General features: G+C 35.2%; 9 protein-coding genes and 1 long non-coding RNA gene across 16 annotated transcripts; 4 read left to right on the top strand and 6 right to left on the bottom strand.

Annotated features, from left to right (window-relative positions):
* The first annotated feature begins 5,503 nt into the window (after positions 1-5,503).
* On the top strand, positions 5,504-15,551 carry LOC121407294 (exosome complex exonuclease RRP42-like). The gene is made up of 7 exons (XM_041598281.1): positions 5,504-5,641; positions 9,510-9,623; positions 10,460-10,639; positions 11,575-11,714; positions 13,258-13,381; positions 13,992-14,147; positions 14,680-15,551. The coding sequence occupies exons 1-7, from the start codon at positions 5,585-5,587 to the stop codon at positions 14,773-14,775; spliced, it is 867 nt and encodes a 288-aa protein (XP_041454215.1). The 5' UTR covers positions 5,504-5,584; the 3' UTR covers positions 14,776-15,551.
* Positions 15,552-16,092: 541 nt separating this feature from the next.
* LOC121407295 (mediator of RNA polymerase II transcription subunit 10-like) lies at positions 16,093-23,241 on the bottom strand. Its single transcript, XM_041598282.1, has 5 exons — positions 23,139-23,241; positions 21,564-21,739; positions 20,590-20,676; positions 18,118-18,220; positions 16,093-17,389 (listed from the first exon to the last, which is right to left on the bottom strand). Exons 2-5 carry the CDS (start codon positions 21,695-21,697, stop codon positions 17,300-17,302), a joined length of 414 nt encoding a protein of 137 aa, XP_041454216.1. The 5' UTR covers positions 21,698-21,739; positions 23,139-23,241; the 3' UTR covers positions 16,093-17,299.
* Positions 23,242-32,345: 9,104 nt separating this feature from the next.
* LOC121407293 (N-acetylglucosamine-1-phosphodiester alpha-N-acetylglucosaminidase-like) lies at positions 32,346-47,962 on the top strand. Its single transcript, XM_041598280.1, has 9 exons — positions 32,346-32,525; positions 36,425-36,907; positions 38,016-38,155; positions 39,301-39,409; positions 40,267-40,395; positions 41,755-41,957; positions 42,380-42,556; positions 43,082-43,216; positions 46,290-47,962. The coding sequence occupies exons 1-9, from the start codon at positions 32,407-32,409 to the stop codon at positions 46,553-46,555; spliced, it is 1,761 nt and encodes a 586-aa protein (XP_041454214.1). The 5' UTR covers positions 32,346-32,406; the 3' UTR covers positions 46,556-47,962.
* A 5,818-nt stretch (positions 47,963-53,780) lies between these two features.
* Positions 53,781-73,306, bottom strand: LOC121407292 (probable ribonuclease ZC3H12C). 3 transcript variants are annotated; one of them, XM_041598277.1, is made up of 13 exons: positions 73,190-73,306; positions 69,515-69,851; positions 68,858-68,936; positions 67,057-67,126; positions 66,266-66,420; positions 65,442-65,672; positions 61,645-61,752; positions 61,196-61,288; positions 60,449-60,613; positions 59,383-59,490; positions 58,877-58,975; positions 58,336-58,383; positions 53,781-57,807 (listed from the first exon to the last, which is right to left on the bottom strand). In XM_041598277.1, exons 2-13 carry the CDS (start codon positions 69,843-69,845, stop codon positions 57,702-57,704), a joined length of 1,593 nt encoding a protein of 530 aa, XP_041454211.1. In that variant the 5' UTR covers positions 69,846-69,851; positions 73,190-73,306; the 3' UTR covers positions 53,781-57,701. The 3 variants fall into 3 exon arrangements, with proteins under 3 accessions (XP_041454211.1, XP_041454210.1, XP_041454213.1); XM_041598276.1 differs by having other exon boundaries at positions 73,194-73,306; XM_041598279.1 differs by lacking the exon at positions 59,383-59,490 and having other exon boundaries at positions 73,194-73,306.
* Positions 73,307-87,724: 14,418 nt separating this feature from the next.
* On the bottom strand, positions 87,725-96,777 carry LOC121407291 (borealin-like). Its single transcript, XM_041598275.1, has 9 exons — positions 96,670-96,777; positions 94,490-94,647; positions 93,234-93,362; positions 92,791-92,990; positions 91,603-91,658; positions 91,211-91,264; positions 90,304-90,384; positions 89,371-89,506; positions 87,725-88,672 (listed from the first exon to the last, which is right to left on the bottom strand). The coding sequence occupies exons 2-9, from the start codon at positions 94,620-94,622 to the stop codon at positions 88,577-88,579; spliced, it is 885 nt and encodes a 294-aa protein (XP_041454209.1). The 5' UTR covers positions 94,623-94,647; positions 96,670-96,777; the 3' UTR covers positions 87,725-88,576.
* A 2,392-nt stretch (positions 96,778-99,169) lies between these two features.
* On the top strand, positions 99,170-118,587 carry LOC121407288 (N-terminal EF-hand calcium-binding protein 1-like). The gene is made up of 11 exons (XM_041598274.1): positions 99,170-99,305; positions 108,144-108,168; positions 108,876-109,010; positions 109,926-110,023; positions 110,365-110,501; positions 110,949-111,061; positions 112,912-113,033; positions 114,103-114,212; positions 115,018-115,095; positions 115,884-115,975; positions 116,694-118,587. Exons 1-11 carry the CDS (start codon positions 99,276-99,278, stop codon positions 116,717-116,719), a joined length of 966 nt encoding a protein of 321 aa, XP_041454208.1. The 5' UTR covers positions 99,170-99,275; the 3' UTR covers positions 116,720-118,587.
* On the bottom strand, positions 104,093-107,618 carry LOC121407290. Its single transcript, XR_005968902.1, has 2 exons — positions 107,299-107,618; positions 104,093-104,809 (listed from the first exon to the last, which is right to left on the bottom strand). It is a non-coding gene; the product is annotated as an uncharacterized LOC121407290 (long non-coding RNA).
* A 3,488-nt stretch (positions 118,588-122,075) lies between the features above and the next one.
* On the bottom strand, positions 122,076-158,804 carry LOC121407286 (calcium-transporting ATPase type 2C member 1-like). 2 transcript variants are annotated; one of them, XM_041598271.1, is made up of 24 exons: positions 158,718-158,804; positions 154,727-154,866; positions 150,319-150,516; positions 148,487-148,576; positions 145,632-145,667; positions 145,077-145,138; positions 144,479-144,587; positions 143,573-143,728; positions 142,508-142,576; positions 141,280-141,422; positions 138,870-138,994; positions 137,605-137,702; positions 135,849-135,944; positions 135,283-135,372; positions 134,715-134,991; positions 133,703-133,873; positions 133,078-133,175; positions 132,421-132,471; positions 131,481-131,716; positions 130,578-130,694; positions 129,973-130,120; positions 124,967-125,062; positions 124,108-124,249; positions 122,076-123,583 (listed from the first exon to the last, which is right to left on the bottom strand). In XM_041598271.1, exons 2-24 carry the CDS (start codon positions 154,730-154,732, stop codon positions 123,459-123,461), a joined length of 2,739 nt encoding a protein of 912 aa, XP_041454205.1. In that variant the 5' UTR covers positions 154,733-154,866; positions 158,718-158,804; the 3' UTR covers positions 122,076-123,458. The 2 variants fall into 2 exon arrangements, with proteins under 2 accessions (XP_041454205.1, XP_041454204.1); XM_041598270.1 differs by lacking the exons at positions 154,727-154,866; positions 158,718-158,804 and adding an exon at positions 153,502-153,616.
* Positions 158,805-159,009: 205 nt separating this feature from the next.
* On the top strand, positions 159,010-165,067 carry LOC121407287 (transmembrane protein 42-like). 2 transcript variants are annotated; one of them, XM_041598272.1, is made up of 4 exons: positions 159,010-159,097; positions 161,257-161,424; positions 162,316-162,462; positions 162,928-165,067. In XM_041598272.1, exons 2-4 carry the CDS (start codon positions 161,263-161,265, stop codon positions 163,093-163,095), a joined length of 477 nt encoding a protein of 158 aa, XP_041454206.1. In that variant the 5' UTR covers positions 159,010-159,097; positions 161,257-161,262; the 3' UTR covers positions 163,096-165,067. The 2 variants fall into 2 exon arrangements, with proteins under 2 accessions (XP_041454206.1, XP_041454207.1); XM_041598273.1 differs by having other exon boundaries at positions 159,025-159,108.
* Positions 165,068-166,060: 993 nt separating this feature from the next.
* On the bottom strand, positions 166,061-251,608 carry LOC121407285 (1-phosphatidylinositol 4,5-bisphosphate phosphodiesterase gamma-1-like). Of its 3 annotated transcripts, none has more exons than XM_041598267.1 (33): positions 251,447-251,608; positions 248,504-248,802; positions 234,816-234,965; positions 231,075-231,168; positions 229,431-229,478; positions 219,355-219,436; positions 218,140-218,220; positions 216,836-216,870; positions 216,108-216,159; positions 215,124-215,237; positions 214,403-214,518; positions 213,666-213,751; positions 211,800-211,920; positions 210,665-210,750; positions 209,857-209,994; positions 207,452-207,516; positions 205,873-205,986; positions 190,602-190,783; positions 186,335-186,538; positions 184,620-184,742; positions 182,898-183,075; positions 181,925-181,999; positions 181,191-181,294; positions 180,296-180,450; positions 179,422-179,576; positions 178,489-178,585; positions 178,000-178,215; positions 177,094-177,242; positions 176,336-176,453; positions 175,876-176,034; positions 173,232-173,320; positions 172,469-172,668; positions 166,061-172,019 (listed from the first exon to the last, which is right to left on the bottom strand). In XM_041598267.1, exons 2-33 carry the CDS (start codon positions 248,694-248,696, stop codon positions 171,950-171,952), a joined length of 3,849 nt encoding a protein of 1,282 aa, XP_041454201.1. In that variant the 5' UTR covers positions 248,697-248,802; positions 251,447-251,608; the 3' UTR covers positions 166,061-171,949. The 3 variants fall into 3 exon arrangements, with proteins under 3 accessions (XP_041454201.1, XP_041454202.1, XP_041454203.1); XM_041598268.1 differs by having other exon boundaries at positions 251,459-251,608; XM_041598269.1 differs by lacking the exon at positions 186,335-186,538 and adding an exon at positions 187,248-187,448 and having other exon boundaries at positions 251,447-251,606.
* Positions 251,609-264,325: the final 12,717 nt, after the last annotated feature.

The raw sequence follows: 264,325 nt of genomic DNA, 5'->3' as shown, positions 1-264,325 counted from the left end.
CAAGTGGTAATAAGGATCAGTGTAATATACATGCACACAGCCTGTATTCAGGAAAGACACAATATACTGCATAGGAAATGGATACTACTACATTACCATTTGGATAAAGGTCTTGGGCATTGACATCATTGCACCACTACTTTGAAGCCATAGCCTTGCATGAGTTGGTGATCTGCAGCTGGCGCATCTCTTGACAACTCCGTTTACACATATTCCAATATTTTCTGATCGAGGCGCTATGAAATTATGATGTATGCATAAGGTCTATAAAGTAAAGCCAGCCTCTTACTCCTCCAATATTCTAGCCCAGATTCAACTTGTGAGATTTTTCCTGATTTTTTTTTCAAAGTGTGTATTTAATTTAACCTCATAGATTTAGCAATCAGTACTTAACACTTTGTGCTATGCCAGTACTTATGTATTCTCTGTTGTGCAGTCATTGCAGTGTTGATATAATATGTAGCTATCAGTACTTAACTAATTTGCACTGTGCTAGCTTCCAGATCAAATGAAATAGTTGTGTAGCAAATGTTGTGCCAATTGATGTGTATGTGAAATACCAAAGAAATGAGCTGAAAACATCAGTTGAATTTGATGGAGAAAATTATATAACAACGTATGGAAATTTTGAGCTGATTTGTCTATTTCACTTTTTTTTTATTAAACAGCGAGTGCCATGCATCAAGACTGATGACTAAAATTCATCCTTTTTTGGAGTGGTTGACTTATTAGTTATTGCTCTAAGCAGAGGTATTCCGGAGGGATTCTTTGTTTAATCAATTTCAATTTTAATTCATTACAGATTGTACCTCGGTAAGCCAAAGAAACTGTACCAATGGGGATTATATTTATTCTCATTCAAAATTGTTTTATCAATATATTATTAAAACGGTTTGATGCATTTGGCGATAATACATGAATTCTATTTTCAGTATATAGTTGAAATACGTCATCAGGGAAGACGGTATGATTCAAGCGAATATCTATCATATTAATGTGTGCTACAATGTAAACTGTAAAAGCATTATAAGCTGCCATGTTTTCTGGATGTCGAATTTACAGAAACTAAGTACCATTCTATTGGACGAGATGGTGATATACTTAATCTTGTCTTAAACTTTCTAATCATGTTGATATATTTTACATTGCAAGTTGACATTGAGGCATCAAGTATTTTCCCAAGTTGACTTCTGAAATGTTACAGATTATCATGGTTGCATTAGTTATGTAACCCTGTAAAAGTTGACGAGGTATGATAAATTATGTTGCCATGATGATGTGTAGCTTTCAAAAGTCCACTCAGGGAGATATCATTTGTCTCCATGTCTACCTGTAAGGTTATTAAATGTCAACATAATATGGCTATTTTACATGAAAGTCAACTCGACAAGATAAACATCTGACTATCTTGATAAGTACATGCAGACGGGCACTTTAAAGCTTCCTCACAAAGTTTGTTTGTTCACTGAAATTTGAATAATTCTAATCATTGTTGTGCTGCTTGCTTATGGGACAGCCTAGTTAATTAGAGGTCTTAAAGAAGGAAAGTTTCAAGAACTAATTAAGGTTCTTTTATTTCACCTCATTACGCTTACGTGATGACTAGATGTCACAGATAACCCTGCCTAAGCTATATATCTTGGAACCTCAGAAATCTGCTGCTTGAGAGGGTTTGGATTAATAAGAGATAGAAAATCTAATTTTTTGCTGAAGACTTGATTACATGACCTATAAGTATTATAGTGATTATATCTTTGGATCATATTACCAAACTTTTTTTCATAAACTTGATCATATAAAAAACAATATTTTCTTGTAATTTATCATACTTCCACCATTGATAAATACCTACAAAAAATAAAGTTGTAAAATTTTTGTCGAGATTAGTTTTCTTTTTATATATGAGCTTCAGATCGCACCCTCTTGGCATGTGAAATATTTTGTTCCCTTGAAAATGATAATATCTTACCAAATGTGTGGGGGTGTGTTTTCTGTGGGAAATTTTGGATAATTCACAAAATCACTGATCAATTATTTTAGTCATATATTTTTTAATTTGAGATAAAAGGACTTTGAAAATAAATTTGGCGCCTTTTCATCATATTTCTATTTAAATTTCATTTGCAAGGATGTTGCCAAGTTTTAAGCGTATTGAAACTATTTTCTTATGTGTAAATTAATGCACACGTTTGGTAATACAATCTTTCACTATACAACTTATGTGGATTGAAAAGATGTCATCTCTATTTCTGAATCCGTCTGGCAGTGGCGTGCCTCAACCACAAATAAAGGATTTCGTACCAGAAAACAAATCGACAAGCAAAAAAAAAGGTCTTTAAGTTCAAAACAAGGGGCCAGTTGTGGCTTGTCAGGATCAGTTGTGACTCATCGGGGGGGGGGGGGGGGGGGGCAGGGATACGTCCTCTGCATGAGTTGTGACTTGTCAGGGGGGGCAATATTCCCCCCTCCCCCTTAGGTACGCTAGTGCCATGTGGTTCCCGTAACACAAAGGTTAGCAGGTAATCATATGCTTTATTTTCAGGATGAATTTTACATTGTAGTCAATGGAATCAAACGTAGAAAAATTGTTCCACGATCATTAAGCTTTGTGTTACAGGCCCCTGGTCTACTATCAATTTGGTCTAATTGATATTTTTGTGTCAGAGAAGAAATGATTGATTCTATGTTAACTAGGCTGGAGCTGTTAGCATTTTTATGTCTTGCAATTTGAATATGTAGCTGTAGTGCCTTGTACATTGTGTTTGACTGCAACACTATTATATGATTAAATACTTGTGTGACATAAATAGTTTCAAATAGATATTCTTACTTCACATTTTTATCCTTGATTTATTTCTTTAAAAAATACAAGTAATTGTGGTCACTCGTTCAATAAATGTTTTTCAATTCACTTATTTTCATAATTAAATGCATATAGTAATGTAATATATTACAAGTTCAGTATAAACACATGCAGTAAAGCCTTTATGGGTGATATTTAGTATTCAATATGTTTTTTCCTGAGTGATAAAAAATAATGCAGAGAGTTCTGGTTGCCATTTTATTCTCGGTGAATTAATTGTTGTCAAATTGCTTCAAAGAATAATTCTACATTCTAATTCCCAGGAATACTGTAATGTGCTGTGAGAAGTCAAGCTGTTTTATTTTTGGTATGCTTTGATGTAACTAGTCAATTAGTATTGTATTAACTTTGTTGGCTTTTCTCTTTTATGTTTTTCAATATTTCAGTAAATTCAATGTATCTTTAATGCAAGCACAAAGGGAGTATGTTTATTCTGGGACATGTATACAGTATATGCTCTTATTTATTGAGATTAATTGCTGTTCAAAGAAATCTTATCTTGTAAATAGAATTAATATATTCAGATTTCTTTGAATGGATTTATAGATATACTTTCTGGGTATCATATGTTTTGAGTCATTTTATAAGTATACCAATAGACATTCATAGACTTCTTGTCTGTGAAAGATATGCATATTTCATTCATTGTGAAAAACTCAATTACGGATGTTTTTCTAAAAGATCAATTATTTCAAATGTAGTAATGATATTCCAGTCAATTTACTTTTAGAATGAACATTACTATTGAAAGAACAATATTGTAATGTGAATTTTTTTCTTGATATACTCCGTTGGGTAAAACTGGAAACTAATGAGACTCATATGTTTTATCATGTTGAAATCTTAGTTGGTTGCATTCCTTTTTCACTAATTGGACCTTCATATTTTGGAAGAAGATATTTTGTTGTTTATTTCTTTAGTGATCAGTGTAAAAAATGAGAATTAAAAATCAAATTAGAACATCAAATACCATATGTTGGTTACTTTCATTCTGGCAGATATATTGCTCTCTTTCATTTATTTTATGATGGGAAATAGGTGGGCAGTATCTAATTTATAATCTACATTGACAATTAAAATTTAAAAGTCATATGTTATGTCATATTTTCTGAAGAGAAATGAATACAAACATGAATGAATTTGATGTTTCTGCTGTCATGTATTTTGTCTTCATTTGTTTGTATTATTCTAATGTCATTGTGATCATTTTATCCTGAACCTGTGTAAACAGAGCAAACTATGCCCACCAGATTTTATTTTTCTTCAGAGTGCTCACTCAGACATTTAGCAAAATATGTAAATTGATTAAATCATTTTTTTTTCAGTAAATTACATTGTGCAAATGTGCAGTAAAAAGTACATACACTCACTTTTCAGAAAAGGAGAATGGTCTGCATGACGAAAAACTTCCATTTGAGAACACTATATACCCCAGTTCCCCTTCTCATCAATTCTCTTCTCCAGCCGTAACTGCCTCAAGCAAGCAATTTAAGTATCAAAACACCTGTTTCTTGAAGTTGGTCCGAAGATAAAACAACAGCCCGGCATATACAGTCACAGCAGGGGGCCACACACGATTGGATGCATGCGCAGCGCTGAGTGCGGTCCCTGTAAGCATGCCGTCATTTTTATTCCTAACTTTCCTTATTCTGAGGTCGATTTTCTTCGTTCGAAATTGAAAATGGACTAACATTGGGTTACTGAATACAATATGCCTTTGAAAACGTGATTAAATATGGAATACAATAATATCATTCCGAAGGTCCTACTACAGGCAGAGAAGTCTTATGTAATAGCGCAGCTGTTGTTTATCTTTTCGTCCTAAGTTTGCTCAAAGCTCATATGCTGGCCTGTGGGGGTGAAATTGAGACAGCGGGGATTACCCCTGGATTACTTGGCCAAGCGCGGTTGATAAGGGCTTGGAAATGGGTTTTAGGCGATCCAAATGGAAAATGGGGTACAACACAGCATTTCGCAATCCAAACTGCGGTATTGTTTCAAAGGGAAGTTTGACGTAATGTGTAAAAAAAAAAAATTGAAGAAAATCGGATTCACTGTATTGAATATATGGTTGAGGTTGAAACAAGAGCACAAATAAAAAGAGATAAACACCAATAAAAATAGAAATAAAGCACAATTAAATGATAGACATATGAGTGGGTGAGGGTGTGTGTGAGTGGAAAGAGCATATCTGCAATTGATGATGCAGGAAAAAAAAGAAAAACATGGAAGAAAGAAGAGTGAGAAAGAGAGTGGAACAAAACTTAATAATATAATAAAGAGATAGGTATGCAAAATAGAAAAAAAGGGGGAAAGATATAAAAGGAAAAATCAAGAGCAAAATAAGAGAAAATAGTAAAAGGATCATGGTGGGAATGGGTGGGAATGAGTGGGTGAAGTATCCCAGCTGTCCCGCAGGATATGTCACAATATGTTCACCATGATAAATGAAGAAAATTAAAATGTTTGGGTTCCATTGATACGTTGACCTTTATAGGGAGATGTATCTGGCAGGAGTACACCTCCCCCACGGATTGACAGAATCCTTTTATTTCCGTGCCCCCCCCCCCCCCCCCCCCGGCCGGCCGGGCCCCCTGCACTCACGACACGTATCGATTACGCAACTTATTTTGCACGTGCGCGTGCACTGTTCGTGCCGAGACCGAAATAAAGACTAAGTTCGAGACCCTTCTTGTAGCTTCTTTAGATTTTTGAGCGAAGATGGCTTCAGTTCAACTGGGTGAAGGCGAAAAGACATTTATAATACATGGAATTAAGGTTAGTGGTATTAATACTGTCCAATATTCCGTGTTACTGTTATTTCATTTCAAGTTTTGTCTATTTTGTCTTGATATATGACTAGTTCAGTCCCATACGCTGATTTTTCTGTTTGTAATTTTCTCTAGCTCACACTCCATGCACTCTGGCACAGCTGCACAGTCTGCAATTCAATCACCTTGTTTGAACTGTGGTGCACTTGTTCACTGCTACCACCCTGCCTGTGGGGAATCTACAGGTAGGACTATGGTATGCCAATGTTGTACAGAGCACACACTTTAAAAATCATTAAAATATCACTTTTGTGACCAAAATTACTAATTTCCATACTGTTTCAATTTATTTTTAATTAGTAACTTGGGAATAATTTTTGTATTCACAAGAGCGCTCAAAAACTTGAATTTTGGGCATATTTTTTGTACGCCCTCTAGTGGTGGAAAGTAATATGGCAAGAAAATTTTCATTTTTTGATCTCTATTCTTAATTAAGAAAAAAATAATTTAAAGAATCAAATTTAAATAAGAGTCAAGTTGTATGAATAATAGGTGTAATGAAAACTGTCAGTGTAAAAAAATCAAGCATTTTCCCCAAAGAAAAAGAGAAAATAAGCCAAACATTGCCACCCTTATTTTGCCACACATGGAGATACAAGTGAGAACAAGGTTATATCTAGACAGCTGGCAGCCGTCTGTTTCGAGGAGTTTTTTAACATTTTTTTATTTTTTAATTTCTCCTCGTCCACAGACGGCTCGCTAGCGTGTCCCCGCCATTAGGGGAGGTACAACGCAAAATCCCCCCGGCGGGGCTCATCGAATTATTTATTTCACAACGATATATAAAAAGAAACTTACCAAAATGCAGCTTGTTAATTCCTCTTGGCATTAATTGGCATTAAAGTGGTAAAACATCAATTCGAAAGGAACAAAAACAGTGACTTTCCTTGGCTGTCGTGTAGCTCCCAATTCACTCGTTCCTCCGAAGTCGATATTGTACACAAACATATGAGGTGGGATGAACTTCCGGGTCAACTGCTTATCGAAACCGTTGGCCAATCAGATCATCTCTTTTACGTCATACGGCTTATGAATATTAATATTCTTTTCCTTTTTCAACGTTTCCTCGCGCTCGCGCTCGCCAAGCTATATGTGTGACGTAAAGGTCATGGGGCGGAGTCTAACTTTCGTCGGCCACTTTTTCATGAATAATTCATTACCAAGATGGCTGCCCACTCGAGTCGCAAGTGTCAACTTTTAGAGACAATCCTCTGAATGCCAGTTTCAAAGCGGGAATTTAGGGTAAGAAACTGTCGTTACTTAAAGAGAAATTCCAGTAGTTGCAGTAAACACTGATTTCATGAGAAAGTCTGTAAAACAAGGCTTAATTGTCAGTATATCATCGAGGATCTAGATCTGGTACTGTTACATTAACTGAACTTTGTGAAATCTTGAAATCTACGCTGAAAAATGTTCACGCCGAAGATCCCCAACACAGATAAGCGCACGTGGGACAATGTATAATTATTGCTTAGGGCGTCGGCCCGACGCCCTACCCGATTCCTGTGCTTATTTGCTGATTTCTCAGCAATTACACAATTTCTTCCAGAATTCTTTGGCACATGCGTTTTATTTATACAAACAGACACTTTGGTGGTCATTTCATTGGATTCTGTACGAACTCATTTTGATATCGTTACCAAAACTAGCATTTACCTTTAAACATTATCACCTAAAGGTGCATATGAATGCACTGTTTGTGTAAAATATCACGGTATTGAGGAGAAAAACGAGAAATTAGCCGTTGCCATTGATCCCCGTACAGACGACGGTTAAACTTCGGTCTATGTATTTGGTGAGTGAAGCCAACGAAGTTCAGCTGAACAACCAACATAACACAGACCGAAGCTTTTGGTCTAGGTTATATCATAACCTTGTTCATTGAATGAGTGCTGTGGTGACAGGAATGAGGTTGCATTTATGCGCCACTTTTTTTTTATTGAATCATGATACAAATCATGATCCTACAGAATCTTGATTGCATTTAGTCAAAAGTGAAAATAAACGTCTTTCAGTTTCAAATCACAAACATGAAACACGGAAAAAGGCACTTGTTCACTGCTACCATCTGGCCTGTGGAGAATCTACAGGTAGGACTATGGTATGCCAATGCTGTATAGAGCACCCACTTTAAAAAATCATTAAAATATCACTTTTGTGACCAAAATTACTAATTTCAATATAGTTTTAATTTATTTATCATTAGTAATGTGGGAATAATTTTTGTATTCACCAGAGCGCTCAAAAACTTGAATTTTGGGCATATTTTTATGTACGCCCTCTATTGGTGGAAAGTAATATGGCAAGAAAATTTTCATTTTTTGATCTCTATTTTTAATTAAGAAAAAATGATATAAAGAATCAAATTTAAATAAGAGCCGAGTGGTATGAATTAACAGGTCTAATGGAAACTGTCAGTATAAAAAAATCAAGCATTTGCCCCAAAGAAAAAGAGAAAATAAGCCAAACATTGCCACCTTTATTTTGTCACACATGGAGATATAACTGAGAACAAGGTTATATTATAACCTTGTTCATTGAATGAGTGGAAAAAGGGGCTTTTGGAAAGACGTTTCTGTAGACTCACGAACGGACAAGGTCGTATAAATGCAATTGTGATTTAAATCATGATTCACTGTGTCGGGCTATTTTCGGTGTGACTCTTGTAAAGCTCAATAGGTGCTCTATGCTCAGTGTATGTACAATTATGTGCTATGCATGCGTTTCTTGGAGCATGTTCAATTTCTTTGTTAGTCATCACATCTTCCACTACTTTTCATTTTTTGGTCATGTCTTCAACTTCAAGTTCTAGTAAATGAATTAACTGAACAATGATCTCAGTTGCTGAGTTTAACAGTTTGGATCTACGCTGAAATTCACTACCGAACACTATTTTCGATGAACCAAGAAGATGAATAGAAGCATGGACCCTATGATAGAAGTAGACAAAATGGGGTATAATAGACTGAATCTGGAAGTAAAAGATTGTTCGAGAGCCGAAACACGTGCGAAAAACTTCCTCTATCACACTGCGCATTAGTGATGCGCACAAAAGATTGGCCCGAATCTGAGGAGAAACGGCATTGGAAGGAAGTCTAAACGCTGATTCTGTGTGATTCATGTTCGTGTTTTGAATCATTCAAATTTTGATTCAAATCATGATTCTGTCTTGAGGTTGCTTAAACACAGCCTGAGTCTGTAGTAGACTGATAAATCGCCTGTTTCGGGGGAGTTTTTCAACATTTTCTGATTTTTTTCCTCCTACACAGATGGATGACGGCTTGCCTGGACTCTGGAGCAAATTACCGCAAATATGACTGTTGGTGTTGCTAACGTTACAGGGACTATGTCTATGGAGAAAGGGAGCACTTTTGCACTCCCTCAATTACTCCTAAATTTTGCTTTTTGATGGGGGGAAAAATAGAAATCATAAAGATAAATTTATATCAAATGTAATCAGCCTACCACCTTTTTGAATAATAAACTGAAAAATAGCGAAATTTGATGACAAACAGATCGGGATCATCCAGGTTCTTCTTCGGTCGCCGTCTGCTACAGCTGAGGGAACGGATTGGCTGGCACATTCATACACTCAGCTGTAGCTGTGCTGACGGCGATCGAGCTGTCGAAGAACCCGATCCTGATCATTTTGTCATCGAAATTCGCTATATTCCGGCATATTTTTCAGCCACATATATGAATTTAGAAATTTTAGGATCTCTAACCCTCTTGGATGACCAATGCTAAATATTCATTTCACTTTGATATCAGCAAAGTTAATTTTAGGATTTATTTTAAACCTCTTTTACCTTTAGGATGACCTGCGGTCAGATGGGAGAACATGCCTATCTTATCGAAACTTTGAATTGGAATGTGGAGTAGTGTCCAACACAAGTGGATCTGCAAGATTGAAGCTTTCAAACACACAGGTATGTTTAACTGGTAAATTGCCAAAATGGGCTATTCCTGCTTGGTCTACTTTCATCCTAAACTATGTTCCAAAAGAAACTGGTCAAACTTTACAAAGGCACTGCACAGATTCCACTCGGTCAAAATGAACAATATTTTTACATAGGCTACTTTCAATAATCTTTACGAAGCACATGGCAATAATTTAGAGATTTGCTCAATCACAGAGAGGCTATAGCCCCTCACATAAATTGAACCCAAAGTCACAAAATGACAAAAGAAAGATAAATGAAAATGAGCTGGAATTCAAAAAACTTCCCAGCTTACTACACATTTCTTCGTGGGCATGTGTTAGTGATTGGCTTAATCACAAAGAAGGTACAGGAAGTTTACATCAAAATTTTAAATGACTTGAACAATAAAATAGCTACACAGAGATCCTCGAAGGCCATTCCAGTAAGGGGGGGGGGGGTAATGTGAACATGGGAAGTATCTGTTTGGCTGTGTGAGATACACACAGCTATCGTGGTGTTATGTTCAATTGAATAATGAAATGAATGAAATTAAATGGAAGGAAATGTAATCTTTGTGCTCGGAGAATTTACTAAAATCATAAGGCTCAAAGATTCAGCTGTACTTGATAAACACTTGTCTGTTAAATGTTTTAAGTAGAATTTCTATCAAACATATCAGTAAATATTTGACTAGAAAGTATAATAATGAAATATATGATATGTTCAAAAATCCATCTAGATCCTTTATCTTTGGCATTATATATGTGTTCCTATCTTTTTTTTTTTTGAACACTTTTTGTTAAATTTGTCGTTTTTTCTCCTGGTGTTTTTTAATTGAAAAGGTTTTAGTTGGTGTTAAAGCTGAAATGGGACCACCTAATCAATTAAATCCTTCCCGCGGCACAATAGAATTCTTTGTAGACTTCTCAGCCAACGCATCACCCAAATTTGCCGGGCGGGGTGGAGATGAGCTGGCAGGAGAGATATCCAACATGCTTGGGCTTGTCTACAAAAATGAAAAGGTGGGACAACAGCTTCAAAAGTTAATTTCATTATAAGCAATCAGATTTTGTGTAATGGAGGTTGTTAAAAGGTTTAATAACATACGTAGGAGATATTTGTGCTTGTCTAGATCAGGTTTCTGATTATTATACTATTTACAAATCAACAAGGAAAGGAAAGTTTAATGAACTATGGCAAGCCAAGTATCCTATAGTATGTTTGCATGGTTGTTCTCTTAAAGGTTATCATGGAGCTGAAGATGATTCACTTACAACTTAAATCAGATTTAATCTAAAATAAAATCAATTTTATGAATTTGATGTATAGCTTTCTAAAATTGATTTTTGTGAGTCACATTCCCTGGTCATGAGAATACAGATTAAATAAAATGTGACTCCAGAATTAATTTTTTAAGATACCTACAACCCGTTGTATAATTGGCCAGCCATAGCAATTTTAGGGTCACTTATATTGTAAGATACCTGTAAATTGAAGGTAAAATCTGCATTTTTAAACAAAAAGAATTTTGGATTTCGTAAAAAGTTGTTTTATTCTCTTTTTGTAGATTAAGTGTCTATATATATTATTATATGCAAAATAAAAGATTATTCATGAAATTGCTACAGGAAACTTGTAATCCATGCCTAATTCACCATTCTATAGTTGCACCTGCAATCGATATTAAATGTGAAATAAATTAAAAGAATTATGATTTATTTTTTGTAAAAAATACCTTGCAGTTGATTGCATATTTCTTACAACACGCTTAATTCTAATATGATATTTGTAAAAACATATTCTGCAGATTTTGGCTGCAATGTTTTGTGTGTAAGTAATATTGCAATCAACATTAAATTTGCAATTACTTGCAGCAATTTGATTTTGTAAAAATTTCCCCATCACATGATTGCAGCACCCTTTGTTCTTATTTTCGACTTTGATATATCTTTGGCAGATGTTGGACTACAAATCACTGTGTGTGATAGCTGGTCAATGTGTATGGACACTCTATGCTGATATAGTTGTGCTGGAATGTGGAGGAAATCTCTTTGATGCCATTGCTCTTGCAGTTAAAGCAGCTCTCTATAATACAAGGTATGTAATGGGGACTGTTTCATGAAAGTTATCGGCTCTCGGCCAGTCAAAACCAAGGAAAGTTGCTTGATGTCAGATGACAAATGTGGATAAAATGTCTATGTTCAAGGGGAGTGTAATGCGTGCCTGAATCAGAGCAACAAGAAAAAAAAAGGTCTCTCCCCTCCCCCTCTCTAGTTTTCTTTATTTGACAACTTGTCAATGTCAGTTTTTGAATGGGGAGTTTTTGCTGTGATAGTCCGTAAGTCGATATACTCGCCATTACTTGCCTTATTGCCGTCTGTTAGGGCGACACAAAATTTGCTCCTGTGAAGAAGAGGCATGCAGCATGGCCTGCATAGTTGCAGCTGTCAACAAAGAGGGCGCCATAGATGGTATAATGAAGAAAGGATCGGGAAGTCTGACAATAGACATTGCTCCAGGCTTAATTTTGTCTAAGATGTGGGGTTAGGGTTGCTATAGGGTTTCATGTTAGGTTTAGCTTTATGGTAGTGTATAGTGTTAAACCCATGGTTGAAGTTGGTCATTCGATTAGTGTGTGGAATTTAGAGCAGAGCAATTGTCATCTGACCAAATGTCCTGGAACTTCTGTATATTGTTCTATGGTGATATTCAACAAGTTTATTTGTGAAAAAAAAACAAGCAAATAAAATAGATGTAGAAAAATTCTTGAAAATATCGGGTTGGTCCACAGATTTGTTGATTTGGGGGTCAAATATCAATAAAAAAAATAAAAGTTGAGTGGGCTGACTAGGGTGGTCGGGTCACTGCAGACATTTTCTCTTCTAGTTGTCTGTTTTGACGAATGGGATTTTTTTCTTTTACGGCCAGTGTAGGAATGGGATGCATTGAAAAGGAGATTGTCATCCCTGTCCTACTTTGTTGATTTTTCTTGAGGATAAAAGCATATTACATGTATACATGTGAAAAATGGAAAATATAAACAGAGAAAAAAACAAATGTAAGTACAAACAAGTTTTGGTAGTTTCCACGAAAAGAAATCTTGCAATGTAGCTTACTGAAAAATTGTATTCAAATTTTCTTTCCCCTACCATAGTTTTTTTCCCCACTTTGAATTTGAATTAATGGTGATACAGTGAAAGATAAAATCATGAATAATCCAATATAACCTGTACCATTAACATGCCTTTACATTACAGGGGAAAGTTTACACAGGGACTTGGGACAATTTTGCCCATAAAATTGTTTATTTAAAGCCCTGGAAAATGTATAAGAAAAAAAACCTTTGGAAAGTCCCAAATAACTGCAATGCAAAAGCTTTATCCAATGTTTCAGATTTCAGAAGTAGACTGTTAAAGTAGCTATCGAAAATAGAAAAAATTAAAAAAATTGCCTGAACAAGGATTACTTCAGTTGTGATGAGACTAAATGGAAAGTAGACAAAGTGGAGGGGGAGCAATCAGTTATTCCCCCCAAAGCAATCACATACAGTGGCTCTTTTCAAAGATTTTCTCATGAAATCATTATTGCTTGCTGCAAATGCTCAAGTTTAGCTTTTTAATCTCTTTCCTGTTTATGTTAGGATACCTTTGGTGACCGTACAGAAAGACATGGATGGGACTGAAGACATTGAGGTTTCTAGTAACCCACATGATTTCATCACATTGGATACCAAGAATCTACCTGTACTAGTCACAGTCACTAAGGTAAACAAAGGACTGACCTCAGAGGTGTTTCATTTCATAAAGCTGGAATCCTGTTTCATTAAGAGATAGAACCATTGTTGCCGGCAACTACCTTGGTAACAGGGCTCAGCAGCCAATCAAAATCAAGGATTCCATGGAAGTTACAATAGTGACAAATTTACAATTGTTATATATTATAAAATGCTACTCATGACTTAATGCTGATGTCACACAGTACTGGTGACCCTTTATTATGGTAAATTGCATTCAGTGGTGTTGATGTAGGACCTGAGAAAGGTTTACCAGTCACATATAAAGCCTTACATGACATATGAAGAGCTTTATAATGAAAAGACTCTGTAATACAAAGGTTTGCGCGATGGATAGCAAATATGAAAGAACACTGCGGACTGGTTTCTGGGGAGCGTTTCATGAAAGGACTTGTCAGATGTTTTATCCGACAAGTCCTGTTTTATCTGACAGTTACTATAGTAACAGTGCTTCTCAACCAATCAGAATTCAGGAAAGTTGTCAGATCTGACAACTTGTCGGACGAAAATATTGATGAAACGCCCCCTGGTCTGTGTTTTGAACAAAACATGCAACATTGATCTACCTGTTTTATCAACAGTTTGACTCTGGTCACATCGTGGATGCAACACTTGAAGAAGAGGCATGCAGCATGGCCTGCATAGTTGCAGCTGTCAACAAAGAGGGCGCCATAGATGGTATAATGAAGAAGGGATCAGGAAGTCTGACGATAGACAGTATTCATGAGATGCTTGATGTAGGTTTTTCCCTTTCATTTGATCATCCTTTGAGCGATTTGAACCTGAAGCCATTTTCTGAACTTTGGAATGTCTTACTTTAGACCATTGTTTAAATAGGTAGACAAAAAAAATGTTTGTAGTTATGGCATCCCGGTATTTCATCAGGATGAAATCCATATCCCAGAGGAAAGTTCAAACAAAAAAGCCCCCCTAACCCCTCGTGAAAAGATTGCACAGTGTTTTGTAAGTGGATGTCAGACCTCAAAGAGAAAATGTAATTTTATTTCCACTTCCAATGCAAATTGTGTTTTTAGCCCTAGGTTCAGAATATATTAGTATTTTTACCCTGACTGATTAAACTCAATTTCATGTTGTTTATGATTTAAAAGGTGTCACCAATGATTTCCTTTGGTAAACCAAAAAAGACGGAAGTAAAATAAAAGCACTACATAATAATTCATGTGCTATTGGTAATTCGCAAATTGGCAGGTGTCTCTTTCATGTTAATATAATCATGTTCTTTCATTGTCTTCACTATTTCTTTGACAGTCAGCCAAGCAGATTGGTAAAGACCTGAACATGAGCCTTGATGTGTTCCTGTCAAAGAAAGGAAGAGAGATGTCAAGCAAAGGATTCCTCTCATGATGGAACAATGGCCTTTGAACTTTGATATGGAGTCCATTGAACTTTTAAACTCCAGACCAAGCAGATGGGACGAGTTTGGAAAATTTTCCTGTTGAAGAAGAGGAGAAATACCAAGCATTGGATTCTTCTTATGATGGAACATTGGCCTTTGAACTTTGACCCGAAGCCAAGTGGATAGGACAAGCTTTGAAACTTATCCTGCGTAAGAAACAAAAATAAATGTCCAGCTAAGGACTTATCTTGTAGAATAACAACCTTTGAACTTTGACAGGGAGTCCATTGAACTCTGAACTCTAAACCAAGCAGACGAGCTTCAAATTATTTCCTGAGAAAGAGAGGGAGCTAAACATTGGATTACTCATATAGTGAACTATGACTCAGTTTATTCATGGACCTATGCTGAATTTTAGCTGAGCAGAATTGGAAGGACCTGACTATGCCTTTTACATTTTTTGTACGGCATTTTCATAGACTAAAATGTACATGTATTAATGTATATTTTATATTTTTTACCCAGAAAATGGACAAAAATGAATACGTATCTATCTACGATTTTGTTCATAGAAATTTGTAACTTTTTTTTCTTTTGAAAGTCTGGGTGATAGTTTTTGAAAGAAGTGAGATTTTTTCCAAAATTTATGTGTTTTGGGTAAAACTTGGCACATGCACTGCTATCTATCTGCTTCATTATGAATAGCAGTAATTAATACCATGGTCACATTTGCTCTACGGCGGCCGTACGGCGAGTCGGAAACAGTCGTTTTATTCATTTTTATTATAAACACCGACATGTAGCTGGTACAAAAAATGTTAAAACGGCTGGTTTCGACTCGCCGTACGGCCGCCGTAGAACAAATGTGACCAAGGTATTATGCAGCATTATTTAATGTAATTAATGTCAGCATTCAATATGAAAGGGAATATATCAACAATAATATTGATAGGCTTCATGACAGTATGAATGTCTTAATTTGCTGAGATAGAGGGCAAATATTCCAAAATGTATTACTCAATATTGCACTAAAACAAGATCATTTGCATGGCAATAGAAGTGTACCTGATTTTGATTAATATTATGGCAAAAAAGGCGTTTCTGTAACATAGTAAAGCAAGTTCCATGTTAATGAAACCTCTTGGAAAAGTTAAAAGATATATTGCACTGCAGGTTATATAAGTTGATGTTCTGGCACATTACTGAAAGGAGCTGTTGAAGGTACAATACCCCTATCGGTATTTTGCCGATTTTATTTGTGATTCTGTCCTAAGAAGTTCGATTGAATGCACCCTAAATAATTATCACCCATAAAACATTATAAATGGTTTTACAAATTTTTAATGTCTTTATAAATTTTTTAGTATATCACACATGATTGGCATTCAGTTCACATCATTGTCTTTATTAATTTTCCCTTCCAGTTGAAAGAGAGAGTTGGGAAGAGAAAGAGAGTGTGTGTTAAAGAAGAAAGAATTGGAGTGAGAGAGGGATGGAGAGAGGGGAAGGGTGAGTTAGGGGGGTAGAAGGTGAGGGAGGGAGAGAGATGGAGGAGAGGGCTGCAAATTAACTTTGAGTGGTAACAACTTAAAAAACAATCATGGATTTACAGTTACAATGTTAAGACGCCTGAGAACATTAGATTAAAATCCAGCTATTACAGTTTTGAACTATCAAACAAAATAATGACCATTCAGCATTACAATCAGGTCACCATCAAAAGTTCCTTGGTAACATCTTGTATGTTAAAGCTAAGCCAGTAAACATCTAGTCTTCCCAATTGCACTGCATATTCTGCGATTAAATGTGTGAATGTGAATACATGTACCATATTGATGACTGTAAATTCTACCATCCATAAGTGAAAATGATCACCTAAGTCAAATAGAATTTTCATGGTCCCAAGGATTTTACTTGCAATGTAGTCAGAGTCAACTGTACATGTATCCAATGACATAGCTCCATCAGCAAATGAAATAATTTTTTGCAGTGTAAACTCTGTACAATCTCAAATCATGTACATTTTAGACTTAATATTGGTTGCTTTTGAATATCTGAAGACAATTCCATCAGTGAATCCAAAGACTACCCTGCAGTGTAGTGTGTTCAACAGTTCAGAAACCATATTGATGAAATCTTCATGTAAATTATCTGAAAACACTTCCATTTACAAATACATTAAGACTACATAAAAGTCAACCTTGTCGAAGTTGAATTATTGTCTTCACGGTCAGAGCAATTTTCCAGTCCAGAATGTGCACAGCAGGAGTATTCACCTCTTCTTATTCAAATTTCTCGTGGGTCAATTTAGAGTTCTCTGATCTCAAAAGATTCAACTTAGCTGGCCTCACTCTATACTTCAACCATTTCCTGAAGTGCAGACTTGATATTGCATTGATCCGTCAAGGGTTACCTTTTCAATTTTCTCCTTCAGTAATCCTCTCCAATTTCTGGTCAAAACCATCACTGTCTTTTCAGAAGGCAAGGTTTGCACAATTGTTCTTTCACAAGTCAATAGGATACTCAAAGAGATCATGTGTCACTACCTCTCACAGTCTTGTAACGGTCAATCTCTTCTGGAAACATTTTACCCAGTTCTGTAACCAGGGCCTTCTTGAATCTCTGAAGGATGAATAAAAAATCATTGGAAATATGATTGGTTTTTAAATCTAGTGAATAGTTTGGGCAAAATATGCGATTGTTTAGCTGGGGGTCAAATTGTTAGAAATTAGTATTTTCACCAAAATTATCATTCTACTAGCTATTGTGAGTTAGAGGAGAAATGGAGTATAGTTATAGGCAAAACATAATTTCATACACTTATTTGCATAAATAATTTCTAAATATTTTTTTAATCAATTTTTGAAATTTTTCCCATCAGGCTCCATGTGCCCACAAATTTTTTGCAGCAGTAGCATGATCGGTGGTCGAGATCTGATATACTGATACTAAAGAAACTAAAACAAAATAATAATCTTCATTCAAAATGTTGCCTAATAAGACCTTTAACCTAGTCCTTGATCCAATCACCTGAAATTTTACTCACATAGTGGCTGATACTTGACACTCCTGATAAACAGGCTTCAAGGAATATGAAAACAAATTTAGATAATTTGGCCCCATACGATAAACAGGCTTCAAGGAATATGAAAACAAATTTAGATAATTTGGCCCCATACGATACACCATTACCAAACTCGGCATGGTACATTTTGCTTTATTTTAGAGCTTTTAATTAGCTGCAAACCTTTTAAATCAATGGAATTTGGAGAACTAAAAATGGGGTCTTGTATTTCATCAACAGTGCATCTTTGGAAATAAATGAATTTTGCAAAATTGTGTATGCTTACCCTAAATGTTTCAATCTTCCCTTTAACCAGCTCATTCTTAGCTACAGCTCTCTCCATGCAATCCTTAGTGTATAGCTGAGGGTTCTTGCCTTGGTCAACATATCTGGAAATGAAGATGACGAACAATTTAAAGAACAGTGTATCACAAATGAATAATCATAGTTTGTCTATAACCAGTTTTTCTACCCACCACTTGGTCTAATTGCCATTTAGACCATTACTGATTTTGTCTAATTGCCTGTTAGGATATACCCTATATATCTTGTCCAAATCACACTTGGTCTAAGTCCACTTCTTATTCCATGAACTGTTTTGGAACCAAATTTTAATTTGAAGAAGAAAACAAATTGTGAGTTAGATCAGCTGGACATTAGACTAAATGAGAATTAGTTGGTATAAGTAGGAATTAGACTAAGTGTAGAATAGAGCAAACAGCAATTATATCAATAGTAGACCAAATGGGATTAGCTCATGTGATATAAGATCATCTAAGAAGTAGACCAAATTTTTGTAGACCAAGCGAATATAAATCCTTGTTCACTTCAGTCAGCTTCATAATAGAAAGTATGTTAACCCTTTGAACCGTGAATTATTGTGGACAGTCGTGACCCTCACCCTAAATTATTTGCAGATATCAAGCTTATTGCCATTGGCAAAATTAATGAATAATAAATGACATTTGAAATAAATGATCTTCTATAGACTATTCTAATGATTTGAGCCTTCCATGCCAGCGGCATCTTACTCCGCTGGTACCCGGCCTGGCCTGACTGATATTGGGTAGCTTCCTGTACTAACTATAATATCAAATTTTGTCTCATTATACAAGGCTCCACATTAACTTTTTTTGGTGGTGGCCCATTCGGGCCACCAAAACCTTCAAATAATTTTTTTTGGTGGCCCACTAATAAAGTTTGGTGGCCCGAAAAATATAAAGAAAAACATTAATTAAAAATGAATAAAACAAACTGAAATATTCTGCAATCACTAACACGTACCACTATTCTTTGTACATCTTGTATATAAATCGTGCTTGCTGTTATTTTACTTTGCATAAAACAAAAGAAAAAATGAAGAAAAAAACAAAGAACAGGTCATAAAAAAAAATTTGAGAAAAACAAAAGAAAATTTAAAAAAAAGAAATAAAACAAAATTATTAAAAAATGGGGAATATTATCATTATTCAGTAGAAACATGTTCTTTAATCAGGTATTTTCAATGGGAAGGGGTATAAATGGTTTAATCACTGAAAAAAAAATGAAAGAAAAAATAAAATGGCAAAAGTTATCTGGAAAAAACAGTGAGACAATTCCTTCCCTATATTTGACAAAATGATGGAAAAAAAATCACATGTCATATCAATGAAATGCCTTCCCAAAGTATTTACTTCCTTAAGAGTGGTTTAAGAAGTCATTTGTAAACAAGAAAGAAAGAGCGGCCTATTTATTTTTGGCTCAAAGAGACACAGCTTCGAAATAAACCAAATATCAACATACATACAAAATTACAAATGCACATATGGGACTGTGATGTACTCACCTATGTGTATTAATGCATTTGGAAATCGGTCTTTTTGAGTCAAAAGAGAGGTCATAATTCCTCCTTTTAATGCTTGCAATTAATCAGGTTTCAGTAATATGGACTGTAGAAGGGCATTTCATTGGTGTAAAATGTGACTTTGACGTAGATTTCCAAAGTTCTGGGGAAGATTTCTTAGCAGTAACATTTCGTATCGCAGCTCCCTGGGTCTGAATAGTCTGCTCGTGCACAGCTAGCTGCATTGGTTTCATGCATGCAAAGCTCAGCCAGACAGCCGGCGCGGCCGGCTGAATAATAGTTACTGTATGCTAGCGGTAGGCCTACATACTGTCATGACTATGCACTCTTTGTGTGTGTGTGTATTTGTGTGTAGATTAACAAAAAAGGCGCATGACGAATTGGCTTGCAATTTTAACTGTAGAAGGTTGATAAATGCATGCAAAATCGGGAGAAAAATTGCGCTACTTTGAAAATTATTGGTTGCCCGATTCGGGCCACCAAAACTTAACATTTTTTCAATAATGGTTGCCCGAGATGAATTTTTGGTGGCCCCGGGCCACCGGGCCACCGCTAATGTCGAGCCTTGCATAATCACTGCTTAAAGGAAGTAAAAATTCATCAACAGCTTACGCACAGTCCGTATAAGACTCATAGTGTATTATCGCACGAGCCTCCTTGGAAGGGTGGTATATTTTAAATGAAAGCCATTTGTCAATAAAATTAAAAACTGCAATTATCGACTGAATATCTCTAAAATGACATGTTTAAAGGGTCACCTTACATCTGAAACCCTTCCTTTTCGAATCACATTACTTAAAGCCGGTATTCCGGCTTAGGGTATGTGTGCATTCATGGTGAAACCGGTTTTCCAGCTTTTCAGGTTCAAAGGGTCAATTCAGGGTTAACAGAGTATAATTTGTGGTAGCTACTTACTCATAAATGAGCTCAAGAGGTACTTGCACATCTTGGACTTGTTCTTTGTTTTTATCTAGTTCTTGAAGGCTGCTCACCAACATGTGTCTGAACATCAAATGAATACATGAAAAACAATGAATGAATATTGGTAAGTGTGGGATAAATACTTTCACTTGCCATGCTAATATGTAGTTCATTGTAAATTCTTCACAAACATTTTACCAATTTTCAGGCTCTGCCTTGAAATGTGCAAGAGACAGTCTTTCCCTATGAATGTAGAATCAGAATGCCCTTATCACGTCTTGTCTAATCATTCCTTAATCTTGAACAATTAACTTCTACATGCATCATATTTTACACACAACTGAAATATTTCAAAATTCTGAGCTACCAGATAGATACAGAAAGAGCTTGGTTTTGCAATTTGTGATTATGTTATGTCTCACAATAAAAATATTAAACATTTTGCAGTCAAAACATTGAATAACAATAATGATGGATTCTTATATATTTGTCTGTCATGGGATATTCTTGGTTTAGCAGTGCTACACAATTTTTATGAGAGATGAATTAAGTTTTACATAATACAGCCATCATAAATAAATAACAAGAAAATGATTTATGTATGTCTCATTTCAACCACTTGCACACTTTACTTTCCCTTATCATTTGGGTGACATCATCTGACATGTACATATTACAATATGACAAAATAAATAAGGATTAAAATTTCATATAACCTGGAAATTTAGTTTCTAATAAACTTTATATTGAAATAAAAAAACTACAACCTGACAATTAAATTGAATTTTGGAGAACCTTACAGCTTTTTTATAAGGAGCTTAACCTTTTACGTAATAAAACATACAACCTAACATACATTAATAACAAACAACAAAGTGATGTCGCCCCTAACTGTGGATTGACCCTTATATTTTAACTCAATTGGAGAACAAAACCTTGAAATTCAATTGAATTTTAGGAGATCTTACAGCTTTTGGTTAAGAGGAGCTTGTCCTTGTGGTTGGAAATCACTGACAACCAGTCCCAACTGCCTGGTGATTTCAATAAACCTCTCAAGATTCTCTACCAAAGGTTCAAACTTGTCTGGCTGAGATGATGACATGCTTCTTGGTGGATGGAAGTCTTCACTTCAGGATTTCCACTTCTAAAATTACACACAAAGATAGATTTTGATGCAGTTACACCTGGATTTTTAAGTAATTTCTAAATACTTCAACCTACTGTAGCTCAAAGAGCTCTGCTGCCAAACGAGGCAGAGTTTGAGATATTGGACCCCGTGAATATGGTGAAGACTCGCATCGCAAGGGGGAACGGTCCCTATTTCTTAAAGTTTGCATTTACATTTGACTTACAGTACATCAATTGTGGTTTTCACTCCATGATCTTGAAAATGTGACCCATAAAATTGGGATTCCAAGATCTTTTTCCATGAAAAACAGAAATAGCATATCAGCAAGGTCAAAAACATTGGAAAAAGATAGAGGTAAATTGTCTAAATTTTTCACTTTTTTGCAACTATTTTTCAAATTTACACGTGCATGTATTTTCTTCAGTTATTCTTAATTTGTGTAAAAAAAACTCCAGAAAATGTGATTTCTACTATTCTTTAGGAAACTGTGATACTTCCTTTTGTTACAGAACGTAGAGGTCGAATGACAGGTCAGAGACATTCAGACAAACATGCACTCATTCAATGAACAAGGTTATGATATAACCTTCACAAATATGTGAAGAATCTTAAAAGTATTATTTGGTCTTATATTATCATAATTTCTTTTAAATTGTTTTATATACCTTAAATTCTTTTAATTTTCTTTTTTTCAAATCAGATGAACACAGCAGACACATCTACCATGAAGTGGTAATGCAGGCAAAAATAACACACAAAATACCTACAATTCTTTGTTTGTTTTTTGAAAAAAAATGCAAAAGTTCTGGTTGATTTTAAAGTAATTTCTTGACCATAAATAAACCCAATAAAATTATACATTGTTAAAAAGTTCTGACTCTATACTGTACAGAAATTGGATTATTTTGGTCACTAGCAGACTATAGCCTATATGATTAATTCATGTCAGTCACACTGAACCATTGAGCCAATAATGATTGTGTAAACTTTTTTTTCTAAATTAATTTCAAACTTAGTCTTAGATTATCCCCAAAAAAGACAAAGTCAAAGGGAAAATAAATTATAAGGGGTGGGGCTGGCTCACTCACACCACCACACAGTAGAATCCACACAAAACTACCATACCAGTACCATAATCATTTACCACACACGCTAGTGCGAGGTTAGCTCCGAAAGCCTCCTATTCAATTCCAATGAATGTATCACAGAATCGTGCGATTACACTATTGGATGTGTGTGCATATAAATCTCATACCGGGTACGTTTACCGGTACCGTACCGGCCTCCTAAGTAATTCCCAATCCGCAATCGAATCACAATAAATTGTTAATCACGCCCCGTTTTAAATAAGTATAATATCATTTTTACAAATAAAATTATGTTAGCAAATTTACTTAAGTCAACAATTACTTACCTTAATTATAATATTCGTCAAATTTCATATAGCAAAAGATTACCAAAGCCAAAGGCAAAGTCCCTCCAATTTCGCAGTTGGTTTCGGCAACAGAAAAGGGCCTATGTCTAGTCTTGTCTCCAGAGATAGCTAGTTTGTTGGTTTTCGCAATTCGCCGCAGAGTCTGAAGTATATGAGACTAGATAGGCCCACTGCATACTGTGGGCCTATTCAGACTATAAAACGAGATATTTTACAGAGCACCTTTTTATGAATAAATTTGCAAACAAATCAAACAAAAATAGTGAAATGTGTTTTTTATATTGACTTCAAAAATTGAGCCCATATTGAGCAAGATCGGGGCAAATGTTCTACTATAGCACATAAAAAAATATTAGTGTACAATGCGAGCGCGAAAAATGATTTTTTAAGTGACATGAAAGATTTTTTTCAAGTCTTCCCCTCGCCCGCGTATTTGATACACACGTCTTCCTCCTATTGTTTTTACTCTTCTTTTCTTCTCTCCTAATTTTCCTCTTTTTCCGTTCTCCGTACTTAATTCTTTTTTTTGCGCCGGGAGGCGGACAACTGTTCTGCCTCATGTAAAAGGGACTCTGTTAGTGGCTGATGTGTGTTAAAGGTCAAGTCCTCCCCAGAAAAATGATGATTTGAATAAATAGAGAAAAATCCAACGAGCAAAACGCTAAAAAAATCATCAAAATCGGATGTAAAATAAGAAAGTTATAGATGACATTTTAAAGTTTCGCTTATTTTTCACAAAAACAGTTAGGCCCTATATATGCACATCTCAGTGACATGCAAATGAGACAGTCGGTGATGTCCATCACTCACTATTTCTTTTGTTTTTTCTTGTTTGAATTATACAATATTTCATTTTTTACAAATTTGACAATAATAAGGACCAACTTGACTGAACCATATGGTTTTAAAAAAATGCTAATTCAACATGTTCAGGGAGGAATTAATATTTGTTTCACTTGACAATGAGGAGAAAATTAGAATATTTCATATTTCATAAATTATAATCAAATACAAAGGAAATAGTGAGTGGATGACGTCATCAGTCTCCTCATTTTCATACAGACCAGGATGTACACATGACTGTTTTGTAAAATTAAGCAAAACTTTAAAATGTCATAACTTTCTTATTTTACATCTGATTTTGATGAAATTTTCAGTGTTATGTTCGTTGGATTTTTCTCTTTTTATTCAAATCAACTAATGGTTGGGATGGACTTGTCTTTTAAGATCTGATATTTATACTTCACGGCAAGTCCACCCCAACAAAAACTTGATTTGAATAAAAAGAGAAAAAATCAACAAGCATACTGAAAATTTCATCAAAATCGGATGTAAAATAAGATAGTTATGGCATTTTAGGGTTTCGCTTCATTTCTCAAAACAGTTATATGCACATCTCGGTCGGTACGCAAATGAGGAACTGATGACATCACTCACTCACTATTTCTTTTGTATTTCATTATATGAAATATTTTTATTTTGATTTGATTTGATTTTATTTTATTTATTTCTGCATTCACATCAATATCAGAATTACAAAATACATATATACAGTGGCGGATCCAGAGGGGGGCGCCCCGGGCGCGCGCCCCCCCCTATTTTCGCCGGATTTTTTTTTTTTTTTTTTTGGATGGTTATATTTACTGGATTGGTACAATGTAGTCAATTTCAAGGGCTAGATCTAGTCAAAACTATATTTTAACTTACGCTCATGGCCTTTGTGTTCGCACAAATGCACCTCTGCCATACTGTATTGCAATATGTAAATTCCGGAATTCCAGGGCGCGCAAGTCGATTGGTTGGAAAGTTGCACCACTTGTAATCGGGAGTTGCAGTGCAGTGACCAGTGTGAAGATGTTGGATTGAATATCATTTTTTCCCGAAATTTTGTGTTTTTTGTAACATGCGTTTGTCCGTCTTTATGGCAAATACATGTAAATTGTAAGTAACAGATCGCGAGAGAAAGTGTCAACGATGCGAATGATAATGTCTATCCCCGAGATTATTCTTCACTCAAAGATGAAGCCCTATATCGGGCGCCACGTGCGCAGCATTATCATTCTGCCTTGGTCATGTACGTTTTCACTGAAATGTATAGGTCAGACATATTTGTATTTAATGTAAACTAACTTTTACACTTTCTGGTAGATTCAGAGGCATATTATCCAGGGCGCCCCAACTAAGTTTCGCCGAAGCAATCATTCCAACGAATTATCAAGGAGCAAAATTGTATATTCTCAATCACCAGTCGACCCCACTCCGCGTTTGCTGTGTATAGGCAGCTATATGTCAGCGTGAGGAGCGAAGATTTTATGTGACGGGGGGGGGGTGGGGGGGGGGGTGGAGAATAAAAATACTTTCGTGCTGGGGAAAAACGTCCCGAGGACACATTGTGTATTGTTATAAAGTAGAAGTTGTGACATTAACCCCCCCCCCTTACCCCATTTTTAACGTTTGATAATCTATAGGTTTGCTGACAATATATCTTTAAAAAAAATTGCCAGCAAAATCGAAAAAAAATACGACTAAACAATTCTCGTTTGAAACACACAATGTAAATACACAAATGACAATAAACAGAATGGATTATTCGGAACTTATCGATTACAAGTCTCAGTTTCGTATCATTTAAATTTGACGTTTCAATCACACGATGCAAGCAAGTGAAGAGCCTAAGTTGCCAAATGTATGTTTTGAATGACCGCTTATACGGTGTGTGACTGGAAACCAGCTCCTAAATGAGTCTGTATATGTCTTTTATTCATGAAGTTACAGTGATTTAAGTGTGCATTTTTCTTCTAAAGGTGCTCTCAAAATACGACTTTTGGACATGATTTTTTGAAAAAGTCCTTGCCGTGGGAGGGGGGTATCCCCCCTCCCACACCCTCCCCCGCTCGGTCGCTTCGCTCCCTCGCCGCTGGCGCCCCCCCTATTTCAAAATCCTGGATCCGCCCCTGATATATATACAATATTTACAAAGGTAATACATGATTATAACAAAATAATAACAGTCGCATAGTATAAATATTGTAAATAAATATTAGCAAAAAATAATATTAATTAAATTAAAAAATCAATATTAGCTTTCAAGGAGTAGATTGTTGAACATAATTTGATATTGTCTGGAAGATTGTTCCAAATATCGGGACCGTAATGTCGAATGGATTTGTGGGTTATTAATAATTTGGGGTTAGTGAGGTGGAGGTTTCCAGATATGCGGGTTGGGTAGGAATGGACAGACTTGTTGAATCTAAACATATTATTAAAAGACTGGTGGGGAAGTTGATTATTAAAATACTTAAACATAAATATAGCAATTTGAATCTTATTAATATCAAAGATTTTTAATGTTTTGAGTTTGTGAAACAATGGGTCAGTATGAGCCAAGTAATTAATGTGAGCCTGTACACATACGGATAGCTCTTTTTTGCAGTTTAAATATAGAGTTTAGTTTAGAAGAGCCACAGTTTGCCCAAACGATATTGCAGTATGATATATATGGAAGAACTAACGAATTGTATAATAAGAATAAAGTTTTATGAGGAAGAAGGAATTTTAACTTTGAAATGATTCCAATACTTTTTGAAACGCACATTGTAACATGGTGTATGTGTTGGTTCCAAGACAGAAATTCATCCATAATTACACCCAAAAATTTTGAATTGGTTTTCTGTTCTAAAGGCGTACCGTCAATGTTAATGTAAATCGGCCGGTGTGTTGATATTATGAGATTGATGTCTGAAATACATAAAATGTGTCTTTTTTGTATTTAAAGAAAGTTTGTTGGCCTTAAACCAGTTAGACACCTTGTACATTTCACGATTTACTACATTGTTTAATGAATTAAGGTCTTTATGAGAATAAAATATATTTGTATCGTCAGCAAATAAGACAAATGATAAAATAGAGGAGGTTTTTATAATATCATTAATATAGAGTAAAAATAAAAGAGGACCTAAAATCGAACCCTGGGGAACACCACATTGAACTAAAAGAGAATCAGAGTCATTATTATTAAAAGTGGCAAATTGCCTTCGATTATTCAAGTAATCTTTGAACCATAAGAGAGATTGGCCTCGTATTCCATAATGATTGAGTTTGGAGAGTAAAATATCGTGGTTAAGAGTATCAAATGCTTTACTTAAATCACAAAAAATACCAATTACATGTTCTTTATTTGCCATGGCATTACTTATTTTGTCATAAATTTGAAGTAAAGCTGAGTCTGTTGAATAATTTTTCCTAAAACCATATTGATTCGAATTTAGAATATTGTGTTTGTTGATAAATTTGTAAAGTCTTGTGTATACTATTTTTTCTAGAATTTTTGATATTGTTGGAAATAAAGAGATTGGAAGGTAATTACTTATTTCGTGAGGGTTGTCTTTCTTAAAAATTGGATTGACTTTAGCTATCTTAAATAAATCTGGGAAAACGCCTTGAGATAAGGAGTTATTAAATACGTGAGCCAAGGGGCTAGCAAGAGGGTGAATTATTTGCTTAAGTAAAAACATACTGATGCCATCAGACCCAGAAGATTTAGAATTGTGAAGGGTACGGGCAATGTTGACAATTTCAGAAGGGTTTGTTGGGGTTAGAAAAAGAGACTCCTGATTTGGATCTGACAGATAATCTGTAAAATGTGCATTGGGAGTATTTATTTTATTTGCTAATTCGGGCCCGATATTCGTAAAAAATGAATTGAATGAGTTTGCATAAAGACTCGGATGAAGTATTTTAGATCCATTAAGAGTAATGTTATCATTAGGTGGGGGTGGGTTTTTGTACCCAAGACTTCTTTAATAATTTTCCAAGTTATATTTGTATTTCCACTGGCATTATTTATTTTGTTAGTATAGTGCAATTTTCGGGATATTCGAATCAATTTAGTTAGTTTATTACGATATATTTTATATGTTTTTAAAGAATTATCAGTTGGATTGCGCAAATGGGACTTATAGAGTCGATTGCGTGTCTGTATTGACTTCAGTAGACCTTTTGTTATCCAAGGATTTTGGGGTTTATTACGTTGGGTTTTAGCTTTACCTAAAGGGATATTTTTTTCATAATAATGTTTTAATTTATTATTAAATTGATTGTAAGCAATATTGGGATTTACTTCATCGTAAACGTCTTCCCAATCTTCTAAAAATAAATCTTGCTTTAATAGTTCTATATTTTGTTTAGATTCTTTACGATAAAAATATTCTTTTTTGGATTTTGGGTAAGATAGTTTACATTTACAAGTTAAAAATATAGGTAGGTGGTCCGAAACTTCAGAACAGAGGATCCCTCCGATAGCTTTGCTATTATGGACGTTCGAAAAAATGTTATCAATCTGAGTTGATGAATTTAAATTAATTCTGGTGGGTTTATTAATGACAGAAAGGAAGCCAAATGAGTACATCAATTTCATGAAATTAGTTGCATTATTATTATCGGTTGAGGGCAAGAAGTTAATATCAAAATCACCGAGTAGAAAAATGTGTTTGTTTTCATCCCCTATATTATAATTTTATTTTCTCGTCATTGTCATGTGAAATGAAGTTTCATTCCTCCCTGAACATGTGGAATTCCATTATTTTAACATTTTGTGCTTCAGGCAAGGAGGTCCTAATCGTCAAATTCGTAAAAATTGAAATATTGTATAATTCAAACAATAAAAAAACAAAAGATATAGTGAGTGAGTGAGTGAGTAACATCATCGACTCTCTCATTTGAATGTAACTGGCTCGTTCACTACTATTTTGTTAAAAATTAGCGAAACTTTGAAATGTCATAACTTTCTTATTTTACATCCGATTTTGATGACATTTTCAGCATCGTGCTGTCTGATTTTTCTCTATTGATTCAAATCAACATTTTTTCTGACCTTTAATCACTCTTATCCCAACAAGATCTTAGATCTTGTACATAAAACGAGATTACTATTACTCAACAAGACTACAAATTTCAGATGATAAATGAATATTTAACAGTGTCAAAACATGTAGAAACATTGAATAGAAATAAACCTTTCGTAAAAGATGGGTCATATAATTATATCCCTTCCACAGACAATGATGAGCTACACAAATAAACTCGTTTGTAGTCATATATAGGGGGGGAACACTTGTGAATCGAACAATTTCCTCAAAGTTTGTTATTTATTCTTATTTTAATGATAAAAACAAATGGCATGATATTTTTTTTTTAGCTATCATACATCAACTTTGACAAATGATGCACAAATTAAAAAAAAAATCGGGGGGGCCATAGTTGGCTATGAATTGTCTTGAAATTTAGTATAGATGGTATTTGTAAACTTATAGGTATATTTTTCCTCCACAGGGCGCCTTCTCCATCCTTATATCTCCATTGTTTTAGCTTTGAAAAAATGAATCACACCTACTACATAATCTATTTTTTTTGTTAACTTTCAGCCGATGAAAGAAAATTTTCTATGGTCACGAACTTCTCTCCGCATTCCTATTATCTGTTTTGAGTGCTTACTGTGACAAACACAAGTCACATCTAAGTTTGTGAATAACTTTTTTTTCTTTAACAAAATCATAGGCTGCTGTATATAGGGGTTGGGGCTCGAGTCTGGGGCGACCACTGATGGTCCTGCAGATTTGTCTCGTAAAAAAAAACAATAAAAAGAGAATGAATAAGGGAATAAAAGCAAGAAATGGAACAAAAGGATAAAAAATAAGAAATGGTATATAACAGTATAAAGTGGAAAGAAGAGGGAAGGAATATAAAAAAAGAAATGCAATCGTTATGCGCTCGCAAAATGAGATACCAGATGACAGATGAGCATGATCATGATAATGTATTGATTGTCCATCATTGTGAACTCGTAATATTATGACCAGTGGCGTAACTTTGGTGGGCACGGGGGCACGTGCCACTCCCCCCCCCCATCGACTGACGAAAAATGAAAAAAAAAATAAGAAAACGGGATAAAAGGAGAAAAAGTGGGAGAGAGAAAGAGAAACGTAGATGAAGGAAGAAGAACTTACTGTATGTTACATTTTAAAGATAAATTCGTACTTTATGAAACATAATTTCCCATAAGGCCTGCGTGTTCACTATAACTACTCTTGATGCTCGCATTGTCTGTTTAATGAAATTAAATAATCTTGTCCGAAGGGATTTAGTACACACCGTTTCATATACGCCAAATATATTTCCTCGCACTTCAATTTTTTGTTTTATGTAATGATACATATATGCTTCTTTTTCAAGACTATAAGTGGTTGCCCCCTTTTAATGTATGAAAATCGTTTCCAGTCTGTGCTTACGTTCGCATTAGTGGATTGGTAAAACATGTCTGCTCTTCATGAATTCCTATACATTCCTCAAAATGTTGCCTTTCTAAAAAAAATTGCAGCTCGATCGCGCTTTGCGCTCACATCAATTGGTTAGTGAGTGATTACGTATTGGATAAATAACAACAAACAAGCCTTAGAATGCCCCTCTTCAGGTCTGAATTTAAAAAAAAAATCAGTTCATGCTTCGCGCTCGCAATATTTGATTAGTGAGATACGTATCATTTCATTGCTTACAATGATTACAAAAAGTACTTCATGCATGTGTTTAAGTTGGATTTTTTTTTCTAAAAAAAATCAGCTATTGCGCTTGACGTTCGCTTTCCATGTCCCTGTTCGGGGCAATATATTAAAAATTTCAACTCGCGCTTAATTCGCACTCGCATTGTTTGTTTAATGATCAGGTGCATGATGATTACAATATTAATATTAATACTTGAAGCTATACTATAGCTTCAAGTATATCTGAGAGACGGGACTTTTTAAATCAAGTCACTATACACTAAATATGTTTTCTCGCACTTCGAGCTATCATTGTTTTATGTAGTGTATATGCTTCTTTTTCATGACTGCTTATAGTGATCGCCCCATTTTAAGGCCTTGATATAAAACATTTCCGTTCGCATTAAAGGATTGGTAAGATATGTCTGCTCTTCATGAATTCCTTAAATCAGTCCTTCAATGTCCCTTTTTCTGATCTGAATATCAAAAATTTTCAGCTCGCGCTTTGCGCTCGCATCATTTGGTTAGTGAAATACGTATGGTCTTATAGTGAATTCCTACAAACACGCTTATTAGAATGCTCCTCTTCAGGTCTGAATTTCCTAAATTTCAGCTCGCGCTTTGCGCTAGCAATATTTGATTAGTGAGATACGTATGTTAATCATGATTACAATGACTACAAGTGCTTCCTGTGTTTAGATATAATTCTAACAAAATTACCAAGCGCTTGGCACTCGCATTATATTGTGAGATATGTATACTCTTAATTGATTCCTAAAATAATATAGTCCTTAAAATGTCCCTGTTTGTGGTCAATATATACAAAAATTTCAGCTTGTGCTTCGCGCTCGTATTGTTTGTTTAGCAAGAAATGTATATATGTAACAGAATACTATAGTATAGTATTCCGAAAATATTATTTGATATATTATATCTAGTTAAACAGCACCAAGAAAAATGAAGACATAGGCCCTGAGCAAATTATGTTTCATAAAGTTATGACAAAAAATGTTTATTTATGTAATACAAAGTAATATAACATAATTATAATGGAATATAAGATTAATAATTTCTTCTTTCCCACTACGTTTCTCTTCCTCTCTCCCTCTTTTTCTCCTTTTCCCCGTTTTTTTTGTTTTGCCAGCCGATTACGGGGGGGGGGGGGGGTCACGTGCCCCCATGCCCCCCTCCCCGTAGTTACGCCACTGTATACATGTACCTTCACTGTTATCCTTTAAAAATCTCACTGTGGCAATCGAACATGCATGAATAAAAATAAATAATACCTAAAAGTTAGTCTTGTTATAAAAAATAAAGCTAATATAATAAAACTCTATTCTAATAGGACTACACCCCATTCGTTTTGGGTACATAATAGGCCTATTCCCAGCCTCCTAAAAAAAAGAGAAAAAAACAACACGAAAAAGAAAATGCATAGGTGAATTTTAATTTTTTATCTAGATCTATTTGTTAAATATCATGGTAAAATGGTAAAAAATTGCTACTCCCCTAGACTAAACTAAAAATAAAGAGAATCGTGGCAGCCACCCCCCCCCCCTGCACCATATTTATATACGGGGACATAATGCCATGGTTGAGAAAAAAAATCGACCCGTGGAAAGTAACCCCGCGGACTTCGTTCTCGGGTCTGACCGGTCTATCAGCTCAGCCCATGCCTCGTCGGCCTCGTGCGAAAATCTCGTACCAGCGGAATGGCGATGTTTCGTGCCCGGACTTTCGGCCAAGGTGTGAAGGATAATCTGCTAGTACTTTCAACAGTTTTCACTTTATTTGCCGGTTTATCATGCTCGGAACCTTTTTCGGACGGGTGGTATGTTTCAATTTTTGACAATAGCTTTAGATCACCGGTACACTGTATGCTGCCTTTAGCTTAGCTTTAGTTTTGTGCCGTTTATTAATTCCCTAGTCTCTGGGCCCAGTCCCAGACGTTTACTTAGATGTTGTGTTGTGTAAATCAGCAGCGCGGCGTTTAACTTGTATTTGTAATGTTAGACAGCTGGCAGTGGCAGCCGCGGCTAGCCGTCTGGTTCGAGGAGTTTTTTAATTGAACATTATTTATTTGTTTTATTTCTCCTACTAGTACACAGATGGTTCGTGATTGTCATTGTGTAGCCGCCATTAGGCAAAATCAATGAAAATGCAAAATCACTCTAGGTGACACCCCCATACTTATGTTATGTAACACTAACAATATTATAGAAACTGGGACTCGATTCACGTGCTCGCGCATTTGGGCCGCGGCGCACGCCGCCCTAGCTTAGAACTAAGCATTAATGTCATTAAAAAAAATATCTTTAAGGTATGTATAATCTATTTAATACATTAATAATGTTTAATCAGTACCTACTCACCTGTTCTTTTGTTGTATTTTCTGCAGAATTCCTACGGATTAGTCCCAAATCTTGTGACAAACCACGTCGGGGTAGACAGCTGCACATGTTTTTTTATTTATGAATAGAGCCCCTTACGATAGTTGTTAACAACGTGGCCAAGTCATTAGGTTTTTTGCACTGTGTCCAACGCTTTTTTTTTTATACATATTTTGTTAAATAGCACTTTTTACGTCAAGTATGAAATTTATATTACAAAATATTTTTTAATTGTAGAGATATATACCTAAGGATACCTAGGGAAGTTTCTGAATGTGATATGAACAGGAGAAAATGCTTTAAAATTAGGGAAAAAATCAGGGAATTTTGATCAGCCCTAAACTAAAGTCAAAAGCATGGTAGTCAGACTGTTGTATTTTGTTGCTTATCAAATCAACATCCATTGAATGACTGGTTATGGTGGCACTAATTTTTTTTTTATGTTCTATATTAGGGCTAGATATATGATTTTGAACCTCCATATTATTTTCAATTTGGGTGGCTATCGCAAAAGGAACTCTTCCCCACATGAGGTTTTATAACAAGATTATTTGAAGACGGCAAGTCGTGGAAAATAGACAGTGAACTGGGGGGATTGAGGTCACTGAATCTAGTTTTAGCACTCCCGATCCCCGTAATTGCCATCTATGTCTCGCAGGGGCAAGTGAAAAAAAATCTGTCCCCATAAACAAGGACAAGCTCAATTTATCAAGACATGAGCATGATTTGTGGTGTATGAGGACTGTATTGCACCCTATACTGTGTGGGCTAGGGGCTAAAAATAGGCACTAAGATATGTTTATGCTGACCTAGGACTGTATTCTCCCAGAGGATAAGTGATCATTGTTTTTTGGCTATGTCTGAGTTTGAAAAGTAAGAAAGACACAAAGTTATACATGTAGGTAATTTTAGTAACATAGTAATAAACCATAATTGCTGACCACTGCTGAATCGGTGGCCTGAGGATCTCTCTGAGAGGTCATTTTGGGTTTCTTTTTCTGTTATGTGGATCCAGAGTTGAAGCCAAGCCACTCACACTAAGTACAAGGTTAGTATACTAACCTCGTACAAGGGACCGTGTTTGACCCTGGATTTCGAAGTAGTCGGCAAACATCGCTTCATTGCTGAAGTAATATTTGCCTTCTTCTTCTCGCTACGCACCGGGGCTCTTTCCGATAAGTAGCAATATATAACAAATCATAAACATAATTTGTACATATTAATCATGACAAAAAGAGCAAATTTCGCTTACCTCGGCCTCAAAAGTGACTTCGCTTGTCTCTTCTACGGAAATGCAAGGAAGCCTGTTGGTGGCGCTAATAAATTTCACAACCTTGATTCAGCTCCTCTGTAATTTTATAACTGTGTCTAAATTCTTTGAATGCGCATTTCTCATGATTAATTTACTAATTATGGGCACCAATAAATGAAATACCTTCAAAAACATAATTCAAGATTATTATTGGCAATGATAACACTTTTCTGCAATTAATTCAAAAAGATAACTAATTAAAAAAAATTGAAAAAAATATACATGTCTGGAACAAAACCAGCAGTACACGAATGTCAATAATACGGTAGGTAATACGGTATACCAGGGGGGCGTTTCATGGAAGGACATGTCGGACGTTTTATCCGATAGTTACCATAGGAACAGTGCCTTTCAACCAATCAAAATCATGGAAAGATGTCAGATCTGACAACTTGTCGGATGAAAATGTTGATGAAACACTCCCCTGGTAATACGGTATACCAAAGTCTATACAATGAAAAGATTGGACACTTCACGGAGTTCGCGTAATGCCTTGCGTCGATTTGCGTGTAAAATAGTGTAGGTGCCTAGTCTTTCCCTAGTCGTGTCTTTGATATGAATATAAATCGTGCGCCCTCTTTAGGCGAAAATTGATATCCACGCTGATCAATTTTCATCTCCGTAAAATCTTCATTAAAGATCAGGAAAATATACATGTTTTTCAAAAGAAACTTCAAGGAGAAGTCACGGAAGGATCTAAATGATTCGGTAAATGTCGTAGCAGAATGTGAAATACAAATTTATAAGTGATATTTTATATGGGCAAAAGCCCAGAATCTTTAAGAAGTGTCGTGTGTGTCGCGTGCATACGACTGATATTCCTTCGCACGCGAGATGCTATGAACCCATGGGTGAAGCCAAGCACTTGTCCAACAGACGAGGTTATATATATAACCTCATCCCCGTATAAGCGGCCATGTCAATGTTTAGAACCCTACTAGAATTTTCCCCATTCCCCATAATATTTCATATTACTTCTAGACATAAATTCCTATAGTAAAAATTTCTTAATTTCTTTTAAAAATCGTATATGTGCCCTAAAAGGCCAAAAATTTGGGAAGAAATTCTCACCAATTTCTCCTTACCTTCTCCATGTTTCAGCTCGTCTAATGTACGGTGACAAATAATGACCAATGCAAAAGGAAAAAATGCACTTGAGACTCTATTAAGGAAACCTACCTGATAATTTTGTTTTTATGCATTAAATTTTATGATATCAACAATATATGCGTCCTTTGGCAAGGCGTTAATCCACAATTTGCCACTCTCGACCCAGGTGCTAAATGGGTACCCGGTAGGATGCGAAAGATATTGTATGTTTGATTTTGCCAGCGCCATAATGAGGCTGCGATGAATGCAAGGAATGCTCCCCAGGGAGTGGAAATTGCGCACTTTTCGTGCGGGATTGAAATGAATCCAATGACCAGGGTAATAATATGCTGTAACGCGCTTTGGGCCATTCTGGGAAAAGCGCTTTATAAAAATTGGGTATTATTATTATTATTATTATTAATATATGCATCAAAATATTTATGAAAAGTATTTAATCATTACATTAAAGCCATCTTGATTCGATGATAAATTCAATTTATTACAATATTATGTTTTCAATGTTATTCCATGCAATAAATTAGAAAATGGTACAGGCCTGCACATCGATGAGGAAGAGACTACCATATGTAAATAATGCAGCACTACACCTTCTATTTATTGAATTGATATAAATGCAGAAAAAGATGAAATTTATTGCAAATATTCACTGTTGAATGATACATTCCGTTATAAACTAAAACAACAATAACATCTGAATAGTATGTGCCTTAAAACCCAAGATAACAACAACACTGACTTGACTCACTTCATTTCCATACTAGAGGGCAGTACAACACTATTTATCTCAAATAGTAATCATCAATGCTTGTCATGAAATTGTAATTGTTTTTTCTTGTGTGCACTTGTCTTTTAATGGATGCTGAATAAATTGATGGAATCGATTTTGATTTTTTGCAATTCATGTGCCATTTACAGGTTTCCCTTTGAAGATGTGGTTACACCATATGAACATGGCAAGCACGGCTCCCCTCGCTCTCATCGACAGATACGAGAATGTCAACCAGTCATATACGGCAACGTGACTCATCACATGCAAAAATCACACAACTCGGAGCAGAATGGAAAAGTCCCTTACCCTGTAACTGATTTGAAGTATTTTTATGATGACCTCCCGCTTGGTGAGCGAGCCCCTGGGCACATAGTTTGGGTGAAGAATCCCGCCAGGACAGTCTCTGTCCTGGAGCCATATGACTCTGGTGGTTGCACCAACCTCCACAGGGCCACTGTCGCAGCCTCTGCTAAGCAGGAGAATTGTATGGTTGCTGTCAATGCAGGATTTTTCAACACCAGAACTGGGGATTGCTATGGAAATGTGGTGACCAATGGAAAACTGGTCCAATCAAGTGGCTTGCAGAATGCACATTTTGGTATCCGGGCTGATGGGTCAATTGTTTTTGGGTGAGTATTTTTTTTTTTTGGGGGGGATCTCTTTATTTCTAGGTCTATTGCATTTCTAGGTCTACTTTCGTTCCTTCTAGGATGATTGTCAAATTAAGCTTTGTGTGCAAAAGTTGTGATCTGAAAAAGCACTCCAAATCGGGATCATTTTGATTCCTTAAGTATCAGCTGATCTGTGTTGATCAAATATTTGTGTTTAAGAGTCTGAATGCAAATTTCATGATAATTTGTCAAAATTTTATCAAAGGGTTACGATAAATCTACTCCCACCATGTTCAAACAATAACATGAATTAACTTAATAAGAAGTCCATAGTCATGCCTAACTTATGAACAGCATTGTCAAGCACTACCACTCTGGCCTTTGTGGCCCGCCTGTACTTTATGAATAAGCATATCAGAAATTCTTAATATGTAGTGAGAAAGTTCAGTTCTTTAAGAAAAAAAAGAATTCTTGCTTAATATGGTGCCAATCAACTTACATTTTCATTAATATCTATGCACTCTTCTATAATTTGACAAGATTACCCTGGTTTAGCAGAGCAGCAGTCACGCACTTCATTTCAAGGAATAAGATTAAAAAGCCTGTCTTTAGTTAGGTGAATCCCCCAAAATGTGGCTATGACTATTTCAATTCATTACTAGATTTATATGAATGTTTATGCACAAAAACAGTTATGATGTAGCAGATTTGAAAGGAAAATGTGTTTACAGGATACATTTTGCAATTTTACATGGAAATGTATTTGTGCCTGATCGAAATGAAATATGTGCACGGTTTTTCTTCTCAGTATAATACCTATTCCAAAGCATGAACTAGGCTGAACATTTCAAGATATGATCTTTGTCTGTAGCTTCTTGTTATCCAATCCCTAAATTTGTAAGATAAATGCTCAACTACATGTATCTAGAGCCCTGTTAAAGGAAAACAGAAATTATTGAAATTTTAAAGAAAAAAAATAAACAGCTACTGCAATGCTTAAAGATTTTTGAATGATAATGATGATACTGATTATTGTTTACATTATTGAATCTTTCCCAAAGCTAAAGACAGGCTTTAATGCACTTGAAATCAATGACCTTATTGTTTGATTTGTCAACCCATCTAGGTATTTATCAGAAGAGGATGTATTACAGAAGGATAATCCATTCATCCAGCTTGTGGGAGGAGTTGGTTGGTTGCTAAGAGATGGTCAAATATATGTGGAAGAAAGTAGGAATGCAGAATGCGGAGATGTAGAGGAATCAGGTACATCTTATTTTCAATTCAATTTTCAATTTGTTTTAATTTCATATTCAACAGAACAAAGTAAAGCTATCGAAAATAATTACAATGACATATGCAAATAAAAGTTATGCAAACAATATAGATTGAGGTATGTACAATGAATGTGTCATATTTTTATATAATATAAACATCATCTTATGAATGATTTATGGTATCCAGTGATTAGTGGTAATTTTTGCCCATATTCTGAAGTCAAGTTTTCGAATTCTATGTTTTGATTATGTGAAGCCAAAAATGTAAAATTTTGTTTACTTTATTTATTGAGCAATTTCTCTGTATTTTAAAGGTCAAGTCCACCTCAGAAAAATGTTGATTTGAATCAATAGAGAAAAATCAGAAAAGCACATTGCTGAAAATTTCATCAAAATCGGATGTAAAATAAGAAAGTTATGACATTTCAAAGTTTCGCTTATTTTTAACAAAATAGTTATATGAACGAGCCTGTTACATCCAAATGAGAGAGTTGATGATGTCACTCACTATTTCTTTTGTTTTTTATTGTTTGAATTATACAATATTTCAATTTTTACGAATTTGATGATTAGGACCTCCTTGCCTGGTGTACAAAATATTAAAATAATGGAATTCCAAGTGTTCAGGAATAAATGAAACTTAATTTCACATGACAATGACGAGAAAATCCAAATATTTCATATTTCATATAATAAAATACAAAAGAAATAGTGAGTGAGTGATGTCATTAGTTCCCTCATTTGCATACCGACCGAGATGTGCATATCACTGTTTTGTGAAATGAAGCGAAACTTTAAAATGTCATAACTTTCTTATTTTACATCCGATTTTGATGAAATTTTCAGTGTTATGCTTGTTGAATTTTTCTCTTTTTATTTAAATCAAATTTTTGTTGGGGTGGACTTGTCCTTTAATGATGAAGAAACTCTTTCACTCTTTTTCTACTTTTCTTAGATTATTTTATTTTAGGTTTAGTTTATTTTATTTCATGAATTGAACCCTACAGTGATACATCAATATAATCATAAAATGACTAGATTGAATATTCCTTAGTTTTCAGTAAATGCATTATTTTGATAATATTGAAATATCACCCAGCAGTAGTTTAAGATGAATGACTTTTTGTTTTCCAGGTACTGTGGACCAATTCTTCAACATGTTATCAGCGAGAGTGGCCGTCGGCAGTGATGATGAAGGTCATTTAGTACTTGCAGTTATAGATGGACAGAGCAAAGTCAGGGGGTAAGAGTCACATCGTCTATTGGGCCAAATAATATCTTTTAACTCTTGCTATGATGGGAATGATGATGGGTAATGAAATGCCCGTTGAGAAAATTTGCAGTACTGTGGCTTCCATCATTGATGACACAGATCGTGCAAACCTTGCTCACACTAATCCCACATGTGTTGAAAACTCAGGTTTCAACATCAATTCTTGTTTTGTGTGTTTATTGATAAGTTTGTACAAATAATTTTTTTTTTCATGGATTCTGCAATATGTGGTGGACACTGAACCATAATAGTAAGAAATCAATTGAGATTGACCACACTCAAACCAGGTTTAGTAAATGGGTACTTGATGGGGCTGATTTTATGATTGATCATAGACATTAATCCATGCAATCTATCATAAAAATCAACTTTGTGTTACAGGGCCCTGGTAAGATTCATTCAAAGGGGAATTGAACTCAAAAGGAGCCCTACTACTCTAGAACTCCATGAATCTCATGCACATGTGTATTAGAATAGTCTCGACATGTAGACCCTTTCATAAACTTTCAAAAATAAGGACCATGACGATCATTCCTCTTTTTCCACTGATTCTTCATTTTAAAGATCACATAATTTTCATGTTAGGTTTTTTTTTTAATTTTAAATGTTAAAACGTTTTGAATGAATTTTATCTATCTATCTATCTGTCTGTCTGTCTGTCTTTCTGTCTGTCTATCTGTCTGTCTATCTATCTATCTATCTATCTATCTATCTATCTATCTATCTATCTATTAGTCTATCTGTCTGTCCGTCCGTCAGTCTGTCTGTCCATCCTTCCATCCATCTATCTAACAAAGATAACCAAGTTTCAACCATTGTTTCTTCAGGCTGTCATTGTCATCCTTTGCATCATGGCTTCTATCTCATGGAGTAAAGAATGCTATAAACCTTGATGGTGGAGGATCAGCTACCTTTGTGATCAACGGTACAGTAGCTAACAATCCATCAGATCATTGGTGAGTCAACACTTTTTACTCAACTAAAATCAACAAATATCCCATTCTCTATTATGCAAATATTCTGTGATTCCATGATATTGATAATGTATATACAGGTGTATTATTATACCTGATGTATTTAGCTGTAAAATGAGACAAATATCAAAGGTCTAGTCCCTTGAAAGCAAAAGTTATGCAACAATCCCATAGAGTTACATGCAATGTATTCCGCTTCCACGACCCCTCAACTACCCTTGTGGGCCTTGTTTCATTCATTATATTAAGTGCAGTGTCACAAATTAACATGCATGTATGCTTATATGCTCTCAACCCTATAAATTAAGCTTTAATAATATACTCGGCTTTCAAATTACACTCAGTTACATGACATCGCCATTCGGCCAAAATATCACATTATAATGTGTTCCCGTGCGAGAAGTTTTGGTGCTTTTATTTAAGGACTTTCAGGGTTTTCGTAATTATCATTAATTACAATCATTGAAATGAATTGTGAAGAGTATTGGATTATTATACTGGTCACATAAAACTTTGAAATGAGACCAAAATTAAATCTCTAGCCCCCTGTATACCAAAATTATTCACACTTAACAACCACCCTCACTATTTATCATTCTGTCAATTCACATACCGGTATTTTCACTAATTTTTACTGAACCGGTTCGAATATATGATATATATTCAGCTTTCAAATGACACCAATACCATCGCAATATCTCTCAGTTTAGCCGAGATATCATGTGTTAAACAATATGAAATCGAATAAGAATAAGCGTATTAAAGATAAATTCCAGTATTGGTAACGATCTCAAAATGACTTTTTACAGAATCTAATATAATGACCACCCAAGTGTCTGTTTGTATGAATAAAAAATATGTGCCAAAGGATTCTGGAAGAAATTGTGTAATTGCTGAGAAATAAGCAAAATAAGCGCGGATTTGGTCACTTCCGTCGGGTCTTTATTCCAGCAATAATAATACACTGTCCCACGTGTGCCTATCTGTGTTGGTGATCTTCAGTGTGAATATTTTTCGGCGTAGATTTCAAGATTTCACAAAGTTCAGTTTATGTAACTGTACCAGATCTAGATCCTCGATGATATACTGACAATTAAGCCTGGTTTTACAGACTTTCTCATGAAATCAGTGTTTATTGCAACTACTGGCATTTCTCTTTAAAACCACCCCTATTTGGGGCAAGTTCAAGACTCATGGCCATAAAAATTTATGTACAGGAGCAGAGCAAAGGTGGTCTTCAATCTTCAATAATTTGTTTTTTAATGTTGTAGTGATTAATATTGAATTAATCAAAACTTTATTTATATCATGAGAATTATTATTCATAATATGTCTACCCAGCCGAAACTCTGCCTACCGATGTCCTAGACAAGTTTCCACCATTGTCTGTGTTCATGAGCCAAGATGTGATCCAAGAGATTGTAATAACCATGGTGACTGTATCCAGGGAGTGTGTCGTTGCCATGCAAACTGGCATGGTGTGTCATGTGACCTGCTACAATGTGGAGACCACAACTGCAGTGAGAAAGGCATTTGTTCTGGAGGTATGTTGAAATTTGGGGAGAATTTTAACAATTATTGATTTTCACCTAGTATTTGTTGTAAAATATTAAAATCCTTGTATCTGATTGGCTAAGAGCGAAATAGTCATAGAGTACTGAAGTGTGATGTCATCAATCATCTTTTTTTTATTTTACCGTTTTTGATACCATATTTTGGTTGAGCATAATGAAATACCTCCACAACCCAAATCTGATGGGAATCGGTCCACGGGCCCCAAGATATACCCTCATTAATTCATAATTAACCCCATTGAAATCAATAATTATTGGCCTGGTTCGTAACATTTCGAACCAGGCCAATAATTATTGATCTCAATGGGGTTAATAATACATTGACTTTTACTGTAACAAACTACATCACCCTGAAGAATGTGTGAAATAGATAATCTATTATCTCATTACAGATGGATGTCGTTGTGATAAGGGCTACTTTCCCCCGGATTGCTCAATGACTTGCCCTAGTGGTTGGTATGGTCAAGATTGTAGCCGTCATTGTGAATGTGTTCATGGTGGATTATGTGATCCAATAAATGGAGATTGCAGATGTCTTCCCGGCTACACAGGAAAATACTGTCAAGAGAGTAAGTTTCTTCTTATCAGGGCCCCTTCTCACAAAGGAATGTGATCAATTTAATTAATCTCACCATGATGATGGTGAATATGATAGTGATAAAGATGATGATGATGATGGTGATGCTGAAGATGGTGATGATGATGATGGAGATGGTGGTGGTGGTGATGATGATGATGGTGATGATGCTGGTGATAATAATATATTTCCCTCCTTGGTAGCCCCTCTTGTTCCGAAAACTGTTCTCACAGCGGTCCCTGCTTAACATGATAAAATTATTTCCCCGGCTTTAGCATAGCTACCTTGATCGGGCACTTGAGCATTCAAGGAACTTCTTTTAACTGGTTACCCTTTCACTATACCTGGGTCAAGAGTGGTGGTGGTGCTGATCATAATAATGATGATGATGAGCGATTAATATTGATGGTTAATTATTCCAGTGGAATAAAAACAAGTTAAGGTTTTTCTTCCAAGATACAAAACAAAAATGCAACTGAATTTCATAATTATTAGAATTTTCTTTTCCTTTTGTCAGTTTGCCCCATTGGATATTATGGACCTGGATGCAATGAAGAATGTCAATGCAGTGATGATCTGTGTCCCTGTCACCATATAACAGGATCATGTATGCTTCCACACAATGACTCATACTATGGTAGTATTCTTAAAGGTATGATACATGTATGTATGATGAATTATAATAAATGGTATTATTAACCGTATCAGACATCTGAGCAGGGCAACTTTGAAACATTGTTGCCTGCCTAAGACTGGGATCGAATGGCCGGTCAATAAAATTCCAATTGTTTTCCACGGGCCCAATTTATTGCCCGCTCAAGAAAGTCAATGAGAAAATGCGTGGAAATGTAGCGGGCAACAAAAGGCAGCGCTAACATCCGGGCATTCTTAAATTTTCTCCGAATTTTTGTTACCCGAATCCCGCCGCAGGCGATTCTTGCTTGTGCATAGGTTTTGTACGTAAAAGAATTTTGAGCAGCGGGCGCGGGCCGGCCGGCGTAGCTGGCGTTGTATTCGTAAACAGAGTATTTCGCAATCTCAATATGGCTGCCTCCACGAAACCAAAGCGTTTCGCAAGCTTCGACGAAGAAGAATTCAGTAAAATTCTTGGAAATAAGGATGCAGACAGCACTAAGAGAGCTACGAAGCAAGCGATCACAATTTTCAAGGAGTATCTGTTTGAGAAATGCATCGATATTGATTTGGAGACGGTGGACAAGAGCACACTTGCTCCAATTCTGAGTAAGTTCTATGTGGAATTACGTAAATCGGACGGATCACATTACAAAACAGCATCGTTAAATTCTCTGAAATCTGGCTTGAATAGGCACCTTAAATCTGTGCGTTCAGATGTAATTGATATTGTAAAGGATCCAGAATTTACCAAGGCTAATGTTGCGTTCAAAGCAGCGCTGGTGGAGTTGAAAAAACTTGGGAAAGGTGACACCGTTCATCATGATGAGATCGAAAGTGAAGATATTCAAAAGTTGTACAGTTACTTCAAAGAGGATGAAACACCTGTAACACTTAGTGAGAAGGTTTGGTTCGAGTTAAGTCTCTACTTTTGTCGCAGAGGTAGAGAGAACTTAAGAACCTTGAAAAAGGCTCATTTTCAACTGAAAAAAGATGCAAATGAACGTGAGTACGTTACCCAAACTGTAGATGAACTAACTAAAAAAACTAGAGAGGATAATCAAAGTTCCAGAGTAGATGGTGCTCGCATGTATGCTACTCCAGGTGATCCACGTTGCCCAGTCGCGTCATTTAAGACATACATGTCTAAATTGAATGATGATTGTGAATATCTGTTCCAAACGCCCAAGCAAATGCGTCCTAAATCGGGCCCATGGTACACCAAAACACCAATGGGGAAGAACACTCTTGGTAATATGATGAAGAGCTTATCACAAAAAGCAAAACTGTCAAAGAAGTACACTAATCACTGTGTAAGAACAACAAGCATTAGAATACTTGACAAGGAAGGGTTTGAAGACAGAGAAATTTGTCAAGTTAGTGGCCACAACAATCAATCTAGCCTTGCAAGTTACACTGGCCGTGTGTCTGGAAACCAAAAGATGAACATGTCAGATGCATTATCTCGTGCCATTGGAGTACGTGAAGCTCAGCCTCAAGCTGCACCATCTGTGAGTCTGAACACATCAAACAAAACCTCGCATGAAAATTGTGATCGTGTTGATAGAGTTCAGGATGCAGGTCAGCCAAGCGTAATCCATCAAGCAGTGAATGAAATGGACAATGATCTCGGCCTAAACTTTGATTTAGACTTCAACTTTGATGAGGTAGATCTAATATTACCCAATTCGCAGCTATCTGTTTATTCTGTTCACTCAGAAGTAGAAGTCACTGAAGAAGTGCAGGTACGCAACATACAGGATGTTTTGCAACCGTTGGATATGAACACAGCTCCTGCTTCAAATGCTTCTTCAGCCAGAAACATCACAAACAGAAGCACCACTACAACTAACACTCATAGTCAAAGGATGCAAGTTCAGCAAACTCCATTTCTGCTCCAAAATTGCACGGTGACTATAAACTATTACAACAACTAGTCTCGTGAAAAATAGGACACTGTAAATAGACCTGTTGATTTTAATTGTTAGACTTTTGCGAAACCCATGTTACTAATTGTTATCTGAAGTTCAAACTTTAAGCAGTATTTTACGTTGCATTTCTCATCGTTGAAGAAATTTTCCTTCATGACTTTTGATATCGATTGGAGTTTGAAATTTGAATTGGCAGGATATCAATTTTCAATTGGATTACAGTAGTGTGGTTACTTCTCAAGACTGCAATCTTCAATAATGGTGAGTTTTACTAAATTTACTTTGAATTTCAAAATTCCGCGTACAAGCTCTAGACGTCTGATTTGGTTAATAATAGCAATATTGACTGGCCTGGGGGCGAAAGGACATATATCGCCCTCACTAGATTTATATCACCCTCGTCTTCGACTCGGGTGATATAAATCTAGTTTGGGCGATATATGTCGTATCGCCCCCAGGCCAGTCAATATTGCTTTAATAATGATATAGAAAAGTATTCATATTGTGTAAGTATCCACTGTGTTAGGTTCTAAAGGCACTCCTATACATGTATTACTCCAGCTAAGCTCAGGTGCTTAATATACTCCTATCTTAATATATTCGCTTGGTCCATAATTAGCACTTTGTACCTTCAGGAAAAAGCGCTATATAAATCCAATTATTATATTATTATTATTTCTCAGGTACTCTTGATAATAAAATATTTAATGGGCTATTTAATTTGATCTACCATCTATATGATTTTGCCATTTTCTTGGAAAAATTGAATTTTAATTTACCTGTAAATTCATTATATGATCGCACACATCATTTCATACCCGCTTTTAAAAGAAAAATATTATTGTTGAATTTGTATTCTATGTCATATGGAGTTGCTGCTCACATATGACATCACAAATCCAAATCATATATAATTTTAATTCCCTTTTTATTAATGGAAATTCATCACACCTTCACCACAATATGTTTCTTTATTTTTTACACTTTTTTAAAACGCATTTACCATCAGGATGTAGTTGCAGTATTTTATGATATCACATATCCAAATGTTTGATGATTGATAACTCCCTATTTCTTTGATGGACATTTATCAACTTTTACCATAAGGTCTGATGAAGGTTTTGTTTATTTTCTTGTTCATCATTTCCCTTTTTAATTAAGTTGGGGAGTGTCTTGCCAGGAGAATCATCCGAGATGAAGCGCTGGTTCCGTACAATCCTCTCTTGGAAGACCAACTCACCGTGCTCCTCATTATAGCAGTTGCCGTGGCAATCGTCAGCATCCTGTGCAATATCATCTGCCTCTGTTTTCGCTGCTCCTGCAAGTGCACCTCCTTGTCATGCGAGAATGGGTACAGCATCCCAAAGAAACACATCTACCATCAGCTGGACAGTGCAGACTACACAGAGGAAGATGAAAACCTCTGACCCTTGTGTGACCTTTGACTTGTACATCCATCTCCAGTACTTTTGTGTAATCAGATTATTTATATGACTTTACAGATATATTGGTATTGTATTGAAATATTTTTAATTTCAGGTCTGCTTTGCAGCATGGGTTTTAAATGTTAAGTTTCATGTATTTGTTTTTTTTATGTGTTTTACTGACAGTATTTGTGGAAATGATACTGCTGAATCAGGTGCTCTACTAATTATTTGTTAAGGGAAAATAGAATCCTTGTATTTCAAAACGGATTTGTTTTCTTTAGAAAAAAATCAGTAAATTATGATTGACAAGTGACATAATGTGACTTTAACCTTCATTCTGCAGTGTATATACACATTGGAAATTGTTTTTATAAGATTTTCACTGTTTGCAACTGCTGCATTGCATATGGTTTGCATATATTACCAATGAACTTCGAAATTGATGTTAAGAATACTGAAGAACATTTGAATAGATAGTTTTCTGTAGAAATTATTATTTGTTATATGTGAAATAATAACATGCATTGGGAGGGGGCAAGAACAGATATCACCTTCCTCTTATTTTTTGATAAATGAAAGCTGCTTGGCAGATGTCTTGCTTTATAATTGCCCATGGTCATATATTGAACAAAACAGGTTATAATGTCAGTTCATGCAGTAACTAACATGCACCTAATATATTTTTGCACAAAAATAGTATTTTTTGTTTGTTTCCTTTATACCTCATGGCACTACATGTTCATTGTGGAATTTGTTATATATGACAAATTTAGTACTAATTTGTTTCTTTCTTTCGATATGTACTCCATTATGACATAGTACTTCTAGCATGTATTTTGTATGAATATTGGTACTATTTAAGTTTTATGTGCCTCCACCAACAGGAGGCATTGTGTTTCCAGGTCATTCATCTACCTGTCCCATGTATGCTTATGGAGTGACAATTATGGGTAAGTTTAGGTCGCAAGGTCAAAGGTCACAGAGTGGTCTTTGTATACCTGAAAAGGTCTTGATCTCACTAAAGACCTGTTCAAGGGGTCAACTCCAGAATTGGCTCATGTACATGTGAGTGATGTGAGTAGATATTGAGGTCACAAGGTCAATGGTCAAAAGGTCACAGAGGTCATTGTATACCTGATAACTAAAGAATCATTTGAGGGATCATCTTTTGATATACAGTAGCTATTATATTTATAAAATTATGGGAGCAAAGATGATTTATGTTGCAGATTAAAAGGTCAAAAGTCATAGAGGTCAACCATTTCTTCTTGTCGCAATAACTTGTAGGTCCTATGAACAGAGCATAGTTATCTTCAGTTCATGTATGTTGAGTTTGAAATATACATGTACATGTATTTCTAATGTGGCGATGTGATACATTTTTACTGCATGCATTCTATCTACCTGGTGGGTAAGCTGTTAGTAAAGTTACCCATGACTTGAAAAATGTTCTTAGGTCATAAATCAATTACATAGGGCTATCACATAACGCAAGAAAGGATCACCAGTCGTGCATAAAGTCATTCGTATATTACGAACAGCTTTATGAAACACCCACCTGGTATCTTTTGTTATGTTATAGAAAATTGTGTTACTAAAAAATATGCAGTACTAGTGGCTTTGTGAAGTATATTAATGTTATTTTCAGGATTTTTCTTGGGTAAAGCTTGGTTTCTTCATCAGAGGTATTATGTGTGTTGCTGTAATTGTATCCCTTTTCCATCAGGGTGGATCTGTATTGGAATATGCATAGCACCGGTATCTAGGTCGGGTCATTGACCTGTGCGCACCATTCCAGAGACTTTATTATACTTCATTATCAGGTGTGTTACCAGGAGAGGATGCATCAATAAATGTACAATATTTGATATTTTCTGTGAATATGGGATTTTTATGTTAAATTTACAAAAATCATGCAATTTGATCAATATGTTTATATTTGCTTGCTGTTTAAAAATAGCATGGGAGACCTCTGTGTTACCCATTAGAAAAATACTGGAGTATAATTCACATTGCTGACTGTTACCAAACTTTAAGGCTTTAAGTCTAAGCTTGGTTTAGCTGTCAGAATACCACCCTTTGGGTTTGGGGTTGATATGTGTAATGGGGAAAGCAGTCCGTAGTCCAATCAAGATCAAACAACTGGAAGTAGGTCATAAATAGGTTCGCTCTTAACCCACCTCCAGTAGATTTGCTGCATTTTTTGCTGCATTTTTTGTCTCACCTGCGAAGCAAAGTGAGACTATAGGCGCCGCTTTTCCGACGGCGACGGCGGAGGCGGCGTCAACATCAAATCTTAACCTGAGGTTAAGTTTTTGAAATGATGTCATAACTTAGAAAGTATATGGACCTAGTTAATAAAACTTGGCCATAAGGTTAATCAAGTATTACTGAACATCCTATCAGAGTTTCATGTCACATGACCACGGTCAAAGGTCATTTAGGGTCAATGAACTTAGACCATGTTGGAGGAATCAACATCGAAATCTTAACCTGAGGTTAAGTTTTTGAAATGTCATCATAACTTAGAAAATATATGGACCTAGTTCATGAAACTTGGACATAAGGTTAATCAAGTATCACTGAACATCCTGCATGAGTTTCACGTTACATGACCAAGGTCAAAGGTCATTTAGGGTCAATGAACTTTGGCCGAATTGGGGATATCTGTTGAATTCCCATCATAACTTTGAAAGTTTATGGATCTGATTCATCAAACTTGGACATAATAGTAATCAAGCATCACTGAAAATTTTGTGCAAGTTTCAGGTCTCATGATTAAGGTCAAAGGTCATTTAGGGTCAATGAACTTTGGCCGAATCAGGGGTATCTGTTGAATTACCATCATAACTTTAAAAGTTTATTGGTCTAGTTCATTAAACTTGGACATTAGAGTAATCAAGTATCACTGAACATCCTGTGCGCTTTTCAGGTCACATGACCAAGGTCAAAGGTCAATGAACTTTGGCCGAATTGGGTGTATCTGTTGAATTACCATCATAACTTTGAAAGTTTATGGATCTGATTCATGAAACTTGTACATAAGAGTAATCAAGTATCACTGAACATCCTGTTCGAGTTTCAAGTCACATGATCAAGGTCAAAGGTCATGTAAGGTCAATGAACTTTGGCCATGTTGGGGTTTTTTGTTGAATAACCATCATATCTCTGTAAGTTTATTGGTCTAGTTCATAAAAAGGGAAATAAGAGTAACCATGTATCACTGAACATCTTGTGCGAGTTAGAGTAGTATTCAAAGTGAGCACTGCTGCTATATTGAACCGCGTGATGCAGGTGAGACGGCCAGAGGCATTCCACTTGTTTTCCTTGTAAGCTCTGCTTTTGTGTAACCTTTTGAGGGAATAGACAATGTTGGTCAAACAGAAGTCTTAGAGACATCTAAATAGATTCCCCTTATGAGCAAATGCTTTGTTGAATTTGAGTCTTCCATTATGAAATTCCAATTGTGTATTTTTCTTCATATCTAATTTTGCATGCTTGCCCCAAAATTTGGTCACTTTGGCAATGTGTATGTGTTTGTTATTTGCAATGATTTATATAAATGGTGTAGGTATATATTGTTTTTTATATCATGTTTTAATCAGTTATGGTAATGGTTATACCATTTTGTATACAGTGTTTGCAATCAATATTATTGCATGACTACTTTGGGTTACGGTATTATTAGCATTGTGATGTTTTAAGCTGTGTATTTATTCATTCCTTTTATGATATTCCTTGTCAGGAGGAAATGGTTTAACTTTGGTATTTTCTGGATTTTTCTTAATGTTTAAGTAATAAGTATCATGGATATATATTTGGATGGAATTTGTTTGATTATTGGACAACGATAGAGACAAAAAATTAACTCTAAACGCTTTCATGCCAGTATCAATTTTTGAATCAACTAAATTAGATTCTCTCCTTGCGAACAGGCACATGTATCTTTTTAATGAAAAAATAGCAGGAATCATTTTTGACTTAGGTAGGTAATCGTAATTTTTTTCTTTTTTTTTCCATGTTGTGATTTTGTTAATTAGCAAATTTATCGTGAACATCAAAGATGTTGAATTTGAAAGTTTCAGAGATTAATTACCTTCTTGAAAGTCATAACTTCTGACAATTAAAATATTTTTTATCCATATCAAAATTGTGGAATTTGACAATTTCAGATGTTAGTTACCTTGAAATTCATAATTTCTGACCATTGATAAAACTCACTTTTATCGATTCCTAGATGTCGAATTTGGCAATTTCTGATGTTAATTTATACCTTCTTGAAACTGACAATTGATAAAACAAAATTTGTGAACATCAGAGATGTTAATTTTGCCAATTTCAGATATTAATTACCTGCTTGAAATTTAGAAGTTCTGCAAATTGATAATTTTTTGAAAAACTATAGATTAATTACCTTCTTGAAATTTATTATTTCTGTCTATTGATAAAAATCATGGCCTAAGATTACGAAAGTTGATTCACTTTTTTTTTGAGAATTCCTATTATTAATATGTATTGTGGATGCAAAATGCAAACTTACAAAGATGGACATGTGAAAGAGTTCCCATATCTCACTCAAAGTTGTGTATAATTTGACTAGAGAAGGTAAAAAAGTGTAGTAATTTTCTCATGGCTCTAAGTACAGGCGATCTTAAATGTGATGTTGGCGATCAATTGATGTAATCTTTTAACACAACTCCTTGTGTCTAATTAAGGATTTAAAAGTACTTCTGTATATTTGGTGTATGAAAAGATAAATTATTATAATTGTGAAATTTCCAGCACTTTCTTTTAACCTATTCTAGTGATGTATTCCTGTTGAAAAGGATATTTTGTCATTCTGAGTATAGCCTATTTACAATAAATGTCTATTTTTCTTTTTACATTCAGTTGTATTTATGTGAGAAATACTAATTAGAACTTGGATAAATATTGAATATTTTCATTGAAGAATCCCTTCATTGATTATGAAATTTGCAAGCCATTACTACCAACAATATCCCACACTTAATTTTGAATGTTAAAGGGGAAGTTCACCCTGACACAAAGTTTATTGTAAAAATAGCAGAAAAACTAATGAAAAATATTGCCGAAGGTTTGAGAAAAATTCATCAAATAATTAAAAGTTATTAGAATTTCAATTATTTGATTTGTGACGTCATGTGCGAGCAGCATTCATACATAGCGAATGGTAAAAAATCAAACAAATGTCATTTTCTCAGAAAATTGAAAATGGTTTTCACTGTACCTTTTATATATCAATAGACAAATCATTTCACACCCAATCATGAATAGAAAACAAAATTAAGTCATCAGGAACCATAAAAAATTTGAAATTCATGCATTTTATATTACATAACACATGGGGCAGCTGCTCGTTTATGATGTCACAAATCCAAAACTTTGAACTCTAATAACTTTCTTACTTTCCAACGGATTTTCCTCAAACCTTCACCAATATTTTTTACTAATTTTTTCTGCTATTTTTACAACAAAGTTTTTTTCAGGGTGAACTTTCCCTTTAACAAGTTTCTGAAATAATCAATAGTAAGAGCATTCAGGTGGTATATTTGCGTGAAAGTATATAATTGAACATAAAACCAATCAGGACCTTCTATGATTGTGATATCTACCATTGAAGGCTTGAGTTTGATTGTCTGCCGAGTCCTGTTTCCACTGTAGCAATAATCATGAGGGCAAGTTTTTCCTGACATCCATGTAGGTGCCAGTTTTCAATAATAGACAATTATTTCAAGTAAAATGCTATATGATAAATCTCTATGATTTTGTTCATGATTGAATTTGGAGTCTCGTAATTGGTATACCACAAAGGATCACAAAATAGATGTCAAATTTGAATTATAATGGCAGTACAAACAGCAAATGACCACTACACTTTTGTAATATTGGAATGTATTACTGACCTGTATTACTTACCAAAGTGATTAAACAGGCTTTAAACTATAAAGAGTTATTCAGGATGAACAATAAAGCACAAAGGTAGTTGATTTTTTAAAAAGTAATTTGATAAAGAACTGCAGAAATGAATATATCTCATCATAAGAGGATTGGTCGATACAGGAGATATGCTCTGAACTAGTATACTGCTTGTACATTTGACTTTGTTCACTTCCTGTCAATTTCATGGCTTTCACGACTTTAACCGACTTTATACTTTTATACTTAACAATATGCAATGCCACGTCTAGAGTCATTCAAAGCAAACCTTAGACATATCTATTCTCATCATATTTCAAATGACACCCCCCCCCCTCTTTTGTGTAATATTTACCTGTGCCTCTGAAAAGGGATCTTGGTAGAAGGCGCACTCTGAATGCTAGATATTATCATTACTCCATTGTTTTCCATCTGTGACCATGACAGCTGAAATGCTACACCGACAGTAATAATGAAAACATTATAGGACTTGATTTTTATTTTGTTGTATTCTGTAAGTACTAAATTCTCTAATTCATCTCATAATTTGCAATCATTTAAGATATTCACTTTAAAGATCAGATTCGCTGTCAACATTGCTGAGTAAGGTTATATATCATGTGTACATTTTTGGTTATTTTACTTGTAACCAGAAATTTATTGGGCATGGATTACTATTAATTATTTATTGTGATTTATTTTACATACACATAAAATGTGTTTTGTTTGTACATGTATACTGTTATTACTGGGGAAATTTTTAAGAGTATTTCTGTACTAATTCTCTGAGAATGATTTTCTTTTCAATAATTATATTGAATATTTTGAACATTCCAAGATCGTGGGTGAATAAAGATTTTATTTCTAAACCTCTGCTTATTTGTAATGATGTAATGAATGCAAATTAGATGTACCTCTTAAGAATAATGCATTAGTAGCGGAATCTTATTACAGAGACCTCTCAGTGGAGACCAGAAAAGTTCTTTATATACAAGTGAAGAGAAGTAGGAAGGAAGAAGGAAGGAGAAAAAGAATAAAATGAGTGTTGGTGTCTACTTTTAATATTTTAATCCTCGGCATGAAAAGTGCATTTTGTGCTAGAGTTCACTACATATTGAGCGCAACTCTACCTGAATGGAAAGCTCATCAACCCAACTTTCATTTGACACTAAAACACACAGGACTAAGGCACATCTCTCTTCTCTCTTACATAACTATTTCAAACTTCTCTTTTATAACGATTTATATAGACATAACTGTGTACATTAAAGAGACCATACACATATGATAGTTTTCATTCCAATAAGAATGGTAATATTTCAAGATAATCATAAACTATGTCTGGTGACAGCTGAACATAGACAATATGAAGCTTGAAAGCACAACGCATTTACATATTTACAATACTTTTCACTTAGCAAAGCAATAGATAGCCTGCTATTATCACACACAAATCCCATATAAAGCTATTGGGGAAGGGTCCACAAGGCCGAGTGTATCATACGTTTACATGTACCTCCATCAAAAGATTTTCTGCTTAGCCTGATCTTCAAAGTCAATTGAAATATACATTGTAGAAAACACTAGTCATTTCAAACTACATGTTTAAGTCAACTATGCTCCTTCAAAGAACAAGTGTTGAAACCGAAAGCAAGGTTTATATAAAGCAATCTATCAAACAGAAAATAATGCTGATATAGAAAATTGTAATCCTCTACCTTGTCCACCTTGGTGGGAAGACCCCATTTTTTTTTGGGGGGGGAAGGCAAGCAATTGAATTATTTTGGACCACTCAGGTGCTTTTTACGAACAGTAGTTTTCATGAACCAGAGATTTTTATAGACAGGTTTCTGTAGTACATGTTTTAATGGGAGAAATACAAGAGTTACAAAACTCAATGGTCTTTGCAGACAGGTGCTCCTCTAATTACTTCAGTAGGTTCACTGTTATACGTGGTACCTGTGTCGGCTCATGCTTAGATATATCACTAAAATGATCAAGGAAAGGAAAAAAGAATAATAATGAAGCCGCACCTCAAACCAAATAGATTTACGATTCATTCAATTTGGTAATTATACTGCTACAGACTTACCATTACTCCACAAATCAACTAAGACATGTTTGAATGTGATTAATTTAGAAGCATGATAGGCATTCTTGTTTGAAAAAAAAAAAAAACCCTTATTGGTTTTGTATTGAATTACTATTGATACAATATGCCTCAAGATGGCGCAAATGAGCATGAAGTCTATCAAAGAAACAGACTGGTTATCAATATAGTTCATGGTATAGCTATTTCTTAATTGAATCATTGGAGTCAAAACACCATTTGGATTTTCTGATGCGATGTCCCATAATAATCCATGATATTTGATTCATTCAATTCAAAATGGTCGAGGTAAAAAACTTGATTGTGGTAAATTTACTGAATAACAAAAGATCTGACACAGAAAAACAAGTAGATCAATAACATAACTTAGGATGACATAGCTAGACTAGAATATGCTTGGTTACATGATACTATTTGCACCAGTTGATATAAAGGCTTTTAATAATATACAGATTATGGAAGATACATGTATACTATGACATAATATCAATGACAGGTTTATCACATAATGTAATATAGAGTAACATAAAAAAAAAGTTGAAACCTGAAATACAAACTTTCAGGATCTATATTAGGAAACGAAGGTATATAGAAATACATGTAAGTCATTAAACATCGAAATGAAGGAAAAAATCAATTTGTTGATTATCAGCCAAAAGAGGGTGAATACCAAAATGCAATTTAGTATATTTAAATGTGATGAGTAAGATTGATAATAAAACTGATATGGCATTTATTCTGCTCAATAGAATTACAGATAGGTAAATAGTTTTTATAACTTTAAATACCTCCATTAACTTATGACAGCCACACATGAGGGACATATGTAAATGTAAATAGCATTTCCCCCTGGTTTACTGTACATACCATTACCATGCAACACCTCTATAAACCTTTCAGACTTTTTATATTTTTTTGGCAATGTAATCAGACATAGTACTATTTACTGCAGCATTAAAAATTCCCTAAAACCGCTTTGTTTTCAATTCAATGATGCATAATTTTATACAATAAGATACAAACCATAATCCCAATGAATGCTAATCAAACAGAGAAAAATGAAAAATGATTTAGTGCATGATTTAGTCTGTAAGTAGGTATACAGTCTGTCAAATAATGGTCAAACAAAAATAGGAATGTTTGAAGTTTAAAAATAGTAATGAATCAATTACAACAGCCTATTTTGAGATAAGTGGTGGACAGTGATATGTACCCCAGGTTACAATTTTCAAGTTATTTTACCTATTTCAAGAATGAAAAAAAAAAAAACATTGAGTAGATTTGAGTTGTTTCTTCAAAAAATGTCAATCTACCATACATAATATCTTAAGTATACACACACAAAAATATTTATGATTTTTTGTTTACTAGTATGTTTGGTATGCGAGTCTATCAGAGCGTTAGCAAGGCTTTCTGTGCTGATATAAATACTGCTTGAACACCAACAAAAATGGGTCAATGCCAAACCTTAATTCAACCAATAAGTACATCAATTCTTGTGAGTTGTTACATGCCCATACATGTGCAATGGTTTTGAAAAATCAACATATTTCTTTTTCAATTAATAGAAAGGGTGAGAATGTGATCTTCACCTCATTCTTTTAACATTCACAAATGGAACAAATGTTTAATCTCCACTATTATATCATTATTTTTGTCTCTTTTCAAAGTATTGGCATGAGAAATGAACCTACAAAAAAACAATCAAGCATAAAAGCAACAAGTGTTTTCTTTTATAATTCCTATATTACCTGGTGGGTGTTTCATAAAGCTGTAATGACTTAACATATGATTGTCACCCCTTCTTGTGCTAAATGATGTATCCCTCTGAAGCTGACTTAACACCTAAGAACAATTTCTGGTAAGCCTAAAGTCAAGTAAACTTTAAAAACAACTTTAAGAACACCCACCTGTTCTGTTTGTGATGACAGTATAGGCAAGTCCATGCCTTCAAAAGCATATCCATGTCAAAAAAAATATATATATATACATATATATAAATATATATGTAATAGAGGCATGTTCATCTTCGATTTTTATATACAGGATATGTAATACATAGGCACGTTCATCCTCTCTTGTGACAATCATACAGGCAAGTCCACTGCTAAATAATATCTTCCAGCACTGTTACGAGTACATATATGATATAGTCAAATCTTTGGTATTGATATTGTACTACCAAGGTCACAGGCTGAAGATTACTTTTGGATCAATTTCATCATTTGTACCGAGTTTTTACCAAAGTTGGAAATAAGTCTATTACTGTAAAATCAGTTCCATCTCTGGTATCCATCAGTGACTCATGACAAAGGTAGATCCATTCCTCTAGAATACATTTTATCAAGGATAATCAACTGATCCAGGTAAGTCCATTTCAATCCAATTACTCATCAAGGGTAATCAACTGATCCAGGCAAGTCCATTTCAATCCAATTACTCATTAAGGGTAATCAACTGATCCAGTCAAGTCCATTTCAATCCAATTACTCATTAAGGGTAATCAACTGATCCAGGCAAGTCCATTTCAATCCAATTACTCATTAAGGGTAATCAACTGATCCTGGCAAGTCCATTTCAATCCAATTACTCATCAAGGGTAATCAACTGATCCAGGCAAGTCCATTTCAATCCAATTACTCATTAAGGGTAATCAACTGATCCAGGCAAGTCCATTTCTATCCAATCACTCATCAAGGGTAATCAACTGATCCAGGCAAGTCCATTTCTATCCAATCACTCTTCAAGGGTAATCAACTGATCCAGGCAAGTCCATTTCAATCCAATTACTCATCAAGGGTAATCAACTGATCCAGGCAAGTCCATTTCAATCCAATCACTCATCAAGGGTAATCAACTGATCCAGGCAAGTCCATTTCAATCCAATTACTCATTAAGGGTAATCAACTGATCCAGGCAAGTCCATTTCAATCCAATTACTCATCAAGGGTAATCAACTGATCCAGGCAAGTCCATTCCTATCCAATCACTGTCATCACCTGATCCAGGCAAGTCCATTCAAGAAGAGTCTTTTCCATCACAGCTACTTCAGAGGTTTGAGTGGGACAGAAGATAAAAGAAAGCTTCAGAGATAGTTCCCTAAAATCGATTGTAAAATCGATACCGCATCTCTTCTATCGGCGTCCGCCTGTAGTATCTGTTGTAATTGTAGTTTACCATTGTTGTGAATGGCGCCCTCTGCGGCCTAAAAGAAAAAATATCAAAATGATCGATCAACACGACTGGGATTTTTCCATCACTGTACACATGAAAACAGCATGAAAATATGGGTAACTTTGCGAGAATCAAATCTTTCGTGACCACAGATATTTCTTCAACTTTGGAAAATTTAATTTAAAATTAAATTTAAATATGAAGAGGTATGTAACATATGTTTGTTCTAAAATATTCAACTTTTGGAAGGTTGATTTACGCAAATTCACCTGAACTTGAGTGTAACTTTACGATGGGGTGATTTCAAGTACAGTTTGGAAGCATTTACTGGAGATGGATCGTCATTCGGTGCCATACAATTACTATCACAATTCTATTATCTCCTAAGTGCATTGGGGGGCTCGTTTTACCACCCTTAAAGTCAGAATTCTCTCAACATGACTGATCTAAACTCCTTTCTCTTATTTACATTAATCTTGACCAATCACAACTGGGGTTTGATGTGAATCTATTGTATACTCTATGTAAGATGGGTTCTGGTTTGTTATTTTTTTGTTACCTGAGCTGGTGCGATGGTTCCCTTGCAGAGAAGTTGTGGAGTACATTTCTGAAGAATGAAATGAAATAAAACATAAAAATCTTGTTGTTACTTTGAGCTTTAATATCCAATAAGGAAAGGGGACAGGGTAAATAATTGAAGCTGCATGCTATTGTGTGTACAACACACCATTGCCATTCCACCATATGGTACTCTTGGTCAATAGATGCTATGCGGAGACGGACCACCAAGTATGGCAAAGTGCTAGGTAGCTTGCTTGCTGTCCTATAGATGTGCAGTACCAGTGCATTTCTCAATTCATTTTGTACACTTACAAACTGTGCAAGGTTTTTGTCAGGAAAGATGTTGATTCCCAAATCTCAGCTTTTTGATTGGCTGTTTAGTAGGACTACGGTAATTGTGAAATACCAATCAACAGAATGGAACAGCAATGTTCTGATTTCAATATAATACAGTTTCCACAGACACACTCACTAGGTTTCTCAAGCTTGGGATTGACAGATTGAATATATCATAAATTGAATTGAACTACATGACACACCTGAGTCGTTGTATTGGTGCCCTTGTATTGCAGCTGTTGTTGTTGTTGTTCTCTCTGTTAAACACATTGTTGGGCAGTGGGTGTAGGGGGACCTCTGGTCTGTAGTAGAAAAGGAAAATAAACATGACAAACCCCCTCATTCAAAGCTGAACCCCCCCCCCCCCCCCGTAATTTTCACAGCTTTCAGACACTGCCCTAGCATGTCAGGTTTAACAAGTAAAAAATACACTGGGGCAGCTTAAAGATTATTACCAGTTGTGGTGATGATTTCAAAATGAAAATTCCCTTGAAATGTTATAGGAGATAGAGAATGCGGTGCAAAATTTGATGCAACTAGACTAGCGCTACCTACAGTAAGGGTAGATCGGAAGCTATTTGGTCACACATCACTGCACAAGTAGAATTTTGAGTTCTATGCACAAAATGGATAGAAAATTAATGCCATGTGCTGCATCCGAAAACTTTGGTTATTATCAATAGCGAGAATTTAATTAAATAACACTCACCTGTGATGTGTTGCCATTGTATTAGACCTGTTATTGTTCATTCTGTTGAGTACATTGTAAGACACTGGCTCTAAGGGGGCTCTATCTGGGACTTTCTCAACCTCTGGTCTATTGAAGACAAATAATAAAATCTATGCAAGCCCAATGGTACATTGGATAGTTCCATTAAAGCCCATCTAAAACTTTGGTATGAAAGGATCAGTAATGTGAAATATACTCAAGTATCATCCAATATTTTAATAGTACAAAAGCAGTGGTCACTAAATTCTTTAAGCTTTTACAATTCAAATTTGTCATATTTCAGCCATGGCATATAGGCCTATTTCTTTTCAGTAATGTTTTCATTATTATTTAAAGTAGCCCTTTAAAACATGTTTTTACAAATTTGGTAAGAACATATCAGAAAGCTAGAGAAAAACATATCCTCAAAGTTTAAGCGCTTTCTGGGTATGAAAAGGGTTTTTATATAATCAAGTCTAAAATACAAAATATTTTATTTTGAATTTACAAACAGAGGCCTGTCTTATGAAGAGTTGTGACTGATCCAATCAAAATCAAATACACGGAAGTCAATCCATGTTATCATTTTACATACAGGAAACTTGCACTATCTCTCATTGTAAACAAACGGGAGCATGCTAAAATTGTCAAGACAACGACACATGCATGAATACAGTTTATAAATCATTTTGAACAGACATGTGTATCTTTGATCTTGGGGTTACAGCATTCCATGGTTGATTGGATCCTTGCAATCCTTTGTAAGATCAGGGCCCCATCTTATAAAGAGTTATGATTGATCCAATCAATCGTTACTCTATGGAAATCCATCAGTGTCATAATTTTTTTGACACAAAATTTGCACAATGTCCTTTGTAAACAAAGAGAAGCTCAGTCAATTTTCAAGAAAACAATTAATGTATGAATATAATCATAAGTAGAAAATATTTTGAACAATCATGCATATTAGATGTTGACATTGCTGGCCGTCCATAGTTGTGATTGATCAGATCAATCACATCTCTTTGTAAGACGGGGCCCAGGCCCTGGTTGTGTGTATTGTTACCTTGGATGTTGTCTTGGTGCCATTTTATTGAAGGTGTTGAGGACTTTGTTTTTCAGAGACTGCAATGGGCCTTTCTTTGGGGCTGTCTTTGGAGCTTCTTCTGGGACGGCCTCTTGGGGTTTCTCAGATGATTTCTCTGGGTCTGTCTCTGAGAATTTTTCTGGTCTGAGAAAGCAAACATACAATGATCATTTTAAACAAACAATGTGAATTATACTTTATTAATATCATTTAACATTATGATTTCACAAGATATTTTTATTAAGAAAATTTCATGCAAAAGCACAATTTATCCTACAAAACATTTTTTAACAGTTTATGTCCTCAACATCTTAACTGCTTTCACATTGAGCAAAATTTTTGTTTTATAGCCTTTTCAAAAACAGCAACAAAATAGCGAATTTTGTCCATTTAGTTTTCTCCATAGGCTTTAGTACATGGGATGATGGGGGATTTACCAAGACAAAAATAGAGTTAAGGAGTGCATTGATGATGAAGTGATCAGGAATTAAAAAGTTCACAGTTCAAATACATGTATAATAATGGCTGATCCTTTAATATCTGCAAACCAAATGAGGGAGCATTTCTTGAAACATATAATCAGTGATTTTCACTGGAGCAGGTAAAAATACAAAACCACAACAAAAACGCTCTCTTCATAGAAATTATTGCAGAAGCAACTGCAGCAGGGACTAATACGCACTTGCCACGATCCAAGAATCAGATTAATAATATCATTTGACTGACCTTCGAAGAATTTCATTTAGTTCTGGTCCATTGCGGCCATAGGTATCTTTCGAAACCAGAAATTCATTGCCAAGAAAGGTGAATTTAATCAACCTGAAATGTAAGAAAAGAAAAAAAAAATAAAAATTTAACATTCAAAATGTCTCAAATCATTCAGGAAGTTAGATCTAAAATAAAACTGCGAAAGCAGGACTGAAAAACAGAAAAATCAAATAATCTCCATGATAACAATTGTATTGCCTTGCTACTTTGTTCACTATTAAATGGGCACATCACATCTGACTACAACCATGCCTGAATATATTCTACAATATTCATAAAATCAACTTTTGATGAATCATTATGGAGATATAATCAAGATTTGATTTCCACAATATGTTTAGATGATGTAACATACTTTTAATAGTAAACAGAAATGTGTAGGTTCATTTGTTTTCCTTCTGTAATACCTGTTGTCAATGACAAACTTGAATTCTGCAGACTCGTTTATAAGATCTCTGTAGTTATCGTTGCTCACAATCACCCCTCCATTCCTGCAGGCTGCTTGTAGCATTATCCTGATTGGTTATAAGTAAAATAAATAAAATAATTAAAGCAAATAATAATAATAATATAGGATATTTATATTGCGCACATATCCACCTTGTTAGGTGCTCAAGGCGCTCCTATATTACCCGGCTAAGCTAGGCGTTCATAGCGCACACAGCTTCTTAAGGAATTACTTCCTACCGGTACCCATTTACCTCACCTGGGTTGAGTGCAGCACATTGTGGATCAGTTTCTTGCTGAAGGAAATTATGCCATGGCTGGCAGGGAATTGAACCCACAACCCTCTGTTTCAAAGTCCGAAGACTAATCCACTGGGCCACAACGCTCCACTATGAACCAATAGCTTTGTATGACTGCTTAACCCTAAATAGACTGGGCTATTTCGACGCCTAAGAATACAGGGGGTGGCTGATTCAGCCCTCCCCTTATGATCTGTCGTCGATCGTGCGATCGCAACGAAAATTGGCATGCGCGTTAACCATGGCATTATCTACAAAACTGTAATATCAAATTCTGCCAAAAATTGCATTGCTCATATCAGTTATGCTAATTTATGCGTAAAAATCATAAGTTTGCTTTAATTAACAAAACAATGCCCCTAAAATGGTAATTTTTGTTTCACATACTCTAGATAGGCATCTGATCAAATTTATTTTTCATAAATTTCAACATCACATTTATTTTTTTATGTATTTTATTGTTTTTTAAATTTCTTATGTATTTCTTTGTTTTTCGACTTGTTTTTTTCAATGGAAATTGTCGAGGACTTTTTTCAATTTCATTTCAATTCAATTCTTTATTTTGACCATAAGCAAGATAAAATTAATTGATTTTAAGAAGCAAAAGAAAACCAATGACAGAGATGCCAACTTTTGAAAATCAGAATTAGGGAGGATTTGCAACCGCCACCAAATTATGTGCGCGTAGCGCACATCTCGAGCGCGGAGCGCTCGACCCTTGCGGCCGGGGTCCAGGGCCCGCCTTAGGGCCCTGGAAGCTCTGGGTTTCTAGATGCTCTCTGGTGCAATCTGACCCTTATTTTGAGGCATTTCACATGTTTTGAAATAAACATTGTTCCCACTTTTTTAACATTAAAAATATCAAATATGCATTTTCACATGTAAATAAAAAATGAAGGGACAAAAAAAAAGTCATAAGTACCTGTCCAACAACAATAATCAACAAGGATGAATTATCACTATCGGCTATAGCCTATAGGCAGGTTATGTTCCACTATAAATCCAGTAAAGAAAAGCTCAGCGCTGGTCCCTTGCTTGGTGAAATAAAGACAACAGGGTACTAGTGGAGCTCGAAGATCATGAAGATCTTGTCATCGCAATGTCCGTAGGCCCATAGAGCTATCCATGGTAGGCCTATGCCGTTTGCTCCCGAACGAAAGTGCTTCCGAATTATCATCACGACCTCCCTGCTAAACTGAAATGTCCACGCTGCAAATTGCGCAAAATGTATGGTAAATTCCTCTTTCCGACTTCCGAACACACAGGTACTGGAGACTGTATTCAATCTCATACTTCTGAGACCATTTCTTGGTCTTCTTTTGTTGATTTTCCGTCACTTCGTGACAATTGGGACCTTTCGCAATCATCACGGACGCTAGTATTAGGGTCCCCTAACACAAAAGTTAACGCTTAATCATACACTTGATTTTTAAGATTGATTGTGCATTACAGTCAATAGTATCAAACGTAGAAAACTGCTCTACGATCAATGCTAAGCTTTGTGTAACAGGGGGGTTACAGGCCCTACAAATCTGCTTTTCGTGTGCAAAATCCCTTTCCGCGACACCCGTAGCGCATACATGCATGTATATTACGACTGATGGCTGGAGATATTCAAAATGCAGGACCTAAAACAGTGTAAAATACATTTATGACATGGAGAATAAAGTGGTTTTTCAAACAAATCGAGAACATATTGAGTGAGGAAAAACTTACTGAATGAAGGCTTAAATATAGATCATTACAGTCCATCGAATCGATATTACATTTAAAGTGGATTATTGGTGGATCACTGGCAATTGATTTCATGGATAAGATCAACCTCTCCAGCCGAACATTTCGCATGCGTTGATATGTACACATCATATGCGATACCTTTGAACTCGTTTCCTTTTGTTGCTTTTGTTTCTTTGTTTCTTTTGTTTACTCCTTATACACAAACGATATGCCTCTCGCACACGATGTGAGGGGCATTATGTTTTACATTCCCCAGAAATGGGGATTAGATTCAAATTCCGGGGGGACCACTTCCATTGATGAGTGGATACCAGGCACGACCATGGGGTTTCGAAAAGTACCCTAAACATGCTAAACAAGGGAAGCAATTCTTTTCCAGATTATGAAAATGCATCTCTTAACAAGTATTTGGCTTGTGAAACCCTACAAGTATTGAATATATTATATCCCTTATTTCAGCATTTTAAACATCGTTTTGACACCCTTATAACGTTACATAGGCCTATATACGTAACGTACCTGCCCATAGCTCTGTCCCCTTTTACGGGTGGTCGCTACTGGTATCCACTAATCAATGGAAGTGGGCCCCCCGGGCGGCCTCTCGAGCTCTAGGAGGAGTCAAATGTGGCTTTGGAAAGTCGTCCTCAATCGGATAAATCGCTGTTACCATAGTAGCAACCAGAATTTTGCACACGAAACGCATATTGAATGTTTCCGTCGCAGATGCGAAACGAAAAAAAAATCTCATGTCACACAATTTGCATTGCAGGACTGAGTTTTACGACCATGATGACGGGCCCAAAAAGTCCCTTCCAAAGTCAACTACCGTTGTAAATAAGCGTCCGCGTCCTCAAACGAAAGGTCGGGAATATCAACCCATCAATACGCCGAAATCACACACCGATATTCCACCGCACGACTCGACAAATCCAGTGGCCACGAGCGCACACGCCTCGCGAAGCTAGCCGGGCCTACCGGCCTGGTGCACAGTGGATTCCCGTTGGGCATATCACATGCACCAGCTTTTCGCTGCTCCTTATTTGTCTACTTTTCACACAGAATTTAGTAGCAGCGAACGTAATGGAGTTACTACATGCTAAAGTTAGCAGACGATAGTATGTCCTTCCAATCCAATTTGATCAATGCAAAAAAATCGTAATTTCGGGAGGATAAGGATGGTAATCGTAAGGGCGGGAGTTGGGATGAATTTTCGGGAGCCTCCCGATGAAATCGGGAGGGTTGGCATCTCTGCAATGATACATTTTACGAATTTTGGCTAAAAACCTTTTTGCATTGGATTTGTACACAAATTCACATTTTTGAGTAATTTTGGGTCTGCAGGCACTTACGAAATGTTGCGTAATTTCGGAACCGCGTACCCGGGAGTCACAATTTTGGTCTCAAAATCTGCGCGAGACTTGAAAGTAAAAAGTCAGCGAGCGAAGCGGTCAAAAAATCTCGAGCGGCGGATTTATCGTGAAAAATGTCGAAGGGGGGACTGAGTCAGTCCCCCCAGTCTTCTTAGGGTTAATTTCTGGCCAGGTGTCTCACCCCGAATGCAACATTCTGAGTAGTGCAGATTTTGATTAAATTTTCAGCATCTTGCTTCTTTCTTTTTTACTCTGTTTCTATTTTATTATTTCCAGCCTGAAGTATGCCTTTTATAAACAAAATACTTGTGTGCCTTAGGAGCATTCAAAATGTCTGGATGCAATCTTTACCTGTCGTCATAGGGCGTGGCCCTTTTTCCACCCCTCAGACCGGCAGGTGTAAACCTGAGGAGATCCCGGGACTTGAGTTCATCTACAAGGTGAGGATCCTTGATGGGGACTTTCTTGTACTCCTTCCAGTCCCGAGGGAGAAGGGCGTGGACTTTGGTGTGACCTCTTTGCATGAAGAACTGGATGCAGATTGAGATACCCTTACAGGAGAAGACCTTGCTGTTGCCATGGCTTTAGGGGGAGAGAACATGGAAGATGAAGAAGGGGGAACAATTAGTTACCACTTACCAGAGCCCCGAAACACAACGATTAGTGATTAAAGAAATCAAGACAATTGTTGCATCTGCATTTTGCCCAGTAGACTCTAATTATTAGTCAGAGCATATTGGTTTAATATTCAATGAAATAAGCACCAAATTTGATGTCTTGAATATTCATATATTCTTTAGAATTCTGTTTTTTATAAGATCCACTGAATAACAATAATGCAAACTAGCAACTAGCAGCTGGCCAAGTACATTATAATAGTAAATGCGAATGCATTCAAAGTAGGAATACCACAAATAATTTCATAAAGCATTCATTGATCTGCTCCTCTTGTCACCTGGGCTTTGCAATGTCTGCATCCTGCTATGTCAGGCATGCTTATGCTAGAATTTCTTTGAAATTTGCCTATCCTAATGGAAGGAATGAAAGGTAATTTGAGAAAATATTTCCATGAGGTAACTCCGAACTGGTCTATTAACCTTTGTTTTACAGACTTTCTAGTGAGTTCAGTGTTTACAGCAACTACATTATTTTATAAAAAAGGAAATATTTCATACTTCATTGCTACGTTACTGGCATCAATGACGACTGGTCGGAGCACATCCGTTTCATCATCTATGCTGAAATCAAGCGGATCGTTTTCAATTTTTTCCTCTCTTTTCCTCTTTTTACTTAGCTCTTCCTGCATGAGACGCATATTCTCCTCGATCTTCTGGAATTGTGGATTTGCCAATTTGCAAATCAACCACAATGAGAAAATAAAACAAAAGTTGTCAATAGATGTAAAAAACAAAATCAAAAAAGTCGATAATTTTAGTGTTGTAATTCTTCAACCTAAGATCCTATTACTTCAAGATTCAATTCATTTCCAAAGCAATATCAACATTATGAAATGTGTATTGGTTACAAAATACTGGAGGTAACAACTCTGAAAGCACCGCTTATAGCGAGTGCACCATATACATAAAAGAAAAAATACTCAAAAGGCTGGAAAGTAACTTCCTTTAAGGCATAATACAGAAAAAAAGGTTAAAAAGAAGTCAAAACAGGAGAGGTAACAAAACATTCAACATGAACAAAACAAAATAATGAAAAAGACAAAACCAGGGCAACGTATAAACATAACCCTGAATATATTTAGATGTAACAATAGGCAAACAGACATAAACTGATATAGCTTTAATTACACATCATACAAATGTAGGGTTATAGGTGGTAATAATAATAATATTGACTAACTTTAATTTTCTGTAAACCCATATGGCCCTCGTATGAGACTACTTAGGGGAATATATATGGTTTCTCTCTCAAAGCCAGTCAATATAATAAAGCCTAAATATAGACTAACCTGCACATGTCCTATGAGTCTCTTTTGCTCCTTTTTTGTTGCACTAAGATCAACTCGTATTCTTTCATACCTGTGGAGGATAATAAATATAATATAAATTTCATAGTAAAAACAACACAAATATCCTTACAAATGTGGAAATATGTTTAACCCTATATAGCCCGGGCTATTTTGAAATTGCATAGCCCAGGGGGGGGGGCCTATTAGGCCCCCTCAGATCTCGCCCGTTTATCGACCGATTGCGACCAAATTTGGTGTGTGGGTGTCTCATTATTTAATTTACAAGAATGCGTTGTCAAATTTGTGATATTTATTATCATTTCTATTTATCTAATTAATTATGCAAATATTCAAAAATTTTCAAGGAATTTTCATTTTTTTTGCAGTTTTCCCCCATTTTTTGAGAAAATGCAATGGAATCAAGCATGTTAGTAGCCAGTCATGTAATCTAAAAGACAGCTCACTCAACTGTATTGAAATTGTATAATTATTAGATTATAATAGTAATTAATTATGCGCATATGCTAATATTTCTCGATAATATTCTTGTTTCCTTCTGTGTTTCCAAATTCTTATGTATTTCTTTGTTTTTTTATTTATTATGTATTTCTTTGTTTTGAAATCTCTATTTTTTATTGTCTTTTTAAATTTAGAATAGTTGGTGATAGCCCAAAAGAAAGTTATGTGAGGAAAAACAGAAAAAAAAAAATCTGACAACACTTCTTGTAAAACCCATACATTGTTCACACAAAAGTCAATGGAAATTGCCATTTTCGGTGACATTGGTAACGAATATGTGCTATATCTCCACAAGTGTACCCCCGATTTTCGCAAACAGGGTCTCAAAATGTGCGGGAGATGTGAAAGAAAAAAGTCATGAAATTTCAGGGTATTATTATTTTGCATTTAGAAATTATCGCGAAAAATGTCGAGGGGGGGCCTAAAAGGCTCCCCCCGGCAACTAAAAATGACCATTTGCTCAACCATCCTCATTCTATTTCACTGCTTTCTGATATTTTTTTTCAGGGAAACCACTTTGGTTTCGTGAAAAATCTGAAAATCATCAAGAATGACCCCTGTAATATATGAAAAAGGTGTTTCTATGGCCAAAAATATATTGAAAGGGTCTGAATTCATACTTTACACTGAAAAGTGACATCCCTGATTTGTTACAGTTCAATTCAATCAGCTCAGTCAAATTATTGAAACTGAATTAAGCTGAAATCAATCTAATTATTAAATTCAGCTCAGATAGCTCAACTTAAATTCAATAAGTTAATATGAATTTAATGAAATTGAACTTGATTTATTCAATTCAATCAATGTGATGCAATTAATTTTATAAAAAAATACACACAGGTAAACTTCAATTCAACTGAATTAATTTCAGTGAATGTCTGTTCATATTAATCAAAGTTAAATGAAATTCCATTCAGCACAGTTAAAGGGAGATTATTGTTGGTTTTAATGGGGAATTCCAACACCTTTCGGATATTAATCACCAAGAGTAGAATAAGATATAGGGCCAGCAGCTAGCATATGTTATGTAATACCACTGGAAATCGACGTATAGTAAAGTCATTATCTCACTATTCCTGACCCGACAGTTGCCCAACTAGGCGAAGTTGTCTTGACCAAACAATTTATTGCTGGTATACAGAGTTTGCTTTCCCCAAAAGATGCCTCTACTACAGGTATTTCCAACTGAACTTCACAAAGTCTGAGGTCAGCAAATAATAAACCACTCCCCCGTGAAAGCTGACGGCAACCTGACTTTAAATTCATTCAATTTGATACATACTTCACAGGGATAGGTGTTTCTTGGAGTTGCTCTGGTGCCCCTGAAGACCCGGCAAGAGGAGTGCTAGCGAGTGGCACATCTGTAAAACAGAAATTGAAAGCAAAGGTTCAATGATGTGAATTTATTAGAGTATCATCTGACATTTGAATCAAATAGAAGTTTACTTAACACAGAAATCAGAAGAGAATATTTTAGCACCTGCTATTGGTACTTGGTAATCAAATGGGTTTTTTTCTTCTTCTTTAAAAGGGCCTTTTGAACTCAGAGCTTATAAAATCAACTACAGTAAAAGATATAAATAAATATAATTTGACATTTCAGCCCATTCCATGCTTGATTCTTGAGAAATTTTTTTGATTGCTCATTGTTTTGTTTTTCTTTTTTTCAAAAAAAGAAAAACAAAACAATGAGCAATCATTTTATTTTGGTCAGGAGAATGATAATGAAACTTGATTGCCTCTGCAATACTTTTTAATCCCATTGAGCTCTGTCTGAATGAATTTTAAGAATGGTCTTTAATAAGACCTATTAAACAGAAATGAGATGTTCGGGTGTAAACCAAATGACAACTGATCGACTAGATGCAAAAGGGACAAGATAAATTTCAGATCATCCATGCACATGCGTGGGTATGTGAGGTTCAGGTTAAAAACTCACCGCATAATGAGGTATTGAGTCTCCTACGCTTACACTCGCGTTCTGACGGTGTACAAGGCAACTTGAGCTCTTTGCCTGGCTTTACGTTGGTAGAGTCTACCGTACCCTGCCCGGATATTGCACTTATATCTTTCTCCTGCTTAATACTTCTTTCGATGATTGTAACATCATCTTCCTCGGACAGAGATGTATCAGGAATGATGATGGGTAGTGACGATAGTCTGGGCTTCACATCAAAGGATTCATCAAGACATATTATTGATGGATCGGAAGTACCGCATGAATCTAGCACGACATATGATGAAGACAGGGAATCGCTCATCTCAGACATGTTGACCTGTGCATGAAGATGGCCAATTTGCAATAAAGAATGTTGAAAAAAAAGTCTGTTTTTCTTATAGTTTATGTAATTTATTTTAATTTGATAATTATGTAAAGATTATTTTAGGCAGAAGCAGAAGCTCAGCAAACACAAAATATTTCAGAACTATCTAAATTTAGATCTTTCAACATTCTATACATGTAGGTTCTGTAGGTCTTTGTCCAAAATAAGAATGTTTATAAAACATCCATTCAAATGGAAATTCCTCAAAAGCATACAATACATGTAGGTTTAATATAAAGGGTTTTAAACGTCTACGGACATTCCAAAATGATATAATTTACAATGTTTCTTTGTAATGTTATCAGACTTCAGACTGCAATACCTTATTTATAGGGTCTATAGAATATTTCTAGTTCTAAATGTTTCAAATAAAAAAATATAATATTAAAGATCTAAGTAAATTCAAGTATAAATAGTCAGTCTCTGATGCAACTTGTTTTTTTTAATAAAGCATAATGCCTAACTGTTGTGCATGTTCTGCTTTCACTTCACCATTGATCTTTTGAAAATGATCAAAATGTGGTGACATTACTAGATCTATTTATTTCAAACATATATGGAATACAAAATTTACAATCCAGAGTTTATTCCCATTTAGATCTAGATCTATGTTTGAAATAGATAGTAATGTCACTACATTTTGATCAATTTCAAAATACCAATGACGAGGTGAAGGCAGAACATACACAACAATTACTAGGCATTATGCTTGATAAAAAAAGGAGAAAAAGTTGTATCAAATTTTCAGTATCATGCCTATTTGATTTTTATTCTCAATTTAGCCTTAGTTAGATCTAACCTTTATGGAATCTAGATCTAGGCTAGATCTATTCAAATGTTCTTTTGGTTTTGGAGAACGTTAATACCTTCCTTGGCTTTAAATTAACTTTTTTTTCTTTCTCAGTAGTCTATCTAACACAGATATAAACAGCTTCTCTTCACTTCAATCAGTTCAGAATAAAAAAAATTTGGACGTTCTTTGAATCTTGAAAGGTTTCCTCAAAAAAATCTCAGTCAGCTCTGAACATGTTGGGTTTTTTCTGTAGATCTAGATCATTTGATCTACTTTACCGTTAGACTGTCCAATTTTTTGATGGTTTACCTTTAAGTTCGCAGTGCGCTGCTTATTACTATGTAAATAACTTAGAGGCACTGGTCCTAAGGTTGGGACTGTCCCAGAAAACAAGGATATCCTCATCATCATAAACCAAGACAAACCATGTCTTGATAAATTGAGAATGTCCTTGTTTAGGCAATATATGGGGACAGTTATTTTTTTATGAACCCCTGCAGGACATAGACGACAATTACGGGGATTGAGAGTGCTAAAAATAGATTCAGTGACCTCAATTTCCCCCAGTTCACCATCTACATGTATTTTTCACGACTTGCCATCTTCCAATAATCTTGACTATTACCCTTTTTACACAGGATTTTCTTAACCCCGGACTATCGCTAACCCCGTACTATTTTTTTTCCTTTTCACACATGCCAAATTGTTATTGCTAACCCCGGATAAGGAATGCTTGCTTTTTACACACGAAACTCGCTAACCCCAGACTAGTGGTTTTTGTCGATCATTCGTAGTACAAGTACTTCACTCGTACACTTTTTACACACGCTAAAATTTCCTTAACCCCGTACTATAGGTGGGGCTAAATAGTACGGGGTTAAGCTTAGCCCACTTTCGTTTTACACTAGCGATCTTAACCCCGTACTATCGCTCTTAGCACCGCAATTGCTGGGATAACCCTGCTTTTTTGCAGGGCCAAATAATCCCGTACTATAGGTGGGGTTAGCCCACTTTGCAAAAATGCTGTGTAAAAAGAAAGTGGGCTAAGCTTAACCCCGTACTATAGGTGGGGCTAAATGGCAATTTAGCCCCACCTGTAGTACGGTGTTAAGGAAATTTTAGCCTGTGTAAAAAGGGTATTTTTGTATGTTTTTAGTTATGAAACCTGATGACATCTACACAGACTAAAACCCTTGGCCTTAGGCCGAGCACACTTGATTGGTGTCAGCACTGGGATGGTCCTGTATTTTGTCCCGGCGTCCTGACAAACCCTTCCCAGGATGCCTATTTCAGAATATCGAACAAAATATAATTAATATTTATAAAAAATATTTTTCATCAAATAACCAACAGATGATGAAGCAGAGACAATAAAATCGAAGACTCTACTGTAAACTTTTGCAAGTTCTGCTTTGATTTTTTCTTGCTAATTGAATTGCTAGAGTTAGAGGCTTGATCTACAGTACCCATAATTGTAAACGAATAGATCTAACATTAGATCTAGAATCTACTAACGAGACTAGTTACATCAGGATGCTACATAACTTTTAAGATGCACTTGCCCGGTTGGACAAGTAAATTTTTAAATAGTTGGAACTTGGAATGTACTTGCCCGAAAATCTATTTCACTTGCCTGAAAAAAATCCTTGAAAAAGAGTTTTACTTCTTCAAAAGAACATATTATTGTTTTGGAAATCATTGACCTTTTTTCTCTTTTGACATGAACTGATGTACCTTGTTCTTGCATTTCTTTTTACAAATTGATTTTATCTTGCCTGCTATGACCAAAATTAGGGTCGGTATATCATATCGACCCTAAAAGGCCTAATTTTGGTAATTCTATTGTGAGAATTTTGCTTGCCCAACTCGGGCTAATTAATAGCTTTGGTCTTTACTTCAAAACATTAAACACTTGCCCGACTATAACTTTTACTTGCCCTGGGCAATCGGGCAAGTGCTTACGAAGTAGCACCCGGCCCTGTTACATGAAGATCCACAGATTTTTTTTACAAGTCTAAAACATTGTGTAGCCTTCTTTGTTGATTTTTTTTCATTCAGTCTCAGACCTGGCTCGGTCGAGATCGATCCACTCATGAATGTCATGCATTGTGCTTGCCTTGGGCAGCTTTTTTGGGCTTTGTCCCGTGGCACAGGCCTATTTTTTTTTCAATTTTAGTGGAGGGACATATGGAAGTCTTGCCAAAAACCGAGATAGACCCTGTAAACTGGGTCAATCCCAATTTTCTGACCAGCGCCTCTAGCTATGACTGAGGCATGAGGCACGACCTAGACCTCGACCGACCGTAGCCACCCAGGCCAGCGGGTCTGGGGTGACTGAGCTGAGGCTGAGCTGATGCTCGGCCGCGGCTGAGTCAATTCGTCTCGAGTCACGTCGACGACCATCAAATCGAGCCACACCACGAATTCAAAACACACTTCATCCCATAATTATTTATGTTGAAACCTTCCTAGAAAACAGATAAATATAAGCACATACTTACATCAGGACTTTGCTGCTGAAGTGATGAGGCATTCAAGTTGAATAATATAATATAAACACAAAGTTTGATTGATCAACAACAGTAAACACGTGATTATGGCTTTTAAATCAACCGCGAGCTGACGTCACCAAACTGAGCCTGCGCTGTACGTGCATAGCGCATGCATATACCGGGGCCTGTTGCATGAAATGGTCTTTCGTAGAACCATTCTACATAAGAACGAGATATCGCTCAACTGTTTCACAAAGCCGATTTGGGCGATACGAAGAATGGTCCTTGGAAAGACACCTCCAGACATGTCCTACGTAGGCATGATCTTCTTTGCACACCGCCCGCCAACGTCGGCATTGAGAGAAAATGCGTTTACGGCAAGCCACACTGACATATCACCTTTAAACATATTTTTAGGGGGTTGATGATGCATTTTATCTAGGATGGCGCCAAGTTATTTTTTTATTTGGGGGCTAGTTGCAGGCGCGGATCCAGGATTTCGAAGGGAGGGGGGCCCAAATTCGACCTGATTTTGGCGCCCCTGTGTACTTTTCGGAAAAATGGCGGCCCCCATAGGCGGTGGGGGGACGTGTCCCCTCCTAAATTTTAGACGGGGGACGGTCCCCCCTAAATTTGTTTATGATAAACTTTTTTTTTTGGGGGGGGCTGGGCAATTTGTTTTCCTGGTTCCCCCCTAAATTCACGTGGACTCCCCTGAAACGTGTGTTGTCCCCCCCCCCTAGGTTGATGGCTTTTTTTTTTTTTTTTGCTTGTCAAAAATTTTTGGTTTAGCAACTCCTAAAATTTAGGTTGATAACCTTTTTGGGGGGCGCTTGTCCAATTTTGTACCTGTGTCCATCCCAAAAATTCAAGTGCACACCCCCTACATTTTTTGGCTTCTGCCGCCAATGGCGGCCCCTCCCTCCCCCAGGCAATCATAAGTGCCTTAAATGCATGTTGAATTATCTTATTTCATAAGCACATGAATCAGGGGCGGATTCAGCCTTCGCCAATAAAGGGGCCACATTTTCCCCGATCGGCCGCTCGAACATTTTTTTTTTCGTTTGTTTCTTTGAAGGGGGTAGTCCTATAAGTCACCTCTTAGCTTTATTCTCTAAATCAACATAAATGTATAATATCATAATCCTTGTTTTATAATGACCGCGCGAAGCGCGAGCAATTTTTTTTGAAATTGTATGTATTTTTTCCTAAAATTTGAACATTCTGAAAAAAGATGTGCCTGCAATAAAAAGTAACTGCGAACGCGAAGCGCGAGTATAATTTTTTGATAAACGTTTTGAACTGATTGGAAAGGTAGGCCTACCAGTCCTGTTAAAGACTGCATACAGTTAGCAATGAAGACGTTAAAGATTTCAACAATCAAATAATGCGAGCGCGAAGCGCGAGCTGAAAATTGTTGACATTTCTACATAAAGAATGGAAAACTTTAATCAGTTTTTGTAATCATGAACAGGATAGCTATACAGTATAACTAAACAATTGATGCGAGCGGAAAAATTGTAGTTTTATACCTAGAACGGGACACTCTATTCATGTTTCCTAAATCATGAAAAAGATGAGTAATGCGAGTGCAAAGCGCGAGCAGAAAATGTTTGTATACGTTTTGAACTGATCGAAAAGTGCCTTTTAACGACTGCTTGCATTTAGACATGAAGACATTACATATTTCATTAATCAAATAATGCGAGTGCGAAGCGCGAGCCGAAAATTTTTGACATTTCTACATAAAGAATGGAAAAATTAATAATCAGTTTTTGTAATAATGAACAGGATAGCTATACAGTATAACTAAACAATTGATGCGAGCGCGAAGTGCGAGCGGAAAATTTCTAGTTTTAGACCTAGAACGGGACACTCTATTCATGTTTCCTAAATCATGAAAAAGATGAGTAATGCGAGTGCAAAGCGCGAGCAGAAAATGTTTGTATACGTTTTGAACTGATCGAAAAGTGCCTTTTAAGGACTGCTTGCATTTAGCCATGAAGACATTACATATTTCACAATCAAATTATGCGAGCGCGAAGTGCGAGCGTAAAAAAATCGAGATTTCGAACTTGAACGGGAAACTCTATTCGCGTTTTGTAAATCATGAAAGGGATGAGAAAGGGAATCTTCCTAATACGAGCACAAAGGGCGAGCAGAATTTTTCGATATTGTGATCTGAAACTGGATAACTGAATGAAAATGCGCGCGCGTGTTTCAGATTTACACCTAGAATCTAGGCATTCTAAACAATCTTTTATCATGAAAATAAAAGCGAGCGCGAAGCGCGAGCTTAAAATATTTGATATTCCGATCTGATATTTCAAACACTTTGTAGGAAACTTGTAAGGTGGATATAAATCGCACTTGATAAAGAGCTGATATGTTTCATTATTACTTTAATTTTGAGACATAGGACCTTGACATCCTTAGGACATGTTATCATATGAATATGATGACTATATATCTTCCTATTCATCTTGCTAAGCGCGAGATAAAACAAAAGTGACAATTTAATTATTAAATTGATATCTTAGTATTAATGCATAATGAGGGCGCGGAATCTGATGATATTATGGCCTGAACACTGAACATTTCAAGCACCTTTTTATTCATGAATAGGATGCATCATTAATTAGTTGATATATTTTTAACCATTAATGCGAGCGCAAATCACGAGCAGTAATTTTTGATAAACTGTCATGAAAAGGGGATTTTAAGTAGTTTGTTAAACAATCAATATTGAGTTTCAGTTTCAGTTTCTCTTGAGACATACATAACCTGCCAATCAAAAATGCAAGCATAGCAGCGCTGGCTGATGCGTTTTGACAATCAGACCTGAAAAGGGATATTTTGAAAACTTTATGGAATACATGAAAATAATAGGTACCTGATAAATCAAATTCGCGAACGCGCAGCGCAATTGGAAAATGTTAATATTCAGACCATAAAACTAACATTTTTACAGAGCACTTTTTAAAAATCAATATGTAAATCACAAAAATTAATGAAAGTTCGATTTCCAAGGAGAAATATGTTTTGTATACTGACTTCCAAACTTGATATTCAAGCTCCGTGTTGAACAAGATATTTTGATCACTTAACAGGCAATGCGAGCGCGAAGCGCGAGCGAAAATTTTATATAGTGACATAAAATATTTTTTCCAAGTCTTCCTCTCATCTTATTTTATTCATTCGTCTTCCTCCTTTTCTTTTTTCTTTTCCTTCCTTTTTCTTTCCCCCCCCCCTTTTTTTGCTCTACCAATAGGGGGTCCGGACCCCTCGGGTCCCCATGTATCCGCCTATGCATGAAGAAGATGCAATTGAATAATGGTTTTATAATGATGTGTTCATGAATAAATGTAATATCACTTTAACAAATAATCGATGCGAGCGGGAAACTCGAGCGATTTCTATTTTAACCATTTGATGCTTTCAATTCGTTTAACTTCTCATCAGAGTAGGCCCTGCTAGAATTATGTGAGCGGGATCCAGGCGCGGATCCAGGATTTCTTAGGGGGCCCTAATTTCAAGTCAAGTAATAATCGTTCCGAAATATTGACTCCCATTGCCGAATGGGTAATGTCTAGTTCAGTTACTTCTCACAGAAACCTCTTTTGCATTGTAGGCATTCTTCGTTCTTGTGGGTACTCCCATTATTTTTTTCTTTTCTACTTTTTACTTCAGGGGTTGAAAAATCTTACGGGGATGACGCCCCTGTATCGCCGCGTATGAAAACTGGTTGTGCAATAACTAAATTGTATATTCTGCATGAAAGAAAATTAATATTTTATTTTGGGTAAGATATTCTTGAAAAAGATATAAATTTACATGTTTTTTATTATAAAGGTGAGGTAGATTCAGTAGTCAGCACTCAGCATTTACTAATTGGGAGTGCACTGCCTACTTTGATCTGTAAGTATTTGGATATATTATATAATCTTTTGTTATTCGCTTGAATTCCATTCAAAACAGTGAGTTGTCTTGTCAGTCCTAATCAGCAAACATTGGCTCTTCCGCTCTTGCAACAATCATATAAAGTATCAAAAGGTTATGCATCTTATAATCTTGCTCAAATTTTATATACTCCAAAAAGATTTTCAAAAGAAACAAAATGCGTGTAAACGGTGTATATAAAAAGAATATAAGATACTAAAGATAAATTACTGTAAAAATATACTTTATTGTCAGTGTCTTTATAAATATGAAAACAATGCTCTTAAGTTCGCATCATTTTGGACGATAAGTTCTTATCTCTCTCTTTCATACAATACTAGTGAAACATGAATTCCAAGGTCCCATGTATCTTGTATACATCAACTATTTCAAGATGTAACAATAAATGTAAATGATAGCAATGCAGTTTAGGCCTGAGTAAATCCACGTAATATTTTCAGTGGAATTCGTTTAAAAAAATAAAACGTGATTTCCCACTGTAGGTTAGAAAAGAAAAGGTGTCGTATCATCAACTGTATATAGCTGTCTTTTACGCATTACTACATGAAACAAAAAATATAGGAACGATATAAACCATAGAGTTATTTGAGTTATTTGAGTATTTGACGATTCGTCAAAAAATAAAAAACGCATCCGAAACTTTCACCATTACAATGAAAGTATCATTTATTCTATTACATATTGCACACTAAAAAATAAAGGTTCAAAATTGAACCCCGAAAGGTTCTTGCAAAATCAGCACCCAATGGGTTCAAAAATTGAACCCCTGATTTGGGGTTTAAAAATTGAACCCTGCAGTCGGGGTTCATTTTTGCACCCTGCGGGTTCAAAACTGCACCCCTAAATTTCAAATTGAACCCGCAGGGTGCAAAAATGAACCCCAACCGCAGGGTTCAATTTTTTAACCCACAGGGTGCTGATTTTGCATCAACCCTTCGGGGTTCAATTCTGAACATTTATTTCTTAGTGCTTGCAAGTAAACTTCAAAATTTCTGTAAATAATATCTATCAATATGTCCATCAGTGTTGTAGTCAAGGCTCAAACCTCCAAGGCCAAGGCTTTAATACCCAAGACCAAGGCATCAATCCCCAAGGCCATGCCTAAAAACCTCAGGGCCAAGGCATTTTAAACTTTCAATATATGGAACAATGAGCCAACAACAAGGCGGCAGTTCGAATATCAGTTCGGCTCCCCTACATGTAGGTCGATCATCAATTTGCCCCCCCCCCCCTTCGAACATCATTTTGGCATCCCTTCGAACTCAATTTGCCTTCCCTAGTTCGAATATCATCCCCCCTAGCTCGAGTATCAATTTTGCGCCCCCCTAGTTCGATCATTAATTTGGCCCCCCCCCCCTTCGAATATCATTTCGCCCCCCTAGTTAGAACATCCATTCGGCGCCCCCTAGTTTGAGTATCAATTTGGCGCCCCCTACCTCGAACATCGATTCGGCCCCCTCCCCAGTTCAAGAATCAATTTAGCGCCCCCACTTCGAACATCATTTCGGCGCCCTCCTAGTTCGAATATCAGTTCGGCGCCCCTACATGTAGGTCGATCATCAATTTGCCCCCCCCCCCTTCGAACATCATTTTGGCATCCCTTCGAACTCAATTTGCCTTCCCTAGTTCGAATATCATCCCCCCTAGCTCGAGTATCAATTTTGCGCCCCCCTAGTTCGATCATTAATTTGCCCCCCCCCCCTTCGAATATCATTTCGCCCCCCTAGTTAGAACATCCATTCGGCGCCCCCTAGTTTGAGTATCAATTTGGCGCCCCCTACCTCGAACATCGATTCGGCCCCCTCCCCAGTTCAAGAATCAATTTAGCGCCCCCACTTTGAACATCATTTCGGCGCCCTCCTAGTTCGAATATCAGTTCGGCGCCCCTACATGTAGGTCGATCCTCAATTTGCCCCCCCCCGTTCGAACATCAATTCGGCCCCCAGTTCGAACATCATTTTGGCATTCCTTCGAACTCAATTTGCCTTCCCTAGTTCGAATATCATTTCGCCCCCCTAGTTTGAGTATCAATTTGGCGCCCCCTACCTCGAACATCGATTCGGCCCCCCTCCCTAGTTCGAGTATCAATTCGGCGCCCCTACATGTAGGTCCAACATCAATTTGGCGCCCCTAGTTGAATATTAATTTGGCGCCCCTACATGTAGGTCGATCATCACTTCGGCCCCCCCCCCCCCCCCCCGTTCGAACATCAATTCGGCCCCCAGTTCGAACATCATTTTGGCATCCCTTCGAACATCATTTCGGCGCCCTCCTATAATAGTTCGAAACTCGATTCGGCGCCCCTACATGTAGGTCCAACATCAATTTGGCGCCCCTAGTTCGAATACCATTTCGCCCCCCCCCCCCTAGCTCGAGTATCACTTTGAGCCCCCCCCCCAGTTCCAACATCAATTTGGCGCCCCTACGTCGAACATTAATTCGCCCCCCCCCCCGTTCAAACATCAATTCTGCCCCCAGTTCGAACAGCATTTTGACATTCCTTCGAACATCATTTCAGCGCCCTTTTGGTTCGAACATCATTTTCTTTCCTCCTGTTCCTCTTTTTTTCTTCTCGTCCTTTCCCTCTTCGTCTCCCCTTTTCTTCTCTTCTTTCCGCCTTTCTCTCTTTCTTTTTTCTTCTCTCCTTTCTTCCCTCTTCCTCTTTCTCCTTTTCCCCTTTTCCTCTCTCTTTTAACCCTCTTCCTCTTTTTTCCTCCCCCTCCCCTCCCCTCCCTTTTCTTCTCTTCCTTCCCCCTCTTCCTCTCTTTCTTTCCCCTCTTCTTTTCTCCTTTTCTTTCCCCTCTTCTTTTTCTTCTTTTCTTTCCCCTCTCTTTTTTTCTTTCCTCCCTCTTCCCCTCTCTCCTTTTCTTTCCCTCTTCCTCTTTTTCCCCCCTCTCCCCCTCCCTTTTCTTCTCTTCCTTTCCCCTTTTCTTCCCCCTTCTCTCTCTTTTTTCCTCTTCTTTCTTCCCTCTTCCTCTCTTTCTTTTTTTTCTTTTTCCTCTCTCTTCCCCCTCTTCCTCTTTTTTTTCTTCTCCCTCCCCCTCCCTTTTTCTTCTCTTCCTTCCCCCTCTTCCTCTTTTTTTCTCTTTCTTTCCCCTCTTTTTCTCTTTTTTTCTTTCCCTTCTTCTTTTCTTTCCCCTCTTTTTTTTTCTTCTCTTCTTTCCTCCCTCTCCCTCCCCCTTTCTTTTCTTCTCTTCCTCCTTTTCTTTCCTCTTTTTCCTCTCTCTCCTTTTCTTCTCTTCCTTTCCCCTCTTCCCCTCTCTTTTTTTTCCTCCTTTTCCTTTCCCTCTCTTTTTCCTTCTCTTTCTTTCCCCTTTTCCTCTCTCTTTTCCTTCCCTTCCTTCCCCCTCTTCCCTTTTTCTTCTTTTCTTTCCCCCTTTCCTCTCTCTTTTTCCCCTCTTCTTCCTTCCCCCTCTTCCTCTCTCTCCCCCCTCTTCTTTTCCCCCTTTTCCTCTCTTTTTTTTCTTCCTTTCTTCTTTTTCTTTTTTTTTCCCCTCTTCCCCTCTTTTTCTCTTTCTTTCCCTCTCTTTTTTTTCGCCGAAGGGGGGGGGGGCCAAGGCCCCTCGGCCCCCCCATGGATCCGCGCCTGGCTAGTTGTCATCAATTTCAGGTCGACAAGACGACCAAAAAAGGATGTCATTTTAACTTTTCCAGGGTAGATGAAGGCCCAAATATTTTTTAAAAATATGTTTTCTTTCATGATTCTCCCTCCGCCCAATCCCCACCACTTTTCTATTTAAAACAAAATAAACCATATATCGAAATGGGCGGCACTATCTCTCTGACCCATCATGCTTTCTCATTATTGATAATTAAACAACATGAAAACGAATTTCTTTAAAAGAAATTATGTAAGGAAAAAACGTGTTTATATAACGCTCAGCAAACAAACACTCGATAAAAAACTAAGAGGTTAAACATGCTAAATCATTTTATATTTTCATTTCATTTTCATTATTTTTTATGAGATTAATTTTAATCAATGAAAACCAATTCTTGGATTTGGGATAACTTGAGATGTGAAGCAGTGAAACAAAACAAACTCCTGCAGTAATAAAATAGCTAATTGAATTTAAGATACAGACTAGGCCTAGCTTATATACGAATCCATCACAATCATTACAAATGAAGATAAGTTCATCAAAGAAAAGATTATGGAAAGTACGAAGAGGCGCATTTTAAATGGTAGGATAGGCCCCTTTCGGCTCCTATGTCATGTTAAAGAAATCACGGTAGTCTCTACTCCTTACCGTTGAATGTTGAACATATATATTTTCTATATTCTTAAACCTTATATTCTTATATAAACTTCCATAAATTAAGTGATCAACGTTTTATATGATCGTTGTAATTTTTAGCATGATTTCTGATAGTATTTTTCCATTGCGGATTGCACAACTTTTTATGTGTTTTAATTATTATTGCAAAGCACTACTTTATTCACTTGGCCATGTTTGCAGCAATGTTCACATTTTTCTTGTCATCGTTTACTCATCATGCAACTGGGTATGTTTATACTCTAAACACTCAAATTAGTATTTCTTGCGTTAAATCTGGCAAATAAAATAAATAAATTAGAAGTTTCACACGCAGCCTCTCATATTTTCCTGTTTAGTCTAACACAATCAGACACTGTTGATTTTGTTTACCCCTTTCAAACCATATTTTTACCTCAACAAATAACATATTAACGCATAATTTACAAAATTATCATTATATATAAGCATTCTATAAAAATACAGAATTGAACTAACAAAATGTCGAAATTACTTAGTTAAATCAATTTTTATATCGGACAAGGGTCTCTTTCGTTGAAATATCAATGAAAGGTGTCTCTAAAAGGACACCGTATTCTAAGTAAGGTAAACAATGAAAATTTCAATTTTATTCATTTATGTTTGTGAATCTTTAAAGTTTCTTCTCTTTTTACCTCATAAAGTAAGCTCCATACATCAATTCTACAATCAGTAATAAATAAAACATCATTTGATCTCCTTTTATTGAAATAAATGATTTTATGAAAAGTCGTCATTCCGAAATAAAAGGTTCAGGTGACGATGAAGACTAAATATTTTTCCGATACTATCGATATCAAAAGATGTCGCGGACTTGGAAGACAAAATTGCCTTCGTGAAACGGTTTACGCTGATTTGTCGCCAATCTTCCTATCTCGGAAGAATGGTCCTAGGACGTTCCTACGTATCGCTCATCTCGTCATGCAACAGGCCCCTGGGATGTCTTTTTCACGATAGGGCACGTTACGTACGTAACGTGATAAGGGTGTCAACCCGGAGGGGCCACTTCCATTCACGAGTGGATACCATGCGCGACCATGGGGTCTCGAAAAGCACCCTAAACACGTAATTTCCATATTCTGAAAATGCACCCCTTAACAAGTATTGGCGTGTGAAACCCTTCCCTTAACAAGTATTGGAAACAAAACGATACTCTTGGCAAATATTCCCTGAAATGAACCCCTAAACAAGTACAGGAATGTTTTATTGTTACGGGTCCTTCGGTCGTCGGCTTTACCTTATTTGGTTTAGTACGACCCCACCTTCTACACCTCGCGCAAATCGGACTCTAAACACGAAGTGTTGGGGCAAAAAAGACATCCTTCATAAAACATTTTAATTTTGTTTTATCATCCCCGCAAATTCGACCCTAAACACGTAATCTTCCTAGGGTGTTTTTGACACCCTTATCACGTTACGTACGTAACGTGCCCTATCGTGAAAAAGACATCCTTTTTACGTGTTTTTTTGGTCGCGCATGGTATCCACTTGTCAATGTAAGTGGCCCCCCCGGGGGTGTCAAAAATACAAAAATATTGAAAAAAGGGTATCTATTTCGCTAGGAAAATTACGTGTTTAGGGTTGAATTTGCGGGAATGATAAAACAAAATTAAAATATTTTATAAAGGATGTCCATTTTGCCCCAACACTTCGTGTTTAGAGTCCGATTTGCACGAGATGTATAGAAGGTGGGGTCGTACTAAACCCCTGGCCATACAATCTACACTTTTTCACAGTACCGTTAACTTACCGAAAATACATTATGGAAAAGCTGTCAAAATTACGTTTTTTATAAGATGAAGATTTGTTTCAACTAACTTTTGTTAACCTACTTTTGATCGGGCTTTTGATAAAATGGATAAATTGGGACAGTCAGGCGCGGATCCGAAGCCCCGCCCCCCCCCCCCTTCCCAATAGAGAATGGGCCAGAGGAAGGAAAAACAGAGGAGAAACATAGAAGAGGAGAATATAAAGAAAGGAAAATGGAGAGGGGAAATTATAATCGCAACAAATATGAAGGAGAAGGAAAAGAAGGGAAAATGGAAGCTTGCAGAAGGGCGCATACTAAAACTCATACTATGGCCTAGCTGGCCTTCTTTTGAAGCCGGGGGGGGGGGGGCGGGGCCGCGCCCATCAGAAAGATATTATAGATGTTGAACATTTAGGGCATCAAAATTCAGACGATGTATGCAGCCATAAGATCTCAAGCCAATTAAGTTCTTGAAAAGAGACACACATAAAGAAAAAAAATAGAAGGAAAAAAATCAAAGAAAACGGTAGGCGCTAGCTAGCTACAATGGAATAAAAAATAAAAACAAATTTTGAAAAGCAAAAAAAAAATGCATGTAGATGGAAAAAAATGAAAGGGTCAACAAACCTTAATGCAATATATCCCAATACTATTTTTGTTCATATGATTAACAAAATAATCTTTAGTTCGCCTCTGCAACAAAACTTTCCAAAGGCCATGCATGCCTCAAAGTTATCTTTCCTTCTTCATACACGATCTGTCCATATCAAACCACTCACACATGACATGGGCCAGTTTCATAAAACTTTTGATAACAAATTTTTATTTACAGACAACAAATTAATGAAATCGTTCTATTTGATTGGCTGATGATAAATTGATGTAAAAATACGATACTTTTTTTTACAATTTCTCAGGGAATTTCTTTATGAAACAGGATCCATACGTCAATCTCTTTTAGAGTCTGTGGCTGGTTTCATAAAACTTTTTTTTTACAGAAAAAATGAAATCATTCAATGTGATTGGTTGATGATAAACTTGTTTATAGAATTCTTTTATTATAACAAGTCTTTATGAAACAGGGTCCAGACCTCTCCTAGAGTATAGCAAGACATTTGCCACTGCAACAAATCCTACTCTATGAAGGTTGTTCTCACTACACTGATTAGAAACTTTTATGTACATAAACATATTTTTGAATCAAACTACTGAATATATCATACTCGGGGGTGATATATACCTGGGTATTTTGATGGGGGAGGGGTAAGAAATAAGGATGACACTTGTTTTCAATAAATAACAGGGGAATTAAATATACGAAACATGGACCTCTCTTTGTGTCTTCCTTCTTATTTTTCTTACTTTTTCATATTTCCCCCTTTTTGTACTTGAAAAATTACGAGGGTCAGTTTTCTCCCTGCCTGCCATAGCACCATGATGAATGGATACTTCTGTGACAGGACTCTGTATATGCACTTGTTATTTTATTAAGGAAGATCTGGGCCCAGGGGGAGGGGAGCTACTTAATAAATGTACAATACATATGTGCCGCGATCAAGACCCCCATGCCATTTTCAGCCTTAATTTCCGCTCCAGCATCAGCAATAAACCCATAGAAATTCTTATTTTTCCATTTCAGAGACCCTCAAATTTGTGGTTTCTTGTTCCAGTGCGCACCCATCATGAATTTCTCTGCCAGTCTGGGTGTCAAACTCGATCTTCGAGGAGTTATCTGAGTTCCGAAGACCCCCATTTTTTATTTAGTCAGTTCCAGAACACTGCATTTTTAGCAATCATCCATCAATTCAAGAGCCATTCTAGAGACCCCAATTTGTAAGACCAGCATTTAGTTCCAGAGCCCCCTCTTTTCGGTTTTGATGTGGCACATAGGTATCATGTTATAATTCAAATGCCCCCCCTCCCCTGTTTCATTAAACTTGATATACTAACAAATTTCCAATAACAGTTATATGCTACTGAAATCCTTCAATCTGATTGGCCGAGAGAAAATTTGTTATAGAAATTGTGCATTTGCTACTATAAGTTTTTATGAAACAGGACCCAGAATTAATGGAGAATGAAAATCTCCAAACAAGTTTGCTTTGATGCAAAAAAAAATCAAATGAGATCAAGAAAAGTATAAGAAAAATTGGACAAACAAGAAAGTTATGGGCATTTGAATGTCAAGAACTCTAAGGAAATGACATACGCATTACAACCGAGATGTGTGTGTGATGTCACATATAAAAAACTCTTTTCTTTGATTGATCAACAAATACCCCCAAAACCATGTTTTCCCATTCTACTGAAAGCACAAACCTGTTAATGATATGTAACCTGTATTCAACGGTTCCAATAAATAATCCAATTTTTCTCAAAACTTCATCGGTAATTCAATTTTTCTCAAACATTCATTGATCTTTTTCTTTCTGTTTCATGTGATTCAAGTACTTCCAAGCAATTGACTTTTCTTTAAAATAAGCCCAGATGATTCAAATTTATTGAAATAAAACGCGATGTTAATCATAACAAGTAATGGAACATGGTATTGATTACTTCACATCAGCCATTTACGAAGTAAATGAGTTCCAGGCATGATTATGAAGAATTCAATGCAAGCAATTTCATGGAACATATATGTATTATGTATGATCGATGCAAATATCATACATCGTGTAGGTTTAAGTTGGGTTTTATGGGAAGTAATTGTGCCAAAGGTAAATAGTACAGTATATTCATAAAAACCTATGTGTCCTCTCAGTTTCAACCAGTAACCTTCTGCACCATGTTTCCATTTCCAAAGACACCTAAATGTAGACTCATTCAGAGATAAGTGGCTCTTTGATATACATATGTACAGTACATTTATTTCTGAATAATACTTACTTTTGATATACAATATTATGTACAGATTTCAATTCACTTATAGACAAAGTCCATCCCAACAAAAAAGCGATTTAGATAAAGAGAAAATTCAATCAAGCAAAACGCTGAAAATTTAATCTAAATGGGATGTAAATAAGAAAGTTATGACTTGCTTAACTTCACAAAACAGTTATATGCACATAACGGTTGGTATGTAGATGAGGAAACTGATGACAGCCACTAATAATAATAATCATAATAATAATAACAAGAATAATAACAATAATAATAATCACAATAATAATAATAATGATAATAGTGATAATGATAATAATAAAATATTTACACAGATAAGCCACCCAAAGTTCCAAAAACTGTTCTACCATTGGGCCTGCTTAATAAATCCACTCTATTATCTATATTTCTTTTGTACTTTAATATATGGAATAAGAAACACTTTCATTATTTCCTCACTGTATTGACATCTTATCACTCACATTTTACATCTGATTTTGATAAAATTTCTGTCGATTTTTCTTTTTAAGATGTCATCAGACTCCATTTTTATCTAAGGATTTTTTCAAATCTATTTATAAAAATCACAATTTCTTTAGGAAAGAGGCTGATTGATAAAAATATTTTTAATTATGGAAAACCAGTAATGACATAGTTGATAACTGAGAATGTGCATGTCAAAACTATTTCTTGATAGGACATTCACTGGTGAATGCATCATTGTTTACAAAAAGATAGAGCAAACAGCTTACAGATACAATTTATGTTGTTACTGGCTTTTCACAGTTATACAGACAGGACAAATGTTCCAACAAATAATTGTTAAAGTTACAAACAAAAACAAGTAATTTCTCATAATTGTAGGAAATATTTTGTTAAATTCTCTCTCATCTTACTCTTGATTTGGTGCTGCAGAAATAATATGATTTTTGTAACTGATTGATTTGTTTTGTTATATGTATACAAACAGGCATGAAATTTTCCTTTTGTGAATAATTTTCTTATAAGTTACCAAATAGCAAGACACTACTAAAAAGCAAAGACATATGCAAATAATTATATCTGATATGCTGCGATAAGAACTATAAACAATACAATATACATGTATGTACAGGTGAAACATTAATAACAAGTTAAATTCTTCATAAATGGTTTTTATAAACAATACTATTAATAACATACTGCAAAGTAGAGGTTTACTTTCATATGACTAGTAAATCTTGTGATGTAATTCATGATTGAATGATAAGGAAAATAAAAATCAAATCTTATATTTATGTTCAATTTGAGCAAATTCAAGTATTGAAGCATTGCTTTAATTGGACCAGTTTTCATCCTTCCTAGTCTTTCCCTCTCACGGAAGCGTCAATATGCCATCGACTTTACAAGATGTTGAGATATTTTATGTTGCCAGGTTGACTTATCATGGCGAGATAGTTACTATTATCTTACCAACTTTACAAGTTATAAGTCGACATGGCGAGATAACACATCTTGCCATGTCGACATAAGGCTAATGAATTGAATTGGCAATTGAATTGAAAAGGCTATTAAGTCGATGTGGCAAGATAAATATCTCAACATCTTGTTAAGTTGATGGCACTTTAAAGCTTCCGAGTTGTGATCGGCGCCTAAAGAGATGAATGATTTGAATGCAACCCAATTAGTATAAAAGTCTGTATGATCTTGTGTCATTTGGTTCTATCCTGCAAGTGAATGATCATCCAAAGCTCTAGGAACCACAGTATGGAGATATATTGTCTCCAATGAATTATTGCCAAACATTTTCAAGTATTGTTCAGATATCCCCCTTTTTACAGCTAAGGTTTACTGATGTTGAGAGGGGGAATGAAAGATGGGATGGGGGTGACACTTTATTAACAATTTCACTGGGACCCTCGTGAGTTGGATTGGGGAAATGGGGATAACGTCCGAGGTTCTTTTTTTAGCATTTCAAGGGGCCCGTTGCATAAAGCTTTTTACCTGAGAAAACTCAGGTTGTTTTTACCGGAGTTTTTGCCCTGTGTTAAAGTCAAGGGCTGAAATCAGACTAACCTTAGTTTTCAGTTTTTACCAGAGTTTTCTCAGGTAAAAAGTTTTATGCAACAGGCCCAAGGTATATTTCTTGTCTGAAAGATATTAAAACTTGAATTCTTTACAAATTCAAGATACATCACAAACTCCCATAGCTTCTAATCACACAAAGTTCATTGTCACTGTCTGATGACATTATCTTCATATCTTGCAGAAATAATGCAAAGCGAGTGTTGTCTGGTGTACAGGTTTCAGGATGAAGTAATCGATATTGCAGTCTTCAAGGTACAGGGGTGTGCTTCGTGAAAAGCTTTGTCAATGATTTTCAGTGACAAATTTGCTCTCAGCCAATCAGATGCAGGGATTTTCAGTAGCTTATAACAACAGTCAGTGAAAATCACCAACCATTGGTTCTATGGAATGCTCCCGGTCGTGTGAAGGATACTTCAGGGTGCTAAAGCTCCAATATCTTTTCATGAAGAGTCCTTGTCCTTTAGAAATCTGCTCAGCGTTTCTTGAAGCATTAGGATATTTTTCTTGTCAACATCATCCTGGGTGAATAGATTCTCCTGATGATTCACATGCAAGGGAAAAAAGGCAAGAATAAAAACAAGATGACTATCAATATAAAATCCAAGAATAGAAGGTGCTTCAAAATAATAATAATAATAATAATAGGTCCATTTATATAGCGCAGTTGCTATGTGCATATACTCTACTGCACTTTGATAATTGGTATCATATTATTACCCCGGCTGTAGCTGAGCCGCCATATTAATAAGCGCTAAAGCGTTCAAGGAAAAATCCTGTTCATTAAGTGATGGTTGTTGTTTTTTAATGACTTGGGTGTGGAGTGCCAATTCTGATCCATCGGTCAATATTTTAATATTTTTAAAATGTATTTCTAATAACAATGACACTCTGGTTTTTAAGGTACTTGCATGATACAAAAATCTGTGTGTGCACTGGAAATTTGGCTGATGAAAATAATTTAGAAAGTCAAATCTTGCCATATTCCAGCCATTGTTTGCATTTGTTTGTTCATTTATCAATTTGTTTGTTCAATGTTTATTCATTCATGCACTTGTTTGTTTGTTCATTCATTTGTTGGTTCATTCAGCTGTGCATTAATTTAGAACAGCAGAATGAATGCATACATTCTAACATAGCACTGAGTATAAATATTCATTTACATATTGACATTTTGCAGCACCAAGCATTTTATCAATTGATTGCATACATAAGGTGCAAGGCAAAGCCAACTTACAATGTTTTCCTTGAGCCTCTCAACTGACTGAGCAGGATCCTTGGGGGAGTTCCTAGCTTCAACAGGGCTTCCAGAGAGAGACACCAAGAGCTCTCCCTTCTTAGCTCGACGTACTGTAGCAGGGGTCATCTTGGAACTATCATAGAGAACATGGAGAAGGACAAGGCAAGGAGATAAAGATAGAGAGAGATGGAGAGAGAGTGAGATAAGGGAGTGTAGAGAGAGGGGAGAGAAAGGAAGAGAGAGGGTAGAGAAAGGAAAAGAGAGGGAAGGGGGGAAGAGAGGGTCCATTGGGGGTGAGAAAGGAAATAAAAGAGAGAGATCAAAGGAGGAGAGGGACAGGGAAAGAGGGTAAACCACAGATTACAATGGGGAAACATTAAGTAAGAATATGCAAGAAAAAGGAAGATGAATACAAAAGATAGATTAAAAAAAACACACAAAGACAGTAAGATTTAGTAATTTACACAAATATATTTGGGGTGGGCACTTCAGATCCATATTCATTAAAAGGGAACTGAAAATAACTGAACACCGAGAGCACATAATTTGGAGAGAATAAGGTATAGACTGGGATATAAACATAAAGAATCTCAGTGTGACTTCACTGACTTGACAAAAGACAACCCAAGACTACTGATGCAGTACAGGTTATCAACGTTTGACCAGGTTTGAGCAAGTGAGCCTTATAAAGTCTTCAGACTCTAGTTCATAAAAAACAAAAACAAAAGCTCAGTTCTAGCGAGCCCGGACCAAGTTTCTAAAAAAAGTTAGTGGTCTAAGTCCATAGACATGTCATAGAAATATATGAAATCTGTTACACACAGTTCTATAAAATGACTAAAAAATTGGAGTTGTGACAGTTCGGAGAAACAGGGCTGTTAGTGTAATAGTAGTCAAATTGTTTTACAGTCGATATGGTTGGTCACTTACCTTGGGTCAAATTTGGGTGTAATGAAAGGAGTGTTGATCGATGACAGAGACATAGTATTGGCTGGTGTCTGCAATGCAGATCTAAAGATGAAGATAAAACAGGATAAAAAGATCATTTTTTAAACCTGCTATTAAAATAGATATGATGATTATCTATACAACATACATGCCCTCCGCTGGTGGCGATTTGAAACATTTCTTTTCATCTTAGCTGGCAAGAACGTTGGAATTAATATGTATGTCAATTCTATTTCCTGTTGATAAGGAAGAAGAGCGTTGAGTTGACACTCGGCACAGATTGTACATTTTGTGTAGCATGTGCTTGGGCTAACGCCTTTATGTCAGCTGCATGGGAGTTAAATATCACTGTGCATGGGCACATACTGCCCTTCTAACAGCCAGGCAATGATTTCATCATGATGTACATGTATTTACACACCAAACCAAATCTAGAAATACCACTGAAGGTCATAAAATCCCAACACCATCACAATATTTTCATATGTGAGAAAAAGACAACACCGTAGTATACAGCCATTACCATGGTAATTGTGAAACACTTAATAAAGTATGTCTTGCTCTAAAGGTGACCATGCCAAGTAACAAAGAAATCACTCAGCTGAGACATGATTGGGAGCTTCACTAAAATGTTGTTTTTATAAGCAGTGTATTGTTTCTGCACTAAGATATATATATATCATGTCCCATCATATCAATTCCCCTCCAAATGATAAAGAGAGGGTGAATATGACAATTTCAATGGAATTTTTCTTCAAAAGGCATTTACATAATGCCATCTATCTCGATATAATTAATTCCAAGGTGCACTAAACTCCCAACCCTGGCTTTAGCTCAAGCTAAGTTCTTTTTTAGTCTGAATATAGAAAACTAGAGTTGAGTTACTTACTGTGCATTGTTGCTTGTAAGAGGAGTCTCCTGCAAGGCTGCCCTTGTCCTCTTCCTGCATCAAAGCCAACACATTTAACAATACTTAAGATATACTGGAACATGTTCTAGTAAGTTGTTCATGAGTTAAAAACAACTAAACACACAGCTGGGAAGTATTTAACAAAGATTCATGTGACTAGATGTACATGTATCTAAAGCTTTGGTATGAGGTCAGTTTTGTGAATAAACTGGGGTATCATCAAGTATTAGTATATTACAGTCCGCAGAGTCAATTCACCCCCCCCCCCCCGGTTAACTAAGGATTAACTTTTAAATTTCATATTCAACAAACTGATTTTTTATTCATAGATAACTTTTCGCTTTGAAGAAAAAAAAGGATAAATACTCTACCTTGCTGACGTCCTCTTTGCAGTAGTTGCTTTGGCTTTCTTACGTGTTGCAGGAGCCTGTATGACAGAAGAAATGATACAACCATGATTTCAAGATATAGCCACTACTAGTAATTCATTGCTCCAAACAGAACATAAATCAAAGCATTACTTTGTAGAAAGAAAGTCAAGTAATAATTTTCAACAATCTCAATAACTAACACACAATATAATTTATAAAGTTATGTGTACTGACGCAAAATCATCGTTAGAGGAGATGTACCCCCACTTTCGGAGCATGAAAAAGCTATATCACCCAACTGATATCACCCCAGGCCAGCTATTCCACCTCCCTGATTTAAGTATCTAAACATGTGCTTGACCTCGATCAGTCCGAAAGAACTAAGCCAGAGTAACAGCAGGGGGCCACCATCAAACTCTGCTCGACAGTGCATGCAATCATTTTTATTCTCTTTAATAGTTTCCTTATTCGGGGGGTCAACTTTCTTTGTTTAAAATTGAAAACAAATAAACATTGGATTTTTAATTACAATATGCCTTTGAAAGCTTTATTAAATATCAAATACAATAATTTAATTCGGAAGGGCCTGCTACAGCCACAGCTGCTCTTATGTAATGTCACAGCTGTTGTAATTGTTTAACCCTGGCTCATCACTCAGGCTTACTTAAGGAGGTGAAAAGTTAGATAAGAGGGATACCAGGGCTGACAGTGTACTAAATTTTTTAACAAGGTTTTTCAAAACAGGGGTATAAGACCACAGTTCAAAATCTGAGAAGCGGTCATCCTCTAACAAGGGTTTGACGTAATGGTTCACATAATGAAATGCATACTAAGACATTCTGAATGAGTGATGTCATAAGTTCTTTCATTTGCACGTGTTGAGCATATTACTGTTGGTGTAGCGAGATGTATACCATTTAAAGTTGCCACAGCTTTCTTATATTAACACAACTTTTGATGAATTTTTCAGTGTATGTATTTGTGTATTTATTTGACATTCAACAAACAGTCTTAACGTTTATTTCTTAATAGCTGAGTATACTCTGCTCTCATCATCATCATCATAATTACTATCATTACAATTATGATGATGAAGACCAATCAACATCATTGTTACACTTTGTTCAAAACACTGATTTAGGAACCAATCAGAGTGCAATTCATCATAAACTTGTAGGTTTGTCTTACTTTTCTTGTTGACCTTGTCGACCTCTTTGGCTTTTCATCTACCTCACTAGTATCTGATTCACCCGTGGATGTTGCAGCGGTATCTTCAGATTCTGATGATGATATGGCATCAGTGACAGCCTTGGGCAGGTTGATCATCTCATCAACATTCTTAGAGATCTGCTCTATGACCTTCACAGCAGGAGCCAAGCCATCTTGAGCTGATGGTACAGAAATGAATCATGATAAACCTAAATCACTGAACGGTCAGATTCAAGAGATTTTTGTATGATTGATCATCAAGACAAGGGATACGTGTGTGGTCTCTTTGTCAAGTTTTGGGTTCCCTTTTTTTCTGGATCCCATTAAAGGGGAAACCAATTTCTGCCTGGTTTACATCCTTCAAATCCATACTGACAACGTGACACCAAAAAGAATGGACAAGTGAACTTTTTGTTACTTACCAAAATAATCCATCAATTTCATGTTTTTAGTTTCCTTTGGCATCTTCATCAAAAACAAGGAGGTAGCTGACCTGATGTTCTTGCACATTCTGTCAAACATGGCATTCATTTCACGCACCCGTTGCTCAACTGAAGAAAAAAATGTAACAATCATAGGTTTGTTAAATCAGACAATCATACTAAATAATAATAGTACATGCATGTAGGTGAATGCCCAGTTCAATAAAAAAAAAAGTGGAATGTGCCTCCGGCAGTCTTACCTGCATTACACCAGCAGTGCTGTCTATGGAAACAGCTCCATATAAGATGAATATATTTTTTTAAAGAGAGGAAAAAACTCTTTCATTAGAAAACAAGATCCTAACTTTGTTGATCTAAAATTACCTTTGACCTTGAATATAAAACTTGATTTTACTTTCATACTTTCAATGTTTTTATATCCAATGATCATCTCATCTAAGTTTAATTTAATGTGATTACTCTTTTCTAAATAATACACAAAAAAAAAAAAATATTATTAAAGATAATTGATCTTAAATGACCCTGAAAAATATAAAACATACTAATTTCATAAAAATCCAGAATCATATTCTTTTGATTCCTTTTTTTAAACCCTATCTAGGCCGGGGGGAGGGGGGGGGGAGCGTTTCATGAAAGGACTTGTCAGACGTTTTATCCGACAAGTCCCATTTTATCTGACAGTTACCAGAGGAACGGTGCCTCTCAACCAATCAAAATCATGGAAAGATGTCAGATCTGACAACTTGTCGGATGAAAATATTGATGAAACGCTCCCCAGAATTACAGCTTTATTATTTGATAATCCATTGTACTAGACTTCATTTTTTTATTCATTGTTTTTCAAAATATGAATAATGGAAAGTGGGGTACTTTAAAGATATTTCTGTTTCTGTAACATGTATGGATGAAGGTATCACAGCCTTTCATAGTCTTTCATTTTCAAAGTATGCATGTTCCATACCTGCCAAGTGCCAACCCTGACAGTCAAGAAATATGAACAAATCAACAAGAAAATTCCAGAAATAGGAACATTCTTATATTTCAAATTTAAGATAAATTTTCACAGAAATAAGGACACAGGTTCAAATGGCCACAATAGGAATCCTAATTAACCCATTGATTACTGAGTATTGAAAAACCCTCTATGTTTTTTACAGGGGCCACCCTGTTCCAGTAGGCATTCTAGGCAACAGGTTAATATCGACACTTGAAATGTGTGCTATTCTTACATGTACCTTCAATGTCAAAACCTTCAAGATAAACTCTAAGCTTCTGTTCCCTTGCCTCCTCCTCCATATTTGATTCCCCATCGTCGGGAAGCAGTGGCTTTGCTCGAGAGGCCAACTTTGTTTTCCTTCTTCTAGGCATTTTTATAGCTGCTTAATAGGCTTATCTGTATAGAAAGATAGTTTAAAAAACATGAACAGATTAAGAAAGACCAAATGATCATCACTAATGGCATATTACTGTCAGTGTAAATCCAGGGAGCTCCAAGGCATGCTCAGTACTAAACATTGTTCAAGATGAATTCAGAGTGATATGATTTTTTTTTCATATAGTCTAACACTATTTTAGTAAATGGTGCCCTGCTGAGAATATTGACCACATACAATTCATAAAGACCTAAATATACCGGTACAGTGCATCCCAAAAAAATTGAAACCATGATTCAGTGAAAGTTTTTGTTGTCATAATCATACATTTGTTTCATATGATGTAGGCCTAGATCATTTCATTTAAAGCCCGCATAATGGTGGAGAGTTGACATACACTTAACAAGAGTGTCATTCCTCCTTTGATGTCTTTGATGAGAAAAAAGGAGCGCAATAATAAAGAGAAAATAATATAGTTAAAATCAGCTTACCACCTTTCCGAAATATATGCTGCAAAATACCAATTTTTTATTTCATGAAAAAATTTTCAGGATCAGGTTTTTCTTCGAAGTTTGATCATTCCTGGTCAGCTTTGTACTAATAGTAATACAGCTACGCATACAAATGAGCCAGCCAATCACTTGTTACCATTATGATTTACTGGCGCATTCGTACGCACGATCAGGTATATTACAAACATGATGGTGAACGATCGCAGAACCTGATTCTGAATGTTATTATATATCAGTTAAATTAACCGGAAGTCTCTACAACAATTTGAACAAATTTGGTGGGGGTTACATTTGGAACTCTTTCCGAAGTACCTAGAAAGATAATCATTAAAAAATCTGACTCACAATGGTGACCGTGAAAAAAAAATAGGGAATCAGGCATTTTCATCGCGGCTTCAAATGCAGCCATCTCATCATCAAAATAATTATATGAATGGGTGGGTACGCATAGCCTGGAGGCGTCTGGGGAGTAAAGTCATCTACCTATGTAGGGTTTCTCACCCTACGCAGCCGTAGGTAGATGACTTTACTCCTTAGACGGCTCCAGGCTAGGTATGCAGACATGAATGATTGATCATGTAACCCAGGGAACTGGAACCTCAAAAAAACAAAAAGTTCTCCCCTTCTACCCCCGTCTCGATCGGCCATTTTTGTTATGAATCGTAACAAAATGGTTAATGATCATGATGATGCATGGCCCAGCATCCATTTTATTAGACCAAAAGCTTCGGTCTTTGTTTTGTTGTTTGTTCAGCTGAACTCCGTTGGCTTCAGTCACCAAATACAGAGACCTAAGTTCGAGCGCGATCTGTACAGGGCCGGGGACTCAATGGCCATATGTTTTTTAAGTACTTAAGATCGGATAAAACGGGGAAGTGAATTTGCGCGACAGCCGAGGGCGAGGTAAGTCACTGTTTTTGTTCCTTTTAACTTAATTTTTCTCCGTTTTTGGGTAATTAATGCCAAGAGGGTATAAATTTGCATTTATTTTTGGTCGCGTTAATTTTCAAAATCTTTATTCATTAAAGACAAAAATTGTAGAGCCCCGACGGGGGGATTTTGCATTGCAAGTCCCCTAATGGTGGCTGCACGATAGCGAGCCGTCTGTGTACGAGGAGAAATTTTTGAAAAATGTTAAAAGACTCCTCGAAACAGACGGCTGCCAGCTGTCTACCATTTTATTTGCCCAGGCCATTTTTTCTGTTCAATCTGAAAATGACTGGCCATAGATTTTTAAAAGAAAAACACAGTTTTATTTCAATTTTGGCCGCGGCCTCCTTCGATCCGAGCGACGCGACGCTGACGAGCTAGCGCGTGCCGATCGAAAAGACGTCAAAAGGTTCAATGTCGATTTCTACAACACACACGATAATCTATGCGTGGGACTGCTTCTACTAACTTGGGTCTATAAAAGAGAGTGAAAAAGACAATCTTGATTTGACAAAGTCAGACTTGATAACAAAAAAAAGTTTATACATGTAATATCAATCAAAGACACGCCATAAACGGTAAGATTTTCTAATCACTTACAATATCACAAATATTCTCCTAGCGATCTGTTTTAGGATCCCTTATTTCACTTTTTTTATCTTGCTCGCGCCGTAATTTCGAAACAATTTGCAAACAACCAATCAAAAATAACATTTTCAGTCAAGCCCTCTACGGCTGATATTTCGCAAATAAAAGATAGATCCTGGCCTTGCAAACGGGGTTAGGTCAATTTTTCAAAAAGCTGACGTCCATGACAATGATGATGTTCATCATATGTTAATTCTCAAATTGATAGGTATGAAAAAATTACCCAGCTACGCCTATAATATCTTGAGTGGCAAATCTAGCCCTGACGCACGTTATGAATATTGGAGCAGTATCTTACCCATTCCTGACAATATTTTATGGGAGAAAATACATTGCAATAACTTCAAATGCAAATGTTCGATAGACACTAAAATTCGTTCCTTTTATTTCAAAGTTTTTCACAAATGCATTGCTTTTAATGATTTTCTTTTCAAAATTAAAAGGAAAGATTCCCCCATGTGTGAATTTTGCAACAAATTCCCTGAAACATCGGTTCATATATTTTGTGTTTGTGAAAAGGTTTTACCCCTGTGGCAAGATTTATTGACTATTTTAATACAGAAGTTTGATTCCAATTTTACTTTATCTAATTTCGGTAAAATGTTTGGTGATCCGGATGACAAATTCATTTCGTACTTATTTTTATTGTTGAAGTACTTCATTTTCATTTGTAAATTCAGCAAAGTTGATCCAAACTTTGGAGCCTTCAGATCATTTGTTAAAAAGCAAAGGGAAATTGAATATTGTGTGGCCAAAAAAAGACATAAACTCACGGCTCATTTTAAGAAATGGAAGTTTGAATTATAATTTTTGTCATCTTTTACATGTATCATTATATGTATCATGTTTACCCTGTATATATGCATACAAATACTTGCCATCAAAGTTGTATAAGATATCACGTCTGTGCCATTGCATAAATCTTTCCGCTCTTTTTTTTCTTTATTATTTATTTTTTTCTTATTTATTCTTTTTATTATTATATATGTTTTTTTTTTTTTTTCGAATGATGTTATGATCACTTGTAAATATTTTAATTATGTCTGATTTGTTATTTTTGTTTATTTTTGGTCAGTTTGGACCCAATAAAACATATAAATACAAAAAAAAATTTTCATCAAATTTGATTTTAATGTCTCAATGTATAGATTTTCAGTAGCTCTATAAGATGATACCAAAGAAAAGTTGAAATTCCCATTAAAAATTGAACTAAAATGGCAAAGGAAATCACTTTTTTAAGGTCCATTTCAGTTTAGTTGCAAAAAGAGTTAGGTCCTCACAATTTTTTTTTCGAAAAGGATTTCTTAAAGAAATATGAAGACAGGTATATTTCTTTTATACCCAATTGTATGTTCTCAGGGTAGGTTTTCATGAAAATTCAGTTTTACATAAGAATATTGCAATATGGGAGAATTATATAAAAAATATTTTCTTGGAGTTGACCTAACCCCTTTTGCGACCAAACTCTTCCAAGGAACTCATTTGTCAATTGGGGTTAGATCAATTTTTCATAGATTTTATTGTTTTCTGTCTCTAAACCTCTAAATTCTTAATTGCTCTAATGATACCAAAGACATTTTCAAATTCAAATAAAAATGTGAATGAAAGTGGCAAAGAAAAATCACTAATCAAAAGTTTGGATTCATTTCACTTTGCTTGCAAAAGGGGCTAGGTCCACTATGATAATTAAAAAATATGTACAGAGAAAAAAAATGAAGACATGCAGTTCGATTTCTTTTATATCCAATTTTATGTTTTATGATAGGGTAGTCCATCATGACAATTTAGTTTCTCATGATATTATAATAATTATTGCAATAAATCAAGTTCTGTTGTTTTGTTTGTTTTCTTTTTTTTAAATCACATATTTTACAGTTTCACGTAATATTGGTCCCTACAAAATGAGAAAACCACAGTAACAGTTAATTATATGTTATGGCCATATACAATGATATTTCACAACTGAGCAGTCTTCATTTTCGGTATCACTACAGAAGAGATACTTGCTAAATGAAGACTCAGTCTTCCCAAATAACAAACCTTTCAATACATCTCACACGGCATACTTTTTAACAATTAAGAATTGTAAATAGGAAATACCAGGGGAACTTTGTGGAATTTTTAGGCATGATAGGCATATATATTTATTTCAAGATTCGGTTTTTGCCATTATTTTTCATTTCATTTCAAATAAACATTTATTTTCCTCCATTTTAAAAAATTTTTCCATTTTTGTTCAAGAATTCATATGAAATCAATACATATAAATAAAAATATATACAATAAATAAAATATGTATTTACTATGTGAACAGAGGAAGGCGTATAGGTCCCTTGTGGCGGGATACGCCTGTCGCCTGTGGACATATAAATATAATTAATTGATCATGTTTCAGATTTTTTTATCATTGATTTTTATTTCTCAATGTTACCGGTACTAGGCCTATATGACAACCAGCCGACCACGCCCACTTACTAGCGAACAGTGAGTCAGATAGATGTTGTTAGCGATATTCTTGAACTTGTCACTATTTGGTTGCCAATAATTTTATCACCATCATGGAGAAGGGGATGGCAGTTTTCCAAGATGTAAGTATAAGCAAAATTAAGATGATGTCAAGAAGTATTTCAACTTTCTTTTGATGTTAAATGTAAAAACATTATGACATTATTGCCGATGTTAAGAGTACAGTCCCATGTGTATACTTCTGTGTTTGTTTCGTTTCGGTATGGGGGACCTCGAAAAAAAGTATTTTTTTTAATCCAAGTTGGCAGCTCTACAGTGTAGAGCTGCCAACTTGGATTACAAAAATACTTGCATCTGCCGATAGATATCAGGAATCGCAAAATATTTGTTTTAATCAATAAATATCATATAAATTACTTTATGATATTTATCAACCGAAACAAATATTAACTGTTTAATCGGCAAATGCAAGTAAAATCCACTCTAGGCGACACCCCAATACTTACCCGTGTTAAAAAACTGAGACTCCACTAACGCGCGTTTGGGCCGCCCTAGCTTAGAACTAAGTGATTTTTGCGATTTTTTTTTTAATTGTATACATTTATAAGAGAGGTGTGAATAGTAAAATAATGTTTAATCGGTACTCACCGGTTCTTTTGTTGCATTTCCAGACCACTTCTCACAATTCTTGGCAAATAGTTGCGGTAAATTCAGCCGCCATAGACAGGCTAGTCATCCATCTTTATTTATAAATGGAGCGCCCTTTACGATAGTTGTTAATGCCGCGGAGAAATCGTTAGGCATTTTGGCCTGTGTTCAAGGCGTTCTTTCTGTTCTATTTTTTATATTGGAGATTGTGCATTTGTTGAATAGCGCCGTCTACGTCAGGTATGAGATCGAGCGTATACATCTCTATGAGTGTATTACACTCTTCCAAAATAATTATGATTCCGACCTAGAATCACGGCCGTCACTAAAATGAAGGGAGGTACAAGTAATCCCCCCGTAACGGACCGTGACCCGGACGAGACAAAGCGTTGGGGGGGGGGGACAGCAATGTCTGTGAAATGCTGTGCCCCCCATGCTTTCTCTCCTCCGGGTCACGGTTCGCCACTTAATCCCCCTCCATGGCCTAAATGCCCAAGGAGATGCGTCTCTTTATAAAAATTGTAGGGGGTACAATATCAAATATCCCCTACTATTTTTGGTATTTTATTATTGAAAGAAATACATAAATCTAAATTTGAATGAAACATGTATTTTGCACCAGACGACCTGACTATGGGGTGATAAACCTTTTTCTAGCCTCTGGCCCCCTTTGGGCAGAGTTTTCTGCCCTTTCGCCCCTTTTCTCCCACTATTCTGGATTTTGTCGGTTAATTTGCGCGGCCGTCGGGGGCTGGGGATTAGGAAAAGCGATGAGACGAGAAAAAAAATCGAAGAGAAAATAGGACAGAAAGGAGGTAGAGAAAGAAGAAAAGAGAGTAAAGAGAGCAAGCAAATAAAAAAATAATAGAAAATTTAAGGAAGGAGAAAATAGTGAGAAAGGTATTGGGGTTGGTGAGATTGTATGTATCCGTGTAAAAGAAATACTGAGTATGAGATGTTGTCCGTTTCAGCAAATTAATGTCTGCCTGTTTTACAAGAGCGGGGTTTGTTGGACTGTTTGCAAAAAATGACAAGCTGATGGAATCGGAAAATGTTCCAATTGCTTCATGTTACCGATAGTGATAGCGGTTGAAGGTAAGTCGCACTCTGACGCTCTAAAACCAGCGGGGGTGGGGTGGGGGACCTGCCCCTAAATTTGATTGGGGACGATCGCGCTAATTTTTTTGTTGATAACATTTTGCTGTTGCTTGTCAAAAATTATCGGTCCCAACCCCCCTGTAAAGCCTTCTTTTGCTTGTACAAAATTTTTGGTGGTCCCCTAATTTTGTTGGCTTCGTCCGAAAATAAATTGTGTTCTTTAATTGTCTTTTATATTCATTTTAGGAAAAGAATCCCAAATTTTCAATTAATAAATTGTCTATGTAGTTATCCTGTTTATAAAAAATACTTAGAATCTGCGTTTCTCTTTATATGACTTAAGACATTGTATATTATAAAGGTTATAGGATAGACCCTGTCTATGTATGCTCGCATAAGTCGGTTAATTTCATATCCATTTTGTTATTGATATAAAAAAAAGTCGGAAAACGTAATTTTTTTAGCTCGCGCGTCGAGCTGGTATAATTTTATCTGTGATATATATTTTAAATGATATTCATTCTATTTTACGCTTCACAGCAATATATTAAACGTTGCAGCACGCGCTGCGCGCCCGCATGAATTAATGATATTTATCTTGTTTATTGGATAGTTCTGGTTATCAGGTGAATGATTTAAATTACCGTTACACACTGAAATTGTTTTGCAAGTGAAAGGGGATTTTTTACCCTGATAATTTTTTTTTTTACTAAGAAAAATCATTAAAAAATCAGAGGTTTTATTTGAACAAAATTAGAGTTAATAAATTTTCGTATGCTTGATTTCTGTCGTCATAAACGAGCTAATGCTCTATATTTTCCAATTTTAATGATCTCTAATGACTCACCTTTTTCTTTTTGGAACGGATATGAAGTTCTATTGATATATTGAAGGTACAGTGAATGTCATTAGCATGTATTTATAGAAAATGACATTTCCTTTATTTTTTTAAACATTAATTGTTTCCGATTTGAAGGAAAAGTGCTCGCATATATAGGCCTACGTCATCACTCAATTATCACTTTTTTATTTTCTTTTGGTCAGGAATGGATTTTCCTTAATGCATACCAATTTCTTATACCATTGTTTATGCTATTTTCATAATAAAGTTTTAATGAATTCAAATTTGCACTACTTATTTTATTAAAAGACAAAATAACAAAACAACATCTAGTCATCATCATCATCATCATCAACGTCATTATCATGGCCATTACAACCATCATTATTCCGCCACCATCACCATCATCACCATAACCACCATCATCATCATTGTAATCAATCAACTTAATACAAACAATAAAAACACGTTAGTCAATTTCATGTGCTTCTTTCGTTGCAGTGGTCTGCTGTTATGGCTTGCGTTCGAGCAACAATGCTTTTCTGCAATTCACTATTTTTAATCCAATTTTATTTATGAAAACAAAGTTTTCAGTTCAAATTGTGCTCTCTTTAATGATTTGCAAAAATAATACAGACCTTTAAACTATTACTCAGCATTTTTAAAAGTATTTTGTACATTAGAAATACATGGAAAAAAATCGCAGACATAACAACGAACGACACAGTGTTGCTTGGATCAAAAAATAATATGCATCAACATGATTACACACATTTTTTTTCCTCATTATGCAAATAAAACACCTTTTCTTTAAATTGGGTTGAGAAGAATAATTGCTCTTTTAATATGCGTACATTAGGCAAAATTTCATAACATAAGATCCTCTTGAAAACTAATCTGAACCCTTACAAAAATATAATTTTTATTTAGACTTTTCATCCAGTGTCGATGATATACGTGCTAGGTAATCCAAATTGTGACAGTAACAACACATTGTACGGAATTGAAAGAAATGCGGGGAGGCAAAATAATTATGTGCATAAAGAAATGATTAACCCAAATGACGCATGAATATAAAATTCAAAAGAGAAATCACAGCACAAAATATATTTACTTCATAATTATGTCCACATCAGAGTTCATTTAAATCTTTGTGTTCGTGTCAATGTACTCTAAAATATAATTCACCTACATATGCTTTAATATTAATCTGTTAGGGCCTATATGAAGTAGGAAATAAATGTGAATAGAATAACAGCATATCCACGAAATTGGAATTAATTATTAAAAACATTTTTATTTCAGAAACACCATAGAATAATGTTTTATTATTAAAAGGTCAAGTCCACCTCAGAAAAATGTTGATTTTAATCAAATAGAGAAAGTCAGTCAGGCAAAATGCTGAAAATTTCATCAATATCGGATTTGAAATAAAAAGTTATGACATTTCAAAGTTTCCCTTATTTTTAACAAAATAGTTATATAAACATGCTAAATGAGAGAGTCGATGATGTCACTCTCTCACCATCTCTGTACTTTTTTATTGTTGGAATTATACAATATTTCAATTTACGATTAGGACCTCCTTGCCTGAACCACAAAATGTTAAAATAATGGAATTTCACGTGTTCAGGGATAAATGAAACTTCATTTCACATGACAATGTCGAGAAAACAAAAATATTTCATCTTTCATAAAATCAGATACAAAAGAAATAGTGAGTGAGTGATGTCATCAGTTCCTCATTTGCACACCGACCGAGATGTTCATATAACTGTTTTGTGAAATGAAACGAACTGTTAAAATGCCATAACTTTCTTATTTTACATTCGATGTTGATGAAATTTTAAGTGTTATGCTTGTTGAATTTTTCTCTTTTTATTCTTTTATACTTGTCCTTTAAGGGGGATACTCTAATCGAAACTCTTAACACTTTATCTTAAAATCGCATTTTTTTTGTAAACTTTGTGAACAACGCAAAATTCATAATTATCTCACTTTATAAAGACAAAATGTAACAGCCCATGCAATTTTAAGCATATACATAAGGCATTTTTATATACATGAAGCATAAAAGTAGCACCCATAAAATGTTTCACCGTATTATGCACAATGAAAAATTGTGGCTAATCATATTCCAGGTGCTAAGGCAGTGCTTCACACAAAAGAAAAGTCTGCGTTCACCATTTTCAATCCTTAAAGGGGTAGTACGTTTCACATAGTTTTACTCTAGCAGGGACGATATAACACAAACTTTCTTATCATGTGGATATGAATTAAATTCAACAGTCTGGGTAATTAAACTGTTTTTGGTAGAAGTTGTCCTTTGTAACTCTGTCAAGTAGAATACCGCATGATTATTTGATATAGAAGAGGAAATATCTAAACATAATTACGTCTGAACCCGCTGGGCGGAAACAAGGGCCATCAAGGCCAGAAGTTTTTTACTTAACAGTGTTAGGGTTAATTGTTCATTATCGGGTAAAGACTTAATGTAGTTCAAAACAATTGACACATCCCACATACTACTGTACCTAGGCTTAGGGGGATTTTCATTGAATATCCCTTCCATTAAACGTACGACTTAAGGGTGTTGACCCACTGAATGCATCCCAATGGGTGGAATGGCAGAAGATAAAGCAGATCTGTAAGAATTAATTGTGGAATAAGCTTTGCCTGAAGAATGTTCATGGGCAAGGAAGTTAAGTGAACAGGGATCAATTTGTTGTTTACAACACCAATCACACCATTGATTCCATGCAGATTGATATTGTTTAGACGTTCCTTGTCTCCAAAATCGGGCGAGTAAGTTGGCAGCTGATTTTGAAATGCCTGCTGCATTCCATTGTCTGCCGAGAGTATCCAAGCGGCTAGGTGCAGACTTACTGGATAGTTGTTGGGGCGACGTAGTTTATTGGGAGAAGAAGGGGTTGGGCAACCAGCATGTGGAGAAGAGAAGGGAACCAGGGTTGTGCTCTCCACATCGGGGCTATGACGAGGGCCAGTCTTGTTTGGTCTGCTCGAAGTTTGAGAAGGATTCTAGGGATAAGGCAAAAGGATGGAAAAATGTAAGGAGAAAAGAATTCCCACGAAATGGAAAAAGCATCAATAATATATGCAAATGGGTCGTACTTCCAAGAAGCATATTTTGGAAGTTGTTTATTTTCAGATGATGCAAACAAAGCAATGTCAGGGGCAAACGTGGTATTGATAATGCTATTAAAAATACAGGGGAGCAGGCTTAATTCCTTGTTCATGTCCCTCCTTGAAAGGACATCAGCAAATGAATTATCTTTCCCTGCCACGTGAGAGGCGGAAATCCAAATTCCTTATTTAATGCATGACCAAAACCAAATGCGTAACGCTATGTCATTTAAAAAGGGTACATTACCTCCCATCTTATTAACATAAGCGACCGAAGTGCTATTGTCAGAGAAAATACGAATATGGATATCCTGACATTGGCTACATAAGGTATGTAGTGCTTGTTCTATTGCTAGCAATTCAAGAGCATTGATATGCAAATCTTGTAACCCAGAAGACCAAAAACCTTGAGAGAAAGAATTATCTGAATGACGCACAGCTCCCCAACCTGATGTGCTTGCATCAGTGGATATTGTTATGGAAATCATAAGTCTCACGGGCGGGATTGAAAAGCTCAAAGGGCCGGATCCGGCCCGCGGGCCGTAGTTTGAGAACTCCTGTCCTATACACAGTCGAGCACTATTAGATATTGCAGTATATCACTACCTACTTGCTTACCTATATATATATATATATATATATATTCATATATATTCTATTTCAATCTGATAAGCGGATATTTTGAGCAGGATTAAAGAACGAGTTATGTATCGCTATCATGCTTGCTGATTTTTGTGTGTCATTGCAATCATATTTTATTTTTGCACATGCTGAATTATGGGGGGGGGGGCAAAACGATATCCCCCCAATATTGCTAGGGCGATCGCCCCTGCCGCCCCCATGATCGACACCTCTGAATATTCTATTGTATATCACCATGAATGACGAACACATAGACCCCAACCAAATTATGTTTGATAAACATTCAACCTTTAACCTTAAATTAGTAATCCCTGTCAGCAGGTTCAAAGTTATATAGCAGGGTGAAAACATTTAGTGCGAGATGCCATGGTGAAGTAATTTAAGATTTCATATATATAAGTGGGTGGGCACCATGCAAGTAAAAAGTAAAGTTTCATAAATTATGACAAATATTTTCTTATGTAATAATTATGTGACACAAATTTTTCTTATCCCAATATGTTTCTCTCCCTCTTCTCATTTCCCCTAGTGTTTTTTTGACACCCAATTCTTTCTAATTTTTTAATAAAAAGGGTGAAAAAAAGAACACGAGCAAGACGAAAATTGGGGGAATTGGCGAGGACAAGTAGCTGAGGGACCCCCCCCCCCCTCTCTCTGTAGTATGACACTCGCATACACAATGTTTCCACTCTTCCCGAAATTCAGAAAATTTCAAGTTCATGAAATTTTTGCTTTTTCCAGGAAAGGTTCGGGAAACGAAAAAATTCCAGGAAATTTCGGGAAATCAGAAAATTACAACCAAACAACAATTAAACGTAGAAACTATCAATTTCAGGTAACATTTACGTAGCTCAAAATTTTCCGCTCTCGCTCCGCGTTGGCATTTGTAATAGATGATTTTTTAAAGAGGACGTGAACAAAAAATAATGCTAAATAACTTGATTTGGGCAACCTAGGCCGAAATTAGGCTCGCTGTATTAGTGCCCGATTTTTGTTTAAAATCAAACTTGAAAATTCCAGGAAATATTTATGAACGTGAGCAAATTTTGGCTTAAGTTTCGGGAAATTTATTTTGGAGTTGTGGAAATACTGCATATACAAGAGAAGAATCTTACTCATCAAAATATTGCGTGCTCAAAGCGCAAGCTGACATTGTTTAATAAAAAAAGAGACACGAATTAATTAATCTTATTAATCATTCCTGAACTTACCAATCAAATCATAGTGGGAATTCATTAACAGCATAAAATGCTATCTCAGCATTATAAAATAAGGCGAGCGCAGCGCACCGAGCTAAAACTTTGTTTATCCCGATAAAAAACTTGAACATTTTAAACCATTTTCGGTAATCATGAAAAACATTGAAATTTCATGGGAGTTCAACCGGGGAGCTAAAATCCAGACAATGAATATTTTTTTATTAATAGACTTTAAAAAATGTAAACCCCATTTGATATTCGATTGAAATTCTCGTTAAACAGCTAGTAAAAGCGGGAAAATAAAGTACTTTGTTTTCTCTACCATCATAATTCTCTTTCTCTTTAAATCTTCCTTTTTGGGGAGAGTATTTTGGTAAAAGAAAAAGATAATTGCTGGCTAGTGGGTGGCGAAATTTGAAACGTTGTTAGTCGAAAAATTCAAGCTGGCGCTGTTTAACTTCAATTTCTTTCACCTAAATTCGCGATGAATACTAGCACTATCAAATATATAATTATTAACGTCTGGCGAAAAGAATAACAAACCGATCAGGTGACGAGAACGCGTATCACTTGATCTATATTCAGCTGCGATCGTGCGTCAGAAGGGAAGAGCACCTGCCAAGAAAATCAGGAAAAAGTCGTCAAAATGTAAGTTTCCCTTAATATCTTTAATTTCATTGTTGTTGGGATCAAACTATTAACAATTCTGAATTATAATTTGAAAGAAAATTGTTTACAGAGAGCGTACTTGTCAAATAATATCGAAATATAGTGTGAGTCAAAGATTTCTAACCCCGCATTTCCACTGATGTCGCCTATGAGGTCCATACATGTAATGTTTGGACCTCATTGGTACTAGGAGTGGTAAAATCTAAGTTGCACGCGTGTGTATCTAGGTATCAATAACAAAAGAAATAAAAATGGCAACGTAAACAGGCGGGATATGAACGCTCTTGCTCTTAACTTCTTTCAATTTTACTACTATTTATTTAATGAAAAGTAACAAAAATGCAAAAAAATGGGGGTAAACATAAAACTTGCCCATGTACATAACTTTGGGCAAAAAACAAAAAATAAAATTGGTGATTTAGGTCAAAGTTCAACACGGGTAATCCTGGCCTCTACAGAGAGGCATATAAAGCAAAGCCAGGCGTTAGGGGAGCAACCTATGTAGGTAGATGAATTTACTCCCCAGACACCTCTAGGCTAGGACAGCCCTGGCTGGGTTGCACCAGGAAAATAATTATTATAAAAACAGGAGAAAGAGAAAAGGAAGAAAGAAAGGGAAAGAAAAGGAAGAAAAAGAGCCTATGTACTAGCCCCTTTCTCCTATAATGGTTCCTTCAAATACTGACTTGTTTTTCCTCTTTCATTTTCTTTCATCCCAGGTGTTCAGAAGAGCTGATAAAAATGGTAAGAAATGTGTGACTTCATTATGTACACCAGACATGGCAAGAAAATATGAAAAATAGTTTTTGTCTTATACTGTATTTGTAAATGAGGAAATCAAAGAATTAGTCACTAGTAACTGTAATTATCAATGTGGCAGTATTTTGAATTTTTTTCTAAAAAAACTTATCATAAACTCCCCCCCCCCCGAAAAAAAACTTAAACTTAAAACTTATTCATATTATTTTAAAATGCTTCTGCTACATTGCATTTTTTTTCATTTTCAATACCAGTTTTAACAAAGCATGCCCTATAATGCCTAGACTATTAAAGATGTTATCATATTTCTCCAACTTACTGCCGTTCACTGACTAAAGGATGCAACTCTGTGGACCAAGTTTCTTAGTAAATGAGAAAAATGTGTCATTGTTTTATGTGTAAATATACAGCTAGTTAAAATTGGGGACTATGTGACTCCCAATTCCTCGGAAATCATATATAGCATACATGATATATAATTAATCTAGAAGAAACAATCAATGAAAAAAAAATTAAGAGTCGCTTCCTTTGTCAGTAGACGACAGTATTACTGCTCCAATTTTTCAGTATAATTGCCTGGTATAATTGTCATCATCATCAACATAATCATCATTATCATCCTTATCATTACCATCATCATTCTACTACCAGTTTTCTTCTACTACTGTTTTGTTTCCTGTTTGTACACCTAGATGATAATTGTCTCTCTCTTGATGAGTTCAAATCCTACTTTGGGGATGGGATTCTGACTGTAGAGGAGCTGGAGGAACTCTTCAATAAAATAGACACACACAACACCAATAATATTGATGTAGGGGAGCTCTGTGGTAAGAATTAGTCCCGGGATTAATACTCGAACTATCTTTGCATTTAATCAGTTTACCAACAATCGGCCACCGAATACAACTTTTTACACCATTGGAATGTTCGGCAATGCTGATTACTGATTTGAGGTATTCAATTATCAAAAGAACATGGCTATAATCTTTTATATTTGACGACAAAGTGCAAGATAAATGAAATTTATGCTAAGTGATGAATTCCAAACCTTGTAACTCTTTCAATACACAGACGATGACATCTGCACAGGCAACCGTGTATCGTTCAGTTTTGTTGATTTGCATGTCAATAGGTGCTTTATTGGGAACTGGACTGAGTCAGCTCACTCATGTCATGATGTTTGACCACTGTTGGTCAAGTAGACCTAAAAAGAAAGTCATATTTTTTTGTGATTTCTGATAATCCTTTGATCCATTGGATCGTTTACCCTGGCAAACAATTGAATGGCAAAAAGAGTATTCATCCCAGGCTTAGTTAGAATTACTGTTAAATCTCTTAAAACTTTAGCAAAATATGAGATTTTTCTTTCCCTGAAAACGGTGGCCCTCCATTATCGTAGTGAAAACAATAGCATACCCATTCACTTCACACACAATTTTCAGAGATTTTATTGAGAAAGGTGGCATTTTGAGACCATGACCTTAAATACCCGAACTTCAATATTATTTTTCCATTTTGACACAGATTTTTTAATGAATATTTATCTATGTATTGCAGGTGCAAAGAATGAGGCATATACGTGTATGCAAAGAAAAGGGACACTGCGTAGACTTTAGGCACCATACATATCTTTAAACAAGCCACTTTTTTTCAAGAATGAAAATCAATGTAAAATAAATGAAGATGCATGTCGACCTATAACTAAATTTTTGTCTGATGACTTTAATTTCTATCATGTTCAGAATATTTCTCAGCCAACCTTGGTCCATTTAAAGAGATATTTGGTGGAGTGGAAGACATGTCTGCATTTGTTTCTCAAGCACTACAGCAAACAGCACAGGTGGGTCTATATTTAATATTTCACCAGAAAATCCAGAGCTCTCAAGTCTCTTTGATTGTAACAGAGACTTCCTGAGTGTTTGGTTTTTTTTTCATATATATTAGATTTTGTTGTCTTGTTATAACGTGAAAAGTCTATAAAGGTTTTATGTCACATAGAATGACGCATTATTTTAGAAACAAACTCTCATTCCTGTTACTATGTGGATGATATCTCTACAGGTCATACAAATGTGTTCAGTTCTTTTCTTTACAGTCAAATGAATAAATGTTATCTACATCTTAGAATTTGTGAAGATGTTGTAAAATAGTGTTTCTTATTGTTACTCCCCTTTTTTTAAGGTGTATCCAGACAAGTCTTTTCATGATCAGTTCACAGTGCGTGTCCTTTTGAAGGAGATATCAGGCCAGCTATCTTCTCTCATGAGGAACATCGATGCGGCCTCAGATCACATGGAGACAGAAGCCATGAAAGACAGGTAACAAATCATTTTTCAGGGGCTCGCTTCATAAAGACTTACAATGATGGTAATTGTGTGTGTATGCATTAGAGATTTGGAAATAATTTTCTTTTCATTTATATCAATACTGCAAAGATACCATGAACTATTTCAGATATGCTGCTAGAGGACTTATGGTTTTACTTCATCTCCAAAGGAAATGAGTATTAAAATCATGACAATGGTAACTATAGCTGTTTAATCTTGATTTCCTATGGTAATGTCAGCCTATACAGAACAGCTCCATGTTTATGGTTTCAACATGGTCATGTTTACCACAATATGTGATCACTGCTCTGGCAACTTAGCTATTTGGCATCCTTTTACAGCGTATTTTGTTATTTCATTTATGCAAAGAATAATTGTTATTGCCGAGAAAGTCAAATTTAGAGATTTTTTTTATTGTGTGATTTTTATTTCTTACAGGGCACCCATATCTCAGGTGGCCATCATTGAGCCAGTGGTCAGTTCATCAGCGGGATGGGTGGCCAGAAGGGCAAGACGTCAACTATCCACCCAGACAAGTATCCCTGCTGATGGTACGTTATCACCACTCCCCCCTTCCGTTCCTTTCCCCCTATTTTACCCCTATTTTACCCTTCTCCCTCTTTATTTTTTTAAATACTTAGGGCAAGGGGCCCTTTGCAGAAAGAGAAAGTTTATTAAAGCGCAAGTCCTGAATGCACGCTTATGATTGGTTGAAATCAAAATTCTGTATGATTTTCACTTTTGCATTTGATTGCAGATCTTTCTGCAACAGATCCCAGGCCACTTTTCTCAAGGGCACATTTTTATATACAGCACAAATTTATGTAAATAAGGTCCCTAAGAAATTTCCTATTAGAGTAACATCAAGGATCAGAGGGGTACTGCAGATTGAATACAATAAGATTTGATTATTAGAATCAGAGAAACACAACATTGAAAATGTCATCAAAATTGGCTAAGGAATAGGAAAGTTGTAACATTTTTAAAGTTTTGCATTATTTGGGTGATACAGTACTATGTGAGTTAGTGATGTCATATTACCACTTGTGGGTCTTTTGTAAGTGAATTAATGTATGAAATAACATTTATTCAGATTTTTTCCTCCACGATTTACAGAACTTGAATTTACAATTGATTTAATGTGTAAGGTAGTCATTGCTGCGATTCATTTTGTTACAAGGGATTTGTATTGTACACACATGTATTAAAATATGAAACAATTATGACATCAACTTTTAACATAGGAAAAAGGAAAAAAGAAAGTAAGAATAAGCCATCATCAGCCCATCTATTGCATATTCATGATGGCGTGCATATATAACTTTTTTTCTACAAAATATTGCTGAAGTTTGAAATTCATAAATTTGTTATCAGATTGTGCTGAAACATTTTTTAAAAAAATCATATTTTGCGTGATTGAACCGTAGGGGTTTTAGAGATTTACACTGCCCAGTGTCCCATTGTATGGTCTTCCCCCTTTCTTCTTCTTTTTTTCTTTTTTTTTTTGGTACTACTTGTAAAATTATGAGGTGGGGGTGGTCGCTATGCCCCCAATGGCACTGCCCCTGATGCTTAATTCCCTGTATTTCTCATTACGTCAAACCCCCGTTTGGAAAAAGACCGCAGTTCAGATTGCAAACTGCGGTATTAGACCCCAATTTGTGTTTTAAATCATTTCCAAGCCCTGGGGGCCGTTTCATAAAGCTGTTTGTAAGTTAAGAGCGACTTTAAGAACGACTGGCAATCATCGCCAATGGTGTGTATATACCATTTACCGCAAGACAGGATCACCAGTCGTTCTTAACTTACGAACAGCTTTATGAAACACCCGCCTGATCAACCCCGCTTGGCCAGGTAATCCCCGCTATCACACCAAAGATGTATGAGCGTTCAGCCAGGGACAAAATGATAAACAACAGCTGTGCTATTACATAAGACTTCTTTGCATGTTGTAGGACCTTCGGAATGAAATTATTGTATTCGATATTTCATCACGTTTTCAAAGGCATATTGTATTCAGAAATTCAATGTTAGTCCATTTTCAATTTCGAACGAAGAAAATCGACCTCGAAATAAGGAAAGTAAGTGAATAAAAAATGGGAGCATGCTTTGCCGGGACCGCGCTCAGGCTGTTGTGTTATCTATGGACCGAGGTCAAGAAACAGGTGTTTTGAAACTTTGGGTTTGTCGTACTTGGAGAAGAGAATTGATCCAAGAAAAACTGGGGTATAGTGTTCTCAAATGGAGGTTTTTGTCATGTATAATATTGATTAATACCCATTTTAGGCATTATTATAGCATATTTGCATTTAGTAATTAATACACATTATATTGATTGATACATATTTTAAACATTAGTGTTTACACAAAAAGCATATTGATAATTTGATTTGGATTTCAGGTATTCATTCTTTGACCTCGGAGGTCAATCGACTGGCTGACCTTGTGACCCGCCTGGAACAGAAGGTCAAGATTAATCCCGTTGATGAGGAAATCATATCTGATGAAAGCAAGGCTAATTTGGTGAGAAAAAGTTGCATTCAATATTTTGTTTAAAAGTCCTGCCTTTTTTACATATCTGGGAAATCCTTGTGAATATGAAATTGACTTCTAATGAAGTAAAATTTTAGTTGCAATGTACATTGAATTGAGAATTTTTTTTAATGCATTTCTGAAGGGAAAGTAATTGCTTTACAGTAATAATAACGATGAGTATATACTGCCTTTTTATAGCTTGTAATGCTTTTGGTCAGGGCTGTTGGCATTAAATCATGTATCATATGATCATCAAATTTGGTTAATTTGGAAGTGATAAGAAGCAGGGGAGCAGGGAGCAACCGCATTGGCGGCGGAAGCCAAAAAATTTAGGGGGTGTCCACGTGAAATTTCGGGATGGACACAACCTAAATTTTAGGAGTGGCTAAGCAAAAAAAAAAAAAAAGGTCATCAAGCTAAATTCTTGGGGGGGGGGACAACATACGTTCCGAGGGGGGTCCACGTGACTTTAGGGGGGGGGGACGCTGGGAAAAAATTGACAAGCAAAAAAAAAAAATTAGGGGGGACCGTCCCCCCACCTAAAATTTAGGGGGGACACGTCCCCCCCTGCTTCCGCCGCTTATGAGCAACCGCCCAAGCCCCCTTATGACATTTCGAGAAGTGGGGAAAAAAAGAAGAAAATGAGATAAAAAAGAAAGAAAGGAGACTATGAAATAGACTGATCTGTGTTGTGAAACTTTATGATACCCATATTGATTCAGTTGAAAAAAAGGATGCTTTCTTTAGGTCGCATTGCTCCTCATAGCATCAAAACACCATGGCACTTCCCCTGTTTGTAAGCTATTCATTCCCATTTATGTTGCTGGCAAAATGGCCTTTTTGTCATGTTTCTTTCAATTACATGCAAGCTGTTTTTCTGACGTAATAGTAGTTAACATTTCTATATCGCCTTTTTAATGATTTACAAAGTGCTTTGAGATGCCATCACTAGTCATAGGAGATAAAATATAGACAAATAACCATTGTTCATATCTATATAAACTCTCAATTAGCATCATCTCAATCAATGTCCCTTATGTTGAACTCTCTGTAACAGGCGTTCTTAGTGAGTAGGAAGTTTACAGCAATTGAGGAAAGGGACAAAGCTTTTCGCAGTAACCTCAAGACCTATGTAGAAGCAGCAGGAAGGGAGGATGGGTGCACAACGTAAGAAAAAAAAAACAGATTTTTATGAATTTGTTAAAATTCAATGTATGGCTTACACTTTTTTCTTCAATCTTTTTTGGTGAAGTTTCTTATTTGAAAATCAAATATCAGTATTTTTCTTATGGGGCCATTGGTGAAAGATTTTAAACGCAACTTAAAAAATCAAGCACAAGTAAATAATATGTGAGTTTCATTTGTTGAATATCAGATTGATATGTGGAGTTGTCAACAATGGGCCATTAATATTTGTTTTGATTTGATTATATTCATCTTGCAAGATTTGCCAATACACAAACTTAAATTGGACAATTTCCGCCCTGATGTATAGTGGCGGCAGGTAATAGCAATGAAACATCTTCATCGTCCATTTATCATCACCATTTTCGTCTTCTTCCTCCTCTCCTCATCATCTTCATTCCCCTCCCTCATCATTGGGTCTGTGCTAATACCTGTTTTGAAGTAAATATGTGATTTTTAGTGACAAAATCTTTCTCAGCCAATCAGATGCAAGGATTTCAGTAGCTTATAACAATCTAAAAATAGTTAATGATTATCACTGACAAATCAATTCCAGGAGAGCTATCCTTGGGAGCATTTCATGAAAAGCTTTGTCAGTGATATTCACTAAAAGCTGTTACAAGCTTCTTCAAATCCTTGCATCTGATAGGCTAAGAGCAATGAAGTTAGTGAAAAAATCACTGATGTAGCTTCTCATGAAACATTCCCCTTGTTAAAAGACATTTGCTCTATCTCTTGGCCTTCGTTCAAAACTGCATCTAATTTTTTTTTCTTTTGTGTGTAATAGTGTGAGTGTGAGAGCTTTTTCTGGAACATCACATTACGTTGTATATGAGATCTGGGAGTCTGAGGAAGACTGGAAAAGGTGAGTGGTTTCCAGCTAATTACTAAGCTTCCTTTTCTATTCACTCAATTACACTCTGTGAATTTCTGAAAGAATATCTAAAATAATATTGCATGATTTGCATCATTATTATTTTTACTGTATTATGCTGTCTTTTTAATCAATTTCTTAATGTATATTTATGTTTAAGTTTTAAGTTCCTGTTTTAACATTGTTTTTTCGGTATACCTGCAATACAATTGCGATCATAAACAGCATAAAAGTAATTGATTAAATTCAATAAAGCAGAAAACAAAATTGATAATACATTGAACTTTGACTTGAAACACAATCTGTAATGAAATTGGCAATCAAATCATGCTTTTAGTAATTTGAGTGCATGACTTTGGAAATGCTTCTTTGTACATGTATACTAAGCCTAAAAATGCATGAAATTTTGAGAAAAAAATATAATGAAATACTGTCAAGAAGTTAAATTCTGCTCCTTTGAATTTCTCAGGATGAAAACTAAGATTGTAAGCTTTCTAAACTACCTCAGCCCCTCCTCATCCTTCTCAGTCACTTTTTTTTCTTCTCCTTTTTCATCTTATCCTCCCTTTTGGGCTAAATTTTGTTTTTCTTGACGATTATTCAATAAAAATCTATATTGCATAGAAATTCTCATCTGAATGCATTAATCATTTTGAGATACTAATGTTTAAGTGTAAAAAAAAATTGTTAATGACATTTTCGTTAACTGTTCAAATCAGAGTTAAAGGCAATGAAGTATATTTATTTTCATTCATTTCAACACAATTTCTATATGGCAGCCATTTTGCAAGTGAGTCATCTAAGATATTTCGTCGTGAGAATGTGGATCTGTTGGACCGACCAGAGCAGCTCTCGTCAATGGCCGTTCCAGGTGAGATGATTTTAGAGAATGGATGTTGATAGACGAGGTGGAGGAAGAGTTAGATGATACCTTAAAGGGGCATCAAATAGGCTTATGTACATTAGGATAGTCTTGAGATATATACCCTCTCATCAAATAATTTAAAAAAAAACATGTTGTGAATTTGGAGTTTTAAAATACTATGATGGGCAATCGAAAACTAGGAAAGCCAGGAAGCATACTTAAAGCATAATTTTCTGCAATTATTGTGGTTTGAATGATGGACAGGTTAGAGGGAAATTATTCACCATTTTAGTAGTGAATATTATTAGACTATATATCAGAATATTGCATACTGGATTAGGATACATAGCTATTCTCAGGTAGTTTAATAGTCTTGAGATGGCAATATTCAAATTGGTTGTGGCATAGTGGCTTTAAAACCCATGTTAATCATGTGAATGATGCTCAAATATGCCTAGTGGCCTTATGATATTTGTTTTTAAACTTTCAATGGTTGATTTTGTGCAAATTTGAAATAATTGTTTTCTTTCAGGTAGCAATATAGCCCCCTCTTTTGGTAATGTTTTCATTTTTCTGTAAAAATAACCCTTACAGCACATTATATCTGACTTTAGTAATTAGATGAATGAAAACTTCTAGCCTATTCCATACTTGACAAGTAGTTTTATATCCGAAAGTATATTAATGATTTATGAATTATTATTGTTTCTTCTCTCCTTTGCAGCAAAATGGATCATGGCACAGGAGTGAATTCTTAAAAAAGGAACCTCTGAATTAGCAATTGACCTTTCTAATTCCTATCATGAAAAACTGTAAATATTATGCAGAGCAACAGTCCAGTATGCAGTCATAAGAGAGATACCCTTTATATGCAGGACCCAGTGTCACAAACACTACTCTACCATGATAACAATGTTCAACAGCCAATCAAAATCAAGGATTCCATGGAAGTGGCCTGTCAATGACAGTGTTATCATGATAGTAACTTATTTAAATTACAGGGCATTTTCATATTTCAAGGTATACAACAGATTTGACCTTAACATACAAGTATTTTTTCTAAGGTTATCAAATATATTTAACAATTATTGTTTTAGCATTGCACAATTGCCCCTTTCTTCATTGTAGGCATTTTATACATACCTTGTATATGAAGTATGACCAAAATTTCTTTCTTTGTGTGTGCGTGTGTTTCTTTGATAAACGAATATAAATCCTTGGAATGTCATTATAAATCATTTATCATTCAGCCATTTCCACGGCGGTTTGCATGACATTTATTCAACATGTACAAAGAATTACCTGAAGACTTCATTTGACAAACATGTCAGTCTTGTGGGAAATTTCCTTTTTATGCACTCCATTGCAAGAAATGGGGCCCATAACACAAAGCTTAGCAATGATCGTAGAACATTTTTCTACAATTGATTCCATTGACTACAATATACAATCAATCGTAAAAATCAAGCGTACGATTAATCGTTAACCTTTGTTACCGGACCCTGGTTTTTTTTTTATGTAATAGGTCATGTAATACATGCTTCACTACATGATATCATGGATTCATTGTTTTTCCTTTTATATAATAATCAGTAAATGATGTTTTGGGGGTATATTTCCAGTGTCTAAAGTGGAGAGTTGTACATCTGTGATGTCCCAGTTCTTGTGCCTATTGCCAATGGGAGGATCTCCATGGCATGAGTGTTCTTGACATTCAAATGCTCAGAACTTTCTTATTGTTTGTCCACTTTGACTCAAACCTTTATTGATCTTATTCTTTCATTTGCTGCTTTCACCCAAACTAACTTCATTGATGGGTTTCATTCTCCCTGAAGAGCTGAACAACATTATTTTTGAAAGAAAGTAGTGTAAAATCAAGATCTAGACATGTGTTCATGTTCTTAGCCACAATTTAAACTTTTTTAAGTGGTATATTTCAAAACTTTGTCGAATTAAAAATGTAACCTTTTGGTGCGTAGAAACATAAAATGGCTAATGCATAAGAAAAATAAGTCTTTGTACAAGAACGAAAATAGCTGACGTGTCACACATTATTTCAATACTACTAAAAGTTATAAAAGCAATAAATTCAGTTATATATATGTATAAATTGCACCCTGCAGCTTGTATGCAAATAGCGTTAAAACTACCTTACATCTTGTTTTTTTGTACAATGTGTATTCATGTGGATACAGTGTATATTGATTTATTATATTCTGATAGTGCCTTAGATTATTATTTGAATATGCTTATTAGAATTAGGAATATTTATCGCGTAATTATGGTTTGCTATCTTATGTGTAAATTTTCATAAAAATCTAACAGCATTATATGGGGTGGAAAAGTGCAGCATCTTTAGAAATATGACTACTCAGAGGATGCAAGTGGCCAGTTGGAAAGTTCGTTATTTGATAAATGTCATCATTTGCAATGTATTATGGGACATAATATGCCAGTATCTTTTACTCCTGGGATGATCATGACACATACATTCCATTTGGTAGTTGTCTCTCATTATTGATCTCAATATCACTCAAAGTATAGAAATCTTACAAATAGTATAGAAATCTGACAAATATATTTGTTAATGAGAATATCATTTATTTTAAACAATGATGGGTAATTTATCTTTCAAACGTGCATTGTTTATTACAGTGGTCATATATGATAGTGCTATTTGCTGTACCAGTATTATGGTGATCAATGCAAGATATGTACAGCTTGTTATGCAATCGGCCTTGTTTAGTGTAAATATGTATTTATTATACTGTTTAATATTTATACTAATGATACAGGTTAGAATATGAAAATAACCATTTTAATAAATCTTGAATCTTGAAAATAAGGAGAATTTCTTTTCTCCATTTGAAGTAATACATCTAGTAGATCATTCTAAAATAAATCAATCCTGATTTTTTTTTAATTAAGAAAAATTTTATTAGAGGAATGATAAATGGTTGGAATACATTAGTTGGTTTTCATAATCCTTCAGTGGATTTGGGCTATACATTATATTTTATGATTAAGATAAAAAGTAAATGGGGACTCAAAGAATCATAGATTCAGAAATGAATATTTAGCATAATTCTGTACATTATGAATGTGTATAAATAAACAATAAGCCTTGTGTATGTTAAGTGTATTATGTGTTTATCAATTTTTTGCACAAAAGACATGATGGTACTGAAAACTGCACAAATCATTGCTAAATTATGGAGTAGAAGTTTAGATATTTGTGTACCAGTAATTTCATATACTTTACAACAGCTTGAACTTGATCAAGTAAAAATGTTCAGTGTGTTACTTGTTTAGTGTTTCTTTTTATATATATACAATTTTGAAGTAGAAAATAGAAACTTTTAATTTGTCATTTAGAAATTAGTATTGGTAAATTGAGTTAAAATCATTGGTTTCTTTTCTGCAGAAAGCAAAATACAGTACTTATTGCTGAATGAGAAATATTTATTAAAATCATTAGTGGTAGGACTAAGACAAGTATATCTTCTAATTTTGCTGCACTCAACCCAGGTGAGGGGAAAGGTACTTAATAGGATAAATTCATTGAATGAACCAACGGCTGGAAGCAGTAGATCTAGCTGAAGCCAGATGATATTTTTGTTTTGTACCCTCTGGAAAATGCACTTTATATATCCAGATTATAATTGCTCTAAGCATTGATACATGTTCTTTCAGTTTAGATAAAAGTTAAAAAGTAATAAATTTGAGTATTTCAACGATATTTTTCTTGTACAGTTTATTTCATTTCTTATTCAAAAATCAGTAAAGCCTAATAGTAGTTTATGATATTGTTATAATGATAAATTACTATGTCCACCATCTAATTTCATACAAAGTTGTCCTTTATGTACTTATCACTTAAAACATGTCGGTGTTCTCTGAAATGTTTTAAAAGAAATATTCTACTATTTGAGTGAAATAAGTTAATATCTTTGCCCTTGGATTCCAACTGCATTACTAAATTCGAAATGCATTAAAGGGATACTAATTATTATTTTTAATGATTTTACATACTTCTGTTATTCAAAACCAAAAAATAACAAAATCACGCATTTCCAATATTTACCAATGAAAAATATCAGCATTTGAAATTATCGCTCTTTTAATTTCTCACACAGGATTGTGTTTTACATCATAAAATGGGGGATATGAAATCCAATAATACAACAGGTAGACAGATGATAATGCCACTTTGTGTCGAAATCATAAAATAAATTATGAGATGTAAATCATGTTACTTCTCCAAACAATAATATTAGACATATTAAATACAAGATACATGCACTCTTTATTCCCAATGAAACTGCATGTTGCTGTGCTGGTACTTATTATGATTCCAAATTTGCATGTCTTATAAAACAAAAAAAAATCATCAAATTGGTGGCTTATAGCTTAAGATTCACAAAATGCATTATACTAAACCACAGTACAAATAATTTGTTTTCCATGTGAAAAATATCAAAATCTTTAAAAAATTTACAAGGCATTTTATGCTGAATAAATGAAGTGTTGTAAGTACAATATTCCACTATAAAGCAGCATTTGTTGGTAAGTTTACAAACTGTTAAAATGTGAAGATAACCATGAAGCTCATAAATCTAGTGAGGAGAGTGCAAACTACCAAAATTATGGTCCTGAACATTCTAATTATATTAATTTATAAGGCAATTAAGGAAAAATTATCAGGCAAGAGGAGAGAGATATCTATGAAACTCTTACAGTCCAGACAGATTTTCCAGATTCAATATGTCTACCCATTCATTAAAAAGGTTTACTTCTCAATGTCTACACTTGACATAAAAAAAGTCAGCATGGATCCTTCATAAAATTGGCAATTTCTTAAGAAATTTCAGTATATGTCAATATTGACACTGAAATTTTTTTAGTGTTAAATTAAATGAAATAAATGTTATAGAAATATTGACAGTTTGTCAATATCATTTAAATCAGAATGAAGGAAGAAGACATCCAGTATCATCTGATAATAAAGGCAACTACTGCAAGACAATAAAAATACCAAGAATCATACACATATATTACGGACAGTTTTCCATCAGCATATTGCATACAACAAATTCACCAGAAATCTCCAACATATACATTTAACACACTGCAAAATTATACATAACAAATCTTTCAATTAAAAGTGAACACAAATCAATGTACAGTTTACATAGTTTTCTAATATGATATATTGTAGTTCCCATACTACTGATCTGGCAATTGCAGAGGCATAATTTTTTTAACTATGCTTCATTAAAAAAATCCATCTAATTTCATATGTGAACGAGAAGGCATTTGAAGAGCTTTTCTTTGATTTGGGAGGACCATCATATCTGTAATGTTCTTAAATATAATGAATATAACTTGACCTTTTTTCACATTTTACATGATAGAAATATAATTTGAAAAGGTTGATTCTATTAAAACATACATGTATCATGCAGAAGCTTATCCCCCCTATAAAAAAAAACACACACACAAAAAAGGCACTTTTGAAATGACATTACAATAAAACATAAAACCACAGACCAAAGCATTAGGGGACCAAATGCTTTTACAGTATCCCAACAATAGCTTCTTTCTTTATACCATTACAGTTATCATCATTAGAACAAATTTGAGATTCAAAGTCTGGTTTATATGAGGAAAATAAACCAGAATTTTAGTTTGATAACAATAATTAATAATTTATTAAAATCAAAAGTCCCCTTTTCCTCAAAATTAATCACACATAAACACACATAATTCACCTCTAGAAACTGGATAAAAAAAATGCTCTAGATGTTGTTTTTCCTGAATTTGAAGAAAATCTACAAAATTAACCATTATTAGTTTCTTCTTTACAGTTCCTCAATCTCAAAATCATGTTCCCTAAAACATTTTGGCACAAATACTACACATCATAAATGTTATTATTTCATTGTGCATAAAAATAACATAGAGCTTGAAAGATAACATTTTGTGCAGAAAAAAGTACAATGAATGTGAAAATGAAATATATAAATATCATACACTCTTCATTCAAGAGGGAAGATACTTTAAATAGTAATAAGACTAAGCACGTGCATAAAGATATGTGAAAAAAAACAATTCCAATTGTTCAAATGAAAATATAATTTATTTCTTCATTCATGTTCATTACATTAATTTATTTTATATGAAGATATTTCAATTGTAAAATGACTACGTAGTGTACATATATGTACCACATGTACAGAAATACGATTCTAAATGATGTTTAAACATAGTATTGCAATATTCTTCAAAATATCCATAGAACAAACAATCAAGTCTTCCATAACAAACAGCTGTAAGCCTATTAAACTTTATGCAAAACTGGAACAATTTCTTAAGTGCTAACAAATCAGCTATTTCATTTGGCACAAAAACATGTCACCAATTATGTGTAAAGTCACAGTTAACCCACTCACAAAGCAAGTATTATTTTCATTTTGTTAAATGATTCGTCTGTTTCTAAGATATTCATCTTTTGACAGATTCACCTGTATAAAAAACATCAAAATGAAAACAGATGAATACATACTTTAAAAACATCAACAAAAACTCACTAATTCTTTTTAATAAATTAATATATCTTTATAAATATGCTTATACTCAACAATTCTGATAACAATAATACTATTACTATTGTCATGATTATTTTTATAACATAATAATTAAAGGTGCAATTCAATAAAGTATTAAGAAGTGAAACATTTGATTGAAATCTGCCTCTGGGATATAGTGTTTAGAAGGAATAATTTACAACCAAGTTAGTTTTTAAAAATTAGCTGTAAAATGGACCCCAGAATCTTCCTTCCTGACTTCGGGAAGATTTGGTTGGAAAGCTACATCATATCTAGCGACATCACAGGACACTGGACCTTTGTGCTTAGATAACAATATTAATGTGCAATGATCATGGGATTAGGTTGAATTAAAAATTCACTTGTTTTAAAAAATGCAAAAATTGTATTATGACAATCCATCTATGTTGCTTTTATAAATTTGTATTATTCACTATCTACATGATTTTTGTAGACCATACTCTGTACCTTTAAGTTGTTATACAGAGGGATATTTAAAGAAAAGCAGCATTAGATCTAATTAAACCAGAGATTTTGTTCCTGCCTTTTGAATTAAAAGGAACAAAATTCCCAAGGTCGACCAGAGACCAGTGGTTTGTGCAGTCGCAGAGGGCAGTAAATCAACATGCACAAACAAGTCTGGGCACTATTACAAGCTTGTTCTGTGTGATTTCTTCTCATAATGGTACAAAATACTTTTATTTCCAATAAAAAATTGTATCAATAGTTTTTTAATTTTTTTTTCAGATTAATGTTTGCAATGGAACACTTACAGATTTAATTTATTCTAATCAAAAGAAAGAGGATTCAAGTGTTATACTGAAAAGCACATGCACACACAATTAAACTATACATTGGGCACACACAGCGAAAGATTGCAGTCAGACATATTCAAAGTCGCATGGCTCGGGCAGGGTTCGCTTTTTCTCCAGTCTCCGTTGAACCCATTTTTTCATCTCAGAGACAATGAACACCGATGAAGTCAGCATCACCAAAAAGCCAATATCTGTCAGGAAGAAATGTGGAAAAAAATTATCATTTTTGATATTTCTCTGGTGTTTTCCTTTCCTCAACAGACAGATCAGTAGAGAATTTTTAATGAAAGGACTTGTCAGATATTGTATCCAATAGTTAACATAGTAACAGTGTTTCTTAGCCGAAATCAGGGAAAATTATAATAATTATATTGGATGGCATTATTTCATGGAAGACCAGAAATATTCCTCTCATTAGGGCCAATATTGCACTCATCTTTCATTTGTGCAATATTGGCCCTAACTCCTGGAAGATATTTGGGGCCCCATTTCATAAAGGATTTACAACTGTTGTAACTTTCCCATAATGGCCACTACCATGGTAACAGGTCTCAGCAGCCAATCAAAATCAAGGTTACCATGGTAGTTGCCATAATGGCGAAGTTACAACAGTTGCAAGTTCTTTATGAAACAGGCCCCTGGTATCCAATTCCCAGCCATCTAAAATAAATAACACTTTTCCATGGATAGAATGTTTTCCCAGAATGCAACTCACCGTGTATCGTCAATGCTTCTGTCTGAAATATCTTTTGAAGTGGAGGGAAATAGATGACAAGTAGCTGACCCATGATTGACCCTCCGACTGCATACAGGAACATTCGGTTAGTGAAGAAACCAACACTGAATATACTTTTGGTCTAAAGTACAGAAAAGAGAGAACCACATTAAAAGGATGGTATAACAGGGAATAATTTTGCTTTACAAATTTGAATAGCATTTTTGGTCAGGAGAGAAAAGCTCTCAACTAAGTAATGCACAGTCCTATGTAAAAATATGCTATACAGAAGAATTTATACGTAGCAGTCTTTCAAAAATGTGGAGCAAATTGCGATGAGATACCAGGAAAATTATTCCCTGTATAATAAATATAATAAATAATTGCTATGAAAATAATATCAATGATGATGATGATAATAATAACAGTAATAATGACAATTATAAATAATAACAATTGTAGATATGCTTTGAATTAAGCCAAATCCACTTTACTCAGCAGAGTGATCATAGCCCAAGCACATAGATGTATAAAAGACTCAAGGATAATCCAGAATTAATAATCAAGAGTAGGACACATTAATAAGAAATGTTTATCGCCAGGAAAGCTGAAAACGATTTGGCACAAAAATATTTACGATCATGTTTATACCTTAAATACCAGCTTATGGCTTGAGATCATCACACTATAGTCTCCTGAAAATACCAACATGGATGCCACACCCTCAATTTCATTAACAGTAATAATTTATATAACTCTACTATGTAACTAACCTGCTTATACAGCCCTATATGATTTAATATTTGCATGATCCTTAAAGAATGATTTCAAAGAATGATTTCAAAAAATGGTGACTGACCTGAGATCGACTGCCGAGGGCATTGAACATATCAAAGAAAACAAAGCAGGTGAAAGTCATGGTGGTGTCACGAGGTGTGATGATGTTGTCTTGCATCTAGTATAGAGTGAAAAACACAAGACCAAATCATACATTAATTCAGAAATACTACGTATAAATCTCCCCCGCTCTCTACGCTTTCTGTTGTCGGGGAAAAGAGCCTAGAATTCATTAATGAAACAGGTACTCTAGGGTAACTGTGCTTGCAGTTGAGAGTGGGCTACTTGTTAACTTAACAGAAGAGTTGACTGAAATGCTTGCTGTAACCAATGCTCATAACAAAACTCAAGAGATAAAGAACCAATTCTTTGAAGAGCGCAATTGGTATAATAAACAACGTCTTTGACATCTCCTGAGAGCAGGCAGTCCTGGGCCCGTATTCCATAAACGAGATAAGATTTTTGCTTAAGTCTTAGCAATTTGTCTTAGCATTTTGCTTGTCTAAGAAATCTTCCATAACGATATTCTATAAACTTTAAGACATTTGTCTCAAGTCAGGCGATATGGCTAAGCCAAAGTCTCAAAGTCTATGACCTTCAGTGACCTTCTTAATGATAAATTGCTGCAGAGGTGACTGCAACAAACTTGGAAAAATGTCACAGAAGTTGTTTTTTCTTAAAAATTTGGATTTTATTGAAACTAATTACAACTATTGTAGTAAGAGAAGAGCATTCATTACCCATATATGGTAAGAATTTTCAATTCAAATTATCTATATTTTTGTTAATTACCAAAACATTTCAATCCCAAACCGAGTGACTTGCACAGTTTTTTTGTGTATCAGTCCCATTTATTACTTTTCATGTATTTGTCAAAATATAAATTGAAATATTCCTCTCGACATCTCTACTCTTAACTTCAGTTTAAGTAGACCTACATGTAGGCCCCCTTAGGGAAAACCTTTGAGACTAGTCTTGGGTCTAACATTAGGCCTAGATCTAGCCTAGGCCCAAAATCTATAATATCCGTCTGTTTGGAGGAGAATTGAACATTATTTTGACTTTATTTTATTTTCATGAGACATGAAGGCTGCAACTTTGTTAGACTCTAGTCTAGTGCCATAGACATAGTGGAGCAACCGACACTGAAGCTACATAAAGTACATAAAAACCAAGGCCTATAGGACTACTAGGCCTATCAGTATTGGTCTAGGCCTAGAACAACATTCAGGACTTAGTCTGGCTTAGCCTTACTTAGGACAGGGATAGATTTACATGCAGGACTAGAATAGATCTGACTAGGTAAAGTTAGAACAAAAGCTTCATTTCAGTCTCCGATTTTTTTTTTGCTAAACTAACGTTACGACTACGTCTACGAATACGACACTCGACAGTCTAATTGTAATATTACTTTGGCCTAGACCTTAATCTCACCAAGGTGATATGACAGTATATGTCAGAAACTTTTAAATAACTCCCAGAAACGACGGTTATTCATGTCTACAGTGCTAGAGTACCCATCGCTATACATTGCTTGCCAAAACTTAGATCTAGTCCTGACCTAGGCCTATATATCTATATGTAGGCCTAGATTTGGAGGAGTTTCTATTTTATACATTTTGGGGAGTTTGTTTAGATCTAAGGTTTCTAGAAAACAGGCCTGAAATAAAACCTAGACCAACCGCTCAGACTAGACTGGGGCCTAGCTTTATATAAATTTACTAGATCTAGACTAGGTGGCCTAGCCTAGTATTACTAGGCCTAGTATAGCTATGCTTTTTTCTTTTCATTCTAGATTCTATTTCTAGCCGGTAGCCCTAACGCTAGGACTGGCTGATCTAGTCTACTGTTTGATCTAGAATCTCTAACGTAGATCTAGGCCTAGATCTATTCAATTTAATTCAATTTTATTTATTTCACTTCCATCAAACAAAAACAAGTTGTATACCATATATAAACATAAGTATTTGTATCCGTTGCAGAGAAACAAAAATAATAATACACATGTTGTGAAAAAAACACACAATTTGGGCAACACATTGGAAGTTTTAACTAAGTATACTATTTTTCAATAGAAATTAATTAAGATGGAAATGGAGGGACCCACTAAAAAGCAATGCATGTACAATGTGGGCCCCTCAAAAAAAGATAACACAACCAATAACAAAGTACAAATACAGATATATGTAATCAAATGAGAAAAAAATAAATAAATGATAAATAATACTCACAAAATAAATACGAAGTTATCAAAAAAATATAGTTTGTATAGGACAAAACAACCCGTCCTAAAATATCCCCACCCCCCCCCTCGAAGAAAAAAAAAGAAAAAGGGGAGAATGCCCTGATAGGATAGATGGGTGCTGCTGAACGTAGATAAAACACATGCAATCGTGGACTCAAGCAAAATGGATACAATGATGTGTATAAGGAGAAAAAATATATGAAATGACCTGGAAAGAATATAATGCGCAAAAAATGTGATTGATGCCGTAAGTAAATAAGTGGTATAAGAAGGCGGATAAGGACAGGAGAGAAAGAGAAAATAGAGGAGAGGATAGACACAATAATGTACGAGGTTCGACACCGAGCACAACTGAGAAGGACTTGTATCAGATTTGTTTTTCTATTAAAAAAAAGATGATTAATCTAGACTAAATGACTAAGACTAAAAGTTACACCCTATCTAGATCTAGAAGTACAACTAACTATATCAATCTAGGTGTAGGCCTACATAGTATTAGGTCGAGATCTAGAGTGGAGACTTGTAGACTCTATCAAAATATAGATTCTAGTTCTAAAAAAAAGTAAATGTAGGCTAGTCTAGATCTATTCATCTAACATTAGGCCTGAAAAGGGAAGTGAGCTAGGGATCTAGCATTGGATTATTTCTAGGACTAAAGGATCTTGATTTAGGCTTAGGCCTACATCTAAAGCTAGGGGCTGTAGTTTGAGATCTAGAGGCCTAGCCCCCCCCCCCTAAAATTAAAAGCTAGAACTAAGCCCACAGCTACATGTACATGTAGTTCTCCATGTAGCCAAACAAAATTTAGCATTGACCATTGTCTTAATCTTATTTTGGCGTAGATGTTTGCAGTTACATGTACCAATACAAACACATGTTTTGATGAATGAGAAAATGTGTCTTGCAGATTATTTTAGCGCAAAACCTGCATTCCATGAGCATACAGGCCAATGTCATAAAATAAGAAGTAGTTTAATCCACATCATGCTGTTTAAACATTTATTGATTTGATATGCTGTTACCATGGAAACACATTTTTCAATATAGACTATGTCTTACAGATCTATACCTCAAAATCAATGTGTGAGCCAACTTTTATAAGAATTGGTTGAAAACTAAAAAGCGGTTCAAACCACACGTTTTTCACCTAATTTCATATATTATATGTTGTTACCATGGCAACACGACTTTTGATACAGTAAAAAATATGTCTTAGACATCTTCAAGACTAATGTGTATGCCAAATTTTAGGAGAATAGACCAGTTGAAAACTGATGAAGTAATTCAATCACAAGATTTTCATTTATTTTTGATATTTTTTTTGTTACCATGGCAACACAATTTTTTATATAGGCATAAAATATGTTTTGCACATCTTCACATCAAGGCTAATGTTTGTGCCACATTTAATGAAAATTGGTTAAAAACTGAGGAAGTAGTTGGAACAGCAAGATTTATACATAATTTTTGCCAATATATACCGTTACCATGGCAACACAATTTCCGACACATGCATAAATGTGTCTTGCACATCTTTTCCTCAAATCCAATGTGTGAGCCAACTTTCATGAGAATTGGTAGTAAATTAATGAAGTATTTTAAACGGCAAAATTTTGGCCATAATATATTGTTACCATGGCAACACAATTTCTGAAAAAGAAAAACATCTTCCACCTCCTTACCTTAAGACCAATGTGTGTTCAAAATTTTATGAAAATCGGTTTAAAAAATGAGGCAGGAGCTCGAAATGCAATATAGGTATAAATTCTAAAATTTTGTTGTCTGAATTACCTTGAAACTAATACAATTAAGACAACTCACAGCTGTCTTAAAGTTAGGGCTAAATTCTTAGCCATGTTGTATTTATGAAATACAGAATCTGCAGTTTTAAGAAAAGTTACTTAGCCATTCATCCTATATCTGTCTTAGTTGCGCAAAACCTCTTAGCCAAATTCTAAGACAAAATTCTTAGCCAATTCTTTATGGAATACGCATTTTGGCTAAGAATTTTATCTTAGACAGAAAATAAGACAAAATGCTTAGATTTTTTTACTTAAGCATGCTTATCTCGTTTATGGAATACGGGCCCTGGCCCCTTCCAAAGGACCAACATATTGCAACAGTTTAACCCAACTCCACACAAGGCATCTAAAAAAGCTCTAACAGCATAGATTCCACCCAAGATATTGTGTCCAAGCGGCTCAAAACATTCTATGCCCTCAATGGTGTACGGGCTTTATGCATCCGGTTTTCCCCTTATCTGTGCTACAAGCTCTGGATGGTATTCTGTATCCCCAGGATGCGCCATGGATCATCCATTCTTCACTTCAATGTTGATGAAGCCTCAAAGATCAACATAGCCCAAAATAATAGCTTCAAAAGAATTTTAGGCATTCATCAGAGTCAGTATTCCTTCTCACTGGAATGATCTCCCTATACTCGCAAGTAGAGCAGTGATGCCTCTTCATCATTGGACAACTTGTCAACCTACCCACAGAACAATTTGAAAGTAAGACCCTTTAACAGGCTACCGTCACTTCAGTTCCCTTGAACAAGAGGTGGAACAGTGTCCTTTGTAAATATCAAAAAAACTATGACAGGTTCACTGTTTCAGAATTGCTAACAACAAGGGAAGAAGAGGAGACAGAGGAGTAGGAGAAGGAGAAGAAGAAGGAGAAAATGTTATTGCCTTTATTGGAAAAGATATCAAAGTTGAAACTCTTTATGAAATGGGCCCCAGAACTAAATGCTATCTTTCAGCTGATCTATGGTATAAAGCTCACCTCTCTCCAGAACACCCATAGGGTACCAAGTACTATGATAGTAGCAGACATGATGACATTGATCAGCAGGGATCGGGTGATCATAGGGTCTCGCACCTGGCGAGGTGGTTTCCGGATCACATCCTTGTCAACAGGCTCCACTCCAAGACTGATCAGGGAAATAAAGGAAAAGTAGGAAACAAAGAGAAAAGGGGGAAATAAAGTCTTATGTTTTCATGTCCAGTTCATATTCATGGCGGCTATTTCATAAAGACTTGTTACAGAAACAAATGCACAATATCTGCAACAAACTTGCTATAAACCAATCAAATAAAGGATTTCAGAAGCATTAATTTGTAAAGTTGTTACTGTAACATTAAAGTTTTTGTGCCCAAGATCAATTTGATAAATTTGTGGGAAAATGGAATCAGTTACTGGATATCAAATGTTTAGGGTAAATTTTAGTCCTTCCATTCATTCCTAAGTATATCTTCACCTTCACAAATGTCTGGCGTCTTTTACTTCTACATCATATGCACACACACACACTGCCACCATGCTTACAAAATCAATATTTTAAAATGAATACCGGCCCAGGTATAAATAAATCAACGCTGCTTGCATACCTTTGTGCAGGTGGTCCATCCATGATGATATTAATCCAAAGAATCTGCATGGCATTCAATGGGTTTGGAAAGCTTAGCATGGTTGATAAGGCAATTAAGGTGAGAGCAGCAATACTCCTGTAAATCAAATTTAAGTTCAAAGATGAATTGATATAGTTGCATTTTACACCAAATTCATGAAAAAGCCTATAAAACCAAGGTTGACCTCACAATATCATCAAGATCTAGATCTGGTACAATTACATGAACTAAACTCTGTGATATGGGCTGAAAAATTATCACACTGAAGATAACCAACACAGATAATCATATGTGGGACAGTGTATTATTGCTTGGAAAAAAGACCCTACATCTGTCTGTAATGTCATGTTCATTTTGCAAATTTCTGAGCAATTATACAGTTTCTTCAAAAACCCTTTGGAACATACTTATTTATACATACAAACACTTGGGTGGTCATTTTATTGGACTTTGTAAGAACTCATTTTGTGATCGTTACCTTGTCTGGCATTTATTTCTGATTAAATATTAAATGAAAAATTGAGTTTGGAAACTTTTGTTGGAAGGCTCCCCAGAATGAAAATTGTGATCAGTTATGCATGAATGATTAAGAATCATTAAATGCAACAATGCTATTTTTAAATCTTTCTGTAATCATGATCATGGCTTGCTCATTTGTTTTATTATTTTACATGAAATCCTGTCACTTGATATACAGTTTTAAGTAGCTGTCATTTTGTAAATATCTCTCATGAATGAAAGTCCAACTACTGTTGTCCCATTCACATTTGTATAGGGTTGCAATTATATTCACATCTCAAATGAAATTTGATAGCTGAATCTAATATTGCTTTAACAAATCTCTATGCACATGATGGATAAGCTACAGAACTTGAGACTCACGTGCTCAACTGAAATCGAACAAAGTTCTTGATATTGTAGAAGATGGCTTTTCCCTCCTCAATGGCTGATAGGATGGTGGTGAAGTCATCATCAACAAGGATCATGTCCGCTGCTTCCTTGCTGACGTCGGTTCCTGTTATCCCCATGGCGATACCGATGTCTGCAGTCTTGAGAGCCACGGCATCGTTGACACCATCACCAGTCATACCAACAACAGCTCCAGTAGCCTGTAATGCCTATTTGGATTGAGATAGATTATGTTCAGTGATGTCATCAGGGATTTTTTTTAATGGTGGCTGGAAAGTAAACGTAACACCTTGCAACAGGGGGTCATGGGAACCAAAACAAGATGGATTAATTTATTAAGAATATCATTTTCGATTTTTCAGATAACTTTCTCGGTCAGTGGCGAAATTAATGCAGAGCCCCTCGACATAAAGCTTATTGATTGTGGAGTTGATTTTTATAATTGATCATACACAATCAATGCAATAAATCATAGAGATAAGCCTCATAATCAGTCACTATAAAGCTATATGTTACAAGGCCCTGGTCAAGCGAGCATGATCATGCATCAAGTGCTATTTGAACATTTTTGGGTGGTGGATGGTTCTAACTGGCATGGACCACCATTGTAATAGCACTGATCATACGATATGAAAGTTGCTGGGGATTTGGCATTTCAAATGGGTAACATCAATGGTTCATAGTTTCTACAAGCATACTCTATTTGAGGAAAATACTACTTTCTTTACACATATATAATCAAATGATGTAAATATATGACTAAGAATTTTTGACGAATAAGTAAAATCTCAAGTTTAAAAAAAAAAAGTACATTGTGTTCCCCACTTTGTTATAAATCTTGTCTCAAATATAAAAAAAAATAATGTGCAACATGCAAATGCATTTATGAAAGCAAGATATTTCAATCACCTACCTTGACAATTTTCAGTTTATGTCGAGGACTGGCTCTATAGAAAACTGAAACCTAATTGGAAATAAAGACAGACAAAAAATATTATTTCCAAACCAAACGGGTGACAGATAGAGACCGGTAGGGTGGTAAAGGGAGAGAAATAGCTTTAATTGTCATTGGTTTAAGGAATTACATGATTATTTTGTTTTAGCCACTCACTACCAAAAGTGTAGGTTAAAAATAAGTTCCATGGTACTGAATGCTTGACATCCTCTCCAAAGGGCTTGATAATCAGGATCTTTTCATTTATAGAAGTAAGCATCAAGTGCTTAGTGCTATGATGATAAAATGTATTGACTTATATAGGAGTGCAATGTCTCGAATGTATAAATGTTTATCTCCAATTTAATATTTCAACACTTTTAATTCAAAGAAATTCCATACATGCCCCCCAAACAGTCACACTTCACACATATACAAATACATGGGGCCACACAAAATATAGATATGAATAATCGGCACAACTTTTCAATATCTTTAGTAATGTTTTCAATATGGGGGCTTATGCAGAAAATGCTGTACACTTCTTCCTAAATGACATGAGAAGGGTGGAAAAATTTTTCATCTTTCCCAGAATGCATCATTGATTTTTACTATATGAATTTCACACCCTCGTACCTGATTGATTATCCTGGTCAATTCCATGAATTCCATGCTTTCTACTTCTTCACCGGACAATGCTGTAGAACCTTTGGCATACAGACCCAGTCTACTACCTGAAGAAAAACACATTAAAATAAGAAAGAAAATGAACAGATGACGATTTCCTATGAAGTGCAAAGTATCTGTACATTACTTACAAGAAGTTTGATGGTGCTTCATTGTGTTACATACATGCAGTATACTTCAAGCATCACCACATTGCTCAGATCATTCTCAGAGGCTTTGTGCAAATGATCAAGCACACATATCATGAGTACATTTGAACAGATGGAAATTTGCTCGAAAAAAATGAACAACATCCAGCAGAAAGTATAAAAGCCATGCTTATTTTGCTCATTTCTAGACAATGACACATTTTCTACCAGAGGCATTCAGCACACCATCATGATTCATACATCCAATACCTCAAGTGGTCATTTCATTGGATTCTGTTTGATCTCATTTTAGGATCATCATTACAGCTCAAATTACGTTAATCTACATCATTCGTATGATTTGTAACATTTTTTCACTCTTATGCCATCCTGCAAGCAACAGTCAATTTCAATTTGACATTTCACAAATCCAAACTGCAACTTACCGACAGCAATGGCCGTTTCAGCGGAGTCCCCGGTGACCATCTTGAGTGCTACACCACTGCTGACCTGTGTGATGATGGCCTCCCTTACACCGGGTCGAGGAGGGTCTAAGATTCCAACCATGCCAAGGTAAGTCATGTTCTCCATTCCTGTGCCGACAGCCATCCCAAGAACTAGGTGGGAAAGAATATTCCATCATAGTCTTTTTTTTTTACATTCTTTTGCTATTTTTTATTCAATCAAACAAAATGATTCCTTCTTTAATAACAGGGGACAGTTTCATAAGGAACTTCGTGACTTTAAAATGACTGGTGATCCTTTTTTGTGGTAAATGATATTCACCATTAAATGTTCATTGGTGATTATTTAGCACATAAGAAAGGATCACCAGTCGTTCTTAAAGTTGCTCTTAACTTACAAACAGCTTTATGACACACCCACTGGGTCTCTTCATTCTATGAATATGTTTTATGTTTCTTGAGGTGGCTATACAGACATTTCTCGAAGGGTTTCATACAGCAGTCAAACTTTCATTTTTACCAATGTATGGTGGCCTGGGTGAGCTAGGCACAGAATACAGGCCCTTATTCTGAAGTCAGGTATAACACAGACCATTGTCTGTGCGAGAATTATAGGAAGCTATAAAATAATATCTGGTTTATATTGTATGTTTCTTATATTTCCTATGTTGTTTCCTTGTGCCTGAATGATGAAGTAAAATATTTGTTATTATTCCAAGACAGTTGGGAATGATTCAAGTGTCAAACGAGATGATGAATTGGGCCTGCATTGTGAAAGATTTTAGTAACATCTGGCTCTCCATAGGCAAAACAACAACTTATGACCAGGGTCCTGACTCACAAAGAGTTGATCATTTTATAGAATTGCCCACTTATTTATTATTTCATTCTATTATCTATCATCATCATTCTCCATATGATCATCATCACCACCATAATTATCCTCACTAAAAATAAGTCATAATTGAGCGTGGCAACCATTCATTCTCCTCACCTCTTAGTCCGGCCACACCCATTTGACGACCTTCCTCTTTAATATCCTCAATCTTCTGTTTATTCAGAGGCTCGGATCTGTTCTCCACATTATAAGTTCGACATTTCCCTAGAACCCGCTCCAGGGCCCCCTTCACAAAGAAAATCTCCTCATTGCTAGGCAGCTGGTTAGGGGTGGGGTCATGAGGTCGACAGCGGACTGCCATCCACTTTGTTTCTGAATTGAATGGGGTCTCTGAAAGTCTGGTGTATCGACTCCGAGAGTGGTGTAGTTGCATCTAGGAAACGTCATAAAATGAATAAACATGAGACGCATTTGTGATATGACTCACGTTATTTACCCTAGACTAAACTTTAGCTGGGTTTTCTTAAATTATCTAATACTCTTTTCACTTTTATTATCTCTTGCCTCATCAGCACATCATGAATGCTCTATATGTTTCCATTTATACAGAATTTAAAATACATAACGCCATACTTCATTATCTTGTATATCTGCTGTAACCCTTTGCTGTTTAGTTCATTCAAACAACATTACACAATCATATATGTAGGTAGTTTCTGCTTACTTTCATTGCTAAGGCAAGTAGGGCTCCCTCTGTTGGCTGTCCATATAAAACATTGTCTCGGATCTCAGAATTATTGCATACACATGATGCCTGTCAAGAAAGAAAGTGCAAATAAGAGAATGTAGTTAATACAGTAATTGAGAATAAGAATTTCGATTGTGATAGATATATGATTACAAGCATACATGTATGTCTGACAATGTTCACTTCAACTTCAATTGGTTGAGGTAACATTTCCAATATTCTTTTTTTTTTTTAGTATAAAGTCTGTAAATTGGCAAGAATATTTGCTTTTCAAAGTAACTGGAGTGATTTAAAACCTACGGATTTAAATCTAATACAATTTTTTTACGTCTTTCTATCGATAACAATATATTTATTCCCTTATATGTGTAGTTTACAATAGAAGCACTTTCCTAGCCACTTGCTAGAATGCTCCACAGTATATTGTGTGCAGGCAAGCCATAATACAATGACCATGGTAATATATTACATGCTATATCAAAGTGGATTATTACTATACCGAAAAAGCAGAGATCAGAGGCAATAATTGTTTTTAAACTCACCTCTACTACTCTAGCTATAGAGGGATCTTGATAACCCAATACAGGTATATTATCTACTAAGACCATCCCATCACCATTGTAGCCAACACCAGTCACCTGAAAACATCAAGAGATAACAAAATAGGTGAAACAAAACTACTCTCATATCAAATCTATTTAAACAAAAGCAAAAATGAGAAAAAACATATTCACGATAGTCTGACATAATTTATCAAAGAATAAGAGAACCATGAACTGTTTGAGCTATGATTATGTGAAGTCACATGCAAGCCACTCCCCAATATGTTGTGTGATAAAGATTTCAATCACTGAATTGAACTGATATTTTTCTCACAGATGCATGTATGACATAATGGGTCTGAGTGTCTGAGTTAGAATGTTTGTTGTAAGCTACTGATATAAGCTACCAATTAAATGTATCTCATAGCCAATCACTGCCTTTAACCCAACAGAGTGTTTCATTAACATTTTTTCATATTGATTTTGATTGGTTTTACTATGGTAATTGTTGGATAGAACCGACTATATTGACTACAACATCCATCAGGTCCTTTCATGAAACAATCCCTGTCTCTATCAAAATTATTGTTATAAGCTACTGTTATAAACTACCAACTGCCTGTGTCTCATAGCCAATCATTGCACTGCTCCAAATCCAAAAATACACATTGTAAATTACATTCCTCCTTGTTTACACCTTCACTGGTTGATTTCTTGTAGATTTCTACATGTTTGCCATTCCTTATGTGTACATTACCTTTGTTGTTGTATATTTCACACAACTATTTCCTGGTAATATACAATGCAATGTGATCCCATTGTAACTGACATCTTGATTATATAGGCTGAAGTTCAAACAGGTTGAAAAAAGAAACTGCTTTAAACTGTCTAGACCAAACAACAATTATAATTCTTTCAAATATAGGAGTTTTTTTCTTCTTTGTAGACAAAAAAAGTGAGAGGCAATGTGGCTTAACAAGTTAGATAAATTTGATGAATAAGGGCAAAATTGTTAGGGAATGTTGATTGTTCAGTAAGATCCTGTTTCTTTTTTCATAAATCTTTTCATTAAAGTATGCTGCTTTGTTAATCAAAGTTTATACAGCAAGATTATCATTACTGCTACGTTACGATTTTTGTAAATGCTGTTTGTCGTTGCCGTGTTATTTGGGCTGATTAGTTATAATCATGCAATTCTTGGTACATGCATGTTTAATGGTTTATGTTTACAATTTAATGACCATTCGAGGGTCAATTAAAAAAAAAATGGAAAAGCAGGTTGATGTAAATGATATACTTAAAATAAGGTGTAAAATGCTGCAATCCATATCTGTTAAAAATATAATGATCTTTTCAAAAGTTAAATAATGAGATATCAAAATTTAAAATCATATTGATTATCAGACCCGAATATATAAATCTTTGTAATTGAATATTTCTTCAAGTGACATATGTAATGTATATTAGAAAGGATTCTTGTCTAAAATGACAATGACACATTGACTTTGGGTGTAAAACAACCTGGAAGCATTTCACAAGGAGCTGAGTATAATTTAAAGTCATGCCTAAGTGCTGATGTGCACATGATATCTAACATGCAATCTCAATTATTAGTGTGCATATCCCTTAATATGATCTGACCAATGCAGTGGTGTGTTTTATACCACACACAATTGGGAATTTAGGGGAAACTTTAATCTTTGTGAAACGCCCCAGATTTGATTTTCCACGAATTTGGTGAAAGAGGTGACATTACCTCAGCTCGTATGCCATCAGAGGTGTGGATCACTAAGGCCGTCATCTCGTTCTTAGTTAGAGTTCCAGTCTTATCAGAACAAATGACATTCACACAACCTGTTGCAGATAATTTCATGAAATAAATTATTATGAATATACAACAAAGGCTCAAGATTTTTAACATGAAGAAAAGGCTGGGCCTTTAATCTCTGAAGAGAAAGATAAGGAATGGAATTTGCTACTGTAAAACATTGCTTACGGAATAAACAATCTATAAAATGAGTCAATACAAATAATGTCTTTCAGATTGGCAATAGATTTTATAGTTTGTACATATAACTATTATTCAAATCATGGTTGTAATATCCAAGGCCACGATATCATTAAACCAACCCATCAAATTTGCTGCATCATCTGAATTGCAAAGTCATATCAGACAGGCCAAGTCTCATGCAGTACGTGTAAGACTCCCATATAAGGGACCCTTACTCATCCCTTGAATCTCTTTCTCATGCCTGTATCATAGCCTAATATACACAGTAATCTTACGCCAAGTCTGGTTTTCCTGACTAAAATCTCACACCATCTTTTAACTTGACATATCTGTTACATTCACAAGAGAATGCATATACTGCTATTTTATTCCAAACTGTTAAGTAGCATTCATACTAATGCACAACTTACTTTGATGTATGCTATTACTTACAGCTCACGGCATGTTTAGATTTTTTAAAAAGTTGATCATAGGGATTGCCACTTAAAACTGCACATTGTAAATCCCCCTTTGATGAGCCATGCCCCATCCCATTTGTGTGTGAGAGCCTATATGTATAAGAATTTTTCTTTTTGCATGTTGGATTTTTAGTGAGGCAAACGGAGTCTGTTTTGAGTAAGGTCCATTTTTTATTTGCTTGTAAAAAAATCTGAATATGTCAACAAATTTTTCATGGTCCCCCGCTAATGAAAATTTAGATTTACCCTTATAAATTTCGTAACACAATGATCTCTGTAATAAGTCTGATGGCACGTACCATATCAAAATTATATTAAATGGGGGGTCTGATTTCTGGAATGTTTAGGAGATAAAAATATCAACTTTTGATTCGGGTTTTCTCAACATACATGCATCAAAAGTTTATGCATTGTAATATTGTCTCACATTGCTCTCAAACAATTTATGAAATATGGTGGCAAAGTTCCTGAAATGTCGGTTTTGTCTGAACATACAACTGGGTATGTTAATAAAATGCTGAAAACAAATGTATGATTTTAATATGAACTGACCTAATGTTTCTACAATCGGTAGCTTCTTGACTATTGCACTTCGTTTAGCCATGCGCATCACTCCGAGGGCAAGGGTTACCGTGACAACAATGGGCAGGCCTTCTGGAATGGCTGCGACTGCAAGACTACAGAAAGAAGCAAAACATAGCAGAAATGGACTATCATAAGGCAAATAGTTTCAGAAAAGGTTTGCATTGTGCATAGCACATGTATAATGCACAATTCATAGGGACATCGTCACAGCATAGGGGAAGGCGGGGTAAGTTGTGACAGTTTTTGCTTTTTGCATGTTAGAATTGATATGATTAACAATCTTGTCGAAATAAGTACCTTGCCTTGAAATTTAATTCTTCTGAAATATTTTCCACCTATACAGTGCGTCCCAGAAAAAACGAAACCGAGATTTAGCGATCATTTATCATTACTTAATCATAAATAAAATAGACAAATGACCTACCAATTTAAAGCTTAGAATCTCCTCTTTCATCTGATATTACTTAGATTATTTCCCATTCACGCATGAGTGAGCAAATACAATTTGAAGAAAGGATATCAAAAACTCATTTGGCGGGAGGTATCTGGGTTTCAAAAATAAAACCACATTTCTGAAAAGTTCAATATCTCCTCTTTAATTTGATACCTAAATTACAGAAAATGGTCACGAAATAACAAAGTTCTGGTCATTTAAAATAACGCTTGAATTTCAATAATTTCATAAAATAAAGAGGTTCGCCAGGCTGGCTTTCGAACTCACTCGACACTCTGTTTTGTTGACGATCAGCCATGCATTAAATCTTTTGTTCACCATGCGAAAGCTTCTGTGGGAAACCGGTGAAAACACGTTTATCTCATGAAATTATGGAAATACAAGCCTTATTTCAAATGACCAGAACTTTTTTATTTCTTGATCATTTTCTGTAATTTAGGTTCCAAATTAAAGAGCAGATATTGAACTTTCCAGAAATGTAGTTTTCTTTTTGAAACCCAGATACCCCCGCAAAATGAGTTTTTGGTATCGTTTCTTCAAATTGTTTTTGCTCACTCATGCGTGAATAAGAAATAACCTAAGTAATATCAGATGAAAGAAGAGATTCTAAGCTTTAAACTGGTAGGTCATTTGTCTATTCTTTTTATGATTAAGTTATGATAAATGATCGCTAAATCTCGGTTTCGTTTATTCTGGGACGCACTGTATATAACTTTCTATCCCCACACTGAAAGTCATCGTGACCTTTGAAAAAAACGATGTCAAATGGCTCAACTTGCCCCATATATGGGGTAAGTTTGAGCCACCTTCTGGGGTAAGTTGAGCCACAAAAACTATGTACAAAATGTATGAGGAGAGAACCAGCATGTCAATTTTTTGTTTAAAGTCTTTTCACTTGCTAATTCTCTATAAATACTAACATCCTTTAAAAGGAAAAGAGCAGTCATGTAAATTTGCTCCTTTCAGCCAGCATTTCAATCAATTTTTATGGTTTGTTTGTTTTTTAAGATACATTACCATAGGAATTACCATGGCTCAACTTGCCCCATGCTGTTTGGCTCAACTTACCCCAGTCCGAACTTAGTGCGATAATTTTGTATCCACACATTTATTATGCATCCATCATATAAAAGACTATGACAAGAATGAAGATCCATACCTGGACTAATAATGTTGTTATCGTGTCTTTATTATATTTAAAGACGTGTGTGTTTATGAAGCACTTATCTATTTCACACTCTTTTTTACTTTTTTGGCTGAAATTCATATTTTTCCCTCTAAAAAACTACTTTTTGTTTCAAAGTTGAAAACAATATGGTGGGGTTAGGGGTTATGCTATGGGTCATCAATACATGACACCACCACAATGTCTGACTCATTCATTATTGGCCTGGGGCTGGTGGCTCAACTTGCCCCTATGCTCAACTTACCCCGCCTTCCCCTATAGCGAAAAATAAATATGCTTCACATTAAACTTTTGGCAGTTCTGCCATAAGTATAACTTGGGTGTAAAATCCTCCGTTTTTTATTTTCTAAAATGCCAGTTTTGCATTCTTTGGTATTACAAACACTAAATTCTATCTTCTTCTGTGACATGTACAAAACCTTTGATAAACAATTGTAAATGGTGACAATCTTGGTTTTTTATTTATTGGATTTTACATTGCTTTTCATGACTGTAATTTTCAAAAATTCTAAGTTTTTTGTCTGAAAAAGAGCATTTTCCAGGAGATTCCTTGAATTCTCCATTCTTTGCAGATTCCGTGAAATGTTTCTGTTTTCTGGAGAGAGGAAAAATAGGGACAATCTGTGAAATGTTTGTTTTCTGTAGTGAGGAAAAATAGGGACTTTCAATCAGGGAATGCAAGGTTATGCTTATTTTAAGTTGGATGTATTTCATCACAACCCATCTTTTATACTTACCTGACACCAATGGTAAACATATCCAGCAGTTTTCTGTTTTGTAACCATCCCAAGAACATGATAAATCCAATAATACAGAAGGAGTAGAAGGAGAGCTGTTTTCCTAAACTATCCATGCTCTTCTGTAATGGAGTTTTAGGTGCCTACAACAAAAGAAGATCAGAGAAGTAGATTTTAAAGTAAAATCTTTCTTTTCAAATGTGCTTAAATAGTGTTTGTGCAGTCTCACAAAGGCCGTCCAGTCAAATCAAAATGTAGGATATAATCATAATCAATATAGTCATGTACAAGTTGCATGCCTATAATTATATGAACCATAATTTGAATTACCATCACTGTGCTCTTGTATTCAGAAAATGATTTTTTTTTGTACACTGTATGCATCATGCTAGGGAAATACAAGGCAGAAGGAGAAGAGACAGAGGAATAGATGGCTAGAAGGAATTACTACAGAAACATGGAAATTCTTTGAGAGCTCTGAGCATGCTTTCACAGCATAGAACAGCATTGAGACAGATTGTCTGTGAGGTCAAGAACGACTCAATGACACTTAACAACAAATTGTTTTTTCATCACTCATTGGCCTGATTGGCTGCCTATTGGGGACTGGTGTCCTCATTTGCAAGAGCTCCTGTGAGTATTGAGCCGATCGGGCTTGTCCCTTAAATTGTTATAGAGCGAAGCAGCAAGTAGGATAGCACCAAGCCCAATCGGAATGTAGCCGTGAAATTTGACGGGTAATGCAACTTTTGCATAGTGAAAATTTTGTTGAATTCAGTATATTTATAGATTTCTAAAGGATATTTATAGCTTGATATATACAAGAGATCTGTTGCTGAGCTTCCACCACGAGCATCTTTGGCTGATGTGAGCACTCTCTGACCCATATTCTGAAATCTAGTTTAAAATAAACTCTGGTCTAAAGTTATGATCTAACTATGGAGAGCCAATTGTGACACAAATCTCTAAGAATATATCAGCCCATCTGTTAATGAGATCATTCATAACTGTCTAGCAAAAAGAACTGAATCAATTTTCTTTGCCATTATAGCATAGTGAAAGAGAAAAGTGGTGAAAAGAAACATACATTGTTCACAAAAACTTTGACATTTTTGGCTTCCCATAATTCTATCACAGGCTTAAATTGGACTTCAGAATATGGGCCTATGAATCTACACTATCACTATAATTACAAATATTGAAGACACCATTTTAATTCTGTTCTTACCTCTTCAGCTTTCATCATCTTGAAAATATCTCCAAATTCTGAATTTTCCCCTGTCCCTATAACAATTCCCTGGAAAAAATAAAAACCAACAACATTAGTTTTTCTTTATTTACCCCCCTGAGCCCTAACATGTAGTCTCCAGGGCCTGATTGAAACTATTATCAACAAGTGAGTTTTCACACAAGACTAGTACAATATCACTTGCGGAGAGGTTCCTTCTCTACACACGTCCTTGGAGGGGACTTTAGGCTACATATGCAGACCACTTTCTTTGAATGAAGGGTTTGCATGATGTAGTATTGCACAGAAAATTATATGCCCAAGATAAAAAAAGGCTAGGGTGTCCTTGATTTTAAACAATTAACATTGTAAGTGCTTCAGGCCTGATGGGAAAAACTGAGTATGAAAAACAAAATAATTATGAATATCAAGAAATTTCATGCAAATACAATTTGATGTAACACAAAATCTACTGGGCGTATATTGTAAGACTACATAAACAGAACGATGGATCCCGAGATAGAATCCAGGAACTAGTTTTGGTCTTGAGCAGCTACTATAAAGCGTGTGTGGAATACTGAATTTAAAAGGAGTGCTTGACAAAGGCATGGACCAAAGATGAAATGTACTTCTTTCAATGGTAACAATTAAGCTCTGTACCCCTAAATAAGATTTTGTACGAATAGAAAAATGAATTGTTCTTATCTATGTGTGATTTAAATGCTTATGCCACCAACTTTCATTATCATGAGACTCATACTTTAATTTCCTTGATGGCCACGACTTACTTTTCTCTACAGGCCTTCATGTATATACACTCCTGAGTGAGCATTGAAAAATGAACGAAATATTTAACTGATCAGTGAATCCAAAGCACAGAGAAGAATAAGGATTAATCAGTACTACAAGCGTGATCCCCGGAAAACCAAACTGTTCAAATGAGGTTTTTAATCACTTTGAACGAGAAATAGTGATGAATGCATGGTAATAACTAGTACACTGTTTGTATTTCTCAAGATTAAAGCAGAGGTGTGACATTACTATAATGAAACTTATTTGACTGACCTTCCCATGGCCATTTCGGACAAGCGTTCCCATGTAGGCAATATTTTTCATAGTGGTTCTCTTCCCGTTTTTCTCTTTGGTCACAATCTGTGTGGTCTTGTTGCTGGGCTTGGTCTCACCAGTGAAACTGGATTCATCCACGGCAAGGTCAATGGCCTGAAATTTAAATAATCGTAAGTCAATTTCATCATCGTCATCATCACTATCATCATGACTATCATCATCATTAGCATCATTATCAGTATCATCATCATCATCATAATCACCACCATCAGCATCAACCTCACGACTACTAATAATCATAAGTTGTTGTACATCATTGTTTTGTGTGAGCAACATACACACAGTATAGAAGTCAGTGACTGAGTCGGTCAGGTTCACACAGTAAACTGCAGATTGGTCTTCTCTCTGTTTGGTCTCATTCCACATGATCTATCATAGTTTATCTACTATCAATTCAACCACTAACCATTTGGTCTAAATGTCATGTAGCACATTTACCACTGTGTCTCAATTTCAGTTCAGCTATACTAGTACCCCCTTAGTTTATATATGATGAGATGAAATGCTTATGGCTTAAAATTTTTCATGTGACAAAGAGTACAACAATTAGTAGAGTGTAGTGGAAATTACCATTTAGCATTTGATTGTAGGGTAAACCAAACAATTACACCAAATTGATAGGAGACCAAATGCATTCAGCCAATGTGGTGAAAATCTACCTCAGAAGTAGCCAAACTGCTTGTAGGCCAAATCCATATGACCAATTCACACAACATCAGTGATTTTCAAACTAATCTCACAACATAATGCTGGCAACCAGGAGTGGAATATTCAATCAAGTGAGATACATGAAAATTAATTCATGATCAATAACTCTGAATACTTTGCACAATGTTGACTGACCTCAATCAGCCTCATATCTGCAGGAACCCTGTCACCGATGGACAGCTGAACGAGGTCACCAGGGGTCAACGACCTCGCCAAGAACTCCTTCACCTGGCCGTCTCTTATGCTGAAAGAGATAGAGAATCACACACTGTACATAATCATCAGCTTTAATGGATGGAGGATAATAATTTACTGATCCTGGGATTGTGACAAAGAACTGTATATAACTGTAGTACAGCCACATTACTAAAGCCAGTTATTAGTGCTCCATAAAAGCATATATATCTTTAGTTTTTGTAAAATCCCCTCAAACATTCATGTTACCGGTACTATTCTGCTTCATTAACTAGATAATATTAATGCATATGCCCCAAATCAGTTGTGGTATGAAGGATATAAATTAAAATTGTGTTACATCAAAATTTCATTTTATAAAATTTGATAAAATATGTAATGCAAATGCTCATATGGCCAATTCAAATACAAATAAAAACATACGTGTATCAGAGAGGGGTGGTAGATTTACATTTAGATTCTTAAGGCCAGAAAATTTCCATAAATTGAATTTCAAAATTAATTATGTACTAAGATTCTGTGAAATTATACCACTCACCAGCGACATATAGGCGGCACCATATTGCTCAATTTTTCAAGAGATTTTTCAGAGCGATATTCCTGTATTAAAAATGAAAAAGAGAGGTCAATGTCACAGTAGGATATTGAAGGGGTTGGTAGATTAATACAATTTAAGAATATTAATTCAAATCTTACACAAAGTTATGTCAATGAATATTGATGTACCCATCAATTCAAAATCATGATTTATTATTCCTGTGATACCAGGATATATCTCCCCATTTAATCAACACCTTAAAAGTTTGAATAAAGAGAGGGTGATATAGGAGCAAAGAAAGATGGAGACACATTCAGAGTAATGATGACCAGAGATTTGTTTCAATACAGAAACAGAAGAGAAGAGAATTAGGAAATATAATTAGAGAAATATGGAAATGTACCTTACAGTAAATCGCCATGCCCAAAGTATATTGAAATTTAATGTATGAATAAAGGTTTATTAACAATATAATACACATAATCCTATTTAAACCATTCTAACATAGCATCATTAAAAAAAAACACACACACAAAAATGAGAAAGAGTACAAACCTGTACAAATGCTACTGTCACAACAATTGTAATAGCCTGGTGGAAAACAAGAGATAATCAAACATTAATAAATGTATATACTACATAGCAAGCACATTCCTGATACATTTCAAGTCATATTATTCCTGATTTGTTATTCAATTTTTATTTAAAAATCACATTAGTATGATAAGTACTTTGGTTGTAAAAGCTTAAACGGTCATAACGTAGAGAATAAATATTCTGACTTACTGTGGACTGAAATATTAAATTATGGAAATGCACCTGGATGCAAAGGTTTGCGATCATTCGCTATGACAATGGCCAAAGGAGATTTTTTTTACATGTGCATTTGGTTCAAAACACTGATCTAACTTTATACTATCTTTAATAGATCAAGTCAGCTACATAGCCAGAGGTGTATGATTTAGTATATTAAATGGCTACCAGTCGTGCGTAAAGACATGCATAACTTAATACTGAACAGCTTTATGAAATGGCCGATCAGGGCCCCATCTTGTAAAGAGTTACGATTGATCCAATCAATCATAACTCTATGGAAATCCATCAGTGTCATAATTTTTTATACAGGAAATTTGCATAATGTCCTTTGTAAACAAAGGAGAACACACCGAATTGTCAAGAAATCAATGAAATTATGGATATACATTCATATATCTAGAATTTTTTTGAACAAACATGCATTTTCTATGTTGGCCTAGCTGGCTTTCCATAGTTGCGATTGATCAGATCAACCACAACTCTTTGTAAAACGGGCCCCAGAATTGTTCTACTATATTTGCAATCAATAGCAAACCTTTATGTTACCCGGGGAACCATCCTATCTCACATTGGCATTACAAGGGAATTTTTTCAAGGTGTGCAGGAAGATGCAATATTCTGATTTTCTCGAAAAAGGGGGCAAAACTTGTTCATTTCCCTCCTTCGACATGATACAGACCTACATTGAATGATAATGTAGCGAGGTGTAATTGATGGCAATAATATAATAAAAGTCTAAATAATTAGAAGAGGTTTGCTTTATTTTCTTCCTCATCTCTGTTATTTTAATGCTGATGTTTAAATTCCTGTTGCTGATTATTTGAACTTTTCATCATTGTCAATTTTATACCTTCCTACAATATGGAAGCTAATGATGTATAAAAACATGAGGTGAAAGTACTTTGTCTTTAGGGAGCTTGATAACGAGGCATCAAGTCGATGTCATATAAACCAAACTTTGATTCATTTACTTCAAGCCTTATCTAAAGTATCAAATTATACAACATCCATCACTCATATTATCCCATTGTTTACATCATTCAGATAAGAGCTACAGCTACAAAGAATTTTGATCATACATTTCCACTTAAGTATGTTCCAGGGTTTAAGTTAAATAGCTGAATTTTTGTACAGCATCACAGCATCACTAAAAATCTAATTGCTCACATTTTCATCCATAGCTCTATCATTCTTCATATTATGCCATTTTTATTACTTGGATTTAAGTGCTCTGTATAAAAATAAACATGAATTTCAATTTTTAATTTTATTTCCCAATTCACAAGTCTATTAGTTGAATCTGTGTTCTACATCACAGCATTTCAAAGTATTTTAGTTCACATTTTATCCATACATGTACATCCATCATCCATATTTTGCCATATATGTTTGCATATTTTGCCATATATGTTTATATTGCTCAGACAAGAGATCTTTATAATCATTAAACATGACTTTCAATCATTCCTAGTTCATGTTCCAGGGCCAAAGTCTAACCATTGAAATTATGTTGCAGGTAGTAGCATTTTAAAACATAGTTTTTTTATACATGTATTTCATTTCAATGATAAATATAATAAAATACTTCGTAAAAATGGGACATCAAATTAAAACAAACATTGAAGCTGTGTGCAGTGAACATTTTATGTTCCTTTTTTAACGGGAGCAGAGGGCAAATGCTACAAGTACTATAAAGTTGTAATAGTGGTTGAAATAATTTTATGTTTTTATATCCCTGAAACAAATACTGATCAGACTCAAATAATAGGAACAGAACCAGAAATGTTATAGGGAGGGTTATTTCTGAAATTCTTTTTATTTCTTATTTTGTATCAATGCAAATAGTCAAAAACCAAATTTGCTTTAAATTTTTACAAATACAATTGTGATTCAGAGGACAAGAAAATTCACTTTCTATCCCATATTCCACCCCCCATTACCACTATACACTACAAAATAAATAGATAGTAATACATTTTTATTGATCTCTTTTATTAATTGCATAAATGTCCTTGTGATAAATACATATTCTGTCTGACGCTAGAATTAATGCCCAGCTAAAGCTTTGATAAGGGGTCAGTAATATGAATTCTACATGATTAAACTTTCCAGTGTGTAGCAGTCATTGAATGTGCATTCAACAGTAAAATTTAAATTTAGCATTTTTCAGCCGTTAGAATGTGATATCAAAAAGCTACTGACAAAGATTTTATCCTCAAATTTTCGGCACATAATACCCGAGAAATGGTTTTAAAACAAGACTTAAAAATGCATTTTGATCACACCCAATCAAAATAAATATTGATGTACATTGTAGTATTGGTAAATTTATCCAATAAAACACATTTTTACTTTATAACCTTCCCATCATAACCATTTCCAGGTATGCATTCATATAATCTACATGAAGTAGTGAATTGGAATAGTGATTGAATTTTGGGGCATTTACCATGACTAGGCTTTGAGTAAAATACTCAGCAATTAGGGTGGGAACAATACTGCACATTGATACAAAACATTGTTATTTTTCATGACGTCTGTATCAAAAGATACAAGTACGATGGATAGTTGTTACAATTTGTATGGGGTATTACCATGGTGATGCTGAAAGCATCATCAAACTGGCCCATCACCACGGAAACCACAGCCGATACCAGCAACAGCATGATCAGAGGATCTTTGAACTGGTAATGAAAAAATCATGAAAATAAGTTAATCGAAATTTTGTATTTCTGTGAAGCATAATCTAAATTCAATAGTTTTTCATACATGTACATGTAGTATCATCTTCAAAGTTAAAGACATTCCAGAAAAATTACATTAAAGTCATTTCTGAAAAAAATAAAGCATTATATCATTTCAATTATTCAAATAACCAACTGACTTAAACTTTATATAAATGCTGTAAACCTAAGATGAATTCAGTCAAATCTATCTATTATGGCCAGCCACGGGAAACAGAAAAAAGGACTAGTGGTGACTTTATAGACAGGATCTATAAACATTGCTCTAAATTAAGGAAAACGCTCTTTGTGGAAACTAAAACCAATTTTCAGTATACATGTAGACAGGTCTGACTTTATATTATTCTAAATGCATGATGAATGAAAAACACATGATTAAACAGGCTCACAAGATGGAATCTAAAGGCTTATGATAATGTAAATCAAAGTCATGTTTCAACGGCAGGATCTGCGAAAATAATATTTCCATAGTTTTGTGTAAAACTTTGATTCTTCTGCCAGCATCAATTCATTAATATTAATACCTTATAAACAAGAATTAAAAAATTAAACTAGATGCCTGCTGATATTTCTAGTTTTATCAGCCACAAAGCTGCATTACTATTTTATTTGTTCAATTGGATATTAATTATAACTTGGACTGCATTGAAGCATACATGAAAATTCATTAGGAAAGATAGTGTTGCAGCATAATAATCATATAATATTGACTGGACTTGAGGGGAACATCAAATATATTGCCTGCAACAGAATCAAATTGGCCCGAGACTTTAGACAAGGGCAATATGGTTCTTTTAAGGGCAATATATTTGAAGTTCCCCAAAAGAGCCAGTCAATATTATTATTATTACATATAGTGGTAGCTACAGGTATAATTTGTGATTCAAGCTAAAATTTGGAACAATTTATGACTGTTTGCTTGTCACTACTTCTGATTTCAGGTCATTTATCAACTTGATGAAGTAATCCTTGCTAAGTAATTGTGACGAAAATTATTACCGCACAGTCATGCACCATGCAGCTAACGCATGGGTTTGATCCGAGAGCCGCATCGCGCATATATTGCGTTGCTTTACAAGTAGGTTCCAACCAGATTTCACAAATACTGAAATTTGTGATCAAAATCGGCCCCTATTGCGCAAGCACACTGACAGAAATATGGCCAATGTTGCCCTCTGTTTTTTACAGTACTACCTATGGGCAAAACCCAGGAGACATCAACATGGCAAACGTTTACCATGTTGGTCTCGGATTGAAAGTCGCGAGCAAAATATGACTTGTCAATGTCAGTAATAATTTTAGAACAAACGATTACATAAATCACTTTGTGACAAGTGGAATGCCTTTTCAAAAACGCTATTAATTTGATAATCAAATATTTGTTGTTTGTTGAACTCAAATGACCTTTGACCTTGATCATGTAACTTAAAACTCACTCAGGCAAGATGATTACTGATACTTGATTACCCATTTCACAATAAAGCTAGATATATTTTCTGTTATGATGACATGACACAACTTAACCTTGGTTTATGATTTCAATGTTGATGACGCCTCTGCCGTTGGAACACTGTGCCTATACATACCAGTATGTATAGTCTTGCTCTGCTATGCAGGCGAAACAACTTGAGCACAATCTATTCAGAACGAACAAAAAAACATGCATGAGGAAATGTATTTACCTGGCCCAAGTACTTTCTCCATAAGGGTTCCTCCTTACTGATCTCAAATTCGTTGGGACCATGGACGAGTAATCGTCTCTCTGCTCTGCTCTCATCTAGCCCATTTAAACGGTCTGCTCCAAGATAATCGATGACGTCGTCTACCGACAAGTTGGCAGCTTTGTGAGCTGCCAAAAACTGCATCATCTTATCATCCTCCTAGAGAGAGAAGGAAGAAAATCAGGAGAATGATTAAAGGGTTTACATTTACTTTTTCTCCAAGCAGTTGGTCAACTTCAAAGATAATCTTATATACCCCATGTAAACCTTTTGTCTCTTTGTTTCAAGAATCTTCGTTCATGTTGCTAGTACCTTTTATTTCACCAGAATGTTATTAGTATTAAAGCTTGTAACCAAAACCAAGAGTGCCAATGACTTACCGTAATATATCCTTTCCAAGAGTGGTATAAACACAGATCAATAATTCATAGCTTAAACCAAAGAACATATTGATTTAAAATCTGCTTCATTGATTATGGTAATTTGGATAAGAATCTGAGAGCTGTATTGTAACTTGGGATAGAATCTGAGAAGATGTGCTAAGATAGAGAAGGAATATGACAATAGATGGGGCTAATCAACAGTTCGAGAATGTGTGAAATAGAGTGTGCTGTTGATCCAGTGACAATGAAATGCCTTTTTAAAGAAAAATACCGATAGAGCTGAGGAATTAGAATACTTCCATGTGTTCCCAAGGGGGTGGGGAGGATAGGGGTGCTGCAGAATTGGTTACCCAGTATTCACCATGTTTGCACAATACCCTGTATGAGCAATAAAGTGAAGAGATGGTAATATAATAGTTCAGAACACTTATTCTCTCATTATAAAGATACATGATCTGCAAAGAAGCATTTCAAATACGTATCTCAGTCAATATTTGATCTGCAGAAGGACTCTTAATCAAGGACAATGATGGTGTCTCCTCATGCATCACCAACGTTTTACCAAAAGAGTGTTGATATTGAATTAACTAAAGGGTAAGTGCATCCAGACATCTAGTTGGTTTTCAATAAAAGCAGAAAATGAAAGAAATATACCAAAGAAAGATTCATCGAAATCTATAACAGAGCTGCAAATTTCTAGTGTTTTTACATGTATTTTGTGATGTTACTGTACATGCATGCAGCTGCCAGATTTGTCATGGTACTTTTACTTCCTTAATTCCCTTTAACAATTCTTTATGAATGAAAATATATATTTTTTAACAGCATGTTGCAAATAATGTGTCTAATCAACGATATCCTTCTTGAAAGAGCAGGTAATATTTTCAATTTTAGAGAAAAATTGCTTATTATATAATCACATCACATGAAATTATGGAGGAGCAGATTAGATGACATAACAAAATTGAAATTTATCGGTTTATTCACTAAACATTCACTTAAATATTCAGTTCAATTTTCCTGTTTTTATCAAAACCAGCCTGGTGTTCTTTGGGTGAACTTCGCTATTGTAAGAAATGTTTATAAATGCAGGTATAATTCACAATATAGACTCTTAACCAGAGCTTTAGACAGGTTTATTAACATGTACTTGTATATTAGTAATTCCACTCCCACTTTTGTAGCATATTCACAGATTGTTTTACAATCAGGGTTTACCTAAATCTGTCTCACTAAAAAACAGGTTTTACTTTTCCTCATTTTTTTTTGGGGGGGGTGTATAAACAAGAACTTTTATCATTATCATTATCATTCGAGGAATAAATTTCCTGGTATCACATTGCAGTTTGACTGCTACACATTAAGTCTTTTGTATAGCATATTTTTACATAGGACTGCACATTACAGTACTAAGTTAAAGGACAAGTCCACCCCAACAAAAACTTGATTTGAATAAAAAGAGAAAAATTCAACAAGCATAACACTGAAAATTTCATCAAAATCGGATGTAAAATAAGAAAGTTATGACATTTTAAAGTTTCGCTTCATTTCTCAAAACAGTGATATGCACATCTCTTTCGGTATGCAAATGAGGGAACTGATGACATCACTCACTCACTATTTCTTTTGTATTTTATTATATGAAATATTTTGATTTTTCTTCATTGTCATGTGAAATAAAGTTTCATTCCTCCCTAAACACGTGGAATTCCATTATTTTAACATTTTGTGCTTCAGGCAAGGAGGTCCTATTCATCAAATTCGTAAAATTTGAAATATTGTATAATTCAAACAATAAGAAACAAAAGAAATAGTGAGTGAGTGACATCATCGACACTCTCATTTGGATGTAACTGGCTCGTTCATATATTTTCGTTGAAAATAAGCAAAACTTTGAAATGTCATAACTTTCTTATTTTACATCCAATTTTGATGGAATTCTCAGTATTGTGCTTGCCTGATTTTTCTCGATTGATTCAAATCAACATTTTTCTGAGGTGGACTTGACCTTTAACAGCTTTTCTCTTATGACCAAAAATGCTATTCAAATTTGTACAGCAAAATTATTTCCTGTCATTTAATATTTAGGCATGAGGTCATCCACTTAATTTTTTATAGTGGTTCATTCTTTTTTTACTACTTATTTTTTTCTTTTTTGAGAAGACACTTTTAGACACAAATTAAATTGACAACACTGGAACAGGGTCTGTCATATAAATATGAGGATGTGGGTGGAGTGAAGATACAAAATATTTTAAGACAAAACCATTATTATTCAAGTAATTATACATAAATATACAGAAGGAAATTTTTTGGTTAAGAGTCACAAAAGAAACAAATTATCTGTTCAGTTTTCATATCATTTTAATCAATTCTGATTGGTACATGTAAAACAATAACAAATGATTGCTAATGATAAAAATACACAGGCTCAAAATTGGGGAAAAAATTGATATGAGACAGTAATTTTGGCTCTACGATGCGAGATATGGTTGATTTTGCTATAAAGTTGATGTGTACATGAACAAATTTGTTTTTCTTTTCTTACATGTTACAGTGCCCAATAGCTTGTCATCATACACTACATATTTGAGAAAACATAAATATGGTACGCAAAAGGTCCTTTTTGGATGATAAACCCTGATTGTATTGCTAAGATAGCCTACTGCATGCAAGGCAAAACTTTCTATCATAAGCTTTGTGAATTCTAAAGGTCACTATTTGCTCTGATAAGTGTTAAAACGTCACTTGGTACATGTACCTTTATAAATGACGATAAGTCCGTGTACACCATATCCAAGTGCTGATGGTAATTGAGGAACATCAACAAAAGGTTATTTTGAAAAGATGTGCACCATACTGTAGATGGTGCTGCACCAGCCCGAGTTAGCTCAATCTTGAAGGGCAATTCCTGCTCAAGCAAAGCATTGATGCATTATGGTCTGACGCCGTGAATAAATAATTCCAAGTACGTCTGCATCTCCGAATTAGTGGGATAATTCGTAAAATAGCGTGCTATTTTGCAAATAATCCCAAGTTGACTTGGGATTGCAATCTTGAGATAAATCCTACGAACTAGCATGATAATTGCATCTCCATTACAAATAATCTCGAGATTGTTCAGATTGGGATAATTTGCCGCATCAGAAATAGCGCACTAATTTGAAAACTCAGGCTGGTGCAGATGGCCCTCATGGGCTTAACATATTAGGTAATCAAGGGGTTATGTTTATTATTTCAAGGTTTGAAAACTTAAAGGCTCGTTAGTCTGGATATGAAAAAGGATTAATCGAGGGGTATTTCAGACTGAAAATAATTATATCTGAAATGAAAAGAGTAAAATTTACCAAAAAAACATGCTGAAAATCTCATCAGAATCTGATAACAAATATTCATTGAATTGTTAATTTTAGCCATATTTTTAAAACAGTTGTATAAATTCATGAGAATGGCTGATGATGTCATGTCCCCACTTTCTTTTTTCTTTTATTTTACATGTATATGAAATCGTAATTTCATCATAGCCTATAGATTGCATACTAACCACTAGGTCAAAATGAGTCAGTGCTACATTGTATAATAGATCATATACCATTCTGTATAATTCTACTTTACACCCACTTCAACTTGGTCTAACATACAGTGTACATGTGATCAGGTGAACTGCTTTTTAACCAAATTTTCATTTGATAAAGTTGAAAACAAGAATAAGGGAAAAGTAAAACAACTGAACATAAGACTATGGGTATTTGACCAAGTGTAGAGTAGACCAAATGGCAATTTGACTAAAGCTATAATAGACCAAACGGGTTTAGCCCATGTGATATACTATCTGAGAAGTAGACCATGTGTTTGTACCAAATGGAAATAAATCATTTGCATGAAGTGGTTTCTATTGCCATAAGTCAGGTACCAAATATTTTTCAATTTTCAGTGAGATTTTCATTTTCAGATGAAGGAATAAGATATGAAAATATGACTCTTACCTTCATGGGTCTTTCCTAGTAAAACATGAATGAATTTCCAGCACAAATCGGTTCTCAAAAGAATCTGGCCGGTAGAAGATGAAGGTGCTTTAGTAGAAATTTATTCTGGTTGATATGCACAGCTGCAGCACATGTGTGTCCTGGCAGGTATCAAAATAGAAATGAGAGAGAACACTGTAGCCAGAATAATCAAAGGCAGCTGCATGTCCATGGGGGGGGGGGGGTGCACAAAATTGGAATTGTACCTCCCTTTTTCGAAGTGAATTACTGGTACTCCAAATATCATTCCTAAGATTATATCAGTTGAAAAGTCTGATTAAACCATCAGATTGAAAGAATAATTTTATATGACTCAGTGGGGGTGCATAGGAATTGTTGCCTTGTTGGAGAATATCACCTTCATCAGTTCATGATAATTTTTGAAGTGTGAAAATTATGGTCACCCCATCATCATAAATTCATTACCGGTAGATCTAGACCACTCCAATAGGGATGCCACCCAACAATTTGAAGTGTTGTAAATCTAGTTTTAAATAGATGACAGAAATAAGCTCTGAAACACAAGTAAAATGACACTAAGATCATAAAAATTGGACCAAGGGTTGCCGAGATACGGCAAATTCAAATTTTGTAAAAAGGCAGATTTCCTGCCAAGAAGTGACCAAAATGGTAAAAATGTGTTTTTTGCATTTTATAAAGCTACCTATTTTAAAACTTGATGAAGTATAGAGGTTGCTTTTCCTTGGGGCAGCTAACATGTTAACCACCAACAAGTACCTGAAAAATTGGGTCCGAACTACTTTTCGTTTTCATATTAAAGGAATTCAAAATATGGGGAAAACACAGATTTTCACCTTTGGACCCAGAGGAAATTGGCAAAAAATGACGAAGTCCAGCTAGTATATGCGAAAATGGCTTAATTTGAAAGTGGATGGGCAATTAATCACACAATTTCACAGAGATGTAGTGTTTGAAATTTTGATTCATACATGTTGTTCTTGTGAGCATATATACAATAATATGCAAATGAGGTAATAATTAAATATTCATTACAAATTGGAAAATTGCCTAATTAATATGCGAAAATTATATAACTTGAACAGGGATAGGCGAATAATCACCAAATTTCACAGAGGTGCAGAGTTCTTAAGTTTACTTCATATCTGTAATTCTTGGGACCATAAATATAACAATATGCAAATTGGGTAATAAATTAACATTCATTTGTACAAAACGAATGGGAAAATTGCCTAATTAAAGATATAACTGAATGGGACAGAAATGGCAAAAGCCAATGTTTAATACAAAATATTATTTATTAAGAGGTCCTTTACACTAAACAAGTGGAATGCCTCTGGCCGTCTCACCTGCATCACGCGGTTCAATATAGCAGCAGTGCTGACTTTGCATACTACTCTGACTCGCACAAGATGTTCAGTGATACATGGTTACTCTTATGTCCACTTTTTATGAACTAGACCAATAAACTTACAGAGATATGATGGTTATTCAACAAAAAACCCCAACATGGCCAAAGTTCATTGACCTTACATGACCTTTGACCTTGATCATGTGACCTGAAACTGGAACAGGATGTTCAGTGATACTTGATTACTCTTATGTACAAGTTTCATGAATCAGATCCATAAACTATCAAAGTTATGATGGTAATTCAACAGATACACCCAATTCGGCTAAAGTTCATTGACCTTTGACCTTGGACATGTGACCTGAAACACGCACAGGATGTTCAGTGATACTTGATTACTCTAATGTCCAAGTTTAATGAACTAGACCAATAAACTTTCAAAGTTATGATGGTAATTCAACAGATATCCCCGATTCGGCCAAAGTTCATTGACCCTAAATGACCTTTGACCTTAATCATGAGACCTGAAACTTGCACAAAATGTTCAGTGATGCTTGATTACTATTATGTCCAAGTTTCATGAATCAGATCCATAAACTTTCAAAGTTATGATGGGAATTCAACAGATATCCCCAATTCGGCCAAAGTTCATTGACCCTAAATGACCTTTGACCTTGATCATGTGACCTGAAACTTGCACAAAATGTTCAGTGATGCTTGATTACTATTATGTCCAAGTTTCATGAATCAGATCCATAAACTTTCAAAGTTATGATGGGAATTCAACAGATATCCCCAATTCGTCCAAAGTTCATTGACCCTAAATGACCTTTGACCTTGGTCATGTGACGTGAAACTCATGCAGGATGTTCATTGATACTTGATTAACCTTATGTCCAAGTTTCATGAACTAGGTCCATATATTTTCTAAGTTATGATGACATTTCAAAAACTTAACCTCAGGTTAAGATTGCGATGTTGATTCCTCCAACATGGTCTAAGTTCATTGACCCTAAATGACCTTTGACCTTGGTCATGTGACATGAAACTCTAATAGGATGTTCAGTAATACTTGATTAACCTTATGGCCAAGTTTTATTAACTAGGTCCATATACTTTCTAAGTTATGATGTCATTTCAAAAACTTAACCTCAGGTTAAGATTTGATGTTGACGCCGCCGCCGCCGCCGTCGCCGTCGGAAAAGCGGCGCCTATAGTCTCACTTGCTTCGCAGGTGAGACAAAAACTTAATATCTCATATTGATGTAACTTCCAATCCATACTAAAAACTTTTTTATATCACTCATTATTGAATACTGTATCAAAAAAAATCAATATCATTTCACACTAATAGGGTGTAAATACAATAAATGGATCGGCAGATTAACAAAAGTGCGCACATGCAGTAGAAAAATCATTAAGCTGGGGTATGTGGTATCATTTATAACATACAGTGCAATGTACTTCACACATGCCCCCGGCCTTGCCCTTGCCGTTAGCCTTGGAACGTTAACTCCACACAGCTCAACACAAAATAAAACGTTCAGCATACTTTGCAAAATACCACTGAACACAGCCACAAACTCAATTATACATGCACTCCACACATTCACTAGCTCCCTATCACACAACAAAATCATCAGATGACATGGGCAAAATGCCAAAATCTCGAACAAAAGTGAAATTTTCTTATCTAAATACCGCATCTCGCACTAAAAATGTCACAATCGCATTTCCTTAAAATCATAAGAAATAAGGGGTCTAAAAATGGGGATTTGGGGGCAATTTTGCAATGTTAATGGATTTTGGAAACATGTCCTCACATAAATTGATACTTCTGCGAGCCAATGCGGGTCGCCGTTATTTCCCGGAAGTCATTCTCTATTACACACAGACTCATTCATTTAAAAATGAAATAAGGCAATATAATCATGTCGCTAATAGAGTTTCAAAATACCCTTCACACCCCTCCCCCCCAATATAATCATGTCGCTGTAATAGTTTCAAAATACCCTTAACATCCCCCCCCCCCCCCGGTTTAAATTCTTCGGTCCTGAAATCTTGATCAATCATGTCAATGGGAATTAAGGTCACTCTACCATACCAATGAGGTCCAAACATAAACGATCTAGGGCCTAATCTAGTCTAGATAGTAGGATGGGGGTCGGGTGTCCGGACACAGTTTATATTTTTGAAGCCTTCTTTTTCGTCTTTGGAATTGGATTAGGCCTACACTAAAAATATGATTCTGAATTCAATACTTGTAATCATCTTCTATTTTGTTCTTTATATTTCCTAACAATTTGTACTAAAAATTGATGAAAACTAGTTTGTAAATCTTTCCAAATGACTTTCTAAAATTGATCGTCCGGACACACAACCTGTCCGGACACACAACTGGGTATATGACCTGGTTACAAAACCATACTAGAATCGAAGTTACTGGGACTGAGGTAAACTAATGACTCCCTGGTCCATAAATCACTGAAGAAAAACGTTAATTTTCCTCAATTCCTGTAAAATATATTCTCTCTTTAAGTCTCTTTTAATTCTCTATTCGCATCTAGATTTCGTATTTCTTAAAAACAGACGGACATATATGTTACAAAAGACTTTTCTTACCCAGTGAAACTAAGGATCGCCTGGCAGAACATTCCCGATCCAACTCTGGGACTGGGAGTCTCAAAACAATTGCGCGTTCGATGGCAAAGCCTACCTTACTCGATTCCCCGTCTGTCTGACGCCGCCTTGGACCTTAAGTTTAGCTGTATTTATGAGATTTTGAGGAACATGACGATTATATCATGAGTAGACCCTATGTATATCTGTGTTTTCTCTTATTTAGTCAGAGGATTCTTTGGAGAAAAACATTTTATTGATCCCACATGTTTGCTTTTGCGTGTGTTGGAAAAGTAGCCTGGGTTGTGCACCAAACATTGAGTTGAGTGAATCACCGACCAAGCTGTTGCACCGGGGACTCGACACGTCTTCTATTTCAAGAGGTATTAAGGCGGTAAATGTTCTGATTTTGAATTTTAAATGAAAAATAAATATTATGGCAAAATCGTGGTTTTGGGAACCACTCGTAGATTTGTGTACGCGCACTTGTGTACAAAGTGAATGGAGGTGGAAATATAGAACCGTGCGTGTGACAAAGACTCAAGCTCAAAAAATGAAATATTTATATCAGATTGATGGCAAAATGCTATGGAATCGGTTAGTACCACATTTAAGTCACATTTTTGATGATTTCTGCTTGTAAAATGGTGATATCGTGATGCTTGTTGCTTTCCTCAAAGGCAGTGTATACAGCCACACGCGTGTGTCTTTACCATCCAGCCACACGCGTGTGGTTATATCCAGAACACCTATCTGTGGATACCGCCACACGCCGCCAGTAATAACAGTAAAACACGTATGTAGGTCTGACCGTCTATATCACGATCAAAATAACCTCATTTCTTCATTAAATTCTTACATTCTAAACCCCTTTGATATCCTTAGATCGTTTCAATTTCATTCTCACCGTCTTCTCTCCTTGCTTTTCTTGTCTTGTTACAAACGGTCGTCTGTTTAACAGCAAATTCTCTTTTTCTACTTGTGTCGATTCTGGCTTCCTTCGCGGCGGCGGCAGACCCATACAGCGTTAGCGCAGCGCAGTAGTAGACGCTGTATGGGTCTGCCGCCGCCGCGAAGGAAGCCAGAATCGACACAAGTAGAAAAAGAGAATTTGCTGTTAAACAGACGACCGTTTGTAACAAGACAAGAAAAGCAAGGAGAGAAGACGGTGAGAATGAAATTGAAACGATCTAAGGATATCAAATGGGTTTAGAATGTAAGAATTTATTGAAGAAATGAGGTTATTTTGATCGTGATATAGACGGTCAGACCTACATACCAGTACGTGTTTTACTGTTATTACTGGCGGCGTGTGGCGGTATCCACAGATGGGTGTTCTGGATATAACCACACGCGTGTGGCTGGATGGTAAAGACACACGCGTGTGGCTGTATACACTGCCTTCTTCAAAACGGGCGCTAACGGTGACAAATTTGCCGATCTTTTGCCAATATTTTCATGAAAACTCGACTAATCCTAAAGAAACTTATTATAACTAGGTTATAATATAGGCCTAACTTTGTGGCATTTCACAGATTTATATTTTCTATTTAATACTTGGCAAGTTCCCCCAAGTCTGTGCAGTGGCTTGACTGTGCACATGCATATCTTCGCGATTCTAGTAAAAGAAGATCGCAATGAGCACAAACTTTATACATGCAATACATAGACAGGTATTCATAAGAAAATCTGACTCAAAATGGTGGGAAAAAATGTGACGGCCTCAAAATGCAGCCTTTCTCATCAAAATCCCTGAATCGTGTGCAAAGTGAATGAGTGGGCACCATTTTTTTTTCAATCTGAAAATGACTGCCTGAGGGTTTTTTTTCAAGAAAATCCTATATTTTCTTTCATTTTTTATTGAGAAATTTGGTACACTTACTCTTAATAATATAGGGAACATTATTAACGGAAAAATTTTGAAATGAGAAGAAATTCATGTTAAATCAAATTGTTAGGTGTGCAGACTTCGGCCCCACCATCATAACATTTTATTGAAATTACTTACTGTGAAAATATTAGTTGTGCATTATTTTCAAGTTTGACTTTATTTTTGATAAACTCATGGAGAATCAGTTAAAGTTGCATCAAATTGAATGGAAAACCAAGACAAATGGAATTAAAGGAATCGATAGCATTTTCCATTTGAAGTCATATTATTTTGATGAAATTGTAACTGTTGAATTTTTTTGTTCAAACTAACTTTGATAAAGTTAACTGCGGCCTATATATTACAAGAGTTATGATCAATTTATGTTTTTAAAATGCAATGTTATGCAAATTTTTTGACTTCCTATAATTTTAGCAAAGTTAGTCCGTGGTCTAAGTCAAACCTGACTAAAACTTCAGACTATGGGGCCAATAGTCTGAAGTTTTAGTCAGTATGGGCCATAGAGGCCATTGAAGGACTCCTTTCCTTTGAATGTTATTGTGATGCAATCATGCCAATGATATTCATCTCCATGAGTTTGTAAAAAAAAAATCAATTTTAAGTAAAGAAATTAAGATAAAGTAATGAAATGTGTTGTTTTATATTTTACAGAGAGCCATGGGTGTGACACATGGTCTTATCTTGTCGGTTTGTGCTGGTGTTTGTGCTGCCACTGCATCATTATGTGCCAAATTGGCAATGTCTGGGGAGGAGGTTGCAGAATTCTGTAGCTATCTTCATGAGATTGTGCAGTCAGATTTAATACCACCATGTTCTGTGGTAAGTATAATTCATCAAGTTGCTTATCTATGATTATTGTCACAAATTTCTTTCTAAAGTTATTTATTCTTTTTTTTTTTGCTTCTTCATTTATCGATGCACACTTAACTTTTACCTAAGTTGATCCCTTGAGACCACAAAATTTGTTTGACTGCTAAAGGCAAAATTCAAATTAGAAGATGTTAATGCCTTTAATGGCACTTTGTCATTTAGGGTCACTGAACCTGATCATGATCCATCAAGGGGAATCAACATTGAAATCTTCACTAAGGTTATTTTTTTTAACATCATCATAACTAAAAATATGAGGATGTATTTCAGGAAACTTGGACATAAGGGTATTCAAGTATCACTGATCATCTTGTACAAGTTGCTGGTAACATGATTAGTGTCAAATGTCATTTAGGGTCGATGAACTTTGACATTGTTGAATTTTCAAAGTAATTTTACAAGTATAAGTCTGTTTTTCAGAATTTATGTTATATAATAGTTAATTAAGTATCAGCAAATGGATGAGTGGGATTTCAGGTTACTAGGTCATAGGTCATTTGGTGGTCACTACTCTGATATCAACTAAAGGAGAATAACAAAATTTTAGGATTTTCAATATATGGATACTGATATTTCAAGAAATCACCAATGAATTGTTCTGGAAAATCAAATGCTTGAATTGAAAATAAATGTATGTTTCACTGACTACTGATTATAATGAATTGAGTTGAATTTTGTGTGTTTGGAATATGAATGCAAACATAATTATGCATGATTTTTCAAGATAGTATAAGTTCCATCCGAATGACTGAAAAATGATAAATCAGACAAAGGGAATTATCATGGGGTGTCAGTGGAATTATAACTTCACATTTGCTATCTCTTATTTCTCTTTTTTAGATTGCTTTTGCAATGCGAATAGGAGTGTTTTCTCTCATTTTTATCTTCAATGGACTAATGTGGACTTTGTTTACCAAGTCAATGCAGCTGTGTCCATCATCATTACATGCCACCATGACAAACAGCTCATCAAACCTCATATTTAGTGTAAGTAAAACAAATGTAAATTGAATTGAAGCTTAAAAACTGATTTTAAAAGGGTTCCATGCTACCATGACAAACAAGCTCATCAAACCTTTATTCTTTTTTTATTGTGAGTTTAAAAAAAAGAAGAGCTTGAAATGTTTTATGCTATTCATTTTATCATAAACGTTGAATACCTTTCCAAATCTTAATGTTTTTTTCATCCTGTTACAAATTATTTTATTATTAATATTGAATTCCTCTTCAAATCTTGAAATCTTTCTTCATACTAAAAAAAAATTTGTAGAAACATTAAATTCCCCTCTAAATTTTGAAATCTTTCTTCCTACTTTCAAAAGTAATATTATTAGAAACATTGAATTCCCCTTCAAGTAGAGAAATCTATCTCCATAATGTTTTGCTTGTGCCCCTTTTTCACTGTTTTACCCTGTTTTCAAAAGCAACATTTATCTCTTTTCTCTCTCACAGGGATTGATGGGTCAACTTCTCTTTGGCGAAACACTTTCACTGAAATGGTGGTTTGGTGTCTCCCTAATCATTGTGGGGTTATTCTTTGTCAACAGAGGGCAGCAGACCAGCAATGACAGCACCCCTCAAGTCCAATCCCATCTACAAGATGACAAAAAGGATAGATGACACACAGAAATTAAAGAAACATTAATAGAGTGAAGTCTGACCAAGTACACCTTCCAAGATGAATATTAAAGCGGAATCAATGTTTCAGACCAGAACATGATGCATTATTCACGTCATCCAAGTGGAATTTCACCTTGATTGAATTTATGTGGTCCACAGGGAAAGGCAGATTCATTTGTACTCTGTTTCTCAGTTGATTCTCCAGAAAGAAGCCCCATATGAAAGAGATTTTGTGCACTGCTATTATAAGCTCAAATGAATTGGCAAGTGAATGAATCCCTGCCCTTTGAAATACGTACTGTACACAAGGTCTGGAATTCAAAATTACTGTTCTTTTCTTCATTATTTGGTGCAAATATCGTCATAATTCATACAACATTGTGAGCACCTCATAATGCAGAGAACAGCTTGAATACTCCCCAGGGTGTGAAGTTTGTGCATACATTCTGTGTGTCAAGTCTGATTAGAACTGACTACTTGACCCCTTGCATTTACTCATATATGAATTGCCTTCGATGTATAGTTCATTGTTAAAGATGCTATATATTTTTCCTGAAAACTTCCACAATGTGCTTCTTATGTTTTTTATATGAATTGTTTAAAAATAATTTATAAGATTAGACCATGTGGATTTAGACTAAGTCTTGACCAGGAAAAATTTACATAGGGGCTCAAGGTGATTTAACCCCTGACATGCTCAAAAGAGCCCCTGAAAATCCCTATTAACTGCAATGTTAAAGGCTTATCCAATGTTGCTAATTTAGGCAGGAGGTTGTGGAAATAGCTCCCTTGAATATAAATTAAAAAGAACGTTTTGCCTGGTCTTGACTCCAAGGAAATGGATTGGTGATTTGAGTGGTTTATATTCCATCAGTATAGAAGCAGATGTCTAATTCTGAAAAAGTCTAATGCCCAGTTTGTCTTATTCCAATTTTGTTTACATGTACTTTGGCCTATCAGGGGAATAGAGTATTATAGCGATGATGTCACTAAACACCCTTTTGTGCATTTCAGCATTTTCATATCATGTCTCAAAGGAGCATGATGAAAAACATCCACAAGCCAAAATTGATGTAAGTCGGTCCACAGGTGCCCCAAGTCTTATTCACATTGAATTCAAAAGCTGGGGACGATTAGAGTTAGATTTGGCGCTACACCTGTACCTTGAGCCAGCATGATTGGTGTGTGGAGTTCTATTATGCTCTTCCAAAATATGGTCATGAAAATGCTGAAGTGCACAAAATGAAATCGGATTGACGTCACACTTCGGTACTCTGTTGTACAGAAAAGACCATGCAGAAATTGTTGGTGCATCCAAAGGTGATGGCCATATAAAGAATTGCACAATGGCATGAAGATTATATCTGACCATCAGAAACATATCTTTCATGTACATACAGAGATATGTTTGTCATAAGGCCCCCATTCTACAGAAGGGAGACTTATGAAGGACCTTTGAAAGACCACAAGTTTACAAGGTCTTATAGCAGTCTCCAAGATCACTAAAACTTGTCTTCTCTATGGAGTAGCTCCGAAAGACTCCTCAAAGAACTCCAAAAGACTGATTGACACTTCTTGTCTTACTGGACTGAGACTAGTCCTATAGATATCTTTCAATGGTCTATCAGAGGTCTTTTATGCAACATTAGTCTTTCAGAATTCTTTCCATGGACTTTTCCTGGTCTGAGTTTCAATGATCTTTTAATGATCTCATGAGTCTTCAGTGATCTCCGCAAAAATCTTGAGAGACTGTCAAAAGATCATGGAAAGACTAATAAGAGCCTTTGAAAGTTAATCAAGAGACCGCTGAAAGACCATCAAAATACCATTTTCATGAAAGACTGCTGAAAAACTGTTTTGAACCGTTTCAAAAAGTTTTGGAGAACATGGAGACCACTGAAAGATAAATCAGTATTTGTGAAAGACCTCAGAGATCTTTTGAAAATTCATTAAAAGAGCTTTGTAAGATCAAGCAAGTTTCATGGTCTTACCTAAGTCTCGCTCTCTATGAAATGGGGGTTTAAGCAAGAAAATTTTTTAATTATCAACTAAATTGTGTGAGAGGAAATATCTGCAGGAAGTGTGTGAACACCTCAAAGAAAGAAAACCTTAGGATGAGTTCTGGACAGGCACTGATTCATGAGGGATGAAAGAGCCTAGCCCCCCTCCCCCTTAAAAATAAGAAGGGATATGATAAAGGTAAGAAAAGAGAGAGGGGTTAGAAAATGAAAGAGAGAGAGAGAATAGAAAGGGAGATGGGGAAAGAAAATAAAGAGAAATGGAAATGAGAGGGAAGAAAGTGGTGGGGGGGAAGAAATGGCAAAAGAGGTGAAAGAAAGGAAGTACTGCGTACTCTGGCATCACACAGTTAATCTCAAAAGTTGCGCAAGACTTGAAAGGAAAGAGTCGTGGCACGTTGTGGCACCATTTTTTCACATAGAGATTTACATGTATCACAGAAAATGTTGAGGGGGCTTAATCAGTCCCCCAGACTTATTAGGGTTAAAGGGGAACTTCACCCTGACAAAAAGTTTGTTTTAATAAAAGCAGAAAATTAGGGAAAAATATTGGTGAAGGTTTGATTAAAATCCATTAAAAAATAGTGTTGCATTAATTGTTACGCATTGTTACGTAATTAGTGTTATGAATTTTAGATATTTTTAATTCGTGATGTCACATGCGAGCAGCTTCTCCATATATCATTTAATATAAATTCAATTCCAATTTTTTAAGGAATAAGATCAAAACGAATATGATGAAAATAAATTCAAAAGTCATTACTCTTTGATGGACTTTCATCAAAACTCCACCAATAATTAAATCATTCAAATATCTTAATTTTTTGTGCTTTTATAAAAACCTGCTATCAGGAAGAATTTTCCCTTTAAGGATTTAATAATTTCCCATAAATCATAACACAGATTGTGGAACACACATAAGATATATATACACACATATACAATAGTCTTGTTTTCCAGCGGCATATATTTATTATATGTCTCAATTTCCACATATACCAAAAGATAATTTTGAAATGAATGGCTTACATATGATAAGTAGGTACTATTTGGTTAGATTATTTTGGTCACATTTAAATCAAATTAACATCACTTGAACAAAATATAAGAATATCATACATCCAAAGCCTACTAAGTGTTGACATGATTATTTCTTTGTGGTTATCGCTCTTTATCCATATCCATATAAAATATTGCAATTAAAGCTTAAGGTAATACAGGTCAAAGCTTGGGAAGAAGAATAGCATACAAGAATAGTATACCTTATACTAGACAACAGTTTATTCATCAGCACAGGTGTCAATTGACTTTACTTTGATGTAGGTTATAACTACTAAAAAAAAGTAAAAAAAATACTGCACATGAATATTAGAGAACAAGGCGAAAAGACAGCTCTCATAAAGTACGATGCTGTGATACTAGTATTTCTGCTATTAATGGGTTTATACCACATCTGTACAGTGTTTTACTGTCTTTTTGTGGGTCTATACTGTGTTTTACTGTGTTTCACCTATGAAATAATACACCTTTCAAAAGCTAAACTTTTTAAACTTCATTCTGGTATTGATCCTCAAATTGGCAAAAAAATTCTATTCCTTTCCATCCATTTCAAAATTCCAATATGGATATAACAATATTTAAAATGAATGATAATGGCAAAACTGTAACAAAAAGTTGCCAATTTTGCAATTTGAAAGAGTGGTTTAAAGTGTTACTAATTAGCTCACTTTAAAAAGTATTTATTCATGAACAACACAAAATACATCATTGGAAATGGGATCATTTTTTTGCAGTGCAATTTGCTCTTTATAATCATATTCTTCATTCAGGAGAAAGGTAAATTGCTAAATTATCTCTTTGAGGAGACACTTAACCTCCTTGGGATAAAGACTCAGATAAGAGCTAAAAGTGAAAATGACAACTGAAATGAAAAGCTGTGCCAAATAAGAGAAAAATAAATATGGTAAAAAGTAGTCAAAGCTGTAGATTCCATTAATTCAAGCTTGCAGGAAAAGATATTTATGATATATCTAGGTGATAGAACCTATAAAATCACAACATGACGTAACGGTCTCGAGGCTGGTGAAAGCATGGACAAGAAAGCCTACTTTCAAAGCCTAATAGATGGAGCTATTCTTATACAAAATACTTGGCTAATACATGGTAAAAATGCATAAAGCTTGCATTTCTGTGTTAAGTAATTTATAAGCCTTCGATTGGTATATGATATGTCAATTTCACTTTGTGGTGAGGTCTGGGTCTTTAAAGCAATGTGGTGGCAGAACTCTATTGAAATCATTTAAATTGACAATCACCAGTATTAATGGAACTCCTCAACCACTGACAGAGAAAGAGAGAGAGCAAAAAAAAATTGTGTTATTAGTGGTAACTTCATAAGGCAAACAGATATGCATAACAATGACGTTTCATTAACATTTCACAACTCATAGAATACCCAATACTTTGCAAAATGAAACGTTTCATATTTTAAGGCGTAACAAGGCTCAGCAATGTTAACAGAGTCAATCGGATCTGAGGAGACAGCACAATTGAGAAGCTAGAGAAAACATTTTGGCTGCATGGCTACAAAACAAAGATGTATATATATTCATTTAAAAGCGAATGACCCAAGAAAATGGTAAGATATAATTAAAAAAACAACAAACCCCAAAACAGAGCAGCAGATAGGTGAAAGTTTAAGTAAACTGGGGGATATTTCAAAAAAGATTTAAGTGTGAATTAGAGTCGCACTTAAACAATGTGTTTCATAATTTACTTGTTATGTATACAAATAAGTTGTTTGTTGTAAAAGGTTGGGTTCCCTTGTCAGAAGTTAGTGCAAAATTATAATGAAATGAAGTTGTTTGCAACTTATTTTTCATGTTACTATGATTCACTTTATCTGAGTTCTACTGAATACCTTACAGAGCTTAGTGATATCATCTCATCACAGGCCCAGTGGACGGATGCAATTAACTCGGCCTAAACGGCTGATTTGTTTTTAATTTCTAACGGTCATTCACGCACATGTGGAGAGAGTTCATTTTTTCATGAAAAATTCACTTGCTTGTATTTTCACTGTATGTAAACGAAATTTCCTCAGATTTTCAGGACTTTTCAAAAATGATATCATTCAATCCTGAAAAAATTATATCAAACTCTCAAAAAGTGTTAATTTCTCGCTTACTTTCATTTTCGTTGTCTCCTAAAAGCACTTTCAAACTTTTTCAGACATATCTATAACTTGCATTGAATATTCATGAGATTCACTGTGCATATTCACGAGATATTATCGAATATGCATGCCAAGTTTTGCTGTGCCAAAAGACTTATTTTGTGAGAAATCAATGTATGGAATTGGGGTTATGGCACAAAATAACAAGGAGTTTTTTATACCAGCAAACCCAACTTCATTGTCCCCCACGCACCACGAGGCACACCCTATCACACATTACGTTAGAATGGATTGTTATCACTAATCATACACAATTGAAACCAGTGCAATTACCTATGGGACTCAGCCCTGCAATCAATCACTAGCCTTTCTGTTATGGTACGTATTTCCATGCATTCAAAAAGTACAAGGTAAGCACAGTAATTTCCTTGTCTATATTAATTATGTCTTTTACTTTATAGACATACACGATGACTGTGATCAGTGATGAAATGAAGCTTACAAAAGGTCACATTTCGCTGGTTAACTTGCTGATACCTGCGTTGCAAAACCAATTTCTCGTCAATTTGTCTGATACATGAATAGAGATTTTGCACACTCCACTCTAGCATGGCAGCTTCACTGCACTGTACTGGCATTGCCAATGACTGTGCTTCACCGTCTTTAGAACACTCAAGAAAGTGAGTATACGGGACTGAAGTTGGGAGATGACATCGTTTTCAATGGGTTGACTCGGTGTCTGTGTTCTTGTGTTGAAAATCGCAAAGAGTTTGATTTTTCACACAGTATCTGACATATCTCAGTTTCATTCATGCCACAGACTGAAATTTACACTGAAAATGTGAAATTTAAGCGATTTTTTCGACTACTATTTTATTTTTTTATGGAGAGTTCTTTGACATTTTTTTTATACTTTTACTCCACAAACAGCAAAACGAACGAGATGAACAGTCAAAGTAATCATTCTTCTTTCCAATAATAGGTCATTGACAAAAGTTATGGCTGTTTTACTGCGACACTTTCTAAGCAGTTTCAGGAAACCCTCTCGTTAACTTCAAGCATTTTCAAGGTCAACTCAAAACAAAATCGGCCGATAATTGCACCTCTCCACTACGCCTGATCTGGACTTGAACGCTCCATCTTTGTTTGATGAAATCTATTATGTAATAGTATTTCACTGTAATAGAGCACTTGAAACATTGGAACACTTATGCACTTTAAAGATATATGACCCAGGTTATCTTATTCTGGCTTGCAAACACACAATGTATAAACTTTCTACATTCCCTGGGGTGCATAAAAAAATATCAAGAGTATAAAAACTCAAATTGTTAAACATACTAAGTAGGCCTTCGCATAATATCAGGCAGCCATTTTACACCTGTGTGGAGAGTGGCAAGGTATGGATTGATGCCTTGCAAAAGTATATCGCAGTGGGAATCAAATAGACAACCCTCTGGTCACAAGGCAACCACTACGCCAATGCTCCCACACATCAAGGTTCTACAAGATGATCATAGATGATCATTATATTCTGTTTATGTGATGTAATTACTGAATTGATACAAGGCTCAGGATATGAAAAAGACATTTTGATTGTAATCTACTCTCATTTAAATCTATTCTCTCAGCTTTTGCTGATTATTGAAGTACTTAACTTTTCATTATGTTTATGCATGCTGTAATCAGTGCATTTTGCAAATTTTCATTACTAAAATAAAAATACAAAAAATAATAATATATAGCAAAACACCTGCTTCCTCTCTGCAGAGTACTCTAGGCGCTAATTGTGATTATTACTCTGGCTATAGCCAAGCTGCCTATCCCGACAGACAAGTGTTCAAGAAAATGATAATCCTGCCAAAGACTAACATACTGCACTTTGGTCATGTACAGAACAATATTGATAAATATCTTGCTTGGATTTGAACCCACGACACTGACTGAAAGGCGAAAGTCAGAAGCACTACACCACAATATTCCCACTATTACATACACTACATATAAAAAAATGCACCATGTTTGTATAATCCAAAATACAAATACATCTACTCAAACTCAACCCAGAAAAAATATTTTTGGTTAAAACATTGAACAATTTTCCTGTACCAAAATCCCTCAAGATTTCTTCTTCAAATCATAAACATTTAATGGATTTACAACAATTGTTCTTGGTATTTTTGCATGAGTCTCTTAGATTCATGTAGATTATTTTTTTCATACATGTGATTGTATCATTACACATATATATCATATAATTCCTTTTAGTAGAGAGATAGACTTTATAATAAAATGTTTGGTTATTTTATATGGCATTGCCATGGTGATGAGTTGTTATCCTGCACACATAAAAATGAAATGAGCACTGTCTTACAAAGAGTTGCGATTGATTCAAATCAAACACAGATTGAGATCTAATCTGATATTACTTAACTACACAATTTGAGATCAATCTCGGTTTGAGAATGATATAAATACATCACAACACTTTGTAAAACAGGTCCCAGTAATGTCTAATGCCAATATGTGACTACAACCTAATAGATCAATACACATTAACAGATCATTCAGGTAGACTTTACATCAATAGAAGAGAGGATAGAAAACTTAAATTCTTTCAACAAGACTAAAAGTTATGTTAATAGACATGATCCATTTAGGTAAATTCCACTTGACTTTACATGAACTCAACGAGATGTTGGACAGTTTTTTGTACATAAACCAAAATATCCCACATGCATCATCTACATTCAACATGTGGCTATCACAATAAAAAAAATCCCAAACCCATCCGCAATGGGCATATATAGTATGAAAATAAAATGAATCTTCAACGGATTAAAAGCATATTAGAGATTATACTCTGCATTTCCACGATAACACTCCAGAGAAGGTTATATTTAGTCACTTAAATTCTGTCCACAAGACAAAATATTATCCTCCTGTGCAATGATCATCGCATGATTGCATAAATGAAAGTCCTCTGATAATCTGCAATCGTTAGCTTTTAAATGTATAGGTTACGATCATTAAATAATCTGCAATCATCACCCGATTTTATAGATGACAGTTGATTGATACTCTGCAATCATCACATGATTGGATAGCTGACATTCATCTGAGAATCTGCATTCCACTCATGAATTCATACATGTATATGATTGACACTAAGCAATCATCACATGAATGTATAGACAAGTCATTTGATAATATGCAATCATGACCATGTAAATGTACAGATGACAGTCATTCAATAATCTGCGATCATCAACTGATTGTATAGACAACAGTCAATAGATATCTGCAATCATCGCATGAATGTACAGATGAGTCACTTAATAATCTGCAATCATCACATGAACGCAAAGATAATGGTCAATTGATACTACACAATCATCACAGAATGTACAGATGACATTCATCTGATAATCTGTAATCAAAGTGAATGCAAACTGAACCAAGATTCGCAGCTTCCATTCCTCCAATGACCATATCTTGTCAATCCTGTGAGCTCCCTTGGTAGATATTCATAAGTACAGTGCCATAAGAGAATTCCACAAGAACTTCTTCACTTTCCAGTTGAAGATAAGAACTCTCTAACACCTTCTGGTATGGGATCAAAATCAATGATCAGTTTACTGTTGATTTTTGCGATTTCATCTTAAGGTCTGGGAAGTCGGCTCTGACTGTTGCTTGCTGTTTTTCTAAGTTTTCTCTTCTCCACCCGTTGCCTGCAATAAAAAGCAAACAAACGAAACAAAAATGAAATATTACAATCCACTGAAGGGAATAGTATAATAGAATAACAATTTAACAGAAACAGAATCAATTCAGAAAAGAAATAGGGACACATTATTCAACAAATGAACATTTAGAAACCTTCCGGTGACTTCACTGGGAATACAGAAACTGTCAAATCAAGCTCTCATAATTCACTACTATGATAGCAGACTGAATGGGTGTAGCCATAGTGGTTTTATGGGATAACATGACATTATGAAGGATCTCCTGAAACCTCATCCTAGGATGAAGATATCCCTCCGTCAATGCCTCAGTCACATCAATAAAACTAACTCCAAAACAGTCAATGACATGCCATTCAGAACAACGTAAAAACGTTGATGTAGTCTGGAGTCAGTTGCATTGGTATGACTGCAGCCTAATCTAGCATCGTTCTCACTTTCTCTGTTCTTGGAGATTGAAGAGCGCCTCCTGGCAGTTATTCAGCTCTGCCGTCTTCAAACGGAACGCGTCCGACTCTCCGCCCCCAGCACCATTGTCCATGTCTGGTCTGTCCATGGTATTGACCACAGCAGTCAGCTCTTGCGTCCTCTCTCTCAACATCTGAATGGACGCGTAAAGGTCGCTGTCGTCACATTCCTGTGCAAGGTCAAAGGCCATAGTTATGTATCATACAATCCCTAACTTGTGTTTCATCAAAATATCAGGATAAGCAAAAATCATCTTGCTCCACAACTTGCTTCCCTCAAAATATTCCTTATTACATGTATAAAGATTTTGACATTCATTGAGGTTTTTTGTATTTGATTTTCCTTTTCTTTAGCTTAATATGCATAGAGGCATGATTTAAATTTTTATTTTAATATATATTAATTTTTGTTTCTATTACTATATGAACACTTAATTTCATTCAAGCCATGTTTCTACTATAGATTCTTATCTGCAAATGTAACACTATATTGTCATCAATGTGAATATCATTTTACATGGTGAAATAAATATAAAAAATAACTCAAACTCCATGACAGACATGCACAAAAAGTGTGATATCTAATATCGTTTCATCTCTACCATTATGATTCATCATTGTTCAATTCCTCATTTCAACATACAGAGTCAAATAAACATATTCACAGCAAGAAAACAGAAATGATGCATATATTGAGAATGGCTAAGAGAGCAAGATAAATCCTAAGACTTACGCCTATGACCCTCCTATCAACATGGACCAAGAGTGTAGCTAGTTCCAGCTCTTCAGAATACCCGTTCTTCAGCTGGACAGATCGATATCCTATCAAAGATTGGAAAGGAATTAATTACACTGGACATATCAGTATCATATCAATATAAAGTAAGATTGGAAAGAAATTAATTATACTTTGTAAACTAACATATCAATATCATATCTTATAACTCAAATAAACAATTGTAAGACTAAAATTACACTCTCCTAAAAATTTTCAGGTGATGACCGCTGTGAACTTTATCTTGTGACCCCAAAATCTAATTGGATCATCATCCTTCCAAAATGCACATATAAACCAAGATACAAGATGATCCCTCAAACAGTTCAATTGTAATCATATCATCGTCACTACGATATGCATACATACACAAAAAAAGTTGATCCACCAAACAAGATTAGGATTGAACATCCAAAAAAATCCTTATAAAATTTTTTTTCAAACCGAAATATTCCCCAGTGTGGCAGGTCGTACCAATGACATCAAATGCATTCCTACACAGCGTTCTCGCCAGAAAAAAATTCACCCATGTCGGGGACTTTTGCTGCCACTCCCGGGGGGTGGGTGCGGGAGGGGGGTTCACCCCTCCCTCGCGGAGCGCGGAAGCGACGGCCTTTTCATGAAATAGAGACGCCAAGGGAGCCCCATTGTGGCGTATTTTTAAGCCCACACAAATGCACATAAATGCTAGGCCTGGGAGTAAACATCGATTGATCAAATGGTTCGATTGGCATGCCGCCAATCACCAATCGATAAGCAAAATTTACACAAATCGAATGTTCGGCAGATCCCGATTATGACATTGGGAGAACTCAAATACCCAAGTAATAATAACAAAATGACAAGAAAACAATGATGACACTTCATACAGGTTTAAAAATTATGTTACCGAGATAATTTTTCAAAAATAATCAATGATTGTATTACATTCACAGTTACACACCAACATGAAAGCGCTCCGAATTTTTTTTAATCCCACCCAACCTTGCCCTCGATACACAAAATGAGTTCATTGTCTGCGTGCACAAAACAATAAGAAAACACACAACCAAGCTCACTTGAGCTGATTGGACCTTCGGATAGCCAATGAAACTTTTGGGGAAACAAAGAAGAAGGCAGTGGTTCCCTTATCAGGAGAGGTCATGACCTCCCCCATCTGTGTGTGTGTGTGTGAGGGAGAGCTAGAGAAAGATAAGGGTGGGAGCCGGAGAATTCCTTTGTTTCAAAACAATAATGCAACCTTTTTTCTATCCCCCTCACACAATGAAAACTACATTCCAACATGCGCCCGTCTTCACCGGTACTTTCTCGACTAGTCTCCAAAAATAGACCCAGTTATACATGTAGGTTCAAATGATAAAAAATCGTAATTTTATAAGGTATTTCAAATTAAATATTTTGCAAAATATTTTTTTGAAATACATGTGTAGAATCGTGGGCAGTGCCACAAGTGGGGGCGGGGACATGGTGTGGGCAAGGGATGAAATTGTTCAAGAAAGGGGTCAGTCTCAAAGAATAGTTCATGAATGAGTTGTTTACATCTTTGGGATTTGGACTTTGCACTGGCTGATCTGGGCTGATTCATTCATATGCAGGGGTGTGGCACTTGGAGGGATGCATGCATAATACCAGAGTACCAGCATGGATTTAGGAAGGATTTTCATTGGAACAATAAACTGAAAGTTTTAATCTCATTTCATGTAGTTTCTTTTGATATAAATATCATGGAGAAGGGGAAAAAGGTCCTACTTTCATTTATTCTAAACATGTGACTTTGTCTTTGATGGAGATTTCACCATAAAGTAGGTCAACTATTGTGACTTAAAAGACCTGATTCCCGACGAACAATCGAATCATTCGATTATTTTTTCAGGAAATAATTGAATGGTAAAAATGACAATCGTCCCAGGCCTAACATCCATGCACCATAGCGGTCACGCACAGTTCTCAAACTCCTTTGCTATTCGTTCATTGTGTGCAGAGAGGGCGGGATAAAATGACAAACACAGTACAACTCCTTTGCTATTCGTTCATTGTGTGTATAGAGGGCGGGATAAATGACAAACACAGTACAAGTACATGTTCCTTGTATACGAGTATACAATGCATTTATTCCAAGTTCCACTCCCATCATATCAGTAAACGCAGCTACCGGTAGGTCATGGAGCATAGCCGGTGTGATGTGCGGGGCAGACGGGGGAATAGTCAACGGAACGACCGTACCGTGCCGTCATATGCCCGCAATAGCAGCCGCGAGCTAGCTGGGCGCCTTGCCACTTTCCTAGCCGTAGTAGGCCTGTAAGTGGTCTTAAGTTGGTGGGACTTCGGCGCAACCCGACAAATGAAGTTGCTATCAGTAAGATGAGTTCATGGAGTGTATTATTTTTTTCTGAATATTTCCATTTAATTTTTCCACGCATGTCGCTGAAATTTTACGCATGGTTCCACTTGGTCTCCATTTCCGCACGCATGGTGTTTGCACCATGCGTGTTATACACTGGCGAGAACGCTGTTCCTACATGTTCTCGTCTATACAGACTTGTATCTCAGGTGACTGAAAGACTTAGTCAGGTGACTGGTTCAACTAAGTCAGGTGACTTACCTGTTCTGATAGCCTTGAGAGGGTAGGTAGCCTGGCCAAGGAAGTTAGGTTCACCAAAGACATCTTCATCCTGGATGACAAACCTTAGCATGGCTAGATCTGGGTTGGATACATCAAACTCACACACTTCATTGAAGACTGGATTAAAACCATTATCAGCTGAGGGGAAGAAAGAACAATAAAAACACTGCTTATGATGTGCATGCCTGAAAACAGGGAACCAAGAAATGTTTCATGAAGTGTATTGACAGTGATTATCACTGACTGATTTTCTCTTAGCCAATCAGATGCAAGGAGTTGGTAGCTTGTAACAATAGTCAAAGTTACTGATTTTTCATGAAACACTCCCTGGGATTCTCATTTCTTTTTTCCAACTTCAACAAATGATATTCCATTCAAACAATCATAAAGTTTGCTTTTCAACTTTAATTTGATATGAAATAAAATATGAACAACATACCTTTTGTGCTTGTCTTGTATTTGTTCCCACTGTCATAGTCAGAACCAAGCACTTCTACTTCAACAAATGGACTGGCTATACCACGGCCGGTCTTCTGCAAATGACGGGCTGCTATGATCTACCAAAAATATTGGAAATAACAAAGATAGAATGTAACTTACGATTTTACTCTTCGAAAAAAATATGATTGAAATAACAATCTGCCTACTATCTTGCATTAAGATGAAAAGAAATGATTATATCAAAAAGACTACTGAAGTTCAAATGCATGCTAGTTAGACCTGCAATTTTTAAACTATCTCAATATAAAACTGTGTTATCAAAGGAATCAATTCTCATAAAACTTGTCAAATCCAACTAATTTGTACAAATATTCTCAGTTCAAATTAATACATTGTCCACTGTATGAAAATTTGTTTTGCTCACTTATTAATAATAAACAATATTCAGCTTTCATATAGTTCTTAATCAATCGGTACAATGTGCTTAAAAGATATATAATTTTATTCAAAATCATATTAACTTCACATACATTCATCACAAGTCCATATGTATCATAAATAATGACAAAACATTTTTCCAAAATATTGTTGCCATTTATATAAAAGGGACATGTAAATGTTTATTTAATCTTTATTTGGTGGTTTTCTAAAATTTGATGCATTCTGTTTCATTAATGCACAAGCATTTTTATTTTAATTTTGTCAATTTAAAAATTCTAATGATTGTCCCTACCAATTGAGAAGCAATATACTTACTGTAATGGTTAGATGGATGGGATCAACGTTTGATAGTGTTCTCTTGTCGAAAGAATCAAAGTTCTTATCAAACATGCATTCTGGTTTCAGTACATATCCACATCTCCCATTGAGTGCAAACATGCCCTCATTCACCTGCATATGACGATCTGAAGGTGAGAGATACATTTAATATTATAACTGATTGTACCTTTTGACAATCATCTCCCGATGAGAGCAAACATGCCTTCATTCAACTGCATATGATGATCTGAGGGTGAGAGATACATTTGATATAATAATTTGATTGTAACTTATTAAATTCATCCCCAGATACAATTCTCACTTTCACATATAGTTGACCAAATCTGGCCCCCTGTGGTCCTCTATTTTTTTTTTTACTTTAATTCTTGGGAAGTAATTATGGTTTTGAATGCATTTTAAACGAACATTGTCCATCAAAGATATCACACACTTCCTGTTTCAATCTCACAAATGATACAGGTATCTTAAAATTCAAAGTTTCATTTGATAAATGGGATTATTCTGTGAAGCAGCCCAATGTTGAGCCGATGACACCAAACACAACAACTATGGGAAATATACCTGGATGAGGACCTTTACTTGGGTGAAATTTTCAACGAACAAAGTAAAGTGAAGAGTGTGGAAACATTTGCTCTGGAGAAAAGAGGTTTCAAACCTGAAGCCACACTCCCATATTTTTAAAATACATTTTGAGAAAGGGACTCTATCATCAGATGCGACTGCAAAATGCTCTGAAATATTTTTTATGGGAACAATTTATGACAAGATGAAGCATGAGGGAGAGAACTACATTTTGAAATACTACTTTCTAAATGGTTCGGCAGCCCCTGATTATGACATTATTATTATCAAGAACAATTTGACTGAAAGAGCGCCCTCTACCTGGAGTCTGGTAGTTCAGAGAGACCATCTGACAACCGCAGAACCAGATTGGGATGGGGTCATAGTTGGACGAATCGATACGTTGACCTTTAGGATAGGTCCTGCTGACCTGTTTCCTGTTGTAATCCACAAGGATCTTTGACTTGCCAGGAACCATGTAACGCTCTACTTTGGTTTCAGGGAAGGACGACATCTCAAAGTATTTGCCTGGAATGTCTGGATGAGAACAACAACAATAAAGGGATTGATTAACATTTTTAGAATTCCAAATGGGGACAAATAGTGTGGTTTCTCATTGAATGTGTGTTACACATACCTATTCTTATAAAATATACCGTTTGAGAAAGCTATCAATAATACAGGGAATGAATTAATCTACCATTTTACTTGTAAAGAGAAAGTAAAATGTTCCGAGTGGAGATCTTGTTTTACTCCGATGAGTACATGCCAAAAAGCTTATTCTGGGTTAATAGTTAGAAAGATACTTACTGTCTTCTGAGAATGGAACAGATCTGCAGTAGACGATGAGCCTGGAGAATTCCCTCGCGATACGCAGTCTACGTTCATGATTCTGGATACTCTTTGTCTATTGGTAGAAATAATCAGGAGTCCGTTCCATTACGAGTTACAACTACAGTAACTTTGCCACTATGGCAACTGCCATGGTAACAGGGCAGTTAATACAATAATGGTTAACAATGCAGTAAGTCTTTAAGAAATGGTCCCCAGAACACATAATAACTTCTTTAACATGCAATCCAGCAACAAATGAGGAGAAACTTGGGCCAATTATCTATAACTAATATATGCAATCTATATCCAGTTCCTACACACCAAACCAAAAATAATTGTGTTTTTTTTTGCAAGATAACATTATGCACTGGCTTTTATGTTCATTATCATTTCATCATTACGCAATCATTTCTCTTATGATGTATATGCTTCATGCTCTGGTTTTGGGAGAGGAAATGCTTAATAGAATAACCAACGGTGAATATGAACAGGAGGTTCCATCTGTAACATTACCGTAATATTGCTGTATAGGCTTATCTGAAACAAAAAATGTGGACTTTATGAACAGGTGACTGGTATTTACAGGTTCTTATCCACACAATATGCCTGTGAGTGGAATCTGTTTTAGTGGCCACTGTAGGCAGGTGGCTGTTAAAGAGAGATGGTTGGCAGGGATTGATTTGAGGCCGGCGTAGAGGCCACATTTTGCCAGCCTGTGCCTAAGCCAGAGTCACATGCACAAAGTCTATGAGGAAAAAAGGTTTTTGCAGTGGCCTAGTGACTTGGAAACACCAGCCTCGAATACAACCTTGCTAAAACAGTTTGAAACATTGACTTTACGATAGTATTAGATAATGTAATAAATATATAACATGAATTTGTCAGGTACTTTATAGCAATCATACTCACCATAACAGTGGCTTTAACAGAAGCTTCTTGTATGCATTTCATCCAGTCCTCAAGTTCTGTTAGGTCGGTGGCCGCTACGTCCATCGCGTTACGCTGCGTCGGCGAGATTATTCTGAACACAAAATGCTGTCTTGTCCTCACACCTAACATCATTTCTGACATGATTGAAAAAAAAATGATAGAAGCAAAACCAAAATATAAAGTCTTCCTGGTATAATATAGGAAAGAGCTAGGTGATATCTTTCCAAATACAATCATTGAGAGGAAAGGTGAAAAATATAAAGAGCAGACTAAAGATTTAAACTCTCATCAATGTGAATGTTTCAAAGTAACTACGCCATCAACACTCACTATGATGAGGCCTTTTATTCCTTGTAGGTCGACAATCGAATTGAAAAATCAGAGAAATATTCAACTGAACAATAAATCCCCAATGCAGGGAAGAATTAGGATTAGTCGGTGAGCAGTTAGATCGTAATCACATAGAATGGGAGAGAAACAGGAAGTTAAGACAATGTTGTCAACCAATCTCTAAGGATGAAAGCAAAGGAGTAGTGTCACAATATAAGCACAACTTGTGCACAAGGATTTAAAAATGGGTGAAATCAATCTGGGCCGTCTTAAAAAATTGCAATAGAGCAGATCAATCATAACTATGGAAAGCCAACAAGGCCAACATCTTGAATGCACATTTTTCCAAAAATGTGTATATACATGCATTCATCATTTCTTGACAATTCAGGATGCTTTTTCTCTGTTTACAAAAAGAAAGTAGCAAATTTCCTTTAGAAAAATATGACAATGATGGCTTTCCATATAGTTGAGGATGACTGGATCAGTCATAACTCTTTGTAAGATGGGACCCTGAACTTACCAACACTGCATCCATTGATGTCAATAGCACCCTTCTGAAGGTTACCTAGGAGTGTTGCATTCTGTCCCTGGTCATTGGTAGCAGGGGTTGTCACCTCTTCAACGTAATTGGATGGAAACCACATATTTTTCTTACCACCGTAATCCCCTTTCCACCTGTAAATAACACAGAAAGGAGCAAGATTGGTGATCATTATAATGTTTGAAGACAAAGGGAATCTATCTATATCAAAGTTATTTATTTGCTTCTAAGAGCACCCATAACATTAATATCTAATCCAGGTGAGGATCCAGGATTTTCCAAAAGGAAAAATTTCCAGAAGAAAAATTTGACCCCCCCCAAAAAAAACAGTCTTCACTTTCAAATGGGGGGGGGGGCACAAAGAACAATGTAACCCCAAAGTATCATCACTACTTCTGTACTGTTTGGGATACACATGGAATTGACAAATTTTTCTACTAAATAGAAAAGAAAAGAAAAAAAAATTATAAATGATTAAATTTGGAAACGGGTGAAAAGGTGATATTTCTTCAAAGTAATCCTCATAATTGTTGAGGTGCATTATAATGTCTAATTCTCTTACGATGTGATTAATGTTTACTGTTCTTAATATGTTGTGGGGTGCAAATTTATTTTTTATTTCAACTGATTAGTGTTTGTCTCTGCTAATCTTAAGGCTCTATTTCAAGCCATATTTTACTTCAATGAATTACTTATCTTCTATGATATTTAAGGGACTCTGTCCTCCAAACATCTTTTGTACAGTATATGCTTAGTTCCAACTGTGTATTCTTATCTACAAAACAGCAACACTATTTTTTGTCAATGTTAATTTCACTTAACATGGTGAAATAATTAAAACAAACAAAGATAAAAGAATATGATTTATTCTTACCATCCATGGTCTTGTTTATCAACATTGGTGATAATGGCATGTTTGCAGAATGACAATTCATCTTCTCTCTGTGCCTTGTAATCATATAATGCTTTTACAGTGACCTAAATTAAAATAAAAAACATAAAAACACTCAAAGCAGGATGAAAACAAAAAAAATCTTTATTACTTTGTGAGGGATTCAAAGGATTTGAACTATTATTGGGAAGTATTTCAAGCTGGTAACATGAATGGAATCCAATAATATGACCAGCAAACCCAATGGCCCCCTTCAGAAAGACTACTGTAACCTTTTTGTTTTTTCACACTGCAGTTGTGATTGTTTTTCTACTGTTGATTTGGTCATACTTCGTAGAATTTATATTACAAGCTAAAAATATCCTGTCTGTTTTAATCCATTATACCCTTTAAATGTTTATGTATATACTACATGTATGTATTCAATTGATATAAAATACACTTTTCTATAGATTTGGAAACAACGTAAAATAAACTAGAAAATTTGAGCATGCACTTCATGATTATATGGTTGTCTTGTACCTCAAAAGATATGCTGTATGTATAAGAAGTAATTTGGTCTTCAAAAATAACAAATAAAATAAAATAAAAGGCTTATCTGAAAGAGTAACTCATCATTTCATACTGTGCAAATTTGAAGTAAAGTTGAATAAAAGACAAGATACAAGAGTTTCTTTGACAAAGGGCAGTAAAAACAATAATTCTATGTGTCATACCTTTGGTACAAATTGGTTTGGATCCATGTAGATTCCTCCCGTTCCATAGATAGGATCATCCTCTGGATCTAAATCCTAAATAATGGGAAAAATATTTAAATATCACAGATAAAAATGAGGAAAAAAGTGAATTTTTGTATCAAAATCCACTTTCAGTAATCCAATCATTTCTTCCTTTTTTGAATCGGAAACAATCTCATACTTCACTTATTTTTGATAAAAATGAATATGATAATATATATGAAATCAATTTGAAAGATAATTATTCATGTTCATAAGGGGATTTGGTATAGCAAAGATAATGATAATTTTGCAACATTTATTCAACACTTTTTTCAAATGTTTCTACATGGGATATTATTTCCTTGGCTGTAGTTTAGTTGCAAATAATGTGCTTTAGCATTTCAAGGAATACATTCTAGCCAGTTACCAATATACCTCACCTGCATCATATGTGGCAAATGAAGATCACCTTAAGGGCAGAGAAGGGAATAAAACCCTGAACCTAATGATCTATAGTCCAGAGGCATTTCCCAAACACCACTAACCCTTTAAGAACATTAATTGTGGTAACAACTTAAAAATGAGTTTGTGCAGAATCCAATTAAATGACCACCCAAGTGTCTCTATGTATGAATAAAAGATATCTGCCAAAAGATTCTGGAAGAAAATGTGTAGTTGCTAAAAAATTAGCAAAATAAGCATAATATTCAATCCAGATGTTGGGTCTCTTTCCAAGCAATAATAATATACTGTCTCACATGTGTTTATCTGTGTTGGTGAACTTCAATGTGATCGTTGTTTTTTCTGCTTAGTATTTCAAGATTTCACATAGTTCAGTTTATGTAACTGTACTAACAATTAACCTGGGTTTTACAGACTTTCTCATGACAACAATGTTTACTGCAATTTCAGTCATTTATCCTTAACACATGCGATTCTAGGATTTCACTCTCATGCACTGAAAACTTACCCCTCCTACTCTATCGACCACTTCTTGGTTGACAGGAGACTTTAATTTCATCTTCCTATAGAGGGGGTACTTGTGATAATAGCTGCAGAGCTCCGCAAGGCTCTCAAACTGGGCACTTCCAATCGTAAAGAGCCTACCCTCTTGCTTGATACGACAATGCTTGATCTTCCCATCCGCTCTGAAGGTCAAAGATCAAAGATGACATCGGGGATGCAACATAAAGAGATATGTTTGTCATTTACAAGTGTAACTTATTGTATATGATTTGTCATAGATTTGCAGTTATACTTAATTATACAACTGGTTGTAACATTTATGTTACAGGTCTTAATATTCTTTTTCAAGTGTAACAGGTGTTATTATTCTTATTCATGTTTACAGGTGTTATTATTCTTATTCAACTTTACAAGTGTTATTATTCTTATTCAAGTATTACAGGCAGTATTATTCTTATTTTTCTTTTTAAGGGCATTAATGAATCAATACTGTGACTCTCTACATATACTTTGAATTTTAAAGGCAGAATGTTCCAAAATGTTAATTGCATACAAGTTAATTCTCCTCCTCCTCCTTTCAACTTTTTATAAATACAGTGATTCAATCTTCGATATGTGCTTCTTATCTAAAGACATGACCAAAGATTGTTTGAGTAGGGGAACGTTTCAAAATTAGTCTGGCTGACAAGTTGTCAGATCCAACTTCTCTCCTTGATTTTGATTGGCTGAAAAGCATGGCTACTATGGTAACTATTGGATATAACAGACTTATAAAACATTACAAAATCATGCCATGAAACCTTCACTACGATTCAAGCTTATGCTTTTTCAATGTGGATGTAGCATGATGTTGCCCTCAAATCCTGCCTAAATTTCAGAAATGCTTGGTAATGGGAAATCAATGAAGCATCTCTAACTTTCTAATATTGTTACAAAAGTGAAATGATCATTATTCTTTTATTTACGATTCTTCATGAAAATTGAAATTTCACATCGCAGGATATTTATTGTCCTCTTTATGTAATGTTTATAACTTTCTATAAAGAATCTGAGAAAACTTACATTGTACAAACATCTCATCATTGGATGACCATAAACATGGAAAAAGAATTATCCCCCCAAAATGAAAAATACATGTAGGGACCTTTCTGAATTTTCTACACAATCCTATTGACAAAATTTCACGAAAATAGGGACACAGGGTCATTATTCATGGTGAACTTTGCTTTCCCCCTAATAAGGACTGTTTCTATAAATACGGACTGCTCCTATAAAAAGGAACAGTTGCCAACTATGAACTTATTTTATAACAAATTCCATGATTGCATATCAGGAGACAAAGATTACAGCATGAATCATGGACTTCTCATCTTATTCCAGTCTTTCAAAATTTGTTTTACCGGTATACACAAAAGAAACAATATGCAGTTATTTCTATTGTGGCTGGGATCCCAATCAAAATACATTTTAATCCAGTCCAATCCAATCCAATAATCATTTGATATAGCACCTTTCCTTTCGATAACAAAGCGCTGCACACACTTGTTCACGTTTGGGCTACTAAAAGAATAATTCAACACCTCAAATTCATTGTCCTCTTAAGCAAATAGAATTAATCTAAAATTCATCAACAAATACATACATCCACACCATACAGTTTTAGAACATACACATCCATATAATGTAGGCATTTGGGGGATATACTAGAATTTAAATGATTATTCACCTGAACGAGATGGCGAAAGCATCATTCTCTCGCTCGCTCTTTCTGACAAGAAACGCACCATCCTGACGAACCCTCTTTAGCATGTCCTCCGCCTCATGTCTGCTCAGTCGACTGTGAAACCATCTATTACCATAGAAACCAAGTAAATATAAGTAAATATATATTAGTTCCATTATGCACTCGAATAAACAGTTCATTATTCTATAACAAAACATGATGCAATGAATCAAAATTGCATTACACTTTTGAAAAAATGCCTATCAATCAGTCTGCTCTAGCTTCAGACTAAAAGCCAACATGTATGTCGCAAATTATTTATATTCATCTCGGACAGTGAAGAAAGACAAACTTTGATAAAAGATAAATCAACAATTAATTTCATTGGTAATAGACATTCTCTACATAACTACATCAACTTTCTTAGCATTAACATATTAAGCAAAAAAAAATGATTTTTCAAAATTTGAATATTCAAATATATTATAATTAACAGATAAAATTCTAGTACAAGAAAAAAATATATTTCTTTTCTAAACTTAAATCATATATGTGTATGAACCTTGCAAATTAAATAACGAAACATTATGATTTGGTAATGTACATAATAGTTACTCTTAAATTTGAGTCCAATCAAACAATTTCAATATACTTACAATTAAGTAAATAATCCACAAATATAATATGGTAACAGATGCATGATTATGTACATACTACCATAAAGCAATGTTAGAAGCAGGCAAAAAAAAAATTATTCACAGATTTACATGTAATTATACTCATCTTTTCATCAACAGAATGAGCAACGTTTCAAAGCAAATGTTAATTCACTTTAAACAGTTCGTCACGGAAAAGGAAAGAACTAGAAACAAATTAATGAAGTATTGGTATTAAACAATGAAACAATTAAGAAATTAATGTTTGTTAGGTTTATGTGAGGTAAGGTTTAAATTGGGTACACAGAACACTGATCTGATGCAAATATACCAGGTAAAATCTTTTACCTAGTACTAACATGTATTGTCAAAAATAACCATGATGATCCCTTACCAAATAAATAAAAAAGAGAAAAAGGGTGAAAAGAAGATTTGAAGAAAAAAAAAGAGAAAGACATATAAACATATTTTTTATCCAATAAGAATAGAATTTTTTAAGTTACGTGCCCAATTGGCCTACTCATATTCCCTTTGTTCAGTTACCAAACTGATATCTAAAATTATTCTTTCAAAGTGCCAGGTTATCTGATAGCGATAAACATTGACATATTCAATGCTTTCAATGAAATCTTTGGCAAACTGTGGCAGAAATCTTACTGTTAATAAAAATCTAAGTTTCATTAATGTAAAGGAATCAATCAAAGAAAAGAATTGTAAGTGAATGAAAAGACTGGGGGACGATGGAAGATGCATTTTTAAGTCATTAACAATTTAATTTAAACCTTTTTTAATTTGTTCTTTCACCCTGTCTGTCTTTCTCTCTCTCTCTATCATATATTCACTTTCCTAAATCTCTGTTCACTTTGGGTGGAAATTGAATAAAACCGGATATTCAAAGGTATTGCAAACTTTCATCTCATTTTTTTTATTTGTGCAAATTCTCAAATGTCATGAATGTTTATTTCTTTTATTTTTTAGGAATAATCCAAACATACCTACTGCGATTGAATGATATTTACATGAAATCAAATCCTTTCAAGGATTGCAAAGTCCTGCACTTACTCAGCGTTCTCGTGGCCATACAGCTGTGGGACTGTATCCTTTAACTTCACCGTGATGCCGTTTCCGCCCTTGATCGAGCGTTCACGGTAGAAGTTGACGAGAGTATAGAGGTTCGGGAACGGGAGGTTTTCGACCAGATAATAGCAAGTTTTGCCGTGGATGGACTTGGAGCGGATACGGCAGTGATTGACCTGGTTATGTGCCCTGTGGGGGTGGGTTAATAGGGTGCGATCGGCAAATACACCGAGAGGGGGAATAACAAATTGGTTAGGTTTTATCATTAATTTAATACCCAATTACACAAGGGCTGCAACGGGTTGATATGGAGACATATGTTTTCCTATGAGGTTAGTGTGATGTTGAATGGCTTGCCTGCCGAAAGAGATGAATTGCAAAATGCGTTTTGAAATTCGCTGATGCAATACTTACCTTTTCTTACTCTCTCCCTTTCTCCTTCACTCTCTTCCCTTCACCCCCCCCCCCCATCCCCCTCTCTCACTCCCCTCTCTCTTCATTCATTTCCTCTATATAATGGCATGCAAAAATAAGAAGCAAAAAAGACAAGGAAGCATGTGTCACAAATAAGACAAGAGCACACACACAAACACACACACAAATCCAAAGCAAAGGAATTACAAACTACATGTATGATTTAGTGCATGATGCAGCTATAATACTGATATGAGGCTAGAAGAAAATAAATGAAAGGAAGTGATGATCCAATCGCGACCAGAGACAGAAATACAAGACAAAACATACATAGAATCACTATTAACATGCAACACCGACGTGCAGCATTTGGGTCACAATGAAGTAGACAGGCAATCCAGCTCTCAAAGCGATCTTCATATTGAGGGGGAATAGGGGAGTGCAGGGGGGAAGGTCGGCATATTATGACCCAATTCACACTTACTCTTTGTTCTCGTGGCTCGGGGGCTGGGGCACTGGTTCAGTGAGCCTAACCTCCAGGTCTCGGCTACGTAGGGGTACCGCCCGGTAGTGGTTGATTAGTGTGTAGAGACTATCAAACGGCATGTTCTCCACAAGGAAGTACTTGGATTGACCTCGGTCAAGCTTGGACTTGATTCGACAGTGGTTGACCTTTCCCATGGCCCTACCAAAGGTCAATGTGCATTTTTGGTGTTGTTGGGGTCAAGGGTCAATTTTAAGGTTTTCACAGCAGAAATTATTTCCCATACAAGATAGGCATGCACCCAACACCGTAGGTGGGAGAGGGGATATCAATAAAAAATACAGAAATGTCAGTTGAAGGTCGGAGGGTCATCAGAGATACATTATTCTCAATTCAGGAGAAATGTTTAGAGCCAATAATTTGTCCAAATTGAATTAGCATTTCCATATTTCATATTTTTTCAAAATCATTTTTCAGCATTAAATAATAATGAACACATATCAGAGTAGAGGTTGGTGGGATATTTGAACAGGGCAGATGAATTTTCCATGGAAATTAATTAATGTTTGATGTATGTTCAAATTCAACATTGAGCAAGTTTGGTAATGTATAGTCAGAGCAATGAATTTTGTGTTGATCAGCATGGTAATTTAGAATGGAATTCAGGGTTGGAAGAATGTTAAGTTCGAAATTCGCCATGATATTGAAGTTTGTAAGATCAATATGAAAAGGAAATTGTTTTGATGTACGACAATTTGGGCAGGAGAAATTGGATGTGGGTGGAGAATGGGATGGAAAGGAAATGAAAAACAAGAAAAGCATTGAGTAAAGATATGGAAAGTTTTTCATCTCTAATTCTATATGTAAAATCTACAATGAAACTTCTCTGAATGAACTTCTAATTTAGCTAAAATCACAGAGATTTACATTTATCTCAATATATCTTGACCAATATTACATCTTTTCTTTTCTGATGCAGTTATGACGGATACCATAACAATAAAAAAATAGCTTTATTAATTTGAATCAGTTTTTAGTTAATCATGAGTCCAAGTTTACAAACGTTTCTTTCCAAACAAATATAAGCATTTGTATAATCAATCTTGAATGTTAAAACATTAAAATATGTGTTTCAGAACCCCATTAAAACTTAGTCAGCCAATATTGGATAAAGCAAGCAATTGAATTAACAGTTTACTTACAGAATAATTTCAGTATCGATATATAATTTTAGTCAAATATACTTATCCAAGGATATCATGACTGGTTTGTGACTGAAAAAATAATAATTATAGAATGTCAATGTGACGATGTGCAAAAACACAATGGCAATACGCATATGTGACATTTGTTGAATTATGTGTTATTAGCAATGATCTTAGAGTGAAAACATTAAATCCCTTAATATGTGGGTAGCATAGTAAAAGTAGATATTTCCAAACAGTATGCATGTATGTATTTTTTTTAAAGCAAATCTTTTTTTACTACAAATTTGAAGTTTGAAAAGATCAGAGAAAAATCATATTATTTTCTACTAATGACACATTTAAGCATTAATTACCACTCCTGTGAGCTACCCCCCCCCCCCCCCACCAGCAAAGCATATTAATTTATAGATCCCCAAGTTTACTAATAAAGATTTGCTGATATTTAAAATACATCACTGCAAGCTAGATATAAGACTAGACAGCAATTTTTTTTTGTGTGGAAAACCTGGATAGTAGGTCCACCTGCGCACAAAGACCACAAGTCTGGTTTCCCAAGAATAATCATTAAAATACATATTACATGATCCTATCATTAAAGTCTGCGTGCTCATGAAGACTACTTTTCTTGTTTCCCTTGAGCGGTCTTTATTAACAGGTTTAACCGTAACAAAAACACCAAGCACTATCTAGCTATGCAGTCAAACTAAATAATAATTTCCAGTTCATCCTTCGGTTATCTCTAAAGCATTCAATGGCCATCCCACTAATCCACTACTTTTTCTACTATTTTCTACATTAAACAAGATAAATTTCTAAATGGATGAGAAAAAAATGCAGCAATAGTAATTTTATGGACAACTAATGATTGCTGATTTCTATGCCGAGAATATGCATTTCAGAATTAGCGAATGCAAATATACCACCACCCATGAATTTAGGTGAAAATGTGGCTCAAAGTGACAGTGGGTAAACTCTTGAAACAGCATATAAAACACATTTAAACTCAGTAATAAACCTAGTTTAAACTGCATATTTTTATACAACAACCTTGAATAATTCAAGTGAATGAAATGGTCAATTGAAATGGATCCATTCATAATATTAAATGTGATCTAACCTCTATGGGAATACATCGATAATGCTGTGCAAAGCTAGCTCTTGAAAGCTTGGCTGTGTTATTCATGATATGCAAATATTGCACAAAAGCATCAATATTAAAACCCCTCCATTATCATGAACCTTTCTGAAACCAGTATTCTATAGATATAATTATTTTTTCCTTATAACGAGTATTTCCCTCAAATACAATATTGCAGGAACAGCACACCGATAATGTTTCTCATAATACAAATAAAGTGTTTCTTGAATCTTCATAAAACAAAATAATGCACCTCCCACATTTATGAATGCAGTGAATCTTTATTTCCAGACAAATATTTCTCTCAAAATCAGTCTTTGAATGAAACATTTTTATCAAGCTTTACATTCCAGAGAGCTCTACTAGTATATATTATCTTTCATAGAGATTTTTCACAGATGGAGGGGCTTTGCTGCATAAAAGTTACTATTGCACAGCAACATTGCCATCCAATGGTTATTACCATGGTAACAATGGTCAATAGCCAATCAAAGTAAAGGATTCCATGGCAGTTGTCATCAGATTGCAAAGTTATCATAGTAATAACTTTTATGAAACAGGGCACTGGGGATCTCTCTAATATTCCAGAAGAAGTTTAACAATATATAAATCAGGTATATAGGTCTTAATCCATTTTTCACAGACTGAATCTAAAAGAAATTTGAAGCCATACCAGAACATTTGAAAGAGAGTAAATTTTTTTTAATTCCATCTGAATTTTCTCGAAAATCTCTAAGGTTTTTCTCAATGTTAAAGACAATTGAATGAAGGTTATCAAAGTGTGGATCAGAAAACAATGAGAATTATGATTTCTTGAAGTAAAACCATTAACTTTTCCTTGATAATCAGCATCTCTGCATTTCTGTAGTATGGCTTTCTATTAGACTCTGCAAATTGTATTCAATCCATAGCTCGTCCCCCCCCCCAAAAAAAATAAAAAAATGAATAAATAAATAAAAATAAAATGAAATAAAGAAAAAGATAAATTATAAGAATTTGAAGCTATACCAGAATGAAAGGGAATAGTCTCCTTTGAAGGTTTCACTTTCACGAACAAGGAATGTTCCATCGCCTTGCTGATATCGTGTAAGAAGCTCATCAGCAACAGTGCGGGGCTGCTGGTCTGGGTTTGTGTTTAGTTTTCCGTGAAACCAGGGTTCGGAGTAGTGAAGCTCTTCATTGGGTGTGGCCTAAGGTGAGTGTGAGTATGAAGCAAAGTCAAAAGAAAGAGTGCAGAGGAGGGATTAATTGATACTGCTTGCAAATAATTGAGATTAGTTGTAAAAAGCAAGCAAAGCAAAACTTGATAAATCCTTTAAAGAATTTTCAAGAAGGAAAAACATGTATTGAAAAGAAACGAAACTAAAACTTTCTAATCTTTCAATGAGAAAGATATCAAATCAGTGAAAAGAAAATAAATCCCTTCAAAGTATAATTCATAAGCATTTGAATGATGCCTTAATATAGTTTCTGGAACCAAACATAACTGAACACCATTGTTCTGAAAAAAAAGAAATATAAAATAAAAATATGTGCAATTTTCAAGATATGATTCTTTTGTCACTGATTTAATATCAGTCTCATAGAGATACATATTTATGGTTCCTCCTTTCTTTATAAACCCTCTATATTCAGTAGAACAACAGTTTCTTGGCCTTTTCTGCAATAGTTGTAATGCTGTTAGAGAAGAAAAGTGTTTTCCACAAAACCTATAGTCTTTTGGGGAAAAACAGTAAAGAAAAAAAATACCACAGAAAGTAAAATTTGGCGTTTCTGTCAAGCTCTATGCAAATCTTAACTTTAAAGCTTTAGTGTTTCATTAACTTCTTTCTATTGCAAACTTGATAACAGGGTCCTTTACAAGTTGCTAACCATCTTTGATCACCCCCACGGAAGAAACAAAATAAATGGCACAATTTTAATATTTTCCATGAAAATCATCAAATGTGCTGATCAAAAGAAATCAATTAGTAAAAGTGATGGCATGATTATCAACCAAATAACATCAACTATGGAATCGTGATCTGTTGAATTTAGATACCAAAGTGATGAAATATGTTAGAAATAATATAGTGTGTCCACATATCAATAAAACTTGATATATACTTTTTTTCAATTTCTTCTTGTGAAACGTCAGCTTCACATAAGGTGAGTTCATCTAAAGAGTTGTTGCAACTTTACTCATTGAAAAATGGCAACTCACATACATTTGCTTTATGCAACTGGTGTAAATTGCCATAACAAGCAGTAGCAGCTATCCTACTGGCCAATGTAGAACTGCTACAGATCTAAGAAGTATACATCATGCTGTACGAAGTTACACATACTGGCACCAAATTGCACAAGAATAATAACTATGCATGCATGATCTACAAGCAACTCTTACGTGATGTGTTTATCAAATATAATGAAATATAATTGACAGTATGAAGTTATCTCATTTTGCTTGAATAAAAAAAACAGCAGCAGTTCATTGTTTAAGCAAGTGCTTGATATTAACAATCCCCCACACTGAGGATGATGTACCAGAAAGAAATGCTATAGTTATTCGGCAAACGATCACTCTGTCGCACAATGAACGTGCCATCTTCTCCGTTGTACTGCTTAAGAAGCTCTTCAGCAATGGACGTGCCGCTCCGATCTGGAGTGCTGAGATCTCCGAAAAACCAATTTTCATTGAAGTGCAGTTCACTTTGGGCTTTGGATGGCTAGGAATAGGTGATTTGAGGTGAAAAAAATGTATATTTCTTATTCCTCCCATGCTAATAATGGCAGAGTGTTTGATTTTCATACAAACAGAATTGATCAGCCATTCCAATCCTAAAGACTGTATTACATACAATATATTACTATTTATAACTGGCCATAATTGATTACCTGTTTGAAACCACAATTTTCATTAGACATCGAAGTTGAAATTGCAACTTTATTAACCCCAAAATAGCTATAGAAAGACAATACTATTGGTGTATACACAAGAAATTTATATCTTTGGAAAAAGGGAATAATAAAATAACAATAGCTGCAATCAAGTGTGGCACCCTGTTTAGAATACGATAACTCATTCAAAACAATAAGTGATAAAATTGTACTTAATTTTAATTAAAAAGTTGCCATAAAGGGTTATGTTTGGGGGATGGAGGCCTTGGTATGTACATTCAAATTCAACATAGATCTGATTATTATTCACTTATTGTACAAACCACTTCCTTCAAATTTGTAGCTATCCACCATTCATATCTACATTACAAATATCTTGCAAGTTGTGAAAGTATAAACCATATTTTTCTGATATAAACAGAGGGCCAGTATGCAATTAAAATCTTGGATAAGGCAAATATTTAAATTGGTATTTTTGTTCAGTAAGCCACAAATTGCACTGAGGAGCATTATGACGTCAGAATGTTCTAGCCAATTATATGCATCTCATGCATTGCACCAAAAGCAATGATTTATCATTCTGCAGGATGACTGAAAATAAAATCCTTTACTTGTCAATCAGATTTCTGAATCATTTGGCTCAAGCCAACCTTATAGGTAACTTAAATATACAGTGAAATACTTGGATAAATCAATGAATTAAGAGCCAAAACTGGCTAAAAGTATATAATTTGAGCAAGATTCCTAGTAAGATACTTATTTTCTGACCTTAGTATTGAAGTAAAAACCAGCTAAGATACTGATTTTAAAACTGTTAGAGTTGCAAATGCAGAATTAATTATTACCAAACGGCCATGGGTGCTGTGGTGGGATTTAAATCCACTGGCCCACAGTATCTTATCACAGACTCTATACCCCGAACTACCACTATCTCCCTCTAAGACCCTGTTACACCCACAAATGTAATAATCGCCCACAAATGTAATAACGCCCACAAATGTAATAACACTTTACCCACAAATGTAATAACGCCCACAAATGTAATAACACTTTACCCACAAATGTAATAATTTCACCCACAAATGTAATAATGCACTTTACCCACAAATGTAATAATTTTTGATCGCCCACAAATGTAATAATGACTTTACCCACAAATGTAATAAATTTGAAGGGATTTTTGGCAAATCCGTTCTAAGCTTAAATCGTATAGTAATGCGTTCATTTAGCACAAAAGTGCAAAGTCTCATTTCCTGACCCGGTTAATTAACAAATAATAATATGAACCAAAAGTCTTTATTCCAGACCCGGTTGTTTCAAAAATCATAATATAAATCCAAAGTCTTTATTCCAGACCCGGTTGTTTCAAAAATTATAATATAAATCCAAAGTCTTTATTCCAGACCCGGTTGTTTCTAAAATAATAATATGAGCCCAAAGTCTTTATTCCAGACCCGGTTGTTTCAAAACTTATAATATAAATCCAAAGTCTTTATTCCAGACCCGGTTGTTTCAAAAATTATAATATGAGCCCAAAGTCTTTATTCCAGACCCGGTTGTTTCAAAAATGATAATATGAGCCCAAAGTCTTTATTCCAGACCCGGTTGTTTCAAAAATTATAATATAAATCCAAAGTCTTTTTCCAGACCCTGTTGTTTCAAAAATTATAATATAAATCAAAAGTCTTTATTCCAGACCTGGTTGTTTAGAAAATAATAATATAAGTCCAAAGTCTTTATTCCAGACCCGGTTGTTTAAAAAATAATCATATGATCCAAAAGTCTTTATTCCAGACCCGGTTGTTTAAAAAATAATAATATAAGTCCAAAGTCTTTATTCCAGACCCGATTGTTTCAAAAATGATAATATAAGTCCAAAGTCTTTTTCCAGACCCTGTTGTTTCAAAAATCATGATATGAATCCAAAATCTTTTTTCCAGACCCGGTTGTTTAAAAAAATCATGATATAAATCCAAAGTCTTTTTTCCAGACCCGGTTATTTCAAAAATTATAATTTTAGTCCCAAATGAGATACATTAATGATATTCCAGTGGAATAAAAATGAGAATCGAGCTTAGTCTTTTCTCCAGACGCTAATGGTAAATTGAAAATCAAGCATAGTGTTTGCTCCAGACCCGGTAACTAAAAGCTGAAACTTTATAGTAATGTGTTTATATAGCACAAAAATGCGAAATCTTTTTTTCAGACCCGGTTAATAAAAAAATTATAATATAAGTCCAAAGCCTTTTTTCCAGACCCATTTATTTAAAAAATTATAATAATTATAAAAAACAAAGACCCACGATCCTATTTATGTTGAATAACATGGAAATGTAGCGTAGTCTTTCTGTCAGACCCAGTTATAAAAGTCATTAAAAACACAACAACAACAACAACAAAACAAAGACCCCGCAACCATTAAAGGTCAAGTTCTCTTCAATAAAATGTTGATTTGAATCAATAGAGAAAATCAGACAAGCACAATGCTGAAAATTTCATTAAAATCGTAAAATTATAAGAAAGTTATGACATTTCAAAGTTTTGCTTATTTTTAACAAAATAGTTATATGAATAGCCAGCTACATCCAAATGAGAGAGTCGATGATGTCACTCACTCACTATTTCTTTTGGTTTTCATTGTTTGAATTATACATTATTTCAATTTTTACGAATTTGACGATTAGGACCTCCTTGCCTTAAGCACAAAATGTTAAAATAATAAATTTCCACGTGTTGCAGGGAGGAATGAAACTTCATTTCACATGACAATGACGAGAAAATAAAAATATTTCATATTTCATTTAAGAAAATACAAAAGAAATAGTGAGTGATGTCATCAGTTCCTCATTTCATACCGACCGAGATGTGCATATAACTGTTTTGTGAAATGAAGCGAAACATTAAAATGCCATAACTTTCTTATTTTACATCCGATTTTGATGAAATTTTCAGTGTTATGCTTGTTGAATTTTTCTCTTTTTATTCAAATCAAGTTTTTGTTGGGGTGGACTTGTCCTTCAAAAAAAAATAATTTCTTGTATATTCCTTCCTTTTTTCTATGAAAAACCTAAATAACAAAACATTAAAATACATATGAAAAAAACCCTGAGAAATAAGATATCAGTAAACAATAGGGGGATTACTTCCCGAAAACGATAAAGTTGTTGATTGACGATCTATGATATATTATATAAAAGAAAAACATTCTAACAAGAGGGGATAACCATTCCATTCCATGTTTTTATTTGGCAATAAGTCATGATTGACTATTTTTGCCACCCACTGTATGAGAAGTAGGGTAACAATTTTATTTAGTATTATTTTTATTACTTCTTTTTGTCTCACCTGCATAGCAGAGTGAGACTATAGGCGCCGCTTTTCCGACGGCGACGGCGGCGGCGTCAACATCAAATCTTAACCTAAGGTTAAGTTTTTGAAATGACATCATAACTTGGAAAGTATAAAAACCTAGTTCATGAAACTTGGCCATAAGGTTAATCAAGTATTACTTAACATCCTATTAGAGTTTCATGTCACATGACCAAGGTCAAAGGTCATTTAGGGTCAATGAACTTAGACCATGTTGGGGGAATCAACATCAAAATCTTAACCTGAGGTTAAGATTTTGAAATATCATCATAACTTAGAAAATATATAGACCTAGTTCATTAAACTTGAACATAAGGTTAATCAAGTATCACCAAACAGACGTCAGACGTGTCTCAATCAGATATGATTATTTACGTCTGGACCGACCTTTAACGTCCCCATCCGAAAGACGTGACCAGGGCTCGAACCTCGAACCTCTGCATCAATTTGTAACTTCCCCACATAGCTTGGATTACAGGCGCACGCCACAACGCCCAGTCTTTAAATATGGTGTAGTCTTTGCTCTAGACCCATGCAGTTATTTCAAAATAGGAAATTATTAGAAACGATAAAAACAGACAAACAATATTAACAAAGACGCCACAATATCATTGATGTAGAATAACGTTGTTGTTGTTGTTGTTATTTTGGGTTTTTAAGGCGCGTACCATTCAGATCTGAATATTTACGCCCTTCATTAATTTGACGTTTTTGTGGTATTCAATTCAATTCAATTTTATTTATTTCACTTCCATCAAACAAAAACAAGTTGTATACCAACTTACGGTATGCCTTATCACAGGGTTTTATAGTTTGGGAGATGCTGGTGTCTAAGTTTTTAGATTAATCTTTTGCTTAATTTGTATTTTAAGAGAACTGGATGTGGGGTAAAGACAACTCTCTAAACCCAAGCATTTTAACTGGGTTTAATTTTAAAGATTGGTCTCAGCTTTGATTTTTTTCAATATTTGTTTATCTTATAAATAGCTGGGTCTAGACGAAGGTCTAAGCATAATAATAATGTTATTCAACAGGAATAAGAATATGACAAAGTCTTATGTTTTTAAGATTGTTTGAATTAATTTCTAAATGACTGGGTCTGGAATAGAGACAACGCTCTAAACATGTGCTTTTGTACTTGGTCTTAATTTGGAGGATTGTTGGTTCTTATATTCGTTGTTGGGGGTTGGGTTTTATTGGGTTTTTTTTATTCTTGAAATAATTGCGTCTGGAGGAAAGTCTACAATCGATCTCCATCTTATTCCAAAGTAGTTAGATTATTGGGTATTTGTTTCAGACAATTTTATTTTTAAATAATAGCCAAGTCTGGAAAATGGACGTTTTCTTTGCAAATGCATAATTACAATGTTTTGTAGGGGTCTTAGTATTATTATACAAAAGAATCTGGGTGTGGGGTACAGACATATTTTTTACTGGGTGTAACTTTTGAAAATTGGTTTTAGATTTGATTTTCTTTTTTAATTCATTTCTTAGATAACCTGGTCTGGAGGAAAGAGTACGTTTTACAACTCATGTTATTCCAAGAGAATATGATAGGGTCTTATGTTAGAAGATTTTTTTTTGTAATTTTTGTAATGATTAGGTCTGGAATAAAGACAACATTCTAAACCTCTTTTTAAAAACATGTTCTTAGGTTCAAGGATTGCTTGGTATTAGATTTGGAGTTATTCATATTTTTACTCTTAGCCTTATTTTGATTGATTGATTGATTGATTAGGGTTTAACGACACTACCAACACAATGTGTCATATAAGTGTCAAGCTAGATATTACTTTAATGCGTATACTGAGTTAGTTGGGTGGCTACTTTCCCGGGAAAAAATTCCCTACTCTTTTCGAATAGGAAAGCAGTTTCTTTAACGTGCAAGTGGGGTTGCTCTCCATCACACGGGACCGACAGCTTTAAGTCTCCTCCGAAAGACTATAGTTAATTTTTAATGTCTTAATAAATGTCATAGTTGCTTTGATAATCTTCAATGTTATTTTTTTAAAATCTGAGAAAAAGATTTATTTCTTTAAGGAAATCCACAATTCTTGAGTGTGAAACGTCACAAAATAACGTTTTTAAATCCGGTACGTCATAAAAATTAGTACGTATGTGGCTAAATTCAACACATTCAATAAGGATATGCTTAACTGATAAAACACAATCACACGATACACAACGGGGCAGTTCCTCCGCTGCGAGCAAATAAGAGTGCGTCAAATGAGAATGACCGATTCTAACCCTGGTCAAAACAATATCATCACGTCGTTTAGTTAAGGGGATTGTATTATGTGGTTTGATTACTGATTGGTGCTGGTATAGTTTATTGACAGGGTTTAAATCCCATGACGTTTGCCATTTTCTTCTAATGTAAATATTAATTTTCGACTTTAAATCTGTATATGGGATCTGTATTTTAGTTACCTCTAATTTGAGAGCTTCTTTAGCTAACTTGTCAGCTTTTTCATTTCCTTTGATACCTGTATGGCTCGGTATCCATGCGAAAACCACCTTTTTGCATAGTACATCAAGTTTATAGAGAGATTCTAGCAACCTGTACAACAAAGGGGTGTTTAAGGTTTCTGCACTGCAAAGCCATTAAACTAGATAAGGAATCTGTAAAAATTACAAAGTGTCTTTTATTTGTGTTTTCAACAATGTGTAAGGCCATTTTCAAGGCCAACAATTCTGCAGTGTATATAGACGCACTGTCCGGTAATCTAACCTGGTCCTGTACATTGTTGCTAATACAGGCTGATCCAACTTTATTCTCATCTTTTGACCCATCGGTATAGATAGCCTGGAAGTTTCTGTATTTATGCCTGATCTCACCGAATTTATCTAAATAGACAAGGTCACTAGTGAAGCCCTTTTTGAAAGTTTTTAATGTAAGGTCAATTACTGGCTCAAAAATCATCCAAGGTGGTATTTTAGGTACTAGAAAAGGAGAAATACTAGTGTTATTTAGTATGTGTATTAGAGCTCCTTGAATACGAAGTCCAAAAGATTTTATTGAAGATGGTTTAAGGTTATAAAAACCAACATGTCGCGGTCTGAAAGTAATATCATATGTTGGGTTTGATGTGTTATTTTTTAATTTAATCGCATAGCTAAGAGAAAGCTTCTCGTATCGTAAATGCAGAGGTGGTTCATTAGCCTCCACATAAAGGCTTTCCATGGGAGAAGTACGGAAAGCCCCAAGACAGATTCGAAGGCCTTGATTCTGTATTGGTTTTAATTTTTCGAGATAGGATTTTCTTGCGGAGCTATATACTGCACTGCCATAGTCAAGTTTCGATCTGATCAAAGATCTATAGAGGCGCAGTAGAACAATGCGATCTGCACCCCAATCCATTCTGGAGACGACCTTTAAAAGGTTTAACGATTTAATGCACCTTTCCCTTAGATAATCAATATGAGCTTTGAAATTAAGTCTGTTATCAAATATCAGTCCAAGATATTTAGCTTGCTGGGATACGGGTATGATAGAACCATTTATTTTAAGTTCAGGATCAGGGTGTAAAGATCGCTTATTACAGAAATGTACGCATACAGTCTTAGTTTTTGAAAAACGAAAACCGTTTTCATCTGCCCATTTTTCGATTCTATGTAGACAATTTTGTAGAGTTGTTTCTATAGTGTCCATATTTTCCGACGAACAAGATAAGCAAAAGTCATCGACAAATAGAGATCTATCAAACCGCGGCGTAACAACATCTACGATGCTGTTTATCTTCAACAAGAATAAGGTAACAGAGAGAATGCTCCCTTGAGGTACACCCATTTCTTGATTATGTAGTTCTGATAAGCTGGATCCGAGGCGAACCCTAAAAACTCGGTTGGACAGGAATTTTCTGATAAAAATGGGCAATTTGCCCCTCAACCCAACATTATAAAGATCTCTCATAATGCCATACTTCCAAGTAGTATCATACGCCTTCTCCAAGTCGAAAAAGATAGACACCACATGGTGTCCCCGAATAATGCCATCACGAATATAAGACTCTAGGCGAATGAGTTGGTCAACAGTACTTCGATTTTGACGAAAACCACTTTGAAATCTGGTAATAAGTCCCTTCTTTTCTAGAAGCCACACCAATCTAGTATTGATCATTCTCTCCATTGTTTTGCACAAACAACTAGTCAAGGAAATGGGTCGGTAATTTGTTGGTTTAGAAGCATCCTTTCCAGGTTTTGGAATGGGGATAATGGTAGCCCCCTCCAAGAATCTGGGAAAACACCTGTCCTCCAAATACTATTGAAAATATCCAGAACGACAAGAAGAGATTCATCTGGTAAATGTTTTAAAAACTGGTAGTGGATATCATCCGGACCAGTTGCTGTATCATGAGACTTGTTGAGGGAATCTTTTAGTTCTGTAATATTAAATGGAATGTTATAGTCTTCTGTGTTGTTTGAAGCAAAATTAAGTTCCCCTTTTTCAGCTTGACCTTTGTAAGCTTGGAACACAGGGGAATAGTGATTAGTTGAGGAGTTATGTTCAAATTCTTGGGCTAATAAATTGACTATGTCTAATCTTTCGGTACATTTGGTTCCATCCGCCTTCGATAAGAAAGGAACAGGATTACTTGTATGTTTTCCGCTTATTTTCTTAACCATTTCCCATACTTTGTTAATGGGAGTATGAATATTCAATTTTGAGATATAACTTTTCCAAGACTCTCTTTTAGCTTTTTTAATGATATTGCGGGCTTTGGCTCTTGCCTCACGATATTTTTGGAGATTGTCATTATTTGGATGTTTTTGAAATTTTCTCAGCGTTTTTTTGCGATATTTAACAGCTTCTTTGCAGTCTGTATTAAACCAAGGATTATGCTTCCGAAGTGAAGAATTTGATTTTGGTATGGTATTGGTGGCTATATCAATTAATGTATGAGAAAATGAATTAAGGGAATTTTCTTTATTCCTAAACTTCTCTTGATTAATGCTGTTTGAACATTGCTTTGAAAAGTCAACCCAATTTGCTTTTAGGAGTTGCCATTTTGGGGTTCTTTCTTCCGGTAAACACCTGACCGTTTCAATGAGTATAGGAAAGTGATCACTGCCACATTGATCATTATGAACATTCCATTGAAAGTCCATAAAAATAGTGGGTGAGCATACTGATAAATCAATAGCTGTCTTGGACCCAGAGGCTGGATGAATATAAGTCATTGTATTGTTGTTTAGAATACATAGATCAAAATGATCTATCGTTTGTTCTACAATTTTACCTAGCCTATCTAAATTTTGACATCCCCAAAGGGGGCTGTGGGCATTTAAATCACCAACTAACAGAAAAGGTTCTGGAAGTTGATCCACCAGCCTATCTAATTCTCCTTGAGTAAGTTCAAATCTAGGTGGAATGTATATTGAACATATGGTAAAGGTGCAGTGAAGTGTCACCTTGGCCGCAATGACTTGAAGGTTACTTTGAATTTTAATTATTTCATGTGGGGTTCCCTTTTTAATTAAGATAGTTGAACCTCCAATGGATCTACCATCTACCAATGAACTACTACACTTGTTGAAAATATTGTAATAACGAAAAGTAATATTATCAGTTGGGCCCAAGAATGTCTCCTGTAAACAGAAAACAAGAGGATTAAAATCATGCATCAAACGCTTAATTTCTTCATAATTTGGTTTAAGGCCGCGGCAGTTCCATTGAACAACAGCTATGTCTTTATTAGGATGCATTTATGTTTTATCCTTTTTTTACAACTTGTAGTTTGGACGGAGGGGGATTGGAAGGGGGGATCACATCCATCTCCTCCACCCCTTCAATTGTTAGACTACTGTATTTATTCTGACTTGTATATTCTGATAGGTTAGATTTTACTTTCTCTACTGGCTTTTTGATTTGTTTGATTTTATCGGTCAAACTGCCAGAAGCCTTTTTTGTCCCTACAGGGTCTCTGGTCAAACTTCTGCTCCGACGAGGAGTTTCTACCTTTCTTGGATCTTTTTGGTTTTCTTCAGGCTTTTTCTGAGTTTTTATTTCTCCTGTGCTAGTAGATATGTGTTTGCTTGTACTACTTGGGGAATCTCCCTTCATCCAAGTTAGAGTTGTCTGGCAGCAAGCATCAGTAAGTGTTTTCCCTCGAACTTTCTGTTTTGCTGCTACAGGGGACACACTTGCCTTATCGGCGTACGAAGAGTTTTGCGGTTGTTGGGACTGAAAGCGCTTTCGTGCTTCAGGATAGGATACATGTTGCAAGGTCTTTCTTTCCTTTTTTTTTTCCTCTAACCATTTCGGGCAATTTCTGGAGTCAGAGGAGTGATTCCCTCCGCAATTAATGCACTTGACCAAGTTCTTGCAATCTGATGCCACATGACCTTCTTGGCCGCACTTACTGCAGCACTCCTGTTTGGTACAAACGCTCTGAAAATGTCCAAACTTGTGACATTTAAAACACCGAATTGGATTAGGGATGTAAGGGTCAACCTTTACTCTGAGATAACCCACCTTCACGCATGATGGAATACTTGGTGCATTAAAAGTAAGAAACAGTGTGTTCGTCCTCTTCCTCTCACCGTTATTAAAGGAAGAAACACGGAAGACTTCCGTGACATCCTGGTCAGAGAGCTCATCAAGGATCTCCTCAGTTTCACAATCTCTCAACTCGGAGCAACGGATAACTCCTTTGCTCGAATTGAGGGATCTATGAGGAAAAACCTTGACGGGGATATTTACAAACAATTTCACCTTCAGTAAGTTTTTCGATTGTACTGCTCTGTCTACTTCTACCAGGATGTCTCCCGATCTTAACCGAGACACGTTATGTACAGACCCAGCCAACCCCTCAATGCCCTTGTTGATCGCGAAAGGTGACAATCTGAGAGGCTTGTTTGGGTCGGTAGCCTGAATTATCAGAAATCTCGGAAAAGACTCACGGTCATCTTCCGAGTCGCTTGATAAGTCATTTCTTGTTCTTTTGATTTGTTTGTGTTTAGCCATAATTGATTTTTTTTATTTTCGACACCATTGCTCCCCACCCACCACCGAGCCCAACGAGGGGACGTCGTATGGCTTAGGAACCATTCATCCTGCCGACGCCAGGGATACAAAAAGTGTTATACTCCGAGGACAAATGTACCCAGATTGGCCTGACAAGCAGCTGCCTTCTAAAATGCAAAGTTGGTTACAAAATAACAATTTACTGCCATAATTTAACATTATAGCAGGCAAACGTATATTGGCTCAAGTCGATGAAATATCAATACTGCTTGCATTTTAGGGCTAAGCACCACCAGCCGATTGATTATATCCAGGCCTATATAACCTCCCGACTAGGTGAATCCAGGGCCAAAGTGATGTGTTGCTTCAGGAGGACCGCAGTCTCACCATTCACTCAATCACCAGGATCCCCTTCTCCACCGACACGGGTCGCAGTCCACGGCAAACAGACTGTCCCTTTTAGTCGCCTCTTACGACATGCAGGGAATACAGCGGGTCTATTCTACTCCCCGACCTGCAGGGGCCTAGCCTTATTTTGAAAAACAAATGACTGGGTCTGGCTGAAAGACTACGCTATATGTCCATGTTATCCAGCATTAATAAGATTATGGGGTCTTTATACGGTTTTTGTTGTTGTTGTATTGTTATTTACAATTTTTGAATAACAGGGTTTGGAGAAAAGGCTAAGCTTGATTTTCTTTTTTTTTTCCACTGGAATATCATTATGGTATCTTAGTTTGGACTTATATTATAATTTTTGAAATAACTGGGTCTGGAAAAAAGACTTTGGACTTACATTATAATTTTTTAAACTACTGCGTCTGGAAAAAGACTTTGGACTTTTGTGCTATATGAAGGCATTACTATAGGGTTTTAGTTTTTAGTTTTAAATAACCGGGTCTGGAGAAAAGACTATGCTTGATTCTCAATTTACTCATAGCGCGTATATTCACAATACGTTCAGTATAATTTAAAACAACAACAAAGACTTTGATTCCACCAGTTTTAATTAACTGGGTCTGGAGAGAAGACTAGGCTCGATTCTCATTTTTATTCCACCTGAACATCATTATGGTATCTTAGTTCGGACTTATATCATAATATTTGAAACAATCGGGTCTGGAATAAAGACTTTGGACTTATATTATTATTTTTTAAACGACCGGGTCTGGAATAAAGACTTTGGATTTATATTATAATTTTTGAAACAACAGGGTCTGGAAAAAGACTTTGGACTTATATTATCATTTTTGAAACAATCGGGTCTGGAATAAAGACTTTAGGCTCATTTGATTATTTTTTAAACAACCGGGTCTGGAATAAAGACTTTGTACTTATATTATAATTTTTGAAACAACCGGGTCTGGAATAAAGACTTTGGGCTCATATTATTTTTTAAACAACCGGGTCTGGAATAAAGACTTTGGATTTATATTATAATTTTTGAAACAACCGGGTCTGGAAAAAGACTTTGGATTTATATTATAATTTTTGAAACAACCGGGTCTGGAGAAAAGACTTTGGACTTATATTATCATTTTTTAAACAATTGGGTCTGGAATAAAGACTTTAGGCTCATATGATTATTTTTAAACAACTGGGTCTGGAATAAAGACTTTGTACTTATATTATAATTTTTGAAACAACCGGGTCTGGAATAAAGACTTTGTACTTATATTACAATTTTTGAAACAACCGGGTCTGGAATAAAGACTTTGGGCTCATATTATTTTTGAAACAACCGGGTCTGGAATAAAGACTTTGGACTTATATTATAATTTTTGAAACAACCGGGTCTGGAAAAAGACTTTGGATTTATATTATAATTTTTGAAACACCGGGTCTGGAGAAAAGACTTTGGACTTATATGACTATTTTTAAACAACTGGGTCTGGAATAAAGACTTTGTACGTATATTAGAATTTTTGAAACAACCGGGTCTGGAATAAAGACTTTGGATTTATATTATAATTTTTGAAACAACCGGGTCTGGAATAAAGACTTTGGGCTCATATTATTATTTTTGAAACAACCGGGTCTGGAATAAAGACTTTGGATTTATATTATAATTTTTGAAACAACCGGGTCTGGAATAAAGACTTTGCATTTGTGCTATATGAACGCATTACTATACGATTTTAGTTCAGAACGGATTTGCCAAAAATCCCTTCAAATTTATTACATTTGTGGGTAAAGTTATTATTACATTTGTGGGCGATCAAAAATTATTACATTTGTGGGTAAAGTGCATTATTACATTTGTGGGTGAAATTATTACATTTGTGGGTAAAGTGTTATTACATTTGTGGGCGTTATTACATTTGTGGGTAAAGTGTTATTACATTTGTGGGCGTTATTACATTTGTGGGCGTTATTACATTTGTGGGTGCAACAGACCCCCTAGCAAACAGAAGAAAATCTGTGTGTAAATCCCATCATCGGCACATACTACGCCACTTTCAGGGATATATCAGCTCTCTATCTTTGAACATGAACAACAATAAATGAAATAAAATACAAGGATAGCAATTCATATTTGCTGTGATGAGGAAAGAGAGGAAAAATACAGCCTGGGTTGGGAGAAATTCAAACTCATGCAGGAGATTGACAGTTGAAATCTCTTCCTCATGGAGTTATAGAATAGCAACATGCGTAATAGACTGCTATAGTATTAAGACGAAAAAAATTGTTACGTTGCCCTCATCCGTCCAACAAAAAAACAGGGTCACTTTTTAAACACATCGAAAATATAAAAATGGAATGTTCTCGGGAGAAAATGTCATGATTCGAGCAAAAAATTGCTCAAATTTGTATTCAATTGTTAACAAAAGCTTTATAAAATTCAATATTTATTTTTACATGTTTGACTGCATAGATAAATCATCCCATGCATTATTTTCTTTGCCCAACATAGCAGCTAAGGTTTAAAAAAATAGAAAGAAACCCAAACAACCAACCCAACTTTCTGATTTTGGGCTTATGAGAGCAACACAGCAATTTATTATTTTTTTTTGAATGAATGAATGAAAAATGTCAGGATAACATCGTCACTGAGGTACATACCGGTTCAATGGAGCTAGCATCATCATCATCATCCTGACTGGCCTGGGTGTTGGTCTCTTCTGAGTAGTACAGCTTGGTGTCAGTCAGAACAAAGTAATGAGGAGCCCATTCTTGCTAAAAACGGACCAAGAGGAAAAGAATCAACCAAATTACAATATGGATGGGAAAACAAGGCCTTTCATTTTGAAATGTAGCGCTTTGGAAATAGTTGCAAATTACTAAATGAACACTAATTAAACATACATTGAGGGACAAAGACAATTTATTCCTTAACATGTTTAAAGCCCCTCTCATTAAATGTACACTGAAATACAAAAAAAAATCATTGGGCTAAGAGCAATTAATCCTCTAAAAAGTCATAAATAGCCCTTGTAAATGACCAATGGACATCATCAATACAGAATGTAGAGAATTATCTATTTCCTCATATCGCAGTACGATTCACTCTGAATTTTCAAAAACTGTTACACAAAAAGTCTCTCATGCAACTGGATCTAACGTAAGGACTGTGCAGAACTTTCTTGAAATTAAATTGAACAACCATTTCTGTTTATCAATCTGAGTAGTACAACTATTCCTAGAATGGTACTTTGATTAGACTAAAGCTTGATTAGTAATTTAATCAACGATGTAAAAAATATACACATCGTCATTTTCCTCATTTTTCTCTAGTTTACAGGGACTGTCACAATCATATTATGAATATCCTGAAATTTTCAGCCCGATTTATGCTCTGAAATAAGTCTTATATCAAAAAGATGTTAACGTGCAGATCTTTCGAAATAACATCAGACCAAAATAGATTCTCATGTAAGAATCGCAAAATTCATCATGTAAAACACTTTAATCACTTCATGTCTTCCACATCATAACTCTATTAGGGCATAGACATTCAATGTAGTTATGAATTAGCATAGTGATAGATACATTGGGGGGGGGGTTACCAAGGTTGAGGACATGAGACATTCAGGAAAAAGTTTAGAATTATTCTGAAAGGGGAATCCAACCCAAATAAGATAAATCACGCAAGTTGATACGTGAAAGTTTTCACAATATCGGACAATCAATAAGAAAGTTATGAATTCTTTTAAGTAGTAAAAATCGGTAATCATTATACACATGGAGGCTTCAAATTTGCTGCATTTGTGATGTCACAGTGATGGCAAGGACTACTCATCCACTTTAATACTACAATGTATAACATGTAATTTTTTTTCAAAAGTTTTACTTCAAATTTTTTTTTTTCATGAGGACAAAAACAATGTGCTACCTTGGATACATTTTGATTAATGCCCCAGGGAATTAGGTACTTAGGAGAAAACCATTAAATCCTGATAATAAAGTACATGGCCTATGAGAAAATTGTCCTTGCTCCCTGTCATAATTTACTTACCCAGTTACCAATTTGAAATTTATATATCATTAGGGATCTCAATTTTAAAGCAGCTTTAACTTTCTTATTGCTTGTCCAGTATCTTTTACTTTTACCACTGTTTTTCTTCTCTTTTCCAACACATTTTATGACCAAGGTTAGATTCCGCTTTAAGGTTATTTCTGTAATAATAAAATGAGTGCTTACATCTAATGGATCCTCAAGAAGTAGAATGCCATTTTTGGTTGAATTTCTCAAGTCAAAATCTAGACCTACAATGAAAATATAATGAAATTGTGCATGCAAATGAAAAAAACATGAATGATAATTTCAATACAAATGACTAACAAATTCACATCTTTAACCTAGAACATCATCTAATGAATGGTGTTATACAGTGTCTATCAAAAAAAGTTTACACTTAGAACTAATCCTGTAAAATTAAATATTTGACATATCCTGAAGCTTTTTCCACATTTAAACATTGGTACAGATCTCTTAATGCAAATGACGCTATAATTATCAAAAAATCTTTCCGCTTGAGCACCTTTTACTTTTGAAAAGTTTGTGAAAAATGATTTGCGAAGAACTTGGAAATAGTTATTTGACAAAAAGTAGATGTTAACCATGAAGAACACATGGACTTTTGCTAGGAAGATTCATTTGAAGATATATTTTACCTTTTAAACTTGTTTCCATGCAAAAAAAACTTCATAGAGCGCTATTGTGACCTCCCCCCCCCCCTCCTCCCAACACATTGGGGCCATCGTGATATCTGCTTTGCATGGAGCTGTGATTTACATGAAATGGCTTGGGCTTGATTGTCTTTCTATTACTATTAATCATTGTCAAGCTTGGGAAAAGTGAGGAGAAACAAGTATTAAATGAAATATGAAATGTAAACCCACTTTAAATGATAAAAATTTAGAGAACAAATGATGGAGATGTCTGAAATAAAACTTTTGTTTACATTCACTTATGTCCTCAAATCCAGATGGCACAAAAAAGGTATAGGTTATGCTTACCTAGGGTTAAAACATCAATTTGGGTTGCAAAGTTGTTACAAAATATTTAAATGTGTCTGTTTTATTTCAGTTGGCTAAAAATGCAAGAGAATGTTTGAGAAATGGACTGATTTTTTATGACTTTTTCCTTGACACAGCGTGAAAATGAGCATTTCTGCACAAACAAATTACTGCAGGCTTTACAAAAATGGACAGTGCTCACTCAGGTGTAATATTCTGTCAAAATGTTTTATTTCATTTGATAGATGAGACCCAAATCCGAGGATATATGTGAAAAAATTATCTCCATGTAGTATATTTTTCAATTCTCAGGACTTTTTCAAAGTGTAAACTTTTTATTGATCGCACTACATACAAGAAGAACTGAAAGAGAAATTACATTTATTCACTTAGCTATTTTTTTCTCTTAAGATAATGTGGGTAGAGAATATTCCAGAAGTTGAGCTTTGCTATTACGCATATTAACTGAAGCAGAGCAATGTCTGGTATTTGTGTAATGTACATGATTTTTGGCATACAATAGAGACTGCTGGCAGAGGAAAACAACAATAGGATTAGCTTAGTTGTTTACATTGTTAACTGCACTGAGATCACTCAAGAATCTTCAAGAATGTGTAGAATTAGACTGCTCTAAGAAGAAGTCATTTTTTTTTAAAGACAATACTAGAAGCTTCCAGAATAGTGGAAATTTATACATATAAGCAGGTGCTGTTTCTTCAAGGATGATATCAGATCAGAACTCAGAGTTTCACACTACACTTCAAGTCAGAGCATAGTTTATCTCCACCTGAAATACAACATTAACTTCCGTGGAAATGTTTGCACACCATCAATGTGTGCAGTTATTTTGAGAAAGGACTTCTCAGTTCTCATCAGGATCATCAACCTGTTCTAAAGAACAGTCTTCAGCCCATGGATTGGTGAAATCGACTGTTTTAATCATCAACTTCGTCTTCACGGACATTTCAGCTCACTACATTGACGCTAATCATCCATCGCATTTCAACATCAATTTCATCAATGCCAGCATTTTGGACTTTAATCTCAGGAATCTTTGCAAGCTTTGGATTAATCAGAACTGACTCTTAAAAGTATGTAAGATAAATTCTCATCTTGTTTTATTACCTTGTGATTTATTTCCTGTAAATAAAAATAGAGCAAATATAATCTAACTAAACTTTTCTTGTTATTTGTTGAATATTAATTTGTTTAATATCATAATAATGGTTAAATTGTTTTAATGAGTTATCCATCAGTTTTATCTATCAAAATTATGAATAATTCCTGAATAATAGGATACATGTAACTTATGGTACTAATGGTGTTCTTTACAGAATAAATATGAAAAATAATTACATAAACATATATAACACATTGAAAACATGAATTCCTAACTATTATGGTAATAAATGATACAATAATGATACATGAAATTATTTTACATTTTAAATATCTACCCCCCCTTATTAACATTACAAGTATTTATCAACAGATTAAATTAACAAGTGACGACAAAAAAAAATCATCTAGTCACACTAAAAACACATACAAATTATCTTAAAAGTTCAAAATGATTCTTTATCTTACTGTCTTCTTGGGGCACAGTGAATGTCTCGTTTCCATTATCGGGGAGCTTCTTGTGTTTAAGAATGATCTTCCTCTTCAGCTTGCTGACGGCAGGAAGACTATTGGCATCCCTATCTATTGGCTGTGTTAGCAAGTTCTCTGAGCATGGAAAAGACCAAAACATATCTTGAAAAAAATTGTACTTATATCACATATTTAGGGTTTGTATTATCAGGGAATTTCTTTCATTCAAGAATCTTTCTCTTCAGCTTGCTGGCAGCAGGAAGGCTACAGGCATCCCTGTCAATCGGCTGTGTTAGCACGTTATCTGTGCAAGGAAAAGACCAACATAATTCTTTGGGGGGGGAATGAATGGACCAACAAACTTTGTGGTCTCTTATTGACTGTGCGTTATAAATCACTGGTCTTGAAATACACCTTTTGACAGAATACAGAGAATATTAGCCTAAAATTTTGTTTGCGTAGACAAACTAAATTTATTTGAGAGGAAAAGTACTTGTTTTCCTACTTGGTAATATAATGATTGCAGTGTGAATGTAATGAGGAGTGATTGTGTTGTCATTCAAGTGGGTTTATATTATAGGACTACACTTCTCAGAATGTTGCATTATGGGTTAGCATCCTGGCCAGATTTGAGTAGTTGAGAACTTGAAGTGGTGGAATAATTAAGGCTGCTGGTTTGTTTCTGCTTTAACATGTTAGAGGCATTGCAGCAATACTTATGATTTCCTACAAGCATTATAAAAAAAAGACTTCCTTTCACATAAAATAATTCTTGTTTAGAGAGAAAAGGGTAAGGGACACTCACCTCCAAAGACTTCTTGGAAGAGGCAAGCCATGTTCCTCTGCTGTAGCAGAGAGCAATGATTCTCTATCGATAAGATAATTGGAAAGCTGCAAAAAAAAGGGGAATACGAATGTTACTTATTCATCTCTTTGTGACAAGGCACAATACAAAACTGGGATGTATTTCACAAAGCGGCAAGTGTGAGTTATAGTCATGCTTCAAGAGAAATGAAAGTAGCTGCAATAACCACTGATTCATAAGGTCTGTTAAACCAAGGTTATCTGTCACTGCATCATTACAGACCTAGATCTGGTACAGTTGCATTAACTGAACTTTGTGAAATCATGAAATCTAAGCCAAAAAACTATCACACTGAAGATCTGCAACACAGATAAACACATGTGTGACAGTGTATTATTATTGATTTGGACAAAGACCCAACACCAGGCACAGATTTCATGTCTGTTCTACCAGTTTCTCAGCAATCACAAACTTTCTTTTATTTGATTCATAAATACAGGCAATTGGGTGGACATTTGCTTGGATTCTGTCCATACGAGCTTGATTTTAAAATTTTCACAACTGGCATTTATCTTCACATGTCGAAAGGCACATGAGATATAAAATGCTTGATCACATTGATTAATACCCTGAATCGCACATCCAATGAGCTTGACATTGAATGCTATGAAAGCATGTTTGTATTATGAAAATGAAAATCCATATTATGTGAAGGTGTGTTTATATCATATGAAGGGGGAGCCTTCATCATCACCACCAGCATCATCATCATAATCCTCACCATTATCATCTTTAACATCACCATCATCACAACCATCATCATCATCACTATCATCATCACCATCATCATCATCATCATCATTAACATCACCATCATCACAACCATCATCATCATCATCATCACCATCATCATCATCATCATCATCATCATCACCATCATCATCATCATCATCATCATTACCATCATCACCATTACCATCATCATCATCATCATCATTACCATCATCACCATTACCATCATCATTATCATCATCATCATCATCACCATCATTATCACCATCACCATCATCATCATAATCACAATCACCACCATCACCATCTTCCAACTATCATCCAAAATTCATTAGATACTTACTCTGTAGTGATCCATGCATGTTCCTTGATCGTCTTGAGGACATCATAAAATCTTATCTTTGTTGTCAAGGTGTGACCATGGTAGATGATTGGTAACCCGTCCGGTCCATCCCAACAGTCCACTTCAATCAAAAGGTCAAATATCATACCGTAAGTAACGGTGTATTAACCGCACCCGTGTATTAACCGCACCCCCAACTTTGGACTAAAAAAAAAAAAAAAAAAAAAAAAAAAAAAAAAAATCTTCTCACATTTACATGCATATTTGAGGTACGGAGAAACAAAATCTAAGCTTTTAAGATTTTAAAGTATCCAAAGAGATTACCGGTATGCAGAAATATGCTGTTCTTGATCAATTCATCTACAAATGTTAGAAAGAAAGAACGGTCCCGCCAATATTGGCAACTTACACACTCGCTCACCTCACAGTCACAGTGTACACACACACAGCACTGCCATTCCAGCACGAACACATTGCAAACTACGATACAGTACAAGTCATGCCAGTACATCTTATCAAATTATGATCTATCTTTCCCAGCGTAGGAGGAAGAAACATTCACATTTCTTGCATCACAATCTCACAATCACTTTCAGAAATTTGATGTCTTAGCATGAATTTTGGATACGGGATTATAGGAAGGTTTAAGAAACAAAGAAATTGACATTTTTTCCAGTTGTTTTTTACGGCTTCGTGCCGTCTCTCTCGTGCGTGGTTGACATGGTATCTTATGAAAAGCAAACAGGAAAGAAAAAAACAAGCTGGCGCGAAACGGGACTTTGAATAGCGCCAGCTTAAGTCGCACTGTAACCACATTACAACGCAATCTCTAAGCTCACTCAACTCTCGCTCAGCGGTGACAAAATATTACCGAGTATGCTTGGCGTCTCTTTTAAATTAGTCAGGGAACTTCACTACTTTGAATCGAGAATAAAGTCAAAATTAGTGTCATGAAAGTGAGTGCGTTTGTTATGGACACCATTTAAGTAATATTGCAATAATCGCTTCCCATTACCCGCGGCTCATACCCTCTAAACGACATTGCCTGGGCGGCTACGCCCGGCCACTCGATGTGTTGTGAACTGGCAGACATCGTACATGTACGGGAGGGGTTACGGCGGGCTGGCTCAGACCCGTCACCGTGTATAAACCGCACCCCCGACTTTTGCTTCTACCCCGCCGAGAAAAAGGTGCGGTTAATACACCGTTACTTACGGTACATGACAGCATAGACAAAACAAATCTTCATCAGACAATGCATAGTTTAATCTTTCTCAGTGATGTTACTCCTTCACAATCACTTTACATCCACATGGTTGACTACAACTTAGTCTATATGATTAGACTAAATGTTCATGACCCAATTTTCATTTGATAAAATGATAGGTAAATTAATTGGTAAATCAGGTCATTATAGCTCTGGACAAAATGGGAATACGATTAAGTGGGTATTAATAATAATGATAATAGGCATTTGTATACCGCACTCTATTTAGAAACAATCTATTCCGAGGCGCATTGTTATTATTATTACCCCGGCCTTAGCTCAAGCTGCCTTTCAGCGCTCATGCATTCACAGAGTTATCCTGCCGAGTACCCATTCACCTCACCTGGGTAGAGTGCAGCACAGTGTGGATATATTTCTTGCAGAAGGAAAACACGACATCGCTAGGATTCGATCACACGACCCTCTGTTTGAAGGGCGAGAGCGAGAACCACTAGACCTTGGCGTGCCCACAAGACTATTAGAATGAATTGAAAGTAGACCACATGAATTTAAACCATGTGGTATTACAGTATCTGAGGAGTAGACCACCTACTTGTGTAGACCAATTGAATATATACTAGCAAGGAATGTCAACTTACATTCAAGGCATCTACATCCCATCCGGAGGCACCTAGCGTAGGCTTCCACTGACGATTCACTGGATACTTGATCTCCAGTAAGGTATCTAAAGTATGACAAACAACAAAGGAAATTCATGCAGATAACAAATATGTATGGATATACACAGTGAAGCCTTTCGAAAGACTGCTCGAAGGACCAGAAAAAAAGGTATTGGTCTTTAAAGAAAGGTTCGATAGTAAATGACCCAATGTTCACTGAAATTAAGAAAAAGTCTTCAAGGGCAGATAATCCTCCTATCGAGTTACTAGCAAATTGAGAGCATCATCAAAAAATACCATTTAGGTGGCAGGTAACCAATTCATAGTCAAATAAAAACAACTCAATGACGGTTTGGTCAATGAAATGATAAAGAGGGCTCAAGGGCCAGGTATACCCCCTACCATTATACAAGAGTGCCCCCATGCACCCCCCCCCCCCCTTGGTAAATCAATTCTATTACAATTACCGGTACTACAGTTCCAAACAAGCCTGCTGAGCTTTTTCTTGGTTCATCACTACTCTTACATGTATTTGCATATTGCTTGTATATATTTTAATTTTGTGGAAATAAATGAAATCAAATCAACTGCTCTAATGAAAAAGCTACCACAAAACCAAACTTCAAACCAAAGGGGAGGAGTGGAGTGGAGAAGGGAAAGGAGAAGGGGACGGGGTCAGGGAGAATGAAGAGAGTAGGGCAGGGGAAGGGGCTTACGTGTTATGAGAAGAGGCAATCCAATAATCGCATAGTGGTCTATCCATGTCATCTGTGATGTTGTCATAGAAACGATTCCATATCTCATTGTCTTTGGAGTAAAGGTAATCTACAAACTTTTCAAAATAGAATGAAGAGAAATGAATTATAAACATAAATTCATTCATTTTTATCTATTGACATAATAAATATCAAATTTCAACTATAATCATATCTCAATTGCGAATATCAAAGTGAAAAAGTTGTGAATTTGCAACAAACTGGACAAACCCGGTCATTAAACAACAGGCTATTTTATTTTTCAATTCATCTTTACTTTGTCAAAAGAAGACTGGGGATTTCAATGATATACCTTCAATAGCAAATGATAGGAAAGACATTTTCATTTTGTAATCTTATCACTTCTTGAAAGAGATGCAGTATTCATATATACATATTTTTTTCTTGGAATGGGGTTGTAAGCAAAAAATATAGGGAATAAAATGATCCCTCTCAGATCATTCATACTTGTCATAATTTAAATACACCAATGTCACACGACAGTAGATGATTTCGCTCATGTGATATTTGAATACATGTTTCAAGGAATCGTGATATAACCCAAACACTTGTGTACATAAAAATCCGCACACAATGGTAATAGCAATGGTCTGTTGTGTGCATTTAGGTAAGACAGATAGTACATATTTCACTTTGGATGGGGCTGAGAATAGGAGCTTACTTCTTGCACCGTGAAAGAGAGGTCACTATCGCTTTCAACTGGGGGTTTCCCAGAGTCAGCAAAATACTTCTTGATGTACTGTTTAACTTCATGCGGGTTGTTGGCTACTGGGTCCTGCAAAAAAAAAAGAGAGATGATAATGTAAGGTCAAGTCCACTGTACTATTAAACTTAATTGAGAATATGAATCACTGGGAACAAGTTAGCTTGTGTGAGAACAGAAAGATCCAAGGAACAAATTATTGAAGTTTGAACAAATAATAAGCTATGAGCAATGACATGTTGAGATTACTGTTGAGGTCATTATCCTACTGGCCATGGGACCAAAATGTGTGATATCACACTTGCATAACTCCCCCAATTACTTTTATACATATTTTAGTTCACTTGTCAATTTATCAAGTCTATCCAGAAATTAGGTGTTTCTTTCACATGGGAGGACAGGTAATAGAGATTTTACAAAATATATCATGGAGAAAAAGTATCACTAGAAATTTAAAGAGGGTTTCAAAAATAAGAGGAAAGAATGGTTAAGTACAGGATTCACTCAAGCATAAGATGAGCACACTCTGTAATCTTGGTGAAATTTCTAAGCAGTCAGAAAAATCTTATTTCACAGAAATTCTTAATCTTGTTTTTTTTTAATTAACTTTAAAACTTCAAATTTTGACATTATGAAGAATTCCTCTTTCATACAAGCTAACTTGTGCTTTTTGAACACCAAATTACTACAGAGAACCTTCCCAAGGAGGGTAGTTGCCTACGATATAAAAGGCATGACCATACTGGTCAGATCATACCAAGAGGACACGCAATACTGCGTATTGATCAATAAGATTGCGCGTTGCATACATGAATGCACTGGCATTTAAGTACGACTCTAACTCATACTTAAATCTTTGTGAAAACATCCCCCAGGTGACATATTGCTGATTGGGGGATGGCTAATCACATTCTATACACTGTATATACACATATTACTCACCTTCTGTTCTTGGGCTAAAAACCTGATGTAATCATTCAAAGTTACTCTATTCCTGTGAACAAAATAAAGAAAATAACATCAATAATAATTTGCAATATTAATATGGCCCTTAATATAATGTTTCTATATGCTGCTTACTATTATCCCTGTTTTAGCATTCAGGGATTTCCATCCTACCAGGTACCAAATTACTTCACCTGGGTAGACAGTGGCACATGCAGATAAATCATGCCTTACCAAAGAATATGACACCTCTACAAAAAATTACATCTCATAAAAATAAATTTACATCTCTCTCTACTTAAACATAAATAAGGAAATTCTGGAAATAAAAACATCATTAAACTGATATGGTATGCATCATGTTTTGGGGTATACATGTTATTGCTATTGATTCCATAATGTCTATTGAAATGTCGCCTATGAATCTATGTCACCACCATATTCATGTACATGTATTAAACTAACATGATGAGCTAGAGCATAATCTGCTTCTTCAATCAGACATAAATTAATGTTTTGTACTTTGGACTGCATTATACTGGCTGCTCTATAAACTAATTTGGTTTTCTTCTTCTCCTTTTCAATCGGGGGCAGGTAACATAAATATAGAGATTAATTGTGGGTTTGATTGATCATTTACACACTAATCAATGCAATCAATCATAGAAACCAGTCCCATGATTGATTGCATAGGTTTATGTTACCGGGACCAGGCAGGCACTTACATGTCATTGTAGTATTCACGTAACCTGTCTGCCACCTATACAAAAAAAAAAATCAAAATCAAAACATGAAAAATAGGTTTTGAGGATACTATGAATAGGTGATATGAAATTGTCTCTTGGCAAGTCCAAACAACTTGACTGGCATACATACATAACCAGGGTGCTACATGCTTTAGAGTCAGGCAAGTGTTTTGAAGTAAAGACCAAAACTACTTGCCTGAATTGGGCAAGCAAAATTCTCACAGTAGAATGACCAAATTTAGGGTCAATATGATATGATATTGACCCTAATTTTGGTCATGGCAGGCAAGATAAAATCACTTTGGAAAAAGAAATGAAATAACAAGGTAGATCAGTTCATGTCAAAAGAGAGAAAAAGTCAATGGTTTAAATAACAGCAAAACTTTCCTTTAAGAGGTAAAACTTTTTCTTTCAAGGATTTTTTTCAGGCAAGTGAAATAGATTTTTGGGCAAGTATATTCCAACTATTTAAAAATTAACTTGCCTGACCGGGCAAGTGCTTCTAAAAAGTTATGTAGGACCCTGATAACTATACTGACTTTTAAGAGGTTTTTTTCATCTGTTTCCAACTATGAAATTAAAATAAGTTTTAAGGATGCCATACAACCAATAAAGTGAAATTGACAGGGCAAGGACTATGTGGTGATTTAGTTTTATATAAGGTACCTTTATAAATATCGGTAGTTAAATATACTTGATATTAAGTACATTTTTAAAAAGAGAAAGATATGAAAATACATGAAGTGGGTCTTATGTTAATGGTGAGAATGGTCAAATACAACTAACTGTTGATGCCATACAACGAAAGAAGAAGAAAAAGTTTATTTTTTAACAAGTCCAGAAACTTTGAATCGCATATTACTCACATTGCGTGTTAACTGGATAAGACTTTTTTGTCCTTTTTTCCAATGAATTTAAAAGTAAAGTGAAAATAAATTTTGTGGAGACCATACAAAAGAAATAGTGCATGGCTTCCTTGCAAGTAACAAAAATTCCAAGGACTATCATGAATCAGTACAAACTTATTTTACAGGATTTCACTGGTTAGTTTTAACAACTTGACACATTAAAATAATCATAATATAGTTGGGAACCATAAAAAAGAGGAGTATCATCTTCTTTCTTGACTCTGAAAGATCACTTTCAGTTGACTTATTGGAAATGTGTACCCCCCCCAAAAAAAAATAGTTAAACGACTGTCAAAATAGAAGAAGCTTTATGCTTTTTAACAGCCGTTTGAACAGCGTTTGAACATTTAGACCCAGTCCTAGTAATTATCTTACCTCTTGTTGGAAAACCAGGTTGTTATAAAGCTGAAGAAGGCCATCAAATGGTATCTCTTGCCGACCCCATCGGTCTGCCTCCTATTATTAGAAAAGAAAGTTTTGTTATTTTATAGCAGTTTTAGTAGTGGTGGTAGTGGGAGTAGTTGTAGTGATTGCAGTAATGGTAGTAGCAATAATACAAGTAGGAGTAGCAGCAGCAGCAGCAGCAGCAGTAGTAGTAGTAGTAGTAGTAGTAGTAGTAGTAGGAGTAGTAGTAGTAGAAGTAGAAGTCGAAGTAGTAAAGAAGGAGTAGCAGTAGCAGGAGCAATACAGTGGTAGTTGTAGTGGTAGTAGTAGTAGTAGTAGTAGTAGTAGTAGTAGTAGTAGTAGTAGAAGTAGTAGCAGTAATAGTAGTAGTAGTAGTAGTAGTAGTAGTAGTAGTAGTAGTAGTAGTAGTAGTAGTAGTAGTAGTAGTAGTAGTGGTAGCATTACTAGTAGTAGTATTAGTAGTAGTAGTAGAAGTAGAAGTAGTAGTAGTAGTAGTAGTAGTAGTAGTAGTAGTAGTAGTAGTAGTAGTAGTAGTAGTAGTAGTAGTAGTAGTAGTAGTAGTAGTAGTAGTAGTAGTAGTAGTAGTAGTAGTAGTAGTAGTAGTAGTAGTAGTAGTAGTAGTAATGGAAGCAGCAGCAGCAGTATTAGCAGCACTTTTCAAGCATGGAATGGGTGGAAAATATCAAACTATAAGATTTGTCTGAAGCTTTCTAGTACCCAATTACTTAAATTTTAAGGTAAATGCTCAACTGCAAAGCATACATGCCAACCATGTCAGCTAAGAAATAGGAACAAATTACTAAGAAATTTCCAGAACTGAGAGAACATTCTTAAATTTCCTATTCAATACCATATAAACAGTATCACAGAAATAGGAACACATTTACATTCAAATAGCAATACCCCCCCCAAAAAAAAAAAATAGAAATAGGAATATTCCTATTCTATAGGACCAATGAGCAGGTATGACCAAGTGAGGGTGATAGAATGAAACAATTCCAAATCTGAATTTTCATGTTGAAAAAGAAATGCCATGACCACTACACTTTCATATGAATGGAAGCTAGTGATACTGAAGTATAATTCACATTTTCTGACTCGTCAGATCTTTAGATGGCCCTAGCATAACAGACATAAGAGACAAAGGGTAGAAAGGCAAAAGAGGTAACATGTTTGATGACTTACATTGAAGTTTTCTCTAAGTTCTCTAGTGTTCATCTTCAGGTTAATTCTTGGAAGAAATGACTTCATGTCTCTCAATGAAACTCTAAAAACAATAAAAGAAAAAAATGTTAGAAATACTTAATATATTGAACAAGTGGAATGCCTCTGGCCGTCTCACCTGCATCACGCGATTCAACATAGCAGCATTGCTGATTTTGAAAACTACTATAACTCGCACAAGATGTTCAGTGATACTTCGTTACTCTTATTTCCACGTTTTATGAACTAGACCAATACACTTACAGAGATAGGATGGTAATTCAACAAATACCCCCAATGCGGCCAAAGTTCATTGATCTCACATGACCTTTGACCTTGATCATGTGACCTGAAACTTGCACAGGATATTAAGTGATACTTGATTACACTTAGGTCCAAGTTTCAAAAGTCAGATCAATAAACTTGCAAAGTTATGATAGTAATTCAACAGATACCCCCATTATGGCCAAAGTTCATTGACCTTTGACCCTGGTCATGTGACCTAAAATACGCACAGGATGTTCAGTGATACTTGATTACTCTTATGTCCAAGTTTTATGAACTAGACCAACATACTTTCAAAGTTATGATGGTAATTCAACAAATACCCCAAATTCTGCCAAAGTTCATTGACCCTAAATGACCTTTGACCTTGATCATGTGACCTGAAACTTGCACAGGATGTTCAGTGATACTTGATTACTATTATGTCCAAGTTTCATGAATCAGATCCAAAAACTTTTAAAGTTTTGATTGTAATTCAACAGATACCCCTAAATCGGCCAAAGTTCATTGACCCTAAATGACCTTTGACCTTACTCATGAGACCTGAAACTTGCACAAAATGTTCAGTGATGCTTGATTACCATTATGTCCAAGTTTCATGAATCAGATCCATAAACATTCAAAGTTATGATGGGAATTCAACAGATATCCCCAATTCGGCCAAAGTTCATTGACCCTAAATGACCTTTGACCTTGGTCATGTGATGTGAAACTCATGCAGGATGTTCAGTGATACTTGATTAACCTTATATCCAAGTTTCATGAACTAGGTCCATATATTTTCTAAGTTATGATGACATTTCAAAAACTTAACCTCAGGTTAAGATTTCGATGTTGATTCCTCCAACATGGTCTAAGTTCATTGACCCTAAATGACCTTTGACCTTGGTCATGTGACATGAAACTCTAATAGGATGTTCAGTAATACTTGATTAACCTTATGGCCAAGTTTCATGAACTAGGTCCATATAATTTCTAAGTTATGATGTCATTTCAAAAACTTAACCTCAGGTTAAGATTTGATGTTGACGCCGCCGCCACCGCCGTCGGAAAAGCGGCGCCTATAGTCTCACTCTGCTTCGCAGGTGAGACAAAAAAAGGAGAATGTTGTTATGAAAGGGGGTCAAAACTTTTGAAGATTTCACTCATGATGGAGAAACATGGTGGAGTATTTTTATATTTCATTATAAATCAAAGGAATAACAGGATTTGAAGAACATGATGCAGTTAATCAATACTACAAATAATTGGAAAGCTATGGCCTTAATAAAGACAAAGTGTGACTGAACAACAGAGCTTATTAGTTTTTACGATATAAGTTCTACTAAAAATAGGCTTTTATTACCTTCTGATACCCTCTGATATGAAAGTTTCCTTTTTTCGATTGAGAAATACACTTCACAAGTGTCTCTCACTTCTCACATCTCATGCAACAGCCACACTGGCAAAACCAAACCCAGACGGATCAAAGCTATCACGTTATTTCTAATAACATATTGTGCGACACTGGCGCCAGTCAGATTGTACCAGAGCAGTAACATTTGCTGTCGGTAGCTTTTCAGAAATAGCCAAATTTACTGGTCCGACATGACCAGTAAAAAATGTATCAAACTGATGCAAATGAAATTTTAATCCCTTTTGTAAACTTGGCTTTGGAATTTCAAATAATGTCTCTCTTACACTGAGAACTTGCTCTCTTGAATAATGTTGTGTTTTTTGGGGTTTTTGGGGGGGGGTAACAAACTAACAATAAGTAATAAAAACAATATAATCTCAAGTCTGATTTAATTTTGTATTTTGTATTTGCTAAATGGGTACCCGGTAGGATGCGAAATATATTGTATGTTTGAATTTGCCAGCGCCATAATGAGGCTGCGATGAATACAAGGAATGCTCCCAGGGAGTGGAAATTGTGCACTTTTCGTGCGGGATTGAAATGAATCCAATGACCGGGGTAACAATATGCTGTAAAGTGCTTTGAGCCATTCTGGGAAAAGCGCTATATAAAAATTGGCTATTATTATCATTATTTATTTATGGACCAGTAAATTTTAGGTTTGGACCAGGAAAAATTGGAAAAACTGGGTATCTACAAAAAGATTGTTGTAGAGCCCCGAATAACATGCCTTCAGTTGGATTGGAGATGATTTTGTTTGTGTAACACTGTATCAGTACTCAATGTCTTTCTTCCAGTATATTTATCTCTCATAACCATTTCATTTCCACTCCAAAACAAGTTGACTTGAACAAATATATAGCAAAACCAGATAAGCATTGCAATAATATTGTTATTAAAAATTGGACGTACTATAAGGAAGTTATGTCATTTTCAAGTTTCAGTTTATACAAAACAGTCATATGTATATCATGCTTGGTATGCAAATAAGGAAGACACAATGTCACACACTATTTCTTTTGTATTTTATTACATGAAATATCATTCATTTTGATATTTACAGATGATGAAGGGAAGCTCAAAAAGGTCATAAAACACTATGTTAATGATATTACATTTTCCACTAAGAATATGCCAAGTTTTTGTCATTATTGGATGGTTAAAATAATGTATACCATATAACAAAATGCGGTAAAATAACAGGAGTGTGCGGTTATCAATTCCTTCCTTAGCATACAAGTACTGTCCATTATTACTGCTTTATGAAAACAAATAATAATAACTTTAAAGTGTCAAAATTTTCTTTATTTTCCATCTGAGTTTGATTAACTTATCAGCATTGTGCTTGTTTGACTCTTCTCTATTCATTCAAATCAACATTTTGTTGGTGTGGACTTACAACTTTAAAACCTTGATACTCTACATTGAAGATAATACTGATGAATCCCAAATACAAATAGAACAATAAGAAGAGATTCACACACTATGAGACATTTAGTTGTTTCTTTTAATGATTGATTTATGAAATATTAGTTCTGCTTTTTTTACAATAATTTTTCACACTTTTTTAGTTTGATAGTTTCAATACTCTAAACTTTCTCATTTTCATAAAAATAAAGGAAAATGGTGTGCTTCTGACTTCTGAGTAATATCATATTGTGTAAAGGATGTCATGTTGTTAGAATTCCTTGATCAGGGGCATGAGGGGAAAGACTTTGTGGAAACAAACACATTCGGAAATACCTGAATTTAGGATTTAGATTAAGCAAGAAGAAAAAAAAATGCAGATTTCAGAATTTGATAACATGTGGTTATGTATACAGTACATGTATCTTGTTCTATGGAGTACTGTAGAGTCAAGCATTTTCTGTATATTTTTATTTTAGATATATCTTGGACTTTTTCCTTTGATACTTGAGATAGCAGTACAGATATCCTGCATCATAAATAGATGTGATCAATCTTACAATCAATTAATGGAACGATTACATCTATGTTATGAAGCACAGACCTACTATATAAACACAAAGTGCTAAACTTTCTCCAATGCAATTAATCACGAGTGACATGAAAACAATGACAAATTACTGTAGGAAATACACTCCATAGACGAGAATCAATTAGTCATGCTCAACGACCCATAAGAAAACTTCAGACCACAATATCAAAATGAAACCATGGCTGCCATTATCACTTCCTATGAACAATTTATCACCACTGACCGCATAACTGTGATCACCTTATAAGTTCATGACCATATACACTGTATGCTCACACGTGTCGACTGTAGTTTGTAAATGGTATTCAAATGAGGTGTTTTTTTCAGATAGAGTTATTTGCATGCACAATGTAAACAATGATAATGTGACTGATTTTTCGTTTCCTGATTCAGTAGCACTTCTGTATTGTATTTACGGAAGTCACCTTGGAAGCAGTACCATGTATATCATACATTAGGATTTCTAAACATAAAAGCCAGTTGCGATTCAAGAAGCCAATAAAATGACCACTCAAGTAGGGTTACTATGTACATGTACTTCCAAATGATCCTTGCAGAAAATGCATGATTGCTATAAAGAAATTACAAAAATAAGCATGGCATTTTAGCCCGGTGTAAGATTTTTATTTTTTTCAAGCAACAATAACGCCCAGTCCAACATGTGCTTACCTCTGTTGGAGATCTTCAGATAAAGAATTCATGATTTCACACAATTATAGTTAAATTGCAGTTTTTAAATGCAGTTTTGTATAAAGTGCATATGTCCCACGGGGCTGTAACACAAATATTTGTGATTAATCGTACACTTGATTTTCATGATTAATTCCAGGATTAATTATGCATGCAGCCAATGCAATCAATAGTTTAAAAAAAATGTTCGATGATGATTGCTAAGCTTTGTGATACAGGCCCTGGATTCAAAGTCAAAATTACCATTAAAGATATTGTATTGTTTCATTTAGATAAAAAAAATCATTTTAAGAAAAGAAAAAGAAGCTACCAGAAATCCTTCAATTTAACTGAGAGCGAATTACTCAGTGAATATCACAGACAAATGGTCATCCCCCCCCATAATGAAAAACCACCAAAATACAACTAGTCTGCAGGCACAGACCCTGATTTAAACTTTTGATCAACAAGAGGGGCCTAGAGCAAATGGCAGGGACCTGAGGCTTCATATTCACACCATTTTCCTTCAATGAAGGGTTTGCACAGTAAAAGAAACCATTGGTATGTTATCATATTCCTCATCATCATCAGACGGATGTACATTTTAGATAACCACTTAGAATGCCATCGGAACTTCTTATTGTAAATTATTGATGATCGCAACCTCAAGTGAATGAGATTCTTTCACTTTCAGTCCTTAAAGGGGAATCCGCACCAAAGTAGAAATATCACTGAAGGTGATTACTGCCCCTGTCCTATGCCGTGACCATAGTAATGCAGTTTACAACACATTTAAATAAAAAATGTTGCATATATATCTTAAACCCAAGATCAACATTTGAACCCACTTTCACGAGCACTGGCTAAAAATTGGGGAAGTAGTATAATCAGCCATGAGTTTTCCTGCTTTTTTGGCTATAATATTATCATAGGGACAACATTTATGACAAAATGTATGTCTCGCACATCTTAACCTCAAGACCAATGCGTGAGCCAAATTCAATGGGAATTGGTTGAAAACTGATGTTTGAAATGTAAGATTTTCACTTAATTTTCGCCATAAAATATGTTGTAACCATGGCATCATGTTTTCTGAATTCCAACACACATAAAAAAAATCAGTCTTACACGCTTTCTTACCTCAAAGCCAATGTGAGAGCAAAATTTAAAAATTAGTTGAAAAATGATTTTATTCAAATCAACTTTTTTTTGCTTGGGTGGATGTGTAACATCATAAAGAGCTCCCTTTCTATGGTGAAAATGATTTTGTGAAATGGGACCATATTAACTGAAATCTTGTGAAACGTGGCAGGAGTCGCTTAATCACTTTACTTTGAGGGGATACTATAAGAATTAAAATCGGGCAGAAAATTTCATGAAATATCAAACTTATTACACTCATTAGGGCTAATAATGTCACTCACCTTTGATTTGTGCAATATTGCCCAAACTCATGGAATATATCTGGTATTCCATCCTGAGCAATTCAATCTAATATAATATTTATTTATAATATAATATTTATTTATAATATAATATTTATTTATAATATATTTATTTATAATATAATATTAATATAATATTTATTTTTCAAGGTCGGAAAAATTGGAAATGTCTTTGAAAATATGGCTTTGAATCGATGATGTGGAAGAAGTTCTTCATGGCGACGGATGAAGTACTTCATTGCCTTGAATCTTAACAAAAAAATGTCTTTAAATCTCAATTTTGAAGAAAAATACTTTGAAACTCCCAGTCTTACGCAATTGCAATTAAAAAACTTTCTACTTCTCTGCTCTCTTGAGTCAATGTCAAGACAAGCAGTCACAATGCATACTCACACCAGCCAGATTAGAAAAATATTCATAAAATCCTGAAAGCTAGTTGAGGCTCAAAATGACTTATCATTAATTGTTCGTTTTCTCGAAGCAACGAGAATCGTACATTCCTTTACAAACACAGAGTTTTCATGAACTTGGGCTATCATGATGCAAAAATCCCTGCAGCTATGGAGGAACCCCTAAGAAGTTTCGTAAATGTTTTAACAATTACATACTTTTGGGCGATTTTTCCCCAAAATGCTCAAAAGAGCAGTCCTAGAAAATAAAACAGATTTATGTTAAACTACAGAGCCATGAAAATACTATATTTTTGTCATTGGGTGGATGTGAAAGCATCTTATCATTTTCAAATGAACCCTAAATTCATTACCACTTTCCACTCTTGGCATTTCTGTATAAATCTTGTCTTTAGTCCCATCCATTTGATATTGATCTGATACATGACCCTCCCGTTAAGGATTGATTTCTTTCTAGCAGGTATACCAGGATAACTGACCTCCAGTTCTCAGTGAAAACATGCATTCTGATATCCCGCATCTTACAAATTGTCTAGTTTCAATTTTTTTTGTTCCTCTTCACGTAATTCATTACACTTTGTCTCTGAGATGTACTCAAAAGGCAATGAAGTTTAAGACACATTTGAAAAATACATCTTGCACATCAAAAACTAAGGGAGAAGTTTTATCCCCAAGTATACACCGATTCCTACATGTATCTCTTAAAAAAACTTTTTTTGGGGGGGAGTATGAATAAATCAACAAAAGGGTAATTAAGAAATACTACGAATAACAAACTGAATCCATTGCACTCTAAATTTCATTGATTTAAAATAAACTCACATCTGTTGTGAATAGCTGAACATTTAAATTTATTTTCAATCTTAAGAATTACCTTTTAAATAAGATTTTTAAAAAGATTACCTTAAAAAGGATTACCTTAAAAAGGAATACCTAAAAAAGGGATTTACTTTTAAAAGATTTGAATTTTCTTTTAGCTTTATGGTTGAATCCACCAGGTTTAAATCTAAACCAAACATTGGAATGGTCACAGCTTATCTGGATTTATTTTTAATCCTTGACATTGAGAGTGGGATCATGATAACTCTTATGTTTTAAAGTAAAATCAATTTACTCTTGACATCATTATACTACATGCCCGTCCATTTCTTTTTAAAATGCACTGTTCATCGATGACTAACACATACTCATGATCGTTGTCACTGCCATGTAATGGGATTAGATAAAGATTTCCAGATGAATTCATTCTACAAAGGAAGTAGATCGATGGCCATTCATTGAATCAAAGCTAGGAGAATTTCTTAATCTACCTTAGAACAGACTTACAGGTTAAAGCCTGTGTATAGCTTTGGTAAATGGTCAATAATGTGATTGATAATCGAATATCATCTAATTTGACAGTCTTACTGAAGTGTAGAGACCGTTAGACATTTTTCCAACTGCACTTCTCTGAAAAAATTTCAAATATTCAAATCTTGGATATATAGCGCCCTCTCTCGGCGATGCTTGTTTTAAATTAAAAAATGGGCATTCAAGCACTTATCTTATAAATTTAGTGATTAGATATCCAAAAGTTACAGACAAAGAACATATCTTGAAAGTTTCAGCCCATTCCATGATTTGGAATAGGATTTAATTGAAAGACAAAAACACACAGATATTTTAATTTGATCGGGTGACCCGATCAAGTTAAATTTCCATGTAAAATCGCAAAATTTATCCTGTAAAACACATTTTTATTTCATATCCTCCACATCATAACTGTTATAGGGCATATCCATTCATATTAGCTAGCAATGAATTGGAATAGTGATAGGTGCATTTTGGTGGATTTACCAAAACTATACACAAGCTTTAATCCTCAACATTGAGTTCAGGAGTAAATCTTCTACCTTGCATAGGTATTTCGGGAGTTTTCACTTCTATGATGCATGACAGATTCCAGAACATAGATAATGTATTGCCAAATACCCTTCATGAAAAAAAGTGCAACCAGGGACCCATTGCAGAAAGAGTTACGCTTAAACGCAAACCCAAAAATCAATCGCAAGTCCAAAATGGTTGGTTGAAAATCAAGTTGCGCATGATTTTTAGAGTTGCGATTGATTGCAACTCTTTCTGCAATGGGCACCTGGAAGTCTTTGTCGAACATCGGTGAATGAAAACAGCAGTTTCGTCCAGCACTCTTGAAAAACAACATATTTATCATTCTTGTCAGCTCCGAAACAAAGGACGAAACTGCTGATCCGGACCACCAATTTTTGACAAAGACCATCCAGCTGTCTTTGTCATTTGACAGGCATTTTCAATGCATTTACTGTGTTCTTGAATCAGTCCCAATCGTAGTTGTGAAAACTCCCTTTAGTTGAGCCAAGATTTGAATATACAGTGCATCCCACAAAAAAACGAAACCAAGATTTAGCGATGATTTTTCATAACTTAATCACAAATTTATACAATAGACAAATGACCTATTTAGCTTACATGTAGAGTCTCTCCTTTCATCTGGTATAACACATTAGATTTCACATTCATGCATTATTGAGCATAAACAATTTGAAGAAAGGATAGCAAAAAGTCATTTGGCAGGGGTATCTGAATTTTAAAAAGAAAATCACATGCCTGAAAAGTTCAATTTCTACTATTCAATTTGATACCTCAATCACAGAAAATGGACAAGAAATAACAAAGTTCTGTTCCTTCAAAACAATGCTTGTATTTCCATAATCTTATTATAAAACAAACATGTTTTCACCGGTTTCCCACTGAAGCAGCTATTGCACTGTTAACAAAAGACTTTATGCATGAGTGATGACTGATCGTTGGCAAAATGGAGTGTCAAGTAAGTCTGAATGCTGGCCTGTAAACCTCCTTCATTTTATGAAATTACTGAAATCCAAGCCTTATTTCAAATAAACAGAACTTTGTTATTTCTAGACCATTTTTCTGTAATTGAAGTATCAAATTAAAAAGCAGATATTTCTAAAAATGTGATTTTCTTTTTGAAACCCAGGTACCTCCCGCAAAGTGACCCTTTGGTATCCTTTCTGCTAATTGTTCTTGCTCACTCCTCTTCCTCCTTCTCCTTCTTCCTCTTCATCCTTCCTCTTACCCCTCCTCCTACTTCTGCTACTTCTTCTTCTTCTCCTTTTTCTTCTCCTTCCTTGTCTTCTCTTTCTCTATTTGCCCCTCACATCCTTTACTCACTTCTTTCTCTCTTCCTCTTCCACCCACACCCTCTCCTCTCCTTTTTTTTTTGTTCCAAGAGACAATCACACCCCTGTGCTAGATATCTATGATCCCCTATTCTATCTCATCATATTTCTTTAGCTTTTACTTTAGTATTCTGTCTGAATACAAATTGGAATTTCGTAACACCTGTTAGCAAATTGCACCTGTTTTTATGCAGTGCTATAATGTTTCAGAAACACTATCATACAATAACACACTGTCAATGATATCAGAATTTGAAAAGAGTAGAATTTCTCCAAAAAAAATATTTAACCCAAGTATTCAGTGCATTATCAAAAACCTTTTTTTATACATGATTTAAAAAAAAAAGATATTTGCAGTCATCAAAAAACACACTTATAAACCTATCCCAGTGAAAGGATGACAAAGAATAGTTTTCTACAAGAACACAATTCTAGCTCTGACCCGGTACCCTTCACAACCAACACCAATGCACAAAAACCACAAGGCCACTGCACTTTAAATTTGCCATCAAAAACTTCTACCATACTCCAGCTGCATACAGGATACACTTAATTTTAAAAAGTCTATGAAAAGGCAGTGAAATTGATAAAACGCAAACAGATTTCTCATGCTTTATTGACATTCATCATCATACTCACGTGTCTGTTTTGTTCTTTCCCATGGCATAGAATTCCCTTCGTAGCCACCTGGATTGAGGGTAAGAACAAACAAAATGATAATTTACATTAACACCTAATCTTGTATAAAAAGACACGTCTCTATGCTGAAGGGTGTTCATAATATATTGCTAAAGACTAAATTTTACCAAATACTGAAAAAAGTTGTTAAATCATATTGCTGCACCCAAATTAATATATGATACCAACAAAATTAATTGCCAGCTAGATGGCAAATATGGTGTGAACATAAAAGCCAATATTGTCCATATTGAACAGTGAGCAGCTTGCTGTTATATAGCCCTCCTGTAGCTCTTTTGAAATAAAAGGCTACAAAAAAGTTAAATTTTGTCCAATTAGTTATCTCCACAGGCTTTACTATATGAAATGGCTACATAACTCTGAATTTTGTCCATTTTGCACGGCTTTGCTCACTGTATCATAAATGTATTTGGTCAATAGAGCACAAGACTCTAAAGAGTATTTCTAACTTTTTTCATAAGATGATTTATCATCGAACTCCTATACATGTATCTTCATCTTCATTTAACAGCACACATTTTTTGGTTATTCAAGAATAATCCAAGTAATAGCATTCTGAAAACTATACGTTTTAGTGTATGGCCCAATCATTTATAAATCTATGAATACCTTGCATACTACACATATTGTATCAATGTATACTTAAATCCATGTATAATATACCTTTGTTTTTCATACAGTACTTTCATAACTTTGTGCTTAAAGAGACAATGTATGACGTGCCTGCACATATATCGGGACAAGAGTACAAATAAAATAAACTACTGGCAGATGAATAATCAAATATTGAAAAAATTGATCTAAAAATCAAAATCCCTCTATACATTCATCATTTTTTTTAACTTTCATTTGGATTTTCTTTAAACATTTGTTGACTTTGAGACGAGGAAGAGCACACTTTGGCAAGGCCATTCTCTATTCAAACAAGCTATTGATCTCCTCATATCTCATGTTTGATCCATTTGTAAGGATAGTCTGTACATACAAAGGAGAGACATTCTAATCTGACAATCAATATTATCCAACCTCCATTAGATATTTCAAATAAAGTGCTAAAAGGCCTCCAGCGGATATAGTCTGTCTCTCTTGAGTTTTTTGCAGAGCATCTTGTCAGTGAGTTTTGCTGGAAATTTGCTTTGAGCCAATCAGATACAAAGATAGCTTTAATATAACAAAATAAAATTACTAATTGTTTCATGAAACCCTCTCCAATAGCTCTATAAGTTAAACAAGACTTATCTCTTTATAAAAGGATTTCTTCCCTAAGCTACATATATATACTTCGGAAAATTATCCTGGTGATGTTTCATAAAGCTGTTCGTAAGTTAAGAGCGACTTTAAGAATGACTGGTGAACCTTTCTTACGAACAAACCAATCGCCAATGAACATTCTGGTGTATACTATTTACCACAAGACAGGATAACCAATCATTCTTAAAGTCACTCTCAGCTTACGAACAGCTTTATGAAATGGCCCCCAGGTCAAAAGTTTATTTTAATTTGAAAAAAACTATATTGATAAGAGTTTGGTGAAAATCCATCAAAAACAATGCTAGTTTGTCTGTCTGTCCGTCCCCATCTTACCTCCTGACTTGTAATGGGTAACTAGCCTTTTCTGTGTTTTCTGCTAGCCATTTGAGTCCAGTTATCCAAAGGTGATACTCATCTGCATTCACAGCTGAAATATGCAAGAAAGACAAATAAGAGAGGCAATGCATAGGTTCATATTCACTTCATTAGCAAGTAGTTGGTATGTTAAACGCTGCATGGGATAAACCCATTTGGTCTACAGTAACTGGGAATGACACTAAATGAAAAATTAGACATATTGGCCCAAGTTCACAAAGGTTGTTTTAAAACCATTGGTTGAAACCAATCAAACCATAGTTTATGCAGATTTCCTGCATAAATTATGCTTATTTACCACGTTTATCAAAAAATTCCAAGGTTGATGCGCGCTTATGTTGTTGTGTGCCAAATTGATGTCTGTTGCCATGGCTAAGTATGCTATTTTATTCATGAGTCCATTGTTTTGAATTAATGAGTCCACTCTTCAAACAGTGGACTCCTGAGTAAAATAACATCAGGATTGGATACTTCTTAATATATGCGGTAAATAAGTAAAATTTATACAGGAAATCTGCATAAACCATGGTTCCAACCAATGGTTTTAGAAAATACCTTTGTGAATTTGGGCCATTGGGTATTAGAGTTTAGTTTATAATACACTCTATACCCAATTTTTTTCATTTTCATTTTGTCTATTTATTTTTTATTTGTCAAATGAAAAGTTTGTCCATTAAAGCAGTTCATCTAACCACATAGACTAAAAAGTGTTAAACCAAGTGGATATCATAAGAGATGAGTGTAGCCTTACTGGATATTAGACAATGGTAATTAGATGGGCTGACTGTGGATAAACTAGATTATTAGACCATGTACGCTGAGACAAGACTGAAAAGAGACTACATGGATGTAGACCAATTAGCAATTTACCTTTTATTTATTTTTTGATTACTGACAATGAAAGAGCAATTTCACCTTTTCACAATATTGGGACTATTTTCAAATTCAATGTACATGTAGTATGAGTGGCAAATTTTATATGTTTTATAACATACTGCCGATGGGAGTTTAATAATGGCTAGATTCATCAAGACCCATCATTAGCCATCTAAATTTTCACCCTAACAACTGTTTGACACTTAATTTGATTTTGATTGGTGATTCTGATATAAACATGAACTCAACAAAATACAGCTCATTAGCAGTGGTGTGCTCTCCTTCAACAAGAAATTTGTCCACACTGTGCTGCACTCGACCCAGGAGAGGTGGATAAGTACCCCATAGGATTAATTCCTTGAATGCACTAAGCACTTGCTCGAGCTAAAGTCTGGCAAATGACAGTCACCCTTTGCACCTCTGGCACAGGCAAGAAATCAATTTTTTCGGGGGACCCTACTTTTCAAAACCAACTGCCTAAATCTGCAACATTGGTACTCTTTCTTTGCAGTGAATAGGGATTTCCAAGACTATTTGTGGGCGAAATCACGAGCCCCAGTGTAATTATTTCATGCTCTGACCAGAAAGAAACACTAAATGAAGCCAGCTAGAACTATTATTATCATTAAAGAAATAAACCTTGTGGTTGTACAAATGATCTTTAGAAAGTCACATTAGTGCAAGAAGGGCCTTAGCGTCAGAGACAATTTCTCCAAAGCAAGAACTTGTGATCCCAAGGGCCTTTTTGCACTGACACATTTCTGATTTTAATCTCAGCAAAAATTAAGTGAAAACAAAAATGAGTGTTCTTTTGATTCATTCTGTACTTCATTCTCCAACTTCATCTCAATAATTCTCTTTTTCACTTCAGAGTTCCCTTTCTTTTCTTCTTTGAGTCTCTTCTACACCATTCTTATGTTATTTCTATGTGTACCCCTGACTCATCCACCACTTTTCAGTGTATGCTCTCTTTTTCTTTCTCTCTCTCTCCCTTTACCTGTATCTCTCTTGAGACTGCCTCACATGATATATGTCTCACTCACTCTCTGTCTCTCTCCCTGTACCTTATTTGATCATATTTATCAAAAATCAAAGCAAAGTTCATATTTTTTTCACTACTTCCATCAGGGTCATCATATCAAAAATAAGAGAAAAATATGGTTAATGGGTAACCAATTTGACATGGTGCTTTGCTCTAGCTGTCACTTAACAGGAAATTAATCTAACCGATCATCAAAATGCCAAGTAAACACTCGGAACTCTCCTACCAAAACCGATCAATACAAATCACCAGAACATGAAATTAAGCTGCTTAAAATAACACTGACTGGGAAAAGTAATGAAAATGTGAACTGTTACCGATTTCCTCTACATTTCAAAAGTGATTGATATTTGTCCACTCCAATTTTTCTTGTCATTTCAATCCTAACATGTATAAAATTTCTATTACTCCGTTTACATTTTTATTACAAAATCACATGGTTTAAGGATTTAAAAGTCTACAAATCATCTAGTATGATCATTTTTGTACACAAAAACATTATTTCCATGGCTTGAAAATTAGTCGATAAAACCTGAGCTTACGCTTCAGCTCTAAAAAAAAGCATCATTCCTCTAGAATTACACTACCCAGATAAGTTTCTGTACAAGTTGAGATGTTGAATAAACATAACATCAAATAAGACTTAAAATTGAATTTTAGTTTTGTAGAGCATTGTGGGTATTGGTATTAATTGTGCTTCAAAACGGTTTTTTTTTAATGACGAAAGTTTACTTTTCATATATTTAAGGACATTGTTTTATAAAATCCAAATCTCATTATATGCCTATCTATCAAATAGGGTATCATTCATCAAGGATAATAAATGTATACCATCAAATTAAAGGAAAATTGTAATTCACCTTTTCCAGATGGCAGTTTTGAATAAAAAATCATCAAGACTTGTACCAAAAATTAATCATAAATTTATCATTGATCTTTTTTTTTCTTTTTTTTTTTAATCCAGTAGAGAAGAGCCAAAAAGCAGAGGGTGAATATCAATGATTCTACAAGAGATTTTTTCCCCATGAAATTCTTCTAGTGTTTGGGGCAGAATGTGTCTGCTATCCCAAATGTAAGTTTATTGAAATTGCAAGAGCTTTATCTTTCAGTCAAGCACAATGAGAAAATATTTCTCATTTTCCTGGAACTTTATGATCAAAACAAATACTAGAAAGGAAATAATAGAGGTGAAACGAGAATAACAAATATTTGCCTACACAAAGGGCTACCTCTAATTTTAACTAAATTCCTTTTTATGTGTCACCATTTTCAATTCATTCAGGGGTACCTATATAAATTATTTAAGCTACTGACATCAAGTCACTGATTTGGATTAGGAGGGGTGGTAAATATCCTGCCTCAATGAAAGACCAATGGCAATATGATATTGCAGCTAATTACAGACAACGGATGATTTCAAGTCCGGTGTTGGCCATGGTGTTGGAATTTGGATAGCTTCCATAGCTCAAAAACTTATTCTGAGTTTGTAAATCTGATCCAGATCACATTTTTGACATCTCAACAACTAGTGAGTGATTTTTCAGGACTATCTTCATTTTATGTTTAGAGTCATAATCGTGTAAAAATTTACCTAACACCAACACTAAAAGGTCAACACTGAACTTGAAATCACCCAATTAACCATATGCTTTCCACACTCTTTTATCCTTAAAACCATTTCATATCATATTACAACCATCACCATTTTGTGTTTGTGTGTATTTTGTATGTGTCATTTTACATACAAAAATATAAATAAACATAGAAAGCAAGTTACTTACCAGCTACAGAAAGTGTCTTCAGCCTGAACTCTGTACCATAGAAGACCACAAAGCAGATGTTGTTTGGGTGCCTACGATGCTCCTCAGGCCACTTCTCAAAGTCTTTGGAAACCTTGCCCGGTCTGATTTCTTTGATTTCTCTGATGTTGACTGTAACAAATGAGATGAGACGAAAATGAAATATATGATAATTAATGGGTGTGATCAATTCAATTTTTAATTCTTGTTGGCTTTATTATCACTTCACAGTTAGAAATGATTTGGAAATAAGGGGGAGGAGAGCACTGCCATTACCAGAGACACCTAGTTCAAATGCACATAAAAGGGCTTGTTTTTCGGCGACACAACATTTGATCCTGCGACAACTGCTCCGGACTTTATTTCGTCTAAGATATAGGATTTGGGTTAGGGTTGGAATAGGGTTTATGTTAGGTTTAGGATGGAGTATAGTGTTAAACCAAGGGTTGAAGTTTGTCATTCCATTAGTGTGTGAAATTTACAGTGGAGCATTTGTCGCCAGAGCAAATGTCACGGAACCTGTTTTCCAGTCAGGCGACATATTTCACCTAATAAAAATATATTTCAGGCATATATTCAGGGTGAGAAAAAAATTAGATATATGCTTGTTTATAGTAGAGATAGAAGGATGACTTCTTGTTTAATACCATGCATAGTGTCCACCTTCTAATGACACTGCTCCAAAGAAGGAATCCATTTTAAAATTATTCTAGCCAACATGTCCATTCTTCCAATGCTTAGGACCAAAGTCCATTCCATAATCTATTATTCAACACCAACAGACAAACTTAAATCGGGTGTTTTACCCAGAGGGTGTTGATTCAATGATATATTTATAATTCCAATGTAGTTTTATGGCGAGTATTAGGGGAAATTCCCTTTACATTATCAATGATAATAAAATATACATAATCCTAATCTCATCTACAATATCATTAAAAAACAGGGACCTTGGACACAAATTAATTAATGTTCAGCATTATAGATTAAACCATGAAGGATAAAAATCGTTCAATACTACCATTAGTTACTGCTTAATTACTTTAAGAGTCATCTCAACCATAGCGTTAACCCAGGGCTGTTTCAAGGGGGTGGGGTTTATTATTGATTCTGAGGGCATATTCAATGCAATCCTACTCTGCAAAAACTGCGGTGTTGATTTAACACCAGCCCGGAATCTACATGTATATAAGTCCACACCAGAGAAGTATTGAACAACACCAGTTTGGAATCAAACCGATGCTGTTTTAATACTAATTTGTGTTGTATAAACACCTATCTGGTGTTGACCAAAACGAAACTGGTGTTGTTTAATACTTCTCTAGTATGGACATATAGATTCTGGGCTGGTGTTAAATCAACACCAGAGTTTTTGCAGTGTACGGGTCTGTTTAGGATCAGAGCCCCCAATGAATATATGTACCTGTATCCAACATATATCATTTAAACAAGGAACTACATAAAAATAATATTAGTGATAAAACAACATGAACTGTTCTCTCTATTCTGGTCCTAGTCATTTTGTGAATAGAAATATTACACATCTACTGTTAGACATTCTCTTTACAATTGGCTACCCAGAGTAAAACCACAGATCTAAACAACTGATGTTAACCCCAGATTCATAACATGGGCCGTTGAGTATGGAATTTCCTCATTCACATTGCTTAGAAAGGCAATGAACTCTCAAATATATTGCTGAACATACACTTGCATGACCAAAAAAAAACGTGTTTATTCAAAGAGGTGTTTTTCAGTTTTTGACGCGGGCCGCGCGTGCACTCGTTGAGGGCATCAAAAACACTGATTTTTTAAAAAAGTGGTTTTGAGAGACTGGTCAATTGTCAATCGCAGGGTAAAACATTAACATGTAGGGTATGTTTTCTTTTCCAAAGCTTTTCTTTTTAAGACTAGCAAAATGTGTTTAGGGTAGGTTTTTTCCTCAAGCTTTTTCCCCCGGGTGGCGACAACTTGTTTAGGGGCCAAAATGTGTAAATAAAGCCTGCGAAAAACTTGTTATGGGGGGTTACTTTGCATGCAGAGAAAAATTTGTTTACGGGTTACTTGGAAATAATTTGGTCATGCATGTGTACATCAATACATTTGACTGCCCTCCTCCCCCCACCCCCCCCCCCCCCCGATTGTATAAAGGTAATGCACATTCCTACTATTCATTACAATGATAAACATACAAATAAATTGCATAGGATCCTGCGGTCCATCTCATAAAGCTGTTTGTAAGTTAAGGGCAACTATAAGAATGACTGGTGATCCTTTCTTGTGGTAAATGGTATTCATCAAGATGTTCATTAGCAATGGTTTAGCATGTAAGAAAGGTTCACCAGTCAAAAGTCGTTCTTAACTTACAAACAGCTTTATGAAACACCCCCTGGCAAGGTTCACTTACAATACATGTATTATACTAATAAAAAATTCAATATGATTTACGTATATGTCGTTCCAAACTTGCAACATTGGTCTATTTTGATAAAAATCGCAAGTTCACAAAGCAAAGAGAGAAAAATGTGCACCCCTAAAAGAAGAAAATAATTGATTTATCTACAAAATGATGGTCCTTTGAACTTTGAAGCATGATCAGGAGATCACTAAATTGTGCAAATAAAACCTTTCATGATGATGCATTTATTTTCAGACTTCTCATGTGTGTAAACAAGGTAGGCTGCCATTTCATGGACTACTCCAATTATTTGAATTGTGTATTAGTATTCTGACTCATGCAATTTTTTTTTCATTTCCAAGAAACAAAACCAATTACTCTATTGCAGAGAGCTCTGTGATTTACTTTTTAACATAAAAATTCACTGAGGGTATGTATCATTTTATCATCCGCTCCCCCCCCCCCCCAATATTTCAATCTGGAAATAAAAATGAATAAAGTTATCTGGCCATACATGTAATATCACCAATACACTAATCTATTTTTCAGATCAAACACAATATACCTGTCAAAGCTCAAGTCCACCTCAGAAAAATGCTGATTTCAATAAATACAGAAAAATCAAATTAGCATGATGCTGAAAATTTCATCAAAATCGGATGTAAAATAAGAAAGTTACAAACATTTTTAAGTTTCGCTTATTTTTAACAAAAAAGTGATATGCACAATTCAGTGACATGTAAATGAGATTGTTGATGTTCTTCACTCACTATTTATTTTGTTTTTTTATTGTTTGAACTTTGAATTACATGTATACAATATTTCATTTTTACATTTGACAATAAGGACAAATTTGAATGATAGTATTAAACAATGCTATAATTCCACATGTTCAAGGAAGAATTAATTGTTGTTTTGCTTCACATGAGAAAATGAGAAAATGAGAATATTTCATATAAAATACAAAAGAAATAGTGAGTGGATGACGTCATCAGTGTCCTCATTTGCATTCTGACCAGGATGTGCAAAACTGTTTTGTGAAATAAAGCAAAACTCCAGGCAAAATTTTAGAATATCATAACTTTCTCATTTTACATCTGATTTTGATAAAATTTTCAGTGTTATACATGTATATGCTTGTTCGATTTTTCTCTTTTTATTCCAATAAACTTTTTGTTCGAGTGGAATTGTCTTTTAAATTATAAAAAATTTCCAGGCATTAAAATATCTGATATTTCCATATTCATACCAACCCAAAGTAGACCCTTATGGGAAAAGTTCTCAAAGTTTATGAGCATGCACAGTATGGTCTGATTAGTAGGCAAGGCGTGAGCAGCCGACGATGCCCATACACTGCCGAGTGCCAAAATACCCACGACCTTGCTTGGAAAAATCTCTGCGAATGTTCTCTTAATTTATACCCTTTTCATAAACCTATCCTCCATTTAGCCGCCTAACAGTAATGCGGATAATTCAATAAAAATTGGGTTCATAAACTCCGAAAATAAGCCGCATTATTTTTACGAGCAGCCGTCTTGAAAAAGGCGGATAATCGCCATGACAACTGGACACGCCCCCTCCGATGCGGTTGTGTTGGAAAAGGGTGACCTTTTGACCGCACCATGGCAATTATCCGCATTATTTGGAAATGCGTTCATAAACTCAAAATCTTATCACGATGCCGCTATTATGCGGATAATAGCAGCATCAGAGTAATGCGGATAACTCTTGTCCTCCTCCAATTTTACGACCAAATTATGCTGCTATTAGCCGCCTAATTCATTTTAATTGGGTTTATGAAAGGGGTATTAGGCAAGTAACTATTTAGTGGGTATTTTCTTTCAGAGATATTATCATATTTACATGTAATTTACCATCACATTGGCAAATACCTGGTATTTTCTGATCCAGGTAGATCAGGGCTAATTTCCCGATCAGAGAATACTTGATATTCTTAAACAGGTTGGACCCTGGAGTTCAAGGTGGTTTATTTCCTGACTCCAGGGTATGTTTACCTCACATGACTTGAAACTTTAAATTCAAACTCAAGAAAATCTTTTGCAAGCAGGAGTTATACTGGGAATTTAAACATATTTCATCTTCCCATGTTTGAACGTTGGTTTTAATGAAAGAAGAAATATAAGAATATTTCTTATTTAAACCAATCAAAAGATAACAAATAAAAGATACAGATATCAAAATATAACAGAATAGATAACATAAAACAGAGCAGGCCTCATTCTTCCTAGTACCTGGGAAGGATATCATCTGAAAATAAAAATTTTAAGACTCCCTTTACAGGGGAATTAACATGTACATATATATGCTCTGAAAATCGATACAGTATAATATTGGTAAATCTACTACATGTATACTGTACTATATATTAAATTTGATACTTGATATTTTGTGTGCTGGTATCAATCCTATTTCTTCATATTGATTACTCAGGCGGATGTCAAATCGTTAATATCATTATGATTTGGTACCTTTAGTTTCTTCTTTTCATTTGATATTCAAGACCAGACTGGATGTCTTTTGTTAATGGTTCATACATTTTATTTTTTCAAATCAAGCTTCACAATGAAATATTCAATATTTCTACCCCACTAAAATTCTGAATGAAAGTTTTACACATGTAATGTACAAGCCTTGAAATAAGCAGCCACAGACCGGGTAATTTAAAAACAAAATTGCCCCTGGTTCACAGGGTTTTAACACGAATCAGGGACAATTAAAAAAATATAATAAAATACAAAGAATATAACAGTGAGTCACACAGCACAATTTTTCTGCTCAATGGCAAGAACAGCTTCCGCACTTTTTAAAGGCATGCCATGTGTACATATACGTACTTGCCAGAGCTGGGATCTGTTTCCTAAAACTTGTTACATGTATTGTATAATAACAAAATAATATGCAGTGACAGTTTAAAACTATTGAAATCATTCAGTTTTACTGGCTAATAGTAAATTTGCTATAGAAATTATGCATCTCTTTTAATAACAAGTCTTATGAAACAGGACTCTGTTTTATGCCTGATAACACACACTTAGCATTAAAACGCATCGTGCCAAACAGTTCACTCTGCAATACAGAGTTTAAAAGAACACAGTACATGTAGCATATCAAAATGGTATTCATATTTTTCAGGCATAGTTCCTTGTTCAAATGAAATTTGAAATATTCTGTCCTTCCCCTGAGTTTTCCATTTTTAAGAGGTTAAATAAAATGTTGGATACAGGTACATGTATTCATAGGGGGTTCTGATCCAAGAATCACATTGAACATTGCTCTTCGCTTCCTTAAGCCAACACAGAAAAAAATAGATCTCTAGGATAATAGGAACTTAACAAATATCACCAGGATCTTGCTTTATGTTATGACCTCCATTTAGATTGTATCTAGGGGACTTGGACTGATAGTATCTTCCAACAAACTGCTTTTGTCCATGGCGACCAAAAGCAAACAGGAATGGCCAAAAATATTTTGAGTTGACATAACTGCTCAAGGATTAAGCAACATATGGATAGTAAAGGATAAATGCCCTTCGAGTTGAAACTCCTTCCATTTAAAATCATGCCACCATACGACTTCAAAAATCAGGACGCTTTGACTTTGAGTCCACCCTGACATCAGCTTGATTTAATAGGATGTAAAAAAAGTAAAACTAAACTTGCAAAAACAGACTAATATTCATAGAAATCTAACTATTAAAATCCAAATGTATGGTGTTGTTCTTGTTTTTTTATTAGTTGCTTTGACATGGTTGAGTCCTGTGCACCAATTGCTGCTGAGATCTTACCTACATGTACATGTAGCTGCTATGAAGTCAAATCATCAAAATGTACAAAGCTATTTCAAATCTTTGAGCCTATGGTTATTTCATCTAACAGAAGACAAAGCTGTTTATCTGCTCTAAAATCATTCTCGTAACCCTATTTCATGTATAACCATCACTGTGTCCTTCTTCAACCTTATACAGTATGAGGCACACCTAAGAAAATCACTCTCAATTGAAGAAGGCTGTCAATCAACCAACACCTTTACCCCGTAAGGACACATACGATAGAAAAAAATAACATCATTGTTACTCAATCTGCAGTCCACAACTTTCTTTTCCGTCACGCAGGACTCAGAAACGATGCAAAGTCAGGTCAAGTTGCATCGTTTAACCATTTCCTGGCATGGCAGGCTAATAGGTAACATAATCACGATGGAGTAAAATGAAGTACATGTTCACTAGTAGGTCCACTTGAATATCTGGATCAAGGGGATTCGTTAAACAGTTTTCTTTGAAATTCGCCATCAGCTTTTGAAATGCGATGTAGCAGATAAATACACAGGGTTTGAGACCTAGAGGCTGTTCTCACTACGTTCCTAAAACTAGTTTACTGGAAACTAGTTTAGTGGAAACTAGTTTAACGCGTAGTGAGAATGGTCGAAGCAGTCTTGGAAGCGATCTTCAAAACCAGTTTGGAAAACCACCTCGCGATGTAGTTTTCAAGATCGCTTTGCCTTGTTAAACTGGTTTTAGCGTGAGGACACAACCATTCTTCGGGAAGCGATCTTCGCACATTTTGAGCGCGCTACTCCACACGACAGGTGTAGAATGACAATGCTGCGGTTTTGAATTTCGCGCGAAACGTGTCACCCCACTGAGAGCGTTTCTATAGCAACAAGAGCGCTTTACGTGAAGTGATTTTGAAAACCACTTTCGTGTGCTCAAGTGGGAACGCTAGCAAAGCGATCTTCCAAACTGGTTTCCTGAATCAGCTTCCAGTAAACTAGTTTTAGAAAGCGTAATGAGAACGGCCTCCTATACTGAAATATCCAAAACAACCCCCATAGTAATTTGAAGGAAAAAAGCTGTACAAAATTAAAATAGAGTAACCATATGAGAGTAAATAATGATTTTCATAATAAACAGGAAAAATTGTCTATTTCATATTGACGTTCAAAAAGCAGCGAACCATGAAAGAAAATGTTTATCTAATTACACGATGTAGATCCTACCTGATTTTTTTCACTCTGTTTTGTTTTCCTCATTTTGTTTTGCATTTTTTGTTGTCATTATACTCTATACTTCATACAGTTTCAGAAACTGAGGATGAAAAGTGTTAAAATGTGTGGGAGGAAGTGCTTTAGTCACTATTCATAATATGAAAAACCAAACAAACAAGTACCTGAACCAAAGACTTGTAAAAATGGACAATTTAAGTTATCAAATAAAGATAAATGTATAATGGAACACTTTAGCCAGTGTATACATGTACCTGCGTATGGATGGAAAGTGCTTTATAATTTAATCATATTTCCCCATCAAGAATCACCATTTTGTCAATAATACAAAATGATTTCCTGATAGAATCAAATCAATTACTGATATCAAGAATTCAATTTCTTCATCAAGAAATACAAGTGGTAATTATGGTTTGCCACATACGTACATCAGTATTTATTAAAATATCCTGGGCCCCGTCATATAAAGAGTTATGATATGATTGATCCAATCAAACACAACTATGGAAAGCCAGCAACGCCAACATCTAAAATGGCATGTTCGCACAAAAAGTGTTCTAGGTACATTCATCTTTGTCTTTCAGTGTGCTCTTGTTTAAAGGGGAATCCAGCCTTGGCCATAGAATGTTGTGTTGGGAAGGAGAAAAATGAATAAAACAGAATGGTGAAAGTTTGAAAGAAATCGGACAAGCAATAAGAAAGTTATAGCTGCTTCAAAATTGAGATCACTAATACCATGTATATTTCAAATTGGCAACTGGGTAAGTAAATTATGACAAGGGGCAAGGACAACTTTCCCATAGGCCATGTACTTTATTATCAGGGATTTGTGGTTTTCTCCTAAGTACCCATTCCCCTGGGGCAGTAATCTAAATATAACCCAGGTAGTATATTGTTTAATGTCCTCATGAAAGAAAAATATAATTTGAAATAAAACTTTTGGGGAAAATGACATTTTAGCCATAATATGTATTGGAGTACATGGAAGAGTAGTCCTTGCCTTACATCACTATGACATCACATAAGCGGCCAATTTGAAGTCTCCATGGGTATTGTGATTACCAATATTTACAACTTTTAAAAATTCATAACTTTCTTGTTATTTGTCCAATATTGTTCAAACTTTCACCTACCAACTTGTCTGATTTTTCTTTTTCTTATAAAAACAAGTTTTTATTTGGGTTGGATTCCGCTTTAATGTCATTGAGCACATTTCTTGCAGAAAAATTATGACAATGATGGATTTCCATATAACTTAGGTTGATTTGATCAATCTCAACTCTGAATTACAAACTGTTCCTATAGTGTAGTGACAGGCCCTATAGCATTGTAGAAGAGCGTGGCAAAAAAATAAATACAGGTCCTTCACGTTAACAACAGGGTACTTCTGACCATTATTTGAACTCTTACTAATTTAAAACCCTTGCACAAGGACCAATTCAAAGCTGCTCACTTCCTTCGTTTCCTCAATGGGCCTTTCATATCTACATTTAATATCAGAAAAGAAACACTTATATTTTATTACAAAAGAACTTTACAAGATTTTTTCATCCCATCAAACCCTTGTGCTTGAAGATTATACATTCTGTCCTGGGTCTAATGATGTTAAAAAAATATCTGCATTTCATTATTAGAGAGGCACCCCCCCCCCCCCTTAGTCTGCAAGCACAGACCTTTAGTTCTCCCAATTTGCATGGTACATAATTCGTAGTCCGAAGTAGTGAGACTAGATTCACTACGTACTATGGCTGCCCCCCCCCCCCGGCTGGCTGAGTAATACTTCATGTCCTCATGGTAATTTTTACAGACAATGGTGAACAGTAGAGTGTGTAGGAAGATATTTTTACAAACATGCGACCGATACAGTATTTACATTATACTTTGGTGCATCCATCTATATTTTGATCAATTTTGGCACAGTCATTAGTACCCACACTTGCGTTTGATTTATAGCCATTTATTTTTCTGGATCTATACAGAAAAAAGGTAGGCCTATTTTACATGAAACCTGAAGTATTTTTTTAGTACTGCTAAAAAGGGACAGCTTTTTTTGTTGGCCAGGAGATGAGGTTGGTTAGCAGAGTTGTCCGGGCAAATGAAGGACGAACGAATACACGTAAGAGGGTCAGAATGTATTCTGTATTAGATCAAATGCCATGGAATATACAGTCATATATTATTCAGGTGAGGAATAGAATAGGTAATCTTCATACATGTACACAACTGAAATGTGTTTACAGAATTAGTGTGGGAGGGCTAATATGATGCCCACCCACTCCCAATTTCTCTATAGAAATGAGAGAGGGAAGAAATATCAGGAAGGATCAGTGAGTGAAATATTTATAACCCTGATGATGACAAACTATAGAAATTTCCCTGATTTAGAAAATTCAATCATTACATTGATTGATCTTACGGAACAAGTCATAATGTAGGCCCAGATGGGGAGGGGTTGTTTTGATGGATTGGGACTAGGTTTTGCGGGGCATCTGTCTTTTCCTTTTCTTGTCATTTTGTTCTTTATTTCATTTCCTTAAGCTTTCTTGAAATAAAAAGCAAGAAAGGACCAACTCAAAATGATGTAAGTAACTGCTCTTGCTATTATATAAGCAATTGGTCTGAATGTGTGCACATACATGTACATGTAGGTTCCCTATGTGGCAATATTGCAAATATCATTTTGAACATTCATAATAGTGCAATAAAGCACACATAGAATGATTTATACTTCTAGGAAGTTAAGCTAAGAACAGCCATATAAATAATAAACGAAATGTTGGACTTAACACAACAGGGTACTTATACCATGGTCACATTTGTTCTACGGCGGCCGTACGGCAAGTCGAAAACAGCCGTTTTAACGTTTGTTTGTACCAGCTACATATAGGTGGTTTTAGTAAAAATGAATAAAACGGCTGTTTTCAACTCGCCGTACGGCCGCCGTAGACCAAATGTGACCATGGAATAAGTTCTGAAGGGCATCATACATGCATTGTAGAACTGTATACATAGTATGGTATGTGTAATGACTAATGTTTTTTCTTGTTCTTTGATTTTACTTGCACCTTGATTGATACATATATACCTGATTTTACTTATTTGTCAGGTCATGATTGTAATTATTCTTATTGCCAATAAAGAATAATCACAATCAATTTTTGTCAGGGTGAAGGCACCTGTTATGCTATTTGGTAAATTATTGTTATAGGAATTGAGAAGTGATTTAATGTGTCAGCATTCAATTAGGACTACATGTACATGTATGTTACAAGACTACAATGATGAAAATTGCATTATGGGTAATGAACTTGTCCAGATTGAGTGGCTGAGGACTTGAATTCTAAATTTTAGAAAATGACTAGATATGCAACAGATTGATCACACTTTGACAACCATTATTTTGCAGGTTCCTGATACATGTACTTAACTTTATACTCTTCACAAGGCTGTTTTCTGATTAATCGCCAGTAATTATCAATGACACTTGAAAATCAGACTTATTAGCCAGGTTCGGAGTGATCGCCCAAAGTGATTTGAAGTGTGTAGGATGAAAATGAAGAATGACGGAGCTTATAGTTTACTCAGAAAGTACATGTGTATGCATGGGCCTTTTCACTCTGATTCACCCAGATGCATTTCATTTATGGATTAAATGGGCCGGGATACTGTCAGGCATTGTATTAGCATTACTTCATGTTTACAAAATGATCAGCCAACAGGGAATGAGCATTATCTCTGAGAGTGCCACCATTTAGCGTTTCACAGAAACTTGTTCTTTCTATTAGACCCAACTCTACACTATGTACATTACCTCAATATACAGTGATTGAGGTAATATATTGGAGAGTTGGATGTAATAGGAAGAACTGGTTTCTGTGAAGCACTGTTTTTTACGTGTGCATGTTACATGTATATCTGAATATACTTCGAGGAATGATGTCATTTAATGCAAAGCAGTGTACATACAGTAATAATCACCTTAACCAAAGAAGCTTGCAAATTTTAAACCAATGATTTATGTACATGTAATAAATAAAAAATAAATAAATAACAAATATATAAGGAAAATTTAAAAAATAATTAAAAAAAAAATTAGTTCACCATCATCACCATTACTTTTACAATGTGGAAATTACTATTGCCATTTCCTACAGTGAAATTATCTCAATAGTTACACAAATCTGCCTAAAAAATTGTCTATTTCCTTTGATATAATTATTGGTAGTGTAGTAATTTTTTAAAAGAACTCAGGTGTTTTTTGAGACATTTTCTAGTAACCTTTTTTTTCTTCGGAACAAAGAAGCATAGTAAAAAATATTTAAAAAAAAAAATCTTAAAGTTTCTGACTACATACTGTACATGTATGCTGCGAAAAACTACTGATTTTCACACCAATTCAAGAGTATACTGGTGTAACAAATCAACATGATTGCAGAGATGCAAAGTTCAAAGACCAGCTATGTATGAGATTTTTTGTGAACTTGAGTGAGATCACAGACATTGTGTACAATGTATATGGGGATAGGCTGTGATAGTTGCGTGAGACAGATTTGAGGGGATGAACAAGAGTCCAAAATGCTTGAGTCTCACACATAATGCGTGAGACTTGGTAGCTCTGTGATTATTAACAGTAGAATGCCTTTTTAACCAAATTTTCCAACATGACTATTGAGTTAAATGCTTTGGTTGGTTATAATTTCATCATGGTACCTCTTTTGGTATTTCATGTTACTGTTATTTATGTTCATCTGCCCTGCTTGAGAAAGGAAGGGCCATCATGTCATGGGCTCTCTTTTACTATTTATTATTCAGTTTCTAAAATGTGTCTGAAAAACTTTAACACTATTTGTTTATTGATATTCATTTAATAAAGTGATGTAGATTATTAATGAGAAACTATAAGCTCTGAATCCTTCAAACAAATCGGAAGTGGGCATGAACACACTGCAGAAACTTAGTCATACTGAACTACAATCTACTGGACATTATAATGAAACTAATTAGCAATGTGGCTTTGAAGAACAATCCCAAACATACTGACCAGTTGGTTTCATTCGCTGTTAAAGGACTTCAAACACTGCTCTATCCACAGCTACACTTAAAAACATGGGAAATGACACGCATCATACTACCCTAGAAGATTTCTATTAATTACCGGAGTATCACAATTTGACAAATACACTGTAAAGACAAGCACAATTGTAATTAGATTCTAAAAGATCAAAACTCTTATCATAAGATTAATTCTTGTCTTAGAGTCCATATAAAAAATGAATATTTGCAGTACAAATGATCAGCATTCATCCAGACTTTTATATGAAGGATATAAAGATGCGAAACATTTTAACAGAAAAAGAATTCTAAATCTTACCATAGATTTGCAATGTTATATGAGACACAATTTCCATTTTCATTAAAAGGCAGTGTCTTATATTTCTGCTCTAAATTTGAAATTAGAGGAGGAATTGCATGAGAACTAGATGCTTGTGTCATCAATTTTATGAGACAAGCTTCTCTCTGTTGCTTCCTGCCAAACTTTTGATACAGACATTCAATTAAAGTGTAATATCTATCGGTTAGTCAAGAGATATCACAGTTTACAGAACACCTTTCAGATATGTGCATGCTCATTTCAAATATTGCATCTCTCTGATGCAGTACACATTTTGAATATTCCCCAGACTGAAAAAGATTTGACAATTTTATGTCAGATATACCACTGGTGTCTGGCCTTTTCTCCCCTCTCTCTCTCTCTTTGTTGTTCTTCTTCCTTCTCATTTCTCCACTTCCCACCCCTGTTTATACATGTATATATTCTTTAGTTTTTCTTGTTAGCTCAGCGCGGCAGAGGGACGAGACTGTGTGCATGTATCTTGCCGAAATCTTCACAACTCGTTCACTGTCGGGCCAAGTGAATCTTTATTTTCAGTTCGTAACTGATTTTAATGTACTCACTTGTTATCTTACTTATCGCTTATGAAGTTCAAAATATGACAACATAATTAATATGACTACCCCAGCCAATCAAAATCAAGGTTACCATGGTAGTTGCCATAATGGCAAAGTTACAACAATTGTAACTCTTTATGAAACGAGCCCCAGATTTTTAATGTTCTTGATTTCGTTCCAACGAAAGGGTTACCAGCCATTTGCAAAGGCCTTGTAACTTAAGAACAGCTTTATGAAACACACACACCAGTTGTCTATTTATTCTATCGATGAAATATTAAAATTAATTTAGTTGACTCACTTGCTCCTTCAGTTCGTCCTCCCTGCCTCCTCCATACAACCTGCCTGGTCTCCATGTTGACCTCGAAAGACTTCCGCTCGGGTCTCTTGCGACCATAGAATCGGGTCAAGAGCGTACCAAGGGCCAGGTTGTGCTGCATGCTGTGTATGTCCTGTTCGGTTAGCTCCATGGTGCCGTTCTGTATCACCGCCATCTTCCAGCACCAGCAGTCAACACCAATGACCCCTCAAGGATCCTCTGTACGGCTCACCCGTCACAGCAGCAATGGCTGATTAAGATTCCCAAGCTCCACAAACAATCTACAAAGAACAAGAGAATGGAGATTTTTTTTTACCCCTCAGGACTATGTGCAAAATAATTAGACCAGTGTTTCACTAAGATTTAAAGTCACACTAGTCTTAAGTTACATTTAATGGACCTTTAAGTTTAATCACCATTACTTTTTCCCAAAGGGAAATCCACCAATTGAGTGGTATGCAATTACAAGACTTTTCAGAATACCAAGTCTTGTCACTACTCAATTAAGCCTTTGCACAGTCGCAATTCATACTATTGAAATTAGTAAGGCAAGGGAGAGACTAATATTATTTAGACTCTGTTTGGAGTTTTTTCTTTTTTTTTTAAATACTTTCTCCCCCTACACAGAAGGATAGCCATCATGCATGCAGTGTGAGGAATCATATAATTCATGATATTTATCGGCTGATCCAAGTATTTTACGATTCATATTTATCAGCCAATGCAAGTATTTTTTTTTATCTAAGTTGGCACTGCTCATGATATTGTCGCCCTCTAACCATGTCTTGTATCTAGGCTACGATTACAAAGATTTTGACTTAGAAAGGCTGCATTTTGAGGCTGTCACAAGAAATGCGAAATTTCATTTTTTTTCCACCATTGTGAGTCGGATTTTGTAAATAATGTCTGTCTATGCATTAGACGTGTAAAGTTTATGTTCATTGCGTATCTCTTTAACTAGAATTGCGCAGATACGCTAATGCGTAGATGTACCTCGAGCGAAGTTCATGCAGGCTCCACTTCACTACCGCTACACTACACTCCATCTACCCGAACTTTGGGACCGTGAACTCGATCTGATATTCCGAGTGACAAAGGTGGGATCAAAAAGTTATTTGTTGTAAAAATTAAAGAAAAAAATATAACGAGAATTCCAGTTTAGCTTTTTGGAGCTGCAAGAGGAATTATCGCATCAAGTAAAAGTAGCGTAATGTCTTACTCTTCACCCTTATTTCACTCTGTGTCCATCCTCCGGTTATCCTCAAAATTGGTGATTTTGGGCCAGTATCTAATTCCTCACACGTATTATTCATTACCGATTTCAAAACATCGCATGCGATCGGTCGCAGGCCAATTTATATTATATTGGATGTCTCAGAAAATACCAGAAATATTCGAAGAGTTTGGGAAAATATTCCACTGATTCTTGGGATCAGGGAATGCCTGCACGAACTTCGCTTGAGGTAGTGCAGACGTAGACAAGGGGGACTGCGCAGACTTAGGGGAACTTGCCATACCATATACTTACAACCCATTTACATTTAAGTTTGGGCTCAGTCAAAAGTAACCTTAAGAAAACAAGTATATTTTGGAGCAACATTGCTGTCTCCAAAATACTCGGTGCGCATAGTCATAGATGGCAGAGCGATGGCATACTTCGGTCTCTGTTATGTTGGTTGTTCCGCTGAACTCCGTTGTCTCCACTCACCAAATACAGAGATCGAAGTTCTAGCTTGAATCGTACAGGGACTCAATCAGTCAATGGACATATGTTTATGTCATGTATGTATTAAGTTCAGATAAAACAGGGAAGTGAAGTTGCACAACAGCCAAAGTAAGTTAAGTCACTGTTTTTTCCCCTTTTATGTTGATTTTTCCCCGGTTTTGGTGCATTTCAGGCCAAAACGGCATGATAATCTTTAATTTGGTATGGTCAGTTCCCCCATATCTGCACGGTCTCTCAAGTTTGCGCGCCCGCATATCTGCGCGATTCTAGTAAAAGAAGATATGCAACGCGCACGAACTTTACACAATACATAGGCAGGTATTCATTAAAAAATCCGACTCAAAATGGTGGAAAAAAAATGAATTCAGGGCATTTCATGTGACGGCCTCAAAATGCAGCCTTTGTCATCAAAATCCCCGAATCGTGTGCAAAGTGAATGAGTGCGCAGACATGGGGTACCATTTTTTTTTCAATCTGAAAATGACTGCCCGAGGTTTTTTCAAGAAAATCTTATATTTTCTTTCATTTTTAATGAGAAATTTGGTACACTTACTCTTAATAATGTAAGGAACACTATTAACCAAAAGATTTTGTGAAATGAGAAGAAATTCATGTTAAATCTGAACTCAAATTGTTAGGTGCGCAGACTTGGGGCCCACCATCATACAGTTCTTTTTATATATTTTTATGACATAAAGACAAAAATTGATAAGCCCCATTGGGGATTTTGCATTGTTAACCCCCTATTTGGCCCTAATGCAATGGTGGCTGCACGATAGCGAGCCGTCTGTGTACGAGGATAATTTTTTTTTTAATTAAAAATGTTTAAAAAAACTCCAATGACGCGACGGTCATGAAATAGAATAATAGACAACTGCCAGCTGCCTACACAGGTCCAACCGTCCCTGGCTCCATGGAGAGTAAGCCTACGTTTATTACAATGATTTTTACTCTCCCGGAGCCTCCTGGCTAATCATACAGTTGCCACAATCTACCACACAGACTATGTTGACTTCCTGCCGGCGCTGCGGCCAAAAATTACCACTGCCACTTGCACTGACTAAGTTAGATCACAAATGAACTGATGAAACACACACGTTCACTTCATCACATCGGATTTTTTTACTTTCTTGCGCTGGATTTGTAAATACTGCAGTTTCTTTGATATCAGAAACGATGAAAAATACAAAATGCCTTACCATATAACTTACTGTTGACCTGAAACATTAGAATAATCAAGTTCAACACTATTTCCTAAAGTTGTATGACGGTGATACTGCAGAGTCTCACTTAGTCCTATTCGTATACAATGGTGTGGCGCTGGCCATAGATCTATATAATGTTTATCAGTTTTACTTCCGTCTTAGTGTTCTTGGTTGAACTAAAGAGGGAGCTCAATGCGATCAGTTCTACGAGTTTGTTGATCTGAGATTTCGGATGATAGAGGGGAGGGGGCATGACCCTGGGAAGCAGGGGAGCACCTCCAAGATTTTCCACAAGGGGTGCTTCGTGTATTATTTTCATTAGGCAGCACCCCCTCCTCTGGGATTCTGGTAGGTGGGTAAAATTTGAGAAATGTATGTAAAATGGCCAACATTATGTGTTGAAACCCTTTTGATTGTTTTTTGCTTGTCAAATGTTGTGGTACCAAAACGACCTTCAATTTAAAGTGAACCTCTTCAAATTTACTTTAGCACCCCCACCCCCCCCCCAAAAAAAAAAAAAGTTGCCATGGCCCTGGGAGGGGAAAGGAAAAGGGAGTGAGGAACTAGAAAAGGGGAAAAGATGAAGAGAAAGAATATGGAAAGGAAGAAGAAACCACAATAAATATCAGGAGATTTCTTTAAAGAAAGTTTTATAGCAGGGTTTAGTGGGCGACTATAATTATGTCGGTTATTTACCACTTACCAATAAATTGCACGCCCGCCGGGATTGCACAATATACTTTTTTTGTTAACCGCACCAAAAACCGTTAGTTTTATAAAAACAATTAAACTATCACTTAGTGTCATTTTCATTTTCCTACTTTGATATCATGCGATGTTTGTCTGTCATTTTGACAAACTTAATATTGTGATTACTCCCATCTATCCGCCTCCTTGCCCTTTCATACCCTACTGGGATTCATGGGGCCGATCAGGTGAAGCCCCCCCCCCCCCAGAAAAAAGGGGAAAGGGAACTTGAGGAGGGAAGAAAGGCGAGGAGAAAGGAGGAAGGTGAAAGAAGGGAAGGGGAGTGAGAAGGGAATGAAAGGAATGGGGGAAAGTGAAGAAGAGAAGGAAAAGAATGGAAAGGGACGGGAAGAATGAAGAGTAAGAGATAAACATGAGAAGAAAGATAAGGAAAAGTTGAAAATAAAATATAATAGAGGGACTCTCAGAGAAAGACTTGAAGCAAAAGAAGAAAAAGAGATAAGGGTGAATGGAAAAGAGAAGCAAAAGAAAGGAAATGGGGTAAAGGGAAAACGGGGAAAAGGAGTGAGGAACAAGAAAAGGGGAAAAGATGAAGAGAAATAATACGAAATGGAAGAAGAAGAAACCAGAATAAGGAAAATCAAGAGATTTCCTTTAAAAAAAGCTTACAGCAAGGTTTAGTAGGCGACCAGGCAAATAATTATATCGGTTATTTACCACTCATCGATAAATATTGCACACCGGGATTGTACCGTATACTTTTTGTATACCGCACCCAAAATCTCCGAGTCTGCTCAAGGAAAGAGTATAATTCTCAAATTGTGATACTATCAGTTTGCGTGATTCAATTTCCTAGTTTGATATTGTGAGGTTTGTCTGTCACTAAAAGAAAGTTATATATATATATATATATATATATATATATATATATATATATATATTGTAAAGAAATGGATGAAGAGAACAATGGTAGGCGTAGCTTAAATCAAGGTTCCCCAGAGCTATGTGATGCCGATTGGTTAGGGCGAACCCAATCCGATTGACCGTCAGATAGACAGATTTTCGACACTATAGGCTTGTCATTGTACTTCTAAACCCACCTTCACCTGACAAAGGAAATTATAATTGGTATAGTGTCGGAAATCTGTCTATCTGACGGTCAATCGGATTGGGTTCGCCCTAACCACTATAACCCGTCTCTGTGGTCTAGTGGTTAAGGCACCGGCGTTCAAAGCTGGGGGCCCGGGTTCGATTCCCGGCAGAGACATTTTTTCGGCATCACCAAGTTTTCCAAAGGGTAGATAGCTCTGGGGAACCTTGATTTAAGCTAAGCCTACCATTGTTCTCTTCATCCATTTCTTTACAATATTTAAATAAAAAGGGTTGCCAAAAGCTGTTGTACATGTATTACTTTACACATGTATATATAAATATATATATATTCACGAATCTTCCCTGAAGAAGGTAGAGGTCTACCGAAAATTTGGAGAGTGAATAAAGAACTTAATTGTTGGCATTACAAAAACTGCATTACTCGTGAATTTGTTTCACATTCCTGATGTCTTTTTATTGCCAATACGTGGAAAACCAAGATGCTTATATATATATATATATATATATACAGTGCGTCCCAGAATAAACGAAACCGAGATTTAGCGATCATTTATCATAACTAAATCATAAATAGAATATACAAATGACCTACCAATTTAAAGCTTAGAATCTCCTCTTTCATCTAATATTACTTAGGTTATTTCTTATTCACGCATGAGTGAGCAAAAACAATTTGAAGAAAGGATACCAAAAACTCATTTTGCGGGGGGTATCTGGGTTTCAAAAAGAAAACCACATTTCTGAAAAGTTCAATATCTGCTCTTTAATTTGGTACCTCAATTACAGAATTTGGTCAAGAAATAAAAAAGTTCTGGTCATTTGAAATAAGGCTTGTATTTCCATAATTTCATGAGATAAACGTGTTTTCACCGGTTTCCCACAGAAGCTTTCGCATGGTGAACAAAAGATTTAATGCATGGCTGATCGTCAACAAAACGGAGTGTCGAGTGAGTTAGAAAGCCAGCCTGGAGAACCTCTTCATTTTATGAAATTATTGAAATTAAAGCCTTATTTCAAATGACCAGAACTTTGTTATTTCTTGACCATTTTCTGTAATTTAGGTACCAAATTAAAGAGCAGATATTGAACTTTTCAGAAATGTGGTTTTCTTTTTGAAACCCAGATACCCCCCGCCAAATGAGTTTTTGGTATCCTTTCTTCAAATTGTTTTTGCTCACTCATGCGTGAATAAGAAATAATCTAAGTAATATCAGATGAAAGAGGGGATTCTAAGCTTTAAATTGGTAGGTCATTTGTCTGTTTTATTTATGATTAAGTTATGATAAATGATCGCTAAATCTCGGTTTCGTTTTTTCTGGGACGCACTGTATATATATATATATATTGACAAACTTCATATTGTGATTAATCCCATCTATCCGCCTCCTTGCCCTTTCTTACCTTACATGGATTCATGGGGACTATAGGCAAAAAAAATGGGGAAAGAAAAGGTAGGGAGAAAAGTAAGGAGGAAGGCAAGGGGAGTGAGAAGGGAATGAAAGGAATGGGGGAAAGTGAAGAAGAGAAGGAAAAGAATGGAAAGGGGAGGGGAAGAATTAAAGGAGTAAAAAGATAGACAACAGAAGAAGAAAGATAAGGAAAAGTTGAAAACAAAATAGAATAGAAGGACTCTTATAGAGAAAGACATGCAAAAGAAGGAAAAGATATAGGGGAATCAAATGAATGGAAAAGAGAAGCAAAATAAAGAAAAAAGAAACGGGGAAAACGGGACAAAGGCAGTTTAAAGATGAACGCCCTTTGCCCAGGCCTTACGTTGATGTATAAATAAAGGACAGGGTTTGCTAAGGCAAGGGCCTCACCCTCCCCCCTCCAGAAAAAAGGAAGGAGAGAAGTACTGGAAGAGAATTTGGGAAAGGAAAAGTGGAAGTGAAAGTGGAAATGGGGGGGGGGGAGACCGTGCCGAAAAGGCCTTGCAACATTTCAGATATAACGGAGATGGAAAAGGAAAAAAAAATGAGTACAGGAACGTAACTAAAATTCAATTTATATATTAATGAAAAGCGTGAATCTCTGAGGCTTAAAGCCCTTGTCGCCTCTTTAACCAAATTAAATAGATTTGCAAGGGAAATAAAAGATATAGGTGGACCCTGGGGCTCAAGAGGCCACTGTCCCCTATAGCGCGAAAAGGGGACAGCAAAGGGAAATAAGATCAGGGGGGACGAAAAGTAAGGGAAGGAAAAGGAAAAGAAGAGGAATCAAAGATAAAAGGGAAGAAAATGAGAGAGCAAACTTTGGCAAAAAGCAAAGCTTGTCACTAAGAAAAAATAGATAAATGAAAAATAAAAATCCGCTCGCGTTTCGGACTGCTTCTTCTTCATTTGTTCTCTATACCCTTTTACCACCGTTTTGGGGCCTAGTTGTGGTTAAGAGATGCAGCGCTCATTCATCCAGGTCTCTCCCTAAATTTGATTTTTTTTCTCCCCTTTTTAACCTTCGCCCTTTTTTTGGATGAGGTTTGTGAGTGCAAGATAGTGTCGATCCCGGCCTCATTCTTCCTTCTCCATTTGTCTTTTCTCCTCCCCTTTCTCTCTGCTCTTCCCACTTCCTTTCCTTCTCTACTTACTGTATATGATATAACAGGAGGCAACGCCTCCCTGCAGGCTCCCATTTTGCGAGGAAAAATAAGTTTCAACTGTTTTATTTTCCTATCACACTAATTTTTCAACACATTTTGATATATAGGCCTATACATGTTCTAACATTTTATTTCTTTCTGTCTTTACTTTCTTGTACTTTCCTTTGTGCTCTTTCTCTATCATACTCTCTTTATTGTTAAGAATAGGAACAAGGTAATTTTGGCCCCAACTTTTCAATCTCCCCCTCCCATTCACCCTATTTTTGTTTTGTTAAGGGGATGCAGGACCATTCGCTACTGCATATTCCCCTCCCCCCCTCGTCAATATTCCTTATTTCCTCTCCCTCTTTCCTGTTATCTCTTTCACTTTCCCCATCTCTCTGTTTTATTGTGGGGGGGGGGGGTAAAGAGACTCACACATCCCCTTTGATGCTTAAGGCACTAATAGTGTCTTGACTAATTCTTGACACAAGGGTTTCTGTATCTGTGTGTATATTTGGTTTATATTCACTTGGTCTAATACCATTTTGGCCAAACCTACTTTCTACTATTAAGTGTTCTACACAATCCTTGGCCTACCAGTATTTTTTTTTAAAGTTTGTCATACGAAAAAAGTTCATGAAAAGTTAATCTATAAACACTGAATGGGGTAAGGTCAAGTGGACATTAGTTAATGTGACCGTTAGTGAGCAAACAATTTCTAATAAAAGACATGGGCCAGATTTCACAAAAATATATAAAAAACATCATTTTTATGATCAAATTACTTTTAGCCTATTAAAAAGCAGGGTTTAGGTAACCAATAAAAGTAGCTTGTTACTTGCACTCAATAAGAAGCTTCATTGGCTCCAGATTTTTCATGTAACCTTTTTTTCAATTTAATCAATTAGTGTTTACTTAAAAACCACTGTTTTCTTTTTTTTTTCTTTCTACATATCAAATACTGGAATGTTGAATTGTGTGACAAAGATCTATACTCAGTCAATTTTTCAAGAATTCCTGGGATGCTAAACAAGCAACAACAAAGACATTCACATATTGTACATATGAGATCGTCTCAACATATTAACATATTTAATTAAATCTGAGTGAATACATAGAGTTCATGTTTACATGAAGACCTAGCTGTACAGGAAATGTATGGCAACTAAATTTCCTTTAAATTAAGGAGAATGATGGATGGAGTATCATATATCAAGAAAAAAAATCTATCAACATCATTTTTTAAGCAACAAGGCCAGATGAAGTTTGCATGAGATAAACCTTGCAAATTGGAGTCTGTGGACTCAATTTCCATAATTCTGGAAAACAAACCCTTTTCAAAAGAAAAAAAGTTAATAAAAATTGAAAAATTAAGTTGTTTGTACCACATAGAAACCAGAATCCAAATCAAGTGATATATTTATGCTTTTTGGGAAAATGTTACTAAACATACAAATGAATAAATCAAATAAATGAGAAAATATATAAGTAACTATAAATAAACAAATAGGGAATGAATCATAAAAACATAAATACATAATAAAATGAATGATCCTTTAATTAAAGGTGTTTTCCAAGTATGCATGTGCAATTTGCATACATTTGTCTGCTTTATTTAGTAGACAGAAGTTTATTTATCCTCCACAGTTTAACTGAGGGAGAGCGAACTGACCAACACTGTCTGTGGTCTCTGATTGACTGTGTATTAAAAATAACTAGTCCAACTCAGAAAAATGTTGATTTGAGTCAATAGAGAACAATCAGACAAGCATTATAAAATGTTAAGCAATGGTAATTCAACATGTTCAAGGAGAAATAAAATTTTGTTTCACAGGACAATGAGAATATTAGAATTTTTCATATTTCATATAATAAAATACAAAAGAAATATTGAGTGGATGATGTCATCAGTCTCCTCATTTGCATACCGACCAGGATGTGCATATTTGTGAAATTATGCAAAACTTTAAAATATCATAACTTTCTTATTTTAAATCCAATTTTAATAAACTTTTCAGTGTTATGCTTGTTGGATTTTTCTCGTTTTACTCAAATCGACTTTTCGTTGGGGTGGACTTGTCCTTTAAAATACTTTTTTTTAATAATTTTAATACAGATCATAAATTGGCTTTTAAATTTCATTTCTGTAAGGAAACTAAAAGTGTTTTGAGAGGAAAATTACCATTCTTGTTTTTCTTCTTGGTAACTTAATTATTGTGGTATCCATGTATTAAGTATCATATTGGTGTGGTAGCATTCAAGTGGAACTATATTATAAGACTACACTGCTGATAATGTTGCAGTATGGGTCAGGAATCTGACCAGATTTGAGTAGCTGAGAACTTATGGTGGTGCTATATAAGGCTGCTGGTTCGTATTTGGTTTTAAACATTAACATGGGGAAAGTTTCAGATGAATTAACAATTATACATGAATTTAAATTTCAAGCAGGTTTCCAAACTATGCCCTAAGGATTTCACTACAATTATATTCCAGCTTAAGAGCATGTATTTGGTATCAACAAGATATCATCAATACAATAATGTATCATTCAGCACATACAACTGTGAGCTTAAGTAAAACCAAATGTTTATAACGATATTTATTTATAGTACAGCACATACTTTATCATGTATTTAAACATCTGAAGTCTCAATGTGCCTCTTAAAGGGGTAGTCTGGGCTGAAATTATACAGTGCGTATCAAAAAAAAGTTTACACTTCGAAAAAACCCTGGGAATTAAAAAATATACAGCATGTGGGTAATTTTTTCACATATGATCTTGGGTTTGGGTCTCATCTATCCAATGAAATTAAAAGTTTTGACAGAATGTTACACTTGAGTGAGCACTGTCCATTTTTGTAAAGCTCGCAGAAATCTGTTTGCGCAGAAATGCTTGTTTTCAGGCTGTGTCAAGGGGAAAGGGCGAAATCAAACTTATCCTGCACAACATTTCTCATACTATTCCTTTGCTCTTTTAGTCAATTGAAATAAAACGGATACATTCAAGCATTTAGTAATAATTTTGCCACCCAAATTGAAATTTCAACACTTAGTAAGCACAAACTTTACCCTTTTGTCCCAGCTGGATCTGAGGACACAACTGAATCTGAACAAAAGTTTATATCAGACATCTCCAGCATTTTTCACTAAAATTTTATCATTTAAAGTGGGTTTACATTTCATTTTTCATTTGATAGTTGTATCTCCACACTTTTCCGAAGCTTGGCAATGATAAAGAAAATGGAAATCAAGCCTAAGCCATTTCATGTAAATCACAGCTCAGTGTAAAGCAAATATCGTCACGATGGCCTCAGTGTGTGGGGAAAGTGGGGCGGGGCGCAATCCACTCTTCAAAGTGTTTTGGGCAAGGAAACAAGTTTAAAAAAGGTAAAATATATCTTCAAATCAATGTTACGAGCTAAATTCCACTTTTTCTTCATGACTAAGGTCTACCTTTATTCGTATAACTATTTCAAAGTTCTGCGCAAATCATTTTGCACTAACTTTTCAAAAGTGAGTGGTGCTCACTCAAGTGGAAATATTTTTCGACAGTTATATCGTCATTTGCTTAAATGGATCAGTACCAATGTTAAAATGTTCAGAATATTACAAATATATAATTTTACAGGATTTTTTCTATGTGTAAACTTTTTTTGATACGCACTGTATATATCGAAATAAAAAAAGTTTACAGAGCAAATGCTGAAAAAAATCATAAAAGTCTGAAAGCAAATAGCGAAGCTATTGAATTTGAGTCTTATATATTGTGAAATGAATTCACACCAGGTGTGTGTTTCATAAAGCTGTTCGTAAGTTAAGAGCGACTTTAAGAATGACTGGTGATCCCTTCTTATGGTAAGTGGTACATTGAATTGGCGATGCCTTTAGCGCGTAAGAAAGGATCACCAGTCGTTCTTAAAGTCGCTCTTAACTTACGAACAGCTTTATGAAACTGCCCCCAGGTACTTATTTACCTTACTGTACTTGGGTGAAGTAAGGTAAATGTAGATAAGGCTTAATCTCTTGCTAAGGGACATTACTGCATGTGAAACACAACCCAAGGTCCTATGACATAAAGACTTGTTATAATAATATAATCAGGGGGGTGTTTCACAAAGATTTAAGTATGATTTAAGTGGCACTTAAGTGCCAATGCGCACCTGACATGCAACGCGCAATCTGATTAATGTATACGTGGTGGTGCGCATCCTCTTAGCATGATCTGATCAATTCTGTCATATCTTTTATACCGCACGCAACTAGACATTTTTAAGTGCGCCTCTAAATCATACTTAAATCTTTGTGAAACACCCCCTCTCCCTGGTTATTTAAAATGCTCTTTTGAAATATGGCACATTGAACATATCTAAGCACTTATAGATGTATTATTCATCAGATTCAATCAGTCATTTCTGCACACATTATATGCACATCCTACACTCCCTGTGGAGTGTTCCAGCCAGTCGCCAATGGGGCACACACAATGCTGGACAAGCTACAATGACATTCACATCCTACTGGGTACCCATTTAACACCTGGGTAGAGAGTGGCAAATTGTGGATTGAAGCCTTACCAAAGGGTGCTAAGCTGCAGTGGGATTCAAACACACGACCCTCTGATTACAAAAGGAGAGTCAGAGCCACTACACCATAGCACTTCATAAATAACAAATGCACAAGTACTGTAACAAGTTTACTATCAGCTGATAAAATTAAGTGATTTCATTGCCTTTTAACTGTTATGGCAAATTTATTATATTAATGAGTGTTATGAAACAGGCCCCATTTTAAAAACCTTTACCTGCAATTTTATAAGAGATATGTAAGTCTCAGCAGTTCTCATGACCTACATGACCTCAATTCAAATTTAATGAGATTACTTTTTTATTTAAACACATGCATACCTATATTCATGTTACATTCCCCTTGCATACAGATACTCTTAAGGAAATTTGCCATTCAATGGTACCTTGAATGGAATTCTAGCTTTGATAAGATTTCAAGCAATGTTACTATGGTAGTAAACACTGGATAGCAAAGTTGATCTCAGTTTAAGAAAAATATAATAGATAACTGGGAGGGACTACGCTTAAAACATAACATAATACCTAGTTACATATATCACATAAACATAACACATACTTACTTATAATACTTAAGTTGACACAGGCATTTAGAGTTGACATGTTCATATCTAGCTCTGATAACAACAAAAAACAAGCTGAATGCCTCTGGCAGTCTCGCCTGCATCACGCGATTCAATATAGCAGCAGTGCTGACTTTAAAAACAACAATTGAATAATTATTCACGAAAAACATTTGTAAGATAGTGATGTACAATTTTCGTTGACCTTAAATGAGCTTTGACCTGAGTCATGTGATGTGAAACTCATGCAGGATGTTCACTGATGCTTGATTAATCTCTTGTCCAAGTTTCATGAACTAGATTGAAATTTTTTTAAAGTTATGACATTTCAAAAACTTAATCCTTGGTTAAGTTTTGATGTTGATTCCCCCAACATGGTCTCAGTTCACTGACCCTAAATTACCTTTAACCTTAGTCATGTGACCTGAAACTCAGGCTGGATATTCAGTAATACTTGATTACCCCTATGTCTAAGTTTCAAAAGCTAAGTCTATACACTAATCTAAGCTATGACGACTTTTCAAAAACTTAACCTTGATTAAGATTTCAATGTTGATGACACCGCCACCATCAGAAGAGCAGCATCTATACCCTTGCTCTGCTATGCAGGCGAGACTAAAATGATTAACAAGCAAGTGGGGTTTGGGGGCGCTGTTTCTGTTTAAGTTCCAAGCACAGTGTATGCATGTGAATATTAAAAAAAAAACCTTAACAGACAACAAAACAGACACATGCAAACAATATTAAACATCTGTGTACATGTAATATTTCATGGCAGTCTAATTTGGCTTTTTGAATATGTACTTCATAAAATTCCACTTTCAGGTATGTTTAGGCAAAGTGAATATATTGTGAATTTGAACACAACAAAATTGTGAAAATAAACATTGTTGAATTCTTGGTCTGATTTATATCAAACTTGTGAAGCATATGGTGTAAACAGCATAAGGCACCAAGGAGACCATTACAATTTAAAGAATGTAACATGACTAAATGCAAAGAGTAAATGCACTTGCATAGAAATGAAAATCATGAAATAAAAACTTATATACTTACACACAAAACATCTTTGGCACATTAATGGTAGCACACAACATACTTAAAATCTTAACTATATACTGCAACTACTTATACTACTACGACTACTATTAATAATAATACTGTTATTACATGTACTTCCACTAAAAATAATACAGATTACTTTTACTACAACTACTTCTACTACTACAACTACTACCACTACCACTACTACTACTTCTTCTACTACTACTACTACTACTACTACTACTACTACTACTACTACTACTACTACTACTACTACTACTACTACTACTACTACTACTACTACTACTACTACTACTACTACTACTACTACTACTACTACTACTACTACTACTACTACTACTACTACTACTACTACTACTACTACTACTACTCCTACTAATCCTATTTAATGCAGCAAAGGCAAGCACACAATTTAATTTTACCTTTATCAACAAAACATATGCAGTACTGGTTACTTACAAAACAAACTGAAATCAAGTATTGAATAATGTCTCTCAAACTATATTTAGGTCTGCATGAGTTAATCTTTCATAAGTGGAAACTGCATAAAGTCAAATAATTGTTGGAGCAGGGCCCTGTTGCATTAAAGTTGAACTATTATGCTAACTATGCCATCCAATGGTAATTACCATGGTAACAATGCTCAACAGCCAATCAGAATCAAGGATTCCAGGATTCGAGATACCACTGTATGGCATAGTTACAATAAATTTTATGCAACAGGCCCCAGGAGAGGGTTTCATGAAAGTTGCAACACTGAAAAGTGGTTACTATCCAGCAGTTACCATAACAACAGCCACACCCCTGTGTTTCTCTGCTAATCAAAACCACACGGCACAATACATCTTTACGAATGCCCGTTCTCCATCCCACCACCCCCGATTATGCAATGCAAAATTGACAGATGCACCTGTAATTATTTGCTACAAACAAATAATTACCCCCCCAAAAAAAAAAACCATGAATTCAAGATTCCAAAAAGTTACAATAAATTATTTTCTCACCCAAAATGTCTTGTTTTATACATGAATACTGTAAATCACAAAGTACTGTTGACATCAAATCAAGTTTTAATGGAAGACATCTTTGGGTTATCTTTCAGCCAATATCTCAGGAAATGTTTAAGGCACTTTTACCCCCACAAATAATAAAAACTCAAGATACAAAAATAAAACATACACATATTGAATACATTTCAATGAGATGCTTCTCAGAGTTATAATCCCAGTCAAAAAAAGAAATGGGTTAATAAAAATGAGTACTCTCAATATCAGCCAGAAACTATTAAATGAGTCAGAACTTGATTATAATACGAAAAAAAAATAAAATGGCAAGTAATAAAATGAGGTACACAACTCACACACATCTTTAAAAAAATCAACTGAAGACTGAAAGATTCGTTTTCAAACCAAATGAAAACTACACAATTATGCATCCCAAACAATTGAATAAAAAGCTGCTTCAAGATCACACACAATGTATTTTAAGGCACTTTGATCAACATATCATTTATCAAACTGAAAGATAATTTTGAAATATAACTAAAAAAAAATAAAGACAAAATCTTCACAAAAGGTTTCATTCAATGAATACTGCTTCAATACAGAGAACCAAGCCTGTATGGTACGACAATGAGTTGTAAGCGTGAGTCCAGAAGAGTTGTTTTTATTGCAAAGTGTTCTTTTTTATTCTCAACTCCATTATAAAAATGCATAGAACATAACTATTAATTGTCACATTAATTACCACATAGCAATCCCAAATTATTTGGGTTAAGCCACAGTTTGAAAACACCAGGGCAGGTATTCAATTTGATACTTAAGCCAGAATATTAATTATTTCACTCAGTATTTTGCTTAAGTGAAATACTTAACCATCTTTGGTATTCAAGACAATTGCATATTTTGGGTATGGTATTTTGCTTAAATCTAAGTCAGCTGCCAACCAGACTTGAGTCTCGCTTGCGTGCAATTTACAAACGTGATACGCAGTCATAAACATTGCGCTATATATTGCGCATTGGTTTGCTCAAACTTTTATTGCGTCAAAAAGGTATAAGTATTTTGCTTAAAGTTGGCTTGATAAAGTAAATTACTTAGAATACAAGTGTACGCATTTTACTTTATTAAAAAATTAATACTTGCAATTGAATACCAGCCCAGGGATTTTTGTAAACAAAATAGGTACAGAATAAGAGCCCTGTAACACAAAAAGTTACAATCAACCTTACAATCAATCTTTTAATATGTATGATACCATG

Source organism: Lytechinus variegatus, chromosome 2 (genome assembly GCF_018143015.1).
Source record: "Lytechinus variegatus isolate NC3 chromosome 2, Lvar_3.0, whole genome shotgun sequence".
NCBI classification, from domain to species: domain Eukaryota; kingdom Metazoa; phylum Echinodermata; class Echinoidea; order Temnopleuroida; family Toxopneustidae; genus Lytechinus; species Lytechinus variegatus.
The sequence above is the reverse complement of the archived record's forward strand: the minus strand, read 5'-3'. Positions and strand labels throughout refer to the sequence as shown.

Excerpts from the sequence above, each read along its gene's own strand:
- LOC121407294 (XM_041598281.1), top strand. The coding sequence starts at position 5,585 with ATGGCTTCAGTTCAACTGGGTGAAGGCGAAAAGACATTTATAATACAT. Across the intron at positions 11,715-13,257 it reads GCAGCTCTCTATAATACAAG|GATACCTTTGGTGACCGTAC; the intron begins GTATGTAATGGG and ends TGTTTATGTTAG. Across the intron at positions 14,148-14,679 it reads GTATTCATGAGATGCTTGAT|TCAGCCAAGCAGATTGGTAA; the intron begins GTAGGTTTTTCC and ends TTTCTTTGACAG.
- LOC121407295 (XM_041598282.1), bottom strand. The coding sequence starts at position 21,697 with ATGTCATCATCTCAGCCAGACAAGTTTGAACCTTTGGTAGAGAATCTT. Across the intron at positions 20,677-21,563 it reads GCTCCTCTTAACCAAAAGCT|ACACATGTTGGTGAGCAGCC; the intron begins GTAAGATCTCCT and ends TTTGATGTTCAG. Across the intron at positions 18,221-20,589 it reads CCTCTTGAGCTCATTTATGA|ATATGTTGACCAAGGCAAGA; the intron begins GTAAGTAGCTAC and ends CTTCATTTCCAG.
- LOC121407293 (XM_041598280.1), top strand. The coding sequence starts at position 32,407 with ATGGCGATGTTTCGTGCCCGGACTTTCGGCCAAGGTGTGAAGGATAAT. Across the intron at positions 39,410-40,266 it reads GGACAGAGCAAAGTCAGGGG|GCTGTCATTGTCATCCTTTG; the intron begins GTAAGAGTCACA and ends TTGTTTCTTCAG. Across the intron at positions 42,557-43,081 it reads AGGAAAATACTGTCAAGAGA|TTTGCCCCATTGGATATTAT; the intron begins GTAAGTTTCTTC and ends TCCTTTTGTCAG.
- LOC121407292 (XM_041598277.1), bottom strand. The coding sequence starts at position 69,845 with ATGTCTGAGATGAGCGATTCCCTGTCTTCATCATATGTCGTGCTAGAT. Across the intron at positions 60,614-61,195 it reads CTAAATGAAATTCTTCGAAG|ACCAGAAAAATTCTCAGAGA; the intron begins GTCAGTCAAATG and ends TTGCTTTCTCAG. Across the intron at positions 58,384-58,876 it reads GCACCAATACAACGACTCAG|AAATGTACTCCACAACTTCT; the intron begins GTGTGTCATGTA and ends TTCATTCTTCAG.
- LOC121407291 (XM_041598275.1), bottom strand. The coding sequence starts at position 94,622 with ATGCCTAGAAGAAGGAAAACAAAGTTGGCCTCTCGAGCAAAGCCACTG. Across the intron at positions 91,659-92,790 it reads CGACAAGGTCAACAAGAAAA|GCTCCTGCAACACGTAAGAA; the intron begins GTAAGACAAACC and ends TCTGTCATACAG. Across the intron at positions 88,673-89,370 it reads AGAGGCTCAAGGAAAACATT|GAGAATCTATTCACCCAGGA; the intron begins GTAAGTTGGCTT and ends GTGAATCATCAG.
- LOC121407288 (XM_041598274.1), top strand. The coding sequence starts at position 99,276 with ATGGAGAAGGGGATGGCAGTTTTCCAAGAT. Across the intron at positions 108,169-108,875 it reads CAGAAGAGCTGATAAAAATG|ATGATAATTGTCTCTCTCTT; the intron begins GTAAGAAATGTG and ends TTGTACACCTAG. Across the intron at positions 115,976-116,693 it reads CTCGTCAATGGCCGTTCCAG|CAAAATGGATCATGGCACAG; the intron begins GTGAGATGATTT and ends TCTCCTTTGCAG.
- LOC121407286 (XM_041598270.1), bottom strand. The coding sequence starts at position 153,564 with ATGTTCCTCAATTACCATCAGCACTTGGATATGGTGTACACGGACTTA. Across the intron at positions 145,668-148,486 it reads ATGCTTTCAGCATCACCATG|GCTATTACAATTGTTGTGAC; the intron begins GTAATACCCCAT and ends GTTTTCCACCAG. Across the intron at positions 137,703-138,869 it reads ACCGATTGTAGAAACATTAG|GTTGTGTGAATGTCATTTGT; the intron begins GTCAGTTCATAT and ends TATCTGCAACAG.
- LOC121407287 (XM_041598272.1), top strand. The coding sequence starts at position 161,263 with ATGGGTGTGACACATGGTCTTATCTTGTCGGTTTGTGCTGGTGTTTGT. Across the intron at positions 161,425-162,315 it reads TAATACCACCATGTTCTGTG|ATTGCTTTTGCAATGCGAAT; the intron begins GTAAGTATAATT and ends TCTCTTTTTTAG. Across the intron at positions 162,463-162,927 it reads CATCAAACCTCATATTTAGT|GGATTGATGGGTCAACTTCT; the intron begins GTAAGTAAAACA and ends TCTCTCTCACAG.
- LOC121407285 (XM_041598267.1), bottom strand. The coding sequence starts at position 248,696 with ATGGCGGTGATACAGAACGGCACCATGGAGCTAACCGAACAGGACATA. Across the intron at positions 210,751-211,799 it reads CATGCATGGATCACTACAGA|CTTTCCAATTATCTTATCGA; the intron begins GTAAGTATCTAA and ends TTTTTTTTGCAG. Across the intron at positions 182,000-182,897 it reads TGGTCGATAGAGTAGGAGGG|GATTTAGATCCAGAGGATGA; the intron begins GTAAGTTTTCAG and ends CCCATTATTTAG.